The sequence below is a fragment of the Ixodes scapularis genome, unplaced genomic scaffold, assembly GCF_016920785.2.
Source record: "Ixodes scapularis isolate PalLabHiFi unplaced genomic scaffold, ASM1692078v2 PGA_scaffold8__174_contigs__length_109621045, whole genome shotgun sequence".
Taxonomy (NCBI): Eukaryota; Metazoa; Arthropoda; class Arachnida; order Ixodida; family Ixodidae; genus Ixodes; species Ixodes scapularis.
In genome coordinates this window covers 22,703,551-22,991,209 of record NW_024609883.1, presented here as the reverse complement: position 1 = coordinate 22,991,209, position 287,659 = coordinate 22,703,551, and the positions used below count along the sequence as shown (strand labels likewise).

Sequence of the window (287,659 nt, the reverse complement as noted above, 5' to 3'; positions counted from 1 at the left end):
TGTGACGCAGCCATTACACGGACGCGCGAAGGATGTAAAGAGAATAGTATCAAATGCGCCGAACCCAACCGAGAAAGAAGTTTTGAAAACGGTCATTTTGAGAAAGTTTGAACGAGAATGTCGAAACAAGAACGGGACCAAATGGTAACCACCCTCCCGGATAACCGACAGATGGCGTGACGCAAACATAAGTTGACAGACGGCTGCAAATCATGCACAAGGCCAGCCTTCTATTTCTCCTTGCATAATCGATCCTAGAGCGGCCTATAAACAGTTGGTCTCGAAATCGCGACATTGTTCTAGAAGAGGTTAAAGGATGTTTTGTAACATGTTGAGAAGTGCAGTGTCCGGAAACATAAAACAATTGAGCAGTCGTGCATTAATCCCAGTGCAGTCACAACCATAGCAGGGAAACGTGACGGCAAAGTCGTTGGACATCGCCGTTGCCTTCGCGCAGAGTTAGGTTCGCGAACGAAAGCGTTCTAAACAATATAGCTATTTCACCATTTTGTTCCGAACGTTTTTGTTTTTTTTTCCCGAGCGCGTTAAAGCGCTTCTCCCGGCACGAGCTCTTAGTCTTGAGAGCGCAACGACTGCAGTTCATTATCGGCTATACTGTTGTTTTTTATTGTTGTTTTTTTGTTTTCCAGAGAGCGCGTGTAGTGAGTATCGGGTTCTACAAAAACTCAAAGCATAGAGCGAGTTATTAGCCGTACGACATAGCTCAATAATAACGTATTCGTTTCGCAAGCAGCGGACCGGGTTCGATTCCTGTGGGCGGCGGGGGCAGCGGTAGATCATTTTTAAGGATTTTGCAGCATCGACGTCAAGCGTCGTCGATGTTGTAACCCCCCCCCGCCCCCCAAACCTGCCTCAGAACGGACGTCCTACATCACCAACTACGACATCAAGAACATCAACTACAACTACTGATACACCTACGACAACTGCAACGGAAGTAATTTCCGGTGGAAGAAGAAAGAGCAGAAGACCAACTTTCAGGATTGCCTCGTCCTGCCGCTAATGAGTTCATGTTTCTGAGCGCTGGGGCATTACCTCTAAGTGGTGTTGGTGTCCGTCGTACGTGACGGATTGGCGGAAACCAGGGAGATGACGTCGACACATGATGCGAGGAAATCTGCAGTGAAGGCGGTGGCCGTATTTTGGTCGACACCTGGGGAGGGCGCGTTAAGGGACGTCTGAGGAGAGCCGTTAATGTCGGAAGCCCTCGGGACATTTAGTACACGCCAGTCACGAAAGGTTGTCAACGTGACGGTAGTCACCTGATCTCATTAGCTAGACTATGGTGAATATCAGGTCGTGACTAAAGTCACAACATACGTGAAATCCTAAGCTCGGTGGCTAGATTCTAAACTTTCACAAATATTTCTCTAAATAAAAATGCATCTTTATTGGTATTAGACACTAAGGGGCTCGATATAGTTCGACATCTTCGGCACGACCGCCAGCGGTGGTTGGCACAGCCATGCTACGCTAGTCTTGGCGCTCCAGCGATGCGCCTCTCTACAGTCCACCGCTATCGCTCCCAAAGGCTCCCTGACTCACGCTGCTACTGCGCAAGTGCGGAGAGCCAGGCGAAGAGCCCCAACCCCCCAAGGTTAACTACCTTTTTAATTAAAAATCAACATACACAAAGCTTTTGTGTGAAGTTCTTAGTCTTTGGTGAGATAAGAAATATTACGTCAAGAAAAAAGATCTGGGCAAAATTTCCCCGCCATGGTATCTCCCGGTAAAACCCCCTCCCCCCCTTGCCAGCCAAATGACCACCCCCCCCCCCCCCCCCCCCCCGGGACTGGCGAAAAATCCGCCCTTGGACTATCGGCGGTGAAAGAACGCAAAGTTTTTATATCGAAACGTTTCCTGGATCAAAAGAGGCGAGGTTAAAGCAAAATGTATTTATAAGGTACTAAGAAATAACATTGTGGGCGCCTTTTGCATTTGCTTTCGTAAAATATATTTGTGAGAAAGAAATCAAACAATATCGTCTGTCTTTCCTAACAAAATATTGCTTGACTGCAACTAATAATGCTAAAGGCGCACAAAATGATTTTTTTTTTTTTTGGCTAGTTGAATATTTTGCGTTGGTGGACGCGTCAGACATTTAAGAAAAAAAGTTTTTCTCTCGTATCTTTTAAACACCCTGTTCGCGAACTTCCGCATTTTGCCACTACCGCTAGCTCCACCGTACTCATAGGGCTTGAGCTTTCTCCGACGTCTTAATTTATTTTCGGTGGCCCAAAGTGCCTTTCATTTTTTTTTTTTTTCGATGACGACCGGTGAAAGCAAACTACAGTACTCACATGCGAGGACGGTCCACCTGCGGACACTATACTCGAACTACACATTTTGAATAGATGACGATTTGAACAAAAAAAAGAAAGCAAGAAAAAAAAGTGACTCCTCAAGCAGCGTCAGTCTATTACATGTTAGTCAAAAAAGTGATCGATTAAAATTACAATTATTCTCAGTTAAAAAGTATACAATTATATAGCTTGATTGCTTGAGATGAAAAGTGTTTTACCTTCACCGGAAAAAGTACTTGTACACTTTTGTTCCACTTGAAATTTTTAAAACACAGTTTGTTTGTTTTTGTCAGTTTAAAAACTAGGTTTTTAATGTCCAAAATTGGTTTAGAATCACCGAGTCACATGCTACTTTTGTGCTCCATTTCCTAATTTTGCTAGACCATCTTCCTGTCGAAGACATGCGCTTTGATGATTCCTTGGTGGAAAAACATGCACAAACAAGCGGCGCAATCAGCAAGCAAACGAGAGAGCAGTAATGGCTACAAGTAATTTTAGTACGTTCAAAGGTATTCAGATTGCGCTGGTGCTCTCTACCCAACAAAAGTAAATAAAGTATTTAAAAAATGCCTAAACAATTCAGCGATTACGGGTAATGTATTATTTGTAATAACTACAGTCAAACCTGACCAGCGTCTAGCCAGACGTTTCTCCCCGTGATAATCCCCAGGGGATGCCACCAGCCATACCGGCCAATCCAGCAGCAGGAACGTCGTGACTTCGCTCCACCAATGAGGTTGACGCGCCCCGCGTGTCGCTGTGCCCCTTTCCAAGGTTACGTGACACTGGCAAGGCATGTGATTGGCTTCGATGGCTTTTTAGCACCCTGGAGTTCGCCCAGCAGGTGAAGCGGGAGTATATCGGGTGATCGGCATCCTGTCGCCCGGCGCCCCTTTGGTGCGTCGCTCGCGCCTTCTCGGCCGCCGCCCACAGTGTTAGCCACAGCTAAAAAAAACACGAAAGAGCCTGCCGATGTTCCATTTTATTCTTTTGCTTATACCGTCTGTCTTTTTTCTTGCAGAGTATCGTTTAGCATAAACGAAACAAACGAACGAAAAATAGCTCTTTCGGCTGCTGGCCCCGTCGGCGTTACGGGACCTCCCACCCTACTCGCCGACGCCAGGTTGCTCTGCAACGAGACGAGAAACTTAGTTGTGTTTACTTATTCAGAAATTGTCTCTAGGTTGCTCGCACTTCGTCACGCGCCGGCACCCGCAAAAACGGACACATTTAATGTTTTTTTACTGAGAACCGTTTCTAATGATTCGGTAGTCGCCACCCGAGGTTGCGGTTTAGTTCCGGTTCTTGTGTGCTTGAGCAAAAACGCACCGACGACACGAAAGCTACCAAAACGAAAGGTGCCAATGAAACGGCGCCGAAAGTGCGTCATGAGAGAACGCGCTATCTTCGGAGGCTCGCTCTCACCGGGACCACAGCCGACGACACGATCTGAGTGAGCTAACGAAAAGGCGCCAAAGGTGCGTCATCAGAGAACGCGCTGTCTTCGGAAGCTCGCTATCACCGGGACCACAGCCGATGCCACGATCCGAGTGAGCTAACGAAAAGGCGCCAAAGGTGCGTCATCCGAGAACGCGCTATCTTCGGAGGCTCGCTCTCACCGGGACCACAGCCGACGACACGATCCGAGTGAGCCAACGAAAAGGCGCCAAAGGTGCGTCATCAGAGAACGCGCTGTCTTCAGAAGCTCGCTATCACCGGGACCACAGCCGATGCCACGATCCGAGTGAGCTAACGAAAAGGCGCAAAAGGTGCGTCATCCGAGAACGCGCTATCTTCGGAGGCTCGCTCTCACCGGGACCACAGCCGACGACACGATCCGAGTGAGCCAACGAAAAGGCGCCAAAGGTGCGTCATCAGAGAACGCGCTGTCTTCGGAAGCTCGCTATCACCGGGACCACAGCCGATGCCACGATCCGAGTGAGCTAACGAAAAGGCGCCAAAGGTGCGTCATCCGAGAACGCGCTATCTTCGGAGGCTCGCTCTCACCGGGACCACAGCCGACGACACGATCTGAGTGAGCTAACGAAAAGGCGCCAAAGGTGCGTCATCAGAGAACGCGCTGTCTTCGGAAGCTCGCTATCACCGGGACCACAGCCGATGCCACGATCCGAGTGAGCTAACGAAAAGGCGCCAAAGGTGCGTCATCCGAGAACGCGCTATCTTCGGAGGCTCGCTCTCACCGGGACCACAGCCGACGACACGATCCGAGTGAGCCAACGAAAAGGCGCCAAAGGTGCGTCATCAGAGAACGCGCTGTCTTCAGAAGCTCGCTATCACCGGGACCACAGCCGATGCCACGATCCGAGTGAGCTAACAAAAAGGCGCAAAAGGTGCGTCATCCGAGAACGCGCTATCTTCGGAGGCTCGCTCTCACCGGGACCACAGCCGACGACACGATCCGAGTGAGCCAACGAAAAGGCGCCAAAGGTGCGTCATCAGAGAACGCGCTGTCTTCGGAAGCTCGCTATCACCGGGACCACAGCCGATGCCACGATCCGAGTGAGCTAACGAAAAGGCGCCAAAGGTGCGTCATCCGAGAACGCGCTATCTTCGGAGGCTCGCTCTCACCGGGACCACAGCCGACGACACGATCCGAGTGAGCCAACGAAAAGGCGCCAAAGGTGCGTCATCAGAGAACGCGCTGTCTTCGGAAGCTCGCTATCACCGGGACCACAGCCGATGCCACGATCCGAGTGAGCTAACGAAAAGGCGCCAAAGGTGCGTCATCTGAGAACGCGCTATCTTCGGAGGCTCGCTCTCACCGGGACCACAGCCGACGACACGATCCGAGTGAGCCAACGAAAAGGCGCCAAAGGTGCGTCATCAGAGAACGCGCTGTCTTCGGAAGCTCGCTATCACCGGGACCACAGCCGATGCCACGATCCGAGTGAGCTAACGAAAAGGCGCCAAAGGTGCGTCATCCGAGAACGCGCTATCTTCGGAGGCTCGCTCTCACCGGGACCACAGCCGATGCCACGATCCGAGTGAGCTAACGAAAAGGCGCCAAAGGTGCGTCATCAGAGAACGCGCTGTCTTCGGAGGCTTGCTCTCACCGGGACCACAGCCGACGACACGATCCGAGTGAGCCAACGAAAAGGCGCCAAAGGTGCGTCATCAGAGAACGCGCTGTCTTCGGAGGCTCGCTATCACCGGGACCACAGCCGATGCCACGATCCGAGTGAGCTAACGAAAAGGCGCCAAAGGTGCGTCATCCGAGAACGCGCTATCTTCGGAGGCTCGCTCTCACCGGGACCACAGCCGACGACACGATCCGAGTGAGCCAACGAAAAGGCGCCAAAGGTGCGTCATCAGAGAACGCGCTGTCTTCGGAAGCTCGCTATCATTGGGACCACAGCCGATGCCACGATCCGAGTGAGCTAACGAAAAGGCGCCAAAGGTGCGTCATCCGAGAACGCGCTATCTTCGGAGGCTCGCTCTCACCGGGACCACAGCCGACGACACGATCCGAGTGAGCCAACGAAAAGGCGCCAAAGGTGCGTCATCAGAGAACGCGCTGTCTTCGGAAGCTCGCTATCACCGGGACCACAGCCGATACCACGATCCGAGTGAGCCAACGAAACGGCGCCAAAAGTGCGACGTCGGAGAGAGCGCTGTCTTCGTATGTTCGTTATCGCCGGGACAACAGCCGACGCCATGATCCGAGTGAGCCAACGAAAAGGCGCCAAAGGTGCGCCATTAGAGAACGCGCTGTCTTCGGAGCTTCGCTATCATCGGGACCACAGACAACGCCAAGATTCGAGTGAGCCAACAAAACGGCGCTAAACGTGCGTCGTCCAAGAACGCGCTGCCTTCGGAGGCTCGCTATCACCGGGACCACAGCCGACGCCACGATCGGAGGGAGCCAACGAAACAACGCCAAAGGTGCGTCATCAGAGAACGCGCTGTATTCGGAGGGTCCCTATCACCGGGACCACAGCCGATGTCACGATCCGAGTGAGCCAACGAAACGGCGCCAAAAGTGCGTCGTCGGAGAGAGCGCTGTCTTCGGATGTTCGCTCTCACCGGGACCACAGCCGACGCCATGATCCGAGTGAGCCAACGAAAAGGCGCAAAAGGTGCGTCATCAGAGAACGCGCTGTCTTCGGAAGCTCGCTATCACCGGGACCACAGCCGATGCCACGATCCGAGTGAGCTAACGAAACGGCGCCAAAGGTGCATCATCAGAGAACGCGCTATCTTCGGAGGCTCGCTCTCACCGGGACCACAGCCGACGCCACGATCCGAGTGAGCCAACGAAACGGCGCCAAAAGTGCGTCGTCGGAGAGAGCGCTGTCTTCGGATGTTCGCTCTCACCGGGACCACAGCCGACGCCATGATCCGAGTGAGCCAACGAAAAGGCGCCAAAGGTGCGTCATCAGAGAACGCGCTGTCTTCGGAAGCTCGCTATCACCGGGACCACAGCCGATGCCACGATCCGAGTGAGCTAACGAAACGGCGCCAAAGGTGCATCATCAGAGAACGCGCTATCTTCGGAGGCTCGCTCTCACCGGGACCACAGCCGACGCCACGGTCCGAGTGAGCCAACGAAACGGCGCCAAAAGTGCGTCAACAGAGAACGCGGTGTCTTCGTGGGTTCGCTATCACGTTTCGATCGGCGTTTCACATTCAAGTTGTATTACGGATAACATGAGAGACTGCGAATTGTTTTCTTCTTTCTTCGGTATACGTTCCCTCTGATGCGGCCCACTTTGCCGTCGACTGCATCCATTTTTCTCTTAATTTTATATTCACTCAAGATCGCGTCTTTCAAAACATACGAAAAAAAATATTTGTCATGCTTCAACACATAAGTTGATGCGTTTTGTTCCAGAATGCTGCTTTTCTTAATCTACGTTGGACCGGTTGTTGGTCGCGCTACAGGAAGTAACCGTCTTGAGAGCGTAAGTAAGAACTATGTTTATTTTACTTAACGCATTTTTGAATCAATTTTTTAATGCAGTCCTAAGTAAGAGAAAGTGCGATGCGCTATTCTTGCAAAACGCAGCGATGGCATTCTGGACAACTGTGCTGGAGTGCTTACAGCTAGAGGTAGTTTTAACATTAACCATTCGAGTAAGCATTGAAGTAACCTTTGGGGTCGTGCGCTGTTGTCAAATTCACACCGAAATGCGGAAAAGCATGTTAGAATTGCCTGTAAAGGTATGATGTCACCTTCTCCCAATTGATCGAATCGTGTTTCACAAAATTATAAAAAACACACATCTATTGTTTTTGTTCATTTTTTTTCTTTTTTTTTCAAAATCATTAGTTTGTCTTGTATAGCCCCAACATCGAACTCTCATGCAACGTGCGCCAATGGTGAATCTAGGTTCGCGTCTCTCCAAGTTTTATGGACACTCAGAGTCCGAGCGTCATTTTCTGCAAGTGTTAACTTCCTCTCTTGACTATACTCCGCTTCACTTGCGGCATACCTCAACGGATGCTACGAGCCATCGTAGCCAATTTAAGAGCGTACATGAGCGCTACCTGACCTTGGATAGGGTGCGCCGTGATGGGCGGAGAACGTGTTACGTGTTAAGTTCATGCATCGAAATTGGCCGAGATTTGAGCTTCGAGTCTATAGCAGCCTTATTCACCAAAGTAGCGCAAAGCTTTTACATGCCCCGCCCATTGCAGCGGTTGGTCCAGCAATGTAAAATAGCAACCGGCCAAGCTGGCTGCCGAACAACACCGACAATGGCATTATGGTAAAATCCCACCATTGTGGAGCCTTTCGGATGTACGATAAAGCCGAGTTGAAGACACCGTACGTCCTGGAAGTGACTTAATTTATTCTCGTTTACCACTGCAAGTTGAGCACATAGCGAAAACAGAGAGAACACTTCACAAAGCCAATGCGTACCCTGTTTTTTTCTGGGTTTTTTTTTTTTATCGTTTAGTTTTCTTTGCGTTTTGAAAGCGCGAATTAAGAAACAAACGTCAACCGCTCAATTTTTTATGGCTACTCCTTCTCGCGCCTTATACCTTGGACGGCAGTGGTGCGTCGGGTAGACCATGAGAGGCGCTGCGTTTTTTCGGAATGGTCTGCTGCCGAAGTAGCGTTTCGATATTTCGAAGCTCCACCCGCGGACCTTTCGTTCCGTCTCTTTTGCTACTCACGTCGCACCATGTTCAAATTGTGAGGGGCATGTATATGCGTGTGTTGAACATACAGTGAGCTAGGCCCTCGAAATTTCAGATATGCCCGTGCCTGTATGACAACCACGATTTTTTCTGGCGTTTACTAACTTTTGCCGAGTTAAGCCGCATTGCAGTGAACGGATGGAGAAGTGAAATGAGCCACACTAATAAAAAAGCCGGAAGGCGCCCCTAACAGCCCCGTTCCCTTGGTAAACTTCAGACCCAAAACGGCGAATACCATTGGCGCCGCAGAGTTTTGACGTTGTAGAATCTCGGCCGTTTTGCTTCGTAGAGGTACTACGGCAGTTTTAAGCTTCCATATAGGTGGATCTAGATGAGATGGCTCGAAGCGTCGGCTGTGGTCGTACGTAAGGTTATAGGGAGTATAGTGTAGGGTCGAGCGCTCTCCCTTCCGTCAATGTATCGCGCCGTTTGTGGCGCACTCCACAGAGCACGTCCCAAATCCGGGAGCAGTACAGTAACTGTCACTCAATTTCTCCTTGGCGTATCTAAGCCGGAGTCAGAGTTTCGCGTTCGTTTTCCTTTCGCCGCCAACTCCTCATCGGCGGGGAAAAGGCCACAAGCGCCAAATTTGACGAAAGGCTTGCGGGAAGCCGCCTCGAGGAGCGCTTGGCTAGGGGCGGGACATACTTCTTTTCATGCGGAAGCATTAACTGTCTCATGGAGCGAGCCGACGTCATCAGCTTTGAAACCGCGCCAAACGGAACCTTAAATCCTTTCTCCAAGTGAAGTCAGCTCCCAGCTATGAAACCACAAAAAAAGCTAGCCAACGGCACCAAATTTTTCCGATCCCTAAGGAGCGGAGTAAGCTGATGGATTTTCGGCTTTGGTCCCATTGGCTGGCGCGCGTCGACGAGGTTCCCATTGGCCGGACAAGAAGCGCCGCACACAAAACGTCCAAGGTCAGAGCGGCGAGGAGAGGCGCCCTGTCCTATCCGGCAGAGCACGCCGCACTGCCATCGATGCAAATACGCTGCAGGCGAAATAAGGGAGCGGAAGAATGATGTACATGCTTTCGCATTCACAACTCATACGAAGTGCTTAGGTGTACCTCGACCCCCTTTAATGCGTGGGCATTTGCTGTTTTGGTCAATTCAGCCGCCTTTGGTACTGAGAATGGTGTTTTGGACTCTAAGCTGGACACTAGTCGATCGAATCGGCGAGATTATGTGACCGGCGCGATCGGCCGGCGCTGAGGTCAAGCGCGGCGCAGGCAGACGTCTCAGAAACCTCGCAATCAATCTCACTGAGTGTCCAGCATATTAGCCCCGAGAAGTTCGCGTGGCGCCCCCTTACGGCGAACCGGGGTGACGTCACGGCGAGGAGAGAATTTTTCCCCGACTCGCCCCGCTCGCCCTGTGTAGGCTGTGACGACGCTAGCTGTCGGCGCGCTCGTTTCTATTTAATTTTTTTAGGCGTGTTTTCCGTAGGAAGTGTAAATTTTTATATGAGCCTTTATTTAGGCATGACGTGTAGCTACAGGCGAAACTTCAACCAACATTTTAAGCATGTTGACAGGGCAGGCAACGCATGAATCGCAGCTGGTATATGAAAATAAAGAAATATGGCCACAATTGCAGAAGCATCATTATAGATTTACATCTCGCACAATAAATACTGTTGATGGTCTGAATAAATTGGCAGGTTATGTATACTATTTTTTTTTGTATCTCTGTTTTTAAACAAGATCGCCGAAGCAGAAAAGCTGCATGCTCCTCGAGCAACATGCTAAATACAGTCTAGGCAATGGGGAGAGAATCACAAGTAAGACAGCCCAAGTGCAGGAGCAAAGTAAAAAAAAGACAGGAACATTTATTATATACATTGCTCGCATTTAACCTTTGCTGGATTCGGTTATTATTTCAAAGGACTACACGGGTGATATTTGTGGACTTGTTTATATCAACCCTCAAGTAATGTATAACAAACGTAAGCGAAGGTGTCTAGCTCGTTTATTAGTCCGTTAAGCCCTAAAATTGAGATTTTACTTAAATCGAAGTGTCCTGAAGCTAAAATACCAGAAGCTTTTCTCACACAGACTGTCGCCCTTCACAGGTTCCACATTTTCTGCTACCAGTGCTGCATCTACCGCTGGACAGACGTTCGAATGCTTGCTTTTACCCCTGTTTTGCTCTGTTGTCAGAGAGTCCAGCTGTAGTAAGTTTGAAGGCTGAGGAAGCTTTTGGGGACCTGTAGCAGTCTGTTTTAATTGTAAATGACAATTCAGACTAAACCGTGTATTTTTAATACCCAAGGCTGGAATAAAGAATGTCAGGAAAAAGTATAAACATTCCAAATTACAGCACTATTGCTGTGCATATTTTGGGCAGTTCAATACATCTCATACAGCCGACTAGGGGAATTCGGCCGTTTTTCCTGCTACCATACAAACTAATTTTCAGTAATTGTGCATTTTCTAAGAAATATGCCTGCATACGTGTATAAACTATATAATTAATTCACGAAGAAGCTACATTTATGTAAAACAGCCCTGTTCCACGAGCACTTCAAAGATCATCAGACGCAGGGCCTTTAAAACATCTGCGAACCAGCGCATGCAGAGTGGAAGCGCAGAGTCGGGGTCGCGAGCTAATTTGCCGACCACTCAAAGGCCCATGATATAAATGCCACTTCAAATGCCTTGAAAGCGGGATGTAATATCGTCCTAAATCATGAAAAGGCAAGGAACAGAATTCCAGCGTCTGAAACACTTGCGCCACCGCTTCACCAACCCCTCGTAAGATTGCCTTGTGTCGTGTGGACGGGCGGGAAGGTTCATCGGCGAAATTGCCTCCTCCAGTAGCTTTCGGGATTTGTAACCCAATTTTAAAGGTAAAAGGGACGAGCAGGCTTATAAAATGTACGGAAGCACGTCAATATCGGCCTAACTCAACGTCTTGTACACCGGGTAAACGAAGTCCAGCTCCTCGAAGAGCTTGCGGCACACAACGCCAAACCAGGAAACCGGTGCTGGGAAGCGAGCCGATGCGAGATCGCGGAGCGGAGTACTCCCCCTGACGTCACGGTACACCTCACCCAATCAGGGCGCGGCGACCGCAGCGACGCTTGTGTTCGCTCTCGGGGCTAATACACCTTTGCAAGAAACACTCGAGCCCAGGGGCAACAAACCGTTTTCGAGCCGAGTCACTGAGCTTGAGGCTAGACCCTCAATGGCGTCTCTGATAACCCTAAGAGTGTGGAATGTGATTTCGAAAGCCGCAGCCTGCGTAGGCGCAGTTTCAAACACTGCTGGCGGCTAAATTTTTGTGTTTTCCGGCTGTGTTTTGTGTTTCGGGGAATTTGTATTTTCCCGAGGACATTGGAAAAGCATTGTACCACATCTAAAGAAACAAAGAAGCAAAAAATATTGTAAACTATTTTTGTTATGTACGCGCGCGACACAACGAATGCGACTGAAATATTAGTTGTCGTTGTTCTTTTTACAACAAATTCTGACGGCGCCGCCCGTTTAGCGGCGTTTAAAACGGCGAAGCGCTTAGCTGTCGAAAATACTTTACAGCAGAAGATAGCCGAAAGACATGCATATTTCACGCTCAAAAATAACGTGTCTACCGATCGACGGGACACGGACTCACAGTTTAGCAAGTGTTAGCATTCGAACAATATATTCTACGTAGCACGCAATGCAACGGTATCTGAAGAAAAAAAAAAGATATTTGAGAAAGATCTCAAATAATACAGCCTCTGTCGGCGACAGTCATATTTGACGATCCGACGGAATCCATGATGACTTCGTTTTGGGGCACGATTTGGGCAGAGCTTCTTATATTCACACCAGAAACAAGGCAAAGGAACGGGCGCGACTGACTCCAACCTGAACAACTATTTTTGGCTATGACTGAGAAGGACTGTACACGTAATATTTCTGGGATTGGGGGGGGGGGGGGGGGGGGGGGGAACAGTTGTTATTGCTCGCAAAATCGCGTCGACGGCCGTTCGTCGTCCTTCCCTTCCTTCGTTTCCCGTGAATGTCGAGCAGAAACGCTTGAATGGCCAGGCACTTACCAGCCCTATTACTTACAGTGCAAGATTACACTGAAAGGGGATGCAGCATGCATCAGAAAAATTAAGTGGACACTTTCAAGAGGGGCCAAAAGCCGTCCAACGCAAAACCGCAAAAAATAGGTAGAGAATCGCGCTGCTCGGGTTTCACAGTCCAAGAGGGTGGAATAACAAGCTGATAGACGGCGCGAGAGTCGCACCAGCCGCATCAGCAACATGGCGGCGGCCTAGCAGCGTTTTTAGAGCTTAGCTCTTAAGGCCTGGCCACACTAGCGTGAACGGCGCCACCCGTCGGCGCCGCTGGGCGGCACCACCGTCCGGAGTCCCAACGCCAGGAGCCCACATTGGCCTCCGTTTTGCGGGCGTCACGTGACAACACTGGCTCTCGCGATCGCGTGCGCGCCTCCCGTCGGATTACTTGCTCTTTCGTCGTCTGCTCTTCTTTAGATTCTTCCGTTTCGGCTCTCATCTTTTGCATATATCAGCATCGAAACTGCACTCGCTGCCTACATGCTAGGTGTCCATGATGACCTGGTGAACAGCGTGAATGTCATTACCCTAGCCTGCTCGTTGATGTTGCGACGTCGCCGCGCTCAGAAGGGAAGGAGGCGCAGGTTTTGGGTTCGGCCGATTTAATTCCATAGAGTTATTATAATGTACGCTAGAGGTTCAAGTGGCCCTAGTGTGCTGACGCAAATTGAAGCAGACAGCAATCAGTCAAAGATTGACTTCCGGTAATGCATTCCTATGGGAAAAAGTGAGTGCATTTTCTCCCTGCGCTCGGTCATAAGAGCAAATATCCCGGATAATTTGTACGCGCTTAGCTTGGAACATTTCTCAGTCAGGCCGACGAAATAATTGGTCAGTTACGGCGTTTTTCATTCGAATTCATCGCATTAAAAACGGTGCTTAAACGGCTTCGTACGTCTATTTATGTGCACTGTCGGACACTGTTAGCGCGAACACGACGTCGGCGCTTTTCAGCATTAGGGATATACGTGCCAAACGAACGAAGGACATCTGAAAACCAAGGGAGACGGCAAGAACTACGCAGTAACACGAGATCAGTAACTACCCGGGCATGTACGATCAAAATAAATTGAAGGCCACGTAATATATTCCGATTTTAAATGAGTAAATACGTACTACTTTATTCTTTCTGCTCTGTGCGAAGATGCTTATTCTACACTCTAAGAAAAAATGGAGGAAAAAGGTAGCAACGGCGCGCTTTCCTCCCTTCTACTGACGCGCCCCCAAGCGGACACGAGAAAAAGGGAGGAACGAAACGTTTTTCTCCTTCTCCAGGCAAACGGGAGAAAGCTTTCGCCCTGCCGACTCTTCTTCTTTCGGTTTCGTTTTTCGAGCACGTCGCGCACGTTGTTTAATAAATGTTGTTGAGTTGATTGAGCTTCAGCCGCAGCGAAGGCCGCCTGTAATTCAGTCTTCTAGTCCAAACGTGCAGAACATTTCGGTTGCATTGACGTTTTTATCACTAATTTTATCAAACGAGCAAACGAAACCGCAGGAAACAGCGAAGTTCCGGAGCAGTGCCAGCAGCGCTACGTACACTGGATAAGATGGGCGTCACCGGATTGCGCAGGGCGGATTGCGGGACCCACGGGGAACTACAGTAGCGGAACCACGCGGAAGTGCGTCGACGTTTTCGACGTTATGGAAATCGCAATAACTGCATCCAAGAAAGGCAGGTTTTGCTGTCGGCTGCCTGGGTGCCTTCCGTGCTGAGTTCAATCCTGTTTTCCGATGCCGAGTGCCAACCGGCGTTCAACGTGGTTCTGTATTTCTGCGTGTCGGCAACATAGCAGCAACATCGTGATGTCAGTGTTGTGGGTTGTGAACAGAAGACTGGAATTATCGCCAATGTGACCGTGCGTTCGCGTATCAGTGGTGTAACAACAAGATGAGACGACGTAAACTGTCGGGCATTGATGCCGCTGGTCGGGCCGTGATCGGAGAGGGCGGAGTGTCGCAGGTTTACATTCCGCTTTACATTAAAAAGTTTAAGACCACTTGAGGGATTAGACAGTGCAATCAATCGACTTGCAGATAGTCATGTTGGAACGCTGGTCTGAACAGTAAGCTCCTATCGTACAGTGGCCAATGTGACTGTCGGTTGTCTCCTCGCCGAGAGCGATTGCGCTCTGGGGAAAGGACTGAACAGTACGAAATTATAACGGAAATTACGTATATTTACAGTGTGGAATTTTAGCAATAAAAAGAATAGTAGATAAAATCTAGAAAAAAAAAGCTACCCTTTATTTTGTTGTTTAAATTTACTACGGTTCGTGGTTAAGTGGCGCGCTGGGATGAGCGCTAGAAGTTTTCGAGCTCGCCACGGCGTAGCTCCGTACACTTATCACTTGCCGCAAGTCGCGGCTTTGACTGCATTCAGGTTGATCGAAAAGCGATTTCTCAGCTCGTGAAGCATCACTTCCATCTAAGTGAATATCCGCTCTGCAGAGATTAAGAGATTATTTCAAGACGGGAATTGCAGCTGGTTGTCTCCGCTTAACATCGCAGTGCTGACGACGAGTAGACTGAGTAACTGCTTTCGAAACGGAAGTTTCTGTACCTGCGGGGGGAATCTGGCTTCGGAAATAAACACAGTTTGCGGAAAGCTCGTGTTACGTTGTTATTTGCTGCTCCTCTGGTCCCGTACAAGAGACGCAGCGTTCTCGTTAAGCCTCACTGAGCTCGATTTGCTCGATTCGAGCCGCCATAATGAGATGCAGGCGACGGAGGAACTATTTGCTTCCCTGCTTCAGGGACGAAGGTTTCTCCCTTTATAAAGGAACATAGGTTACAAGACCGTTCCTCCCCTTAGGGAGGACTATCAATACCCTTTTTTCTGAGTGTACGTTCAAAATATCACCCGCACACTCGAAATCTTTGAGAACAAGTGCCCGATAAAAGCTACCCGGCAGAGAAAACGATACAAAGAGACACCTTTCATAGACCACATACTTTATTGTTTACCTTTTAAATGTTTTTATTCTCTTATGCGCGATGGGGTCAATTTTATATAGTGACAGGGCTGGCATTTTAGCAATATATAGGTGTCACCGGAATGCTGGTGAGCCTTGAACAACAGCACCGCAAAAGTAGATTGGTTGCTGTCTGCTTCAATTTAAGTCACGGAAGTCGCACAGACACTAGAGCCAGCTGAACCTCCAGCGTACATTGTAATAACTCTATGGTTGGTTCTACCGAAACACCGAAGGACAGGTAAGTGCTCTGCTGCCCCGGCGGCGCGCCAGAAATGAAGGCTACTTTCGAGAGTGTCACCAAATCAACACAATATCCGTCACAACACAGACGACATGCAGCAAGTGCCACGGAGAAACTCAATTGTAATTCCGAATTCCTCTCCTAATTTTTCCCAGTGGTTGTTCTTAGCGTCCTTATCCAGGTAGTCTGGCTGCGTCTTGTCAAATAATAAGGGAAACAGTTGCACAGTTTCGAGGAACCGCTCCGTTGGGAAAGGCATTGAGGTAAATGGGGACAGCAGACGAAACAAAACGAAGCTATTTTTCTTCGGTAGGTGAAAGGCGCGCGGAGAACCGACTTGCTCGTTGCCATAGCATCGCAACGTCAGTATCTACGCCAGCTCCCATTGGCTCCTCTCTTCTGCGGCGAGGAGCCCCGAGCTCTGAACCAAGCAAGGAACGGTTGGCTTGGCGACGTTGTAAGGAGCGCCGAAGAAGGGCGAAAACTGGTTTCGGTCGGCAGCCCGCGGCATCCAGCGTCGCGCCGCAAGCCTCCGCGACGCCAATGTGGTCGTGCCTTTAGGCGCCTGTTTCTGGTTTGAGCAACGTCGGCGTAATCATGAGGTCACGTGACCCCGGTGACGTCACGTGATCCCGTGAGGTCACGAGGGTCACGTGACGTCACGAGGGTCACGTGACTTCCCGATTACGCCGAAGGCCATGGCGACACTGATGCCGCTTGGAGGGAGGAGTATCAGGCAGGATGAGGAGGTGAGGAGGAGGGTAAAGGAGTATACCTCTCCCCTCAGTAGTCTTCCATCCTCCTCCTCAAGAGCTGCGCTCTACTTCGGTGTTAGAGGGGGTTGTAAGCAACTTTTCATATTTGGAAAGGTGTATAGGGCCCCTGGACTGGATTCGAAAGGCCACGGAGCGGTTGCAGCTGTGCCCTTTCGCTCCGATCGTTCAATAGTTACGTCCGCTTTCCATCGCTCTTGCAGGAGACGACACGGGCGCGAAGACGTGAGGCCCGGTTCTCCGCGCAGGCGACGTCGTACACATCCCAAACCACTCGGAAGCACGCTCGCGGGCTCGGTCGTACTGGTGTCGCGTTGTCTGCTAGATTAAGGCCATGCCGTTGGTGCGGGAGTTTAACCTAAGAGTTCTGCGGTCTCTTTGGTTTGGCCTCCTTGCGCATGCGACCTGTTCTCACATGCAGGTTTCGATTCGCTCCCTGGCTTTATCAACTGGGCTGCCCATTTTATTTTTACATGTAGAGGAATGTTTTGTCTTCTAATAACACCTGATGACGGCATGCGGAAAGTTTTTTTAGCGGTCTTATGTCTTTGTTTGCACCTTCGTAATTCCAGAAAGGTTTTTTTCACCTCGCGCTTTACGGCAAACACCAAGATCTATAAAACACTTACGAAGTATTTTAGTAATAAACAAAACAAGAAAGTCCCGCATTCGAATAACAAACATGGCTGTTAAAGCGCACCTCTAGCAGCACGAAATATGATCACAACCGAAAAATTAAATTAACACGAAGCAACGAAGCAAGTGATTTTAGAGAAGATAGACCAAAGGGTGGCTGGTTGACATTTTTAAATCAACTGATGTTTTTATATGCTATTTTCTAGTGTCCGGTATAAACAAATCCAAACTTAGTTTTGACCGGAAAAAAATATTAGGGGACAAGAAAAATCGTAAGGCATGAACAGGCGGACAGTTGCATTAACGCGCACTGGTGGAGGGAACACGTTTGAGAATGAATAACTAAAACATTAACAATAGGAGAATTCTAATACTTTTTAGACGCAAAATATGGGTACAGCATGCTTGTAATATAAAGTAATGATGTTTATTTAAATTTTATTTATTTTCCTAAAAATTGCCAAACATCCCTGCTCGGACGACAAATGGCAAAATTTGGAGGCCTGCATCGCTTGAAATAATTTAATCATGTATATAATTTGCAGATAGTATTCTACTTATATATGACCATTATATAAACAATAAATAAGGTATTTGTGGGATACGATAGTTAGGATATCTTTAGGCAAATATGGAAAGAAAATGAAACAAAGAAAATTTCCGATGCAAATAAAAAAAACCAGCAAATTCGATTTTTTTTTTTTTTATTTGGATACCCTCTTATACTATATTTCGGAATTCATTTCTATTAAAAACATGTTGCATTATTTTATTTAGAAAACAGAAACAACTCCCCAAAGCTATGCTTGGGAGAAGAGCGTGTTGGTTTAAGTCATGGATGAAGAAAGAATAAAACAATTAAAACAGGGACGACACATCCACATCTTTCAACTAGCAACAGACGAGTAAACTTTCAACAGCGAGCAGCCGACTATAGACCGTTTTATCGTGGGTAGCGCCATTTTGAGAGCGAGAGAGAAAAGGGGAAAGGGTACCGGCGCTTTCCCCTTTTCTGATTGTGTAGAAAGAGTAAAAGTCCCAGATGGAGAGGCTTGGCCGGTGTTGGGTGTCTGCTGTGCCCCAACTTCTTTCGCGCTTTCTTTTCTGTTTTGAACTCGCAAACTTAATTAGAGCCACGGGCTTCGACGGCAACAGTTCTCCGGTCATCGGGACACCATTGCTCGGTCATAGGGTGCACGAATAACGACAGAAAGCGTCGAATACCGCCCAAGGACCTCGTAGGTTGCATGGAATTCGGCAAGGCACGTGCGGCTGCAATGTTTTAAAGCTCCACCGCTTTCCGCGTGACTGGATATGATGAACCATTCATAAATTTTCGCTTGCAATAGGCCCATTTCAACGCAGCCGTTTTTAGTAATGAACAAGCGATACACGAAACGGGAACCTCAATTAACTTTTATAAACACCCGGAGCTGCTACATATCGTTTTGCTGCGCTGCTTTTATCTTGCTTGTCCGTGTTCTCATATTTCATTGTGGATGAACGACGAAGACGTTCTAGATGTGCTTATATCGAACCGCAGAAAGCGTCAAAGTAGCCACGAATTATTTTACTATTTGATGCAATATTTTGAGTACTAACCTCCAATTTCTATCACTGACACGTTCGCTGCCGCTGTTCCCCCCGCTGCCGCACTGGCGGATGCCATGACTCGAACAAAGAAACGTACACACTGCGCTCGAAGACGCAGATCGCAACACACGAGTCGTACCCTGGAGCGACTATCCAGCGCTTCAAAGCGCCCAATCAACGGAAACAACCCAAACAACCCAATAGCGGCACTCCAAGGAGCGCTTTTGCCGGCTCTCTGGTATCGCACAGGGGATCGCTATTCAGGAAAACCGATAGAACTACTTTTTCAACAATTTCTAGCCTCACCCAGCGGCCGAAATATACCTTCAACTAAGTGTTGTAAATGATGAAGTCGAGTCAGTCACCACTGCAAATTATCAATATTAAGATAAATTCAGTTACAAAATTTTACAAGCTGAAACAGCAATTATCACGAGAAATCTGGCACGCACCTTGCGAGCGTACCCCATGTTCATGAGCGGTACAGCGTTCGGTGCGCGCTCCATTCACAAGCTGTTCCGAGCACAGTCGAGAAGATGGTGTTGAGGAAATGTCTTTTCGGTTTACGAACGCAATCCGCTGCCGCCAAGACCGGGTTCATGTGGAAAGCGATGGAGCTTAAAGACATTGCAGCCGCTCTCGCCTTGCCGGATTCATTGCAAGCTACGTAGATCCTCGGACAGTATTCGACGATTTCTGTCGTTGTTCGTGCACCCTATGACTGAGCAATGGTGTCCCGATGACCGGGGAACTGTTATCATCGAAGCCCGTTACTCTAATTAAGTTTGCGAGTTCAAAACAAAAAAGAAAGTGCGAACGAAGTTGGGGCACAACAGACACCCAACACCGGCCAAGCCTCTCATCCGGGACTTTCACTCTTTCTACGCAATCAGAAAGGGGGAAAGCGCCGGTAGCCCTTTCCCCTTTTCTCTCTCGCCCTCTTTCAGTAAAAGAGTCTATACCCAGGAGGAGTAGGGGAGAGAAGGGGGAGAAGGAAAGATAAGAAACGCGAAGTGCAAGTCAGGGTGGTGGGGTTATCTCGGATTTTAAAAATTCAACCTCAGTTTTCGTCAGCAGGAGAGAAGGGTTTGACACGTTGTTTTTTGCTGTGGTCATGGCGAATGATTCTATGATTTCCCTGCCGAATCTGCTGTCATGCCCCCCCCCCCCCCCCCCCCCCCCCCAGGATTTTTGTGTCATCAAAGAGGGGATGAAAACGCAAACACGAACGGGCATGTATGACTATGGGATGATAAGAATCTGGAGAGGCCAGAGAAACTTCGTTGTGATGTTCGCGGAGTCTGTGATTGGTGCATCTGCCGGTCTGGCCTATGTATTGATGGCCGCAGCTCAAGGGGATGGAGTAAACTTTCTTCTCTTTGCATGGAATTAATTTCTTTTCGTGCTTGACAGTGCAGCCAATCGGAATCCGGTTGTTGTTCACTTGTTGACAGAGTTGTTTAAGACGCATGCGGCACGAGAAGACAACATTCGTGTCGAACTTTGAGGCAATGGATTTTATCCGGTGGGCTGAATTGTGTACGTAAGGAATAACGGCGAATCGGGATTTCTTTTTTGTGGCTGGTGACTGGCGATCAGGCCCGCGAATCATCCTTTCCATTACAGATCGGAGAAGGTCGACGGGAAACCCTGCCCTGACGAGCCTCGTGTGCTGCTATTTGAAGCTATCATCTGAAAAATGACAGCAAGACTTAGTGAAGGATGAAGAAAACAAGGATTTGATGATACCCTGTTTTACCGACTTCGAATGGGCGCTAGAAACGGTAGGACAGGTTTAGCAAACCTTTGTTGAAAGGCCCAGCAGAGTCCAGTGGCACTGACATGAAGCCGCAAATCTAGGTACTGGAGACCTTCATTCGATGGTTCTTCCTTCGTGAATGTAAGGCCTGACGAACAAGCGGAAAGAAACAGCTGTTATGCTATCTGGAGAAGTTCGAGCAGGATGAATGATTAGGTAATCGTCTACATATCTGAAAACATGGCAGCCAGGCGCGGAGATGTCCAGTTGTGCTTTTATAGCTCTGTCAACGAAAAAAAGGAATAATTCGCTGAGAACAGGGGCGAGGCATGAACCCATGGAAACTCCTTTTTTTTGGCGGTATATCTCTCCCTCATGTTCAACTCAGGTGTACTGGAGATATAGATGAATCAGGTCCACGAATCCAGCAACGGAGACACCGGAAGAATTATGAAAATCCACAGCTCCGTGCTCAAAAATTGCGTCGGAGATTGAGGCAAGCAATGCGGTAGGATCTAGATTGAAACAGATGTCTTCTATGTCAAGTGAAAAAAGTGGGGCAAGGAGAAGAAATGTTGGGAACTGAAGAGAGAGATGAGTTCTATTGAGTTAGACACTCTAAAGGGTTGAGGGAGGTGGATGCAGGACAGATGCTTTTGTAGAAAGAGCCCGAGCTGCTTCTGCCAACAACCCTTTTCCGGCACAATACTTCGGAGGGGAACTCCACTCTTATGTGTTTTTGCGGTGAAGAAAACTGAAAGGTACTGCTTCGCTGGACTACCAATCGCTGGACTACCAATGGCGGTCCTACCGTATTGTTTGCCTCAATCTCCGACGCCATTTTTGAGCACGGAGCTGTGGATTTTCAGAATTCCTCCGGTGTCGCCGTTGCTGGATTCGTGGACCTGATTCATCTATATCTCCAGTCCACCTTAGTTGAACATGAGGGAGGGATCTACCTCCAAAAAAAAGGAGTTTGCATCGGTTCATGCCTTGCCCCTGTTCTCAGCGAATTATTCCTTTTATTCGTTGACAGAGCTATAAAAGCACAACTGGACATCTCCGCGCCTGGCTGCCATGTTTTCAGATATGTAGACGATTACCTAATCATTCATCCTGCTCGAACTTCTCCAGATAGCATTACAGCTGTTTTTTTTTTTTTTTCGCTTGTTCGTCAGGCCTTACATTCACGAAGGAAGAACCATCGAATGTACCTAGATTTGCGGCTTCATGTCAGTGCCACTGGACTCTGCTGGGCCTTTCGACAAAGGTCTGCTAAACCTGCCCTACCGTTTTCTAGCGCCCATTCGAAGTCGATAAAACACGGTATCATCAAATCGTTGTTTTCTTCATCCTTCACGAAGTCTTGCTGTCATCTTTCAGAAGATAGCTTCAAATAGCAGCACACGAGACTCGTCAGGGCAGGGTTTCCCGTCGACCTTCTCCGATCTGTAATGGAAAGGATGATTCGCGGGCCTGATCGCCAGTCACCAGCCACAAAAAAGAAAGCCCGATTCGCCGTCATTCCTTACGTACACAATTCAGCCCACCGGGTAAAATCCATTGCCTCAAAGTTCGACACGAATGTTGTCTTCTCGTGCCGCATGCGTCTTAAACAACTCTGTCAACAAGTGAACAACAACCGGATTCCGATTGGCTGCACTGCTAAACCACGAAAAGAAATTCATTCCCTGCAAAGAGAAGCAAGTTTACTCCATTCCCTTGAGCTGCGGCCATCAATACATAGGACAGACCGGCAGATGCACCAATCACAGACTCCGCGAACATCACAACGAAGTTCCTCTGGCCTCTCTAGATTCTTATCATCCCATAGTCATACATGCCCGTTCGTGTTTGCGTTGTCATCCCCTCTTTGATGACACAAAAATCCTGGGGGGGGGGGGGGGGGGGGGCATGACAGCAGATTCGGCAGGGAAATCATAGAATCATTCGCCATGACCACAGCAAAAAACAACGTGTCAAACCCTGCCCTCCTGCTGACGAAAACTGAGGTTGAATTTTTAAAATCCGAGATAACCCCACCACCCTGACTTGCACTTCGCGTTTCTTATCTTTCCTTCTCCCCCTTCTCTCCATTACTCGCTGTTGAAAGTTTACTCGTCTGTTGCTAGTTGAAAGATGTGGTTGTGCCGTCCCTGTTTTAATTGTTTTATTCTTTCTTCATCCATAACTCCCCAAAGTATGGTGCTTTTCAAAATTATGAATATATTGCAATTAAATGCAAAGGTGCAAGCGAGCTAGACAAGAATGACGAAAATAACCCCTTAAGAAGGGGAACAAGAGGGACAAAGGACAAACACAAATCTCCAAACAGAGCTAATCCCTTCTCCAAGGATTATTTTCGTCATTCTTGTCCAGCTCGCTTGCACCTTTGCATTTAATTGCATTATAATCATAACCTTAAAACTGCAAGCTTCACCCTTGTTGGTGTTAGACTGTTGGCGGCTGGTAAACCCCGTTTGCTCTACTGGCGTCTAATCCCTGGTTAGCTCAGTTGGTAGAGCGTTCCATCTGTAATGGAGAGGTCCCGGGTTCGATACCCGGACCAGGCGGATTTTGCCGGTCGCGCACCAGTCACCTGGCTGAGTTTGGAAATCTGTGTTTGTCCTTTGTCCCTCTTGTTCCCCTTCTCCAGGGATTCTTTTCGTCATCCTTTTTCAAAGCCTGCACTTAGCAGTGCACTATACAAGAAGTGACTCTGAGTTCCAGTTTCATAAAACTTGTGGGGTCTTGTTAGGCCCCGTCTGGTCGACAACCGGACGCCGGCGCCTGGGGACTCGTTGTCGGTCCCCTTCGTGGCGAGTACGGCGCCTATGAAGTTTGGTGCCCGAGGCCCCATGTTGAAGACATTGCCGGTGTCGGCGGTGCACATCGTAGGACCCCCCTCCCGGACGGGAAGCTCCAGCGAGAGACCGCCCACGAGGGGAGACAAGAGGCTTCCCGCCTGTCTGGTCCGCGGCAAGCTGGTACGACAGACGACGGGAGACGGGAAGTAGGGACTCGACGGAAACGGGCCACGGCGGAAGTTCGCGGTGGTGGCGACCGCGACGTCGGCTCGGGCGACGGCCCGGTGACATGGTCCGGATTTAGACCCCAGATTCGACCCTCGACGGCGACGTCCACAGGATCGTCCGCAGGGACGATCAGCATGCAGCAAACAGTGGCGGCGCACCCCTCCCAGGCTTCCTCGATCACCTCTCCCGATCCCGAAACCCCCCACCAGATTGTGAGTGGAATAAATGCGTTCTGCCGAGAGCTATGCGTTTGCTGTGTCACGTTCATCCAGAGACAGGCCCGGGGAATCGGACGAGAACCCTACAAACTAACAGACATCTTTTATATATTTTATTCAGGTGAGGCCATTGATTACTATAGAAATCGTTCACACATTAAAATTGAGGAGAAACTACTGTGTACAAAGAGCATATCATATTACGAACTAGTGATCCGAGAAAGGATCCTGCAGCCATCGGTCACTGGGAACTTTGTTTACTTTATTTTCCTACGGCACTATATGCTCCTCACACTCTTACCCTCTATCTCCATCTTTCTCTCTTCTATATATCCCTGACTAAAATCTAGAATAAAAACATATTCAAGCATTTACTTTCTGCGTGATAGTGTTCTCTGGCTAGCAACAACAGTTAGCAATCGTTAAACCCATATATAAACCGGGTGACCCTCGGATAGCAGTTAACTATCGTCCCATTTCTTTGACGTGTATCAGTTGTAAATTACCCGAACATATTATTGCTAAACATATAGTTGCCTACGTCACTGAGCATAATCTTCTATCGAATGTACAGCATGGTTTTAGAGCCGGATACTCGACAATATCTCAGTTAGTAGCAACAGTGCATAATTTTTCTTCAGCTATTAATCGCCGAGGCAAAGTTGATGTAATCTACCTTGACTTTGCAAAGGCCTTTGACAAGGTTTCCCATCCAAAGATTTTATTAAAAATACGTGCAATGTTAAGAAACGATCAAATCGTAAACTGGATTCAGGATTTCCTGTCGGGGAGGGGACAGTATGTAATGTTTAACCAGACTGCATCTTCCATAGCAAATGTAGAATCCAAGGTACCACAGGGGTCAGTTTTGGGGCCACTGCTTTTCTTGATATTTATCAATGATATAGCTACTAATATCAGAGTAAACATAGGATTGTATGCTGATGATTGCATCTTATATCATGAAATCAAAAGTCCCGATGATCACCTCATCCTAAATAATAGCCTTCAGGAAATTTCGAAAAGGTGCAAAGATTGGCAAATGGTACTTAACAAAGAGAAAACTGTATTTATGTCTATCACCCATAAAAAGCACCCCTCTCTTTTCACATACCACATAGATAACCAAGTACTGATCCGGGTTAATGAGTATACTTATTTAGGGCTACATATAACACACAAGTTAAAACGGAATAAACATATCAGCGCGGTTATAGATAAAGCATCTAGAAAACTATGGGTTATTAGACGCAAATTACGGCAGGCAGCTCCGGATACGAAACTATTGGCCTACAAAACTTTTGTTTTTCCTATCTTGGAATACGCGAGTGTAATAGTGGACCCTTACACACAAAAAAATACATCAATAGGCTGGAAATGGTACAAATAAAAGCGGTTCGATTCATCTACGGGGTATATAACAGGCATGCTTCAGTTAGTGAGTTACTTAATAAAGCTCTATTATCAGCCCTTAGCACGAGAAATACTATTACCAGATTGAAACTGGTCTTCCAGATAATTCCTGGCATGATCAACATCAATCGGGATAAGTATATATCATTTTCTGCACACTCCAATACACGTAGCCAACATCCGTATTATATCATTGAGCCGTTGTCGCGAAATAATGTTTTCCAATACTCATTTTTTCCTCACACTTTCAAAGATTAGAATAACTTACCCGCTGAAATAACGAGCTCTAGTTCCCTAATTTCATTTCTTGATTCTGTACGAAAACATTTCAATGTTGAGTGAAGATTTTGTTTCTATTTGTATTTGCTTCCATGTTTTTCCTTTCGTGACATATTAGCGTCATTTGGTTCTTGTGTTTGTTTGTTTGTTTGTTTGTTTGTTTGTTTCTTTGTTTGTTTGATGCCTAATTTGTAACCTCATGAATGTAACCATTCCTATAATGGTCCTGAACAAGGACCTGTAGTATAAATAAATAAATAAATGAAATAAAAAAAGCATTTCCTCGCTAAGATCACGATTATGGCGCAATAGTTGAGATAAGTAACAAGCGACACTCGTCGCTAGTTCTGGCAAAACGGCGATACCATCTTTTTTGCATTTCCCCGCTCGCTGTCAAGGATGAGGGGGTTCGCTTCAACCAGCAAAATATGACCACCGATGCCTGTTTACTGAGCAGTCGTGCCTGTCGCCATCCCAGTCGCTGGCTTCGCGGGCGATAATATCAGGCACAAAGTGGCTCACCGGCAGAGAGCAGAACCCCCAGATACTCGACCCCCGCCTAAATACAAGAGAGCGTAAACACTTTCACCATGTTAACCTAGGAATTGTTAACATGGTGAAAGTATTTATGTTTTAGGTAAGGAAAAGCGTGGCGTGTGGTATGACCCTAGTGAAAAAAGTCATTTGTATGAGAAATTTCTTGAGTCCAATAAACCATATGTATCACAAGTTTCTTATATAGTGCTCGTATGTTCTTATGTATCTTATTTAGTTCTTATATATCTCTTCTATGGTTCTTATATGGTTCTTATAAGTTATTATATATCTTGTATGATTTATATGTGTTTATTGGACACGGAAATTTCTCATACAAATGAGAATTTTCAATAGGGGAGCCGGATCCTTACACGAGGTGCAAGGTGAGCCCTGAGAACGTGTCTGCTGCCCGAGAGTACTTCACGAAAGAAGAGCTACAATTCGCGCCAAGTTCCCAACCAGAAGGACGTGATCTCTATAGCGCTAGACGGGGAGAAAACGTTCGTGCCAAAGTGCTTCCTCACACGCACAATCCGAGAGGCCGTTCGTGTATACAAAGACAAGCATCCTGATTACGGCGTTGGGTTAGCGAAATTTTATTCCTTGCGCCCTAGATGGGCTAAGTGTATTCCACACCAGGAAGTGTGCGTTTGTGTGCGCTGCGCCAAACATTGCCTTTGTATTGTCGCTGTAGAGAATGTTACAGGCTTAAGATTCTACACTGCTGAAATGAACTCAGCATATCTGTGCGACCCACTAACAAGTCTGTTTCATTAAGGAGACTGTGTTCACTGCCCAAAAGGCCAGTCTTTTACACTCGAGGAACTTCATATCCCAGAGGATGAAGAGATTGTGCTTACAACATGGAAATCCGGTGACCTTTGTGGGAGCCCGGGTTGAAAGACGAGGCAGAGGGCACGTGACAGGCGGTCGGCGGAGAAGACGCGAGCTGGCGCGAGACAGTGCGTGCTGAGCGAGGCTGGAGCTGGACAAGGAACGTCGGAGCCGGGCTGCCTGGCCTGGCCCATGCATGGCGAACCCCGGAGCGATTTACCAGCGAGGTCTAGAGCAAGACCGGTGGAATCGGCGAGCCCTGGCCATATGACCTGGGCTACGACGATCCCGGGGTGGTTCCGCAGCGAGACTCGGGCATTGATAGCCCGGGACGCGTATTCGGAGACCCCCACGGCAAAGCCCCGCGAGAGAGAAAAGAAGGAGGGAGAGGAGGAAAGGAGGAGGGAAGAATACCGCGATTGGCTGGCGCAGTCACGTGGTACGCGCGCGCTGCGGGCTGTTCTAAGCTGCGTGCAGCCCCCCTCGCCCCCGCTACCGCCGACGAGAGCAGACGCGCTGCCGTTTTGTTTTGGAGTACTCCACGCCCAGTCGAAAAAGTGCATTGGTGCAGTCCTAGATATTGGAAGGTATCGTTGGTGTGAAACTGGATAACATACGCGCACAGGTCTCAATGCTGACTGGGCAGCTACGCTACGGCCGTTTTATGCTTTCTGCCGTAACGTTCACGTACGCCAGGACGGAAGGGTGTGTTTAGGCCTAAGGATCCGCGACCGCTGCCAGCGCTCCCAAGTTATTTACGGCCTGGAAATAAACCCAGCTCGTTTGCCTTTCGCTAAAACGTCCAGTGTAGCTAATGTTTTATTTCATTCGCACGACGCGCCGCTGCGGTGTTGTGTAGTCTGCCCTACAGCGATGCCCAACTCGCCGCTTGTAGTACATCATTCGCCCGTTGCTGGTCTCAACAGGAATCGCCCCAGGTACGTATGTGAGACGCCAGACGCAGATCACAAGCGGTGATCTGCACCGCGAGTGCACGTGTGAATTGTGCTTTGCATATACACTGTCACGCCTCTGCAAGAATCAATCGCGCTCCCCGCAGCTAGTCGAAATAGACAAGTGCATTGTCAGGCCTGTAAGCCTGCGGCGAAATTGATCTATACCCGATGTCAGCTTTTTTGTGCTCCACTGAAAAAGGTACTAAAGCGTGAAGGCAGCTGCTTCGACCGGTGCTTTTTTTTTTTTTTTTTTTGCGCGATCACTCGAGGGGCTGAAGCATGTGCGCGGGCAGCCTGCACGCATGTTGTATCTTCTAGCTAATTACTTTCCGGTCACTTCGTCTTCTTCTGTCCTTTTCCTTTCTACTTCCTCTTCTTTACCAAAAAGATTAAACATAGAGTCTCGTGGCAGCTGCGCTCAAGTGTGGTCGTTCCATTCCGAACGCGATTGAACATTCTAGGACTCTCATCGTCAGAGTTTCTTCGTAACCCTTTCGAGGAAGTGCAGCGACTTCGTCGACGTGTTCGACAACAACAAGAGAAAACCAAAGCCTACACCGACAGAAGGCGAGGAGCTAGAACACCGAAGTTCAAGGTCGGACAGCTGGTCCGAGTGAAGAAGCCCGGATCTGTTCCGAAAGGATCCTCTGCCTTTAGCAGTCCCTCCCGGATTGTCGAGCGTGTGGGCCGCTGGACATTTCGGCTGGAAGATGGCAGAATATGGAATGCCTCTAAGCTAGCGGCAGTTCCAGGACCGGCTTCCTCTGGTTTGGACCTCAGAAACCCGGTACCAACAGGGAAGTTTAGTCAAAGGTCAGCTGACCATCACTAGTGGCAACCACCGTCTGCACCATTGGGCTGGCGGAGCCAGCATGACCAGCAGACGCCACGGACATCAGCTGGTTCCCCAACGCCATACGGACAACTGACCAGGTCAGCTTCTCAGCCGTCATCGCCAACTGGGAACCGACCTCTATCGGTACCTCCACCAGGTCCAGCGGGAGATGTGCCGTGGCCAGATCGACCACGGCGGGAACGACGACCGCCTGTGCGGTTTGGGGACTATGTCTCAAGATGAATAACTTTTGGACTTTGTATATGAACATTTCTATTACTCTTTGATTTATTTCCGATTTTCTCTGTGAATCTTCCTCTTTATTTTTACCCCCTTAATTACTTTCTTTAGGCTTTGTCTTTTAGTTACTTTCTTAAAATGGGAGGGGGGAAAATGTTGTATCTTCTAGCTAATTACTTTCCGGTCACTTCGTCTTCTTCTGTCCTTTTCCTTTCTACTTCCTCTTCTTTACCAAAAAGATTAAACATAGAGTCTCGTGGCAGCTGCGCTCAAGTGTGGTCGTTCCATTCCGGGTCTCCAGACATTACAACGCACTCGTACACCCACAGTGGAGTGACTCGAAGTGACGTAGTGATGGTTACAAATTTAGCGAAGGAAGCGGGCAGTGAGAAAATATTCCACAAACCGACTGGCCATTTACTGTCATCGTCCTCACCTGCAGCGACGACTGGGCACGTGTGTGAGTGAATTGGTTGATGTCAAGGGTCGTCCTCGCTGTGCTTACCAATTAGCCCCTGCAATGTGATATGCCCACATGCCCACTGCTATGTGCACGCATGCTGCAGACAGCAGGTGTCAGATTTGTCCTAGCTATGCTCACCTCAGAATATCTGCGAAGGATTGTATTCACACATGTCTGCAAGCCTCCAATAGTTTTGCCCGAGTGACTTGGAGCCTGTGCTAGACACAGGGGGGCTATGTTGCACGTTTTGGACTCTCAGAAGACTAGGGAGAAGGAAGTGACGTAGGTGTGAATGAACGTGTCTTAGCAACTTCTGCAGATACAGTCATCAGCGACTACATCAATCAACATCCAACGAGCGTTGTTGACGTCACTTCCTTCTCCCTAGTCTCCTGGGCAGGGACTCAAACCGAAAAATATAACGTTTCAGTTACGGTTACGGTTACCGCTTCCTGTTGATAACGGTTTCGTTTCGGTTTTTTACGGTTTTAATTTTTACGGTTTCGGTTACCGGTTACACGTTCATAAAAATCGGTTTATTTCGGTTTTTCCAATAATTTGTCTAATTGAAATGCTAGACAGCCATTTTAGAAAAAACTGTTTAAAGTAGTCTCCGATATCCAATAACGTGAAATACAAGGAACCTAGAAACGTCTTAATACTTCTAATTGGTCAGAAGTTGCACACGTTCCTAGCTCCAACTCTTGTTCTCTACATCTACTTACATTATTTAGTTTGATGCCCGAGCCTACATGTTACTTCTAGTACTCGGGGATCATCGCGTTCTATATAATAAAAATTAAAATAAACACCGCTACTCTGTTGTTTGGCACCATTTATAAACAATTACCCTAAGAAAGTTCCCACTTGATGCTGGAAGAACCATTCGCACTTTCTCGTCGCTACAGTTGATTTCAACCTCATACATGCAGGCGAGTCTTCGCTTCACTGAAGGAAGGAACAGAACTACAGCCATCCACTAGTAAAATACTGCTAAGTGGAATGAAGTAATAAAATTGAGAGCTGGGCTGGGCAAGCCGTGAGGCAAGAAGCCTTCGTGCAGCGAATGGAAAGTCCGCCGTAGTCGGGCGGCCCGTGAAAACTACTTGCCTCACTAAACACTGCCCAGTCGACTTCAGGTGCCTGCTGGGTCGAGTGGACTGGCGGTGTAGGTCCCGTCGCTTTTGACTTGTAGGCAGTGCTACCCAGGTCCGACTGAGAGTCTTCGACGACGCTTTGTTTGTCTGTAGTGTGTTCCTTTGTGTTGGCGTGGTTTTCCTCCTTGCCATCGTACGTGTCGAAGGAGCCGTCATCGGCGTGGGGCTCAATGACTGTCGGTCCTGCTGAGCCACTCCAGGATTCGCTCGGTGGCGGTGGTTGTCGAGTCGGGATCCATTGGGTCGTTTTCTTCGATCCAAGATCAAGCTCGGGCACGGTCGGCCGAGACGCCAGCCTCGCAAAGAGCATGGGCGAGAATGTCCTCGACAGGAAAAACGCACAGGAGCGTCGAGGAGACGACTGTGCCGTCGATGACGGCACTGGTGGGTTTCGAAGACTCAGCGTAGCTGCCGGACTCACGATTAGGGGGCCTCTTCGACTTGGTGTCTGGGCGGTAGCTGGTGTGCGCGGGAGCACGAGGCGTGTGGCGTCCGCGTCGAGGCTGGTTGGGTAGCTGGTCGGGGAGCTCTCTGAAAACCTCAGACTCGAATCCTCGACGTCTGGGATAGGACTGCCGTCCTACAGTTCCCTCTCGCGACGACGTGGAAGAGTTCCAGTTCATCAAAAATGAGGTGCTGGTGTTCGGGGAGCATGTCAGTAGAACCGATGGCGGGGGAGATGCCTGATCTCATGGACATCTCTCGTGGAGAAACTTATGGTGTCCTGGGCAAGGTCGCTCAGAATGTCGTAGGCATGACGGACCCTCGCTCCGGCATGGGTGGTGGGAGCTCTATCAGAGGTAGTTGGATTGCGGTGGTGGCTCTGGTAGAAATGATTCTCGTAGAAGCCATACCTCCGGCGGTGGCAGGGGGAGGCCTCCGGCGATGCTGGAAGCGATCTCTCGGCGCGTCTGTGGATGTTCGAGCTTACCGTGCCGACGTTCGAATAGCTCGCGTTCACAGTTTTTCGGGAGAGACTGTTGAGACTGCTGGCCGTGTGGGGCGAGATTGGCCAGGCCATCGACGATTGGAAGCAGGGCAGCTCCCAAGGTTCAGGCGAAGGAGGCAGAAATTGCATCCCATGTCTGTTGGACGAGGGTGGCGCGTTGGCGCGTTTGACGAGGAGGCATCCTTCTCCTTGGCTTTTTCTTTTGTCATGTTGAGAAGCTGAGAGGCGTGGCAGTGCCGGCGACGGTAAAGCCCCTCTATCCTGGGAAAAGTGGCGCCGTTCATTGTTGTTAAATGCTCGAGGCACGTGCGACGCGCTACTTCTGGGAAATTCATGCCGTCTGAAATAGCTAAGTGTTGCGCTGTGCCGCCATGATCTTCCCAAGGGCTGCACGTTGGACGTGCCTTGTGCATCGACGAACATTGCGCTACTTTTGAAACATGAAGGGGCTTTAGGCGGCGGGTGCCACTCGGTTTGAAGAAGGGTCTCGGCGCGGGAAGGAAAAGAAAAAAACTCGGACACCCTTCTGACGTTTCCTCGCTCCTTCCACCACTCTCAGCCCGAGCATATATATATATATATATATATATATATATATTGTATGTATAATACAAAACGCCAATGTCAAACCCCTGACTTTTTTTTTCTTTCTGTGTTGTTTCAAAATCGTCACTCGCGACACGTTTCACACTAAATGAACAACATAAACATTATTAATGAACAGCAGGGCCCATTAAAGCCCCTTCATGTTTCAAAAGTAGCGCAAAGTGCGTCGATGCAGGAGGCACGTGCAACGTGCATCCCTTGGGCAGGTCAAGGCGGCACAGCGCAGCACTGAGCTAGATTTCAGACGCCATGTTCTTTCCAGAAGTGGCGCGCTGAACGTGTCTCGCGCGTTTCCACAACAATGAAGGCGCCACTTTTCCCAGGATAAAGGGGCTTTAGGGCCCGTTTGCTCGAAGCGCTAACCGCGGCTAAAGTTAGCCGCAGTACCTAGGAGAGGGATTCTGAGATCATGTGACAGGGATCGGTAGGGATGCGGGAAAACATGGCGGTGCCCCGCAAAGTGAGCGCCGCTCGCTTCGGAACTAATATGTCGTTGTAGCTGCAATATCGCGCGCGTTAGTCAGTAACTAATGGTGCAGGAGGCTTTCGCTTTTCCTTACCTCACTTAAATCGCAAAGCATGAGCAATGACCTCGCCGCATTTTTTAGATAGTATTTCTATTCTGGCCATTCTTAAGCCTAAATGAACACGATAATTGTCGGCACGCATGGAAACGTCTTTGGAAAGTGGATTGCCTTGACTCAATCGGCCTTGTATTGATAGCACACAAATTTCCCAAGCACCAAGGTGCATGCTACGAGTGTAGTTGCAGGCATTGCGCGTGCTGGCGTATACAGTAGTAATATACCCGTTGCTCTGGGCAGGGGGCGCGAGCGCGTCCGGAAGACTTACGCAAGACGCGACCAAGTTTTGCTGGCTGCATCATCCGTGTGGCGCTGTAACGTTCGATTTTGCACGTGCCACGTTCGAATACAAGCCGCTGTCAGCATCTGTAGATGTGCGGTAACAAAACGTCTAAAAAAAGTTTTAAAAAAAAGAACAGAATTATGCTGCTTGCGGCCGCAGCGTTCCATTAAACATTCCTTTCATATTTGCTTTCTTTCACAGCTTCCGCGAGCACGTATATTTCACTTTACGTGATAGTGAAGCCGAAGCTACTCGGAAAAGCGCGTCATCCTGAACGATGCTCGCACTGCACGAGCGCGCGTGCTTGGCAGGGACACGGAAAGCTCGCAGCTCGCTCTTGTAGCCTCTGCTACGCTGGAACTTAGAATGGAACTGAGTAGAAAAATCTCTAGTGGGGATGCGTATTAATGCATGTTCGAAACGCGAGCCAAATATTCTATTTTGCTCGCCTGCAGCGCTGCTCAAAACTTGTGAGCTACGGGCCTATCGTTCTAAAGGAAAAAGTCTAAAACAAATTTTGCCTTGCACGCGCGTTCGTCCAAGTCTTATAATGATTATTTACTTCGAATCTTTTATAAGAGGAAGGACAGCGAGCGCGGAGATAGAATTACACTTCCCGCGTTCTTCTCGATGCTTGGGTAATTTAGAAAAAGATCTGTTGGAGCGGGACGCTGGTCTTCTTTTGTGTACTATTAATATCCGGTCGATTGAGTCAAGGCAATCCGCTTTCCAAAGACGTTGCCATGCCGACAATTATCGCGTTCATTTAGGCTTAGAAAGGCCAGAATCGAAAGACTATGCAACAAATGCCGCGAAGTCATTGCTCGTGCTTTGCGATTTAAGCGAGGTAAGGCAAAGCGAAAGCCTCCTGCACCATTCGTTGCTGACTAACGCGCCCGATAGTGCAGCTACAACGACATATTAGTTACAAAGCAAGCGGCGCTCACGCACCGGGGCGCCGCCATGCTTCCCGGCATCCCAGCCCCCAGTCACGTGATTTCAAACTCCCTCTCCTAGGTACTGCTGCTAACTTTAGCCGCGGTTAGCGCTTCGAGCAAACGGGCCCAGGTTTTCTTTTCCGCCAGCTCTGCATGATGGCCAATTTACCTCGTTTCTTTATACTGGCTACTGCATGTCAGGAACATCGGCGGTTTTGATAGAACCGAGTTGGATGGACATCTGAGAATTCGAACTTATTAGTTATTACACTGAAGGCGACACGTACTGAATACATGTAGCGATGTAGGAGTGTGGCAGATTTAGAAATATAGAATTTTTTTAATTATAAGCTCGACCACTAATTCAATCTGAGTATTCTTATTCCTAAAGTCAGATTGAATGGAAATATGTAACCAGATGCACCACTCGCTGACAGTAACTCTGTCAAATGGCCACAACAATTTAAGATCCCTCCTCCAGGTCATACTTCAGAAGAACTGATAGTTTATTTTTCGGTTAATATTGGTTAAAACCGGTTACCGGTGAATAATTTACGGTTCCGGTTACGGTTACGGTTTTTATAAATATCAAATAACGGTTTCGTTCCGGTTACGGTTACAGAAAAAATTTCGTTCCTAAACGGTTTTCGGTTTCGGTTACGGTTACGGTTTGAGTCCCTGCTCCTGGGAGTCCAAAACGTGCAACATAGCCCCCCTGTGCGAGGGCTGGCTTTGCCTGCCTGACCTCCATCTTTCTTTGCGACTACAAAAAGCTCGCCAAACTGGCACCTGGCACTGGTGAACAGGTAGTCTAGACATAAAGGGAAACCGAATTCAGCTAGCGTGAACTTTGCTTCAGCAACAGGGTTTCAAAATGCAGCCGCAAAAAGATGCACTGCATGTTGGGCACATTGCCATTGACCGTTTCTGTTTTCAGCAGCTACAAAAATAAGCACTCTCATCTCAGTTTGTCCTCTTGTCCAAACTTGGTGATGTTAACCACTTGCGAGGTTCCATCAACTTAAATTTCTACTACAGAATACCGACACTTCTGGCTGCATGTCCTCCACTGGGCCATGTGCAGTCAAATCATGGAATGCCTAATTTTTCTGAAACCAGTAGGGAAAATATACGAGGCAAGACATTCTCAGATGATCAGCATGGTCGACTATATATGCAGCAGACCCGACAACAAAACTCCCTGCACACAACTTTACAAATCCATCCATTTATTTCAGGCACATTGCACTTGCGAGCGGGCACGCACAAAAGCAAGTTTACATCAGAAGCACTGGCAGTGCAACACAAGGCGCGCAAATACACCCAACAAAAAATACGAAGCATAACGAAAAAAATAATGGTTGTCTTATTATTGAAGACGGCAATAGAAACAGGGTTGTCGTGATTCATGTATGTGCACTACACAATAAACAGCGTCGTGACACAACAGGAAGGGCACAAAACGTGCATTAAAAACAAATCGCAATAAGGAAACCCTGCACTCTATGGAACCAAAAAAAAAAGAGAAAGCCTAAGCCCTACCAATAAAATCATACTATTTTCTATCAAAAGAACAGATGCGATGCGAATACACGAGTCTTGGTCAGTCATGTATCGCAGCCGCTTCTAGCATCTCCCTTTCCACTTCCTTTCCTACGCCCTGCCACTTGCACACCATTCAATGTAGATGAACATCCATAAGCTTTGCATTGCATTGGCAGGTGTGAACCATAACCATTGAGAAGTGAGGCCGCACTGATTAGCACGCCTCTTACCACAAACCAGCAACTTAACCTTTGGTCCGCTGAGCATTGGAGATATTGGAGAACTCGCAAAGGGTCGTAACGACGACAACCACACAGAATTTGGCTGCTACTCTTTTCAAGTTGTGCAATATTTTATGTACATAAGGCATGACTTCAATTTTTTGTGATGTTTCCCGAGTACAGTATTATGGCTTTTAACTACTTAAAGGGACAGTGACACCCCCCAAAAAATTGCTTTTATTTTTTGTCCGGCAATACATTACGGTGTCAGAAGACTACCCTATCAATATTTTGCTACAGCGTCACATATATTTTTTATAAAGTAAAAAAAATGCAACTGCTTGAAACCGAAACTGGACTGGGGAAAAAGAAATATAGAGGAGGAGAAAGTTACCAAGATCACATGGTTTTGCAACTGTTTTTTTTTTTTTCATTCAACATAGTTAAAGCTTTTCACAAGCCACGAAAAATGGGCATCATATTTTTTGTCTATTTAGCATCGGGTTTGTACCTTCGATTACCCACGACTTTGATTATCTTCGGTGGTTGTGTCTCAACCATAGAAATTGGCACGCGACCATGGAGAAGAGGGCGAGTGCGACTCAAACCGTCCAGTTCTCGATCGGCGGTTTTTGGGCGGAAAGAAAACAAATTTCGAGCCGCAAATTGTGTTGTGTAGCTGGGCTCTTATGTATCATTTACAAATAAAAACCTTGGCAAGCGTAAATACCCTGTCAGTGTCCCTTTAAGGGATTCCACTTCTTCCTCCAAAACAAATGGTGGGAACCCTGACATGGAAATCAAACAGCAATATAAAACCTCTAGAAAAGCCTGAACTGTGACCCCGCAGGTGTTCTGAAAGAAAATAGGACTTGTCGCTTCAATCAGCTCATGTTCTGCTACCAAGAGTTGGTTATGTGGTACTGAGTAAAAGTCCCTCTATGTCAATAGTGAAGGCATTGGTGGCTCTGGAAAGGCCTACTCCTAGTAATTTGACCAGGCGGTCCAAATACCTCACCTTGTAGGGATTTTGCGGCGTGCAGGTGGTGAGGCGCAGAAAAGGAAGGTTGGAAAGGGAGACGCTAGAAGCGGCTCTGATACACGACTGTGACTAAGTCTCGTGTATTAGCGCCGCATTTGTTCATTTAATGGAAAGAGTGTGATTTTATCAAGAGGGATTAGGCTTTTTTCTGTTTTGGTTGCGTAGAGTACAGGCAGTTTCCTTATTCTGGTCTTTTTAATGCACATTTTGCGCCCTTTCTTTTACATCATGACGCTGTTTTGTTTAGTGCACATACATGGGTCACGACAACATTGTTTCTATTGCCACCTTGAATCATAAAGATAACTTCGTTTTCTTTTTTCCAAATGGACGCTGTGTTGTCGTTATTCATCAAGATAGCTATGGCACTGTGCCACGTGTGTGTGCACTAGATATGTTTGCTCGGCAGAATTTCTCAGTAAACCTTGTGGGAGCCACTGGTTTCCTTCCCCAGAAGGCGTAAGCCGAGGACGCTCCGGGCGAAGCCGTTTGACTTCGAGCCTGGTCGCTCCGTATCGTGTCGGAGAGACTACGTCACCATGCTGACCTACTCTCTCGCACTCCTCCGCGCGTCTCCCCGATTTCGGGGGAACAGCGACATCGCGCGGGAGGGGAGTCGGGCCTGCCCTCCGAGGGAACGGCCGTGTGGTCGAGGAGTCCTGGATCGGACTCCGGGCGACGGGTCGAGTCGCGGCGCGAGCATCGTCCGATTGTCGATGACTCCACGCTAGCGATTCCCCGGGCTCTGACAGTCGGCGTCCCCACTACCTGTGGACGTCCGTCTGCCGAGAGCCCTGGCCCCGAACTCCTGCGACGACGGGTAGCGGCGTGAGCTTGTCCGACCGGCGATGACTCCGCTCGCCATTACCCCTTTGGCTCTCAGGTCGGCGGGCGATGCGGGCACACTGTGCCCGCGGCGGCTCGCTTGACCGCAGTGTCTTGTTGGGGACCCCTGGTACTCAATAAACGCTCTTGGATACCGGGATCATCGTTGTTGGCATGGCGTTGGCCGAACCCGGCGCGGCGACCGCTTTCGCTGGTAGCCGTCGGCCGCGCGGTGGGACGGGTAGCGGATTTCCCCTTTGAGCACCAGTCCGATCTCTGGACGTGAAAGGTGCGTAATCTTCCTTCCTTACGTAATTCCCACAACCTTTTAGTTGCAAGTTAGCACTCGTTTTGCGTTCTGCTTCTTCTGTGTCCCGTCTTTCTTGTGCTACTCGTCAGCGATCCGGAAAAACGTAATGCCGCGCTCCTTTCACTCCTTGCGCACCATCTCAGGACTCTGTGAACGAGAGTGTGACTCTTTTACTCTGGAGCAGCGTGCACAGAAAGTCGCTTTTTGCTGTCTAGTGGAAAGAGTGTGAGCTCGTTGACTCCTGGAGCCGCTACTGAGCGCATCCAATCATCATCTGCACTGGGGTTGTGCACCAAAAGTAGTATAGCCTCATTTTACTAGGTCAATAAACAATTGTTCCACTAGTGCAACAAAACAGCAGCCGTTCCACTAGTGCAACAAACAGCAACCAACGAAAACAAGCAGAAGAGTACACTGGATAGGTTACCTCTTTGTCGGAGCTCGCCGACCGACCTGGCGCACACGACGTAGAGCACACTGAATGCAGATTTGTTTCTCTAGAGGGACCTATGCTGGCAACAAAAGACTATGAAATAGACAAACAAGCAGTGTCGGATGACACAGCTTTCGTGTTTAACTCCCTGGGCGAAATGCACACTGACAAACGCAGTATCTGTAAAGGGAGTTGGTTTTCTTGAGTAAAGATTTTAAATCAACCGCTTCTTTGTGTTGACTCTTCGCGTGACCAGTGTATTCACAACGCCATTTTACTGGCACCCCAAGGTATCTCTACCGCCAGTGTTTGCAGACATAATGGTATGAAAGATGAAGAGGATAAACCATAGCAAACGGGATTATTGTCACTTACAGGTCTGGTTGTGGAGGGGTTGAGAGGCTAGTCATTTTGTGTGGCTTGTGACATAACTGGACACTTTAGTATCTACAAATGGAAGCTGACCGGAGTCATGGTTAGCACAATAAGTCATTGATCTCACGTTTCATTGTTGAATATTTAACATACAAAAAAAAAGTGAATAGAGTACTGATAGTCTCATCGTGGTCCTCAGTACAAGTTAAGAGAAAATAAACTTATCGTCATATATGAGCCAGCCACAGTTCTGAGTGCGAAAATAGTGTGCCCAAACCTTGCTGTCAGCGTTCTTGGGTGGGACTGCCGCTCTGCGATTGCGACAATAAAAGTCAGATGGGCCTATTTTGTGCCTGTCAGGCAATTGACGTCCTTTTTATTTTGCCCCTCTGTCTCTTGTGACAGCACGGCGCTACGAGGTTTTGAAATTAATACAACACGACAAACAATGACTTGTTCGTCGTCAACCGTTGGTCGGAGTTTGTGGTGATACATCAATGCCTCAGGTGTTCAGGAAAAAAATCGCTGTTGGGCGTTCTAGTAGTACGACACAATTAGAAACGACCGAGGTCATACTGACTTTTTGTTTGCAGCTACTTAGCATGTATAATTCCTGAGCAGAGCGTAAGACTATCAAGGAGAATAACAGTAAATAACCTTAATTAAAACATCAGCGCGATATCCAAACAATGAAATAGCGATCAGACTGTACCAAAACTCCAGAAGGACAAAAAACAGGAACAGTACCTCTTTTTTTGTGTAGAGCATGTAGAAGTTAAAAGAGACTGACAACGCGAGAACGAACCCGAAGACTGTTCGAAGAGCACCGACTCCGAGCCAAGGAGGATTCTCCGAGCCGAGGCCGAAGATAACGGCGCCACTTTGTCCATATGGTGGTGATGATGATGATGGTGACGGTCGTATGTGTCGTTAGCGTCGTATTCGCGTGTTCCAAAATGCACTCGATCTTACTCTAGTGTAAGGGTTTTTCTTTTTACTTAGGCGTTCTAAAACCTGACCAGGTTCCACCGTTACTAGACCCGCGTCCAACGTTTTTCATTGTTTTTTGTCAATTTGTGATGTCACGTGACACAACCCGCCGGAGTAGCCGGAGTAACTCGAATTCATTTGGAACACGGCCTTGGTTTCGTTGTGTCGTAACGATAACGTAAATAATCATTTAAAAAACAAAAATATTTAAATTTAATTACTAACACTGCCTACAAGCTTTTATTTGATTTTGAAATCTACTTAGGCGCTTTCCAATCCACAGAAAACTGCACGTACATTGACATCATCAATGGCGGTCGTCGACGGTTGTTAAGCTGCGCTCCTCTTCTGCACTTCAAGGTTTGGAGTGTGTCTTCTACATATACGGTTTAATCGCCTAGTCGTAAAGTTTGCCCAGGGGAAGGTAAGAGTGTGTGCCCATTGTCCAGGCAGGTGTTTCCGCTTGTCAAGTGCTCGCGCAACGAAAGCAGTGGACGTAGCTTCATGTACCTATGACACCTTCCCCAATAAAGCGCGCGCGCACGCACGCACGCGCACACACAATATTTTGCTTGAATTTCTAAAAGGCTTTGAACTCGCGCCAAGGGGTGGGGGATCATAGTAGCTAGCGTGAAAAACTCAAAAGGGAAGAACTCTCTTAGCGAAACTTTTTTACTAAACCATTTAATTGAAAATAACATTATCATCGAAAATTTAACATCTCATTCCTTAAAACTGATGTTTCTATGAATATTTATGTCATACAATTGTATTTTAGCATATAGAGTGCATTTTTTCCCTTGACATTGTAATCTATAGCCCAATTTTAAACGTGTATTTTAACTATTGTTACGTGATTTTTTTTTTTTTTATGTATCTGACTTTTTTTTTTTCTTTATCTTTCGATTGCTTGCCGTTTGCCAAAAAAGGGGGCGTGAACCTCGTCAAGCCGACATCTGTCGGCTTTTTGTTCATGCCTCTAGTGCCTGTACACGTGTACAGACGCAAATAAAATGATTGATTGATTGATTGATTATATCCCTTTTTGAGGCTTCTACGAATTTCATTAAAGTTTTAGCGCTCTGCCTACTACAAAAAAAGAGAAGGCATTTGAACAGTTGAACAAATGAGTCAGCAAATAAGAGCGACATAATTTTGTTGACATTAAGGGCAGCAAACTGGGAGAGGCAAGGGTTGATAGTACACTGAGTACACTGAGCACCTCTGCAGTTTTAAGCGTTAAACGTGTGGTGTAATGAACAACCTGACAGCACTTGAGCACCTGCTGTGCACCTGCAGCTCCCATATAGCTCGCAAGTGTCGCCATTGCTGGGTACTGACAGATTGTTCCAGTTAGTGGTTTCTTCAAACTACAACTTCTGCAGTGTGAAGCTAACACGACGAACTGAACGCTCGCGGCGCATAAAATATTGGCATGGCAGAGAATGACGTCACATGCAAGCTGTGTACCGTAACCACAGAAACATCCCAGGTACAGTCAGCATCAAAATGAGGTGGAGCGACAACCAGACACTAATTGTTGCTTCAGCTTACCCCTGTCGGGATAAGCCGTGTAGAGTAAGACTGGAACAGGCTGCTGCGATTTTACGCATGGGGGAGGTTAATAGTAATGATAAGCTGTGCATTTAGCCAACAACTGATTGTAAACAAAGAAAACATGACAAGCGTGATGATGCATCAAAACCAACAGCTGGCCCTGCAACGAGTTCTCCCGACCTCGGAGCCTCACCCATGCATGAAATCTCGGTGGTCCGTTCCAACCTCGCTCTCAGTGCTATCGCGACAGTGGCAGCACATGTGAGATTTTTGCCACTCCGGCCGGTGTGGCGACAAGCCAGCTCATTTTGATGCCGCCTGTACAAGAGCGAATCCAGCCAACGTGTTGAAAGCCCTTTGAACAAGCTGACCCAGCAGAGACGATTGTTGCACTTTTAGCAACAAATACAAAAATCGCACAACCGAATATGCTTACACTTTGGCCTCCCATCAGCAGGAGGATGGTAGGACTCCTTGCTAAAAAATCGCACTTCATTAATGTTATGCCCTCGCTAGCCCACACAAAAGCTGGTTACATTTTGAACAACATATTACTCTGGTCATATCCGACAAAACCGATGTACACTGACTATTTACACCTCCACCCGCCCGCTAAATTTACCAGTCGTGTTTATTGTTTTTATCATGCCCTAGACTTGGAAGCGAGCCCTGTAACATCTTCCATGTTAAGTCCCGAAATCACAGCATCTGTTTGCTCACGCTAACTTTCTACCAGTCCAGACGAAGGATAGTTGCACTCCTAAAGGGGCCCTGCAAGGATTTTTTTACTGGGTTTTAATTTGCACCAAACCTGAGCGCATTGAACGTAGTAACTCGAATTTCGCTTTATTTTAAAAGTTTTAAGCAAATTAAAATTACGAAAACAAGCAAAAAATAACCTCCTTCATGACGTCCTTGGTCGCTTGAGTGGCTGTGAACTAGAGAAGGGGTAGTGAGCTCAGCAAGCGCTCACGGCTGCCGCACTCAGTGTTGACGGCTCGAGAGGACGCTACTAAAGCATGTTCTGGATAGGCTGTATGAAGCGGGCAGCCAGGGTGGCTCGCAATACATGTGCTGCGCGATTAAACACTAATTCGGCATGACACTTCATTGGTCACGAACGACAGCAAACACACGGTAAAGATCAGTTCAGAACGGGAGCCACTTCGCACTGCCATACCGCGCAATTAACGGCCAAACCGCAAGCGAAACCTGCTCCGAAGGCCTTCCGAACGCTCGGAACCGGTTGTATTCGTGAGCCGGTATTCGCGACTCCAACTAACTATAGGTGGCGCTACTCATCTTCCAAGATGGCGGTTATAGTGAGGGTCGGAGACGCGTGCCGCTGTTGAGCCTGTCTAGTGTGCTGGCTTCACTGAGCGACACAAATTATTTCTGGTAATACGAGGAAGCTAGGGTTTTATGAGCGCAGGTCACCTCTTTACCCTGAAGACAGGAACGGTGTTTAGAGTAGTATCCACGCAATGATGCGCGTTTAGTTCTGGAGCGAAACCGAAACTAACCTCTATTTTGGACTGAATTTCTCGATATAGGTGTTAATTTCGGATTCTTTGATAAATCAAGATGTGTCTCACATCGTAATCATTTAGTTATAGAAGTTGTTCATGGAAACTTTATTTTGTGACATACATGCATGTTCGATCCAGGCTGATATTTGTAGTTCTTGAAAAAATCAGTGCTGATATTTGTGCGTTCTCGCTGTCTTTTCTCGCTCAGATAATTGTCATAGGAAATAACGAACTGCGATCCTTTCAATGTGTTTTTGGGTATTTAGATGATTAATTGATTTAACATTATTCCCAGCACAATAATAAGGGAATGATTCCAACTTTTACAAAATGCATACAAAACGTAAAAATTAATAAACGCTGTTGTCACTGCAACGACCAAAAGACGGAATCCAAGTCAGACACCTGACGTGTGTGTGTGTGTGTGTTTTTCATAGCAACGCGTGACGCATAGCACTTTATATTACATCCAGTGTTTGACTGTTTGTCTGTCTTGATAACGATGTCAGAGTTTTTCATATGCTAAGAAGAAACAAAATTATACCAGGTTAAATGGCATATTTTCGTGATCTTGGCGTTAATTAGAGCATACGTTTTCGCGATTTATATTAATTATTAATAATATTAAAATTCAGATATTTTAATACATAATTTTTCAAGCTCTAATATAATTTGTTGCCTTTGATCTAATTTTCAATGCGCGAATAGATATGAAAATCAAAAGCGTACTAATTATCATCACTGGTGCCAATTGTGTCATTTTGAATTACCAAGTAATAAAATTAAAATAGTCTCAAAATTAATGAAAATATTCTAGCCATTTAAAATTACATTAATTGTGGGTAAAGTATATTTTGCCATCAAAGTCGCAACTTTTGACAATCGGCAAAACGCCCAAAGTCGCCGCCAATCTCCTACCAGACCAAATGCCCAAAACTAAAATAAAAAATAAAAATAAAAACATATTTTTGTTTAATGACCAATCTATTTGTAACATTTAGTTTAATTTTTACGCTCCATCGTTTGGCCAGTCTCAGCCTTTCCAGTTCGAAGGAACGCCTATCTGCTTGTACGTCTGCTCACTGCAGCACGTTTCGTTGGCGTTGGAAGCCGTTGAAACAGTAGCGAGTAGCGAACGCAAGCGCTGTGTGTTTGCGTTAGCTTTGCGCGTTCCACACTGGGCGTACGCGGAGCCCAAAATTGCGGTCAAGGATGGCGCATGGCGATGAGACGCACGCACCCCCCCCCCCCCCCCCCCCAACGTGGGTCACGCAACTCTAACGCAACGCACACCGCTTGCGTTTGCTTCTCTGCGCAATACTAAAACTCTCTCATAAGGTAAAATCCCATACCGGCTGCAGCACCACGTTGGGACAGTGAAGAGTGTTGTTTGCATTCGGAAGTGACATTTCGCGAGCCATGATGGCGAACAGTCCCGCCGTGCCCGCAGAGCAGGAGAATCGGGGGACCCTCACTAGAGCGCTTTCCGCTTCCGCCGCGGGAGGGCGAGCGTCGAGCTGGAGACGCGAATACAACCACAGCGCCGCCGCGTACATCCGGGACCTTTCTAACACACTGCTCATTGGTGCCTCATCCCACTACCTTTTTCTGGTATGCGCAGCCTTTTCCACTGCTTTTTGGCAGGTATGTCGACGGATCATTTCTTGTTTCCGTACTTCATAAACTGCATTTGTTACTTTTCTGATCTAAAATACTGAACAAAAGCTACTTTCATAAGTGATTGAAACTTTTGCCGAGATGTGGAAACCGCAAAAAAGGTAGATGCTTAGATATGATTGCAGGGCTCCTTTAACAAACCACAAACTCTTACAATAGTTGGTGGCAGGTGAAGAATTCATTAGATGCCTCTGCCACAAGTGTTACGCACAGGCTTACAGTCGCTGGTGCAAAAATAGTTTCATAGAGATGCCCCTGTGCATTGTCTGTTTCGTGACATCGGCTGAGGTGGGGGGAGGGGGCGTACCATTTTGATGGTAAGGGCGACAACTTCTTTGTGTCACCCCACACAAACCCTTGCGAAGGAAAGCAGCCTGCGCCATGGCTTTGCGGCGTAACTTGAGGCAGGGGCTTGCAGAGAAGCAGAGAGTGAAGTGTCTTCCAATACCAGCTACGACACTACTGTAAAACACTGATAATAAACTACAGCAAACAAAACCACATATAGGCATGACTTGCCAACGTAAACCCGTGTACCGTAAAACCCTGAACAAGCGCCCACTCAATTTTTTTAGACATATGCTCAGAATTTAGGGATGGGTGCTTCATAGGTCATCAATATGCAAAAAATATGTGTCCAACATATGGAAGGTTACTTAAAGGGATTGTCCGGTCGAAACCGGAAGTACTTAAGTTCTTGCGCTCGTTACGTCGAGGGAGCCTTCATATAGACAAACGTCATTTTTATTTTGATATATGATCTCCCGTTTTTAATTAAACCTTTCATGATCCTATGTACGAAACTGCACCCCGAATTTCGCCAGTGTCAATGGCTGACATCCGTAGGTGCTGCGTGACGTCACAAAACGCAAAGGTTTGTCGGATGGTCGGGATAACAAGCGTTAGTCGATGGATGTCTTGTATTTTGTTTCGAATTATATAGTCTCCTAGGCATTACCCAGCTGAATACGGTTCTTTTAATGCAGTTCCCAAGCACGTGCAAAAAAAGGGCACGCCTTTTAGCAGGATATTACTCGCAGACAGCCATAAGCTTCGAGCAAACGTATGCCGTTTCGCGCAAACACAACTGCGACGGACGCCGATCGAACTAGGGGCGCTTGCAAAGTAAAGGATGCAGTTTTCTCCTCTGAAGCGGCACTTCGGTACACGAAGCGGCATCTGGGTATACATTTCGGCGGATCCACTGGATCGGTGATGAGGCTGCGGGTCATTCCCTCAGAGGCGACGTCTGCGGGTCGAAGGCAAACGGCGAACCGTTCAAATGCATGTCGTCACTTGACTTGGACAAGTTTGGTGAATCGTAGCTACGCTCCATTTTCACACGCGGGTCAAACAGATATCGGGCTGCACGCGTGCTGAATACAACTTCTGGTATCATTTCGAGATGGCCAAGCTGTTGGTTTCGGTTTCGCTGCATAATCAAGGTCTGTTCGATTCGGCCAGGAAGTTCTGAACTATAGTCAGTTAGAAGTCAAGAAGGTAGCAGCAAATGCCCCTCAAAGGGAATCTTTGCATTTCGACGATAGGTTCGCGGCATCAGGATCATTTTGCGTCGGGGGAGTCACTGTTGGCAGCGCGCGGTCGGTATACCGGTCACCTCGAAGACGAAGGCCTGACGATAGCGTCTTGGCCAAGACAATTATCGACCGTAACTTTGGCGTCAAGTTGAAGCGAGAATCGGCAAAAAAAATGCCAATTCTCGGTGTTTTTCCCAGGCCCGTTAGTGGGCGTCCACAGATACCAGCGGACAAGGCATGCAGTATTATGCTTAGCTACGGCGACATGCAAGTGCCAACGCACTAAATCCCAGACCTCTGCAATGTATCGGAGTCGTCAATATGCATCCAAGAGCAACTGAAGGCGGAGACCATCAAGAAGGCAATACCTTTCCCGTGTCTGTAAGTAAGAGTATCAACACTGTGGATCCCCACATAGTATCAAAATGAAACAATTTACGTGAGCCAATATTTCAACACTCACCACAGGGAGCCAAATCTACGCGAGCAGGTGACTAAAACGCTTTTAAAATATCATAATAAAGCTAATTCCTACCCTCGGTTATGATCTCAATTCCGCGTCCACTGCGGGTACGTTATTAGCATAAATGAAAGGAAATGCAACCTCCGTATCGGCGTTATTGTTAAACATCGCAGACATTTGAGCAATCGCTGCGAAAAATGGCACCGCGAGCAGAGACGGACGAGGCGTTCTGCTATCGCCGTCTGCTCTTGTCGTCTGCTTCTGCACGGACGCTGAACCGAGTCCGGAGCCGGTGCAAGATTTTGAGGAACTGGATCTGAACTCGTTCAGAACTGGGATAAATCGAACGCGCCAGTGCAGCGGTCGTGCAACTTCCGGTTGCATCGAATGCACCAGTTCCTGCACTGCCGAACTAGTTCAGCCAGTTCAGGCGAATCGAACAGACCTAAATTGACTGATCCGATTTGGGCGAGGAGTGGGTGGACGTAGTTTAATATCGTTGGCATAGCGTCACACCTCAGCTTAGAAGCCTTCTGTCCGCTGAGAGCTCAGCTCGTGGCTTTCTTCTGTGTGATGATTGCTGCATAAGCAGGATCTCGATCTGGACGGGAACCCATTCCCTACGCACGACGGCGATAAACTTTGCTCGTCACTGCACGTCTCGCGGAAAAGTGTGGAACGTCATGTCTTGGCTCGCATGTGCTGCCCGGTGGTTGTGGCACCCAACCGCGCAACAAAAGCTCACCCAACCACGAAACAAGTCGCGCACAACAACAAAAACGAAGCACGCTCTGGCGTTCACTCGCAGGCAAACAAGGAGACAAAAATGCTCGCTTTGTGTTTTGTGACGTCAGAGCTTCAATGTTGCCTACGAAAGCAGCGTTTACGCTAGAATGCGATTGGAGCAGTATAAATTCAATTACTCACGCAGAGGGGCATATAAAATTCGGATATTGCACGTACGATGCTTCTTGAGGCAATAACAATGATATTCAATTGTTTTCTCGAATACAAAATTTGACCGGACAATCCCTTTAAAGAAGGGGACGGACAACTATGACTTCCTATAGACAATATGCGTAACTGTTTGAACGCCTGGCAACACTCTGTGCGCTGCCATCTTTGTTGCGTCGAGATTTCTCTGTTGTTTGTCAATTTCATAGCGTTGTCGGTAGCAATCGAGGCCTACTACTCATTGTCATCGGTCCTCATTCACACCTGCGAACTAAGAGTTAGTATTGTTTTACGCTTTTCTTGCGCGTGTACATGTTTATCGCCACACCGGCCGCTGGTTTCTCGCCGCAACCAACATGGCGGACGTACACCTCAGCTTCAAATTTGGCTTTGAGTGCCGGCAAAGGCGCGGGCACGGGCTTGGGCATCTGGTTTTCGAAAGCGCCTTCTCTGCACGAATGTTTGTGCGAGTAAAGGATTTTTCAGAACTACGCTTTTGCACCCTGGCCTTTGCCAGCGCCGAAACCAGCATGCTCTTCGGCGCCTCACTAGATGGCACTACGCATTTCGCAAATCGTCGATTGGCGAATTCATTTACTGACCCGAAGTTCACATATATAGGTGAAGAAGGGAAAAGGGGAATGTGAAAGCTGCTACAGTGATAAGAGAAAAAGAAAAGTAATGTTTCACCCTTACCTCTTTTTCCTTCACCTATATATGGTAACTTCAGGTCAATAAATGTTGTTGCAAGTTAGAAGTCATTGTTGTTGTCTGTCCCCTTCTCTGTGTTACCTTCCTCATGTTGGATACTGTTATCAAATCGCTTATTTTGTACTTAAAGGGGCCTCATATCTAAGCGTCTACCTTTTTTGCGGTTCCTATGTCTCTTGGGGTTCGGGCAAGCCAGCGGGCACGAGGAGAGTAACTACATATCAGTGCGCCATATTTTAACCGGACGACGCGAAAACCTCCTTCACCGACGAGGGCGACCCACAGTACCGAAAGCGCGCAAAATGTGACGTCTTTGGTCCTGGGCTTACTACTGGTCAGAGCCGCTAAAAGCTTCTTTTTAGTCGAAATACAAAAGTATAAGTGGTGCGAACCGTTTCAATTATTTATAAAAGTAGTTTTTATTCAGTATTTTAGGTCAGAAAAGGAACGAATGCACTTTATAAAGTACGGAAACAAGAAATGACCCGTTGACATACCCGCCACCAAGCGGTGGCACCGACACGGAAAGGTCCCGGATGTACGAGGCGGCGCTGCGGTCGTATGGACAGGAGGATCCGACCGGCTCTGAGCGTTTCGAAGGCCTTTGGCGAGAAGCTTTGTCTTGCGGTTTGGCTGTTTGGCGGTGTTGCAGCGCGAAGTGGCTCCCATTCTGAACTGATCCTTACCCCGTGTTTGCTGTCGTTTGTAGCCAATGAAGTGTCATGCCGAATTAGTGTTTAATCACGCAGCAAATGCAATGAGAGCCGCTCTGGCTGCCCGCTGCATACAGCCATTCAGAACATGCTTTAGTGGCACCCTCTCGCGCTGTCGACACGGAGTGCGGCAGCCGTGAGCGCTCGCTGAGCTCACTACCCCTCCTCTAGTTCACGGCCACTCAAGCAACCAAGGACGTCATGAAGGAGTTTATTTTTTGCTTGTTTTTGTAATTTTAATTTGCCTATAAATATTAAAATAAAGTAATTTTTTATAAAAATAAAGTTTAACTAAGTTACTACGTTCAGTGTGCTCAGGTTTGGTGCAAATTGAAAACCAGTAAAAAATTCCTTGCAGGGCCCCTTTAACTTCGTACAAAAATATCCTAGTTTGCAAATGTTGCAAACAATGGGGGTGGGCAGTTATTGTTGCATGGGCAAATTCTTAATATTTCACGGTAGGTAAAGAGAAAAAAAAAGTGTCTGTGAGAAGTTGAGGCAGCTATGGCCAGAGGTGACAACAGTGTTCTTGCCAATCTCCTGTTTAGTGTCCGGTTCCGTGGGACTTGACGTGAGGCACCCCACTCTTGATGCTGAGGTGCAGGGCATGTACCTGCTCGCTTCTCTTGGTGCCGGAGCCTTTGGAAGGGCGGCCAGCGGACACTGGACCTGCGCCTCTAGTGATGTCCGGTCGACACCTGGCAATCTCTGTGGGCTGCACCTTGATGCATCGCCCGTGCTTCCTGTCACAGCTGTAGGCCGCCTTCGTGGCCAGGTACAAAGGAATTGCCTGCAGCTCCTTGTGCGCTTCATTTCTAACAGCACCTGCTCCAGGCAATGGTACCACCACTGTTCTTGTTGAATCTGCTGCAGTACGTCAGCAGCATTCTTTGAAAGAAAGTATCATGGTGGATCTTTACTGAGCACCCGTTCAGGACCAGCTAATATTCATCCTTCCTTTGTTCCTCATGTGTCTCTACTTTCTTCTCCTTGCAAAGTTCCATCCTCTTTTTCAACTGCTGCCTGTTTAAGAGACTGTAAGAGATACGTAGATTTATAGCAATAATTGACAGTGTTGCCAAGGTGCTGCAGAACAAAAACATTGTGCAAGTTTTAGCATGTACAGAGAATATCATCCCATGAATATGCCACGCTTTCATACGATCCGAAGGCCGTTTTGAGGGGGTGCAGCAACCGCAGACGAGCCTGGAGGGGCCTCATCACGACAAGCATGTGTCAACGGAACCAATTAGAAGTTCCTAATGGTGGCCGTGTAACCCATTAACATTCATACGATATTAACACAAAGTATGGTCTGTGACATATGAGCAGGGAAAGTAGGCAAAGTTTCTCCATTACCTTGTTGGGTTAGGAAGTTCCCAGCCCATGATCCATGACATATTCGTAGCTTGGCGGTAGCTTTCCAGCTACTGGTAAGTATCTCGGTCACAAGTGAAAGTGATGCCAAGCACGTCGATGTTGTCAATGCAGTTCTCGGTGTCTCATATCTGTCCACCTCGCACGTAAAAATCTCAAGAGTCCATCATCATCACAGGTAGAACGAATAACGGAATCCAGCTGCTGCATTTCAAAACCTTGCAATTTTTATGCCCTCGTGTCGGTCGGCACGAGTGTGTTCGCTGCTTGTAGCGCGCATGTTTAAATTTGCAAAAATAAAAACGCATGTCAGCTTATTAGTTGTAAAGGCTGCACTGCAAATTCTGCTAGAACTCAGATTGTATAATCTGTTATCTTTAATTGAGAACTTCTACTCAGGGGCGTCTGCTTTTTATCAATGGCAGGGCGTGCTGGCTGTAGCATGTAAGACCTTGCTGCGCATTCACGTAGAAATACAAGTTGAACAACATATTTAGACTTGCTTTGGTGTTGTATGATATGCTTTACTGGTGCATTATCATAAATTATGAAACAATGCTTCCCACACTTGCGGGAACAGGATCTGCTCTAGAATCTGGTTAAATAATGCATACTCATCGATATCAGTAATGGTGACAATTATGAAAATAGCAAGAAATAGGAGGCGACATACCGGCTCAAGCCAGCCAAACAAGAAAATCCCAAGTGAAGCCGAAAGTAGAGCTCGCAGTCAGTGGGAACGCCCCTGTGGAATTAGGGAAAGGACTCATTGCTTTTTGGTGTAACAGAACATGGTTTATTTCTAGTGAAAACTGATTTGAGTAAAGCGAGCGAAGGCACGTCCACCTTCGACCGTCGTTCGAACAAGAAGGGAGAAGTGGCCCGCACCAAGCGTGGGTCCAAGAGGGGGGCTCGTCATTTATGACCCCTCGGTGGGGCGCGCTCTCCCTGCGGCTCCCCGTCCCTCTTCGCTGTTTCCTGGAAAGGGGCCGGTGCCTCGGTCTCGGCTCGTCCTCGAAGTCGTTTGCCGCCCTTTCTTCCCTGCTCCGGGCATCTCCAAGTTCTCTTCTTTTTATTTTACAACACGTTCCCCCCCAAAATGACAGCGTCATTTTTTTTTTTTTTTTTGTCCCGTTATGCGATTTCAAGAGGGTACAATATCTGTATAGGTCTTCCGAGCGTTGACCCTCCGGGCATCTTGAGCAGGCATGATCATACTTTGCCGTCTCTTCCCGGAAACACCTGCTGGATCCTAGCGAGTCCCCACTGCTGTCGGGGTTGCAGGCCGTCGCAAAGAAGAACCAGATCACCCGCCTTCCAGCAGTTTTTCTTGGCGTTGTTTCTGGCTTTGCACATTCCTCAGTTCCGCCTTGTACTCTTGGCTCCATCGGCGCCAGAAGGCTTCCGTTGTCATCTGTCGGTGGGTCCAAAACCTGCGGAGGTTGGTGTGAACACCTTAGACAACTTTCCTCCCTATGCTTGGCAGCGTCATCAGTCGTCTGCCCGTTAAAAAGAAAGACGGACAGAGTGGCGCGGACTCTCCGGATTCAGCAGGGCAGGCAGCTGTCGCGCGGTTTTTTCTTTGCAGAAGAAACAGCTATCAGGTTTCGTTCATTGATGCAGTAATTCTGCGGAGGATTGATAGCGTTCTTCAGGACTTCCCTTCTTCTCGTTTTTCTTCTCTGCCCTTAATCCGCGTGGCTGTTACCTCGTGCCTATAGCTTGTTGTGTAGCTAGGTTCCCGCGGTTCTGGACTTCTACTCTCAAAAAGGCAAGCAGTCGTGAGAGTAGTGACACGATACCTCATTCAATGGTGCTTGTCTCCATCGGCCGTTCCCAAGAGTCCTCAAATCTCGTGGACATCCCACCAGCTGAAGCGTCCAGCATTGACACGTCTGATGCCTGCTCGCTCACGATCGTTCTGTTAAAATCCAGCAGGACTTCTTTAGTCAGTGCACGGTAAACCATTGGAAACAGAGGAGCACCAAAGGTCTGATGCTTCTGTCCGAGTGCCTCCAGTCCTCGGAGATGGGAGATGATGGTGTCGTAGAGTCAACGGAGACCCCGGACGTCGTCGGTGTCTCGCACTGGCTGTAGATCTAGGAGCTTCTGCATGTGTGTCTGAACGAGGATGTCCTCATTTCTGAAGCGTTTCTTCAGCACAAGAACCGCGTCCTCGTAGCACCGTGATGTGGGAGGCAAACCCCTCATGGTACTTGACGCCTCGCCGGTCACCGCAGCCCTGAGGTACCCGAGCTTGTCGAAGGTATTACTTGCTCGAACTGCTCCCAGAACTCTTGCCAGGAGAAGCTTTTGCCGTCATACTTGTGCAGCTCGAGCTTCGGGAGCTTCACTCGGCAGGCAGTTGTTGTCGCGTTTCCGTTGTTGTGCATCGCCGATGAATCCGAATTTCATGGTGCCCTTGCTCGGACTTCCTTCAACTCTTCCTGAAGTGTTGCAATATAGGTGACGACCCGATCATTGTATTCAATTGTTCGCACAAAGTCTTGCTCGGCTTCTCCTTCCACCACCAGTGGCTCGATGGCGGCGTCCACCTCGTTCAGTTGGGCTTGGAGGGTGCCAAGCCTTGCGGAGGAGATGCTGAGGTTCTTTTGGTTTTTCTCATTGCTTTTGATGTATAAATCAATTTCAGAAAGGAGTTTGGTCACCTGTGTTCGCAGGGCAGTTCGTTTCCCCTTGAGTTGTCTCATGGTCCGGAGCTCGTTGCCTCAGCCGTTGGCGAATCTAAGATGGCTCCTGCCTTCTTCTCGTTCATCTTTTTCCCTTTTCTTTCGTTGGATTGTCTGCGTTGAAGTCATGTCCTAATTTCCTTCATTCCCGGGTTTCGGCACTAACTTTTTAACAGTGTGGAATTAGGGAAAGAACTCGTTGTTTCTTAGTGTAACAGAACATGGTTTATTTCTAGTGAAAACTGATTTGAGTAAAGCGAGCGAAGGCACGTCCACCTTCTACCGTCGTTCGAACAAGAAGGGAGAAGTGGCCCGCACAAAGCGTGGGTCCAAGAGGGGGGCTCGTCATTTATGACCCCACAGTAGGGCGCGCTCCCCTTGCGGCTCCCCGTCCCTCTCCGCGGTTTCCTGGAAAGGGGCCGGTGCCTCGGTCTCAGCTCGTCCTCGAAGTCGTTTGCCGCTCTCTTCCCTGCTCGGGCATCTCCAAGTTCTCTTCTTTTTATTTTACAACAGCTCCTAAAGGTGTCCTTTTTGTCTATGGAAGTAGGAAGCTTCTGGAGGCAACATGAGGCCACCAGGGGAGAAGCCAGAAGCGTGGAGGGATCGCCCCCAATGATAACCAAAAACCGAGAGATGCTATTGGAGAGCTGCTGAGCCAGCTCTCCTTTTCGTCCACAAGCGTCTCTTGGTTTTTGCTCATCGTTGGGGGCGTCGTGTCTCCTCCAGAAGCTTCGTACCTCCATGCGAAACGGTGCCGTGTTGTTTGCAGACCGGTGGCGTCGCTGCGTTTTCATAGGAGCTAAGCCTTTTTCTTTCTTTACTTTTTCCTCGGGTTAATTCGCTCTTCGCAAATTTTACAAAAAAAAATGCACTATCTGTGGGCAACGCTGCACAAAGTCGTAGCGCGATAGGTTAAGAAACCGAATTTTCCGGTCGATTTAAAGAGCCTGGCGTCTCCTTGTATCACCCTGTAGAATGCTTTCTTGCTGCACTTGTGAAGACAATTGTATCCATTTTTGTATTTTATCCTCGCAGTACATGTATTGCAGTATTTGTGCTCCAGAATAGGTTTTCGAGTACTATCTGACCAGACCTGGCAAACTTTTTTCTGGTGGGCAGCTTCTATATAGCATATAGATGGTCTTTGTCCCAAATTCAGAGACTAGAAGAAATCGATTTCAAGTTGCAGACAACCTTAAAATACGGAGTAAGTGCCCACTCAAAATTTGGAGATAATCACAAAGCATTGGGGGATGGGTGCTTGTTAGGTCATCATATTAACATGTATATATGTGTACTGTGCACATTTTTTTTCAAATGTTACAAAATTTGGGGTTGGACATTTGGAATGGGCAGACGCTGTGTATATTACGGTGCTCTAAGCACTAGGACAGCGAGCACTATCATCATTCTTGACCCCAAGTACACATGGTTTAAACTTTCAATGTTATTTTACACTAATAGGTATGGGGATGGGTTGAGCTAGTTGGTACGTGTCTGCTATATGCATTGGCTCGTACAAAATACACAAACACACGTACAAAGGAAGGAATGGGACTCTGACCGCTGCCTATCAACTAAGGTTTACTACTCCTTCCTCCTCATTCCTGTTTTCTGGGACCACTAATAGTGTTCATGTTTTTGATGACTACTTAAAAATGATTACCCCTCTCATTGGATTCATATGTGCAATGTTTGACAAGTAGTGAGCCTGCTTAAAAATAAGCAAGCACATTAGAAAAGAACCGTGCCAGTGTGTACACTTCTTAGTGAGCGCGTTGGTAATGATGTATGTTTATGTGTTGTCCCGTCTCCTGTTTTTACGTGTATAACTCTTTCTAAACCTACGCCAGTGTGTAGTTTTACTTTTTCCACATCATTTTAACAGCAATCCATCGAGCTTGCCATGTTGTAAAATTGTGAGCCACCATTGCCGAGAAACATCACAGAAAACTTGGGCGGTGTGACTTTCCTCCAAGACATTCCACCGTCTCACTTCCTGCCCCACAGTTCCATGAATGTGGCTTAGAACTCTTATGCCTTGGCACCCTACTCACTGCATCTGGCACCATCGGACTTTCATCTATTCCCTGCGCTCAAACAAGATCTGTAAAGACAGCCGCTCCAGCAAGGAAGCCGTCATAGACACTGCACGTGAGTGGTGTGAGGACCAAGAGAAATAACTTTTTTCTCTGTGGGTGGGCTCCACTAGAAGCGCATAACACTCAAAGGAGACTTTGCAGAGAAATAATAAAGGGCCATTTGCATGCGACAGTCCCATCAAAGATAGGCTCACTACTTCTCAAGCTTCCCTTGCAGACAGGTTGTTTACCAATTTTTAACAACTTTCTACAGTACTAGCCCACAGTTTTTCGTTATGCTTCGTATTTTTGTTGGGCGTATTTGCGCGCCTTGTGTTGCACTGCCAGTGCTTCTGATGTAAACTTGCTTTTGTGCGTGCCCGCTCGCAAGTGCAATGTGCCTGAAATAAATGGATGGATTGGTAAAGTTGCGTGCAGGGAGTTTTGTTGTCGGGTCTGCTGTATATATAGTCGACCATGCTGATCATCTGAGAATGTCTTGCCTCGTATATTTTTCCCTACTGGTTTCAGAAAAATTAGGCATTCCATGATTTGACTGCACATGGCCCAGTGGAGGTCATGCAGCCAGAAGTTTCGGTATCCTGTAGTGGAAATTTGGGTTCACGGAACCTCGCAAGTGGTTAACATCACTAAGTTTGGAAAAGAGGACAAACTGAGATGAGAGTGCTTATTTTTGTAGCTGCTGGAAGCAGAAACGGTCGATGGCAATGTGCCCAACATGCAGTGCATCTTTTTGCGGCTGCATTTTGAAACCCTGTTGCTGAAGCAAAGTTCACGCTAGCTGAATTCGGTTTCCCTTTATGTCTAGACTACCTATTCACCAGTGCCAGGTGCCAGTTTGGCCAGCTTTTTGTAGTCGCAAATAAAGATGGAGGTCAGGCAGGCAAAGCCAGCCCTCGGACAGGGGGGCTATGTTGCACGTTTTGGACTCCCAGGAGACTAGGGAGAAGGAAGTGACGTCAACAACGCTCGTTGGATGTTGATTGGTGTAGTCGCTGATGACGGTTGCTGCAGAAGTTGCTAAGACACGTTCATTCACACCTACGTCACTTCCTTCTCCCTAGTCTTCTGAGAGTCCAAAACGTGCAACATAGCCCCCCTGTGTCTAGCACAGGCTCCAAGTCACTCGGGCAAAACTATCGGAGGCTTGCAGACATGTGTGAATACAATCCTTCGCAGATATTCTGAGGTGAGCATAGCTAGGACAAATCTGACACCTGCTGTCTGCAGCATGCGTGCACATAACAGTGGGCATGTGGGCATATCACATTGCAGGGGCTAATTGGTAAGCACAGCGAGGACGACCCTTGACATCAACCAATTCACTCACACACGTGCCCAGTCGTCGCTGCAGGTGAGGACGATGACAGTAAATGGCCAGTCGGTTTGTGGAATATCTTCTCACTGCCCGCTTCCTTCGCTAAATTTGTAACAATCACTACGTCACTTCGAGTCACTCCACTGTGGGTGTACGAGTGCGTGCAGGCTGCCCGCGCACATGCTTCAACCCCTCGAGTGATTGCGCAAAAAAAAAAAACACTGGTCGAAGCAGCTGCCTTCACGCTTTAGTACCTTTTCCAGAGGAGCACAAAAAAGCTGACATCGGGTATAGATCAATTTCGCCGCAGGCTTACAGGCCTGACAATGCACTTGTCCATTTCGACTAGCTGCGGGGAGCGCGATTGATTCTTGCAGAGGCGTGACAGTGTATATGCAAAGCACAATTCACACGTGCACTCGCGGTGCAGATCACCGCTTGTGCTCCGTTGGCGTCTCACATAAGTACCTGGGGCGATTCCTGTTGAGGCCAGCAACGGGCGAATGATGTACTACAAGCGGCGAGTTGGGCATCGCTGTAGGGCAGACTACACAACACCGCAGCGGCGCGTCGTGCGAATGAAATAAAACATTAGCTACACTGGACGTTTTAGCGAAAGGCAAACGAGCTGGATTTATTTCCAGGCCGTAAATAACTTGGGAGCGGTGGCAGCGGTCGCGGGTCGTTAGGCCTAAACACACCCTTCCGTCCTGGCGTACGTGAACGTTACGGCAGAAAGCATAAAACGGCCGTAGCGTAGCTGCCCAGTCAGCATTAGGGAGTTTTCGTAGACCGCGTTTCCCCCTCCGCTAAGCCCTCCGCAACGAAGACGCCGCTAATGCGCCTGCGCGCCCATGGCCTTGACTGTAGAGTTCCGGGTATCGTAGCGGGTCGCGGAGGGCTTAACGGAGGAAGAAACGCGGTCTACGAAAACTCCCTATTGAGACCTGTGCGCGCATGTTATCCAGTTTCACACCAACGATACCTTCCAATATCTAGGACTGCACCAATGCACTTTTTCGACTGGGGCGTGGAGTACTCCAAAACAAAACGGCAGCGCGTCTGCTCGCGTCGGCGGTAGCGGGGGGGAGGGGGGCTGCACGCAGCTTAGAACAGCCCGTAGCGCGCGCGTACCACGTGACTGCGCCAGCCAATCGCGGTATTCTTCTCTCCTCCCTTTTCTCCTCTCCCTCCTTTTTTTCTCTCTCGCGGGGCTTTGCCGTGGGGATCTCCGAATACGCGCCCGGGACAGCCAGCCTACGCAGCACTGGCGTGGGAAAGGCGATCCGCAGGCCTGGACACGGACTCCGACTGTAAGCTCTGATCGACGGGCGACAACAAGGTTCGGCGTGCCTGGACTTCCGACTCTCGACGACGGGCAACCGGGAGGTACCAGTAAACCCATTCGCTGTCCTCGCTCTCGTTGTGTTATGTCACTCCCTGGGTGACGGGCGGAGCGCATACCGATCGGACGGCGATTATTAGTAGAGGGACCTCCATAGAGCACCCCACCTTAAAATGGCGCATCCAACGTGGGGCCCGTTCGGTATGCCTCTGCTTCTAGTCGTCCCCAGGGAGTTTCATGGATTCGTTAAGCGGGTTGTTCAGTAACGCTAACGATGCACGTTGAGACAAAATATGTTGGAATTTTGGTGACTTGTCTCACAGCAGAGCTCAGCAGGTGTCTCCTCGGATCGAGTACTTAAAGGTCTCGGAGGACGAGGTTGCGGACGCGCTTTCTCGGGTACCTCAGAATAGTGGTTGGCAGAAAGTGACGCAACCGGGGGGAGCACGAGGAGCGTGGTTAAGATGTAAGAAACTCGTCTTCGGAGGCAGAGGAGAGGCACGGCAAGTTCGCTGGAAGGCAGGATAAGGACTGGCTGGAGAGGAAACAGCCAGGACTCATTGCAGATTTAGGATTTAGGCTTGGGGTGATGCGGTAGGCAAGTAAGCGCTTGTCTAGGCCCGGGGTGCACATGGGTTTTCGTCAGTGGGTGTCTAAAAGATTGCGGGAATGGCAATGGACACCGGGAACACTGACGGACGAGATTGTCAGCGAGTGTCGGATAAACTGGCGGAAATTGCGGTTGACACCGGGAACGCTGGCAGGCGAGTTAATGAGCACTGTGATTTGTAACTGCTGGGCCAAGACGGCTAGTTGCTTCGCGTCACCCCAACAATCCACGAAGGGCAGAGGCGATTTATAGGATAATTTCTCGACTTCACTCTGGCCGGTCGTGGCAGTGACAGCAAGACTTTTAATAAGTTATGTCGCGTCACGACCTGGCCGGGGATGAGGCGGTAGACATTTGGGTGCCTTGTAGTTGCCCAGCTTGCCTTGAGGCGTGAACGATTCAAGCGGGTTTACTCGCTGAGCTGCCGCCCCCTCCGAGGACCGAGCAGTCCCTAGAGCTCGTATCCACGTGGACGGAACGGGACGCTGACGCTTACATCGAGTAGCACATGGTATATGTAGCCGTTGCGGAACGCGGGTAGAGTATATGGCCATCCCGCCACAGGCTTTGGATCCCTTCGCTTGCGCAAAATATGGACTAGGTTTACACCATCGTTACCAGTTCTGAAGGAAACTTACGCTTTGAGCAACGCAGCTAGTGGTTTTGCCGCATTGCTTGCTCCGAGGTGAGAAGGGCACCCGATGTATAAAGACGCGAGCGTCGTGTCTTACTTCTAGGCTTACTCGACGAGATACAAACGAGGAGGCTTGCCCGGTTCACATCGCTGACTTGAAAGGATACTACTGCCGTCGCGATGGGGAAGACGTATAACATGAGGATGCGGTAAATCCCCTGTTCTTGGCGACCCAGGAGCGAGCTCTGGAATGCGGACTTGCTGGGTTAGCCGCATGGTATACGAACCCGTCGGCAAGCAATTTGGCGGTGGAGGCTATGGCCACTGCCACAATCTGCGGCAGAGTATTTGTTCGCTGTGTGTTGTTTTAACAGTGTGTTCTGCGCAGGATAGCTTCTTGGAAAGAGGGTCATACACTCTAAGAAAAAGTGAGCACCCCCCCTTGTCATCGTGCGTTTCGACGGCTGTAGCTACCCCACAGGCTTACCTAACTACCCACTGGGCTCGAGCCATTGAGAGTTAGCACCCTGTTGGAAGGTGACAAGCATGGGGTAGTCACGTTTTATAAACTCTTGAATTGAACATTCAAGTGCATGCAGTCGTTTAATAGTAAAAGTCACTTCAAAAATCTCAAAAAGTACTTAAAACTTGTTTTCTTTGTGCGTTGGTTATTATTTATTCAAATTTAAACCGCTCGAAACAAGCGTGTGGCTTATTTCGCCTAAACTGGCAGAAAACAAACAATTACAGGCAACATTGGTACGCACCTACTAAAACCCGAGGCAGATAAAAAGTATCGCGGTTGTCTTTTTTGGTTCCGTCGCGGGTTTTACCATGTACAACAGTAAACAACAGCTGGCAGCTGGCGTCGTGCTCGAGGAATTTAACCAAATCTCTAGAAAAGCACAGAAAGCTACGCACAGGCGTGAGTTGACTTGAATGTTCGTCGGACGAGATACTCTTGTCGTCTTTTATTGTGCGGTTCAGTAAAGAGCGTGCTCTCAATAAAGGTGTGATCGGTCAGTTCTGCGTGCAGTTAAGTTGCAAATGGCCTCCTCGGTTCCGCCCGTTCCGCCGAACTTGCGCTCCTGTCGTACCCAATTTTTTTGCTTGCAAGTGCAGTGAAGTATGAAGCATTGCACACCACGACTCAGGCCGGACAGCACGAACCTACACAGATATCTGCGATCATGTTCGTGTGTTTCACTATTTCTCTGTCTCGGGATACATGATTCACCTTCACTGGCTCATTTGGCACATTTCATCGAGCATACTCGATAAAAAAAAAAATGCTCAAACAAGTGTGTGTCATCCAAGGCGGAGTACTTCAAAAGGGACTAGGATTTCAGGCCTTCCAGCACGCGTTCCTTTTATCTATATAAAAGATTCCAAGTAAATTTCCAAAAATAAGGCATTGGCAAACATATACGTGCTATTTGTTTTAGATTTTGTTTTTTTTTTTAGAAAAAGTATTGCTGGAGACGACAGCAGGTGCAGCGCAGAGAATGATGTTTTCGGCGTTCTTTGATGCTCAACAGCTCATTCACCCTGGAAGCGGATCCGCATTCGCAAAGCGGTTGTGAGCGCGGTTGTATAAAGATCCAGTCCAATTGCACGCACACTTGATGTCATGGAGTGCGCGTGCAATCGTACTGGATATTTATACAACCGCGTTCGCAACCGCTTTGCAAACGCGGATCCGCTTCCAGTGTGAATGAGCGGTAAGGCCGGTCCAGACACTTGCGTTTGAATGAGTTTGACAGCTTTGCGTCGAGAACCGAAAGCGACTCACCGGCACGACTGTGCTTCGTATGAAGCGTGGAATCCAATTCAAGGAATCATCTTGGCACGCGATCAAAGCAGCAGGGATGCCCTGCACTCAAAGAAAAAATGGAGGAAAAAAGTAGCAACGGCGCGTCTTCCTCCCTTCTACTGACGCGCCCCCAAGCGGACACGAGAAACAGGGAGGAACGAAACGTTTTTCTCCTTCTCCAGGCAGACTGGAGAAAGCTTTCGCCCTCCCGACTCATCTTCTTTCGCTTTCGTTTTTCGAGCAGGTCGCGCACGTTGTTTAATAAATAGCTGTTGAGTTGATTGAGCTTCAGCGGCAGCAAAGGCCGTCTGTAATTCCGTCTTCTAGTCTAAACGCGCAGAACATTTCGGTTGCATTGACGTTTTTATCACTAATTTTATCAAACGAGCAAACGAAGCCGTTAGAAACAGCGAAGTTCCGGAGCAGTGCCAGCAGCGCCACGTACACTGGGGGATGGCCGTTTCCGGATTGCGGGATTCGCGCGGCACGAACTACAGTGCTACAGTCAAGGAGGTTAGAAGTACTAGGAGGGGGCACGTTGCAATATTGGTGAAGCCTAGTCATAAAAAGTTTAAACGATTTTGTGCCCAGCGTGACCGCAGATCTGTCTGGCGATTGGTGCGCGTGACATGTCACGTGTGAAATGGATGGTTGATTGTACAAGGACTCCTTGCAGGCTTGCGCGCGCTCCGTCCGGTAGGTTTTATTAGATCGAAGGCTACGCTGTGGTGTATTCTAGTACACCATAGCTAGACGAAGGCTAGCTACGGTCACGTGATGTGGTGAGAGTAAGGAGGAAAATGCGAAAGAGGCGAGGCGTCAAGGGAGCATGGCTTGTGGAGGCTACGCGGCTGACGTCATGCCCTCTCCTACCCTTCTATTCTCCATGGCTACAGTGCTACAGTCACTACAGTAGCGAAACCACGCGGAACTATGTCGACGTTTTCGACGTTATGGAAACCGCAGGAACGGCGTCCAAGAGAGGCAGGTTTTGCTGCCGGCTGCCTGGGTGCCTTCCTTCCTGTGTTCGGTTCTCTTTTCCGATGCCGAGTGCAACCGGCGTTCAACGTGGTTCTGTATTTGTGCGTGTCAGCAACATAGCTGCAACATCGTGATGGCAGTGTTGTGGGTTGTGAACAGAAGACTGGAATTATCGCCGATGTGACCGTGTGTTCGCGTATCAGTGGTGTAACAACAAGATGAGATCGTAAACTGTCGGGCATTGATGCCGTTGGTCGAGCCGTGATCGGAGGGTGCTTGGTGTCACAGGTTGACATTACGCTTTACATTAAAGAGTATAATACCACTTGAGGGATTACGTGCAATCGATCAACGTGCGGATAGTCATGTTGGAACGCTGGTCTGTACAGTAGAAGCTCCTATCACTATCGTACAGTGGCCAATGTGACTGTCGGAATTGTCTTGTCTCCGAGAGCGATTGAGCTCTGAGGCAAGGACTGAACAGTACGAAATCGTGACGGAAAGTACGTATATTTACAGTATGGAATTTCGGCATTAAAAAACAATAGTAGGTAAAATCGAAAAAAAAAGCTACCCTTTATTTTGCTGTTTAAATATACTACGGTTCCTGGAGAAACTGCCCTACAAGTAGCGCGGTGGGATGAGCGCTAGACATTTTCGGGCTCGCCACGGCGTAGCTCCGGACACTTAACACCTGCCGCAAGTCGCGGCTTTGACTGCATTCAAGTTGATCGAAAAGCGATTTCTCAGCCCGTGAAGCATCACTTCCAGCTGAGTGAATATCCGCTCTACAGAGATTAATTCAAGACGGCAATTGCAGCTTTGCGCGAACAGCACAAATAGAAAAACCAATAAAAATACAGGCTACGACGTGCCGTGTGGGGAAACAAACTCATGGCTTCGAACCGCATTGGAGCGGCTTGATTTATTGGCTTTCAAATAATTACGGCATGATCGAACGTTTACTTTTTAATAAGAGATTAATCCCCTGAGCCATTCAAAATACTCTCAGAGGTATGGCATTGCTCGGAAAAAATCTACATGCTGGGAATATTTTTTATTGCTTAGGGAGTCACCGAAAAGTTCCGTACGTTCAAAACGACCAGTATAAAAGACGGAAACGCAGACCACGGGTGTAGTGTTCGGGTTAGTGTGGTGTTCCGTTGTATTGATATTTGAGTGTGCCGTGTATGTGCTCAATGTATGTTCACCTGATGTGTAATGTGTGTGTGTATACTAGTGGGCCCCCAAGCGCAGTAGTGGCCTGGGAGGAGCTAATTATTTTTTGTAGAACATGAATTGGGCGGTACCTAGCGCCAACTACCCTAGCTACTTGCAACTACTCTGCTTGACCCCGCCATCTGGTGGCTAGCGAATTAACCTTTCACGCTACGCGACAAACAGCGGTCACAGCAACCACAGCGGCTTCGAGTTTGTTCTTTCGAGAGCGGCTTTTGGTTTCGCGGATTGAGTTTGCCCTTGTCCGTGATGTGTGGTTGACGAAGGAATTGTGACTCGAGGAACACCAAAGGTAAGACGCAGAGTGCGCGAAGTAACTGGGTATCGGTTGTCTCCGTTTAACATCGCAGTGCTGTCGACGAGAAGACTGAGTAACTGCTTTCGAAACGCAAGTTTCTGTACTTGTGTGGGGAATCTGGCTTCGGAAATAAACACAGTTTGCGGAAAGCTCGTGTTTCGCTTTTATTTGCTGCTGCTCTCGTTTTGTACAAGAGACGTAGCGTCCTCGTCAAGCCTTATTGGGCTCGATTTGCTCGATTCGGGGCCGCCATATTGAGATGCAAGCGACGGAGGAACTTTGCTCCCCTACTCCAGGTGCGAAAGTTTCTCCCTTTCTAAAGGAACATAGGTTACAAGACCATTCCTCCCCTAAGGGAGGACTATCCATACCCTTTTTTCTAAGAGTGTGGTTTTTCGCTGCCGCAACGCAGTCAGACGCAGTCAAACGCCACTGTCTGAACCAGGCTTTACATAATTTAGCATACGTATTTCACGTTCGTTGCAGGTGAAGGCACGGGCCCGAAAGCGGCAATTCTGCACTGTCCTCTTGGCGCGAGCGCGAGCGCATAGAACGCATATTTGAAAGACACGCGCTTAAGCAAAAACAATTGTAGCGAAAAGAAGAAAACTGAAACAACGTTTCGGGGAGGACCGGCGGCCGGGCTTCGCCAGAATCACCTGCGCGCGCTCAGTGTACTCAACATTTACTCAACCGCCGCTGAAGTCATTCGGATATGTAAAAAGAAAAAAGAAAATGCATCAGCGTGTTCAGAAAGTTGTGATTGCAGAAATTGTTTTCGATAATTAATACAATAATTAAACAGGCTTCTGTATACTTAAAGTGTAGGCTAGCGAGAAAACGAAACTGATCAAAATGTGACGTGTAGCGACTATTCAAATTTATTCATAACCTGCAGTTCACTTTTGCAATAAATAACATTAGAGATACGAGCGCTTTCCCAAGGGCAGTAGAGGAAAATAATATATACGCGTAAACCTTGCACAGTCTTTTCGTATTTATGCAAAATATGACAGTGGTCACCATCCTAATTGGTCACAGAAAATACAGCAGTATATAAGGTGGCGGTGTCGACTAGACGTGTGTATAGGAATGTAGAGAGTCAATATCTCATGTAGCATGTAGTACCTTGTGTTGTGCCTGAACGCGTTTCTGTGTAGAATGCTATGGTGTCTGTATGTCGCGTATGTGTGAAGTGTGTAGTAGAATATGTATTCATACGTGAATGTCTGGCGAGGCGCTGAACACAAAAACTGTTGGCTTCGTTTTTTTTCTAGTTTGAGCCCTGTCCGTTAGGTGGCGCGTGGCGCCGCCCAATTCAAGGAGTCGCGCGTTTATGTGTCTACTTATTTGAGTGAAAAACATGGAGGCGTTCCATGGCTCTACGGAGCAGCCCCAAAGGGTTCGGTGGTCCGGTTCTCAGCCTCTCGTCCCAGTGGGATCAGTCTCATAGCCAGTTGAATGGGTGTTCCGTGCGGTGAATAGCGCTAAGTGCGTGCACAAACGCGGTGAGGATTACCAGGGACTTGGAAGTGGATAACGAATGCTAACAGGTGAGCAGGAGCATTGAACGATCGGAACCGACGCCGCTTAAATCGGTGATGCTTCGCCTCGCCGCTGTCAACCGAAACCGCCGGATCACTTGCGGCAAGCACAGCAAGGAGACGCTCTGTTCAATAAAGATATCATTCCATTTGTCGCTATACGATTCCTTTCTTGAATGTTTTCTGGTCGCGAAGTAAATGCAGCCGGCCGCGCGAAAGCAGTCGCGGACACCCCCTCAAATGCCTGCCTGCCTGTCCCCCCCCCCCCCCCCCCCCCCCTCCCCTTCCTTTCACATCGTCGCCACTACTCGTAATACGTGCGGTGCCCGTGGTTCGAGGCGCGTTTTGGAGTGCTTCAGTGCGCACGGAAGGCCGCGAACGGGCGCACGCACTTGAGAATCGTATTTTAGCAAAAAGCAGTCCAGCTCGCTAGGCCTTACTCGTACTGCTCCACCGTCGCTTGCCAGCCGCCATGTTGCTTTTGGGGGTGCTCACTGTGGCAACCTGTTGGTTGCGTGCCGTGTGATTACCCGTGGGGTTGTTAGTATAACGAAGGTGGGGTAGCGATATCTGTGACGGCTTCTGACGACCCCAAAGTTAGTACCCCACGACAACCCTTTTATTGAGAGTGTAGACGGCGTAACCCAGGCAGCCCACCGGGGTGGAAGACGGGCCCATTCGTTTTCCCAAGTGCTCAGAGTGACTGACAGTTCTTCGGCCTGACGAACGGTTCAGGCGGGCAGTTCTAAGCCCGCTGTGACCTCTAAGCGGAACGGGGCAAGTCCGTCTGCGTCGGCTGGACCAGCTTAAAGCAAGCCCCCTGGTGCATCGCGGTGAGTGAGACAGCGAGCGACAGACAGGTCGGCATATTCTGCCGGCTTCGCTAGCCACCAAAACCTACGCCGATTTCGGACGCTGCAACGTGGCCACTCCGGCAACAGGAACAGCGGCCGCCCATGAAGCCCAGCGGCTCCCTGAGGCCCATGAAGTCCCCCGAAGCCCGGGCCTTGAGGGGGGGAGAGTGTGGGAGCCGGGTTTGAAAGACGAGGCAGAGTGCACTTGGCAGGGGGTCGGCGGAGAAGACACGAGCTGGCGCGAGACAGTGCGTGCTGAGCGAGGCTGGAGCTGGACAAGGAACGTCGGAGCCGGGCTGCCTGGCCTGGCCCATGCATGGCGAACCCCGGAGCGATTTACCAGCGATGTCTAGAGCAAGACCGGTGGAATCGGCGAGCCCTGGCCATATGACCTGGGCTACGACGATCCCGGGGTGGTTCTGCAGCGAGACTCGGGCATTGATAGCGCGGGACAGCCAGCCTACGCAGCGCTGGCGTGGGAAAGGCGATCCGCAGGCCTCGACACGGACTCCGACTGTAAGCTCTGATCGACGGGCGACAACAAGGTTCAGCGTGCCTGGACTTCCGGCTCTCGACGACGGGCAACCGGGAGGTACCAGTAAACCCATTCGCTGTCCTCTCGTTGTGTTATGTCACTCCCTGGGTGACGGACGGGGCGCATACCGATCGGGCGGCGATTATCAGTAGAGGGACCTCCATAGAGAACCCCACACCTTGTAAAAAAAAACATTAGATTTTTTAGTTTTTTCTAAAAGTCGTTCAGTTAACGGTTGAAATTTGGATATTTCACAACCATATCTGACAAACGCAAGATAAAGCAATCTACGATGAAAGGCAGCTGCTTGCAATGCGGGAGCATTGTCTTTCCTTTTGACTTTGCTGGAAACTGGACCATCGTGCTTCCTGACAAAGTTAAAGCATACCACTAAAGGAAAAAAGTCACGATATTTATACGTGTAGTGACGACAAGAAAATGTACAAACAGCGTTGCTATCATCAGTGAGGAGCTGTGTGACGACGTCGCTCCCACGTGCTTGGCCCTAGAAAAAGTGAAAGAGTGGGTTGAAAACAACGTTGCGGTACACTCGCACGTGACGTACAAAGGTGACAGGACCGCCAGTCATTTTAAGAATGTCTACCAGCTTCACAACTTCACCAGTTTGCACAGAATGATTTCCCACAAGCCCAGTGGTTATTTTCTGCATCTGGATATGGAAAAAGGCATGCGACGGAGTTGGTGGTCTCGTGAAGCACCAGACTACGCTGAACAACCTGAGAGAACGTTCAATAAACGCAGTTCAGACGGCCAGGACGATGGTGAGCGTTATATTTGAGAAACTGGGTGCATCTTGTGTATCTGGACGAAAACGAGCTTGTTCCGTATCGTCAACAAAAAAAAAAAAAAGAGAAGAGTGGCTGACGATGCGCGCCTTTCCTTTAAAGGGCAACTCCGCTTCATTTGCGATATTTAGAAAACTATGTAGCCCTCTTCAGTATCATATAGGAAGACCCCACGTCAAATATTACGATCTAATTCCGTTTATATATTTAATAAACTGGCCAGCAAACCTTCAAGCGAGCCAAGTCGCCGAAATCTGCCAACTCTAGCGTTCGGCGCGAGGCGCAATCATCAGCGCAGTCAATGCCACGGAGTTGGAGCGGCCAACGTTGAACCACTACGTCAGAGGCATGTGTACTACGTCATTCTCACGTTTTGCTTGTTTTTACTTCTCAGAGCGAAAATGAACGATCACGTCATAAGTTTCTCCTCCCGGTGTTGGCTGACCGGGCGTCCACGTGATCACCGTAACACGGATGCGCTAGTTTGCGCTGCCCTGCGCGCTTATCAGTCTGTTTCTCCGCTCCCCTTTTCTTTCGTCTTCTCCCCTTCCCCTCTCCCCAGGGCCATCACCGTCCACGCCACGTGAAGCGACCTGCCCGCGTCCAATAAAAAAAAAAAAAAAATCTGCTTGCGTCGCGTGTCCTGTTTCTCGCTCCCTCCCGAACGTCACAAGACCACGTGGTTCGACGGGGCGTGGCCATGCCTCTGACGACCCGAGACCGATGTTGCCTGACGCAACCGAAGTTTCGGTTTCGGTATCTGCTGATGTTTGAATTAGGATTACACAAATAATATTCCCCATTTCGCGGATCCGAAGACGTAGAGTTGTTTAGTAGTGCTTTGTGAATGTGAATCACATGGAAGCCTAAAGTTTTCGGAATTGAGCGGAGTTGCCCTTTAAGGAGTTTTGGCTCACGTGGCGGCGGTTAAAGTCATCAACAGATGGAACCTCTGACATATATATAGCACGAACAGTCAGATATGGTTAGAAGAAACTTTATTAAATGGGTACATCGCGGAAAGGCTTAGTGTAAAGTGCCGAATTCGATGCCCCAAGGATTGCTCATTTTGAATGCAGGGTTATCCTATTTATCAGTTTTTTTCGCAGGATATTAAACCTGATATTTTACTTGGTTATAGCTTAAAATATTTATCTGGTCGCTATATGAGAATCACGAAACGTTATCCTCGCGCAGGATAAAATATCTCCGCTTGCCACGATTCATTCGTACAGCGAGAGTATCGAAGCTCTTACAGTCCGGCGCGGTGGCACCGCTCCGGTGCCACCGCGCCGGAGCGGTGCCACCTAACCTAAGCAATTTTAGTATTCTATCTTTAGTTTTGTGTGGGGAAGTAAAGTTGTTTCTTTTATTTTAAATATAAATTATACCGGAAAGTGAAACTTCACAGTGTATCATCTTTTCTCGAATCGCTATTCTCTAATATGATACCTCTTTGTACGCTGTATGTAAAATACTATATATATTTTCTCCTCACTTTTAGTGTGTGACCGATTGCTCTAGTTGTCAGTGACTTTATCTGAATAAATATATATAAAGGATGTGTGTTAGTTTCCTGAAACTGGAACTCAGAGTCACTAATTCATAGGGCATTGCTAAGTGTTGGCTTAGAAAAAAGACCCAACTTTGGGGAGTTCTGTCTTCGTTCTCAATAAAATAATGCAACATGTTTTAATAGAAATGAATGCCGAAATAGAGTACGAAAGGGTACCAAATTTTTAAAAAATATCGAAGGTGTTTGTTTGTTGTTGTTGTTTTTTTCCATCGGAATTATTTGTAGTTTGATTTTTTTTTCATGTTTGCCTAAATATATCCCGACTATCGTATCACTCAGATATCTTATTTATTTCTTAAATAATAGCCATATATAAGTAGAATATTATCTGCAAATTATATGATAATGATTAAATTATTCCATGAGATACAGGCCTCCACATTTTGCCATTTGTCGTTCGAGCCGGCATGTCTGGCAATTTTTAGAAAAATAAAATTTAAATAAATATTATCACTTTATATTACAAGCAAGCTGTACCTATAGTTTGGTTTTCAAAAGTATTAGAATTCTTCTAACATTACCCTTTTAGTTATTCACTTTCAAACGTGCCTCCTCCATCAGCGCGCGTTAATGCAACTGTCCACCTCTTCCTGCCTTACAATTTTTCTTCTCCTCAATTTTTTTTCTATTCAAAACTAAGTGCAGATACCAGACTCCAGACAATGGCATATAAAAACATCAGTTCATTTAAAACTATCGACCAGCCACCCTTTGGTCGATCTTATCTGAAATCACTCAGCAGCGTATTGTACTAAAACCAATTTTAAAGACGCGACCAGCTGCTCTTTAGCAGGTTGGCAAGAGGGCTAGCTTTTAGTCGAGCACATACATAAAATAGAGATAGTAATATAGTAAGTGTTGTGTTGCGTAGCGAGGGGCGACTTACGGGAGCAAGACAGACACACGTGCGACGCTTAGGCAGCCATGTTTGAAGAACGTTTATTTCTACCCGTATTGCCAGCGTCTTGGGCAAACCTGCTAGTTAACCTATGTGCTTACAGATGGCCGCACTATCCCACATCTCCCCTTTTTATGGGGTAGGCATGAGGTCTGCTACTGAGTATATCGCTATGGTGTTTTCAGACACCAGCCACTTCTGCTGTGTAGGTGCGAGTTGTCCCCGCATCTTGTTTGACCTTTTCCCGAACCATCGTCGTCTGACACACTTGTTGACTGTTTCGATTGGTTCGGTGAGGCAGGAGGAGGCGAACAAGGGATTAGATGTGTTCTGTTTCTCCTGACTGGGCCTTCTTGGGTGTCGGCGATGTAAGATCTTGGCTCAAGTGCGACGGTGTACTGTTCCTCTTCTTTCCAGGTCAACGACCCAGACTTCTGTTCCGTCGACAATGTCGGCAAGGTCTTGTGCTCGATGTCGGCGATCATAGGCCTTGCGCTGTTTCACGCGAAGCTCTTCTTCGTATCTTCGTAGCCGTGTCATGTCTGGAGTTGACGGAACCAGCATTCTTTTGGCTGTTGGGATCGTGGACCGGAGTCTTCTTCCCATGAGCAGTTCAGCTGGGCTGTACCCCTTGTTCAGTGGTGTGGTCCTGTACGCGAGTAGTGTTTTGTATGGGTCTCCAGTCTTCTTCATCGATTTTTTGATTATCTTAACTGCTGCTTCAGCCAGGCCATTGCTTTGCGGGTAATGGGGACTGGATGTGATATGTTGGAAGCCGTACTCTTGAGCAAATGCGGAGAATGCTGACGTTTTCACGCGCGAGAACTGAGGACCTTTATCCGACACGACAATCTCCGGTATCCCATGGCGGGCAAAGATGCTCTTACAGTGGCCAATCACTGTTTCAGAGGTGAGATTGCTAATCAGTGCTACTTCCGGTACCTGGAGAATAGTCCGTAACGATGAGCCACCACTTGTTCTGATGATAGAACAGGTCCATAGCCACCCGTTGCCATGGCCTTTCAGGGAAGTCCGTTGGTAGTAGTGGCATCTTTCTGTTGCTTGACTTCTCGATGCAACGTTGGCACCTCTTTACAGTCTCTTCAACATCCCTGCTGATGCCAGGCCACCACAAAGAGTGTTTAGCTTTGGCCTGGGTCTTGACAATTCCAAAGTGCCCTTCGTGTAGAAGACGTAAGGCATCTTGCTGGCAATGCGCAGGCACGACGATCCTTGCGGTGTACAGCAGGATGTCGTCTTCCAGCGTGAACTGATGCCGAAACTCGTAGAAGGGTTTGACATCTTTGTTGATGTCACGGCGACTGGGCCATGCCTGTTGAGTGTACTTGCGCAATACTTGGCATACAGTATCCGTTTTCTGGTTCTTGACGAGCCATTGAAGACATAGTTCTTCGACAGGAATGTTGGCTCTGACTTGACGGACATAAGCACCGACCTCTTGCTCAAGGTCCAATGAGCCAGTTTCTGGGAGAGGCGATCTGAATAGTGCATCAGCAGCAAGCAGCTCCTTTCCTGGCACATAGGTGATGCTGTACTTGTAGCGCATCATGCGCATACGCAATCTCTGCAACCTCGGGGTGAGGTCACCCAGTGCCTTCGATGAGAAGAGGGGAACCAACGGCTTGTGGTCCGTTTCTAAAGTAAACTCCTTGCCGACAAGGTAGTCACTGTACTTCTCACACGCCCAAACAAGTGCCAGTCCTTCCTTCTCTATCTGGGCATATCGCCTTTCAGTCTCAGTCAGGAGCCTTGATGCATAAGCAATAACTTGAAACTTCCCATCTTTTCGCTTTTGTCGCAGTACTGCACCCAGTCCATAATAGGAAGCATTTGCAGTGACCACTGTCTCTGATGCGGGATCGTAGAAGCCGAGGACAGGCTGTGATGACAGGATGCTCTTCCACTTGTCAAAGGCTGTCTGTTGGCTTGGTCCCCAAACAAATTCTTGCTTCGAGCTAAGCATGGAGCTCAGTGGTTGAAGAACGTCAGCCAAGTTAGGGACAAACCTTGCGAGGTATGTTGCCATTCCGAGCTTTTTTTGGAGTTCTGGCTTTGATGTGGGAGGGCACACTTCTCGTACTGCTTTGGTCTTTGCATCATCTGGACGGATGCCTTGGCGGTCGATTTTGTAGCCCAGGAAGGTGATCTCCTCAACTTGAAAGGAGCACTTGCGATGGTTGAGTGTGACTCCCGTCTCTTGTAGTCGCTGAAGCACTCTACGGAGCCTCTCGTCGTGCTCTTCCTGGTTGGAGCCCCAGACAGGGACATCATCCATGTGGCAGACAGCCCCGTCAATGCCGTTCAGGATGCTTGAAAACTGCTTCTGGAAATGTTCCGGGACAGAGGAGATACCAAATAGAAGTCTGTTAAAACAAAACCTCCCGAATGGTGAAATGAATGTTGTCAGACTCTTACTTTCTTCACTGAGCGGTATCTGCCAAAACCCTGAGTTGGCATCAAGTTTGGAAAACACTCTTGCGCCTTGGAGAAGTCCCAGCGTGTTTTCAACCGACGGGATAGGGTGCCATTCCCTCTTGACGTAGCAGTTGAGCTTTGTAAAATCCACACAAATCCTCACCGTACCATCTGGCTTTCGTACTATTACCAAAGGAGCATACCAGTCCGTTGGCCCATCGACAGGTGATATAATTCCCATAAACTCCATCCGCTGTAGCTCTTCTTTGGTTTGCTGGTTGAACGGTAGAGGAACACGGCGTGGGGAACTCACAGCAAAAGGAGTCGCTCCGTCTTGAAGCTGCACGTGGTAGGCGTCCTTGATGTGGCCTAATCCTTTGAAGAGAGCTGGGAACTCCTTTTTCACGTCAAGCTGCGAGCTCCGGTGCGTTTGGCTGTTCTTTGTGGCAAGGCGGTCCACAAAAGAGGCCACTTGTAGCGCTTGAATGGCGGGTCTGCCGAGCAGTGGTGTGCGTAAGTCCTCGAGGATGTAGACATCTTGTAAGGATGTCGAACCTTTGTAGGTCATGGTCAGTTGTGCCACACCTTGGACTGCTAAGGGACTGCCGTCTGGGCCGTGAAGTTGCCGTCGTGGTTCCTGAAGCAGCGGTTTCCGCTTGATTTTTCGGAACACGCTTGTCGGGATGACTGTTTCATCAGCCCCTGTATTAATTTTGAAGCTGACGGGGTCGTCTTGAAGCACCACCGTAGCCTCCCACTTGTCTGCTTCTGGATGGGACACACCTCCGATGAACCCGATCTCATCGTCGGAACTGGAGACATGGTTGACCCGTTTGGAGAGACAAACTGAAGCATAGTGACCTTTTTTGCCGCAGTTTTTGCACGTTTCGTAGCGAGCTGGACAGGACCTCCTCGAGTGCTGTTTCCGCCCGCACCAGTTGTACGATTGCTTGTCTTGAACAGCTGTGGATTTGGGATTCGACGCGGCAGCCGCGAACTTTTCCGTATTGTGAGTAGTTCCGTCCCCGGTTGTGCCTCGGGAAGACTGCTTAGCTTGCTTGGACCCAGAGGAGAGCTTGTTGACACTGCCGTTCGACTTCCCGTCTTGCGTCAGCTCCGCTTGTTGTTGTCGAACACTTTCCACCTGCCTGGTGGACTCGAGTGCTTTGCGTAGCGTTAGATCCGAGTCCAGTTGGAGCTTGGCCGATAACTTCTTGTCACGAATTCCTACCACAAGGCGGTCTCGGACGAACTGTTCTTGCATCTCGCCGTATTCGCAGTGTTTTGACAGGCTGTGAAGCGCCGTCGCGAATTCTTCCACAGACTCCCCTTCCTGTTGGACGCGCGTGTTAAATCGAGCTCGCTCGAATATCACGTTTCGCCGGGGTATGAAGTATCCGTCGAAGCTGGCGATGACGGTCTCGGAACGGGCTGCCTCCCCTTCCGAGAGTTGGAACGAAGCGAACACGTCTTCGGATTGGTCGCCCATTATGTATAGTAGAGTGTCTACCTGACGCTCTTCGGGTTTGTTGCTTAGTCCGGACGCAGTGTGGAACCGTAGAAAGCGCCGTTTCCACTTGGGCCATTCGTTGGGGTTGCTGAACACAAATGGCTCCGGTGGTTGGAGAACAAAAGATCCCGACTGGGGGCCCGTCCCGGGTGTACCGTTGGCGGCTGTCCGGTCGGCCATGGTCAGGAGTCAGGCGTGACTTCGTTTCCGGTTGATTCTAGAAGTGATTCAGCACGATCGCACTTCTGTCACCATGTTGTGTTCTGTAGCGAGGGGCGACTTACGGAAGCAAGACAGACACACGTGCGACGCTTAATCGCGATCCAAACCAACGCTTCTTTTTGCGCCTGTAGGTCGTCCGGCTGCGGATGTGACGCATTTCGTGGCGTTTTTGCTGTTTCCGGGCGCGCTTTCTGAGTCAGAACCGTGCGCTTTGGTTTGGACGGGCGAAACTTCGGGCGAGCGCGCACGCAGGCACGAGCGCACAAGCAAAGTGCAACTGCGACAGACTGGCCGGCCAGACGGCGAGAGAAAGAGACAGAGAGAGATCGCGTTGTCATGTTGGAAGAGAATAAAAGGGGGGAGGAGAGGGCAGCCAGACGGCGAGAAACGCGGAGCCGGAACTAGCTTGCCCTCCACCGATTGGCCGGGACACAGGAGCGTCCTACTACGTCACCGCGCGTTTTTGTGCGCGTTGAGAAAGAAGTTGAAATCATCCAACTTTCTTGTGCGCGCCCGGAAGGAGCGAAGAAGCGGCGCGACGTCACGAAAATGCGTCACATCCGCAGCCGCACGACCTACAGGCGCAAAAAGAAGCGTTGGTTTGGATCGCGCTTAAGCGCGATCCAAACCAACGCTTTTTTTTTTGCGCCTGTAGGTCGTGCGGCTGCGGATGTGACGCATTTCGTGGCGTTTTTGCTGTTTCCGGGCGCGCTTTCTGAGTCAGAACCGTGCGCTTTGGTTTGGACGGGCGAAACTTCGGGCGAGCGCGCACGCAGGCACGAGCGCACAAGCAAAGTGCAACTGCGACAGACTGGCCAGCCAGACGGCGAGAGAAGGAGAGAGAGAGAGATCGCGTTGTCATGTTGGAAGAGAATAAAAGGGGGGAGGAGAGGGCAGCCAGACGGCGAGAAACGCGGAGCCGGAACTAGCTTGCCCTCCACCGATTGGCCGGGACACAGGAGCGCCCTACTACGTCACCGCGCGTTTTTGTGCGCGTTGAGAAAGAAGTTGAAATCAACCAACTTTTTTATGCGCGCCCGGAAGGAGCGAAGAAGCGGCGCGACGTCACGAAAATACGTCACATCCGCAGCCGCACGACCTACAGGCGCAAAAAGAAGCGTTGGTTTGGATCGCGCTTAAAGCGCGATCCAAACCAATGCGGATGTGACATATTTTCGTGACGTCGCGCCGCTTCTTCGCTCCTTCCGGGCGCGCACAAGAAAGTTGGTTGGTTTCAACTTCTCAACGCGCACAAAAACGCGCGGTGACGTAGTAGGGCGCTCCTGTGTCCCGGCCAATCGGTGGAGGGCAAGCTAGTTCCGGCTCCGCGTTTCTCGCCTTCTGGCTGCCCTCTCCTCGGCCCCTTTTATTCTCTCCCAACATGACAACGCGATCTCTCTCTCTCTCTCTCTCTTTCTCTCGCCGTCTGGTCGGCCAGTCTGTCGCAGTTGCACTTTGCTTGCGCGCTCGTGCCTGCGTGCGCGCTCGCCCGAAGTTTCGCCCGTCCAAACTAAAGCGCACGGTTCTGACTCAGAAAGCGCGCCCGGAAACAGCAAAAACGCCACGAAATGCGTCACATCCGCAGCCGCACGACCTACAGGCGCAAAAAGGAGCGTTGGTTTGGATCGCGCTTTAGGCAGCCATGTTTGAAGAACGTTTATTTCTACCCGTGTTGCCAGCGCCTTGGGCAAACCTGCTAGTTAACCTATGTGTTTACAGATGGCAGCACTATCCCACAGTAAGATGTCAACAGTACTATATATGCAACAAAAAAATAAAAGTAGCAGGTCATGGGTCACTGCTAAAATAGTTAGGGATTGCGCGAGACGCAATTTAGTCGGTAGTCACGTCGTTTCCACTTGTTTTCTCTGGGCATTTCGGGTGCGGGGACTAGAGGTGGAAAAAGCGTATGACCATCTTATTGAGGTGGAAAGTGCTTAGAGTGATAAACCGGAAGTTCCGAAGTGGCACCCCCCCCCCCCCCCCCGGTTGCCGCCATGTTTTACGCAAATGTGACCACTCGTCACGTGACCTCACAAGAGCCGTGACGTCGCAGGTAAGATGGCAGCGCCTAGAGTGCCTTCATGTGCGCTTCGCATAGAGTAATGCCAACTGCTTGTTTCCCTTTCCCACACCTTCTTCCACCGCCTTTTTGTTTCTCTTATTGTATCCCCGCGCGCCGAAAAGTGGCCTTTGTGTCCATCGGTAATCCCATCCGAGGGGGAAAATGCTAATCCTCCCTCCGTGGGTTCCACAACGCTGCTCCGAACTTCTGATAAGGTGCTTGTTTCCGGGAGGGTTATAAGCCCCACGGATTATCGCCGAGGAACAAAATGGCTGCTGGTTTGTCGGCGAGTGGTATTACAAAGGATGGCATCACCCTAGCAAAGCGCACATGAAGGCTCCCCAGCAGCGCCCAGAGCTGGCGGATGCGAGTTTGTTCGGTGCGCGGCAGCCGCGATGTGCAGCGGCTTTCCGACGATTTCGGGCTTTTTCGTGCTCGCTGACGCAGTTATATTGTGAAAATATGAAGGAATGAGACTTTATACCCTGTTTGTGCAAGATCGCTCTGGATCATATGGACATTAACACCTGTGAGACAGCATCAGCCGTATCGCCGTACCGGTGCTCGGAATCCGGGATGTGTTCGAGGATCGATAGAACTTTGAGTGCTTTTAGCATGAAATTTTCGCGTTCTCTTAGCTTTGTTTGAACATTGAAATGTCTATGAATCGACACGAAAGGTATACGTCACGTTAGGGCCTAGGAGAAGTTGTTTCAGGCCTCCGTCACCGAACAACCATAGCAACTTTTAGCGAGGAAGCTCCTGCGCCCTTTGTGCTAATCGGCTATTCTACATTCGATCGCCTTTCTTCCTTTTTTGGTGAGTGCGAAGTGCACACTTATTTTCAGCTACGAGGATGACGTTTTATTGAGTGTGAGGATGAATAAATCGTTGCAGGCACCTGCTTCAAAGCTATTCGACTTGCAATAGCAACAACTGTTTTGGTGTATGCACAGATTAACTGCACCTTTTTCTCTTTCGTAGGATTTATTGCAGCAATACTTTTTTTCATCAAAACTGCATTGTATTAGTCAGTCAATTATTTACTTGGTCTAATTACCTAGATAAGATGATTCATATTTGTGTTCATCCCTTGCCTGAAGAGCAGTCTTGTTAAAAAATGTTGACCATTCCTTTCGGTCTCTTCAATAGCCTTTTTTTGAAAAGTGTGGGTTGTCTATACTTCGTATCATTGTAACCTGGAAAAGGACAACCGCCACAGCCCTCTCGAGCCAATCAGGGAGACAGAGCGAAGGTGTGTGACAAATCTGTGCAGACGATCATTCTGAATGACATGTTGTCATGTGCCTCTCTCCAACGTGCATATTGGCTCACCAAGACTGTAGCCTTTGCTGTTTGCCAAATTGTGATGAAACAAATTACAGTAGCTACTACTCTAATTACCCCAGGCTTTCATACTTTGGTCATTTGTTCGACAAGAATGTTACGTCCGCAATCACTGTGAACTCAGCTCAGCGCCCATTGGACTCGAATGCTGCATTAGCATTTGACGTGAACTGGGACCCATTTGTGTGCTTTACGCCAAAAAAAAAAAAAAATGGCAACAGTTGTGTTGCTTGATGGGTTTATGCAAATGGTCTACGTATAGGAAGTGTCCTGCTATATAACAATGCATCAACACATACGATTAAAGTATATGCTCAGAGGTGTGTTCAGGAAAGTGGAATGAGTGCAGCCCAGTCTGCCAGTCTGGTATGTCCCATCAATTGCCATGTCCCAGCAAAATGCTAAATTGTTAATCTTTAACTCGTTATTTCTTTCACATATACATTACTGTCACCTCGTCTGGGGAAATACTACAATGGCAAATTTGAACAAGATACTTATGCTACAATAAAGATGCTGCGAATAATATGTAATGTTTCAGACGATTACCCCAGTAAACCTCTGTTCACTAAGTTAAATTTAATGCATATTTACAATATCTATAAATATCGGTTATGTATAAGTTATAGGTCTGAAATCAAAAATAATGCTATCAATCTTAGTGAACTAGCGTCCTTATCGCTGAAATTGACAACATATCCCACTCGTAGCCTAGACAACTGGAAAGTCCCCAGTTGCAGAACAACCTATGGTGAGCAAATGCTATCCAACGTTCTTCCGACCCTACTTAATTACCTTAATACTCATCATATTGATCCTTTAACATCAACAGTAAAATATATCGGAGAATTTTTTTTTTCTTGTAGAGTGAATTGCATAGCAAGTGAATATTCCACTGAATGTCCTCATTTATATGTTACATTTATATTCGTTTCGAATGAATTTAGTGGATGAGTGTAGTATTACATACTCGTGCTATATATCTTGAATCTTGATTGTCTTTAATATCTTGAACCCTTAAATTTGCACATAAACCGTTTGTTTAGCAGTGCTAATTTATCTGTTACATTGGAATGTTGTACATTGATTTACTAACCTGCGTATTTTTGTGTTTTTTTTTTTCGTTTACAAAGTGATGCCTATCTTTTGTGACCTGCCGCTGTTGCCAATTGGGGAGGGGGCTCAGGACTCGTCAAGCTGCACAAATGCAGCTTTTTTCCTCCGTCCCCTTCCATCATGTACTTGTGCTTGATGGAAAAATAAACATTATTATTATTATTTATTAATTAATATTGTCACGGGTGGTGACCAAAAGAAAACAGGAAATAAACAGGGAGAAATAAACGTTTAATGTGGCGAACTTGTGCCGAAAAATAAAAGGGTACAAAGATAATAACAGAGTGTCGCGGGCGTCGAAGTCGGCGTAGCAGCACGTCGAACGCTAGGGCGAAAACTGACTCCGTTCGCCTTGCGGAATCCCTGTACCCTCGTGGGTTTCTGGATCTTTCGGCGTAGAAGGTTCGGCGCGTAGAACATTCTGACCTCGAACAAGCAACATAGTTCTCGAATTTACCAGAACATCACTTTACAGAGTCAACAAAAATGCGCCTCCGCGGTCAGGAATCGAACCCTGGCTTTCAGCGTGGAAAGCACGCGCGATAACCGTTAGGCCACGCGCGCGCTGCCTACTTGGCCAGCTGCGCGCGCGGCATTACTCCCCCCTTTAAAAAAGTGCATCGTCCCGATGCAACCCAAAAACAAAATGAAGCAAATAAAACAGAACGGTAAACTAAAGAGTCACATAAGATCCACAGTCCTATCGAGCGTAGTACGGCTTCAGTCGCACGACGTGGACGACTTCCGGTCGTGGAGGGCGGCGTGACGAAGTCCTTGTTCCGTCGGGCATCACCTCGCAGTTCAGATCCCCGAGTCGACGAAGCACTTTGTAGGGTCCAAAGTATCGTTTCAGCAATTTCTCACTGAGGCCGCGGCGACGGATGGGCGTCCATACCCACACCCTATCTCCGGGCTGGAAGTGGACGTCCCTGCGACGAAGGTTGTAGCGGCCGGCGTCGACGCGTTGCTGATCTTGAATCAGGAGTCGGGCCAGCTGGCGAACTTCTTCGGCGCGTTGGGCAACCGCCTGGGCGTCGTCGCTCTCGTTGCCAGATGGCTCATGGGGCAGCATGGCGTCCAGCATGGTCGTTACCTTCCGACCATGTACCAGCTGGAAAGGGGTGAATCCAGTGGTCTCTTGAACCGCCGTATTGTAGGCGAACGTGACGTAGGGCAGCACCTCGTCCCACGTCTTGTGCTCTACGTCGACGTACATAGAGATCATATCGGCGATTGTCTTGTTGAGTCGCTCCGTCAGCCCGTTGGTCTGCGGGTGGTACGCAGTTGTACGACGATGGCTGGTGTGACTGAGTCGGAGGATTTCTTGGGTCAGTTGTGCCATGAACAATGATCCGCGATCTGTAATCAGAACTTCTGGAGCGCCGTGCCGGAGGACGATGGACTCAATGAAAAACTTGGCAACTTCCACAGCAGTCCCCGAAGGAAGTGCTTTCGTTTCGGCGTACCGCGTGAGATAATCTTGGCGCGGTACTAGTTCAAGTACAAGAAGGCACCGAACGAGTCATCGCCTACGCAAGTCGGACACTGTCCAAGGCAGAGAGAAATTACTCCACGACTGAGAAAGAATGCCTTGCGGTCGTCTGGGCAATCACGAAATTTCGTCCGTACTTGTACGGAAGCCCGTTCCGCGTAGTCACGGACCACCACTCGCTCTGCTGGCTTGCGAACCTCAGGGAGTAATGCCGCGCGCGCAGCTGGCCAAATAGGCAGCGCGCGCGTGGCCTAACGGTTATCGCGCGTGCTTTCCACGCTGAAAGCCAGGGTTCGATTCCTGACCGCGGAGGCGCATTTTTGTCGACTCTGTAAAGTAATGTTCTGGTAAATTCGAGAACCATGTTGCTTGTTCGAGGTCAGAATGTTCTACGCGCCGAACCTTCTACGCCGAACGATCCAGAAACCCACGAGGGTACATAAGGGATTCCGCAAGGCGAACGGAGTCAGTTTTCGCCCTAGCGTTCGACTGTGCTGCTACGCCGACTTCGACGCCCGCGACGCTCTGTTATTATCTTTGTACCCTTTTATTTTTCGGCACAAGTTCGCCACATTAAACGTTTATTTCTCCCTGTTTATTTCCTGTTTTCTTTTGGTCACCACCCGTGACATTTTGGTGGAGGTGCTGGGTACCGCATGCCCCTGCCGCGTACCCCTCCGAGGGCCCGCAGTGCAAGTCTGACGCCTAGCCCACGAAGAACCGACGAAAGCACTTCCGAGATCCGGTTCAGTCGTCGCACCCAAGGTCTACACCCGGAATTCGGACCTCTACCGCCCAAGACTAAGCAGCCAACGAGGCCAACGATGGACAGCCAGTCGTCCCAGAACCCGTCCACCGCCAGCGTCGTATACCTGCCCGTCGCCCCACGCAACCCTACGCCGTTCCATGGTGAGGCCCATGAGGATGTGGAGGATTGGCTACAGCATTACGAACGAGTGGCCCGCCATAACCAGTGGACACCAGAGCAGTGCCTTCAGAACGTTTACTTCGCTCTGGAAGGCACGGCGCGCACCTGGTTCGAGAACCACGAAGCGTCGATTTCTACGTGGGAAGAGTTCCAGGCCGAGCTGCGACGCACCTTTGCCAACCAGCAGCGACGACAGCGTGCCGAAGAACTCCTCCAAGCAAGACACCAAGGGCCAAACGAGAGCGTCACAAGCTTCGTCGAAGACGTTCTCCGCCTCATGAACCGCGCCGACCCAAACGCTCCCGAAGAGAAAACGTTGCGGGTCCTAATGCGCGGCGTCAAAGAAAACATCTTCGGGGGCCTCGTGCGGAGCCCGCCTACGACTGTCCAGGGTTTCATTACTGAGGCCACCAACATCGAACGTGCCCTTCACGCACGGGCCTCACACTACCAGAGACTTCCCGGCTTCGCTGCCCTCTCGCCGTCCAGCTGCAGTATCCCGGACATCCGCGACATCATCCGGGACGTCGCCCGGGAAGAACTCAGGAAGCTGCTGCCTGCTGCCAACCAGCCGGCTTCGCTGTCGATAGCCGAAGTGGTGCGCGAAGAAGTTCAGCGCGCAATTCAACCGGAGACTCCTGCCAGCGTGGCCGCAGCCGATAAGCCGGCGCTGACCTACGCCGCAGTGGCCCGAGGACCGTCGCCAACTGCTCAACACTACCCGGTGGCGCCACGACGAGACCCATCAACGCAGGCGTACCCCCGACGCAACGACGAAGTACGTCAGTACGACCGCCGAGAACAGCAGGCGCCAAGGAAAACCGACGTGTGGAGGACAGCGGATCGACGACCCATCTGCTACCACTGCGGGGAGGCCGACCATATCTACCGTCGTTGTCCCTACCGGCAAATGGGCCTGCGTGGGTTCCACCCGAACGACCCACGCCCGAGGTACGGCGAACGCCCTCGCGACATCGAGGAGTACCTCCGACGTTCGCCCTCCCCAGTGTCGTCTCTCCGCCGTGAAGCCCGCTCCCCATCGCCACGACGTTCAGCCTCCCCAGTGCCACGATCCCGCCGAGAGAGCCTGTCTCCCCTGCGTCGTCGGGAAAACTGAGTGCGGCAACGCCTGGAGGTGACGTTGCCGAAAACGACGGAAGCAAACAGCCTCCAAGAACGCCGGAGCGCTCCCACTCTCTCGACGCCCCGCATTGCACCGACGCGCCTGCAACGGTGTCCAACATCCTAAACGTTGTTATTGATGGCCAAAACGCATCGGCACTCGTTGACACCGGGGCAGACTACTCAGTATTGAGTGGGAGGCTCTCTCGCCACCTTCGAAAAGTCACGACGCCGTGGGATGGACCGCAGATACGAACCGCCGGAGGACACCTCATCACGCCTGTCGGAAGGTGTTCCGCTCGCGTCGAAATTCACGGCGAGACGTGTCCTGTGAAATTCGTCATTCTACAAGACTGTTCCAGAGACGTCATTCTCGGCATGGACTTTCTGTGTAAATACGGCGCCGTCATCGACCTTGGAGAAAACAGATTGACGCTGCGGACACCTGTTCTGCCTTCAGAGAAACTCCAAACTGCGTCAGCCGCCGTCCGAGTCGCTGCCGACCACGTGAATCTACCGCCGCGATCAAGTGTTGTCGTACCCGTCGTGACCGATGCAGCTACCCGTAGCGAAGTTCTTCTGGAAGCTAACCTCCAGTTGCTCCTGGGAAGAGGAATAGGCGTCGCACGAGGAGTAGCTGGACTTCAGGATGGCCGCACTGTGGTCCTCGTGACGAACTTCCGGAATGAAACGCAACACCTCACAAAAGGTGCAGCCGTTGGCCACGTCGAGGATCTCCGAAACTCCGCCGAAATCACTGCCCTTACTGATGAATCCTCGCCACCTCAGCAAGACGGTACGTCGCCAGCGCAACTCGACATCGACCCTAAGCTTCCGGACCCGAAACGACGGCAGCTGATTAACCTCCTCGCCGAATACCGTGACTGCTTTGCGACGTCGTCGAAGGTACGCCAAACAGCCATTGCGAAGCACCGCATCATTACCGTGGACGACGCGCGCCCTGTGCATCAATCACCGTACAGAGTCTCCGTTAAAGAAAGGGAGGTGATCCAGGAGCAAGTTCAAGAGATGCTGAACGACGACATAATCCAGCCATCAAGCAGTCCGTGGGCCTCTCCAGTCGTACTGGTTAGGAAGACGGACGGAACGCTTCGGTTCTGCGTGGACTACCGGCAGCTGAACGCGGTGACGAAGAAAGACGTCTACCCAGCACCTCCACCAAAATGTCACGGGTGGTGACCAAAAGAAAACAGGAAATAAACAGGGAGAAATAAACGTTTAATGTGGCGAACTTGTGCCGAAAAATAAAAGGGTACAAAGATAATAACAGAGCGTCGCGGGCGTCGAAGTCGGCGTAGCAGCACAGTCGAACGCTAGGGCGAAAACTGACTCCGTTCGCCTTGCGGAATCCCTTATGTATACCCTCGTGGGTTTCTGGATCGTTCGGCGTAGAAGGTTCGGCGCGTAGAACATTCTGACCTCGAACAAGCAACATGGTTCTCGAATTTACCAGAACATTACAGAGTCAACAAAAATGCGCCTCCGCGGTCAGGAATCGAACCCTGGCTTTCAGCGTGGAAAGCACGCGCGATAACCGTTAGGCCACGCGCGCGCTGCCTACTTGGCCAGCTGCGCGCGCGGCAATATTGAAGGGTCAGAGATGCGAGTGTCCTCAAAAGGACCTGCGCGTGTGGCGAACACAATTCTTGGTGTATAAACTCCCAAGGCATAAAGGCAAGCGGAAATAGGTTTATCTGGTTAGTGTATCAAATGTTTATTTCCACTGCATTACATAGTTATTGATTCTTAGTTAATGGTTCTAGAACGAGTTCTTTCTGCGACAGTCTCCTGTCAGGCGTTCAAACGTAATACCTGTGGACCTTGTTGTGGGATGACGCTCCTGGCACATCGGTGTTCAGTTTGGTCGAGTAGCAACTTTAACCGACTGATGCCGTCTTGTAATCATACGTCATTTGCGCCTACTGACATCTGATGCACTGGAGCTGCAGGGCTGGCTTCTAATCCGCAAAATTTTCCTGGTAGTTTTCTGCATCAATGCAGCAAGCTCGGGCATGTATTGGTTATATGGCTGTGCCTTTTGCTGTACCGTTGACTTGATAGCTGGCAACAATGTTTGCTATCCAAGCCATTTCACTTCCATTTCGTAATGGAGATTTATTGTGCATCCCACGACCACTGCAAATTGTGCAAGTCTTGTGTGGCAAAATGAAGTCTCGTGATGCTTGCAGTCCACTTTTGAGAGAAATTAGCCATTCTATTTTTTAAGGTCACTGAGCGGCATTCTCCCTCAAAGTTGGAAATTGTGTGCTTCATGGCGTGGACACAGATAATTAGTGTCAGCAAATTATTACGTATTGTCCTTGGGCGACAACCGACACCACATCAACTCTCCTTGCATTGCCGCTCACCTGCTTTGTCGTGCTTACCTCCCGTCCAGATGAAGTAGATCACGAGCTTCGGGGTAATGTCGGCACCAGGGACAAAGACCGCCGAAGATAATCCTCAATCTTCCCCGGACGCTCGTCAAGACGTGGCCGAGGGTCGTTCGGCACGAACCCTTGCAAGCCAATTCATTGGTACGGGCACCTCCAGTAGACAAGGTCGGCCTCATGCAGTGGTAGCAGAGGGGTTTTCGGTTGGCCATTCGCAGTACCTCCGTCTTCCTCGGTGTACTTTGTTCAGCGCGGGCCTACACTGGTTCTTCTCGATATCGGGAATGTTTCGGCATTGGGGTATTTCGTTGAATTGGCATTGAATAGTAACAGGTAGCCGGTGGTGGTCGTTGTGACTTTGTGGCATAAGTCGCCCTCGTTTCGTCAGATGCCGCTTCGCTCGAAGAAGTCTCCAGTTGAAATGCCTGTCAAACTTCTGAAAAAATCTCGGCGATCACAATTAAAGCCGGGCAACTGATGGCAGGAACTAGCTTCCTTATCTTCTCCCGGACACCGTTCTGAATGATGTCACGGATGCCTGGGGGGCTGGCGTCGAAGTAGCAGTTGGACGACTTGAGTGTCGCGACGCTGGGGAGTTTTTAATAGTGACGTGCTCGGGCCTGCAGTGTGCATTCAATGTTGGAAGCTGCATTGATATGAACCCTTCGACTGTTGTCGTGGGGTTGCGGACAAGGCTGCTGAAGGTGTCCCTCACATGAGGAACATGGGATTCTTAGCTTCTTGTCTTCTGTAGCATCAGGGTTGGCGTGGGCGCTCGATCAGAAGCAAAACATCCTCCACGAAGGTGGTGACGCTCTCGTTGGGGCCGTGTCCTGGACAGAATCGGAAATTCGGCTTTCTCTTGTCGATGTTGGCTGATGAACATGCATTTCAGCTCGGTCTTGCAAACTTCTCACGACGTTAAGGAGGATTCGCGTTTCTCAAACCAGTGCCTCAGAGTTTCTTCCACGAGAAGTATAGGTTCTGCAGGAGATGGTTGTCCATCTACCCACTGTGGCGGGCGACACGGTCATATTGTTCAATCCAGCCCTCGACGTTTTGTGCACCTTGCGTGAAAGGGCATCGGAGTGCGAGGTGCGACGGGCATGCAAACGATGGTGGGAGCGAACGTGGTTTGCTGCGACAGGGTTGTAATTGTTGGCTTAGTCAGCTTCGGTTTTTCTGGCAAAAGACCTAATTCCGTTGGTTCTTGCTGGTAGCAGCGCCTGGCTTGGATTTCAAGTTCTTTGTGGTGTATTTCCGAGTTTCACCCTTGTGGTACTCGCTCGTCTTGCAATTTTGCTGCCGGGCTCGGGATAGGACTTGGTTCACGGCTCGCCGGGGGTTTAAGACTCGGGATAATGTGCCACCCGTGTCTTGTTATCGGGCAACTCGGCTGAGGAGCCGCCAGGGTAGACACAGAGTGAAGGGCTATGGGTAAAGTGTGCAGCACCTCCACCAGAACATACAATGACAGCTGAGCATGGCCTGGAACTTTCCAAAATAGCAAATATTGATAGATAATAGGACTGGACCAAGCATCCGAGACAATATAACAAAACAGGCAGAAAAGAGTCTATCCTGACCACTAAAGAAGCTGCACTGCTTTAGTGGCATTCTGTCTGAATAAATCCTCTCCTTCGGGGTCTGGCGACTGCCGTGGACGAGCTGAACTGAAATCGATGTGAGACCACTTTTCTGGTAATGAGCCGCTGCAGACTGCCGTCACAAAGCGGCGTGAATGGGTGGACTGGGTAGGTAACGCGCGCGATGAAATGCCCACACAGCTTGCAATTCGCGTAACGAGTGTTGAAACTTTGGTGTCAACGAAACGTGCGACAGACCAGCAGAATCAATACCAACTGCAACACCTGTGCTCAGTGAAGGTGCACGTCTATGCCAGAACAATTTAGTAGGCAGCACAGCATCACCTAAAGCACGGCACAGGAACTACCAGCTTGAAGGCAGCTCTTAGGCGCGCCGCACACCTGCGCTCCGTAAAAGAGCACGTCTACGCCGAAACAATTTGGGAAGCAGCACAGTATCACTTAGCACGGCACGGGAACTACAAGCGGCAAGGCAGCTCTCCGGTGCACCGCACAACCAAAGTGAGCCATCGGCCATTTGAACGAAGCGACACCACGATTGCACACTGCCAAGCACGACTCACGCAATTTCCGTCGCTAAACTGTGTATCCAAATATATTGCACACGCTTTACTGCAGATCTCGAAGGTTCCGACGGTCAACGAGAGCACAGAAACGTCGCCTTAAATTTTATCCTAGCGGTATCCGAATCAATCCGAGGTGCGAGCAACGTAGGGCAGATTGTCTCTTCCGTGGCAATATCGCCGTTGGTCACCAGCGAAATGTACACCGTTCCTTCGTATTTTCACCTTGTGCCTACGTCAGACACCATGCTGAACTCTGAAGTCGCTGTCGACCGGCCTCATATGACGGCTTCTGCGCCTGAAATCAACTCGCCGAGACGAACGACAACCAACAAAGCATACGACAAGCTCCGGCCCAGCTGGGGCCAGCCGCTGCATGGGCGCTGTCATCTTTCCTGTGACGTCACGCATTTGGTTCGGTCATGTGACGAGTGGTCAAATTTGCGTACAATGGCAGCCGCCTTAAGGTGTATCCACACGACGGACCGGGCCGAGGACCGATTGATCACGTGATGCGCGGCCCGCGGGCCGCCCGGCTGCAATGAACATCCACACGGCGGACCAAAAGAGCAGACGACAGAGTGAACGGGCCGGTCTAACCCTCGACCTCACAGCTCCGCCAAACGCATGCAGCGAGCTGCTTTGAGGCTATTTGTAAGGAGCCAAGATGGAGGTTGAACGAAAGAGACGTTTGGCCGCGGTGGCCCTGGCGTTGAATATTGAGGACGAGGACGACTTAAGTGAACCGAAAAAGGCATGGGGACATCTTTAGACGATTATTTGAGTAGTCGTCACGACTATTTTCCCACGGAGCGGAGAATTGCTCCATGAGCGCGATGAAGTAAAAAGTTGCATCGTCGGACAACAAAAGGTTCGTCTTCTTCGTCTTCAACAGTTGGCGCCAAAAGAAAACGACTTTGGATATGGATTCCAATCCAAACAGCAAAAGTCAGCTTGTTGCCAGACTTAGCGCTTCAATTATACTAAAAACGCCGCGGTCCGCCGCCAAGGTCCGGGCAAGAAAAGTTGCTTGGCATTTCTCACAAGCGCGGGCCGCGGACCGCCGGCGGACCTCAAAAACCGGTGACGTAAGATCATGTGATGCGCGGCCCGCGGACCAAAAGAGCGATTTGGTCCGTCGTGTGGATACATCTTTATGGGGGTCACTTTCGAGTGCAGACCGGAACCCCGGTTTATCGCTCTAAGCCCCTCACCTCGTCGGTATGACCTGTCCGTGACGTCATGGACTTTGCGCGCAGAATGTGAAATTAATCTCGCGCCGTCAATATTGCTAAAAAAAATGTTCTTGCGGAAGATTTATTTTTTGACACTTGTGTCCCTTACAGACTGTTTAAAAACATTTTTTTTTTGTTCATGGGCTGAGGGGTTTGAGATGAAGGGTCTGAGGGGCTAAAGGGTTTTTCGGTGGGGTAGCCCTGCAGGGTTTTTATGTAGGGTATTCCTGAAGGGTTTCGAAGACATGTGAGGCCCACACTCTTTCAAGGCTGATGAGCCCTTTAGACTTTTTTTTTTCAATAGAATTGCGCCTGTCCTGAGTGGTATCTACCTAACACGCCATGGTAGAGGGAAAGCAAAGAGTCCTGAGGGAATAGTAACAAGAGTATTTCCTTACGTACAGGATTACCTGGTAGTGTCTCGGCATAGTTCGACAGGCAGAATGTCGAGGCCATATATAAAACTTTAAAGGCATTTAGAAAATGCTCGGAGGGCGAAGGGGAGTAAATTCACAAAAGAAACGATAGATGTGAGCCTAATGTTCCTAGATTTAAAGCTTAATTTTGCAGACGACCATCTGCGCTGGTCTCACCGTCCCAGGAGTAAGAGGGGAGTGCTGAAATTCGATTCATGTCATTCCAAGGTGGTGAAAAGGTCCATCGCCGTAAGCTGCCAGAAAACGGCCTTAGTTAAATCATGTCCACAAGTGGGGTGCAGATTTTCAATCCAATTAGATAGTCTAAATATGGGAGGGGTAGTCGTACGGCCTTCTCGTGGAAGTGGCAGAGACCCTCATTAAGGCAGTGAAACACCCGCAAAAGTATGGTCGACCTTGTGACCCAGTTTCGTCTTCTATATACTAATCTGAGTGGTTCCCATGCTGACTACCAGGTGTATTCCTGAAGGCAGAATGTTAGCTCGAATGCTGTTGCATACAGCTCGAACCTTGCGCGGTTCGAGCTGTACGCAGCAGCAAACGATATTGCCAAAGGCAAGAAGTTGCTCGTTCTTCTTACCGCTCTAAGCGAGGAGTTTCAGCGAATATAGGGGGCGCTCCGATCGATCCAACATGGCGGACGAGAGGGGGATAGATTTGCGACGCCCGTAGACCGGTAGCGTATAAATAAAACAAAGCGTGTCGTTCTCTGTTTGTTGCCGTGTGCGAGACGATCATCGTTTCAACCAAGACCTACCGTGATGCTACAGACGAAGTGTTCAAGCCAGTCGAAGGCAAGAAAACTTGCCATAGTCAAGTTATATGTGCAAGTGTTCGACGTGAGCTCTCACGCTGGTGCAGCGTGGGTGCAGCTGTCATCAAGTTGAACCGAATGTACGCGGGTCCAAAGAAAGGTACATATCAACAATGTTCGCGCGTTGAAACTATTACGCGTACTTTTTCTAAAACTAAACTTATCGGTCTGCGGCGACAAACATTTTCGTTGACGTTGCTTAGATGATGTAACCATTCAGGCCTCGCATTAAGAGGTGTTGCGAACTCTTCGGTTGTTCTAGTTAATTGTGCTAAAAAGCGGTTGGATGGGAAGTATGACAACTACAGCATACAAGGGACGATTGAGGTCTTTATCCCGCGTTCTATGTATCGAGACATCGGTATCCTTGGTGTTATATTGCAATCAGCTGGTCGCCGATCGTCCTGTTTTTACGCATAATATAAACAAGCCCCGGAAGCGCCAATCTCATTTCGATGTGCTTGTGCACCCCTACAAGCCTCGTTTTGACTCTTGTGGAAAGCTTTATTGTAATAGCAATAGTCTCATCTGTTATTTGAGTTGTATGTGCCACGGTGATATCTGCTGTGTGTGTGATCTGCTGACAAATAAGTCTGTATTAAATGCGAGAAGGAAAACGAAGGTAGAGCTTTTTTAACTGTTTTCTTTTTACAGAACAGGGCAAAGCTTCTAAAGCAAGAGCAACCTAAGCCGATATTTGAGTGTGCTCAAGAATGAATGGCAAAAGGTGCTTATGCTAAGAGGTAGATGTACGCAGTTGATTTTCTGTTTGCCTCTGCATTGTAAATTGGAAGATATGTATCCGCAGAAGACACGTGTCCTTTTGAAAATGTCTTCTGTTAGGGCAAAAATAGGTTTTCATACACAACCGAAGAGTTCGCAACACCATTTATTGCGAGGCGTGAACGGTTACGTCATCTAAGCAACGTCAACGAAAATGTTTGTAGCCGCAGACCGATAAATTTAGGTTTAGATAAGTATGCGTTATAGTTTCAGCCTCAAACACGCAACATTGTTGATATGTACCTTTCTTGATGACAACTGCACCAACGTGAGAGAGCCCACGTCATCGAACACTTGCACGCATATCTTGACTATGGTATGGCAAGATTTCTTGCTTGAAGTGAAGATCATCTCGCTACGACTAGCTACGACCACCCACCGCAGCGATGCAGGCATCGAAAGGGCGCAACGCAGTCAGTCGCCGTCACCCGACGCTGCTCGTTTGGCATTCACGGCCTTCCGCCCAGGTGCTTCGTTTGTACTTGGCACCGAGTGTTATCTTCTGTGCTTGTGTGTGCTCAGTGGCTGGATATAGGCCTCAAGAGCAGTTCTTCAGGCTCAATAGGGTTCGCCGAAGAACTTCTGAAGAAAATACCACCCAGGAAAAAAAGCACGAAGACGCAATTGCGCACCAGCTTGGCGGACTGTGCACTGGGCGCGGAAATCGGGCCCTGCGGATTATACACCAAATGCAAACTATCTAAACAAAACAAACATTTTTAGGCTCAAATTGGCTTCTGCGGACTATACGCCTGGACACTGGTGCCTGTTATTATGCATTGTATATTCACTGCTGTCTCTTGTGGCTTGAGACTGCCTTCCTGTAATGATGCAGAAGGGTCCACTGAACCTTGAAATAAAGTTATTTAAGCACATCTAGATGCAATGTCCCTTGAAGCCATATAATCAGGGAAAAGGTGTGCCATTACCTAATTTGCCAACAGCACACCAATGGTCAAGATCAAAACTCACCGACTCAATGGGCAGTTTTCCACCACAATATTTATTGCCATGTAATCACCAATTTGGTCCATTAAACATCTTGAAACTGTAGCCTATAGCACGTCCATTCTGGATCTGCAAAACTTATGCTGTTGAAATGCATCATCACATGAGCATGTTTCTTATCAATCTTAAATGTAAAACGCTAGTTATGCAACGAAGTTCCCATATCACATTTTTAGCAAATTGAATGGTCCCACCTGTCACACTGTTAGCTTTGGAAGTAAACCAATTCACAATACCACCAGTGGCGTACATCGTGCCAAGCATTAGTGCCGCATGTGGCACAAAAATGTCCTAGCTAGGGAAGCAAACTTAATCGATCGTGTTGATTAAAGCACTTAAGTACGGGAGAAATTATCAATCAAAGAAGGTCACTCGAAAGGGGAGTTTTCTCGCTGAACGAATATGATTTTTTATTGGGTGTTCCGCAATGTAAGGCCGAAGACATTCACCCCGTGATCGGTACAGAAGCATTTGCTTAGCAGTCGGTCGTGCGTGCGAAAAACAAAAACAAAGGTGGATTAGAAACGCGATAGATTCGCCTTTGCACGGAGTACTTACACTCAAAATCGTGTCAACATAAAGCGACTATGGCCCACCTTGCTAGCAGCAATCTTAAAATTGATCCGTGTAGTCGTCGCACCTGTACACCAACCGAAAGCGTTGCTGCAAGCCCCTCCGCCGTCAACTTTGAGTCGCTGTTGAGTCTGAAGAACTGCTCTTTGAGGTCCATATCCAGCCACTGAGCACAGACACAAGCACAGGGCATAATACTCTGTTCCAAGTACATACGAAGAACCTGGGGCGGAACGCCCTGAATGCCAAACGACCTGCGTCGGGCGGGCGACGGCGACTAAGTGCGTAGTACACAGGTTGCGCTCCTTCGACGCCTGCATCGCTGCGGCGGGTGGTCGTAGCTAGTCGCAGCAGATTGTGTCACCTCTGTTGCTCGTACCGGAACACTAAAGCCGCGTAATATTCTTGCTGCCGAAGTTTATAAGCCTACGATCGCGGCCAACGCATTTACACCAAGCCGACGCCCAGCGAACCTATCCCCCTCGTTCTCCTTCGGCGACCGGCCGCCAGGGCGGTGACACCGTCGCTGAAACTCCTCAATACGTGACGCTTCACAGCTTACTTCTACCGAAAACGCCGACGGAAGCCGGATATGACGAGGCAGTTGCGGTGCTACGAAAGAACTAGGCTCTAAAACCATCGGTCGTCACGGAACGTTACCGATTTAATTGGTGTGACTAGGGTCCCGAAGAAAGCATCTCGGACTTCGTCGTCGCACTGAAGACATTAGTAGCCACTTGCGCTTTCGACACTTTCCTGGAGGAGACGTTACGAGACCGGTTTAGTGCCGGGCTCCGAAGCGAAGACATTCGCTGCCGTCTGCTTGCCATGGACGACAAGGACATCACGTGGGAGCGCGTTTTCAACGTGGCAACAGCCATGGAAGAAACAAGCAAGAACATCAAGGACATGCTACCAGCGTCCACCGCCGACGTGAACTGGCAACACAGGTTCAACAAACCAAGCGAGCAAGGCTGTACCAAGCAGCAGAACAGCGGACGCAGGATCAATCACAAGAAAGCTGATAAAAATGGTCGACGAAAAACTCCCGGTACCAATAGCTCTCGATTCGTAGATTCGCATCTTCCCGGAACGTGTCCATTCTTGTACACTGGGTGTTTTAAATGTTCTAAAAAAGGCCACGTAGCTAAGATGTGCAAAAGGAAAGCAGTGCATAACGTTTCATGCAAATAGTCAGAACCTGAAAGATCAGAAAAAACAGAGATAGACCTGTTATCTGTCATAGCCCTCAACCGAGTCACAAGCAGTCCCGCGTTTTTTTGTAATTGTAAGCATGAATGGTACAGATAATAGAGGTTCCAATGGAACTGGACACCATTTCGGTTGTATCGCTAATGGCAGAGCGGGAGTTTATGAAACACTTCCCCGGTGTAGAGTGCCCCGATGTGGATGTGCGACTTATTATGTACAAGGAACAGCAGTGCCTGTGAAAGGTAGCGTAAAAATCGGAGTAGAGTACAATGGTCAGACGTACCACTTGCCGCTAGTGATAGAAGAAACGGTTTGAGGGACGCTTGCCGACTCTTCTTGCCTGAGATTGGCTTGCCAAAATCAGACACTGGCCCAAGCTCGTGCTGGTGAATTCACAAGGAGAGAAAACAAATCTCTTGACAAAAATTAATTCTTGACAGAAAAGTTCCCTGATGTGTTCGAACCAGGGTATGACGCGATTAAAGGTTTTCAGGTTAGCATTGTTGTGCGCAAGAATGCTAACCCCCTGTTCTGTAAGACGAGACCAGTCCCATATGCTCCGTCGGAGGTGGTTGAGAAGAAGATCAAAGACTTAGAAAAAGCTGGTGTCATCTTTCAAGTGAGACACACTGCCTGGGCTACGTACGCCCTTTGTCGTAGTGCCAAAGAAAAATAGCACTGCGGCTTTGTGGTGCCTATTGGGTGACCTTAAACCCCAGCATAAAAGTAGATCACTACCATTTGCCTTTCCCTGGGGGCATTTTTGCGTCCTTAGTTGGTGGCACTGTATCAGAGTACTGGACCTTCCCAAAGCCTATTTGCAACTCGAACTCGACTAGAAAGCACAAGAGCTGCTAAGTGTGAACGTACATGGGCGTGCTCAGGTTCCGGAGATTGCCGTACAGGGTAGCAAGTGCACCCGCCGTATTTCAGGCATTCACGGGCCAGATCCTAAAAGGTAAACCTGGTACCGCCTGATACTTGGATAATGTGCTCGTAGCTGGCAAAGACCACAAAGCATGCAACACTCACGTGGAGCAGGTGCTGCCTGAGCGCTCACGGAATCCGAGTTAATGTTGGGAAATGCAAGTTCTTTCAGAGCCAAGTACAGTACTTAGAAGACATGCTGGATAGTAGGGGATTACATCCAACAGCAGAAAAAGTGAAGACGATTCCCAAACCCCCCGAACCAACAAACCTGACTCAGCGTCAGGCATTTATAGGCCTTGTAAACTATTGCGCATGATTTTCGCCAAATTCGGCTACACTGCTTGGGCCTATGCACGTCCTTCTGCGACAAAGCGATGAGTGGGAATGGTCAAGCCAATGTGCTAACGGCTTCAACGCGTGTAAAAAGTTTCTTTGTGAGAGCCAGATCTTGGAGCTGTATGATGTGCACAAAGAGATTCAGCTGACATTTGACGCATCGGCGTATTGTCTTGGCGCGGACTTGTCCCATATTGTAGACGGTGTCGAAAAACCAACTGCATTTGCATCTAGATCGATGTCGCCTGCAGAGCGTAAATATGCCCACATCAAGACAGAGGTGCTAGCAGTTGTGTTTGGAGTCAAAAAGTTTCAGAAGTACTTGTCTGGGGAGTGCTTCAAGGTTGTAACGTTTCCTGGAGAGCACTTCCCATCCTTACGGTTTGAAGGTTTCAGTTCCTAAGAAAAGCAAAAGTGTTACTCGGTAAACATTCCCCAAAACCCACAGGCCAAGAACTCACCCTCCTCAATCCATAGTCGATCAGCGACATCACCGTGTGAACAGTGCACTGGGTTGGTGCGAGAATGGACATCACAAAAGTGCCGCATGAATAACGTGTACTTTGCGAAAATGAGGTACCCTTGGAATTACCGGCTCCCAAACTTTGTTTCAGAAACAAAGAATAATAAGAGGCGGGTACGCGCACGTCCGGAGATTCCATGTCCCATGGCGGCGCCTACGGCGGAGAAGCGAGGCGAAAAACGAGCCACTCGGATTTGGGCGTACCGCCAGGGGCTGGAATGGCGCTGTAGTCAGCGGCGAAACTTGACAGGTTCGAATCCTGTCGACTGCACAAACATTTTTTTTTCATCATTTTTTTTGCACTACACGAGCACGTGAGCACGTGAGCTCACGAGCACGAGCACCAGCAAGATCGATGTGAGCACGGACGCCGGACGGACAAGGCTAGACCCTAAGGAGCTTCGCCCCTAAAAATAATTAATTTGTAAAATGAGCGCACAGAACAGTGCAATGCCAGAGGTACAGCCGGCTGAACTCGTAACAAGCCGAGGTGTCCATGATATTGCGATTGTTTCATTTTTGCCGGCGGTGGAATGCTTTGGTTCGATTATAAGTCGACCCCCGCACTTCAGCTTTTCAAGGATTGAAAAAAGGGTAGACTTAAATTCGTGTAAATACGGTAGTCCCCTCTTCCCTGCCTCTGTATATTACTACCCTGTGAGCCACAACATCCTAGCTCAAAGCTTAAATGATATGTGTTTATGATGGTTGTACCATGCCTCAGTTTATACGAATCCCATTGTGCTAACCGCAAAGCTCATATCATCGAAGAAAGTAAACCACCCCTTCAAAACTGAATGAATCCCAACCTGCTGTTATAGGAAAAATATTTAACATCGGAAATTTTTAACTGCTCAAATGTGCAGTACCCTGAGCAATTCTAATATATGCATGTTTTTGGTATTGTAACGAAGAGCATAAGGTTAGCTTTAAGTCAGCAACCCGCTTTTACGACCAAAAGCATCAGGACAAACATGTCATTTCCAAAAGGAGTGTAAAAACTCTAGCTCAAAGGAATGCCCCCAAGAAGCAAGGCATAATTAACTGTGGAGTTGAACATCCCATCATCTTCCGACTAGCTGTGGCGATGAGGCCAAGCGACTGGTGGTCGACGAAGAGGATAGTCTTGTTCTACACGGCACTCTGCCCTACGGTAGGGACGGATCTTCCTCCGTCAAGAAGAATTACGAACTTCCAATGCACCCCATTTTGAAACCCACATCCCCACATAAATGACTCATTTCATTACAAAGAACAAGGAGTGCAAACATGCGAAGGCATTGCCCTAGCATCAAAACAGCTGGCCGAAAAGCTTTCAGATCAGGGTTTTTAAAACTCAATTAGATAGTGAAAACTGTTTTTTGGATTGGCTCTGGCCCGGTTACTTCTCAGGCTGCAGGGTCTCAAAAATGCAACATAGAGCAGAAAATGATTCCAGGCATGATCAGCATACAACTTTTTGAGCATCTCGGAAAAGAACGGAGGAGGGGGGGAGGGGGGGTGGAGTGACAATACCAACCACTGTAGCCAAACATGGGCAGCGTTGCCAAAAAACTGCTGCATTCCATATCGATAGAACCCGAAACTAAAACGTTCTGGCCAGAAAGGAACTACCTATGAAGCAGTTTGTACATAGTAATGCAGAATCGCAAAGACAAATATGTCAGAAAAAGGAGGGTGCAGCAGCTCACCGGCATAGGTACGCTGTTGGTCTATAACAAAACCTGCAGGAGAGGGAACCAACAGCACAAACATGCACGTGACATGCCGGTGAGCCAGTGTGTACACATACTGGCTATCACGTGTTTGGGGAGATAACCTATGTTACTAAAATAATAAACTATCAGCCTAGTACAAATTTAATTGAAACCGAAAGAACTATGCCAAAATTGTCAGTGTCATCGCATTACCTGAGATAAGCAAGATCTGTATAGCTGAAAAAAGCATGGTGGCAGTTCAAACCGCCCCTTTTACAAGCAACAAACAACAAAACTACTGGTCTTGTGATACATTTATTTCAAAGAGCTTGTTTCATTCATGCAAAAAAAGAAAACCAAATAAAAGCAAACAGCCACAATAAAACATGATTACAAATTCAGTCGACCACGCTAAAAAAGCCTAGTACAGTGCAATGAACCTTGCAATATGAGCAAAAGTAGCATGGCTTAGTTCATTCTTGGATGCAGAACAATAAGTTTTAGCTGCTGTGAACTGCAAAAAAACATTTTTAAACAATGTTAACCTTGAAGACTGACCTACCATAGACCACTGCTAGCTTGAGACATAGCTTCCTATATAGGAGGAAAACCTGCATTACACCTGGAAAGTACCTCATCCATGTGCATTCGACTGTGGAGGATCAAACTCATTTTCTGAGCAAATGCTTTGGGGCATCGTTTGCACTTGTAAGCTTTTTCACCCGTGTGCGTTCGACTGTGGCTTGTCAGAGTGCTACTCTGAGCAAAGGCTTTGTGACATATCTCGCACTTAAAAGGTTTTTCTCCTGTGTGAGTTCGCACATGCTCAGTAAGGTGTGAAAGCCGAGCGAATGTTTTGGAGCACAGCTTACACCTGTGAGGTTTTTCACCCGTGTGTGTTCGATTGTGGCTGGTTAGACTGCTGTTCCGAGTAAAGGCTTTGGGGCATTGATTGCATTTGAAAGGTTTTTCACCTGCATGCATTCGATTGTGGATGGTCAAACTGCTATTATAAGCAAATGCCTTCAAACAGTGCTTGCACTTATAAGGCTTTTCACCTGTGTGTATTCGATTGTGCTCAATAAAGTGACACATCCGGGCAAATTCTTTGGGGCAAATCTTACACCAGTAATGTTTTTCATTCGAGTGCATTAGAGTGTGGACGATGAGACTGCTATTATGAGCAAATGCCTTCGAACATTGCTTGCACTTATAAGGTTTTTCACCTGTGTGTGTTCGGACATGCCCAGTGAGCTGTGCAAGTCGAGAAAATTCTTTAGGGCACATCTTACACTTGTAAGGATATTCACCTATGTGCATTCGATTGTGGATGATCAGACTGCTATTCCAAGCAAAGACTTTAGGGCATTTCTTACACTTATAAGGTTTCTTGCCTGTGTGCCTTCGACTGTGATCAGTAAGGTGTGCAAGCCGAGCAAAGGCTTTGGGACACTGCTCACATTTATAATGTTTTTTGCCTAAGTGTGTTTGAATGTGGTCAGTCAGAGTTGCTTTACCAGCAAATGATTTGGTACACAGATCACACTTGTAAGGTTTTTCCCCAGTGTGGGTTCGATTGTGAATAGTCAGACTGTTATTCCAAGCAAAGGCTTTGGGGCATTGCTTGCACTTATAAGGTTTATTGCCTGTATGTGTTCGAATGTGGTCAGTAAGGTGTGCAAGCCGAGCAAAGGCTTTGGGGCATTTCTGGCATTTATAAAGCTTTTTGCCCGTGTGTGTCTGAATGTGGTCATTCAAACTAATTTTTCCAGCAAATGCTTTGGGACACAGCTCACACTGGTAAGGTTTTTCGCCAGTGTGTGTTCGATTGTGAATGGTCAGACTGCTACTCCAAGCAAAAGCTTTGGCACATTGCTTGCACTTATAAGGTTTGTCGCCCGTGTGTATTCGAACGTGGTCGGAAAGGTGTGCAAGCCGAGCAAATGCTTTGGGGCACTGCTCACACTTGTAAGGTTTCTCACCTGTGAGAATTTGATTTTGGATAGTCGGGCTGCTACTCTGAATATGCAATTGAAAGTGGCACTGCAATTTTGATCTAGAGTCAAACAACATGTGACAGTGTTGGCACTTGAATTGTTCGCTACCATGAGAAACCAGGTGGGTAATGATTCCACACTGATCTGTGGTATCATAGGTGCAGAAACAGCATTTGAACAGGATGTCCTTGGTGGCTTTCAAAGGGCAGCTGGTGTTCCCCACAAGTGTGGCTCCATCACCTATAAAAGCAAAGACCTCACATGTATTAGGGCAGACATGAAAAACCCAACAAAAATCAGTAACATATCTTTCAAGTATACGTATTCCACAAACTATAGATATTTTCACCCTCCGTAGCATGAGCACTGCCATCTCGGAATCATGTGAATTGGGTGCCATTCGGTTGCTCCAACTCGTCACTCTACTCTCCCTCTGCACCTTGGCCGATGCGTTGTATTAGTATTTTTCGTTGCATTTCACCACATAATGGTCTTACTCCATAAAGTGTTGTCCGATACTTGTATTTATTAAATAATTGCAATACATCATTATCTGCACAACTTCTGCAGTTAGGGTGATAAGATAGGTCTAAGTCATTTTGGAGCAGCTCTTGGAGAAGTCGGAAGTCTATTTTGAAGCAGCAAAAAGAGCTTTCAGAGAATAAACACGCACTTCATTTTTATTCATATCACTGTAAATATGTTAAGATTCATATGTTGGCCTGTCTAACTAAAAGGCAATGTCTACTTTGGTTTCTCATGTTTAACCTTTTGTTAGGACTGGATGCCCAGTAGGAGCGAATCTCTCAAACAAGGAACTAGCTATTTAGTTGCATGTAGATGTACCAGGCATGGAAACAAGAAGGTTACTGATGAAGGACATCACAAACTGCAGTTCATCTTTATTTTAGAACAAAATTTCACTAAAATTATGTTAGAATACAATAATTTTGGGCACCTAAATTTATGTTTCCTCCAAGTTTTAGAGGTCTGTTGTGTTTTGCTTATTTTAGATTTGTCAGGATTAGAGAATTTGGAGATTTGTCAGGCAACACACAAAGGAGCCAATGCAGGTTATTTTGCTATGTCATAATAATGACTATGTAACTTCGTCTGAAAAAGTAGCCATTACTTTTTTAACTATTTTAGTAAGTGCTATTCAGCAGATGTTTTCACAACTGTGCCGTTTGAGTAATGTTGAATGAAATGACACTGATTGCCAATAAAGTTGACATAGAAGAAATTTCAGAGGAAATATGAATGTTAAAGCCCAAGAGGTCTGTCAGGGTTGATTTTATACCTAGTTTTATTGATAAGGGCTGCACTGAACTATTTGCTCCTCTATATTAAAGGACCCATGAAACGAATTTTGGGCTGGAGTAAATCAATTTATACTGGGATTTTACTAATAGCACATCGTTCAGTGGGCCAAAAGAACAAAAGGAAAAAGTCAGAAGCCTGACTTTCGCTATGAAAATTTGCAAAACATAGCGGACTATTTCGTACCTCCTTCCCTTCGTAAACTCTCCGCCTTTTCACTGTGATACATCCGCGGACCCCGCAGCGCGTTACCGGGCTACTAGCCACCATAACCGGGCCCCCGCAGCGCGTCACCAGGCCCAAGCGCACGTCACACGACACCGGACCTCACTTAATCCCTTTACCCCTAAGCTGACATTGCGGTGGAAGCTACGCGCTTGCCGGACCAATCAGCCGCCTCCCTTTCATCGCCTGACCTCATTCTCTGCGGGTCGGTATGCGCGAGAGAGCGTGATCCCGTGGAAAATGTGTGGCTGGCCCAACGAGCACGTAGCTTCCACAGCACTGTCAGCTTCGGGGTGAACGGGGTGGGGAAATCAACTAGTCGGAATTTTGAGCGACGGGCTAATCTTCTAGGGGGACAATGGCTGTGTCCGGCTACCCAAGCGAGATTCCGAGCAAGAGGGGTCTCCCCCCTTTCCGACTTCTTGAACTGTTTGGTACAATGCGCGATTTATGAGTTAAGGAGGAAAGCTAAACAGGAAAAAGTTGAAAAAGCGTTTCATGACTCCTTTAAAGCATGCTTTTAACCTTTTATTAAAAACAGGCGTTTCCATCATGGAAAAAGTCAGTTGCAGCACCTGCACATAAATCTGGTGACATGTCTAAGGTAGAGAACTATCAACGTGTCTTTGCTATGCCCTGCGCGGATAACAGTTTGATTATCCACATCCGAACCGCATTCGCAAACTTTTTACATTATTGTATCCGTATCCAATCTGCATCCGAATACTTTGTATTTGTATCCAAACCGCATCCGCAAAATGTGGAACCACATCCGACTCACAATCCAGGCATTCATTGTATATCATAACATCAAGCGTAAATGAAAAAAAAAAAAAAAAGATACAAATAGCACTTTTAAGTTGTTTGCTTATCTTTTTACAAAGAAATTTTTGGGTCACCATTCAAAGGCGATGTCATTTTATCATTATCAGTTTCATTGTATTTATATTAAAAGCGATCAGCTGTCCCGAGACACTTACCTCGAAGGAAAAATGATCTCAGTTATGTGATTGTCCTAGGAGTTCACGACACTCTGCCGGGAGAAAGTCTTCCGCCCTTTCCCTGCCAACGTACTAGCTTTCGAGACGATCGATGCCCTGCATTCTTTACTTTTTTTATAGATAGCATTTTTGACGAGATGGAACGCACTAACTGAAGCGATCTTCAGTGAGAATCAGATCTTTCTTAGGATCCCTATCGTTTTTTCGAAACACGTTTTGTGGAAATACGTTTCGTGGACAACTTTTCATGGACATACATTTCAAGGACACACGGTTCGTCGACGCTGTACGTTTTGTGGACACATGCCCCTGTGACGTTTTGTCGACAACGCATTTCTTCACTAAGCCGCTAAGAGCTAGCGCACGATTCACTACGGCGCGCTTAACCAAACCATGCCCCCTCCCCCCTGTAATCAAGGCGAGATGCAAATAGTTTGTTACGAAAATAGCAGGGTTGTGTGTGACAAAACGTCTCAGGTTTTTCGATGAACTGCCCGGTGGCATTCAGTTGATGAACTGAATGCCACCAGGCAATAATTTAGATCCGGATCCGCGGATATCCGCATCCGCACTCCCTGACATCCGCATCCGATCCGCAGCTTGCCAAAATTTGTCCAATTTTTATCCGCATCTGCCAATTTACTGCGGATATCCGCAGATAATCCACGAATATGTAGGGCTTTAGTTATGTGCTTTTTCAAAAGTTTTCGAGATAGTTATACATGCCAGTTTTTCTTTTTACTTGAGTCGTAAATTAGCCACTGTTGAGCATGGATCTATAAAGGGTCAATCTGTAGAAACGGAGTTGTTTTCTACTGGATTACACAGTACAGATAGTTATTATGCGGGGAAAAGTTGATATTGTTTATTTTGATTTGTCCAAAGACTTCAACAAGGTAAATCATACAATGATATTGTATAAGCTCTCATATGATGCATCTTCAACACTTTTAGAGTGGTTTAGTAGCTGGCTCTGTTCAGATAAGATCATGCACGTAAGTTCAAACATATTTTTTGTTTTTGTTCATTTTTTTTTATATGGTACTCCTCAACATGTGTATGGAACGTAATCAGAAAAGATTTTGCAAAAAACATAATACTTAAAGAAACAAAAATATTAGTAAGCCAGAACAGCATATTAGATTTGTAAAGTTTTTGTTTATGACATGTTTCGTGACACCTACACTGCAAACCACAAATATCAGAAATCTAAAATATTTTCCACTTATAATAAATCATAGGAACTATTGAGGGAAATATGTACAGCATTGTGGAGGTCGTATATTTCACATCAAATTGTGTAAACATTAGTTTTTTGACATTTTGACACTAGATTTCAGAGCTGCCATCTACAAAACTTGAATAGCTACAACATTAAAATACATGTCATATTCTTAATAAAACATTCTTTCGAATGATATATGAATTATTGCTTTATCTCAAAGCTTGACATTTTTTATGTCACTCCAAATTACAAAGTTAAATTTCAAGAGACAATTAAAAAAAACATTTTCGATTTTACCGAAATTTATAGTGATAGTTTTCCACCATAATCTTGAGTTTAATATTGAAAAAGATGGTGCATTATTTTGTTTCCTTCAAAGTTACAACGCTGCGAAGTGCATCTTCCATGCCAGCATTTTAGCCCAATGCCACAGATGATCCTTTGATTCCGTGCATTTCATGACTAAATATATTTTTTGTGGGGCACGTGGGTATCGGGCTCAAGTTCCAGCATCATAATAATTAAAACAATACCCACATTCCTCATACTTTTTATTAATTTAACCAAAAAGCACGTTTTGGCCTTTAAAATTACAAGTTCTTTGAGTTTTAGCTGAACTTTTTCCATAGAAGCGGGGCAAAAACATGTAATGCTACTACATTTTTTTTATAGAAAGTAGTAAAAAAGTAAGCACAGTGGTGCAAATTGTATGCAAATATCTGCACCTATATTCGCAATGAAGTGGGAATGTTTGAGCCACCAAGCATGTTACACTGCTATTCATGACGGCTGTAGGTCTGACTGACCAAGGTAAACCTGCAACCTCATTGGCAGACTTTCAGCAAGATGTCCGTTAAGATTAAAAAAAGCAAAGGCTGTTTGCACTATTTATCCACGGGGCGCAATGTCGTCGGGGCCGAGATGCGCTCCGATAGCGAACCGAAACTTAAAAACACGTTGAATTTGTGCGGGTTTTCAGAAAGCCGTAAAATGCTTCGCGTGCCTTCTATCGTTCTGCAATACGTTGATTTAGTGTTTTTCGATGATGCTATGCAATTTCTAATTGAAACCATGCCCTTAAACACAATATTAAAAAAGATAATTACGCAAAAATAATTAACAATCTAATTATTCTGCGCTTTAATAATTTTCCTAAACAGGCCCCTGGCCCAGGACCAAAACGACACAAGCCGCTTTTTGTTCCGACGCATAGCTTTCGCAATATCGAATTTGTTCACCTTTCGTGAAACACCCTATATATATATATATATATATATATATATATATATATATATATATATATATATATATATATATATATATATATATATATATATACTGTAAACGACTTAATTTTCACGAATTGGGCCAAAGCAGAAAATTTTAAATTATTCGCGGGTTCTAATTTTCGCGAATCGAGTGTAGATTCCGTAGCGTTTTTTATGAATTGTAAGCGATTCGCAAAATTCGCGAAAATTAGGTTTCCGCGAAAATTTAGTCGTTTACAGTATATATATATATATATATATATAGTGCTAGCAGCCCTTACCTTCACTAAACAGAGGGACTGCAAGCTGCTGTGTCCTGGCAACTTCATTTCCAAGGTCCTTTTTGCCACACTGCAGTGCAGCACTGGCAGAGCCTGGAATTAAGTTTCACATGTATACAGTTTGGTACACTAGCAAAGCCCTCTGTCAAAACAGCAGGTAAGAAAAGAGTGGGCATGGAAAGACAAATGACTTCCAAAGTAATGAAGACTGTAATGCCAAGCACTGCTTGTATTCACAGGACACCATGAATACAAACAGTCCGTTTTTCGATACATGAGAGGCGTTAATATAAGCAGTATCGCCCAATACTTAGACCTTGCTACTGACTCTACAAGCCTCCAGCATTTCCCAGGTGGTGCCACCCCTTCTTTCATGCTAGTGCCATCTCTCGCCATTCATTTGAACCATTTTGGGCAATTCGAGGGCATACACATTCAGGCGGCACGTAGGTCTCCAACATTTGTACAAGGTCTTTGAAAAACCGCAACGCTAAATGCAACTCGCAAGTTCCGGAAATCTAACCAGGTGTGTCTGAATATCATTAAAATAAGAGCAGGTTTCAGGCAACCGGTTTCGGAACTCCGATACAGTTGACGTGATCAATCCGCAGCATGATGGCTGCCAGTAATCGGTCTTCGCTTCCATGACAAAGAGTGATTTTGCTCAAAAAGAGAAGCTCAAGAGGCTTGAAATACAAGTGAAATTAACTGCAACAATGTACTTTGGAAGCATAATGTAAACCAGAGGTCTCAAGCTCATTCGAATATGAAAGCCAAATAGCCCCCCCCCCCCCCCCCCCCCCCCCCAATAAGATTGATGGTCAACAATGTAGGGCCGAGGCGAAGAAGAAGAGAGCACATGTTTTGGAGAAAAAGATGCAGCAATGATTTTTCCCATAGCAAAGCATTTGAGTGGTTCTGAGACACACCAGAGATTTCCTAAATAAAAGAACTCATGCTCTCTGCTTTTCTCTTCTTTTTTGTGAACTTTTAGGTTTGCTTTTGACATCTTCAGCTTCCACTCGCTCATGACTGTTGGGCCTGTACCAGATATTTTAAGCTGATTTAAAATGGCACTACCCCACCAATGTGCTGGCATTTTTAATCAGTTTGGCAGTTTCTCCTGCTGCGTGGGAGCTTGTGCGGCCGAGGAGCCATCCTCGAGCAAAGAGCTCACGTTCATAGCCTCTACTTCGTTCCAGTTTAAATGCGAGTGAAGAGGAAGCTGCACGCATGTTGCCTTGAACGACATGTGCATGGCAGAAATGTTCAAACTGAAAAGCTAACACTTGTAACTTTTAATACGCTCGCGCTCCAGGTGAAGCATAGTATAGTAGTGGGATTGTCGGACAGGAGATTAACTTGAAAAACAGCTGGAAAGTAAAAATGAAAATGACACAATGGTCAATGAAAAAAAAGAGTACTGCACATATGTGAGCACATAAGAGCAGAGCCACGTTTTCGACAAAAATTATTCAACGACGTAAGACCATTGTGACGCATGCAGCGCTCAAGGCATGGGAACGGGGGCCTGCAGTCAGGAGATGCTTGCAGGCAACCTACCAGCAAGTCGTGAGCCGCATGTGACCTGCGGACCGCGTGTTTGAGACCAATGATGTAAATGAATGCTGGGGAAGCTCACATTTAGAAAAAAAAAACTAATTAACACCTTTAGCAACCAGAGAGCCTACTTATATGCTTATAAATGTACTTTTAACCTCCCACGCAACAACTGCCACAAAAAATGCCTGTCGACGGCAAAAAAGACGCATCACAATGTAAGCAAAAAATTTACCTAAGACCCACAAGTAGGGAATGTAAGTCGCAAGCGAGCTTGAATAAAGGCAACATGTTCAAAATCTCAAGTACAAAATAAAAGGCCGCGACTATTTCAACGTCTACCATCAAAATAATTTTACCGTTATTTTGACATCCGTGACGGCACTTTCTGAAAAAGTGAAAAACATTTTTCAAAAAATTTTGATGTTTCCCATGAAAATATTGACTTTACTGTTTCGACGTCTCCTGTCAAACTTGCCACCACAAAGTGACCAGAGTTTTGGCTCGGGAGCTTCGCACTAAAAGTGATCGAAAGTGGCGATTAAAAAATTTTCGCCTTGCTTGCAGTCGGCGTTGCACATTTTTCCGACAAGCGTCACGCAATCAACTGCAGTTTCCATAACCCGATTTTCTTCAGTGACCGAGAATCTAAGAAAATTTCAGAATACAACTCGGCTATCAGGCCGCATGTGACATTTGCTCGGTAGTTCTGCTAAATGCCACGGAATGCACAATTTATTTCACGTTATTTATAACAGATGGAAGGTGTCGTGTCTTGATGGGGCAACAGGCACAGTAGACCGAAGGACCATGGCCCGAGGTTTATTCCATGGAGCGTGGAACTAGAACAAACCTCTCGTGCTATCAAAACTGACATGACGATAAAGAAGAAGAGCGAAGGAACTAAAGCGCCGCCACTATAGTCCCAGTAGCGCGCGCTTGGCGGTAACAACATAACACTCCTCCCCCTTTAATTACGTAGCAGCACCAACGGCAGTATTATACGAAAGTTAGGAGCGAGCTTGGTATCTGTCAGGCGGACGCCGTTCTCTCAATGGGTAGCGTCCTTAAGAAGTAGATCGGCCTGTAGGAGGTAGAGGATCCCGTTGCGCGATGGTGTGAGGCTGCTGTGGCCCAGAGTCTTGTACCGTGGTCGGGACACTTGGCTTGCCTGGTGAAAAGACCAGGAACCCCTCAGAGTCGTCGGTGTCCGAAGGTACCGGCGTTGCCGTTGGCCGTGTTTGGCTCAAAAGTCGATCGAGGTGCCGACCCCAGATGAACTTGCCTCGAGGCGTGGTAACCTGGACTTGGTAGGATACTGGACCAGTCTTCTTGAGGACAATACCACGTAGCCACCTCGGCGAACTCCTGTAATTTCGCACTAGGACATTGTCCTCAGGGCAGATTTCTTCTCTGCTTGTCCTCCGTTGCTTACTTTGTATAAATTGCTTGTGCATCACTTTCCCCTCTACCGTAGGCTTGATTACATCCAACTTGGAATGAAATCTTTTGCCCATCAACAAGTTTGCTGGCGTCTCTCCTATTGTTGAATGTGGAGTACTCCGGTACGTCAGAAAAGTGTTGCAATGCTTCTTCCAGAGACTCACCAGCGGATGACTTCCGTAGTGCAGACTTCAGTGTCTGCACAAACCGTTCTGCCAGGCCGTTTGTGCTCGGGTGGTATGGGGTGCTCACGACGTGTCTGACCCCGTTGTTCCTCATGAACACCTTGAATTCCTCGGACACCAGCTGCGGCCCGTTGTCTGAAACGATTGTTTCCGGAATTCCGAACCTGCAGAAAAGTTCACGTAGGCACGTAGGCACAGTGCGCTCGGTCATAGTGCTCAGCATGGTGAACACCTCTGGCCACTTTGAGTGCGCGTCCACCACGACTAGGAACATGGTTCCGCGGAACGGGCCTGCAAAGTCCAGGTGTAGTCGTCTCCACGGAGCCGTCGGCCATGCCCAGGGGTGAAGAGGCGCTTTGCATGGATCATTACGCTGTTGCTGGCATGCTTGGCAGCTTCGTACCTTTCTTTCAAGGTCTGAGTCAATTGATGGCCACCAAACATAGCTGCGAGCCAGCTCCTTACTTCGCACGATGCCGAGATGGCCTTGATGCAGTTTGTCGAGCACGGGCTCCTGCAGCTGGGACGGAACAACAACCCTCATGCCGTACATTAGGCACCCTTGATGAACACTCATCTGCAAGCGTCTGTCAAAGAACGGTCTGAGTTGTTGTTCTTGCACGTGCGTCGGCCAACCCATGCATGTGTATTCAAGTACTTGACAAAGTAACGGGTCGCGCCAAGTAGCTCGTGCAATCTCCTTAGAGGACACCGGCATTGACTCTAGGCGCAGTGCATAGAAGGACTCTTCGCCCTTGCAACTATCGTCTTTCCCACTTTCGAGAGGGAACCTTGAGCAAAAATCGGCCTCTGCATTGTCACTGGATCTCTTGTACACCAACGAGTACTTGTACGCTGACAAGGTAACAGCCCAGCGCTGCAAACGTGCTGCCGCAATAGGCAGAATGCCTGTCTTTGGGCCCAAAATAGTCTGCAGCGGTTTGTGATCCGTGACGAGAGGAGAGTGAAAACTCGGCCGTAGATGTATAAGTGGAACTTTTTGATCCCAAAAATAATGGCTAGTGCCTCCTTTTCAAGTTGGCTGTACTTCTTTTCAGCTTCGGTCAGTGTGCATGATGCATACGCCACAGGACGAGTGCTTCCATCTTCAGTCACATGAGACAGAACAGTGCCTATGCAATACTGGGATGCGTCGGACGCAACTTGCAATGGCTTACTTGGGTCGTAGTGTGCCAGAATCGATGGTGTTGCTAGCACTGTCTTGATTTCCTAGAACGCTGCTTGACACGCTTTGTCCCAACACCAGCGCCGGTCTTGACGCAGTAGCCTGTAGAGCGGGCTCGCCAGGGTGGATAGTCGTGGAACAAACTTCCCGTAGTAATTTACCATACCCAGGAATGACTGGAGCTGCTGCTTGCTTGAGGGTGCAGCAACCTTCAGCAGAGCCTCGATCTTCTCTGGCGTCGTGCTGACACCTGCAGCACTGATCACGCGGCCCAGATAACGCAGCTCCTTTTGGAAAAACGCACATTTTTCCTTCTTCACATGAACTCCACGCTCCGACAACCGCTTTAGGACTGCTACCAAATTGGCCAAATGCTCTTCCGGCGTCCTGCCGGTGATGAGGACGTCATCCAAGTAGCAACTCACGCCTTTCAGATCTCTCAGCCTTGTGTCCATGATTCTCTGAAAAATGGCTGGTGCCGAGGAGACTCCGAACGGTAACCTGTTTACGGCAAACAGTCCTTATTTGTGTATTTAAAGTTAGGTACTTGCTCGACGTTTCAGCCACCACCACCTGGTGATAATTCCTGGCCTCCTGAAAGCACTGTGAACAAGTCGTCGACTCTCGGGAGCGGATACTGGTCAGTGTCAAGGCAAAAATTCACGGTGGTCTTGTAGTCGCCGCGCAACCTTATTCCACCGTCCTTCTTCACTACTGGCACAACCGGCGTCGCATAAGCACTCGTTGTGACTGGTGTTATGACGCCCATGTCTTGCATCTTCTTTAGTTCAGCCTCGACAGCAGGCTGTAGGGCAAACGGCACGTTTCTTGCCTTGAGGAATTTTGGTACGTGACCTTCTTTTAGCGTCAGCTCCGCCTTTTCTTCAGCAATAGTTCCCAGGTCTTTATTGAACAGATTTTGGTACTTGTCCAGAAGCACACTAAGCTTTGTGCGTTGTTCGGAAAGCGCCAAAACATCTGACCTGGCAATGCTGTTGATCCCGAAGATCCGGTTCCAATCCAATCGGATCGCTTGCAGCCACTGCCGGCCGGGCAGAGGTGGTCCCTTTTCTCTTGTGATGTAGAGGGGAAGCTCGGTCCTCTGCTGTTTGTACTGCACGTCGACGTGAGCAACCCCGACGGGCTGAACGATGTCTTCCTTGAACGCGCGCAGCTTGAGCGTCGTCGGCATGATCTTTGTTGAAGGAGATATCTGACGAAACTGTTGCAGTGACATGACAGAAACAGTTGCTCCTGTGTCCAGTTCCATTTCCAAGGCAACTTCCTGCACGTTTATTGTGAGTTTTATTGGTTCCATACCAGACGTAGTCATTTCCTTCATGCCAACTGGGTCTTGGACAGGAACCAGTTTTTTCATCGCCTTACGTGGTGTCCACTTCGATTTCTTTTCTTTGTCAGCATGACACACTCTTTGGACATGCCCCTTCTTGTTACACTTGAAACAGATATCCGCAATGTGCGGGCATACCCGGCTTCCATGTTTCACTGAGCCACAGCGATAGCAGTCTCGCTGCGTCACGTTCGCCTCCGCGACGGCCTTCACCTTGTGTACGTCCGAAACTCTAGGTTCTGACGCATGTGTTTCAGCGACGTTCTTTTTTGCTGCTTCCATGGCTAGCGCTTTTTCGACGGCTCTCTGGAAAGTTAGCTTGTTGTCCTCTGAGAACAACACACGCTGAATGTCTTCTCTGCGTAAACCGCAGACGAAACGGTCCCTCGAGGACTGGTCAAGTGCGGCTTCGAAGTTGCAGGTTTGCGCCAATTTGCATAATTCTGCAACAAAGGCTGCTACAGATTCATTCTTGAGCTGCATTCTTCTGTGAAACTTTGCGCGCTCGCTGATTACCAATGGCTTCGGTGCCAGGTGATCCCCCAAAAGCTTCTTTAGCTCATCAAACGTTCTTCTTGCTGGCAACTCCGGTGCGGTCAATGACTTCAGAAGACTGTACGTTTTCGGGCCTATGAGACTCAAAAATGCGTGTACCTTGTCGTCCTCGGCGATTCGGTTGACCAGGAGAAACGACGTGAGTCGTTCCTCATACGACGGCCAGTCGCTCATCGATTCGTCGAAGGGCTCGATGTGTCCCAGTCGGCCGAAGACTTGCGGCACTTGACCCATCGCTGCCGGATCCCTTGTTGCCATGTCGGCTTCCGCGTAGCAGTTCAGCGAAGCCTCCTCATCGCCAAGTTGTCGTGTCTTGACGGGGCAACAGACACAGTAGACCGGAGGACCATGGCCCGAGGTTTATTCCATGGAGCGTGGAACTAGAACGAACCTCTCGTGCTATCAAAACTGACACGACGATAAAGAAGAAGAGCGAAGGAACTAAAGCGTTGCCACTATAGTCCTAGTAGCGCGCGCTTGGCAGTAACTGCACAACAGAGGGAGTGCTGAATCTCTTAAAAAATCAAGTCGTGAAGATTGCAGTCGATTGCACGACACTTGGTGTCGGAGAACGCGTGTTGAACCGCGACGCACACTCAGTGATGCGATTAGCCTAAGCCATTTTGGAGCACCTTTCGGAGCAGCCAAAACAATGTTTTGGAGCAGCAAAAGTGGCCTTTGAAGCAGCCAAAACAGTGTTTTGGAGTAGCAAAAGTAACTTTTGAAGCAGCTAAAACAGTGTTTCGGAGCAGCAAAACTGGCTTTTGGAGCAGATATTCTTAGAAAAATAAAAATATGTTTGTTTCAAGTGCTGGACAAATGAAGGACACTTTGCTCGCGGCAATAAACAAATTATAGTCATGTTAGACCACCTGGGAGTCTTTCAACATGTAACTGAAATGCCCATGACATGACACCTTTTGCAATGCTTCAGTTAAATGATATGTATATATGTACCCGCAAGGTAAATAAGAATCAACCTCAACATATTAAAACTTATTTGAAAATGACCAGCTTAGCAGTAAATAGCACAGCATTAGGTTGGCTAGTTCTATAATAAATGGAAGCAGTCTCCAACTGATGAAACACATAATTACAGCAGTGCCATAGGCATAGACTTCGGGGGGGGGAGGGGGGCATTGGGGCTCGTGCCCCCTGGTGAGATCCTGGGGGAACAGAGCCCCCCCCCCCCCCCCCCCAGGCCCGGGCCATGATCGTTACCGAGACGCTGTTTACGTGCCATTTAACGAGCTTCTAGTAGTGGCATGTAAACAAAATAACGCCCATGTTGCCTTTATTGACAAAATACATGGGAAATGGAATCCCAGCGTGCTTTCGTTAGCTTCAATCTCCAGTTCTGGCGAAAAGGTAACGCACAGCACCCCCCCCCCCCCCCCCTGCCCAGCGAACTTCTCAGCCTGCCCCCCCCCCCCTCGGGAAAATGGAAAGTCTAAGCCGCTGTGCAGTGCAATGCGAAACTATCGTGCAAGCGGAGACGGCTGTTCGATCTAGACCACGCCACTTCGCTCCGTCGCCAACTGGTTCCCTAAATTGTATGCCAAATGTAACTGTCCAGCATATGACAAAAAACAGTCCAGCAGCACAAGCTTGCCAGGCCGGCAGGCAAGGTACAAGCTAAACACACAGAAGAAAAAAAACACAAAAAACTGAGCTCATAGGTGCAAGACATCCGAGTCAGGGTGAAAAAGTTCTTGGAGCGCTTTGTGCAACGACTAAACTCGAGACAAACAAGTGCACTGTGCAGGTTCAGCGTGCAGACATTGCCTTGTTTCCTTTAGCTCACTTCTCTTCACCAACTTTCTTTCGCGGCAGATTTTTCACGTACCAGGGTCCCTCTCGAAAGAAAGCCTACCGAGAGAAACCTAGGTAATCAATACTTCGACACAGCAGTCTTTGAGCTAGAGAGATTTTTGTAGTAGCGTATTAAACAAGAACTGGAATGTTGATGAACATGCGGCGGTCCTTACATTTCATTTTAAAAAGCACCATATCTGCAGCGACGTCAGGACGGCAACACCCGACGTCGCGCAAGCACGGTGACTGGGAGGGACCAAATATAGTTTTCCCACGGCCGTGGCTTTCAGGAGCGAGTGCTTCAACTCACAAAGTAACTCCCGCCGCGCAAACATGTGGTTTCGTTTCACGGCGTGGCGGCATGGCTGGTACCCAGCCAGCACGCTAGAGTCACTAATAAGCTTCGCTTTCAGAGTATCGCATTCCTTTTCTTTGGCATTTTGCCGACAATACAGTTGCTCTATTCAACAATATTCTGGTTCGCCGCGGCATCATTGGACAGTGGCAGTCACGTGAGTCGCTATCATCATCATCGCGTTTTCTCAACGCCACCATCTTGGGTCCAGCGGTCCTCTGTCTGTTGCAGTTTACCGTTTACTGCACGCGCACGCTGAAGTCCGTCGCTCAGCACGCTCGTTTTCCGTGTTAAATCAAGGTACGAACTACATGACCTTGATTCGCTGTCACAGCTGCGACTGCGGCAGCTGGCGCAGGTGACGACTACAGCTCGGCTTGGCTCGGCTAGAGTTGCTCCTCAATCTGCGCGTGAACCCAAGATGGCGGCACCTGACACGCTTCAGACGCATAGTTTTGGAGTTTCATTACTCTGAAAGCATAGCTTTATTTAGCAACTTTAGGCTCGGCTGGAGTCACTCCTCAATCTGCACGTGGACCCAAGATGGCGGCGCCTGATGCGCTTCAGACGCGTAGTTTTGGAGTTTCATTACTCTGAAAGCGTAGCTTTATTTAGCAACTTTAGGCTCGGCTGGAGTCACTCCTCAATCTGCGTGTGGACCCAAGATGGCGGCACCTGACACGCTTCAGACGCGTAGTTTTGGAGTTTCATTACTCTGAAAGCGTAGCTTTATTTAGCAACTTTAGGCTCGGCTAGAGTCACTCCTCAATCTGCGTGTGGACCCAAGATGGCGGCGCCTGACGCGCTTCAGACACGTAGTTTCGGAGTTATAGTACCCCGAAAGCGTAGCTTTATTTAGTAACTCTACAGCACGCTAGCGTCGGAGCGTCCGCAAATGCCCACGTCTATCGTTAAATTTTTTTTAAAAAGATGCGAGACAATGCAAGAGACGGCGGAAAAAACCATGCGAGACCAGATGAACGATTGATGCAGGGTACTTTGTGTCGGGCAGCCACTTGCGTCACCTAGCTTACGCGTGCTCAATCACGGTACTCAGTTCAGTTTCGGTTTTGAAAGGAGACCAAACTTGGTCCTTTGGCGCAGGTTTGGCGCAGATTACCCATGTTAGAGAGTTTTAGAATAGCTAAAGACCCTTGCGTCAGCACTACGTACAACGCATGCAAGCTGTCGACGTAACGTAACGGAGCGCGTTGAACACGCACTTTTAGTATAGCGGAAGGCGAACACATACGTAAATACTTGCAGCGCCATCTAGATGTGCTCCTGCAAACTGCTTCAAACGATCCAAGGCGGATATTAGGTCAAGACAATCCAACACCGCGAATCTCCTCGCTTTGCTACGAAGCGCGTGAATCTCTCTCCAGTTGCCTGTTGTGAACGTGTTTTGTCTTCCTTTTTAGGACTGTGCGACCAGCAGTTCGATCTATGGTTCACTCCAGTGTGTTGTGGGATCCCTACTATCTTATGTTGGCCTCGTCATTTGCTTGGAAATATGCAAGGAATAGGTCACACCGCTCGCGTATAGATCGCATGGTAAACACCTTTCTGGGTTTGACGGCCCTGCCAACGTTCTTGGCTATCGACACCCAACTTTGTGGGCGCTCGAAAGGGTTCGTCGCGTTGATTTCTTTGAGGAGGTTGTGGGGTCGCCTGTCAAAACCGCCCGATCAGGCCGAGTTCCACTCGCTCCGAGGAAGTCACACGGGGAAGCGCTATCGTTGGGAAAATGTTTAATCTGTACTTAAGTTCAGAGTCCGATGAAGAGGAGGGCCAAGGCTGTCTAGTGGTCCGGGTCTTCTGTTGGAGGCCTTGCTCGGCACCGGCTCTTTCATCTGTCTCCAGCTCCGAACTCCGCATGTCCTCGCCCGCCACGAGCCTCGCCCTTTTTCCCTTCTTTCTCTTTCTTCCACAAGGTTGAGGTCATCTTCAATGGTGAAGCGAACCTATACAACGTGCATAGCGCTTCCACTGGTTTGCCTAACCGCCGCCATTTTTCAAACTAAAGTAGTCTCGCGCCTGCCCGTGCGCGACGAGAGCTGGCACGCAGGGGACCGCTATGTACGCCCGCAAAAATCAACAGCGAGCGTATGTACGCATATCTCGCTGCAGTATGTACGTATGGCTCATGCACAGTGTGGAGGACGCAGCGTAATGCTAACGTAGGGGGCTTGCGTTTGCTCCTATACGTAATACTAAAACTCTCTATTATGGCAAATTGTAGCAGGGTTAGCCCCTTGGCACAATTTGGCACAATTGGCACAGCAATCGCATTACTGCACACTGCAACGTGATTATGCTTTGCTCGGTGCCTCGGAAGCTTTGTTCATCAGCGCCAGTCAAAAGACATCAAGGAGGCCACGCTCGTATTCGCAACACTTCCTTCAATATCCCCCGATCGTTCAGTAGCCGTCCAAGACTAGTCATGCACTAGCAATAATAAAACCTAAACGATACGACGAGCCCACAAACCAGACACAGAGCGAGACCAGCAAGACTTTGCAACTGTCCCGAGACGCGCCCGCAGAGATCTGGGGTTGGAGGTACAAAAATCTTTCAAAACTCTGAGCTAGGGTGACCAGACGTCCCATTTTGCCCGGGACAATCCCGTTTTTGAGGTGCGTTTTTGCCGTCCCGTCTTTTTGTCCAAATAAAAAAAGTCATGTCCCGTTTTATCAGGAGTGCATAGTTTCGAAATGGGCACCAAGCGAGTTGAAGCAAACCGAAACTATGCTTTCTCGTTACAAGTATATTTTACAAAAATAACCGTAGGTACTTTAAACTATGAGTTAAGCTATACGCACGAGCCCGTGCACCTTGACCGGAAATAGTTACAAGTTTCAGTTTGCCATAAAGAAAAAAAAAGAAGCAGCATAGCTTAGGAAAGGTGCCTACTTCATTCGCAGCGGACCCAGGTTCGATCCACAGAGAGTGCTTAGTTTTTTCGTTTTTTTTAGTAGATTTTTTTAGTGCATTTGGCGACATTTTTATTTCTTTTCTTACAATCAGCACTAAAAAAAAAAGACGAATGTTGTTGACGCAACTTTGCTGAACTAAATGTTATGGGACTCCTTCTCCGGACGCTTGGGTTAACTTGGGTTGCCGGCTGGACGGCGCAAGGCGGCGTGTACGGTGGGGCCAAGTGGGTTAATAGTTTCGTGATGAAATGAGCAGCCGCATACTGTCGCCGAGAAGCGTCGGGAACGTAGGCGGGGGATATTTACCCAGAGAGTAAAATTTAGTGTAATTTGGTGACGTTTTGAAATAACAGCGGCTATTGCATTAAATCTTTTTCCCAATCTCAATCTTTACTACAGCCCCCCCCGGGCTGGGATGTCCCGTTTTGTACCTTGAGGAAGACGGTCACCCTACTGAGCGGTGTGGTGTAAACAGTTACATTCATTACGTGCAGACAAAAGATGAAGGGATATTCAGCTCGCATTAGTTGTGAGTTCAAAATTTTACCAAAGATTGCCTGCTGAAACGACTTCAGAAAGCACAGCGTTGCTGTCGGGCAACGTCACTCACCCGCCGAATGTGACATTTCTAGTGCCGAGTAGGACACCGCAACACGCAACACGCCGAGTAGACACGCAACAAAAAGATGTGTGACTTCGGCAATGCAACACCGAGAACAAACAAAATAAGATCTAAACAGCCACCACTGACATTGACGGGAGACGTCGGAATGATAAAGCCATCATTTTGACAAGGGACGAAAAAGATAATTTTAACACTATTTTTGTTTTACGGAAGTGATGTCGTAGACGTCAAAGTAATTTTAAAGTTATTCTGAAGGTGAACGTCAAAATAGTCACTGCCTCAAAAAAAAAAAAGAACAGAGAAAATATAGCGAGGGTGCAGGCAAGCTGGTGAATATTAACCATGTTTAATTAACCCGAGACTGGAGTAGAAAGGAAAACATCAAAAAAGAAAAAAAGTCATGCTCTCTGCCTCTTTTTTTTTTTTCTTGTGAACTTTTAGGTTTGCTTGTGACATCTTCCCCTTCAACTTGCTTACGACTGTTGGGCCCGTACCAGATGTTACAAGCTGATTTAAAATGGCACTGCCTCACCAATGTGCTGGCCTTTATTTTATCAGCGCTGTCTGAGAGGTGTACATCTAACAACTTTTATCAGCTGTCTCTATCATGATAAAGAAATGCACAGCACTATCACCTGTCCACTGAGGCAGGCACAAAAGATTGGCGGAAAAAGGATGCGTATCATAATCGAGAGGTCAAAAAAAGTTAAACTGGACGTGTAGTGTTTGTACAGACAGCATAAAGTCCGTCTGCCAGGATAGGGCAACACTGGTTTACACTGTAGATGAGCAATTTTTCCAATGCAGTACGACTGCTAACCTGGGGTCGTTAACGTGCTCACGCAGTAGTGATACACGACCGCATGCCGGTACAATGCTCATCCAGATCGAAACGGGCAGGTGTGGGGCTCGAACCCAGGATCCCTGGGTTCTGCAGTGCGAGCTTTTGTTCGCCTTTTCGCTCGAGTAAGAGAGAGGTACGAAACCATACGTCTCACCCACCAAAGGCACCACCGATTTTTTTTTTAGAGCGCAGCTCTTAGGGGCCCGTTCCCGGCTTGAGCGGCGTCGGCGTTGGCGTCGACGTAACCAAGGTCATCTCAAGGTCACGTGACCCCTCCCAAGGTCATCTCAAGGTCACGTGACCCCCCACGTGACCCCCTGAAGGTCACGTGACCTTGGGGGTCACGTGGGGGGTCACGTGACCCCAAAGGTCACGACCCCTCCCAAGGTCATCTCAAGGTCACGCGACCCTTTGAAGGTCACGTGACCCCTCAGAGGTCATGTGACCCCTACGAGGTCACGTGACCCCCGAGGTCACGTGAAGGTCATCTCAAGGTCACGTGACCCCCATGTGACCTCAGGGGGTCACGTGACCTGGGGGGTCACGTGACCTGGGGGTCACCTTGTGACCCCCTTGTGACACCCATGCGACCCCCATGTGACACCCAAGGTCACGTGACCCCCATGTCACGCCTCCCCGAGGTCACGTGATCCCCCTCCCCGAAGTCACGTGACACCCCCCCCCCCCCCCCCCGAGGTCACGTGACCCCCCCCCCCCCCGGAGCATATTAAAGAATGAGGGAAGGAGGAGAAGGAGGAGGGGTCTACCCTCTCCTCAGTACCCTTCACTCCTCTTCCTCAAGAGCTGCGCTCCAATTCGGCGTTACAGGGATTTGTAAACGGCTTTCACTTTTTTTTGTTTGTTTTTTCTGGAGACAGGTGGCAACTTTACATTTCTGCAACATCATCAGGCATTAAATCGAGATTGCTTTTGAAGACGCTGCCAACAAACGAGCCGAAGGCACATTACAGGCACCATACTATTGTTCCCTGTTTTAGAATGTGCCCTTCTAGAGCAAGCGCTCATTCCTTAAAAGCATGTTTCAAAGCCGCGGTTTCGTGCTGAAGCCCTGGCTGCCCTGTAAGCTCGAGGGTGAACCAAATAAGCCCGACATGAAAAGCGAAGCTGACAGGCAACTTGTTCACACACGGTCAGCCCTTCATTGCTTTGATCTGTTAGAGACGAAGCTGAACCAATTGACAGCAGAAGAATGTACACACTGCCATCTAGTTGTGTCGGAAAACAGTGGGGGAACTTCGCACCCCTACCCAAAAAAAAAAAGCCCGACGGGGGCGGGGGGGACACCCCTATGAAACAGAGAGGCACAGGTGCAGAAGTAAAGAACCCCTAAATGCAAAAATCCGAGCACATTTACGCCGTTCCAGCAACAGCAGCCCTGCGCTAGTATGACTACAATCATTGTGGCGTCGTTATTTCTGCATATCCTCCCGAGCTCGATACTGAGGATTTTCAAAACGTCTTCTCTCCTCGCTCATGATCCCACTCCCGTTTCCGATATAACACTGTGTACGAGTTTTTTGGCACACCGCAAATGGCAGCCGCATCGTCCGAATCCGCCATAAACTTTCCGAGGTCTAGACATACGGCGCGCAAGTGCGTCCGCTTGGATGGTCGCCGTAGCCAACGCTCCTAGGGGTGTTGTCCGCAGCCACTGTCAAAGGGAGAGGACGTCCCTTGTGAGTGCCTGGCCTCGGGCACGCACTCGTTGCTTTTCGGAGCGTGCTCTGGCTGCACATGCATGCTCGAGGCACAGGGAGTTATCGCAAAGGACGACATTTCACGGACCCTTTCGAAGACCCCACCGAGCAAAAGTTGGCAGTCACCATTTCTCGGGCACACGGCATTGCGACTGGATCCGAGTCCTCGTCGAACGTCGATGAGGTACTCACTCTCAATTCAAGCTGTGCCGAGTTTGTGCCAGACGCTGGCGTCTGGCACAAACTCGGCACAGCCCAGCACGTGCCCAGACAACGGCAGACTCAGTGTACTGGCTCTTCAGGCCATCTGTGGGCCGTTCAGTCTCGTTCACCCCACCACAGCAGGCAGCTACACGTTTTCACCGACTCTCAAGGGGCGGTGCAGGAATGTACCCGTCCGACTGGCCAGCACGGGACAGTTTGGGAGCTCCGACTCCTTTGTAAGGCACTCCGCTTCCACGGAGACCAAATAACACTGACCCGGACATCTGGCAACGCAGACATACCGAATAATGAGAAGGTGAACGCAGCCGCGAGGCATTTATTGCGTACCTTCGAACTCTTGCAAGGCTGCCACCGCCCTCCGAGCCCAACCCACCTTATATTCCTGCAGACCCCTTAAAACGCAGGGATGCCACACGTCTCGCCGCCTTTCTCCCTTCAAAGGAATATCCCCTCCCGTCTGGTTACACCAGGTGGGAACTGATGTGCCTCCACAAGTTCCAGACACAAACAGCCTCAGGAGTGTATGGCCAGATTTCACCGCCCTACTTTCCCGGGCAATGTGGGCCCCAGCCCACTCTGCCCCCAGTGCAGAGTGACGGCGACGTGCCCTCGCGTAATCTGGGAGTGCCACTCCACACGCGCAACTGCACACATTAAATTCGCTCCCACTGAGCCACCGGCCTATGAGTTGCGGATACGATTTGTCTCTTGCAATCGTGCGGGCAGCGAGCGCGTACATATAACTCTATCCCTCTCTATGTCTTTTGTCCTTTCTGTCCATCTCGCTCTCCCCACACTACAGTCTAATGGCGAATTCGCGTAATTCTTTCTGCACGCTCTCAAGCGCTCTTTCCAGAGCGCGTGAAATCGGGTGGTGGAAAGAGAGTGATGTGGCCTGGTCGGCTGGTTCATTCTGAGGGCGCCTCTCCCCCCTCTCAGAGCACTCTCTATATACTCTGTCTGTAGCCGTCGGAGTGCGGAGTGGTGCAGGCGTTACGTGGGACTTGGATGGGGATCACATGGTTTTGTTGACGATGGCCGGCAGTGGTCTGTGGTAGTGTGCGGGGTCTGGCATGACGGTGATTGATGTGTGGTCCCACAAAGTGCTGTGCATTCGACGGTGCGAGGATTACAACGAACGGGACAACATTTCTTTGTGACCGTAACAGGAAAAGTCGACGTGTGAAGTATTCCCAGTGCTTTTACGAGATCATAAATCTCGCGGCGGTGATTCCGCTAAGACTAACCGACGAAGAAACAGCTCGCAGAGCTCGCCACTGTTTTACCGGGTTTTGTGGTCGCTTCAAGAAATTTTTAAGTTTGGTAAAAGTGCGTACAAAGGTTTGTGTTGTACCATAAAGGGAAAGCCGAATCTAATGCACAGTCATTTGTGTCACATGGCGAGATGCGTTATATCCTGCTTGCACAATATTTCGCCGTGAGAAAAATATGGTTTATTAACCATTTTATATTTGCCTGCTCTGCTGTACGCATGATCGCTATAGCAGCGTGTTCCCTGTCGAAAACGCGATGAGTTGACAACTCTTTCCAAGCATTGGCTTTCATTCTCTTCTGCAAAAATCAATTCGCATACTGCTGTTTTTTGTTGTTTTACATGCCGATGCGTAAAACAATTTATGTCACATCCACTATTTCATCACGTTACGAGCGTGAGTTTTCGTAGACCGCGTCTCCCCCTCCACTAAGGCCTCCGCAACGAAGAAGCCGCTACTGCGCCTGCGCGCCGCTAGCCTCGATTGAAGAAACCCGGATCTCGTAGCGGGTTGTGGAGTGTGTTGTGGGACGGCGAAAACCATCTACGAAAACTTCCCAATTTTGCTCAATCGTCCACCGTACGCTGTAAAATCTTTTTTTTTTTTTTCTAATGCATTATTAAATTATTAGGAAGTTTTACTTCCATTACCGGTCTGAGAATCTCGGGGCGCTCTGAAGCCAGCAGTTGTGATCGGCTGAAAAGAATCCCAAGTAGCTCTGGCGGCGAGGAGGGGGCGCTCTGCTGAATCAAGGTCAGAAGAGAGGCGAACACCCGAATTCACCATCAGATGAGTGTAGCCAAGCGAGACGGCGTATCATTTCATTCTTTCCCCGGTGAAGTTGCCCTCTCACAGCTGTCACCGTAAGATCACACGCGCCCCTGGCTTCTCGCGGTGTACGAGGCAACTGGGAAAACGAGACGTGTTGCTACCGGGAGCTCGAGCCGCGATTTCGAAACACACTGGCATCAGCGCACCCGGTAACCAGCGATTGCCAGCGGTGGCACAGGCGTTGGATAGCGCTACGCTACATGCTTCCGTAGTCGCACGCTGAAACGAAGTTCGCATGAAACAGCGTGCACCCTTTCAATTTAGAAGCGCCTAAATGTAGGCCGACAATAATCAAAAAACAAAACTGGCGTTTACCTTCACGGCTCATTACACGGCGTTTATTCGACTGCTCAGCGGCTGCAGCGGCCTCCCCTGGGCTGCTGCTGGCGTGGTTGAACGCAGTCGGCACGAAGTCGGGGTGGTCCTTGGGGTCCGAGGAGCGCCCCGGAGTAGTGAAACTCGTACGAAGCTCGAGCAGCTCAAGTGCGCGTTGCTCTTTTCACAAATTTGTCCACTGTGGAATACACCTTTGGTAAGTGGCAAATTAATCGCAAACCACGTGATCAAAGCCCTTGTGTCAATAAAAATACACTGTGGAACTAAACTCATGATATATTATTACTACAATCTAAAATATATTTACAATCAACTCATTTTAAAAGAGTGAAAGTTTTTTCAATAATTATATGAACTCGTAAAAGCGTCCCTTCACCTGTTTTTATGTTTCGGTTTTTTAGTTGTTTTTAAAGATGGCGGCCCCCATAATATTCTGTTCATTGGCTTGTCTCGTTCGCTTGCATTGCGCCTTCGCTTCATTGGGAGGTGCGCACCACCGAAAGCCAAAAAACGGCGGAGCCAGGTGTGCACCAGTGGACAACAATCACAGGTAAGTTATTCGAACAAGAGTTAATTGAAGCAAACGACTGTTTATTTTCGCTCGACATAGTACAATTGTAGAAGAGTAGTAAGTTGGGCGAGTTGGCGAGTTGTACTATTGTACAACTCAATTGTACTACAATTGTACTATGTCGAGTCGCTCGACATAGTACAATTGTAGAAGAGTAGTAAGTTGGGCGAGCGCGCCTGTCTGTGTTCTGTGTTCCTTCCTCGTTTGTCCTCGTCTCTTTGTGCGCGATTTTAACCATGTTCATAGTACAATTGATACGAAAAAGTTACAAACAGCACGTATCAGCGAACAGACACGGTAGTGCAAACAGTTTGGATGTTAGACTTCAAACTGTACGTAAAAAAAGGTGAACTGCCGATCAATCAACATAGTCTAAGCACGTAAATTTGAAGTCGCGCTAAAGGTAGATTCGAAGTAACGGCATTTCAAGTCAAAATAGTAAACGAAAAGTATCGCAAGAACACGGTAGGAGGAAGACATGGACAGGAAAAGGGCGCCGCTAACAACTGACTTTTTAATATCTAGAAAAGCAGAAAAACGAAGTTCTGAGTAATATCTAGGAAAAGAGAAGGACGAAGTTCGCTACAAATCGGCACCCTACAGTTTTTAATAATAATAATAATTGGGCTCTAAAGAGCCGCGACACCGCGGAAAGCCGACAGCCCGTACCATGGGTGTCATTCCGATTTGAAGATGTCCACATTTCGTTGGGGTGGGTCAGCAGCGGGGCAACCTTTCGACGCATCTGGAGCCGCTGCATCGACTGCTTCGTGACGGTCAGCAGTGGGCCTGGAAGAAGGAGCAGGACTTGGCCTTTCAGCACAGCAAGGAGCTGGTCGTTAAGGCTCCAGTGCTGGTGCACTTCGACCCGGCCAAGCCTGTAGTCCTCACCGTGGATGCATCGCCGTATGGGGTAGGAGCCGTCCTGTCGCACCGGGGTCAGGATGGTCAGGAACGCCCTGTGGCGTTTGCTTCTCGTCGGCTTCATGCGGCGGAGCAACGCTACAGCCAGCTCGACAAAGAAGGCTTGGCCCTCATCTTCGGGGTCCAGCGCTTCCACCAGTACCTGTGGGGCCGGCAGTTCGAGGCAGTCACGGACCACAAGCCGCTGCTGGGGCTGCTGGGACCTGACAAGGCGGTCCCAGTGCAAGCCTCGCCTCGTGTGGTACGCTGGGCCTTGACGCTGGCAGCCTACAGGTACAAGCTGGTCTACCGCCCTGGGAAGGACCTGGGACCTGCCGACGCCCTGAGCCGCCTGCCCCTGCCGGAGGTGCCTGCTGCCGTTCCAGAGCCAGCTGACGTTTTCCTGCTGGAGCGGGCCTACCCGGGGGTGCTCACCAGGACTGCGGTGGCGCAGGCGACCAGCCGGGACCCGGTCCTGTCTCAAGTGGTCAAGGCGGTTTCCCGAGGGGAGGAGCTGCGTCACCAGGCATACAGCCACAAGACCGCCGAGCTGAGCTTGGAGCAAGGCTGCCTCCTGTGGGGTTCCAGGGTGGTGATTCCACAAAGTCTGCGGGCCAAGGTGCTGCAGCTGCTGCACGCGGGGCATCCTGGCATTGAAAAGACCAAGATGGTGGCACGGTCGCACGTTTGGTGGCCTGGCTTGGACCAGGACATCGTGCACCAGGTGCAAGGCTGCCAGGTCTGCCAGGAGAACCAGCGAGCCTCGCGCCACGTGGAAATCACCCCCTGGCCGTTCCCACAGAGGCCGTGGTCCCGCTTGCATGTGGACTATGCGGGACCCTTCAAGGGCCACTACTTCCTGGTGGTAGTGGACGCCTTCTCCAAGTGGGTGGAGGCACTGCCAGTCACCAGTCCCTCGGCAAGCGCGACCATTGCGGCTCTGCGGCAGGTCTTCGCGGCGCAGGGATTGCCGGACATTATCGTGTCTGATAATGGTCCCGCTTTCGCCAGCGCCGAGTACCTGGACTGGCTGCAGAGGAATGGAATCCGCCGGATGCTGGTTCCGCCGTACCACCCCGCTTCCAATGGTGCGGCCGAGCGAGTGGTCCAGACCATCAAGGACAAGCTCAAGAGGAGCCAGCCCGGGGATTTCCGGACCCAGGTGGCCCGGGTACTGTTTCAGTACCGGACCACACCGCATGAGGTCACTGGCCGTGCCCCCTGCGAGCTTCTGCTGGGCCGGATGGTCAAGACCCCCCTGGACGTCTTGCATCCAGACTTCCGGTCCACGGCGCTCCTGAAGCAGCTGAAGCAGAAGCTGGCTGCTGACCGAGGGTGCCGTCCCGGGCCTTTGCCGGAGCCGGGAGCGTCGGTGTACGCCAGGAACTTCCGTCCTGGCCCACCCTGGTCTGCCGGGCGTGTGGTTTCACCAGCGAGTGCCTCATCGCTGCTCGTCCGCATGCCCGACGGGACCACCTGGCACCGGCACGCCGACCATGTCAGGCCTCGCCTCGGGACCTGGCTTCCACCCTCGGCCGTCGCTTCTGAGGACCAGCCTGCAGGGGGCCCAACACCACTCGTCGTGGCCAGCCGAGCACCACCCACCCCAGAGGCGACAAGCGTCGCCAGTCCTGTGGCACCAGTTGGACCGGTGCCACACCCAAATCCAGTCCCTGCGGCTCCACTGGGTGGAGCGCGATCTGTACAGGCAGCGCCCGGCGTTGCCACACCTGGCCCGTCTACTCCAGGGCCCAGGCGGAGTATGCGGCAGCGAAGGCCACCTGACCGGTACTCGCCGGGGTGATCTTCACCATCGACCGGCCGGGACTTGACACGACCTGACGCCTAGTTGGTGTCGGCCGTGTGTGTTTGTCATATATTTTGTTTTTAGAAAAAACAAACTGGGGGGGAGGAGTGTAACAAGTATGTAGCGCCCCCCTCCAGTCCGCCCGTCTGCGGCCGCCTGGCTCGGCGGGCAACATTGTTCACCTCGCCCAATAAACGCCGTAGAGCGCACGCCGCTCCGGTCAGTCATCGTCCACCCTCAACCAGGCTGCGTGTCGTCTCCTCGGCGGGTGCTTCGGCCCCCTTCGTCCACGTTCCAGAAAGTTCGTGACAGGGGATCTGCAGCCTTCCGTTTGATCGGTGCGCGGTTGCACAAAGGAGCCCCAGGACCATGATGGTGCTGTCGCTCACTGGGGTCGAAGCACTAGGCTCCAAGGGGGTATGCCCCAGGTTGCACAAAGGAGCCCCAGGACCATGATGGTGCTGTCGCTCACTGGGGTCGAAGCATCAGGCTCCAAGGGGGTATGCCCCAGTCAAAGCAGAAAGCTACCGCCTCCGAGGTACCGAGGCCCAGGGGAGGCCGACGCCCAGTGTGGCATCCTCTCAACGTCGTTTCCAAGATCTCCATGTGTGCTGGAGGGGTCTAGGCCAGACTTGTACGTAATCCGTTACAAGTAACGAAATTACTGTAATCCCTTACATTTATCTGTAATTTAGTAACGGAATAATTACATATTTTCTCGAGTAATTTTAGAGTAATTCCCGTATATTTTTTACGTAGCGGATTCTTCGTAATCTGTTACATTTTTTTCAGAACACCCTCCTCCCCCCCCCCCCCCCTTTCTAAAGAAGGGATTGTTCAAAAAACAAAACAAATTAGTCGTTAGTTGTTTATACAGCAGGAGTTTAGTCTGCCAGAACATGGCGACATTGTTACCCACTGTAGATGAGCAATTTAGCCAGTGCGGTACAACCGCTAGCCTGGGGTCTTTAACGTGCACCACGCAGTAGTGTTACACGACCGCACGCCGGTACGATGCTCATCCAGATCGAAACGGGCAGGGGTGGGGCTCGAACCCAGGATCCCTGGGTTCTGCAGCGCGAGCTTTCGCTCCACGCGCGTCGAGCTGGGTGTGCGCTTTAGCCCACTCGGCCACCGATCCCCCAAAGGATTGTTCACTGTCACGCGAATTGACCTGAGCAAAAGGACTCTTTTAGAAGAGGAGGAAAAGGAGTCTTGGCACTCTTCTGTTCCCCAAAGTTTTTTTTTTTTGCAACACCAAGCCCCTGAATTTTTTTTTTTTTTTTTAGACAATAGGGAGTTTTAGAATAACGTACGCAATTTTAGCGCACGCTAGCGCTAAATTTAGCGCTTGTATGAGCGCACGCGACGCAAAAGAGTTTTAGAATAGCGTTTCACCGCCGCGACGCAAAAGCCCAAGCATCTCGCGCTTGCGACGCCACCAAGATACAGTAAAAATTTTTAGTTTACACACGAAATGCTGTAACTTTAGAAAAAAAAACGAGTTTTTTGGTCCAGAGTAGCATTTTAATTTGTTTAAACATGAGAACGCGACGTGAGCGGTTGAGCGGTCGTGTCCGCTTGCGTCGCCTCGGCAAGAGAGGTCTCGTGTACTGACCGTCGCACATCATACCTTCGCCGTGAAATGTTCGCGCGTCGCAAGCATCAAGTTGTCGGTAATCGCTGCCAAACCGAGTACAATGTCGTCCCGTATTGAAAATTGCAGTCGCGAGGATACCGCCGACGTCGCACTCACGACGCCGCCAAAGCAGCCGCCGACATAATCCTGGAAGCCGCCATGTTTTTTTAACTGTGCTCATCTTGGATTTAGCCAACTTCTCATCACGAATCCTCCTAGGAGAAGCGCAAAGACTCTTTGCGTACGCTAAAATTGCGCACGCAAAGCGCAAAACCTGGTTTGCGTTCGGAGCATGCGCAGTGGCGACGACGCTATTCTTTGCGTACGCAAAGCTTTAGCGTGCGCTATTCTAAAACTCCCTAATAACAACAATGTCCGAAGATCCAAATGGGCATTTCTACAAAAAAGGAAAAAAAAAAGGGGGTGGGCACAAGCTAAATCCGCTTTTTTTAGTCCCTTTGTTTTTTCTTTGCGATCGAAGACGGGGAGAGAAGGACACCAAGTGATTGTGTTCCTCTTCGAGAAGCTCGAGGCCGTGAGTGCACAGAAAATAATTAACAATGTCCCTCTCAGTTATAGTTACTACGACCAATTTCATAATGTTGCATCATGAGACAACGCTCCATCTACCTAAAATCCACTAAAAGAGATCTGATAATATGTGAAGGGTTTATTGCCACAAGCATCCTCGTTCGTTGCTACGCACTTATCATCTTCTCTTAGAAAACGGAATGTATTTTTTCTGCTTCTTTCACCTTCTTTGACCCTGTTTTAAAAGCTGTTTTTGTTTTGTAATACAACTCCTAGGGTTGTCCCACTTTATTTGTGAATTCCAGCCAGGTTACCTGCATCTTAGTCACCCTTTTTGTGAGTCAACTTTTTGCCAGCACTTCAAGACTGGTGTTTTTTTCTTCGATTACTTATATTTAAATATTGGAGACTTTTTTAGTCACCAACGTCTCAAACGAGGCTCGACCTGTTCAGAACCAAAGGAAGAAGAATATTGAGCCAAACCTTATTTATTATTTAATTATCTCCTTACTGTTACAACTACGTTTTGCTTTTGTCTGGCAATATGTGCCGGTATAGTAAGATGTACATAAATCAATTCTTATTCTATTTTTGGCTGGATGTATGACAACTTCTACAGTTTCGCGATTTTGACCATGGAGAATATGATGCATGTGCAAAGGCAGCGGCGGATGCTCCGCCGCTGCCTTTGCGCATGCATCATATCATCATCATGGGGGTGTCGGAGGTATCGGAATGATCTACTAAAACGCCGCTCACCTATAAATGGAACAGGCAGCAACAATAAGAACTTGAGTAACCCTCTTCCGTTTGTTTCTTTATTGAGGACAATAATGTTGAAAGTAACGCCACGAAAGTAACGGATTACTTCTTGGGGTAACAGTCACTTACTTTTATGGGAGAGTAATTATAATTGTAATTAATTACAATTGAGCCTTGAGTAATTGTAAATGTAATTCCTTACTATTTTTCAGTAACGTGTACAAGTCTGGTCTAGGCCACCTCGTCGAAAACCTACTCGTTGACGGCCAATTCATCATAGGGCAACTCGTCGAAGAGGCCAGCTGGTCGCCACTGCTGGGTTTATCAAGGAGTGGCCAGGCTCTTTAAATCAACTGCAAAATTCGGTTTCTTAACCTATCGCGCTAAGACTTTGTGCAGCGTTGCCCGCAGATCGTGCATTTGTTTTTGTAAAATTTGCAAAGAGCAAACTTACCTGAGGAAAAACTAAAGAAAGAAAAAGGCGCCGTACTGTTTGAAGACCTTTGGCTTCACCGCATTTCCATAGGAGCCAACCCTATGGAAATGCGGCGAAGCCAAAGGTCTTCAAACGATACGGCGCCGTTTCACACGGGAGACAAGAGATGGCACAAGCGGTCATGACGCCAACTGCGCCAACGTACGAGCATACGGCGCCGAAAGTCGGCGTCTTTAGCAGACAATCTTTTCGACTCAAAAGCGGCGCTCGAGCTTTTCTGATATCAGTTGCCAATGCATTATTTTATCATCCTTACTGATAAAACATATTGAATGGACACATAATCGATTAGAAAAATGGTTTGTAGGGATATTTTGACTGTTTTTTTGGGGGTACCGATGTCGTCTGCTTTGCAGTTCCTTGTTGTTACCGCGCCTGTTTTTGTTTCTGTGACTGTCGCCACTTGCGGAACGCGCTCCGCTTTTGAGTCGAAAAGATTGTCTGCTAAAGACGCCGGCTTTCGGCGCCGTATGCTTGTTCGTTGGCGCAGTTGGCGTCGCAACCGCTTGTGCCACCTCTTGTCTCCCGTGCGAAACGGCGCCGTATTGTTTGAAGACCTTTGGCTTCGACGCATTTCCATAGAGGCTAAGCCTTTTTCTTTCTTTACTTTTTCCTCAGGTAATTTCGCTCTTGGCAAATTATACAAAAAAATATGCACCATCTGTGGGCATCGCTGCACAAAATCGTAGTGCAATAGGTTAAGGAACCGAATTTTGCGGTCGATTTATAGAGCCTGGCCACTCCTTGATACACCCAGTATTTCAAAGATAAAATACTGTAAACAACTTAATTTTTGCGAAAACTTAATTTTTGCGAATTTCGAAAAAAATAGGCCCCGCGAACGATTCCAATAAAATGTGAACACATTGGAATTTATATTGAGATTCCACCGCGTCGCGAAACTTAGAACCTGCAAATTATTCCAAAATCTCATGTTTGACCTAAATCGCGAAATATTGAGCCCGCGAAGAAGAAGTCGCTTACAGTATATAATTTTTCTCCGAAAACTTTAAAGCAAGTACTGCGTTATAGTCATCCGTAAAATCGTCGCACGGTAATTGACCTCCAGTGTGATCTTTCTTGTCAAAGATAAAAATTTGCCGCTTTCGCTGCTTTTACGGTGCACTGGGGGACAGGTGTGATCTTTCTTGTTGCAGATAAAAATTTGCCGCTTTCGCCGCTTTTACGGTGCACTGGGGGACGGTCACTACGTCGCATGTATCACTGGGGTGCATGTTAACCTACCCTGCCCACCCATTCACGGCGCTTCGCGGCAACAGTCTGTCGCAGGTAAATACAAAAATGTAAACCCACCTGTCCACCCGTTCAAGCAGCTTCGCGGCAACAGTTTGCGGCGGCTCTTTACAAAAAGTAATAAAAAAAGGGATGATCCCGAGATTACAGATTTCTCAACTTCTCTCAGTTTTGTCCTGTTTTTTCACACACTGGCAATTTTTCTTTCTGTCTTGTAACCTAACAAGGGTGCTATCCCTAGTCCAAACACAAATAAATATTTGTCCAAAAATAACAAGAAACCACAAGTTTTTACCTCGGACCGTTTTTAATCCCATTTGTCAAATCGCCGTTCTACGGATTGCCCCTTTCGACAAGTTTCCCTTCGACGAATTGGCCTGTTCAATAAATGGGTCATCGACAAGTTGGCTGGATCCCGTGCTGGAGATACTCCCCGTGATCAAAGAAAAAGCTTCTTCAATACGAATCGGCAGGCTCTAAGCTCATAAAAAGCTTACATCATTAACAACTTTCAGACCGCCTTCTTGGAACATGCACAGGAACTCAAGTTCACCCATGAGCTCGCTACAAATGGCACCCTAGAGTTTTTAGACCTAAGACTACATTTTCAAGATCTTCATTTGTGCTGAACATACTCCCCGTGATCAAAGAAAAAGCTCTTTCAATATGCATCGGCACACTCTAAGCTCATAAAAAGAGGTATAGCGACCAATTGTTTGAGCGCAGTCTTTGCAAGTCATGCAGCCGCACAGCCGAAGAGAGCTTTTATCCTCAAGTGCAACGACTTTAATCTTTGGGATCTGTATACTGTTGGATGTAGCTGGAAACATGATGAAGTCCAAAGGAAAACTCAGAAGCATGGAAAAGCGACAACGCCCTGCCGTATTGTCACGGGTGGTGACCAAAAAAACAATCACTAAACAGGAAGAAATAAATGTTTAATGTGGCGAACTTGTGCCAAAAATAAAAGGGGTACAAAAGATAATAACAGAGCGTCGCGGGCGTCGAAGTCGGCGAAGCAACAGAGTTGAACTCTGGGGCGAAACTGACTCCGCTCTCCTTGCGGAGCCCCTTATGTACCCTCGTTGGTTTCTGGATTATTCGGCGTAGAACTTTCGGTGCATATAGCAATCGAAACACGATCAGACGAGAATGTTCTTGAACTTACGAGAAGCACAAGTTGAAAGAATAAATAAAAGGACAGTCCGCCTGACTGGAATCGAACCTATACCTTCCACGTGAAAGTCAAGCGCGGTAACCACTGGGCCACGCGTGCGCTTGCTCACCCACGCGCGTGGCAGTATTTCCGTACATCCACAAAAATTCCCCACAACTTAAAGAAACACTGACACCCCCCAAATTTTTTTAAATTCTTTGCCAGGTGATTTACCATGGTGTCAGAAGACTCCCCAATCAATATTTTGCTACAGCATCACGTGTATTTTTAATGAAGTGAAAAAACGCATTTGCTCGCAACCGAAGCCGAAACTGGACGGGAGAGCATTGCTGGAAGTCGCGTGACTGCGCAACATTATTTTTCAATCAATGTATTTGCAGCTTTTTAGAAGCCACAAAAAAATGGGTATCATATTTCTTTTGCTATTTTTAATATTAAAAGACGCTGACACATTAAAATTGTTTTTGTTATTTTCCGAAACGGTTGAAAATGATGCCTGGACATTACTCTAAAAATTCGAAACTTGGAAATTCAGTATTTGTGAAGTAAAAAATAATTTCCAAATTTGAAGTTCCTGCGCGATCCACGCCAGGGCTGTGACGTCAAATATTGAGCTGTTCTGCGAGTCGACTTTCTTTTACGCCTCCGCTCCGAACCGCCGTTGCCACCGCGACCCAAAGTGAGGAAGTGAGGGGGGGAGAGAAGGGCACCAGCGTACCAGGAAAAACCGATTTCCTCCGTGAGTGCTGTGCCGCCTGCCTATCGCTGCGAGCAGATGACGCTTGATGTCTCGCCGCTTTGCGTGAAAGGCTGCCCAGCAGAGTCACAACCAAGACTACGATACACAAACACCAAATTCAGTTGTTTTGACCGTTTGACGATTTCCTTTTCGAAGTCTGAGAGGTCGTCGGGCACCTAAAAAAGACCACTTCATCCGATACCCCAACTCATTGATCAGCCATGTTTTCTGAGGGAGGATAAAAATCCAGGAGGCGACGTCAGAACGAACTTTGATTTTTGGTATTTCAAAAAGAAGGGTTGTAGTGCAGTCTCAATTGCATTAAAAAACATGTTTTGCGATTGCCGTTATTAAATGTTATAGAAATGTCATCTACAAAGCTTCTAAATTTCATGATATTTGATATCTCAAATCAAAAGAAGCGACGAGGTGAGGAGCGAAAGAGAAGGACACCAAAAATAAAAAAAAGCACGCACGCATGCCGTATGACTACAACTTGCATCGTTTTAGACAGAAAAAAAGAAATACCACCTTTGGGGTGTCAGTGCCCCTTTAAATGAACGCCTCCAATGACCCATGACTTTAACTATCTTTGGTGGTCGTGTCTACACCATAGAATACGGCACGTGACCACAGAGAAGAGGGTGAGCACGATTCAAACCAGCCAGTTCTCAATCGGTGGTTTTGGGGTGGAAAGAAAACGAATTTCGAGCCGCAATTTGTGTTCTGGGTAGTAGTGCTTTCACATGTCATGTACAAATAAAAACCTTGGCGAGCTTAAATACCCTGTCAGTATCCCTTCAAACAGGTGATGCAAAGATTTTTGTACTTTGCGCAAATACCGCTTACAACGGATCCCTGACGTTAATGACTTGTGAAACACTTTGTTTTCCACCACACACAGTCGAAGTCGCAGAAAAAATAAAAGAAAATGAGCAGCATTCACCCCCTCAACTCACAGCCAGAACAAGCGGCCACGTGATCTGGAGCCGGTTATATGCCGCCAGTGTTGATCATAGCCACGCGCTGGGGTTGGCAAGGCACAGGAGACGCGCTGAGTTCCAGATATTGTTATGGTTCGGCTATTGTCAGCATTGCCGCAATTGGACACGGGTCACTACCCGAATGCTTCTCGAGTTATCGATTATCACGAGCCCAAATCGGGTGCCCACCCAATGCTCGGGTCCAACCTATGAGCCGCATTCAAATATCGTCACTGGGAGCTGTACGTCATCAAGTTTTTGATGAGGAGATGGCTTTTTTTCTCTCCAACTCTCCAACGGCGAAAACTGTGTTAGTGCACCTTTGATGACCCTGTTGGCGAAGGAACTATAGGACAGTTAGGTACATGTGGCGGAGCGCTTTGGATGGAGTCGACTTAAGAACTGTGTGTGTCTGTCCCTCGCATATTGTCTGTGTTTTTATTCTTTCTGGGTGAACTGAGCTATAGTACAGTATTTGAGCCTTGCTTCCTGAGACTTGTCAATAGAAATGTCCTTCTTTTCTATTCATTGTTTACAAACAAAAGAAAAGAAAGAAGAACTTCGATGGCCCTTTTTTTTATCTGTTACTTTTTTCTTTTCCATTTTTTTTTAATCCTTAGTGAAAGCAAGGTACTTATTTATGTGCATAACTCTTTCTTTTAATATAAGCTTACAAATAATTTTCCTATTTTGATGTATACTATTTTATTTATTTTTTTAATTTTTATTCTTCTATCTACTACTGTGGACTTTGTCTTCCTTTCCTAGATATTAAAAAGTTGGTTGTTAGTAGCGCTCTTTCCTGCCCCTGTCTTCTTCTTACCGTGTTCTTGCGATACTTTTCGTTTACTATGTTTAACCAACTAGCCCATCAATTAAGGGCATTTCAAGGCAGCTACTTGTTCAGACGTTTTTCATATAACAAGGATCGTTATAAACCAGTTGCTTTAACTGTAACTACAGGCCAGTGTTGGGTAAAGTACATCTAAAAAGTACTTGAAGCACAAAGTAAGTGAAGGTTATGTACTTCAAGTAAACTAGTAGGTACACCGGGCACAATGTACTTGAAGTACTATAAATACAATGTACTTTCAAACTAAAGTCAAGTACTTTGTAACAGAATCTTTTATGCTGCCCTTTCGTTCCATAATCAGTAATCAGGAATTTTTGGAAATGGTGCCGAATATTGGATAAAGTCAGGTAGCCACAGTGTGGTTGCTTTACTTTTGCTGACAAACTATTTTAACTCAATCAATTGATAGGGTACTTATTTGTATTGATCTTATAGCCACCATTACTTTACTCGGAGAAATGACCAGATAAGCGATGCGTTGTCGGCTAGGGTTTCTGGTGAGAGTAGAGTATCCCTCCACGTATTGCTTCAGGGTGAGAAAGCATCATTTTGTGATACAAAATTAACAAGGTCAGATTTATAGAATGTACTTTGAAGTCAGAAGTTGTACTCTCCTTGGAAAGTACCAGAAACAGTGAAGTACACATACACGGAGAATGAAGTTTAAGTAAAGTGCAAATTTTCTAATCCTACTTAAAGTAGTACTTTAACTACAACTTACTTAAAGTACTTGCCAACACTGCTACAGGCTAATGTGGTTAAAGGGAAGCTGAAGCACTTCTTCAAAAAAACAAGTTAGAGCTGAATTCTGACATATTTTTATCCCGTGAATCTGAATATCACGTTTGTTTTGCCCGAAGATGTAACAAGATGCGAGAAAACACAAAAAACCTCCGACCAGTCGTGACGTCATACTAAGATCTTTGGGCCACCAAGCGCGTGTCGTTGTGGGCAGTGCACACAATTGCGAGCTTGCCAGGTATATTTTTCTGCGTTGACACCGGTCAGCGCGGAATCTCCGCTTGCGCTGACTGGTGTCAGCACGAGCGGAGATTCCAAAAACTCTTAATGTGACGTCACAACCCGGGAAGGAGAAGCTTTGCGGTACTTTGAAAATTAATTTCTCCAGCCTCCGTGCACCAAATTTAAAAACAATCTCAATATCCGTGATCCTGGAGGCCATGGGAAGACGATTTAGGCGTTTTTTCTCGCATACGGAACCGCTTGTTTTCCTTTAAGAATAAAGCTGTGTTTGTAGGTGCATTAGACCTACCCGTCATTTTCCTTTATGTTAAACCTATCGAGTCGACTCCTTTAGCGCAATGTTTAGATGTTAGTCGTATATGTTTGATCAATTACCCTAGAAAAAGCTTCTGGGTAAACATGAGCCTGGGTAAACTTGAGCAAAGGAATCGCACGCTAGCTTTTGGCAGCTTCAAGAGTGTACTCTGTGATCTACTGATGTAATTTGATCGCCGCGCCGGCACTACTTCCAGGTGTTGACCCTCACCTTATGGGTTCCCCCCCAGTTCCCGTCTGCTGGCACGCATCTCGCCTCAGCTGAAGCGGAAGGTCAGTGTGGCTCTAAATTTTCTGGGTGGAGATGTCGGGAAACTGCCTCGGCCACATAGCACACAGTTGTGGTGGCACTCCCAATGCAGTCCATTGCTCCCAGGGGTTGACGCCCTTCCCAAGGTTTTTCTTTTCTTTTAAAACGGGTATTTCTAGCATGTACAAAAGTCAGGGAATTGTCAGAAAGGCGCCTAAGTCAGGAGAAATGTTCCAGTGAAAGTGAGGCAGCTGTGCACAACCAAGATCAATGGTGTATGTAAGCGGTTATGTCGAGTAACATTGTCCAAAACATCACTAGGTAGCTCAAGCCGCCAACCGATAGAATGGGAAGAATCGCTGTAACTGTGATGGCATGATTCGGCGAAGCTGGCAGCCTCGAAGGGCTGACGTCGTGGAGAGAGCTTTCAGGAATTCTCAGCAGAGGAGGGGGGAGGAAAAATGCAAAAATTGTTTTCGCAGTTAATACATTTTTACCGCATTCTCTCTTAAAATTTTGTCATTTTTGAAACATGCTTGTTGTAGCTGCTGTTATGGCACGTTTGCACCACAAATTTTAATTTTCATGTCCCTTTAACCAGACGGGCAAATATTCTGCTTCTCGAATATTCAATGGAATTATTATATACTCGCTTAGACTTGAATTTATGTATTCGAAAATATTGAATTACTGGGTCCAGCCAAGTAATCGGGTGTGGGTACCACCGCTCACTAGCGCTCCTCTGGATAGGTGGCTCAAGCTGCTGCCTGCTTCAATGGGCTGCATCGCTTTAGCTATCGCTGCTAGAATGCATTGGGCAAACGAGAAAACGGAAGTTCTGGTGCAATTTTGCGCCCAGAACTATAAGTGACCAGTGATGATGATGTTTTCTTGTATGAAGAGGCATCACGGCAAGTACAGAGCTAACTCAGTTCAGGACCGACGTTACTAAATCTGGGTCGAGAAAGCCTATCGCATTTATCTGCAGCTACTGTGTTTAGACCTAAAGTGACACCAGTGGTGCCGAAGGCCAAGGAAATGACAAAAAGATTGCCACTGCACGATTCTAGTGTGCCTGTCTTTGCATTGCAAAATGCAAGTTCTTGAAGTTCCATTTCTGACATTTTTTTGCCACGAAGATAAAATAAAGGTGCATATTCAAAGAACTTCTAGGCGGGGACGATGATGCACGGTTAGATAAAAAACTGTGGTTCTGATGAAACTAATAAAAATTGTATCTTATCTGGCCAGTTCATATCAAATTTTAATTGAAATTGATAGCATGTTTAACTTTCAATCTTGTAACTAATATTAGTAAAGTATAATCGCCTGAATCGGCAAAGGAAGTTAAAATAGTATTAAGTGTGAGTAATTATTGAAATAGGCGTTTTTACTATCCTTTTAACACCAGATTTAGCCACAGGTATTTACATGATGTCACATTTCTTGTTTCTAATATAGTATACATACCTTGCAAAGGTGGCATGCGATACATCTAGTGTTCGGCAATTATCAGTATACACTTTGAATTTGATTCGACCCTAAAATCCTTCCTATTTGCCCAGGCCTACCTTTAACCTATTCCCTTTTTGGTGTCTGTGTTTGAGTGAATCTCTGGGCTCTGCTCGATGGCTATAGTATGACTGAAGGAAGTTAGGAATACTGAAGTTTGTTGTTCTTTTGAACCCTTTGGAGTGTTTGTTGTTTTATGAAGATATTTCTGGCTTCAGGCTTGATGACCGAAAATGGCAGCCACGGATGCAGTAGTGTGCGTCAGAGACGACTCGTCTTCGTCGAGCGAAGTAGAGGTCCTGCGTGCCAACCTGCGTGATGAACGTGCGGCTTGCGTGTGGGTGGAGCAGTATGGCTTGCGCACCAACACATCGTGGATTGTAGATTCTGTCAAGTCGACAAAGCAATGTCAAAGGTAACGCAATCTCGGTATATTTAGGTCGCCATGTATATCGGCAGGATCCTTTGTTTTCGAGTTTCTTATTTGTAGTGGTTCCACTCCTTGTTTGCGCCAAAAGTCATTTCCTGCGCCATCCTGATAAAAATCCATGATATTGCACCAGAGTGCTCTAAAACTAGATGACTAGATATAGACCACGTGCTAAATCCCCAAGCGCCCCAGCCCACACTCGAGGAACCGTGGGAACAATGTTCTTTTAGCTGCCTAGTGATCCGTAATTTCGACCAATTCGATGGTTACACACTTTGTGAGTGTAATCCAGAGTCATTCTAAATAAGCGTCGTGTAGACTCCAAAGACCTGTCACATCACTTTTAAAAATTCTCATCAATGTCAGCCTTTTTGATACTGTGCATGCAATCCACCTTTCAACCTGGCTGACCTGCAGAATTCTCTTGCAGTATCATCATTTTTGTGATTGTTGTTTTAGCAGGAATTGCTTGAAAAGCCGAGAATTCACAACCAAAACCAGGATTTAGCGTGGAGTCAGCAGGGCTGTTTATAGCATTTTTAGTGTTTCTAAGTTAATATCAGCGTCTTTGATGCTGTACGACAGTGGTTCTCAAATAGGGGTCCGCGGACCCTCTGGGACCCGCGAAGGCTTTCTAGGGGTCCGCGAAGCATCGCCTCATCAGTCAAGCTCGGCAATAAAAGTCATACTTTTTTCAGATTGAGAAGAAATATTCCAATCTTCGGGTTAGTTTTCTGGTGTGTATGTCAATGAGAGAAGTCTACTTCAAACTAGCCCCTAGTTATATTTATTTATTAAATATTTATCGACATTTACGCATACATTTTCTCTCCTCTCATCACGGACGGGGTCCCCCATCATCTCCGCCGATCTACAAGGGGTCCGCGAAACATCAATGGTTGAGAACCACTGCTGTACGAGAATGATAATATTGTAAGAAATTGCTGCGGCTCGGCAAGATTTGAAGGGTTGATGGCCTGCACAGTATCAAAAACACTGACATTGACGAGAACTTTTAAAAGTGGTAATGACAGGTTTTTGCACTCTATACAACGCTTATTCAGGATGACTCCGGATTACACTCAAAAGTGTGAAAGCATCGAATTGGTCGAAATTACCGACGACTAAGGAATTAAAGGAACACCACTCCCATGATTCCTTGATTGTGGGCCAGGGCGCTTGGGGGATTCAGCAAATGGTCTATTGGGAGCATCTTCTGCCACCTATAATCGCCAGGGGCAGCCTCGCCTACAGCAAAACTTAAGCATAGTGGCTGTTCGATCAACCTGTAGTGGCACATATTTATTCAAATGGACGCACACTTCTCTTTGTAATTGTTTTGTTTGTAGCTTATGGGTCAATCTTGCCAGTGAGTAAAATTATCGAAACTAACCAAAATGCTCCGCTGCGCCTGCCGCTCCTCCCTTCACACCGGTGCGATGCGGTGAAGCTTGGCACTTGCGCTACTGCAAAAAGATGTGCCTAACCCGACAGTGCTGGTGCATAGCGGCGCAATTTGATGCACGCGGTTAGTTTGTCAGTTATTTTTTTATACTGGTGTCGACTCATATTTGAGCACACACGGTGAACTCGTCACGGGTGGCACTTGTGCTTCTCGGGGACTCATGAACATGGGGCTGGATTGCAAGTATACAGGAGAAAGAAATTTGGCAAGGGGCTGTTTGTTGAGGCAAAAGCGGATCTTGTTGAAAATATGAGAAAGTAGGCAGGTGAAGACAGCTAGAGGTGCTTAAAACAAGATTTTGGTAGATCTCGTGTTTGAAGTCAACAAGGTATAACACATCATATGAACATGTTTGCTATTTACTTTTTTTAACATGACAACTATACAGTTGAGTACTCCATCACATGTGACTGTCCATGTATACTTAACAATGCCGGTTTTTATACTAGAGTGGAAAGAGTTCTAGTACAAGGTTTGCCCGCCTAAATTTTTCTAAGCTAAGTTTAGGTGCTCTGAAGTGCTTTCAGTTTGATATTAGGTGGTCCGAAGTGCTCAAAATTTCACATTTAGGTGCTTCAAAGTGCTCCAAAAATGCATGTTTTGGTGCTTCAAATTGCTTCAAAATGCATATTTGAGTGCTTCAAATCACTATTTGATGGTTACATCACTGTATTTGTCGAACATCGGGGAGTAATTTAACTTTTTCTGATAACCATTCAAAAAAAATTTTTTTCTCTTTTTTTTGGGGGGGGGGAGGGGGGTTCTATGTAATAAAATTATTTATTCTAAGTATTATTTTAAAAAAAAGAGCAGGCTTCGGTAATTTTTTGTAGTAGCAGGCAAAATTGCTCTAAGTTAAACTCGGAGTAGGCCGCCGGTTGCCAACCCGACATAGAGCTTTGGTATGAGTGCATGCGTTTTTTATTTAGACCAATGAAATTAAACGAAGGACAGATACTATCTAGAAATATATTCTTTGAGCTTATGCAATATCTTTTTATTTCTAGCAAATTCTCGTTTACATACACGTGATTATCTGCATTCGGAGCATCTCCGTATTCGTCCTAGGCCTGTCCAATTTTTGGACATTTAAGAAACTACTGACACGACCAATGTTGTTTTTTTTTCACCTTGTATGACTGCAAATTGTACTTAGAAATGGTCCTCGAACTTTCAAGCTTGGTAAATGTGTATGTGCATCAGTGACAGTCCGAACCACGTTCGGGCAGTCGCTGACTTCCCCAATTACCGGCGAGCATCTCAATGATGTGAGAATAATAAGCTAGGAGACGGCCGGGACATTGTCACCAGTACTTCCAGGCTCTCATGTTTTTATATTTCTAAATCAATGGCCTAGTGTGCTCGCAATCATTGTGAAAAACATACTTCATGAGTGTCATTAATAGGTGTTATAGAAATGTAACTTGCAAAGCCTCGAAAATGCTTCCGCTTTACACGCCACTGCAAAAACGAAGCGAGGGGGAGAGTGGCGGGAAGGAAGGCGCTGATCTTTGATAAGTGCGTCCATGCGCTACAAAGATTTTTTTTGCATTTTGCATCTTCTTTTTTTTTAAAACTTCCATCCTACACAGCACTGAGTGCTGCATTGGGTAGCATGCGATAGGATTATGCCAATAGATTTATGCCAATAGGTCAATACTTATCTTCTGGGGACCTCCTCTCAGCATATGGGAAACTTTTAAGACCTGGTAATGCTCTTTGGGGGGATTGGGTTATAGACAGGTCAAGAAGCATTATGTTGACATTCTTTTTCGGCCCTCCTTTAAAGTTAGTGGTTAACCGAAAAAAAGAGGGCAAAACATTCTGAGCCTATGGATCTTTGCACTAATTCCTTAAGTAAAGTGACATGTTTTATGTTTGTTTTTTGGCATTGTGATTGCCGATTTTGAGTTTTTCGTATAAATCTGCATACAACAAAATTTTACCGGCAAGATTTTCTAGATATACCACCCCTCCCCCCCACAAAAAAGAAAGAAATCCTGGTTATAGGCTGGCAGCTTACTGTCAGGGTGCCTACCAACCTGTATTCTTTATTGTGTCTATACATATCCTGCTATGGGCTATGTTTGAATTATGTTTCCATGACCTCCGTGCACAGTCACCCATTAGAGTTTGCTTATAAAATCCGGCCCTATGACACATCCTGTGTGAATATTAAAATTGTCTTTAGTCTTCCTTAAAAAGGCACTGCGAAGGAACGAAGAAAACCAAGTGCTGCTCGAAGGGCATGCCTACCAGTGTCGAACATGAGCGTTCAGTGACGACATTGGTCTAGAGCGTCGGATAATGACGACGTAAAATTCTAGAGGCAGGACTGGCTGAATAGATGCACTTGACCCCTTTGGATCCTTTCAAGCGCGTGATTCTCTCTCAATTTTTCGCTTGGAACACCCTTAAATCGGTGGGGCGTTCACATCTTCATAACTGAATGTTAGTTCCAACAATTGGGAAGATTGCGCATACTTGTTGCACGCTCTTGTCGTTTCGGCTCTCTGTTGGTTCAGTCTAAGGATGTCATCAACCATAGAAAATGTGCTAAAAATTCTGAACTTCTTTCTTCTATTATGTTCAAAACACCGTCAGATTTCTTCTTTATTTTTTTTATTTTAAACGTGTTGCTAGAGTCTTACTCAATAGATCGAGCGAACACGGTGCACATTACAAAATAGCCTGAAATGCTTTGCAGGGCCTCTTTCAGAAAAGAAAGCACTATTTTAATGTCCTTTCATGGCACAAGTTCTTGCTGTTTCATGGCACGAGTTCCTGGTACATTAACGTTTGTGAAATCGCAATAATATCAGTTGGTTGTTCTTTTAGGTGGGCCGATAGCGCTTATCTCGAGAGGCTAGGGGATAGGACGCATAGCAGTGGCGGCCACACTGGATTGGTCGGTTACAGGGAGCAATGACGTGAATACCTAGCAACCAAACATCGCCAGTGCTGCGCTGGAAGAAAAGGCATGTGGCTTCCAGCGAGAAGTAGTTTCGAAGTTTCGTGTTCTCGTCAGAAAGCAGCCGTGTAGTTTGGTCGAGCTGGGTTTCGCCAAGAGAAAAGCTTGTTTGGTTGTAGCGTTGCGAAATTTCAAAATTGTAAGTTGATCGTTCTTTTAAGTAGTCCAGCAGCATCCCTTCGCCGGTTTATAACTACGAAGAAAATGTTTGAATTCACAGCTTGTATTTTACGGTATCGTGTTTTGCTGCTATGATGGGGACTCCTACATTTGCAGGATGGTGCTCCATAAGACGTGGTGCTGCAAGCAACACAGGCGCAACAAGTCACCCGCGAAGCCTAGGGTGGACTGTCCGGCCAAGATCGACATAAAGATTAAAACAATAAACCGCCACACGAGGAGGACGGACCCATTGTTCCTTCGACGAGACATTCCGCTGCCTGCAGTGATCAAGCTGCGCCATCACAAGGAGCATTCGCACAGCACAGAGTCTGCGGATGCACTTCGTCGTCTCACTCCCTTGTCGGAGACGAAGAGGACGTTCTTCGGCTATTTCAACGACGGAATGTCTCCAGCCAAAGCCATCAAGCTGCACGAAAGCAAGCTTCTTGCGCGCAAGGAAGGCCTTGCCCTGCTTGCCAACGCCGCCGTGAACCCCTTGCCTTCGGCCGTGTACTATTGGCATAAACTTTGGCGTGAGGGCTACTGTGGCAGGGACGTGGAACCACTCGAGAAGCCTGCGGAGAAGGTGCCCGTGGACGTGCAACCAGGTGAGCATATTATAGGACCCTGTACCGTCCAAGTAGATGGGCCCATTAGAGGAATGATTTGCATACTCGCGCTCATTCACTTTCTTCAAGAGGTTGACACTCACCACTGCAATGTGAAGAAGCTGCATAGTGTCAGGTTGCTGCAAATTGCTTCACACAATTCTTTACAATCCTCCTATCAAAAAAAGCACTGATGTGACAAACTTCTTTCTTGTTTTATTTAACTTAAAGTTCAGGGCACAATTGTGCAACTGCTCGGGATCGGTGGTTCTGTGTGTGCTTTAGGTCACCAGAGCTCGAAGCAATGGAATACTGATAACAAAGTGTACATACCATGTTGCGAAGGTAATCTATACGTCGTTTATTTGAGCTCGATATCACACAAAACAAAGATAGAATCGATGAGAGCCCCTTTTCGACGTCAGCGTTTGTCACCGCTGCTTCGGAAAACAAGGAGATGACAAGAGAAAGAGATTGACCTCTTAATCTAGAATTGAGGTCAGCGATCAAACTACATATAACACGGGAAGGGTTCACAAGGGTCGCGCGGGCATATTCCATTCAGCACGCCAGCCAGTCGTGGGCAGACGGTCTTGGCCAAGGACCGTCGGAGCATCGCTGCACCGAGTCAGAGTGCCTGCTAGGCCTATCTGCCGAGCTCGCTCGGTCGGGGTCCGTGGAATTGTGGCCGTTGGAGCTTTTCCCGGGTGTTTGTGGATCCAGCGTTCTTGTTTGTTCGTCGTGGTGTCTTTCAAGTACTTTTTACTTTTTTCTTGGTGCTTGAAGTCGGGACGCGTGAGAAGCGCACATAGAAAAATAAACGTCCGTTGGTTGTCGCAACCAACTGAGCGAAGCTGTCGGCCATGCTGATTTGATCGTAAGAAGTCCGTAAGACAGCCTGGTAGCTGTTGTAGGATTTCATTGTAACCTGCGCAAAACTTACGAAAATTTTGTTTCGTGAATACGAATTTGTTCTTAAGTTTCGTTTTACGCACATTTTTGGCCCAAGATTGTTTCGTGAATCTGGCCTCTCTTTATTTTGACTCAAAATGGATTCCAGAAGTATCTTGAGATTAATAAAACAACATTATCACAGCGGAACTGTTAAGTGCTAGTTCCTCCAGTCTTGTGTCCAGTACTGAACAAATGTCGACACAAAACTACACAAAACTCTGGAGAGCTAACACCATCTGTGAGCGGCAGCAGCAACCAGACTACCAGTCTGGTTGCCGCCATCACTCATAGATGGCAGCAACCTTTCCAGCTATCATAGAGGAATGGATAGTTGGCCAAGTTAGTGGGAATTCATCGTAGGAAACAGCTTGCAAAACAGATGAAAACGAAGAAGAAACACACGGGACAAGCGTACAGCTTCGCTCGTCCTCCTTCTTCACCAGAGTGGAAAGGCTGAAAGTTTTCTTCAGTTTATTTTAAGCACAACTGCGACGGTAAGAAAAGAGTGTTTAACACAAAGCTAATTTAGATTAACATGCTCATATTAAAACATCAACAAGCATGTTGCTGTATCAGGCACTGGAACATGCATATGTGCTTACACAAATTAGCTCGTTTGACATAGACAGGTGTCTCACAGTTCATACACTCTTGCCGCAAAGCTGTAGCAAGTACTATAAAAATACCGGCTCTAATATCTACCGGACATTGACGCACAAATCTTCAAAGTGTGCACACATGTGCACACACGTGGTGATCAGATGTGATGTCTTATAGCGAGTTTGTTTCACGGCACTCGTGTCCACGCGTGCCCACTCGCAGCGTGGAGCGGGTTCGTTTCAGCCGGCACTCCACAAGTGGTTGCACTCTCCGAGTTCGTTTCAGGGCTGGCACCCCACGCGTGCATGCACTCGCTGCACCGAGGAAATCGGGAGTGCACCAAAATGCAACCCCCGTCATGCCTCGCTCCGGCGAGGAGCGGGAGCAGACGACGGGGGTTCGTTTGCTCCCGCTCCTCGCCAGACGACGAGGGTTCGTCTGCTACGATGTGTCTCGGAACCGAAAGGAAAAAAAGTAGATTTTCTGATAGAAATCGCGTCCCGCGGGCAACGGAATCAAACGTGAGCTTGAATTGTGAGCGTCTGCTATTTCATGGAGGAAGCAATTGACAAACCGTGCTTTATTTGCAGGTTTTAAGTCACTCACCAGTGTGTAAAAATATGCTCAGAACAAACGCATCAGCGGCCCCCCGAGATGTTTATCACCATCCGTGTGCGGATGAAAAATTTAACAAATGTCGATAAAACTCCCCCAGCAGAAACCTACGACTGTCAAATAAGCATCAGAGAAAGCTAAACATAGGGACTTTACCCGAGGCTTGGACAACATCATCATGTTTAACATTTACCTACGTCAGCTAACTTGCCCCGTCATATTTCGTTCGAGAAAGCTCTCGTTCTCGACGCCCTCACCAAGGTTAATATCTGATCCATGTGTAATGACGACTGAAATCGAAAGTCCCACGAAAAGTTTTGCTGGATATTCCAACAGACTAGTTATAAGCCGTACCCTTTCAGTGGTTCACGCATAATACCATGCCTAAACGGATCAAGCTTCTACTCGGACAGCATCATCAGTTTTTGTCAGTGTAAGCGATTATAAAGCATAGTTAAAGAGATTGCAACCAGCTGCTTTGTAGACCGCTGGTTGCGGAAATTTACGCCGTCTGTAACCATCTCTACAACAGCCAAGTTGCTTGAAGTCATCGCAAATATAAACTACAGGTTGCAGCGACCAACGTTTGTAGATAAACGTTGGTAGCCCACTGCACTCTTGCATTCCTACCCATCACTCCGAACAGAAAGGCGCTAGTTTCGGTTTGAGGTTGGTACCTTTTCTACAACATTGATGGTGGCGGCATCAGTCTTCTGCACTCGGTGCATTGGGCGTGTTCGTTTGAGTCCAGTTCTCCGTGCAACACTCTGCGAGTGCGATGCATTCTGGGAGAGAACTCGAACGGTGCCAGTGCGTGTGAAATGAACTTGCTATTAAAATTCTTAGGCCAGCTTCAGACAGGGCAACTTTCTCACCAATATTGGGGTTGCTGGCAAGTTGTTCTCTAGCTTTCCCTAAATCTGCACGCATTGCTGAGATCGGGTTCGGCGCGAAACAAATGAGCAACTCGGAGCAATTCAAAGGCGTTGAAGCGGCAGCAGGCCAATCAGGCACGCATAATTTTCATGTGCAGGGGATGATGACAGCTAAAGGCTTGGTTCTGGTTTGAAATTGGTTGTTTTTGTAACTAAACAGTTTCAGAAAGATGCATTATACTATTCTCAACGACATTTAAATGCACAAAAACATGTTTATAGTGCATAACTGTGTGTCTAAATAGTGCAAGAAAAATAATATTTAATGATGATGATAGCAAATCGGTGCATTCGGTTGCTGCGTGTAATAGCGGGTGGCCCGTGTTGCTGGTGTTCCGACGCCAAGTTGCTGGGAGAAATTGCCCCGTCTGAAGTGGCTCACATGATGCATCTTGTTGCCGAATCTTGTGTTGCGAAACTAGGTTTCAAAAAACCGATTCCCCATGTGACTGCAACCGAACAAGTGGTGCGCCTCCCAAAAAAGTGGCGCATATGCTCCTCGCTTCTTGAGCAATATATTTCTGAAGCCTCACTTGACTTGAACTTAATTTAGCGCTTATGTAGTGCTGTGTTAGTGCTATATCACTAACATTAGCAATTTTCAGTGATGAATGATAGTGTCTCTATAACAACAATATGTTAAACTTCTTGTTTTATGGAAGTAATTGCTAAGCAAAGAGAGAATTACGAAAGTATACTAGCACGTTTGTACTGGTGCAACTGCCAGCCTAAGTCGCTACCATCGGCGCTGGTTCGTTGTACGCTATGCCCCACTATCGACAGTGTTGCCCCTAGCAGCAGCTTATGTCCCAAACTGTGGCAAACGTTTTGTGCCTCTGCTAATAGATTATTGAGCTGAGCATACGGCCAAGAAGGTTGTGTGACATTTGAACTTCTGTTAGCTGCCCTCTTTCTTGTTTTGTAGTAAATATAGTTTCTTGTATTCGTTGTACACGTATGGCCAGTTAAAACCGCGTTCATAATCCACATTATTTCAAAAATTTAATAGCACAATACATTGCCAGAAAAAAAAATTTCATCAGTAACAAATAAAACAATTTAAATGACTATAGACCTTTTACCAAGTTACCTAAGCACCAAAGAGGATGCCGGAGATGCAGGTATGTCTGCTGCACATGCTTGCCTTATTGGTATAAAAGGTTAGAAGTAAATATCCAAAACGAGGCACTGATGGATGCACATGCAATGTGCTATTCTTCGGTTTTTGCATTAGAAGAGTTAGTGCTGCAGGTACCAGCATGTACAGCATCTGTAGCTACACTGGCAGCATGTTTAATTTGGCAAAATCTTTGTTTGCAGAAGTTGCGGCACTTTTCCGGAATATACGAGTTCATATTGCACACTTTTCTCAATGTCAAGCAAAAAACAAGACAACTCTGTCCCAACTGCCGACACCCTAGCTGTGCACGACTTGGAATAACCTTTAAGGCTCCCTTTATTTGCGTAATGTATAACCAACTAGCCCGTCGTATGATCCTTATTATAGTGGGTTGCAGCATAAGCTGGATAGAAGCCTCCTCCCTCCAAAGCTCTCTGCTAACGACGGTTGATGGTTTCCTCCTCTCCACTAACCCTCTGTCCAGCGTTCCCTCTGCTGAAGGCTGCAAAGAGCGGAGGACTTTGTGGGAGGAAATCAATTGAATTGAATTGAAATCTTTATTTCTTTCGGATCAACCGAAAAGGGAACAGAGAGACTAAAGGCAGAAAATGCCTGACGAAGGTCTCTGTCCCCTTTGCAGTTCGTACATACGGTACACAGTATGCTATACACTCGTGCAGCTGTAAACATCAGTGATTCAAGTAATGTTCTGGCTTTATAAGACATCATCAAGAGAGGATCGCAACTAGTAATATAGATTATGAAAGAAACTTTTTCACAAGTTCAGAGACAAAAACCATCAATTTGTACATGTATTAAAACGGCTATAAAACAGCTCACTGCCCACCAAGGGTGTCCTCAGCTCTTTCTTAAATTTAGAGAAGGAGTTCTTAAAATCCATAAAGGTCCCAAATGAATTTAATAATTTGGTCACCTGATAATCTTTAGTTTGCTTTCCGTAATTTGTTCGAATCTCTGGAGGTGATTAGTTGCATTAACTTGAAATCATAAATTTGGTTAGCCTTGAGTGTACCGTGTTTTCTAAAAAGTGGCTCGGTTGGAAGGTCTTGCATATTTCCTGTGTAACTTTCAAATAACCGCAAAATTTTCTTCTGTAATTTAAGAATCTTATTGTAGTTTGTGAGCGTTGTTGTACCCCATACTAAAATACAGTAGCATAACTTTGAGTAAAAGAGAGAGTAATATATTTGTTTCTTTAACCATGTAGGGATCAGGTTTCTTATTTTATACAGACATCCAACTGTCTGAGAAAACTCGGCAGTCAGCTTATTTACATGTGCATTCCAGCTAAGCTCCAGGTTAAACCAAACGCCTAAAAGTTTTTGTTTTAACCCTGCGACAGCCTGCTGAGAGTGCCAGCCAGTTGACATAATTGTGTGCACGCCTTTCTTGGTTGACCCCTACAGAGTCGGCCATCCCTCAGGAGAGAGTGCAGCCGACAGCAGAGCCTCCTGCAGCGGCGGTCACCTTCGCAGCCCCCTGCGGGAACCCCCTACAAGGTGGGGCCAGCAACCAAGAATCGCCCCCGGTGTCCAAGCGACCCCGAGCGCTGTCAACGGAGCAGCCACACGTGCTGCAGCCCTGCAAAGGTGGGAACTTGCAACTCTGCAGCAATCGCTAGATACCCTTCGTGTGCGTAGGTACAAACAACCCACGGTAGCGCCCCCATAAGGATGCCCACCCACAGTGAAGAGAGGGGGGGCGGAATATCTGGTGGGCGATCTTTGGGGATGTGACGGCGCAGCTTTACTTGCAGACAAGGGACGAAAACACCGGCTATTACTCGAGTCTCGCAGAACGGGAAACCGACATTGGGGACAAGGCAAACCTGTGCTCTACGGTTCTGTTTCTCGGTCTTAGAAGCTGGTTCACACATGTCCGTTTGAATGTGGTCGACTGGGCTACGACTACTTTATTGACTTACGACGTGGGACGACGCTGGCACACTGGCGCTGTTTGTTAGGTAGTCCTGGAACCCTTTCGATTTGCACATGACTAGACCAAACGTTTTGTGCTATTTGTGAGATAAAGTCTACACTGCCAAGATTTCACTATAGTGCTTTGCACAGCTTTCAATTTCACACCGCCTTGCAGGGGGCACCTACACCTTAGGTGTTCGGTGCTTGGTGAGTGGCGTCACCGCAGACCCCTACCACGTGGGCCGCCATACCCACTCTCAGGGGGCACCTACTTTATTGGGTGCTTGGTGACTGGCGTCACTATGAACCCTGAGACATCTGGGTGCGCCCACCCACGCCTGGCTGTGCATGGCTTAACCCGGGGAAGAAGAGATCCTGATGGTTGAGCTAAGCCCAGGGTACGCTTAGACCCTTCAGGGCCCTCCGGGCGAGGCAATATACCGCTTCGGCCCTTGCACAAATTATTTGCCAATTAACTACTTCACATCAGACGACGCAAAGTATATCAAAATTGTCATCCTTAGATGCATTTTACGAATATGAAAAAAAATATGATTGTATTTTCTGTATTAATTCAGAAACACAGCTCCTTTCTCTAGAAGTGGCAGAATTGCGTGTCGATATTTTTAAAAATACACTTTTAAACTCTCCTAATTGTTTACGGAGACTTCAACTAACTTGTGAATGTGAAACATTCAGTAACATATGTCCGTCTTAAAGGAACACTGACACCCTCCCCCTCCACCCTCCCCCCAAAACAATGTTTTGTATTTTGCCAGGCGATCCATTATGGTATCAGAAGACTACAAAATCAGTATTTTGCCACAGTATCATATATATTTTAATAAAGTAAAAATATGTAACTGCTCGAAACTGAAACCAAAACTGGACTGGGGATCAAAGAAGAAATATAGAGGAGGAGAAGTTACTGGAAGTCACGTGGCTGTGCAACTTTTTTCTTTCAATCAACGTATTTGCAGCTTTCTATAAGCCATAAAAAATGGGTATCATATTTTTTGTCTATTTTTAGCATTGAGTGCATGCCTTCGATGACCCACGACTTTTATTATCTTTGGTGATTGTGTCTAAACCATAAAAACGGCACGTATACCATGGTGCAGAGAGTGAGTGCGACTCAAACCAGCCAGTTCTCGATCGGCAGTTTTGGGGTGGAAAGAAAACGAATTTCGAGCTGCAAATTGTGTTCTGCGTAGTTGGGTTCTCATATATCATGTACAAATAAAAACCTTGGCGAGCATAAATACCCTGTATGTGTCTCTTTAAGAGAGAAACAACAACAAACCTTCACTCAAATTAAGCTAGCATGTTTTCGTTTTGCCGCTCGACACCAGCTCCAAGGAGACATGTTTTACAACTGACAAAGGCCGCACAGCCATGCTGCTCTGTCGTAGGGTATAAAAAGTCATGCTGTCCCTAGCTTAATTTTATATTCGTGTTTTCTTGCATTGCCTCCTAAGACCGGCCCCCTCCCCGTTTGCCCACAAAGGACTGCAGGCAGTTGAGAGCAGTATGCGCAGCACTTTACCATGAAGCCCAAAGCCCTCACATGAGGGTCTATCACTGCGGAAACAAGGCGAGAAAAGTGGTATCTGGGAAGTTGGTATCTTGGTGTTCAACATTGCGTGACGACAAACAAACCAGCGTACCCTTTCTAAGTAGCCATGCGTACCCAATGGAATACAGATAGAACTTTGACCACTTGTTGTTGGCTGCTTCCATTTCAGTTGATACAGTGATGGTACGGGTCATATTTTGTATATTTCTGTAAAATATATACTATTTAGTATGAAGGTAGTGCCTTGGGAGAAGCACTGAGCTATACATATAGGGTGCTTCACGAAACGCGGGCCGAATCGTTCCTGTGAAAAGCATGCATCGCACAGAAAAGGGTTGATGTAATATGGTTTCCTGACAAAGGGCAAGTTTAGAAAGAAATAAGTGTCCGATATAAATAGGTAAATAATTACTATTAGTGACTAACTTTATAATATACATTTAAAGGTATCATTCCAATTAGAAATATGGTGGGCATAATTGAAAACTGTCGAATCCACCCACATGCGCAGCCTTTTATGGCACTCCATAAAAACACAGAATGGGGCATGTTTTAAAAAGGGGGGGGGGGGGTCTTAGGAGGCTGGGACACGATATCTTTTTACACCGTACGATAGAGCAGCACCGCTGTACAACCTTTGTCGGTCCTGAAAAATGTCTTTTTAGAGCCGACGTCGTGTGGTAAAGCAGCTATACGAAGACAAGCTGGCTCAATTTGAGTAAAGATTTGTATTCATTTTTCTTTTCAGGAGGTCATATGTTACTCCATGTTAGTTCAAGTTAGTTCAAGACACTGTAAGTGGTTGAGAGTTTAGGGAAAATAAAAGGTGGCCTTTTTTTATTGTTGACGTGCAGTTTTGCAAGGTTTAGAGAAATGAGCTGCATATTAGCTTTTCTGATGTGCTAGTTTGTAGTAGGTTCCAGCATGGTTTATCACACCATGTATCCTCAGTATCAGTTGCCATATCATCTGTATCAGTTCCCATGACAGGTCTTGTGCATTCTTGTCTTTGTTTATGATCACAGGAAATTAGAAGAGAACAAATATTCGCCCGCCGTAGTACGTTTTTGACTCCGAGTGCTCTTTGTTCTAACGTAGATGATTGTATCCTTGTTCTAGGCAACGGATGCCCGACTTCGGAAGAAGAAACAAGCCATCCAACAGAAGCCATCGAGGACGATCGGTTCAGCTGCTGCTTCTGCGGTCACACCTCGAGAGGTCACCATGCCATAGTCAGCCACATCCTTGCCCATTCCGGGGAACGACTGCCTATTCTGGCGCCCGCAGCGCGCAGGCCCCCCTTTGAGAAAGTGGGAGCGAAGAGAACTCGCCGCAACTCACAACGGTGGAACAACCGTTGCGTCCAGAAGAGTTCATCACAAAAGACAAACTCGGCAGTCGCGCACGGATGCACGCCGGAGAAGAGCCGTACAAGTGCCGCTTTCGTTCCGGGTCATTGAGTCTGCAACATTCGCCACGTTAGCCGACTTCGACGGAGCTTTACGGGAGTTCCAAGTCGACAACGAACTTGCGATTCGCGTTAGCATAGTGCCGCGGCCATTCGCTCTTCTAGAGTGGAGTCGAAGCTGGTAAATTTTGAGGCTGATATAAATCATAATGACTGGATATTGATTGGCCACGTTAGTTTTCACTCTGCTTCTTATAATCAAACTTTCGCGCAAGTGACGTGTAGCGGCCAGGGGCGGGTTCAAGGGGAAGGGGTGGGTGGCGACCCCCCCCCCCCTCCCAAGTTTTAAGGTCAACTTTGTTTCAATAGAATCATTGATATACATCAGCCAAAAGTTTAAGTTTTGGCTGGTTTTTTTTTCTATTCAGTTGACCCAAATATTGGGTCAACTAGATAGATCTAGGCGGCGTTCCGACCGTAACGTCATATCACAGCAGACCTGCCCTCCGCCAGCCGATTGCCTACCACCCCCACCCAGGCCTGACCCATAAATCCGCCCCTGATAGCGACGCTAGTCGTGTGGCGTTGTGGGAGGCGGTATGTGTCGCTTTTGGATGCGTGTTCCTCGCGTACGAGTTTGGAAGATCGTAAGACGGCATGTTGCATTGGTGCTCGCATCCTGATGCAACGATTCTACTCATGCAGACGGTGGGTGCACAAGGCCGCAGTGTGGTGTGCGGTTTTCGGCCGGCTTTGGCTGTGGTGCATTGCGGGTTAAAACCAAGTGTCCCGTTCTAATTGCAATCTAGTTTTTCGTTTTGTTTCCCGGGAGGCTGTCCAGCAGACGCACACGCGTATGGGCTTCTGCCTTTCTGCTTTGCCTCACACTCCTCCCAGGAGATAGCTTGTGCTTATGTAAATGAGGATTATTAAGTATGAAGGAGAGTGTGGTGAAACAAGCAGAAAATATAGAACAAAAGATGCAGGCGTGTAGCACTGAGTGATAGCCTCAGCATAGCTGAATCACGCTTCGATGAGCCCTGTTTTCGGTGCCAAAACACTTTTGACCTGTTTAGTTTGAGTTTTTAGCAACATAATGAGCGACAAAGCACTAGTTTTGCCATAAACGAGAGTGTAGCCGAAACTACAAGAGCGATCGAGCCCTACGCTTTGGTCTTGTATACCGAGACGAGCATTCGCACAATAAAAGCGTTAGTCGAGGCGATGCACTTCAGTTTCGCCCATACTTATAAACCGGGCTAGAAGGGTAAAAGCTGCCTTTTTTGCAACGATTGAAAGTTCAAAAGCCAAGTCCGCAGTCCGCGAGGTGGATTGGCCAATGATTGCGTCCGGGCGATACGTCAAATATGGGTGCAATTAGTTGATGAAGTCTCAGCCAGAAGGGATGATCGCGTCGTGTGAATAGTGGCAACTTCTGGTCGAGTTGCACGGCAACGTGCAAATAGCATCACTCTTCAATAAAAGCATTAATTATAAAGTTGAGGAATTTCTCAACAAACACCTTTGGACAAGTCTCGCAAACATCGAAGTTTTGCAGTATAAAATTTTTGTCCTTTAACATTGGCTTTAAAGAGCCTGACGACTAAAAAGGGAACGCCTCCAGATGCTCATGAACTGTACACTTGTGATGGTTCTTTCAATCATTCACTGCGCACTTACCCCTGGCTTTTTAGCATTCGGTTTTTCCAGTTGCTGTCCAGAAAATAGTCGTAGCACACGCTGTATTTCTCCTTCAAGTATGCCACTCCGCGAGTTTTAAAATTGGCATTGATTTCGGACTGTTTGCAGCAAGTGACCCATTTCTGACATCTGAAGCAAAACAAGCATTTCTCAAATCATTCTGGCGATAAAGTGACTGCAGGAGAATCGAGATCCCCAAAGTTTTTCACTTACACTCGTCAGTCTCGAGGGAAACAAAAGAATGACGGGCTCTTCCCGTGCCAGGTGCAATTCCTGCAGTGGAGAACAGAAGAAACCACTGCTCCTTCTATCCTTCTTTCTTTTACAACAACTAGGAAAACAATCGGGCCGCCAATGCAGACCTCAACACTCGGTGTCGCGCAACAATGAAGAACGGCAGAAACACGCACGACGGCAGCGACACCGTAGAGTACCGTTTAGGCAACCCCATCACATGCCGTTGTGTTTCCTGGTCACATGCTCTGACAGCGAGAAGGGGAGGGAGGGGGGGGGGGGGAGGCATCACCTAATAAACCACCCCCCCAGGGGAGGATTCAGCGCAACCATTGTTCCAATGCGAAAAATCCAAATAAGGAGGGTGTCAGTAACGTATTTGGCAAGGGGCCAAAAGCAATCACAGTCCAAGTTCTGCAGCATTGGCATTAGCTTCGCCACCTTAGGCAGCGCTGTGAATAGTGTCGGCACCAATAGCGGCGCTTCGGTGGTGGGGGGCGGGGCTCTCATTAATTTAAAATTAAATACCCAAAGCAAAACGTCTTCGCCGCATCATAAAAATAAAATATAATTTATTCTGTATCCTCGTTTCTGTTTGTTTCTCTTTCCATCTGGAACCAAAACCAAAAACCGACTGGGCTCCGGTTTCACAAACAGTCGCACTCGCTCGACTCGCTAGCACCGTCGTTCTTTTCTGCCAAAATGAACCACATGCAAAATCGTTTGAACGTCTGGCAAAACTCTGTGCGCTGCCATCTTTGTCACATCGAGATTTTTGCGCTGTTTGTCAATTTTTGTGGCGTTATCAGTAACAGCCAAGGCCTATTGCTCACCGCCGGCGATCCTCGGGCTGGAGGTTAGTGTTTTTTACGCTCTTCTTGCGCGCGTCAGTTCTCGCCGCCCAGTCGGTCGCTGGTTTTTCGCCAGAACCAACAAGGCGGACGTACACTTTAGCTTGAAATTTGACTTTGAGTGTTGGCGCGGGCACGGGCGCTTGGTTTTCGAAAGCGCTTTTTTTTGCGTGAGTGCTTGTGCAAGCGAAGGATTCTTCAGAATTATGCTTTCGCACCCTGGCCTTTGTCAGCGCCGAAGCCAACTGGTGAGACGGAGCATGTTCTTCGGCGCCCCACTAGATGTCGCTGTGCATTTCGCATATCGTCTGTTTGTGGCTTCCTCACGGTTCTGTCGCAAACACAGCCTTTTGTGTGTGACCTGTCTGTGTGTAATCGTTTAGTGTTCAAGTCATTTTCTCACCATCAACGTTTCGCTGCACGTGGTTTTGTTTGCCCAAGGCCGAGGTGGCATTTCCCTAGCTATCATTTTCTTTGTTTGTGACGTCGTGGGTAGTACAGACTGCACAGATCTTAGATCCCTCGACTTGTCAGCTTGCTTCATATGCCGTTTGGGTAATGTGCTGCAAAGCCTGTTTCACGTATTGTGTTTATTTGGTGAAGTGATATTTGTTGTGGGACATTACACCAAAGCTTGAAAATGTGGCACACATAGTCGTGCTAACAAACACTTCTGGCGCTGAGGTCCAGCACTTTGCCCCACTACAGCATCTACCACGGCAAATAAAATGAATTTTTTATTATGATTCTGACAAAAAAAATTACACGAGGACACTTAAAGGAGCTGTGCAACGATTTTAACGTTGAAAGAATTGACATCTTCTACTTTTGACATTGTTTGCCTTGTCACAAAGGACAGAAAACATACCTCCTTCCTTCGAAATGTGTCCATATCGCCGCGTAATTGCGAGGCAAAAATTAGAATATTCCTCGACCTGCAGCCACGAGCAACGGCCGTGTGAAACACGCGGCATGACGTCAATGGGTGGTCTTGTAGAAATATAGCAAGTTGTGCGAATACCTGCTCTTTAAAAGGTAACTTTTCTATAAATCTTGTCGTTGCAACATATTATAAATGTGTCAAAAACCTGGTATCATCGACAAAACTTTTATTATACGGAATTTTAGTGGCGCCATCTATGCTAGGTTTACAAAACCGTCGGCTCTATCTGCTACCGCAAACAGCAGAACAGCCGCCAGAGGCTGGAGAGGAACGGGGACAGGGCCGGGACGGTCGGGTGTGGCCGGACCCAGATTAGAGTTTCCTTCTTTCACCATATTGTTCACGCTGCGCCCACCGGCACATGTTCATGCGGTCGCGAGCGGATGAGTTCTCGCTGCTCACTGATGGCTCTAGAGAGAGAGCTTCACCGGAACCCCGCACCACCCCCGTTGACGTCACAGTGCACGTGACTCGGAAGATGGTGAAGGAGTTGAGAGGTGCCGAAAATCTCAATCTTTGTCCAGTTTTAAAATAAAAACTAGGACATGCAGGCAAAACGGTTTTTACAGCGGAGCTGTTAAGGGCTAGTTTCCCGAGGGTCATGTCCGGTGCAAGACACTTACGGACAAAAACGCCTCTGGCAGCTATCGCCATCTATAAGCAACGGCGGCAAGCACACAACCAGTATGGCTGCCGTCGTCGCTGGTAGATGGCGCCAACCTTTCCAGCTATAATAGAAGAATGGATAGTTGGGGGCGTTGGCGGGAATTCATCGTAGGAAACAGCGCGAAAAACAGACAACGACAAAGAAGAAGCACACGTAACGAGCGCAGCGCTCGTCACGTGCGTTTCTCCATCCTCGTTTGTTTTGCGCAGTTTCCTACGCTCTTATCAGTTTTGGTTTGGACATAGGATGGGTCGGCCGCGCACCCTTTCGGGGAAAGAAGACTGGCTGCGGAAGGAGCGGCGACGTACGCGGCAGCACGAATGGGTCCATAACCGCCGCAAAGCCACTGTTGCCTCAACTTCCACTGTGTCGAGCGCTTCGGATTCTCTTGCCAAAGAAGAGCACATCGACCGCCTGGAAAGCCGCCGCCGAGAACAGAACCAGCGATGCAAAGGGCGCTGGCGGGCCAATGCTAGGGCGAGGATCGTGCCACGGAGGCCAAGCGCAAGCGCGAGGCTCGGCTACAACGGCACTCCACGCCGGCTGAACAGTCTCGGGCACAACGGCAACGTTCCGGAGGGAGTTCGTGGATTACCCGTTTGGCGTCACGTGCGCCGTGTGCGACTGCCCCTGGGTCGCCGGAGATGTATCCACGATCGGCAGCGTGTCGGACAAGAAGAAGCGGGAAACGGGCGCGTGCGCTTTGCAGGAGTGTATCGAGTGCAGCTCCACTGGTCTTCCTTCTTCACGAAAGTGGAAAGGCTGAACGTTTTTTTGTTCCATACTTCAGAAAGGTTGAGACACCAACTCTCAAATTATTTTAAAAAAGCAGTGAAACTGTTGCACAGCTCCTTTAAAGGGATGGTGAACCGAAATGTGGATTTCAATAAAACGATGCTGGAAATGTAGGTGGGGCGCTACAATTTCTACAACACTACTAGCAAGGCGACATCTCAAATGGACGGCCGTATTTTTGGAAAAAGAAGTCGAGATTGAACCAGGCCGACGAGGCGCGTGACGTCAAGATACCTAGTTTCCTCCTCTCTTCGCTTCGCTCCCTCGAGGCCGCGAGGTGGAGAAGACGCGAGGCAGTTCCCTCTCCTTCCCGGACAAACATGACGTCAACATTCCTGCCAAATGCGCCTCTTTTTTCTAAAAAAATACGGTCATCCGTTCGAGATATCGCTGTATGGGTGATGTTTTGGTGTTTGTAGCACCCCGTTGCACGCTTTTGCCGCGTGTTTTGGGGAATCCAGATTTCGGTTCAGCATCCCAGCATCCGTGCAAGTATGCAAAAGCATTATAGTCCCGTGTAGTTGCCTCACAGTCCATCGCACGAAGCCCACAACAAGCGCAGATGAAGTCCGAAGCGCACCTTTTGCACACGACGGTGACATAACGCAACCCCCACTGCATAGATGCTGCCCTCCCCCCCCCCGGCTCCCGTGACAAAGCTTTGGTGTGTTGCTGTGCTTTTCTTTTTGTTCTACTTCTGAGGCGCATACGCTTCGACCTTCAGCGGCGCATGCTTGAGGACATTTTTATGGCCATCTTTTGGGCACAGTGATGTCACCTTTTCCCATAATGGGACATTTAAGGCTTTCACCTTAATAAAACTGAGAAAGGAATGTCTCATCAAATTGAAAATAGGAAAGCGAAATTCTCGCGTGTCTAGTAAACACTTCAGTGAAAGCAACGTCCATGTATCCTGTTGGTTCCAATGTGTTCTGTGAGTGCTGGTCTCTTATATTAGTTCGAAGTTGACTCCTCTTTGAACTTTGTAAACCAGTAAGAACACATTTCCTAAAAATAACAGGCAGGAAGAAGTGGAGGCTGACTCCTGGAGTCATTTCAACTAAATCCCTGCTTATTCACCCAGTCTATGCAAAATGTACGAGGACCCCCACGATTGAGGTTCGTTAACTCTAGCAAGTCGGTGACACTTCAACGTCCCAAAAAGTTAGGTATACACATGCTATTTGCTACCGTTTGAATGTTTAAATTCGCTGAACCATAGAATTGCACATAATGCGTAATGCACTTCTCAGTGAGCAATTTTGAATTTGTAAATAATATTTAGTAAGCATTAGAACAAATTAATCACTCGAATTTGCCGGGCCATGGCCGACATTTTAAGAAGTTGGGAAGATTTCTGCTTTTGTTTCGAGCAGAAGTCGCAATGTGACAAACTTCTCTGCCACATATTCGAGGCAGGAGGAGCTAAACATGAGTTGGTGACGAGCATTTACTCTTCAGCAACTGTGTCACACTTGGATAAAAATGTGTCGGCAAGCTCAATGTAGCTAAAACAAGTGTGCTGCGCTTTGCAACACAACTGTATGCGCGTTCACAGCTAAGAAGAAAGCATGTTGTTTACTCTAGTGATAGCAAAACCTTTTAGAGCGCAGCTCTTAGGCGCCCGTTTCCGGCTTGAGCGGCATCGCTGTCGGCGTAACCGCGCAACGACGATGACGTCACACGTGACGTCACTGATGACGTCATCAGTGACGTCATCCTCATTGTCATCGTCACTGATGACGTCACGTGTGACCTCATCAGTCATGATGACGATGACGCTAAATTCCCCGCTAAATCTAGCGAAAAACATTTGGCCGCTAAATTTTTCCGCTAGTTTTAGCGGAAAAAATTTACCCGCTAAATCTAGTGGAAAACATTTCCCGCTAAAGTTAGGGGGAAAAATTGGCCCAGTAAATTCCCGCCAAATTCACTTGCAATTCTCTCACCAAAGATAAGCATTTTCTGCAACTTGTGTTAAGCACACGTCGATCCACAACCATGTTAGTAGTGGGCAACTTTCCACCTTCTCCCCTCAGTACCCTTCCCTCCTCCTCCTCAAGAGCTGCGCTCCAATTCGGCGTTACAGGGGATTGTAAACGCCTTTCATTTTTTCTGCAGCAGCCTCCAGAGATCAGGAAAGACAAAAAATCAGAGTGGCTGTAAATAGCTCTGACGCGCGCCGCACAAGCTGTACTGTGAAGCTCAGTAGCGTAGTAACGGGGGGGGCCGGGGGGCCGTGGGCCCCGGGTACCAGGAGTCTCAGTCACGAGGGGGGGTGCCACTTATGGCGGCAATCCCCCCCGGCTTGACTGGTTCGTAGGTGGCAAAGAATGTGTAGATGCATGAGGTCACCACTCTTCCATCACGAACGTGTCTGGTGCAGAGTCGCAAAACTGGCTTGGCTTGCGCAAAGTCATCGCGCACCGGCGGAAAAAACAAGCGCGGGAAGTGCGGGAGCACTCGAGAAAGAGCTGCGCCTGGGCACGCCGAGCCAACGCCACCTAGTCTACGCCAAACCCAGCGCAACACGACGCTGGCTTGCGCCGACCACGGTACACGTTTTTTCATGCTCACCTTAAAGATGGAAACTACTGAGAGTTGTTGGCGTGATAGTTAAAAGTCTTAGCCACAGGAGGTGGAGCGCTCATTACGAAGCAGTCCGTGCAGCAGAAAAATGCTATGAGCAGATAATCTCGACGCTGGAAGCACTGCAAGGTGCAAAATACAACGTGGAAACAAGGAGGGGTGCGTTGAGCTTTGTTACTGCTGCATCCGATTTTTCTTTTTTGAGTTTCCTTTATCTCTGGTCTGAAGTCTTGCAAGAAGTCAACCAAACACAGAAATACTTGCAGATGGCAGGAATCAGCCTTCAGCACTGCACCCCGAAGCTGAGATCTTTAAAGATATTCCTGCAAGAGCAGTGCGTCAAGGTGGTACAAAGGGAAATTGCCCAAGCCACAGTAAAATGCGAGAAAATGGGTATAGAAACACTAGCAAGAATCAGATATCGCAGGAAGATGCCTGGTGAAAGAGCAGTGGACGCTGGCCTGACGTTAACAGAGCAAACCAAAAGGGCAATGTTTGAATGTCTCAATCGTTTTCACGAAGAGCTGGACACCCGCTCAAAGGCTATGGAGAAAGTGACGTCGGTTTTCTGCGTCATTGAGCCTGCTTCTATAGTACTTGAGACCGAGGAAACGCTTCGGACATTGACACCAAGCCTCACTGAAGTTTATGACGAGTTCACCGGTCATGATGACGAAATCGTTATGGAGATCATCCGACTGCGAAGGCACCTGAAAGCCGCTGGGAAGCATCCTAATGAGACAAAAACTTGGAATGCAAAGCAGTTTCTAGAATTTATTGCCAAATGGAGCTTTTTCGAGACCCTTCCAAACCTGACTGTTATATTTCGCTTGTTCCTCACCATTTGTGTTTCAGTTGCCTCATGCGAAAGGAACTTTTCCAAGCTAAAGCTAATCAAAACGTCTCTGCGCTCCACCATGAGCGATGAAAGGCTCTCAAACCTGTCGATACTGTCCATAGAAAAAGAATGTGTCAAAAACATAAATTTTACATCAGTAATCGATAACTTTGCAGAAGCCAAGTGTCGACGAAAGAACTCATGAAGAAATTGAATGTTCAGCTTTCGTGACACAAATGCTCAATATAAAAAAAAAAGAACTTCATGTGTCCTCATTATGTGTACATAGTTATTTAAAAAAAAAAAAAAACGCTGTTTGCTGGCTAACCCTGTATTTATTATTTCATTATCGCCGCGTGACCTCGCGTCGCGGTTATGGCTTTTAGCTTTGCGGTCTCGGGGAGCGGGGGGTGGGGGGTGACAAAAGACCTAAGGGCCCCGGGTGCCAGATGGCCTAGCTACGCCACTGGTGAAGCCCCAGGCTCGTTTTGAACATTTTGAGTTTTTTTTAATATAAAGAGTAACCTTGAGTCACTGTTCTTCATTAGAAAGATCACTCACAAAAACATCATACATGTTTAAAAAATAAACCGTTTTAATCGGCATAGATGTGAACTAACATAGCCACTCTGTGCTATTAAATAGCGCGTCGTCTGCTCGTATCCTACCCACACCGTCACAGGAGAGCGCCTGTGAGGTGGCGCCACCAAAACATCTCGTCGCCAATAGACCAGTGTCTGCTCTGTTCCACGGGTGCCGCCACATTTGTTTATGCTCACGCCATGTGTATTTTATTAGAAACGCTCGCACATGTCGTAGTGCAAAAACATCAGAAAGGCTTAGCCCCGAAGCTCCAAGAAAAACACTGATGCCAAGAGTGCTAAAAAAGAAAAAAGATTTCTTGTTTTATACACAGTGCCTCTCTTCACAAGAGCCTACATTTGAGATGATTCTTTTCTATTTTCATCGCTGGGGGCTATGATTTTGGATACTGTTGGCCACTCTTTTTTAAATTGGCAGTTATAGACCGACACGCGGCTCTGTTTAAAACACGGCCGGAAGGCCGCGCATGTGCGGAGGATGTGGGCAAAAGCGGCCCGGCTCTCCATGTTTTCGCCATTGCGTTATATGGCCGGCGTGCGCTCGTTTTTGAAGTGGGGACGCTTCTAGCTTTATTTATGCGTCGTATTTCCTAACTAACCTATGTCGTATGCCATGCCCGACTATTTCAGCTCGCTAACCGAGCCTGAACGGCAGCGGTATCGAAACAAACTGCGTGAATGGCGTTGTCTTCGACGATCCGTACGCCACAAACAAGGCCTGCTGGACTTCCGACGTGAAGTTGCTGCCACCAAGATCGACGGCTCACATCGTCGTTTAAAAAGATATTTAGTTTTTTTGCCAAGCCATGCAGTTCACGGCCGACACGGTGCAGGCGTACAAGTCTCTCGAGGCCTATGATTACTTCAAACCGGTTTCTGCACTGCCGGTGTAATCAGCAGACTGTGGGTCTGCGGAAGTGTATTTATTAATTGATTGAATACACACATGCAGCGTCTTCAAGTCAACGCATGATATTTTTCCTACCCTCATGACCACAAAGCATGGCAAGCAGTAACGCTTTGTCCGTTCTGCAGTCTTGGCGGTAACACGTTACAAGTAACGGCGTTACCAGAAACGCATTACTTTTTTTAGTAACGTAGTAACCTACTCGTTACTTTTTTGACACAGTAACGGCGTAGCATACTTACGTTACTATTTCAAGTAACATATAGTTACGTTAAAACCCGTTCACACTCTTGCGACCTCTTTAACCTGGGTTCTTAAAACTTCTTAAACCAGAGAACACACTGGCGCCATCTATTGGGAAGCAGTGTAAACTCGGCGGTCCGGCATATTTGTTTTATTTCTCGCGCATTATCCTTTCTTTCTTGGCTCGAAAAACTTTTGTCAATGTTATAAACGAGCCTTTCTATGGGTATTACACACATTTGACCTTGGAACTCCCGCAAAACCTTCACTCTTGTGAAATGCAGTTCTAGAGCCACAGTGTAGATGGCGCCACAATGCCAGTGTGTTCCCTCATTCTAAAAACATTTAAGAAGTTTTAAGAGATCTCGTCTCTCTCAGTCGTACTTGGTCGCAAAAGTGTGAACGGGCCTTTACTCGTTACTACTTCCCAAGTCTCAAAGAAATTATACTTAAATTTTTTCCATGCTTTTAGGCGTCAAGCCATGTGAATTTCTGAGTTTTCTGTCTTTTCTTTTGTTTTGCATTTTTTTCATGAATATTTAGGTGAAACCGTAAAAAAGAGATAAAGCAATTATGTTCAGTTTCTACATGAACATAATGTTTCTTGATATATGAGCTTATGCATAACTGTATCGTCAAAACAGTAAAACATGTCCGTAATTTTAAAAAGTAACGCAGAAGTAACGTGCGTTACTTTTTGTCGGTAGCAATAACGCTTTAACTTTATTTTGAGGTACGTAGGTCGGTGACGCATTCCTTTTATTTGCAAGTAACGAGTAACATATTTCGTTACTTTTTTTCGGTAACGCCTACAACACTGCCGTTCTGTCGCCGTTCCCCTTCTGCTGGGTAGCACGAGCGTAGCAAGGCTCCGACGAGTGCTTGGCCAGTGCTTTGTGCGCAAACAGGGAACAAAATCTGGGTGGTCCTGATCAGGCGACGGTTTCCCTGAACATAGGCAAGCCTCGGGACGGAGATTGAAATGAAAGCCGCACTTGCCTTGAAGAAATTGCTTGCCGCAGAAACGGTCGTTCGTCCGAGGCGACCATTCTTTTCGATCCACGGATATTATCCACCTTCTATGCCTTTCAGCGTCTGCCGGGAACTTGTGGAAACTCACTCCACTACTTTTTTTGTACCTTTCGGTGCAATGAACGGCAACACAGCTTCGTGGCATGCTGAAATGCTATGACGCCCATGCGAAACGTGCGCCCTTCTGCCCACACCACCCGGCTCCGGCGCAATCGCAGCGCCGCCGCAGCGCCGCCGCAGCTCCGTGACGTCGATTGCCCGCGTGTCGGTTTATAGTGAGGGTCGGAGATGCGTGCTGGTACACCAATTTCTGAGTCTGTCCAGTGTGCTAGCTTCATTGGGCGCAGTGGCGTAGCAACTTGTTTTTGAATGGGGGGCAAACCAGACCCCCCCCCCACCGGGCCGGGGTGTGGTGCCCTTGGTATCCCTTGGGCACCGCCGGCTAGTGTTTGCCCTGCCCACTGGCGGCGCTGTTTCTGAGGGGCAAAACACATGCCTTGCCCCCCCCCTCTGAAAACTGGGGGGTGACAGCGCCCCCCCTGCCCCACCCCCCCCCCCCCTCAGTTGGTACGCCCATAATAGGCTGACACAAATTATTCCCACTTTTACAGGGAAGATAGTGTTGCACGCAGGTTACCTAATTATCTTTAAAACAAAATTAACGTTTAGTGTAATATTTACACCAGGAGGCACGTTTCACTTCAGGAACAAAACCAAAACTAACTGGTATTTTGGATTTAATTTCTCGATTATGTGTTAATTTCTGTTTCTCTTCTAACTCAAGATTTGTCTCGCAGTGTAATTATTGAGAAGAAATTGTTTGCGGAAACATTTTTTTTTTTTTGACATGCGTAAGAATCAGTTCATATGTTATAGAATATTGCCACAAGTGATGAGTTTAGAATATGCTCACAAAAGGTAAAAAATAACTGCAAAAAAAAAGCACACACACACACAAAACAAATTTACGCGAACAAAAAAACACTTTACAGGAATATTTATTGCTCGAGATTGATTTCATTGTAAGCAGTGATAGAGTGCAGGCGAGCTGGTGATTAATCGACATCTTGTAAACCCTGAGATGGGTAACGATTGAGATTTTGTTGTGTTCGTCCGTTTTTTTAATCGTTCCCCATCTCGTGGTTTACAAGATGTCGATTGATTTCAGTTTGCGGCTGTTTCGTCCGCTTTAAATCGCGCGCCACAAGTTGGTAGGAGTGACGTGCGATAGCAACTCTTCGAAGGGGAGTGTAAAGAACTCTAGATCTGGTTGTTAAACCTTTGTGATATATTGTAATTTCCTTCTGAGTGTCATATTTTTACGTTTAAAGAATAACCCGTGTAATTCGAGTTATTATTATTATTTACAAAAGGTTTACAAGACGGACCTTTCCGTTTGGAGTTTCGATTCAAAAGTTTTTCAATGGCCGCCGCTGTCTGCTCGCGTGCTCGCGCCACTTTCGCCGGTCTCGCCCGGCTCTGGTCTCGCCTACCTCGACTAGTCGTTTCTCCTAAGTGATCAGTATTTCCTGCTTCAGTAAAACTTCCTGAAATGAAGTGGTGTGTGTTTAGCAGCTGTCACAGGTGTTAGTGATAGGAAGCGACGCGAGGTTTTGGCTTTCATAGCGCGGTTTGTTAATTTTGTTTTCCTTTTGCAGTGTAAGTGTGTTCTTTTCTTTCTTTTTTGCTTGCGTGTGCAAATGCCGACTTTTTGGAGATGTCAGCTCCTGCAAACCGGCGCCGTTGCTCTGTAAAGGGCTGTAAGGTTAGTGATCGCGACAGCGAGTCTTTCAGCAGCCATGTCGCCCCGAAAGATGACAAGCTAAAGGCTATTTGGCTGGAGGCAATCGGGCGTTCGCGTAGCGACAAACGTGTCCAAGTATGTTCTCGTCATTTCGCTCCGGAGGTCTTCGAGCTTAGCACCGCGCACACCGAACGTCCGCGATTGAGACACGGGGCGGTCCCGACGCTATTCCTACCGGGTGCAACAGCTGCAACTGCAGCATCATCGGTAAGTCATACTTCTAGGTATAATTGCTCACTACGCTAAAGTTTCGGGTGGCGCATTGTCTCGTTTTAGAACTGTTTTATTTTAACCGAAAATTGTTGTAACGCTGGTAAGCGAGTGTCAGCATCAAGCAATTACAAATAGAGCGATGCTATATGCACTGCGTAGTGCACTTTGGACGGAAATTGCTATACGCACTACGCGGAGAGCTCATGCCGCTCGGGCATGGAGAATAGAAGGGTAGGAGAGGGCATGACGTTGGCCGTGTAGCCTCCACAGGCCATGCTCCCTTGACGCCTTGCCTCTTTCTCATTTTCCTCCTTACTCTCCTCACTTAGCATGTCAACGTGACCACATCACGTAACCGTAGTTAGCCTTCGCCTTGCTATGGGGTACTAGAATACACCACAGTCAAGACTTCGATCCGATAAAACCTACCGGACGGAGCGCGCGCAAGCCTGCAAGGAGTCCTTCTACAATCAACCATCCATCTCACACGTGACATGTCACGCGCACCAATCGCCAGAGAGATCTGCGGTCACCCTGGGCACAAAATCATTTAGACTTTTTATGACTAGGCTTCACCAATATTGCAACGTGCCCCCTTCTAGTACTTCTAACCTCCTTGCGCTCGGGCCACCCTTTTTCGAACTGCGCGTGTATCACTGGGGAGCTCGTTAAAGGGGTACTCCGCCGATTTCTTCATGGTCCCCGATTTGCTTGAAATTTTGCTAAACTCGCCAAACAACATCGCCAAAATAGTATCCCAAATATTAGGTCAAAATAATTTTTTTTCACAAAGTTATTGAATTTACAATTTTGGTCCCCACCGTGTTTTTCAAACTGAAGGTCTCTACTGGCAACAATGAAAAAGTGACGTCAGTGGAAGTGCAGGGGTTCACTCTTTGGACTGTAGAATTTGTTCCCAACTGATTCGAAGCAGTTTCATGGTGTCAAATGAATGCTTTGGAAGCTCGCTCCAGTTCCCGCGCTCCAGCACGGAACAAATGATTGGCATATTCTATTTTTTAGACTGCTCGCCCGACTGGCAAGCTTACCTTCCACTAACGTCACGGCCCTGAAAAGGGCGAGTATATTTGAATGTCTGTTTTTGCATAATTTTCATTTGCTGATTTCGCAATAACTATTATGAATTTCACAATACTAAATAGCATACCAGAAAGTGTAAAGGCCGGGGAGGCAGAAAATATAGTTAGTTGAGGTAGCTCAAAAATCGGCGGAGTACCCCTTTAACACAGCCCCCCGCTTGCGTTCACGCCGCTTCGCGGCGACAGTACGCGGCTGCTAATTAGAGTTAACCAGTACACGCCGCTTCGCGGCGTCCGGCCGGCAACCCAAGCCCCGCTGTCCCCGATCTGCGAAGTTTCGTCGGCAACATTCGGTGTTTTTATTTAGTGTTCATCGCAAAAAAGAAATATAAATATGGCCAAATGCCTCGACAAAACAACATTCAAGAGAAAAAGAAAAAAAAATGGTAGGCCCACCGCGATTCAAACCCACGTCCACTTTAACCCCTACGCTATGCCACCGCTTAGGAAACTCGTGTGGCCATTCGTTTTATACGAAAGAAACGTAGTGCATATAGCAATTTCCGGCCGAGCTGCACTCCGGAGTGCATATAGCATTACTATCTTACAAATATCCTACATCTCTGTGGCCAGTGATTAGCATCTACGGGTACGGGCCACTTGCCTTCAATGTTGACCACACACCCTACCAACAGTTGATTGAGGAAAAATTTAAAACGCATTCTCTTCTGTGCAATCCAACCAGCTGATAACCGGATCAACATGGCCAGCACCCGTGCCTAACCGTGACAGCCGAGTTGGAAGCCTCTCTACAGTGAGTTTTCAGCTGCCGCTATTTCGGTCCCCAGTGTGCATGAACGTACATTAGGTGCAAGCTGCACATTCCCTAATAATGCCCTCTGCACTTGGCAACTCCACTTGGCAACTCGCAGAACCATATATGCAAAGGCCAAGCGGCTGCACCTGTGCCAGTCAGGAGCACGTTCAAGTGCATGAAACCTTGGCCCCTTGGCATTTGTTTGTAGGCTGCTCGCCTGTTCAGCTGGCTATGTGTACAGTTCCCACTGCATGCCAGAGATTTGGATCGTACTTTGTACTTGCAATCTGTGTTTTAGGCTCGCTGCTGCAGGTGCTCTGCTCCTCGTGCAACCGTTGGCACACAAACGGAGGCGGACACTGCAGGTTCTTTCATACCCATGTGTGAGTATTATATCCACGGTTTATGTCTATCTTGACAATGATGTCGGAGGTTTTCATATGCTAAAAAGAAAACAAAATTACACCTTTTTGTAAAGGCTATTATGGTTAAATGGCATATTTGAATTTTTGTGCATTTATTGGGGGCTTACATTACCGCAATTTGTATTAATAATAATACAATTAAGATATTTTATTACATAGTTTTTCAAGCTTTAAAGAATTTGTTGCTTTTGGTCTAATTTCCAATGTGTGAACAACTATGGCAATCCAAAGTTGCAAATTATCATCACTGGTGCCAATTGCAACATTTCCAATTAACAGGTTACAAAAATAAAATAGTCTAAAATCAATTAAAACATTCTAGCTAGTCTGAGTAATCCATGTAAAATTACATTAATTGTGGGTAAAGCATATTGTGCTCTTCTTTTGACGATCGGCAAAACATCCAAGGTAGCCACCAATCCTTCCGGGACCAAATGCCCCAATGTTATGGTGCCTGGAAAGCGTCTCCGACTGGTGTGTTTACAGTGTCCAAAAAAGATTTCCTCGATTTCCCCTTCATGACGTCAAAGAAGTGTCACGCTGTCGCCGGTCGCAATCCTGGCAGCGTCCCAACAGTTGTGGTGGATGTAGCAGATGCCTGTTCTGCTGCAGGTCGCTCTCTCTTGTGACAGTCCACGGAAGCTACAGTAGCCGGAAGTTGGGACGCCGTGACAACAGCGACACTTGCGTTCGCTCGTGCTTTTCGCCAGCATTTCTACGGCCAACCGCCAGGATCGCGACATCCAACAGCATGACACTTCGGTTTCCGTGACGTCAGCTGTTGCCACTTCGGGTACTTTGGGACCACTTTTGATGTATGGGCAGGATAGGACGCTAAACACACCAATCGAAGACGCGATCCATCCAAGATACAATGTTTTGCCCACTTCAGCCTTTCCAGTTTGAAGGAACGCTTGCATGTCTGCTCACTGCAGCACGTTTTGTTGGCATAGGAAAACCAGTGAAACAGTAGTGAGTTTTAGTATTGCATGTGCAGTTGAACCTCTTTATAACGAACACTGATATAACGAATTATTGAATATAGCAAACTAATCACAAAGTTTCGTTCGTCATGTTTTTTTTGGATGGGAGTTCTAGTTGTATACCGAAACCGTAAAATCTGACGCGCTATCGGCTATAGCGAAGCAATTCCTGCTTTTCTAGCGTCACAAAATACTATGAAGGTAATTAAAAAGTAGAAAAAATACAAAAAGTAATTTCTAAACAAAAAATTCAGAAAGTATAGACCGCCTAATGAGCAAAAATGGGCGTTTCGGGAGGTAGAGCCACCTATGATTCGAGCGAATACGGGCAATTGCGCCGCTGCTGGCCTCTATACGTGGCATCAAGAACCAGTGCAGTCTAAAGCCAACCGCCAACCACACCACTCGTAGCGCAGCTGGGAATGGTGATGAAGCGAAAAGCTGTCTCTCTGGAGACAAAGTAAAGGTTTTGAGGGCGGTGGACAGCAGTCAGAAGAAAAAAGGCATCACTGCGGACTTTGAGCTTGAACCAAGCATGATATTTACCATCGTGATTGCAAGGAAGAAGATCGAAGACTGCTATGCAAACAACACCGTCAAGACTTGACTGACCAATCTTAGGCCTTGTTTGAACCCGGACGTGGAAGAGGTTCTGTTCTCATGGTTTAAGGACGTAAGGGCACGAAATTTGCCGATATCTGGTCAGCTTCTTCATACGAAAGCAGTCAGTCTGGTGTGTCTGTTAGGGCATGACGATTTCAGCGCGAGCAGTGGTTGGACCCAGCGTGGTGGCTCCAGGTGAAGAGGCACCCGCCCAAAATCACGTCTTCAAATAAATGGAATAATAGATCCAGCTAACGTCGTTTCTCGTGTTGAAAACTGATATCCTCATGCTCCAATCTATCTTTTTTTGTAATGCTGCTTAGTGACAGATAAGGATCTCCTGGTCCGCAATAGCGGACTTTTGTATCTTAGTGCTGTGCACATTCTTGCACGGGCTCGATTACGGGAACATTCGTGTCAATTTTGTTGGGCACTTTTATAACGAAAATCGCATATAGCGAACAACGTTCACTCCCTATGCTAGTTCGTTATAACAGGGTTCGACTGTATACCGTATTTTCTGGCGTATAAGACTCACTTTTTTTCCAAAATTTGCTGCGGTGTTTCTCGTGTATTAATATTTACTTAGACAGTTGCGAAAAGTGGGGGGTGCGTCTTATACAATGATGCGTCTCATATACATAACATACACTTCTTTTCCACAATTTTCGGCGGTGCGTCTTATACACAGGTGCGTCTTACGTCTTATATACTAATTTTTACGTAGAAACTTGCGAAAAGGGGGGAGGGGGGTGCGTCTTATACACCGGAAAATATGGAAAGCATATGCAAGCACTGTATTTGCGTTAACATTGCATGTTCGACACCGCATATGCACGAATCGCAAAATTGCAGTCTTAGGTTGGCACATGGCGACGATGAACATGCACAGCATGGAGCACGCAAACACGCAGCGCTTTTGTTTGCTTTTATAGACATTTCCAGCGGCAGTCTCGATCCGGGCATTTTACAGTGCACGTCCCTGGTTTTGAGAGTATGTCAGTGTTGCCCGACTCTGCGGGGCTGTAGATTTTCTCGTCGGTGGGCTGTGGCAGCCCGTAAAGGTGCAATTCCTAACACTGGTGGCAGCTAAATTGCTGCTTTTTACTGGTTTTCTGGTATGTTTTGTGGCAAAGGAAATTTCTTTAGTGTCTTTGAGAAAGTATTTTACCATTCCTGGAAACATATGCAAACAAATAAAAACTATATCTAGTGAGTTCTTGTGCGACAGAACAAATGCAACTCTAATGTTTGTTTTATTTTACGCAGATTTTTCACGCCGCCCAGCACTCGCAGCCTTGCCAATCTATAAAGCTCTTAACTGTAGGAAATATTTAATCACGCGAGATAGCCAAAAGGCATAGGTATTCCCCGCTTGCAACATAACATTCAAGAAGTCTGATCATTTGAACATTTTGTACGTACCCCACAGTGCCACGTTATCCGAGCAGGGTTTATTTGAGAAACATCTCAAGTAACACAGAATATCAGATCTAGTGTTGAGGGCAGTCACTTCACGACAGTCAGACAGAATCCGGACTTGTTGTTGTCAGGGGAATTTTAATTACCGGGAAAAATCGGGGAATTGTCAGGGATATTGTCAAAAAGTGAGCCCTTTAAGGGAACATGAGACGGAAATGCCATTGAGTTCCCTGATCAAAGGCACTACGATTTGGGGGCAGAAAAATAGGCAATAAATTCTGCTTAGAGTGGAGTGCGGACTCTGCTCATCCGATGTAGAGTATACTACCCGACGGAAAGGGAAGAGCCGACGAATCCAGTCCAAGCCTTGTATTGGATTGAATTGGATTGAGGGCGCGACACTAGGCTAGATTCTGTTAGAGCTACTACATTTAGTAACATATAGGAAAGCCGCAGACAGTAATTTAATCCAAACCTTAAGCCGAAAGTGTACATCTGGCGGCCATGCTGCCATTCGGTTATTGACATGTATGTTTGAGCGTCATGTTTTCATCATGTTTCCGGAAGTGGCCTCTTCGCTGACTATGTCGGCGGCAAGAAAGTGCTCGTTTCTCCGTGGTGGACAAACCCGAATATTTTGGAATGTGCAAGTTGGATTAAGCCCGTGCAATATGATCCTCTCAATGCTCAATGCCTTGTGTTGTAATGGTCTTATACACCAACTCATGTGTACAAACAAATCGGAGCGCCCGGAGCGCCCCTAGCGGACGCCACCGGTGCCGCGCATGCACGATGGGGGTGTGGGCAAGAAGCTCACCGTCGCCCATAAACAAACCATTGAAATGCGATGTTGTCGGCGTCGGTGTGAGTCCCCTGCCCTTTTTCGCATTCGAATTGTTGGTTCTCCGTCTTCCTGGCGATGTCTGACAATCTTGAGCGGCGTCAGCGAAATTACCGAGGCTCGTTACACTGCAAAACTTTGCGTGAATAATGTGACATATGGCAATTCATTCTGCGTGGACGCCGCAGATTGTACGCTAAAGCCTGATTCGCATGATGAGATTTCGCTCCAAATTTTGAGTCGGCGACGCCGCTCGGGCTGCAAAAACGTGAACTGTAGCTGAAATGGTCGACGACGATACTGAATCGCAAGCAGAATCGGACCAACTGAATTAGGCATAACAACAAGTCGGTGTTGGTCACTGGTAACAATGACCAACATCTCCTTGTATCTACTGTTTACATCGAGCCTGCTTACCAACCTTCAAATTTGAGTCTTTTGAGGCCTGCACTCACTTCTTATCGTAAGTACCGGGCCAACATTTGGTCTACGGACCGGCGTCGTCTAAGAGAGCAGACGACAAGCAGAAACGTTTGAAAGAGCAGACGACAATTCAAACAATCGGGCAGCCGTTTGAACTTGAAGACGCACTGAACGTAGTCCACAGGTGGTCCGCACAACTTGACAGTTTTCTGGCGTTCATGTTGGAACAAAACAAATAAATCTGATGACCAAAAGTATCCGTGAATTCAATCCAAAGTGCTTCCCGCTCAAGCAATCGTTGTCCGACGGCGTCTGCTTTTCCCTTTTCATGGCACATACTATAAAACCCTTTATTTTCGCGGCCCCCATTTTTCGCGAATCGGTCACAGATGACATAATCGCGACCACTAAATTTCGCAAATTCCGGACGCCTGCATTGAAAATCTTAAGGACCGAATTATTTGCGCGCCCTTAAATTTCGCGAATTCTTCAATTCGGGAAATTCGCGAAAATTGAGGGCTCGCGAACATTAAGGGTTTTACAGTATCCAGATTCTCGGACGAACCGAGCACGTGAAAACTGACCTTCAAACCTTTCTCGACACTTTTGGTTCGGCCCCAGTCGCGGCGTTTTGACGAGAAGGCAGGTTTTTGTCTGGTTCCTTTAAAAAAACACAGGAATACACGTCTGGCATGGGGACTTCTGCCCACAGCCCCAGACCGGAAGTGCGACCGACGCGCCACCACCGCGCCGTGACGTCACAGAGATGAGTTTGTGTATGAGCCTTTTCATCCTCCTCCGCATGGGCGCTGCCATCTTGGAATCACGTGACGCGGCAGCCATTGGGTTGCTTCAAGTTGCTGCTCCGCTCTCCCCTCCGCGCCTTGGGGGATGCGTTGTATTGGTTGTAATCGTGTTTTTTGTCGCGTTTCACTGCGCGTTCTTGCCTTAATTCGGAAACTGTAGCCCGATATGTCTATTCGCCGACTAAGACATCACGAGGGTTCAAAGGTCCTTATGACAACTGAGGTTTGTTTACTAATAGTGGTGGAACATTCTCAGTAAGAAGCGTGTATATTTATATCGTGCATTTAGGATCGGAAGACGTTAAGAATAGTCAGCGCAAGGAGACTTTCTGTATTTCATAAAAGTATCGTTCTTTGTATTTATAATATATTAAAATCTGTTTATTTTGATTATCTGAGGAAACTCGCGGAGGAGATAGACAACGAACGCTTAACTTGTATATTATCTGAGGCTAGAAGTACTGCTACGTCAACATCAGGCAATTCGTTTGTTCATAATAAACAATACCACACCTACATATGTGTATGAGGTTCTTCATCTTTTCTTTTGCGACGTAGTCGTTCGGTTGGTCGGTTTACTTATGAAGTTCAAGATTCCCATTTCGACAGTCATTTAAGTTATTTATTGATTATATTTAGATAACCAGTTGGGACTTCCCGCGTAAGAAACTGCCACGACAACAGTAGCGAGTTTTTGAATAGCGTGCACAAAGAAATAACGTCGTTTCTATTTGCTAATCCAAAGCGCGGTTTGGGTTCGGAATGTGCGCAATATTGACGACGCTTTTTTTTTTTTTTTTTTTTTGCGTACGCTGTTTTAATTTTTGACAGTATCTAAAATCCGCAATATTTAACGCCGAAAAAAAAAAAAGCCGTTTGCATAACAATTACTTGAGTCCAGAATTGTCGATGGCGAATAGAGCTTTACTTTTGGCGGCTGGCGACGTCGAAATTTACAGAGCAAATCTGTTGAAACAAAGAAATATTTGTTCACACAGGTCTATGAAGTGTTGCCTAGCGCTAGAATTCAGCCAAACTTTCCGAGGTGTTTCTCCTCCTGCAGCCTTTAATTTTATTTGGCCAATTTTACGGAAGACAAATGTCAGATTTAATTTGACGGGCCTGTCACTTATATCATATCCTGAGTAAGCAAATGTTCATATAAAAATAATTTACTTCCAAGGATCAATATCGCGAAATACTGCTTATGAGTACTTTAGCAGGGTTAATAATATAAGAAATTTCCTACTCGGCCTGTCAAAACATGCTGAAGTACTGAATTTAAAAAAAACTGAGACGATACTACTTGTTTATATCAAATATCTGCGTCATTACACGATACGTTTTTAGTTTGCAAAGTTCACTAAAGGTTGGGTGCCACAAAAACCAAACAGTGAGTAGTAAACTCGCGAGTTCATCTGTTCTGGCTGATTCGGCTCGTTGCTAATCAAGCTGTCGATAAGCTTCTTTATATTCACGTATTAGTTTCTTCATTAGTTTGTTTTTCTGGAAACTGGTGGTCATCGGGCACGGGCGAAGACGATGGTAATCTTCCCTGTACATCAGTGTCAGGCGTTTCGCAACCGGTCATAATCAGATACATCAAAACAGTTGGTAAAAAAAAAAACCGCAATTTAGGCTCATATACACCTCGTCGTCCTCAAAATGGCTCAATACCAATGTTTCATTGGTTGTGTGCTACAAGGAAAATAATCGTATCAGCAAATTACGCAAAAAGAAAGTAAAACAGCAACATAGCCGCGTTCACGTTGAAACCGAAACCAACCAACTTGAAGCAACCTAATGGCGCCGAGTGCATCAGCGCCCTCTATTCGCCGGTGGAGCAACTACTAAAATGAAAAGGTCTATATGCTTAACCGCCTCTACAGTGGTCAGGGAATTTCACCTTAAATTGTCAGTGAAAACCTGGAAAAGTCAGGGAAAAGTCAGGCATATTTTAAAGAGAGCTTGTATTTCACACAAAACCGAGGCCAAGGAACGGACGTGTCTGCATATTCCACACTAAATGAGCCATTTTTCCGAAGACCTTGAAGGCTTTGGAGATTATCACTGCGGAGATAATCCTTGAAGAACAGCCCACGTTGCCAGCCGTTGGACGTTCTCTCTCTTCGTTCGTTTTCCGTGAAGGGCGAGCAGGCTACGAGCCCTGATATTCTCTGGTTCTCACAGTGGAATATAACACAAAAAATGTAAGCATCTTGATTGGCAAGTAAAGTAAAAACTTTCAAAAAAGGATGGCAAACTTTCAGCGTTCAATGAAGGTGGAGAGCCGTCTTACTGGGTTTCCACAGCGCGGGGGGGTGACCGGAGTTCCCGGCCAATAGGGGGGTTGTAGGAGTCGCAAGATGGCGCCGTCCGAAGAGCTCTTTTCGGAAAGGTCTATACGCAATACTAAAACTCGAGAAAGGTTGAATCCCATTCTCGCTGCAGCACTATACTGGGAGAATGCATTGAATTCAGAAGTGACTGTTTGGTAAACCATGATCGTGCGCAGTTCTGCCATGTGCGCTGAGCAGGAGAACTGGGTGACCCTCAATAGAGCGTTTCCCCATTTCCGCCGCAAGAGGGCAAGCAACGAGCTCGAGACGCGAATAGTGAGCTGTTGAGTTGCCCAGGTTGCTGTCATTGTGACGAGAAAGATATTGCGCTTTTCGACCTTATTGTTGCAGACCTCGTGCTTACATCAGCTGCCTCGGAAAAACCAGGCCACGCAGCATGGACAACTCGAGGCTCCGGTTCAGTCTGTGACCCTTCTGGTAAGTTGCTGTCATTGTGCCTAGAAATTATTGAGCTGTTGCAACATAGTATGCGTTGCATGCAATAAATGGGTGAACACAACATATTTCTCCAGTGCGTGTCGATGTCCCAAAATAATTGCTACAGCATTTCTATTCCTTTAAATCACTTGTGTTTGTCTTCCATTTTTGCCTTTGAACCTGAGCGACTCAGATTCTGCTTGCGATTACATTAACCATTCGATACATCATCTCACACTTATGAACTCGAGTAAAGGTGCAGAAATGCTAGGGTTTTTTTATGTTGTAAAACAGAACTGTCTCCACATTTCAAGAACAAACTTTTCCAAGCTGCCGCATGCGACTCCAAACAATAATGGGCAGGCCCGCTTAGACGCGTCTAGGCACACATTGCAGGCTCCCACTCTCATGGCGATGGGACAGCTGTCGAAAACGTTGGGCGAGGAGGATTTGCCTCGATAGAAAGGAGTAAATGGTGCAGGGGAGAAGGTTTGCGCTTTCTTTCAGTATAAAGGGACCTTAGGCCCCGGTTGGTTTCTGCAGGTGAGGTGGAAAAGAACTGCAGTTTTGCCTGTCTCGAAAATCGCCGTCATGATGTAGAATGATGATAATACATTCACTGCAAAGGTGCAAGCAAGCTGGACAAGATTTGGAGATTTGTGTTTGTCCTTTGTCCCCCTTGTTCCACTTCTTCAGGGTTTATTATAATCATAATGTAGAAATGTTTTTTTTTTTTTTATTTAAGGATGCAGTTGACAATTTTATCCAGTACAATAAGGTTTAGATCTTATTCAAGTAAATATGATATAGAAAATGAAAACTAATTTTACATCCTTACGCAGGCAGTGTGGCATACTTTTCCCGGTCGAGCGTAGCAGCAGCATTTTTGTGTGAATTTTCTCGCTACTGTTACCAAGTTTGTTCATTTCAGGATTTTATGATGAAGTGATGCCAGCATGTTTTGAATTGAATTGTCTACTGCCTCAAGTTTTGTGCACCATCGTAGCAGAAGCAGCTCGTACCATTCATCAGCTTGAACAGCCATGAAAGGGATGAACGTAGCTGCCATTCCAAAGGTAGAATAGACCCTTTCCGAATTCCAGTGCCATCTGGTGGCTGATATAAGAGTTTAATTTTCGCCACACCAATGGCGGTAATGAGCTTGTATTTTATGAGGCACCGTTGCTTTCGCAAGTCAGCGGCAGGCAGGGAAGTGTTTGCAGTTCCTTCTCAGTTGCTTTCAGTTTTGATGAAGACAAAGATATACGCAATAAGAGCGAAGCTCCAACCTCCACAGACGCCTCGATAAACTTCTGCACAGCAAAGGGCTTTAGAGGCGACGGTGTGTCCCCCACAGATTGTCTGAATCTCAGTTGGAAATGAACACTTGCAAAGCACTTGCATTTGATTCCTGCGTCACATCGTACCAACCCTGCTGTCACGCATAAGGCAGCAGACTAAGCGCCACTGCCACTGGGTTATTAGATGTGCGCGTGTAAGCGCTGATCGGTCGATTCAAAAGGGGCGGTGCTGGTGAGACGAGACAGGCAGTCGGGTGCTGGAACATGTCGAATCAACACATTCACCGAGCCTAATAAAGCGCTGCCCCCAAAGACTGGCTACCTCCTTCTCTGGGTTATACGGTGTCCAGTTCTATGAGCCACGGCTACCTCTAATGTTTTGGTGGCACCGCCTCGCGGGTGCCCTCCTTTGACGGAGCTGGTAGGATGCGAGCAGACGACGCGCTATGTCAAAGCACGGAGTGCTTGCTGTGTTGGTTCGCATCTGTGTCGATTAAAAATGTTTTATTGATTAAAGAAACGTGTACAAAGGTTTTGTGAGTTACATTTCTAATGAATCACAGTGCCCTGAAGTTGCTTTTTACATTAGAAAACCTTCAAACGTTTAAAAGCATGCCTGGAGCTTCACGTTACAGGTTGCATGGCGTACGGCAGGGCTATTCACAGCCCCTCTGATCCTTTTTTTTTTTATATCTATGGAGGTTGTTGTAGAAAAAAAAAGGTTTTGTATGCAGTAGAGCAAGTGGCGTGTTTTCTTCTTAGCTGTGCACGTGCACACAGTTGTGTTGCAAAGTGCCCGCATTCTTGTTTTAGCTACAGTGAGCCTGTCGATTTCGACGCTTCTGTTGAAGTCTGCATTGAATGCATGGTAAAGAAGTTTGTCAGATCACAACTCCTGCTCGAAAGAAAAGCAGAAATGTTCATAAATTCCTAAATTGTGGGATATGGCCCGGCAAATTCAGGCAATTGATCAATTTGTTTTATTGAATTTTTACTAAGAAATCTATTTTCATTATCCAGCTTTTTGCACTGGGTAGAGAACAGTGCACCACTGTCCCAGCGCTTCGACACCTAAGCACCAAAAGTGTTTTTGTTAGCACGACTATGCATGCCACGATTCCAAGCTTTGGTAAAATGTCTTACTACAAGTATCACTTAACCAAATAAACACAACCCGTGAAACAGGCTTTGCCGCACGTTACCTAAACAGCGCATCAAGCGAGCAGACGGATCCAAGATTTGCGCGGTCTGTTCGAGTCTGTCCTACCTGTGACATCACAAACAATGATGATGATAGCTGGAGAAGTGCCCTCTGTAATTTGCGCATGACAGATCCGATTTGAACAAAGTTATGGTATGGTGCAACTTGCGGTGCATGACTGTTATGCACCATGAATAGCAAATGTAAAGCTATCTCGACGTAACACCACCATTGTCATACTATATCTTGGTACCTCCCCCTTCAAGTACGTGACTTCCTACAAATATCTTGGTGTTTACATTATTTTTATTGTCATGTCAGACTAATTCTGATCATACAGTTGCTATTGCCAACTCTATCTCTATGCTCGGATATCTAAAACAAAATTTTACATTGGCCCCTATGTCTTTGAAATTGCTTCTATTTAAAACTCTAGTATGTTCTAACATGTAAAGCGCTGCATCAGATCTATGAAAGCTAACCTACCTCTTCCTCTCTTGCATTGCAAAATATCTCGTGAATGTCTTCATTAAATTTGTGACTCTAACCCTGCTCTAAAAGATAAGCTTCCTTCGTATATTTCCACTCACATTGACCATTAATATAAAAGTGGAATTCATCCCTGCCGCACAAATTCATCGGAATTCAACCCTGTCAGAAGAAGTGTTTTTAAAAAAAGACCGAGCTAGTGTTAATTGCTCATCTATTTAATGTGAATAGAATTCGCTTCCAGTGTCTCTTGTGAGTTACCGAAATGTATTTTGGAAATGCAAATTAGCAAGATTGTGAGAAATATATGCTTTAGAATGCCAGGTATTTTATTTTTCTCAAAAAGTATAATATAAAAATGCTAATTGTGTACATCACAACATTGGTGAGTATTGAGCAGTGTATTCGACTGTCTTCGACTACCAGCTTCGTTACGAGTGCGCAGCGCACACGCCGAAGGATGTTGGGGCCGAGGAATTGAGCAGCCCCAGGAATGCCTTGCCCGTCGAATACATTGATGCTAACAAACAATCCGTCGCCTGTGGTCCGCTTTCGGACAGTGAAGTCATGAACCTGGTTAGGCCTAAGAATGGTTGCGTCGCTCTCCGTGCCGTGTGAGGTTCACAGGGCAGTTTTCCTTCGGCAAAAGGCACGCCAAAAGCGCCCTAAAAAGGGTTTGTAAGTTATAGAGCATGGTTACTGTGGTGCGCCCACGACCAGCCGTCTGTGCGCCTCCGTCAGTGGAGACATGCCACAGTACCCTGTCATGCCGTACTGACACCTAAAATGACATTTTACGCCGTGCATGAATGGAAAAATTTGATCCCGCGTAATGAACGCACCTCCCAAATATATGTGAATTTTTAAGGGAAAAAAGTGTGTTCATCGTGGGACTAAGTACGGTAGATAACATGGTCGATCTCGCAAATACTACAAAACCTTCACTCGGTGCCAGGGATGGGCAAAATACATGCAAATATGTATCGAAATACAAATACAAAATACTTCGTCAAAAATGTATTTAATTACAAATATAATTACATTCACAAAAAAACATTTACATACAAGATACTAATACGACCAGATGTATTTGGTCTCCTCCAAATACTTTTCCAAATACATTCCTCAAAATTTGCGTCAGCGACTTCAAGGCACCTGCAACGGGTTTCTGGGTATCTCATTTTAATTTTGCATCGCACACTCGGGAGTTAGTGTGCGGGGCTCTAGTAACGTAATAGAAATATAATTAAAAAAATGTGATCAGCTTGGACGGAATAGGTGAAGAAAGTTAGAGCTTTAAGCAGCTTTTTTTGTCGATTACATTTTGGTATAGACCAACAAAGAACCGAGACGACCAAGACGCGCAGCACTAGCTAGAGAATTTTTTATTGTTTCAACTCGCACCAGTTACGAAAATCTGGACGACCCACGCATTTAGAATTTTCCAGGCAAAAATATGGATTGAAATCAGGCTGGAAAGCATCACAAGTTGTCACAGGTACTCATTTAGCTAGTCTGCGTGTGAACGTCGATTTCGTCACTATTCTTGCCCTGGACTAGCACCGTAATCACAAAGCCACTAAACGCGTGTGCTTGATTAAGAGACACTGCATTCGGTGCAGAACGTAGTTTTCTTTCTGCTCTGGAACGTGCCTTTAAAATAAAGCCGGAGGAGAAAAAGAAAAAAATCCTCATGGCCGAATAAATGAAGGAGGCTATATCTTACAACCACATGCAACAAAACAAGAATTGTCGTGATAATAAATTTGAGGGATGTATTTTCGCTCACAAAATTGTATTTAATTACAATTGTATTTGAAATACACACGTCAAATACATTACCTAATTTGTAATTAAATGCAAATGCAAAATATACAAAATATTTGAAATACATATTTCAAATACTTGTATTTGAAATACTGCCCATCCCTGCTCGGTGCAGTTCACGTAGATTTGGAAGTGTTGCAGAGCTACCTGGTGGATGGCACCAGTGTACCAGGGTGTTCTCTCCTCGTCGCTGGTTGCGACACAGTCGATGACGCTCAAGTGTGTGAACCAGCCTTTAATGTTGCTCTGTCCTCATGTTTGTGCTTCAAGCCCAGAGACATTTAGAAATTTATATCATTTGTGTTTATTTTGTCCTTGGAAAACAGCATCGGCCATTAACCATTCTAATAGGTTTCACGCACCTTTTTTGTCTCATCTATCTTTCCCATAATATAGGTTTAAACCTGGGCTCAGCTGTCATGGGGGCAGTATATTTTAGCAAACACTCTAAAAGCCTCTTTTGTTTTCTTAACACATCTCCCTCAACTTCCATCTCGTCATTCAATTTTGGGCAGGATTTCACTGTATTAAAGCAAAAGAAGATAATCTTACTTTATTCAAAATATCATTGTGCTTGCCTCGCATGTTTGGCTATGTGTTCAACATTTGCAGGGCATGTTAAACAAACTTCGAAGCCATGCCTTTTTTTTTTTAGTTTGCTGTTGTCGGGGAAAGCAATGTTTACTTATCTTGTAGGCCACCTCTTCTCTTTTGAGACCTGTACAACTGCTTCATAAACTTGCCTGTAAATGGAAGATTCTCATCAGTCATGTCACTGTCCAAGAGAAAATTTCTAACATAATTGCACCATCTCAGTAATGACTCTTCCAAGCCCATTGTCTGCTATCCCTGCAGTCCAGAAAGTCTTTTCTTGGCATTTGTTTCAATGTCATATCAAGTATAACTTCGGTAGCTTGCAGGTGATTGGAGACCCATGAAATGTTTGCCAATCACCAGTGCATTCGCCAAAGGGAAGTGTGCTTGTTTAATTGTTAGCAATATGAACAGTGACTTTGAGCTGAGGGACACAGATGAACACACTTCCTGATTAAACATATGCTCATTTGTGTCGTAGCCGCATCAGAGTAGCCGAAACTGTGTCTTGATGCACGTTTGCTGCACAAAAGTGTGTCAAGGGGTTTAATGCCTAGAAATTCACACGGATATACTAATTACTTCCTTAAAGCGTGCCTACCATTTATGGCCATATTTATTGTGAATGTTTTTTGTTTCCTTTCCTAACGCTCACGGGGATGTTTGTTGTGTAGGTAAAGGAGGGGCGTGCTCAAAGGAGATCAACTCTCTATCAGAACCCACAACAGGCATTCTCTTCAAATGCTGTTTCTGCACCCATGTTGCGGGGGATCAGCGTGGAATCCTCAGTCACCTGGTTGTCCATAGCAATCAACACCTCGAGCGCCAGCAGTGCCCAGCAGATTCCCCTTCCAAAGAGCAAGACATGAGATGCAACACTGAAATTGATGAGTCAGGAAGAACTTTTGAGTGTCATCTGTGTCCAGAAGCTTTTCAGGAAAATAGTCAACTGGTCAATCACATTGGAATGCACACATGTGAAAAACCTTTCAGATGTCAGGAGAGCTCCGAAACATTTTTTCTTAGTAGTTCCCTGGACTCTCACATCCAAGTCCACACAAGTAAAAAGTCTCACAAGTGCCAGGAGTTCTCTGAAGCATTTGCTCAAAGTGATACTTTGGCCATCCACATGCAAACCCACACTGGTAAATGTTCCCAAACCTTTGATATGCGTGCAGCTCTAAAGGCACACATTTGAAGGCACTCAGGCGAGAGACCTTTCAAATGCAAGTAATGTCCAAAAGCCTTTAGTAACCGTACGAACCTGAGGCGGCATGTTCAAACGCATACAGGTGCGATACCTTACAAATGCGATAAATGTTCCAAAACCTTCACTTCACATGGGAACCTGACACAGCACATTTGAAGCCACATGGGCAAAGTGTCTTTCACATGTAAACAATGTGCCAAAGCTTTTAGTGTGCGTGGGAACCTGATCTGCTACATGCAAACACATATGGAAGAGACCTTATATATGTGAGCACTGTTCCAATGCCTTTAAGGTGCGTAAGTACCTGGTGAGGCACATTCAAACGCATGAGGGGTCATAGAATCATATGTCCCACAACTCGTCTGCGTCAGCCGGCCTGAGCAGAGCGATGATTTGTCTGAAAAGAAAGACTGTCCGGTATAATGCGCCTCGTATATGAGAGCAGTCAGAGTTGTGCTCTGGTCGGCTACATACTAATGTGCAGGCGAAGGTTCCCCTGTGTTGACGGTTTGCAAGCGCTTCTTTACTGTACTGGTTGTCTAGGTTTGAATCGGTCCGATAAACCTTTCTGGGGTGTCAGCACAAATCCCTTTGGAAAAACTGGCTTCGTCTGACCTGTTTGATTTCAGTTGTAGCTAGTGCTCAGTGTTTTAGGGGCTAACTTTTTGTTTTTAGATTTGGGCGGTGTTTTTTGTGGGTTTTATATCCTCCCGGAGGTTCAATATTTTCCAGGGTTAAGTTAAGTGGGGCTTAGTTCAAAGAAAATGATCTGGATGAGCATCATACCAACGTGCGGTCGTGTATCACTACTGCGTGGTGCACGTTAAAGACCCCAGGCTAGCGGTTGTACTGCACTGGCTAAATTGCTCATCTACAGCATGTGACTCGTCGCAACTTTAATGGCTGACCAACTACACGCTGTATAAATATCCCCACAACCCCAAAGTTCAAAGAAAACGGGACACTGGCATAAGATTCCCTAACCTCATGGAACACACGAATGACCCGAGAAGGAAAGTAGATAAGGAATGTGATTCTTGAGTAAAGATTCATCCTCACAAACACTTGAGTGTGAGCTGTGTTTCGGGTCAACACAAAATACTCCCATATCGTCATGAACATAACGAGCGGAGCTCGATGCCTTTATAGGTGTATTAAGTTTTCATTAGGCAAAACATTTCTGAGCTTCCCAAAAAAATATAAAAACCGGTAGAGTTTGTGCAACCGGCAGCATCGAAATTCGGCGAGTGTTATTGGATTTTATCGGATTTATCCGAAAACGCAGGAGCCACATTGGCGATATATATCTGGGACCATTTTTTCCTCGTTTGTACTTGGGACCATTAGTTCAGGGACCATTTGTTCCGGGACCGTTTGTTCTGTTTCCCCCTCTGGAGTGGTGCAACTTGCACCAGCCTGAGTCTCCGCACCTCATTCTCGTAGCGCAGTTTGTGCATGCCATCCCAGCATCAAGTGCACCAACGGAGAGTAACTTCTCATTGGCCGGCATCGATTTAAGAGGTAAACCAGCCTGAATTCGTCCTTGTTCATGATATGGCGTGTATGCGAGTTTTCTTTTTCTTGACGGTTGGCACTGAGTGTTTTTATGCATATGGTCCCAAGCATACAATTGAAGGTTTGTGTTGAAAACTGAAACCGATGGAAGGTGTTGCCATTATTGAATATTGTGATATTTTCCCTGTGGTGTACTCGCCTGCGGTAAGTGAGTGCCTTTCCTATTACTCTTTTTTTATTGTTTGGCCTAAATAAAATGACAAAATGTTATTAGTTCGTTCTTTGTTCATTTTCATGTTTATAAAATATGCATCTGCTTGAAGTGTGTTTTACAAAGCAAAAAGGAAAATATTAAAATTTTATTCCTTTGAGCTCATACTCTGGGCAGTCTCAGTGTGGACTCCTAAGACAATCTCATGACTGCCATCATCTTTCCAGCGATGCGAAGTGTGTTTGGAAGGATCATTGCTTATTTTATAAATGCAATAAAATACTTTTACCATATTCTGACACGAAGAGTTTTTTGTACAAAGGTAACAAATGGGTTTAGGATTGTCTTCATTTTACATGTGTACTCTTCAATGTTGTCCCACACAAACACGCTGTTCCATTATAATAGAATACCATTCAAACTTTTTTTTGTGTGTTTGTGTGTGTGCATGTTTGATTTTATGATGTAAAATTAACATGCGAATTAAGGGTGGGATGCGGTTTGGACGCAAATACAAAGTCTGCGGATGCGGATATTTAAGAACATTGCAGACGCTGATATGAATTCTGCGGACCGAATGTGGATGATGTCTTATCTGCGCAGGGCTCTATTGATAAGCCTCTGCAGTTTCCAAACAGGCGGGTGCTGGGCCACACTTCTCCACTTGTTTGTAAACTCCTCTTGATGGCAAAAGTTTTCTATTGAAACCAAACATGGACGTAAAATTATGGAGCACAGTTACTCGCACTTAAGTTTTTTAGATTAAAACTTCATTTATTTTCACACACTCAACATGGCTTTCGTAAATACCGTATTTACTCGCAGAATGAACGCACTTTTTTTTCCGAAAAGTCGATGCAAAGCTGGGGGGGGGGGGGTGCGTTCATTACGCGAAGTAAAATTTTTGCGTCCGTATTTACTCACACAATGAACGGACCCTTCATCTTGAAAAATCGAAGTACCTTATCTCTTTACGGGCGGCGCCCAACCCCGTAACCAAACTAAGCTGTGCAAAAAAAAAAACTTTTTTACTTAGTTCCTTGGTTTTCTTTTTTTTTTTTGCCGCCTTTCGCAAGCTGTTTTGTTTGCTTAGGCGAGGGCTCTCCGCTTATCTTTCTTGTCTCCTTGCGGGCGGCCCGCGACGCACGACCCCCCGTAACCAAACCGCTGTGCAAAAAGAAAAAAGCTCTTGTTTTTTTCTCAGTTCCGTGGTTTTTTTTTTTTTTACCGCCTTTCGCAAGCTGTTTCGTTTGCATAGAGGGCTTCTCCGCTCTTACCTCCTTGCGCGCGGCGCGCGACCCCCCATAACCAAACTGCGCTGTGCAAAAGAAAAAAAAAAAGCTCCTGTTTTTTCTTGGTTCCGTGTTTTTTTTTTTTGCCACCTTTTTAAGCCGTTTTGTTCGCTTAGAGCGCTTCTCTTTCTTACCTCCTTGCGCGCGGCGGAGCGCGAACCCAAAGACCAGACTGCGCTGTGCAAAAAAAAACAAAAAAACTCCATGTTGTTTTTTTTCTTGCTTCCGTTGGATCTTTGCGAATTTTTTTAACGCGTTCTGCAAGGCGTTTTGTTCGCCCACGCTGCCCATGCATTCGCGACCTCGCTGCACCAGGATAGAAAAGTGCGTTCATTTCGCGCGCGTGGGGGGAGGGGGTCAAGATTTTGACATCCAAGTTGGGGGTGCGTTTATTACGCGAGTGAAAAAAAGTCGAAATTTCGATAGCCGACTTGGGAGGTGCGTTCATTACGCGAGTGCGTTCATTACGCGAGTGCGTTCATTATGCGAGTAAATACGGTATCTAGTGAAACTCAACTGATGTTCTTTACTAAAAGTTTACTTTCCATTCTTGATCGAGGATCCCAGTATAGTTTTTCACGATTTCTACAAAGAATTGGACAAGGTTTCCCATAAGCTGCTATTTCTCAAACTTGACAAGCTTTAACCTTGACCCCACTCTCTTATCCTGGATTGACTGTTTTCTACAGGGCGATTCAAGGAGACGCCAGGCTCTTTAAATCGACCGCAAAATTCGGTTTCTTAACCTATCGCGCTACGACTTCGTGCCCACAGATGGTGCATTTTTTTTTGTAAAATTTGCAGAGCGAACTTACCTGAGGAAAAAGTAAAGAAAGAAAAAGGCTTAGCTCCTATGGAACTGCAGCAATGCCACCGGTTTTCAGACAACATGGCGCAGTTTCGCACAGGAGACAAGAGATGGCGCAACGAACGCCACCAACGAACGGCACCGAGAGCCGGCGTTTTTAGCAGACAATCTTTTCGACTCAAAAGCGGTGCGCGTTCCGCAGGCGGCGATAGTCGCAGTAACAAAAACAGGCACGGTAACAACAAGGAAGTGCAGTTCCTTGTCTGCTAAAGACGCCGGCTCTCAGCGTCGTATTCTCGTTCATTAGCAGCAGTTGGCGTCGCGACCGCTTGTGCCATCTCTTGTCTCCTATGCGAAACGGCACCGTGTTGTTGGAAGACCGGTGGCGTCGCTGCATTTCCATAGGAGCTAAGCCTTTTTCTTTCTTTACTTTTTCCTTGGATAAGCTCGCTCTTTGCAAATTTTACAAAACAAAAATGCACCATCTGTGGGCAACGCTGCACAAAGTCGTAGCGCGATAGGTTCAGAAACCAAATTTTGCGGTCGATTTAAAGAGCCTGGTGTCTCCTTGAATCACTCTGTAGATCGGTCTCAGTTTGTCACTACTAATCCAGCTAATTCTAACCTCAGTCCTGTCTCCTAAGGTGCCTCACAAGGGTCTGTCTTGGTCCCAATACTATTCCTTATTTACCTAAATGATTCACCTCAGAAGCTCTCGCCCTGTTAGTATTTGTTTACGAACTGTGTCATATACAGGGTGTTTTCTCTAATAGTGACACTAATTTTCAAAAAACCCGTGAAGCTTGCTACATTTACGTGGCTTGTGCAGGTGAGTTATACGGCCAGGGAGATACATAGGGTGTCCCAGGTCACCAGGCTCGATCTAAAATGGATCGTAAAAATCGACAACTGCACGTAGCAATCTACACTTCTCGTCAAAGGTGTATTCACAGGTAGGTTTTTAGAGCGCAGCTCTTAGGCCGTCGTAACTGCGCGTTGTATTATGGTTAGGGTGACCAGACGTCCCGTATTGCCGGGGACCGTCCCGTTTTTGAGGTCCGCTTCTGCCGTTCCGTCTTTTTGTCCCAATAAAGAATCCTGTCCCGTTTTCGCAGGAGTGCATAGTTTCGAAACTGGCACCAAGTGGGTTGAAGCAAACTGAAACTATGCCTACTTGTTACAAGAATATTTTACAAAAATAACCGTATGTACTTAAAATATTTAATTAGAGAGTTAAATTTAGAACTTTTCTTGCCCAAAAACACTTTTTCTCTCTCGAAAATGCGTGTACAGAATTTTTTTCTTTTCTCGAGTTACTAGATATAGCACACATGTAGAACCTTGGTTGGCAACACAACACTATTACAGTGGCTTAAAGAGGGTAGTGTGGTTACTGCGCAGCCTTCACCATGCATCAAGAACGGCCGCTCCTTGGAAGACGGTGTAGGTCGCGCCTTGATCCGCAGCTCCGTTGGGTGCGTCGATCGGCCGGCCAGATAGAGGCACCCTAACACACTTCATAACTAATATAAATCCCTCAAAAACAATTATTTGTTTCCAGTGAACTTCCAACGACATGATTTGTGTTTGAAGGTGACTAAAAATGTGAAGCTAGCAGACGACAGTGTAGTCGACAGCTGCGAATTGGCCAGAGCTGGCCAGAGCCAAGCTGACCAAGCCGGAGCCACAGCCGGAAAGACGGTGCAGCAAGCGCCAGCGCCACCCTCGGCAGTCTTCCAACGCTGTGCCGCTTCTCCGGTTTCGTTCGTTACACTACCCCCTTTAAGCCTCTGTAATTTCATTCAACGCTCTCTGGGCGGCACCATTTTGTTCGACAGCAGCGCTCGACTTCGCTAGCAGACGACAAACCGGGAGGTTGCCATTCTCCATCTTTGGGTTGTACCGGCGGGCAGTACGGAACATCGAACTCTCGCTCGTGGCTGTCGTGAAGTGGTTCGCGTTCTTAGAATAGTTATGGCGACTCCAAAATCGGCCTATATCTCTGTTGCTCTATTTCGGTGAATGATCAGCTAGCATATTTTTTTCCGTTACTTAAATAGCAGTTGAGTCAGCCGGTAGTACTACCCTCAACTACTGCGTGTATTGCGGCAAGAGAGCACAATTTTATTTTTTATTTCAAACTTCCACTCATGATCGCTAAAGGCCTACATCAGTACGAACCTTGTATAGTAAATAAGGTACCGCAACCGCATTTACTCTTCACCGGAGAGACCAGCCAATCTGACACAGTCTTCCCTTTTTTTTTTATTTGCATACAGGTAACAGCGCAATTGGACCCTGTTACTCTTTATCTAGCCTAGTATTACACGATAACTGGCATACCAAAATCTGCGGATCTGCGCTTGAAATTTCCAAAATAATGCGATTTTAAACAGTTTGTACACCAGCCGGATGCTAGGTACAGTCCACTCAGCGGAGCAGACGACATACAGGTGAGAGGGGGAGGGCACTTTTTTCTCTAACGCCTCGCAAGTGGGCTCCTTTTCGTTTTCTGCGCATGAGAAAGGAAGTAGCGGTGACGTCAGAACGCCGAGCCCCGATTGGCTCATCGCGACCCCCTATCCGAGCGTCGTCTGCTCCTGTGCAATGTCGTCTGCTCGCAACGTCGTCTGCGTCTGTCTTACCTTTCCTGCGACTTTCGGAAGTCGAGCGAGCTCGACTTCGCCTTTCAGAGAGGGCAGACGAAATAACTCGAGCAATACATTGTTTTTGTCTAACAACTAGCAGACGCGCATCAAGGAGGGAAGTCAAAGGACTCACTGGCGAGGTGTCCAGAGGCGCCGAGGTTTGTTTGCTAAGAACCGAGAGTGAGCGTGTCAGTGTCCGCAAGTTCCCTCCCAAATACTTTTTCCCTCCTTTCGTGTGCGGCGAGACTCCCCACTCTTTAGCGGCGTCGGCGTGTTAGCGCAGTTAACGTCGTCTGCTTTACGTCTGCTAGTCAAAGCGATGGCTGCTTTACCTTTCCTGCGTCTGTCGGAGATTCACCGCTTTTTCACCGGCAAGAGTCACCGTTGCCTCGGAAAACAAGGAGATGAGAAGAGGAAGAGATTGACCTCTTAATCTAAAATTCAGGTCAGCGATCAAAGTATAAGACGGGAAGGGTTCAGAAGGGTCGCGCGGGCATATTTCATTCAGCACGCCAGCCGGTTGTGGGCAGACGGTCGCTGAGTCGGAGTGCCTGCTAGGCCTATCTGCCGAGCTCGCTTGGTGATTGTCGGTGGAATCGTGGCCGTTGGAGCTCTTCCCGGGTGTTTGTGGATCCAGCGTTCTTGTTCGTCGTGGTCTGTTTCAAGTACTTTTTACTTTTTTCTTGCTGCTTGAAGTCGGGACGCGTGAGAAGCGCACATAGAAAAATAAACGTCCGTTGGTCATTGCGACCGCGACACTGTCGACTATGCTGATTTGATCGTAAGAAGTGCGTAAGACAGCTTTGGAGCTGTCGTAGGATTTCGTCGTAACCAGAGGTCGGCATTTTAGGTCGCCCTCACTCACCCTCACCCTCACAGCCACACTCACCTAAGCCCCTCACTCACCCTCACAGCTACACTCACCTTTAGCCCCTCACCCTCAAAGTCACACTCACCTTCAGCCCTTCACTCACCCTCACTGAACCTCACCGCCCTCACGCCACTCACGGCCCTCACCGTTCTCACGGCCCTCACGCACTCGTAGCCCTCACACCACTCACCGCCCTCACGCCACTTACGGCCCTCACGCACTCGTAGCCCTCACGCACTGATAGCCCTCACGCCACTCACCGCCCTCACGCCCCTCGGTCACTCATGGCCCTTACGCCACTCACCGCCCTCACGTGCCTCACCACCCTTGCAGCCCTCACACCCCTCACGCACTGATGGCCCTCACGCCACTCAGGCCAGCTTCAGATGGGGCAATTTCGCCCAGAAACTTTACGTCGCAACACCAGCAACAAGGGCCGCCCGCGATCACACGCAGCAATTAATTGCTGCAATTTGCCATCGTCATAAAATTTTATTTTACTTGCACTATTTAGACATAATTACGCGTTATAAACGTGTTTTTATGCATTTAAATCTCATTAAGAATACTAATGCACCTTTCTGAAACAGTTTATTTCCAACAAAACGATCGATTTCAAACCAGAACCAAGTCTTTCGGTGTCATCATCACCGGCACGAGGTATCACGTGAAAATTTTGCGTCCCTAATTGGATGCAGCCGCTTCAAACGCATTCGAATTGCTCCGAGTTGCTTGCTCTCAGCGATCTCAGCAATTCGTGTCGATCTAGGGAAAGCTAGAGAACAACCCGCCATTAACACCAAAATTGCTGAGAAAGATGCTCGATCCGAAGGGGGCCTCACGCACTCACGGCCCTCACCACCTCATGCACTCACCGCCCTCACGCCTCTCATGCTACTCACTCGCCTCACGCACTCATGGCCCTCACACCCCTCACGCACTCACCGCCCTCACACCACTCACGCACTCATGGCCCTCACACCACTCACCGCCCTCACACTCATGGCCCTCATACCCCTTACCGCCCTCATGGCCCTCATTGGGCCCTCATTGCCCTCGCAGCCCTCACTCACCCTCACACTCATGAATTTTCCTGGTTCAGAAACTCACTCACCCTCACCTCACCTGTGAAGATGAGGGTGAGTGAGGGTGAGTGAGGGCCCTCGTGACTGAGGTTTGCCGAGGTATGGTCGTAACCTGCACAAAACTTACGAAAATTTTGTTTCGTGAATACGAATTTGTTCTCAAGTTTTGACTTACGCATTTTTTTGCCGTAAGATCATTTTGTGAACCTGGCCTCTGCACTTCCGAAAGTTGCAGGAAAGGTATGACAGATGCAGACGACGTTGCGAGCAGACGACACTCAGACAGGGGGTTGCGATCAGCCAATGAGGGCTCGGCGTTCTGACGTCACTGCTACCCCCTGCACAAGAAGCAGACGAACTTGCCCTCTGCATTACTCTCTCTGTTATGACCCTAATGGCACGGTCTATATTTACTAAAATATTAAGGTGGGCTAGTTGGATATGCATTTTCGAAATAAATAGCGTGAAGGTCAAGTAGAAACTGACGGCACAAGCGCCGTCAGTTTGTGCTTGGTCTATATTTAGTGCACCCCCCCTCCTCCCCTCCCGTTTTCTACCTAAAGGAATATGGTCACCCTAATTGTGGCGCATCATAATAGGATTTTCGTTTAAAAATATCAAAGGCACTACTGGGTTTCGCCAAAAGGCGAAACCCAGTAGTGCCTGCCGAAACGGCAGGCACTACTGGGCCTGCTCATCAACTACTGGGCATCACGTGGTACGGAGATGTCACTATGTCATCAACGAAAGCGGCCGACGGGACCCCATCATGCATTATTTTTTCTCTCGCGCTCACGCTCCCAACATTGAAAAGTAAAAAAAAAAAAAAAAATTCTTTCAGTAGTAAATGTTCCACGCAGTGTTGGTTGTGTCCACACAGCGGCGTTCACTGCGCTGTGTCGCCCTCTAGATTGGGCGGATTTTGGTGATCGTGGAGCTGCTTCGATTTCGTTGGCCGGTTTAATACATTTTTGGGCAGAATTGCGTCGTAATACTTTACGTGTGGGCTTTTCAGATGATACGACTTAGGACTGCATTGTTTACTCAACATTGAAACTGGACCGGAGTTTCCCTGTAAAGGGATACTTAAACGAAGTATCCCTTTAACAAATAGGCTGAATATGATCCACAATATTCGTAAATGACAATCGCACGTTTGCATTTTGAGCCTGATGGCTGTATTTTTCGTTATAAACAACCGACCCTAGCAAACACTTGGAAAGCAGCCAGCGGAGAGTATGTCACATCCGCTGCAATCATGACGTAGTTTGTCTCGGGACCTGACTACCGGACGTTGCGAGCTATCTTATAGTCAATCCCACTGTGTGGGCGTAACCCGTGATATGCTCTCTGCGCATCGCTGTGCCCCCTCTCCAGGGTCACGTGACATTCACACGGCCTTGGGTAAGCCCAGATGGCTTGTAGCATCCGCTGAAAGCAGCCGAGGCACACTAGCGATCGGGCCACCGCAAGTAATCCCAAAGCTGTCTTTGTACGAATTTTGAGTGACGGGTTAATCTTCCATAATCTTGTAGAGGGAGAAGAGCGACTTCTGGGACACACAAAAGAGAGTCTCAGGGAAAAAGGAGTTCCTCCTTCAGCTCTTCTCTCGTCTTGGCCGGACGCGAGACAGTTACCATCACTTTCTGTCAAGGTCCTAGACTGGCATTACAAACAAGGCGTTAGTGACACTCACCAGGTGCTCTTTGCTAATCATTTAATTCATTTTAAAATTCCTTTTCGTGCCTTTTGCAACAAGAAGTTAGTGTGTCTGATCTGATAATGCTTCATTCAGCACGAATAGACCAAAGAATAAGCGCCGAAATTTCGTTGTAGTATTCCTTTAAAGGGATACTACAACGAAATTTCGGCGCTTATTCTTTGGTCTATTCGTGCTGAATGAAGCATTATCAGATCAGACACACTAACTTCTTGTTAAAAAAGTCCAGAAAAATAATTATGCACTTCAAATGTGTAGACAAAATGGCCAGAACTTTATTATACGTGCTTTCACCGACGTATTTTCGTGCACCATTTTGTTGTTGCAAAACTGGGGTGTGCTGAAGGCAAGCATACCAAGCATTTTCTTTACCCCTCATATGCGTAGAGCATAGGGCTTATAAGTCTTGCAAGGTGGATCTCCTCAACAGGTTGCGATGTAATCCTTCAAATTAGTAATGTTGTTTGAAAAGCAAACTAACAAGAAAATGGTAAATTGACGTCATGTGAAAATACCCTATGTGGGTGTCACGTACAACCGGAAACGCGCACGAAATCAGGAGAGGTGAGACTCGCGGGTTAAATCAATAAACAAATGTATATTTACAAAGAGTAGAAGAAAGGGCTAAAGCGCGAAACACATGTATGACGAAACCGTCCGATTTGAAGTCCGATCAGGCAATACATTGGTCAGAGGCGAGGGTTTTCAACGCTCTCCGGTGCTACGAAAACCCTCGCCCCCAAGGTCATTCCGGCAGTCCGCACATCGGATCGGACGGTGTCGTCGTACATGTGTTTCGCGCTTAAATAGAAGATTCAGAGTTAAAAATAGATTAAATGAATTTAATAAAAAAATAATAAATACAGTTCTAGGCAGACAGTTCCAGACTCACGTCGCCATGGAGGTTGAGTAGGTGATTGCTGATGAACTTTGTTAAAACTTCAGCTGTGAGCCACTCCTGTTCCCGATGAACGTGCCCCAGGTAGTTTTCGAGGACACTGCAGGAGCCTGCCAGGCGCTGGGACGGGGCCATGCGTCGCGGTGTATTGACACCGCGACGCAAGTCTTGGCCACTACGACACGCAGCCGAAGTCGAACTGTCTCGTCCAGCAAAAGTCTCTTGCATACACTCGCAAACCTGCATCTCCCTCTCCTTCCTTGCCGTACGTCACACCTCGTTCACCTCGCCATACTCTTTCTTTCAGAGCGCAGCTATTAGGCGCCCGTTTCCGGCTTGAGCGGCGTCGGCGTAGTTGCGCTGTGCATTATGGGACGTTTCCCATGATGATGTCACGTGTGATGTCATTAAGGTCACCAGTGATGTCATAGATGTCACAGCGCGTTGCATTATGGGTAACTTTCCCCGCTAAATTTAACGGAAAAATTTCCTGGCTAAATTTAGCTTAAAATTTTCCCTGCTAAATTTAGCGGGAAAAACTCCCCGCTAAATTTAGCGGAAAACTTTCTCTGCTAAATTTAGGGGGAAAATTTTCCCCTAAATGGTGATCTTAAGAAAAGCTGTACCCGCTGGGAGTATGGTGGTACCTCCTACAACTGCCAGTGGAGGATCGGTCCAGGGATGTAGCATGTGTGCTGCAACAAGCGACTTTGCTATGAGAGTCAGCTTGGAACCCTGGTCTGGGAAAGCATCATAGTCTCCCATTCCAGTGATGGTGGCTAAAAAGAATGAGCATTGCTGCTTAGAGTCTTCAAGAGTCGCTGGCATGCTGTGAAAAGCTGGTGAAAATAACTTTGCAGGCATGACCCTAGCTGCCGACGACGATGCATGTGCTGACTCATCGGTGTATGTTGTACACTTCGAAGCGAGGTGTCCGAGGTGTTTGCATTTATAGCAGACCGCTTGGGACAAGTCTTGGCCACTACGAAACGCTGGGGCTCCATATTGCGACGTGATGGCTTGGTATTTGGCCTCTTGCAAGTCGGTGGGCAGGTCTGCGACCCGTAGACGTGAGGCTAGGGGTGATGGTGACGTCAAGCCAGAGCGCTGCGTAGAGTGAATAGGACGTTGAAATCCAGCCGATTTAGACGAATGATGTTGGTGATTGGGTTGGGCTGGAGTAGTCGAATGGCTTTCCTTGGCGTGTTGGGCGGACCTATCCAGGCTTGTGCATGTCGCAAGAAAGGCTTGGACGGTTGTTGGCCTATTGGCTGCCAATGCTGCGACGATATGTTGGTCCCGCATGCCTTGGAGTAGGTGTCGATCTTCTGCGGATCGCTCAGGGTTACCGGCCGCGGGCAGCGTTGGATGATCCTTAATTTGGCGAAGGCGTACTGATGAAGGGATTCACCAATCCCTTGAGCCACGTCCATGACCCGTTCCTGCCAGTGGATCAGGGTCCATTCTGTGATGAAGGTCTCTTTGAGGGCGTCTCTCCAAGCTGGCCACGTGTCGTATTGGCTTCCGAACGCGAGGTTCCAGTTTCGTGCTGTACTTTTCAACTTGCTTGCTGCGATGAGCCGGGTGGTGGCGTCATCCCATAAGGCAAGTTGCTGGACGCGTTGAAAGTCCTCAAGCCATTCTTTGACGTTTTGCTTTGGCGAGCCGTCAAAATGTGGGAGGGTCACGGACAGGTCTGGTAGCGTTGTAACTGTCGTGGAAGGACGAGGCAGCTGCTGCAACAAAACAGCAAGGTTTTGTAGCGTGATGGGGTCTAGTGCCAAAGAGCCAGCGGCAGGGGCCAACGCTTGGTCCAGGCTAGGTGAAGATTCGCGGCGCGCCTCGATGTCCGCGGCGAGTCGCTGGATGAGGTCTTCTTTTGTGCCGGAAGTGTCTAGCTCACGTGCAGCGAGCTCTTTTTTAATAAGCTTGACGCATGGAAACGACATAGTTCTTGCGTCCAGTTCATTCCAGACAATGCCGGGCATCGCTGTGTTGGGCAAGGCTTACCAAAGGGCTACGAAACGTTCCGCTCACCAGAAATTGCAGAAACGAAGTGCGTTCCTAGCGCTTTGCGAAGACGCGAAAGGCGGGAGTATGTCGTTCCAGAGCTTTCGGGTTTCTTGTCGAGAATGGTTGCAGGTGTTCATGACGGGGCATAGGCAGAACCAGGCAAATCAAGGCAAGGCTGGCGGTCGGGCTCTGGTAGGCTTTCACAGTTCAAGGTCGACTGCGCCAGATGTAAGATATGAAGGCTGAGTCTTCGAAAGAAATAAGGAAAGTATATTTACATTAAATACAGACGTTAAGTAGAAGGGCTAAAAGCAAGTTAGTGGTGGCTGGCTTGACTGGTTGAAAGCTTAACAGGCGTGAGACAGGCATCAGACTGGAACGCACGTGCCGTCCGGGCCGGGCACGAGGGTGGCTTCTTTCTCAACTGTCACTAGGCACGCTCACTTGAGGCGCGTCAAAGGCAGTAGAAAGAAGAAAAGGAGACGGAGGATACCACGCGCTCACAATAGCAATGAGGAAGCAATACACGCAAACGAAAAAATCCATAGTTTCCCGCGCACACCACGAGAGGTTTCGTAAGAGTACGGAACTAGAACGCGGCGCATGGGCCGCCACGCCGAGTACCTTGATTTCGTAGCTCGGAGGCGCCGAGCGCTCCTCCGGCAGCCAGCGGAATCTGCAGGAGGGTCAACACAAACGTAGGCATTTGGCATCTGCCCAGTGCTGCACTATGGCAGCACATGCTCAGAGGCACGCTACCTCGGGCCCAGCGTCCGCCGGTAGATGTTACACGCGCAGTCCGGATCACGCCGCTCCCGCGCCCTAGACGTGTTTAATGCCGAGTGTACAAGTGCATACCGAGAGAATGTACCTCATTAAACCACTTGATACCCAATGACGTTGGAAAGTACTTTGGTAATACTATTACACAAGCTTGCAAACGGTGCTTTCACTTGACGTATATGCACTTCAAAACCACTAAATGTCTGGACGTAGTCACTGGGGAGCATTAGTTTTCTTCCCATATTTACAAGTTTGAAGTACTGCTATGAGAAGTGCCGTGGCCATGTGGAGGTAATACAGAAACTTCTGGTGCCTCCCTCTCACCCTCCAACAAAATGTACAGGATCATGCCTCCTACATATGTAAGAGGCAAATATTGTACGTTCTAATCACGAAACTGAAATAGTGGCTATCAGAATCACAGCTGCGACTGGCCTCCGTTGAGACCTTTTGTCAACTGACCAATTGGTATGAAAGGAAATTTCTGTGGTGCCCTCTATTCAGGACAGCTGACTTTGTGCTCTCACCAGACCAAAAACAAGCTTGCCATCTTGTTTTTGGTCATCAGAACCTAAAAAAAACGAAGCCTATGCAAAGCGCAAGTTTGTCTGCTTCTTTTGCAGGGGTTGTGGTGACGTCAGAACGCCGAGCTCTGATTGGTTCTTTACGAAGGATAGTGGGTAGACCTCAAGGCAGCTTGCTTTGAGGTCTACCCCGTCCTTCAATCAGAGCCAATCAGAGTTCGGCGTCTTTCAGACGTCACCACAGCTCCTGCGCGAGGAAGAGGCGAGGAAAATTGACCTAATGCATAATTTCCTAAACGTTTTAAATTTATTAAAAAAAAAAAAAAAAAAATTACGGAAGGGACAATACCAGAACAAATGTGCGGATGAACATTGTGTGATTGTGCGGGAGAACATAATTCAGTTTGACGTCCTTTTCTGAGGATTTTAGATGTTGCGGCAGACCTTCCTTGCACGTGCGAGAAACATGTGGACTCGATATCCTCCAATAAAAAGAGAGAAAAAAAAAAAGCAACTTAAGGGTAGACACAGACGCTGTAAACGGTCTCCAAGCAAGTGTCGAACTGCAGGCGTTATTTCTAGCCCAATTACGTTCGGACTGCCAGTCTTTTAATTCATGCGGTCCGAGAAATATCGCGGAAAGCCGCGACACGGCTCTCCGTCAGCCCAATGGGCCGGTGGACGGCGTTCCGAGGTGGGTTTGTAGCGGCGAGCCGAAGTCCCGGCAGCGTGCAAGGCTTCAAGCGTCGCGTTTTCTTTTTCACTGCCTCTCGGCACAGTGCCGGAAGAAAGAGCGCTAATGAACGCGTGCTCCGCTTTGCATAAATCGATAACGAGCTCTCGTCAAAGGAGCTGCCGATTGGAGACGCCGTGGGACCAGTCATTCTCCGAGGCAATTAAACGGCTCGATCGTACGCACCGCCTTACAAGAAGCATTCATTTTGCTCCTTTTCGTCGAGCCCCGGCCGAGTCGAACCTCTTTCAATCCTGACTGGGAAGCCGACGGCCGCCGCGGACACGGGAGGAGGACTGCGTTGGTCGAACAAGTAAAGATCCAAAAGCGCGATGCCTTCCAGAAGTGGGCCAGCGCGGTTCGCCGGGATCGTGCGGAGAGTGAGCGCGGGCTAATGGTCGCACCCTGACGAAGCTTCTGGTCGCCGGAGGTCAGCGAACCGGCCGAAAAGGAAACCCACCGTCGAAGACCGCGGGCAGCGAGCCGTCCACCAGCGAAGCGCCCGGCTGGTCCCCCACCTCGGACCCCCTTCTCTCTTGTCGGCAAGCCTCCGGAAACGGAAACGGAGTGCTGCGAGTGTCGCCATTTCGTCGGTCCCTTCGTCGCTGAATGTTTTGTCAACAGTCCCGGAATCCGAAGGCCCCCAGCTTCTCCGGGTTCCAGCTCCGGGCCCAGCCGGCCTAGCAATGTGCTCCGTACTCGCTTCCAGGTGAGCGGCGGCGCACGGCGCCGCGGCTGATGGGGCCGGCGGCCCGACGGCGTAGGGTTAGGGGTGCCTGCCTCACAATGGGCATGGGGGACGACTGTTTCGCACCCAACCTTGGCCCCCAAAGGCCTGAGGACGGGACCCTGGGTGCCCCTGATGAACCCGGGGCCTCGGTGCCGTCCGGATCTCGTCCAACGGCACGCCGGGGCCCCGCCGAGGGGCGTCTTGTCAGTGCCGTCGGAGCTTTGGGTCGAATCGTGATGCGAGATAATCGTTCGCGTTCAGTGCCTGGCAAACGGCTCTGTGGACCCTACTTCCGCCCCGGGTAGGGCCCACTGGGGTCCCTCGAAGTCTGCCTCGACTCGGGCGTGATCGAAGAACCCGTAGGCACGCCGCTGCCTTCTGCAAAGCGTTTTTCGGAGGCTGCTTTTGTTTTGCATGTTTATTACTTCGGCTTTGTGAAAGCCGAGAGGACGACGAGAATCGCGCCGCTGTGCCGCTCGGCACTGGCTGCACGAACGAGATGTCAGCGCGTTTGTGGGCTGCCGATTGCGCGAGCAGTGACGCGGCTCGATCCTGGGGAGCCGACGAAATAGGGTCTCACCGCCCTGCCCTGTTGCAGACGCCGAGGATGGCGCTGACGGGGCATGGACATCAAGGAGCTGGTGCGGTCGCTGTCGGATCCTCACTCGGAGAACATGAAGGCTTGGACCGGGGGCCTGGGACAGCTGGAGAGTAAGTTCTGTTTCTTTTCCAAATTTGCGTCCCCCTCCCTTGGCCCAAGTAGCTTTCCACAGTTAAAGTGGCACACCCTCTCTGGAGGGTCCCTGAGAACTTCTAAAGACAACTGTGGTGGGTGATAGGTTAAGAGCCTACAAGATGCTTAGCCCCCAGCACGTAATCCTTGCCTTCCGCTGGGCTTTTTCAGCGCTTGTGACAGAGTGTTGTCAATGTCAGAAAGCTAGTGCTCGAGGCGGATCGTCTGTTCCTAAAAGGGATACAGAACCAATAATTTGGGTGGAAATTGTCGTTTGTAATGACATTTATGGCACACCCATTAGTTTTAAGTTACGTTGTCTTAAGCGAGATTGTGCCCAAAATTCATTAAATCAAATATAAATATGGTACACAACCCCTGGTGCGTGTTTTTGGTAGCTCGCTTTGTGATGTCGCACTACTTGCCCGGCCAGGTAGGCGTTCTCGGGCAGGCGCTCTGCCTGGTTTAGGCTAGGTGGCACGAGCTGCCACCCGTTACAGACGGCATAGCTGCTAGTAACCCATCCATCCAGTATTTGGCAACCTCGGTCCGTTCCATGCTCGTCAGGCATGCTCGTACCTGCTTGCACCTCGGTTGTGCTATGGCGACATGCGGCAGCAGCAGCAGCGGCAGCGAAGTGACATTTGATGAGGAGCGTGAGCGTGTACCGAGGAAGAGACCTAAAGTGCTGCCACACACCTGTGGCCCGTCCGCGTCGTCGGTGTCGTCGAACGAGTGCCTGACATGCTATGGCGATCTGATAAACAAGAACGAAAGAGAGGGCAAGTAAGAGTATGTCAGCTCCACCACGTCTACTTGCAGAAGGCCTCGTTTGCACTGTCTGCTTCCGGCCGACGGTTCGCCCGATCGGCGCAGTCAAAAAACTTTGTTTAAAAAAAAAAAAAAAATAATCTGGTCATTATCCATCTGTGTGAATCACATATTTAGGTACTTTACCGACCTGAGAAGCTTGCTCGGGCATTATTTTTGAAACTTCATATTTCGGTTCAGTCAGTATCCCTTGAACCTGTCACCAACTATAATCAGTGCCGTCTGCTGCCCTCACGCTGAGATATGAGTCTGCCATGATGTCTGTGGTGTTTTTGTGTCTGTAATGGTGTTGTCCCGTTGCTCCGTTACAACGCTACAACACTAGTGGCACTTTCGTCGGTGACACCGAGGAACCCCTTCCCTTTGCAGGGCTTCTTGAGAACACGTGCGGCGGCCGAGGCCCCGAGTCTGCGGGCTCGGACATGTTCCCGGGCTTCCCAAGCACCAGTTCGTCCCAGGCTGTGCCGAGCCCCGCCCCGCTGAACCCAGGTGGCCAGAACCCCAACCCCTGGTTCCACCAGTCGCCTTTTTCCATGGGCGGAGACATGCACCCCCCCGCCCCCTCCTCGGGCTCCCCCTACTGGCTGCCGCACCCACAGTACCCGGCGGCCACCAGCGAGCCCCACCAGCCCCGCTACCAGGGCGGCAACGACCTGTACCCGGGCTCGGCCGCACCCTGGTGGCTCGGGGCCTCCAGCACGGGCCTGCCTTCGTCCCAGTACTTTCCGGGGCCCCCGACCGGGCGGGGTGACCACGTGCCCTTCCAGCCGTCCCCGCCGTCCCCGCAGAAGGGCGGTGGTTACCTGCAGCACTCCCTGGCGGGGCCGCCGGCCAATCAGCAGCACCCGCTTGCGGGGCCCCCAACCAATCAGTCGCACCTGCAGCCTCCCGAGCAGCCGGCGCCCATGGGGCTGCACCAGCGGACTCTTCCCTCGTCGTCCCCCCTTTTGGGAACCGGCATGGGGCTCTCCGGGCAGACGGCGTTCAGGGGGCAGGAGGCGGGCTCGGCGGGGCCCATGGTCCCCCAGGGGGCTCCGCCTCAGCAGCAGCACTTTGGGCAGGAGCAGGGCCGGTACGAGGCCCCGCCCCCTCAGGCCCCGCAGGCGGGGTTCCGGGCGGAGGGCGGGGCTTGGCCCCCCCAGGAGGCGCCGCCCTCGGCCAAGCGCCCTAAGGCAGAGGAGGAGCCCAAGCCCGAGGAGAAGGCGTCCTCCTCGGGTACCTCCAATGAGGGTACACCCCGCAAGAAGGGGCGCCGCAAGAGGGATGAAGCCAAGAAGAAGAAGCACGAGGTGCCCCTCGACCCCAAGAAGGGCCTGCAGCGCAAGAATATCCGGTGAGTGTTGCTCGCTTTCCAAGCAACGCGCTGTTCGCATACCACCCGGTGGGACATTCTCGAGTAGCAACGAGTGTAAACATCGAGGAGTCATAGTTCCGGTAGCATCTGTCAATAATGTGGGTTTGAAGCAGACGAAATGCTCGGCTGGAAGCAGTCGACGCATTGTCTGCTCGCGGGAGATAGCATTGAAGAAAAGAACTTTGGTTGAGTTCAGAGCAATCCATGGTATCGGTATGGGTGTTCACGAGACGGCGGGTGTGCAGGGACATCAAGAACGAGATGGAGCTGGACGAGGTGACGCTGAATGCGCAGAAGGAGGAGCAGGAGCGCATGAAGCGGCTGCAGGAAGCCCGGCTGCGGGCCCTGCAGCAGCAGGGGAGCCACCTGGGGCCCATTGCCCTGGGTAGCTCCAGCTCCAGCTCGAGCAGCGACAGCAGCAGCGACGAGGCCGACGACAGCTCCGACGACGACGTGGACGTGCCGCCCCTGCCACGTGAGCCCCCCCTCTCTCTCCCTCTTTCTGCTTCTGGGGCACGCGGAATTGGGGATGCGTCGGTGGGGGTCTGTTTCGGTCGCCGGGAGGGCGAGATCTAACGTTTCTCTCGCGGAGCGAGCCAAGATATTGTCGCAAGTGGAAGAGGCTCAACGGGGGCAAACTGAAAATAAGTGTTTAACCCTTTAACCCCCAATTATTTCTGGAAAGTGCACCAAATTTCCCTGGCATGGATGTAGTAAACCAGCGTAGGAGCTCGCAGACCTTGTAAACCAGGGGTTGGCAATCAGCGACCCACACACTCCAAGACTAATGGTGCAAGAAATAGGGTTGTTTGAAAACCTGGTCTAATCGGACCCATTATATTTGAAATGGTACGTAAGGCGATAGTTTCCCATGCTCAATCACTCTATTATTCATGAGCAATTGTTGGGTGCTACACCGATGTATTAGAAACAGTTTTTGCCACACACAAGCTTACTACGGGGATTCTGATGAAAAATGACAGGTTAGAATTTTTGCACAAAAATCTTGGAGTCCACATTACAAAGAATGATTGGGTGCTGGCCCTCAATGTTCTTTAGTCGGCCCCGACGGCACCGCGCCCCGTGGAGAAATAGTGCAACCAACCTCTGCTGCGCTGTATTCGCTCAACGCAGCAGAAGCTGGTTGCACTATTTCTCCGCGGGGTCGTCGGGGCCGAGATGTGCTCCGATTACAAACCGAAACTTAAAAACCCGTCGAATTTGTGCGGTTTTTCAGAAAGCCGTAAATTGCCGCGCAGGCCTTCTATCATTCTGCAATATGTTGATTTAGTGAATTTCAATGATGCTCAGCAATTTTCTAATTGAAACCATGCCCCTAAACACGATATTGAAAAAGTTAATTACGCAAAAATAATTACTCTAATTATCCCGGACTTTAATAATTTTTCTAAATAGGCCCTGGCCCAGGACCGAAACGACACAAGCTTTTTTTCGTTAAGACCACACAGTTTTAGCAATATTAAGACCACACAGTTTTCGCAATATCAAATTTGTCAACCTTTCGTGAAACACCCCGTATAACTTGAGGGTATCTTAAAAGTAACAAGCTACTTTTATGAGTATTTAGTACTCTGCTCAAATTTCGTTTTGTCTAGTATTCACTAACTTAAGTACTTTTTTTTTAGTATCTTGTACAAGTCTGTCAAATGCTGACCCCCTCCCCCCCTTCCTCGGTTTTCCATCTGGCCCCCCCTCTGTCTCCGCTTTGCGGCGATTTGGCCCACTGCAGCAAAAGGTTGCCGGTCCCTGTTGTAAACAATAGTGCAGATACTAGGAAGCAGTTTGGCTCGTAGTTTTGCATCAGCGAATGGCTTCAAATGATAAAACGGTGCTTAAACTGGAAAAACACTTTATTTAGGAGTAGCGATGTTCTAAGAAATTTTGGAGCTCAGGGATGCGGGAGACCCCCCGCATGGACTTGAGTTTGAGAACCGGTGCATTAGAAAATTACGCTAGGTGCTTTTTCGTTTTATTTGAGAATTCTTAGCAGATGAAACCTGCAAACTTTGCTCGCATTAGCGGGTGAATTGCCTCCTGACGACCTCTTGGCTTGCAAGGTGGAGAACCTCACTCTTACGGTGACCGCAATCAGACACCAGGGGGTTGCCGGTAATTACCGACGTCTCGCCCACCCAAAGTTTGACAGAAATAAGATGAAATGAAGGTGTGGCTGCTTATTTGGTCCGAACAATCAGAGCCAAGGCGGTAGCCGCTAATGGAACGTCCAGATAAAGGAGAATATTGATTTATTGATACTGTCAGTCGATTACAGGGCTCTTGCATAACTAGAAAGGGTGTTTAAACAAAACAAAAAGGAACAATCATGCACACACAGTTCACACAAGGCCGGGCCAAAAGACATGATTACTTTCACGGGGGAGGAAACACCTCTAACTCTATACTCGTTTTCACCTCAAGAATTGTAGTAAAAAAAAACTCCCGGCTTCTCGCGGCGCATTACTAGTTTCCACCTTTTTATTGAAAACTAAAATATATGTAAATGCATTTTCATTAGATATACATTACCTTATCAAGACGTGCACGTTTCAAACGCCAAAAGCATTGCTTGTTCCTCCGAAAGCAAATCTCGTAAGAACTCCTTCGACCTGAAGTCGTGTATCTAGAAAGTTTTTCTTGGCCACGAATTGAATTTCCGTAAGTGCCACGCATTTCTTGGTCACTCATCTCAAAATCAAGGATTCTTGGATGTTCTTAGGTCACTCTTCTCAAAGTCAAGAAATCTTAAATATTAAATCCAAGAACAAGAAAAAAAACAAAACAAAAAACTGCCCCAAAAGTTGGAAAAAACCCAAATATAAATTGCAAGAAAAAAAACAACAGCAACAACAAACGGGATGATGAGGAAAAAAGTTCTGTGTAATCATTGACAAGCTCAGCTGTCGTGCAATGCACTTCAAGGGCATTTTTCTTTTTCGTCCTTTGTTTGATAGATGTTTTACAGTGACCACAGAAATAAAATAAATAAAATGGGTAGAAAAAAGGAGTGCAATAAAATTACAAAAAATAAAAAACAGCAGCTTTTTTTTTTTTTTAGTTTTTAGACATTTGTTGCATTACCAAGTGCAGGAAGGCTTTGCTGTCCGGTGAAGGCTGTTCTGGGGGAAGTGGGCATTTTGGACAATCTTCAAAATCCGTAAAAGTTGATAGTGGGCACCTGTACAGACATATATCTAGGCACTTTCCCAGTGTTTATTTGTTTATATATTTATTTAGAAGTACTACTAGCTTTATTTGGAACTCTAGTAGAGTAGTTACAGTTCTAAAAATTTTACGTTACTTTAGGGTTCCCAAACTGGGCTCTAGGGGGGGACCCTGGGATCCAAGAGAGTAACCTCAGTGATTCCCTAAGCTCCCAAATTGGCTGAACTCCCAAATGCCTTGTGCTCCCTAAAAATAAACTCGTTTCTTCCAAGTAAAGCGTTTTGCCAGTTTGAGCATTATTTGAGCAGGCCTGAGCCATCCATTGATGTCAGGGTTCTCCCCACGATGGGCAGCAGCGGCTTTGCTGCTCGCCGCTCCGACTAGCCGCCCACCGGTTGATTTTTTTTTATGTCAGGGGATGACGATGCGATTTTGCCTGCGCACATGGCTGCAGACCGTCGTCGTCGTACTCAGCAGGTCTGCGCACCACCATGTTATCGTTCGCTATCGCATCGCTGACTGCCGCCACTGCCACACTGCTTCAAACAAAGTGCGCAAGCGCTCCGCGTGCTTTTTTTTTTTTTTTTTGCCGGGTGCCGGGGGGGGGGGGGAAGAAGGGAAGGGGGAAGGGGAAGGAAGGAAGGAAGGAAGGAAGGGAAGGAAAGGAAAGGAAAAAAGAAACAAACACGATGAAAAAAAAGAAAGAATGAACCCCCTTTTCCCCTTTCCCCCCGGTAATGTCCACCCCTCAGAAACTCCTGGGGAGGACCCTGATTGATGTACAAACTATCTGCACAAATAGTGTGAGATAGTAGTCTAAAGAATATGTGAGTAAATCTACAAATGTGAATTAAACAATGGTCTCAAATTATCCAAAAAATCAAACCTGAAAAAAAAAATTTTGCTGCTTTGATATTTTGTTAGAATATCTGCTTTACGGTATATTAGAAGAGTTGGTGGGTCCTGCCATCCGGAAGCAGGATAGTGTTGTGGAAGTACATCATGCTGAGAGTCAGCGATGCCGCTGAAGCAAAAGGGAAACCTTTGCTACTCGTTCGACAAGCTCATGACACCGTCTCTTATCTTTACCTCCCCGGGCCGGTTTGCCGATCAATGTGGGTATGTGAACTAGCAGGGAAAAGAGCCGCAAATGGATTTTTAGGTGTCGTGACCGGCTCCACAAGGATAAATAAACCCTTTTCAAAAGTCATTCCACGCACCCTGTGCAGAGCCAAAGCCGACACTCTAATGCCGGCATTGCATGGCAGCTCTGCAACAGGAAAAGCGGACGTCTTCGAAAGCATAGAGCAGAAAACGAGGACTTGATTCTAACATGCTGGTACTTATACGTCGCCTTTGATTCGGGAAGTTGAGGGCGCTTGATTTAGTTGCTATTGTTCTCCTATCTCCGCCATGTGTGCAGAAATGTTGGAGCCTTTGAGACTACTGCAAGATGGCTCTTGCTTTTGAAAAGTGTCTTCATTTATGGTTTCGTTTGCGCGAGAATGCGTGCAAATGATCTGAGAGATCAAACCTCATGCTCGCACAGCAGCTTTGACAACGTTGTTCTCTAAGTATGAAACGGAGTATAGCGTTCCAGCCAATTCCAGCCAAAAGGATACACGATCACACATCCGGTCTTTAATGTGCATCACGCAGTAAGGATACACATCGGTATGACGCTTGTCCAGATCGAAATGGGCATGAGTACCTACGGACCCACGGGCTCTGCAGCATGAGCTTTCGCTCCATTGATTCGAGCTGCAGTGTGCCAGCTGCAGCACTCGGCGACCCGTCCCCCAATCGAGCGTAAGAGTCGAGTGCAATGATTCACCTTTTGGCGAAACCCAGCCCCGTAACAGAATTCCTCTCGCGGCATATTTTACCCGCCGATCGAGACACCCGCATCGCCTAGCAGACCGCCTCGGCCCCGTTGTGCCGTTGCCGGGGCTGACCTGTGATTCGAATGTGCCTTTCAGCGGGCGACGTGATCGACATCTCGTCGTCGGACGAGGGCAAGCTTCCCCAGGAGGAGGAGGATGACGACGTGGTGATGGTGGTGAGCGACGAGGGCGAGGAGGAGGAGAAGGCGGAGGAGCTGGGGGGTGACGGCTCGCACGTCAACGACGCCCTCAACCAGCCAGACCCCCTCGGCAGGGTGCTGGTGAACGTGGGCCACCCGCCCGAAGACCCCGACGTCTTCCTCGCGCCCCAGCTGGCGCCCCTCGTCAAGCCGCACCAGGTGAGGCGCCAACATCCTTGACCAGTGATTTCCCTACACACCCCTAGGGGGGGTGTACAGTGCCCCTTGTTTTTTTGAAGGCACTCCCTTAATTTCAATTCCTGGGGAAACCCTAGGGGGGGTTCGTCGAAGGTCGACCGGAAGTTTCATCCGTAAGAAATGGACGCTTTCTGAAATTCAGTCTGGCCACATTGATCACTACTGTCGTCTAAGGAATGGCTCCTGCTTCGTACTGGTGGCAGCCTCCCGGTGACTGGCGAAAAGGAAGAGGTTGATGATGCAATGCTTGCACGTTCAATACGTTAGCACTATACGGCGCAGGAATTGAATACAAGAGGCACGTAAGTGTTTGTTTCTAACCCTGGTCCAGTCGATATGTTGGTGGCACACTGTCGGCTTTGAAACCCCTCGATGTGGAGAGTTTTATAAAGGCGTCTGTGTGTTTGCACTCCATTCTGACTGGTATCATCTTTGTCACCATCGGAAGTGAGATATTGAGAATTAACAGCATAGTGAAGAACACATTATCGTCTAACATTGACTTGCGGAAGCGGTGGTGCACAATAAAATACTGCGGACTACGGGTTCATTACCGCTGTGAGCACGGCAAAATTTAAACTTCTCTTTTAGTCACTGGATTCCACTGAGTTTTTGGAAGGGTCTATTTGTTGGATGTGCAGCAGTTTCAGCTCTCATGGCGGTGAGCGGTGTGTCTTGCTGTGGAGCAGCAGTGCACAATAAAATTTGTGGCAAAGGAGGAAGTTAAACCAGCTGAAATTTTGGGAAGATTGCAAGCACGGTATGGGGAACTAAATAATGTCGTGGACAAGAGTGTGCCAATGATGTCAACGGCTTGGCGAAAGACGACAGCTGGTGACAAATGTACCGTGCTGGCATGTTTCTCCAACTGCAGTCACAGATCCCAGTACTTCCTATCCCAAAGAGAGCTGCCAAAACGATGGCAGCGGTGCATAGATTTGTGGAGTATACTTAGCAAAACTGACATAGTTTTATGGTTGCCAGATTTTACATTTCCTCCGTAAGAATAAAAGTCTCAGTCAACCTTGAACGACCCTTGTGTGTGTGGATATGAATGTCATGGAGATAAAATCCTGCCCCTGTCAGATTCAGTATGAACAGGCATTGCACTGAATCGCATTACTGTTCAACCTGTGGTTAAAGACCCGTATTAGTGTTCACACTTGGAGGCCAACTTATTCCTCTACAGCAGTTATAGAGGCTCTTACCTTTCACAGCAGCCAACATGGTTTAATTATGTTTAGGCACTCATTGTTGCATGCAACTAAGGATGCCTGAAACCACTAAAATCTGCACTGCATGCCACCCTGCACGCAGTCGAGATTCATCACATTTTGTGCAAGGCTGCAGCTCTCTTCAAGCATCATTTTGGTGTCTGTCGCTGACAGAAGATAGTCATCATTTTAGAAGCGTTTGGTGAATCTTGATTGTGGCGAGCTGTCTGTTTGCCTTCCTTTTCGAGAATGTGTGAACATTCATAGAGCCAATCTCATTCAATCACGTCCAAGCACTGATAGCTGCGTGTAACTTAGGTTGCCTGAAACTACAATTACGCAATATCTAAGGTTCGCTGCACCGAATGACTTTATATATTAGTTCAACATTTCTGCCACCAAGAGAAGAGAACTGTCGCTTCACAAGTGTTCATTGAATCCTGACTGTGACGAGGGAAGTGGTTGCATCCACTTCCCTTTGGACAAATTTACAAACATTCCTAGAACCGATCTAATTCATTCATGTTCAGGCACCTGTAGTTGCATGCAACTAAGGTTACTCAAAACCTATATTGTGCAACCTCGCACACAGTGCGGGCTTTTCGCATTGCACGCAATGCGACAAATCTCTTTGGGGGTCAGTTTGTCGTTTCTATATACTCGATCACATTCAAATACTTTGAGTTGCAGGCAACTAAGGTTGCCCAAAACCTCGACCGTGCAACCTCGCACGCAGCGTGGGTTTGTCACATTGCACGCAATGCAAAGAATCCCTTCCGGCGTCAGCTTGTCGTTTCTATATACTCGACCATGTTCAGGTACTTGGAGTTGCATGCAAGTAAGGTTACCAAAAACCTTGATTGTGCAACCAAGCACGCAAAGCGACGAATCCCTTCGCACGTCAGTTCGGCGTCTCTGTGGCCGAAATAAGAGGACCCCGTTGCGAGCGACAAGTAAATCCGGACTGTGACGCCCCCGCGCAGATTGGCGGCATCCGCTTCCTGTTCGACAACGTGGTGGAGAGCGTGGGGCGCTTCGACACCTCGAGCGGCTTTGGCTGCATCCTGGCGCACAGCATGGGCCTGGGCAAGACGCTGCAGGTGGTGTCCTTTGTGGACGTGCTGCTGCGCCACACGGGGGCCAAGAAGGTGCTCTGCATCACCCCCATCAACACCATCCAGAACTGGCTGGCCGAATTCGACAAGTGGGTGCCCGCCCCCGAGGTGGCCCCAACCTCGGTGCGGCCCCGCTCTTACCACGTCTACCTCCTCAACGACATGTACCGCTCCACCCCCGCCAGGGCGGACCTCATACGTGAGTCCGGTTCCGTCACGCTGCCGGGCCCTCATTTCCCAAGACCGCAAAGCCACGGCGCTTTTGCCATCGCCTTACGCATATTGTACACGTGTCGACGTTTGGCTGGAACCGCGTTCATTAAACGGGCAATTTGGGCCGGTCGGCTCGTGGTCGCGTGAGATGAGCTGCTAAAAATATGTGAGGACAAGAAAATGGACAACACGGGGCGCACTCCACGGCGATTGTTCATCGATAAACCGTCCGCTTATATGTAGGGTTTCGTGTAAACACTCGCGGGTGAATTTTTTCGTCAATTCGGATTTATCCGAAAAAACTCGGAATTTCGAGATCATGACGACGAAACAAGAAGCAACAAAGGCGGTGTTTTACAAATAAACTTTGTAGGAGCACAGGGTCGGTTGTCCCGAGGAAATGCCACTTCGGTTTCCTTCGAAATACCAAGGTACCGACAAAAGGGGTTTGTGTTTTAGCTTGTCGAGGTTTTTCGGGACAACGGGTCATGGCAGCCAAATTTTATGTTTTGTTTTTAAATCTTAAAAATTGGGCACATGGTGAAATAAACTCAGAATTTCAGAGTTGATTTGAAAAACACAAAATAAGTTATATTTACCTTTACCAACCCAATGGAACACAAATAAGATCTGATAAACCCCGCATTTTTGGCGAAAAATTACCTCAGAAAAATGCCTTCCGAATTCCAGGAGAAATGAACTCAGAAAACACGCAGTCCTACTTGTACGGCCAAGGCGAAATGCTTAATCAACTATTGCTGGTGTATCCTCCTACGTGCCAAGAACGCATATTTCTTTGCTGATGAGGAAATATATATGTTGCTTCTCGATTCTCTGAGTTGGAACTAGGGGCTGCATTAGCAATAGTTGTGACTGAGCATTTTGCCACGACTGTATAAGCAATAGGCTGTTAGAAAAACATTAGTTGCGAGTGTGTCCTGTATCGTCCACTTTCTTGTCCTTGTGTACTTTGGGCACTTTTTTAGGGAATCACATTCGATCGTAGGTATACGAGTCCCAGCCGAACGCGGCAGTCGTGCCCGAGTCCATTGTCTGCCTTCTTTAGGAGACGTCTAAAATTCGGCACCGTGGCTTTGTGATCGATGAGGTGTTGGCCCCATTCCGAAATTTAGGAGGGGAGGTGCAAAAGTGATGCCTACAAATGGTTTTCTCAGGAGGCATTGAACGTTCGTTCATGGCATTCACGTGGGCTATTCCTACGTTCTTCGCGAGCATTTAATAATTTTTCAATAAATCCTTTGTCACGGTCTACACTCTTTCCCCGTTGCCGAGTGAGTCTCTCCTTTCCAGTTTTGTGAGTCTGCTTAGGCTTTGGAGGGTGTCATATGCAGCTCCAGCTCCTTTGGATATACTTTTTGGGAGTGCCTCACATTCATGCCTGGATAGCTGCTTCCAGGTTCTTTATGACCACAAAATGTCATCCTCGCAAAAGGTTCTTTTCAAGCCACACGATGGGTAATAACCATTGGGGGCCCGGTCAGGCCATACCCGCTCGTGGCCAAACGTCTGGCTGGCTGTGCAACATGCCATAAAATGACGGCCGAATCCAGTTGGATGTCGGCCAATCACGGCCTCACGTGTGTATGCATGCGATGCAGCGATGGACCTGCATCTGATCGGGTTTGTTTGGCCGTCTTTCTGGCACGCCATACGACCATTGGTCATCGCCTGTTCAGTGGCTCGAAAAAACCTTTGCGAGGACGCCATTTCGCCGTCACTGATAAACTGGAAGCATCTGTCAGGGCGTGGGAGTGGGGCACTCTCAGAAAGTGGTTCCAGCGGGTTATGGAGAGGCTGCCACGCAGGTGGTGCAAGGGCACTCGGCTACAGGGGGAGGCTGTAAAGCTGGTGGACATAAGTACAGACACTTAACTTGACAGAAATCTGCAGCAAAACAATGAATTGTGAGTCAGTACTGTACGCTCCTCATATGTGGTGTTTTTATTCAAGAAAGAAAACACTCGGAAGATTTAATCTTTCGAATGACAATGAGCCGAACAATGATGGAGATTTTAGTGAAAAATTACTACTACCGTTTATTGCCGCATACAAGTCAAATTTTTCAAAAATGGGTATCTCAAAAATGTTTATATAAAAAAAAAGTAAATGAAAAAAAAAAAAAAGACACTATTGGTAGATTTTGAGGGGGGGGGGGGGGGGGGGGGCTTAGGCCTATATTCGGAGTCTACCTTTACACCACAATGTATGGTAAATGTATGAAGAATGTAGCTATAATTTGTATGAATTTTATTAATTTTAACACTATATTTTATGAGAAAGATATTTGGAGGTATTACTCTCTTACATTCCCTCGTATGAAGCCTAAAAAATAGTTTTTCGCAACTTTTGAAATCGTTGTGCATCAAAACATAAAAATTCGCCGGAAGGCTGCCCCAGAGACAATGTCCGGGATGCAGAAGTTCCTTAGCACCTACGTCAAAAGTTTAAACTGATTGACACTGCAGCTCACGGATGGAAGAAGTAGTTCATGCACACGAAAAGATTTGTGAAACCATAATAAATGGTGCCACCGCACGAGGTGGCATCATCTATGAGCTACGTCGTAATTAGCCACCTTACTTCCGCTGCCTACGGAAAATACGAGTTCATGCCTCTCCTGTTTTCATTTGCTTTATTTACCAAAGCAAAATTTTGCCTTCCTTGCTCCTACTTTTGTCATTCCTTTGTAGGCCCCTTACATCTGTGAGGTATGTTCTTTTAATGTTACCTAAATGAACACTATCAATGCTTTCTCTTTGTTATCGGATATCATACTGTTTGTTTTTCTTCGTAGTCGAGTGTAATTAATGCTCGTGTCTTTGTGCGTTTCTGCAGGACATGTTTCTCGTGAAATGATATTTTGTCTAGGGTAGACCATAATGCTTGGCGTCAAAAAAAGGCGTGGCGGGAAGAAAAAAAAAAAAAACAGTCTGCTTCACGTAATCGTAAACACACATTTTTCTCCCCCAGTTTTTAACGAAGATGTTGCCAATCGAAGCATGTCAAATTAATTAATATAGAAGAGTCTCCCACAGACACGTTTATGTGAACAAAATGTGTAGCAGATGCAACTACAGGATGTTTCATAGTATGTTTATTTTTACAACATTCTTTCGGCTTTCTTTCATTCACTTAGTACTGATCTCACAACTACTACCGTATTTACTTGCATAATGAACACACTTTTTTTTACCAAAAAATTTGCCCATATTTAGGGGGGGGGGCATCCATTACGCAGGGTAAAATGTTTGCATTTACACACTTTGCTAAAATGTCATTTTTGGGTGGCAAAATGACATGGCAGGGTACTGTGGCACGTCTCTACTGATGAAGGTTCGCCCACGGCTGGTCGTGGGCGCGCCGCAGGTAATCATGATCTATAAATTGCCAACCTCTGTTATGGCGCTTTTGGCATGCCTTTTGCCGAAGAAAAAGCGCCCTACGAAGCTCACTCAGCACAGAGAGCAACGGCAGCGTTCATATGCCTAACTACTTTCACATTATCACTGTTCAAAAGCGGATCACAGATGGCGGCGTGTTTGTTGACATCAGTGCATGCGATAGACAAAGCACGTCTGGGGCTGGGAAATTCCTCGACCCCAGCTTCGCTAGGCTTGCGCACCGCTCGATTTCACGGTTGATCACTTCCGCAATAATGCAATTGCAGCCATTACGAGATTGGTTTGGCTTGGCTTGGCTTGGCTTGACTCTGCCTGGCAGCTTGGCGGCAAAACAAATTGGCGGGCTTGATGGCTAGCTAATTTGGACGCAATTCAAGACTCGCAAAGCTGAAAATTAAAAGTGCGTTATTTACGCGAGAAGAAAAAAAAAGTCCAAATAGTGATGACCGTTGGGGGGGGGGGGGGGGGGGGGTGCGTTTATTATGCGATTAAATACAATATGCATGTTCCCACGAAAACAGGACACGAGGCTTCGTTAGACCAAAAATATGGGACGGCAGAAACTAACCTCTAAGACGGGACTGGACTTTCCCGGCCAAAACTGTACGTCTGGTCACCCTAATTTTGGCTACTCTCCGGCCCTTGGGCACACCCCGAAAGAAGTAGTAAAAGAAGGGGGGGTGCCTCGTTGCTGCAGTGGACTGGCACAACAAGGGCGGGGTTCTGCTCATGGGCTACGAGATGTACCGCATGCTGGCCCTCAAGAAGGTGTCGCGCCCCAGCAAGCGGCGGAGGCGCAAGGAGGAGCCCGAGGACGACTCCCGCCACTCCCAGCTGCTCCAGGGTACGCCCGCCTTCCACCCCTCTCTCTCCCAAAGCGTGCGTCTCGGTTGCCAGCACGCCTTCCGTTTGGAGGCACCGGAGCCACTAATTAGCTGCCCTTCGGTGCAACCACACTTCAGCCCTTATTTCCTTAATTTTTATTTTTATTTTTTTTATCCTAATTTCTTACATTTTTTTATTCTATGTGCGGCTTGGGTTGCTCGTGTCTTCATAATCGGTCGCCATCTTTAAAAACATGCACAATAAAAATGAAAGCCATTTACGATTCCCTGTAACGCCGGTTAGAGCTCAGCTCTTGAGGAGGAAGATGGAAGCGTACTGAGGGATAGGTCACTCCTTGAGGTTACGTGACCTCAAGGGGGTCATGTGACTTTAGGGGGTAATGTGACTTCAGGGGGTCACGTGGCCTGGGGGGGTCACGTGACCTCAGGGGGTTGTGTGACCTCGGGGGGTCACGTGACCTGAGGGGGGTCACGTGACCAGAGGGGGTCACATTACCTTAGGGGGGGTCACGTGACCTGGGTGGGTTACGTGACCTCGGGGGGGGGGGTCACGTGACCTCGCGGTTACGCTGACGGCGACCCCAACGCCAACGATGACGCCGCTCAAGCCGGAAATAGGCCCCTAAGAGCTGTGCTCTAAAAACACATTCTGCCATCTCTGAGCAGCACCGCAAACTAAGCTATGAACAAGCCTGGGTCGTTTTAAACAGCCAAAGGTGAGGTAGGGTGCGTGGATGAGCTACACTCGTCCTAAACATTTTGGTGACTGCTCTAGGTGGACGAACTAGGCTCGTCCAAAACGGTTAAGGGGTTAAAATTATTGTTGCCCGTGCTCTGGAGCTTGATCCGAAATTACAGGAAATAGTATTCCTGCAATTCCCGCAAATCAACCCACAATACCTTTTGCGTTACCGCCGCTTTTTCCACAATGGCGCTGGAAAGAGGCTAATTTTTTTGCGTTTGCTTTCACATATTTATTGCCATGAAAGCGACGTCTTCTCACGTTTATTGTGTATCGGTGCGACTCTAAGGTGTCGTAGATCTCGGCTTACGCTGTTTGAATAAAGGTGACTGGTTTTCTCCGCAGACGTCTACCAGGCCCTGGTGAACCCCGGCCCAGACTTGGTGATCTGTGACGAAGGCCACCGCATCAAGAACTGCAACGCTAGCACCTCGGCCGCACTCAAGAGCATTCGCACCAAGTGCGTACTCAGTGCCCGGAGCCGAGTGTTTGTTCAAATTTGAGACATCCGTGAAACCATTTCTTCAATTTGGCTAACTAGCACTCCGAGCTAATTGTTTGCATACGTAAAAAAGATTGAAAAATTATAGCTTAAGGCCGACGACCAGTTTTGCACTTTCCACCATTCCCTCGCTTCCTCCCCTCCCTCCTTCTACCGTTTTCCAGCATTGCATGTTTCCCCCTCCCCTTCCCCCCCTCTCTACCCCCTCTTCCCCTACCCCTGCACCGCTAAGCCCATGGTAGCTAAGCCATAGACTTCTACTTGAAAAGAAAGGGGTTAGGTTACAAAAGAACAACCCCAACGTGATTGTCAAGTGGCCTCGAGTTTGTGAGTTACAATGCTGTTGATGTCCGTGCCGTGCACTGCCATTTCTTTATATGTTCCCCTCAAAGTTTTTTTTTTTTTTTTTTTGGGGGGGGGGGGGGGGGGCGATGTTGCTAAATATGACTGGAAGCAATTCTTAATTTTAAAATGCTTCATTTCGTTTTTTTTTTTTCATTGTTTTTTTTTTTCCAACTTTTTGGATATTGGAGAACATCCTTTGCACATGCGCAGCCCCACGCAGACACTGGTTCGCAAGTTGAGTATGAAAACACGTAATTGCGTGTTCGAGCGAAATAAGCCACGGCGTTCCGAGAATGGGAGATAGATCCTGCTTCCTACCGTAGAATACTGCACATCCGCCCATTCCACATTAAGCACCCATTACCAAATTAGTAAGATCTGAGAAAATAGGCACAGTACATTTATGTGTAAAATTGATGGCCGGACAAGCGCCCATCCCCAATTTTTTTCGATTATCTCCAAAGTTTGAGTGGGCACTTGCCCGGTATTTTGCGGTGGGATGTGTACGAAGGATATGGTGGGGGAACTCAATCATTCGTGGGTGATTGAGTTTCCCCACCATATCCTTCGTACACATTCTGACTTATCTGCAGCTTATCTTTCGCCCTGGAGTTTGTACAAAGAAGCTGCTTCTCTCTTCCTTTCTTATGACTTTCACATTTTCATACCAGTGAATTCCGATTCAAGCTTCCGACAGGGGGTAACAGTTATTAAAAAAAAAAAAAGTCAATTCACATTGATAAAAAAAATGCGGTGATTAAAGAAGCTCACCTCAAAGACGTACTGCGCAGTGCAAAAAACAAACTGTTCCCATTTCCTGGTCCTGGAAGGTTCCTTCGCTAATCCTCCGGCTCACTGATTGTGATGCGTCCATTGAGGGGGCACCCTTTTTGCAGGCTTATGCCCATTTACGCGCTCGAACAATGGACGCCAACTTGCTTGACCCTGAACCACCCCACTACCAAACGGTGCGCACAAACCCGTGCTTGCCTTTCTCACTCTTTTCTTTTCATCCTTTGCTTCCCTCGCTCGAAGATATGGAGAGGAGGGAAGCCTCGCAGAATCTTGAATCTGGTCGTCCGCCTTTAACGAATTGTTCACATACATAAGAAAGCTTTGATACGGTCGAATCCAGATATATTGAAATCAAAGGGGATCTTAAAATGGTTCTATATATCGACAATTCAATAAACAAAAGTATGTTAACTAAGCTCCAGTTGAAATTTCTGCGCGTCTCTGCTAATACCGAAGGTCGGGACAAACGAAGGCTTAGCAAATTGAGCATTCGAGAGCCGCCAAATCGGTGGCGCCTCACTAAGCGTAGTTGGAAGTGCCGCCACTTGCGCCCTCACTCTCTGCGCTTACGCACGCGCGTGGCCATGATCTTGGCAGCACAAACGACGGAACACGAAAATATGTAATAAAAAAAAGTAAGACAGAAAACCAAGAGTGGAATTCCTAAAGAAAACTATTTCTTCCTCCATAGAAAAACTCAACCTAGCAACATAACGATAAGAAATGTAAAATCAGAGAGTAAAAAGAAAACGGGGCAAGAAATAAAGGCAAAGCAAAAACAAAGAAAGAAAAGGAAAACAAAGATTAACAAGGCGCTCAAAGAGTGATTGCACAGTCAATCTTGTTTTTCGCCTACACCACTTCTCGCCTTTTGCTGCCCGTGGCCAGAGTCATTTCTCCTTGGCGCGTGCAAACTGCGCGGCGATGGCAGCGTGTTTAGCGAACGCCTCCCTACCAGGGGTGCGGCGTGCGGTTCAACGCGTCGAATGCATCAGGTGGTGAAGTTCAACACAGACGTGCGAGAAGGCACCTATACTCTCAGATGGAATTTTCATGTGGGTGCCTCGGCCATTCGAAATAAGCAATGTTTCAAAATTTTCGGGTTCGATATAATCGGGCTTGGCTGTACTTCGCATAATGCCGGCGAACGCAAGTGCGTCGTGTGTTTGCGTTGACCCATTGCATCGTTTTTTCCCATTGGGCATTCATGGTAATTCTCTTGGTGCAAGAGGATGCGCCTCACCAGTTGCCCGACCGCACCGGTATGTCCATCTTTCGCTCGGCGACATCCTCTTCTACGTGCCGCTTCACGTCTGCGCACAACACAACCTTGACGTGGAACGCGTTTCATCCCGATGCCCAGGGCAAGACGGCGCCCACGCGTTGACGACGTCGTCTCCCGCGGGCGGATCTACGCTGCCGAGCGGCCATCCTATTCTCGCGCGCCAAGGCATAGAGTGCTGAGGGAACTGGCGACCGAAGGCGCGAAAGAGCACGCGGCGATGAGCACGACCGCGCGACCCTTTGCGCAATTGCGATCGGCCGATTGTGCCGCTTCTCAACCACAACCATCATCCGCGAAGAAGCGAGGACGGTGCCAAAGCCACCCGCGCTAAACGTGCGCAAGCTCCGTTACAGCTGTCCCTGCGAAAGTATTGTCGGTGTTCTGTACGGTCGAGCTGCATTGGGGGGAGGGCTGCCTTGACGACCCGTCTGGACCCTGACTGAATTGACCGGCGTGGGGTTGCAGGCGGCGCATTGTGCTGACGGGCTACCCGCTGCAGAACAACCTGCTGGAGTACTGGTGCATGGTGGACTTTGTGCGTCCCTCGTACCTGGGCACCCGTTCGGAGTTCTGCAACATGTTTGAGCGTCCCATCCAGAACGGCCAGTGCCTGGACAGCACCCCCAAGGACCGGCAGCTCATGCGCTTCAGGGCCCACGTGCTGCACAGCCTGCTCCAGGGATTCGTGCAGAGGTGGGGGCCTCGCCCGCTCTCCCTTGGGAGGGGGGCTGGTGACCGCTTCACATTAGAGCCATACTGGAGCGACTACCGGGGCTACTCTTTGCTGTAATGTCGCTTTAGTAGGTGGTCTATGATGCGAGTCGAAGAACTGCGATAGTTCCACAAGAGAAATTTGGTTTAGGATTTCAAACTGTTTTATTACCTCTGACTTTTTGTGTTTTACGTATAAAATAATAAGTACCGTATCTGATACTAGTGAGTCTAGTTAGATATGCAATTGAGCAAGTCCTGGCGAACCAGAAAGGCACAAATTTGAGCCATTTTCGTGTGAGTGGCTCTTCGAACTGCGACGTCGCCTGCCGTCCTTTCTTTTGTGAAGTAGGCCTAGCCGTCTCCTTTCCATCGCATTCTTCTGTAGCTTCAATTTCTCGCAGTAAGTTAATAAGAAAAACTAGTTTTCCAATCTGAAAAGGGCATAGATGCACGTCTATGGTAATGTTCTAACATGTTTTTTTTTTATTTTTTTTTTATTTTGGGGCATCTTTACAGGCTGCAGACAAGAATTTTTGTCCTTAATAGTATTTTATCAAAATTAAATTTGGCATGCATATGATATGTAGAATGCAACTATCAAGGTTTAGTTAAATTGCAATTTTTTTGTGTTCACACAAATTTAGACACTTGTGTTAACCCTTTCAAAAGAGCATTTTCGCAATCTTCGATTATTTTTAAATAAATAAGAGAGGTCTCGCACACATTATTTTTGCTGTTCATTGCACTGAGTCGTTTAAAGAAAGCGAGTTAGCTTATTTTACTAGGCTCTTTTAAGTGTGTTACTATGCCCCACCTTTGCACAAGAACATGGGTTTCTTGCACGTGCATTGCATCCAGAACATTCCAGAACATAAGAAAACAAGCTACATCGAAACCAACTTCAGTTTTATAAAAAAAAGAAGAGATCAAGCACTACGAACTTTAAAAATTTAATCCGTTAATGATAAAAAAAAAAAAAAGGGTCTTCCCTGGCACACGTTTCCTTAAAATGGCATTGTCAGTTATCTGAGGCCTCATTTGAAATAGCAGGAAAGGCTTTTCTGTCCTCTTGAAATGTTAAAAAGGCCACAACTTTTTTTCTTCCTGCTAAAGTTCGGAAAGTCATTTTCCGAATCGTCGTGGCAAATTTAGTGGGACGCCACCGCGGGTAACACGGCTCGTACGAGTCACGTGACCATGAATTGTGCGGCACGTGACCATGTAATGTGCGCATGACACGCAAGGTCCACGCAAGGTCGCGCACGATACGCAAGGTCCACGCAAGGTTGCGCAAAATCACTTTCCTCAATTTCGTAAATTTTTTTCTCTTTTTACGCAGAGGGAGCATAGGGTTAGGGCTCCGTAAGAAAATGGGCCACGAAAGATGCAACACTGAAAGTTAGCACACAACACTTAGCGGGACGTAACTCCATTAAATATAGCTGCACTCCAGGGTTCGGGAAAGCTCATAATTAAACATCCAGCGCCGCTCAAACCACACGGCACGTTCTGCGCTTCCCAGCTGTCCGTAGGATTAAGTTACATTTGAATTTTGTCGTATTTGTGCTAGTTTTGTAGACCGTAATTTTTTTTGTAAATTATGCGAAGTGTGTTGAGCGAGCGAATGTGTCTGGCAGGCGCGGGCATGCGGTGCTGCGTGACGCCCTTCCCCGCAAAGAGGAGCACGTGCTGCTCATCCGCATGACCCCGATCCAGCGCACCCTCTACCGGGAGTTTGTCAAGGAGTTCCTGCACAACTACCGGGCCACCAACCCGCTCAAGTTCTTCGCCGTCTGTTGCAAGGTGGGCACTGTTCCTGTCTCTGCGTCGTTTTTCTTTTTAAAGCGACAGATTTATGCGGAAGCCCCCTACGGACCTTGCTCGCTCGTGTTGGCCGCTCTGTAGTAAGGTCACAGGAGAGTGTGTCTGCAACGGAGCGACGCTGCTGGATCGACCATGCTAGAAGAAACAAAGTGTCGCATGATGTTGGAGTATCGTGCAATGTTATGGTTTCGCGTGAGGCACGGTCAGTGAACGATGTCGCAGCATCACGACACGTCACGATATCTCGCGACGCGACATTGCGATTTCCCCGCTAAATATGGTGGGGAAATATCTTCGCTCAAATTCAATAGAAAATGCTGCTCGTTAAAAGCAACCCATCAGGTGCCTTTGCTTTTTCATTGCATTTGATGGAATGTTTCAGCCGTGTGATTTTTTTAATTTGCAGTGTGTCAGAGGGCTTAGCAGACTCCTGTAATGCGCTCCTCTAAGGAAAGAGTGTCACGAGTGCTGCATTCATCTAGAACCGGAGTGATTGAGCACGAGTTTCAGCATAGCACCGACCCAGTGCTCGCGTCCAATGCATAGCCTTCACTGATTTCCAGTGGGTGGTGTAGAAAAGAAAAAACTCGAAAGCACACTTGCATGCCTCGATGACCGATCCCTCTCTGTGGCAAAGTTGCTCGGTGCGTGGGATGCACCACACGGAGGAGCAAGGGCCGCAAAAATTCTCGTTTGTTTCCCGAGGCATGGCCAAGGAGACTTGTTGGGCCGCTGCCACCCTTTTTCTTTCGTTCCTCCCCCTCTTTCACCTCTCTGTCTCTGACCTGTGCTTCTTGTCATTTTGGCATGACTGTATTAGGTTTGAAAGGAATTTAGGCTTTTGCAGTCCCCCGTTTATAGTACAATCTCTTTCTCCGATGAGCGGTCATGGTCGGCTTGTTTGGTTCTGCCAGTTTCATTTCTTGTGGAGTCCAAAATCTGTAATTGCACTCTGCGCGCAGATCAAGCATTGCTGTAAAGGGACTGAACGTCTCTTTAATTTATTTACAAGATTATACGGTCGAAACTCGATTTTACGAAACCCGGTCTTACAAAAGTTCTGATTTTAACGAACAAACTCTAATTCTCCTACAGATTTCCATACGGCTCAATGCCTTTATGAACTTGGAATAGCGAAATGAATTGTAAGTTAAGCGCCTGATTTGATCGGACAAGTGCCTAAGTCTGGATTAACTCAGTTTTCATTGAAAATGAAGTGAAAAAATGAAAGCCGTTTACAACTCCCTGTAACGCCGAATTAGAGCGCAGCTCTTGAGGAGGAGGAGGGAAGGGTACTGAGGGTCACGTGTTCTCAACGGGGGGGGGGGGGGGTCATGTGACCTCACGGTTATGCCGACGCCGCTCACGCCGGAAACGGGCGCTAAGAGCTGCGCTCTAAAATACCTTTGGAGTCCTTTAGCTCCAACAGTATTTTTCGGTAGTATGTATGTCAATCAGTGACACCACATGGACCATCATTGTTTACGAACTGCGTTGCGACAAACTAATCGGTGGGTGGAGGTGATGAAGTCATCGTAAACACAAGATGGGTGAGGTTGTAGCGATCGCGGGGGCGTCGGCCGAACAGCACAGCGTCCCAAAACAAAGTCGCATAGCTTGCAGGTTCACTTTCTGGAGGTTTGCGAGTGGAGCCGAAGGACTCTGCCGGATGGCAAAACTGCGCTCTGTAACCCAGCTCGCCCACTGCGAAGTCGATGTCCGTCCTATGTGTTGCACGGAAGCCTAGACTCACCACGGGGAGTTGAGTTCTCCGGCGGATGTGGTTCTCACGAGCCTTGAGAGAAGCTTTCGAGGTACGGTGGAACTGCTCGCTGATTTTGTTGCCGACGGGACGGTATGCTGCTGTTTGAACTCGGGTAGTTCCTCAAAGTTTCGGAAGTCGGTGGAACGAGGCAGACTTTGAATTGTCCGCTTCGATCCGTGGTCGCGGACAACAGTACTTCGAAGCGGACCGTCCGTTCACTCTCAAAGTTTTTGACTGCATTTTGTGCAGCGATGTCTCGTATGGGCAACGCTTCGGTCCAGCGAGTAAATCAATCGATGCGGGTCAAGACGTTTTTTTTTCATTGCACGACGGAAGAGTTTCTGCTGTGTCCAGATGAATGCCACCGAAGCGAGCGGCCGGTAATGGAAAGGACGGTGCCGGCACCGTCCTAGTAAGTCATTTTAACTTTTGCAAGTTAGCAGTCGAGACAAGCTCGTGCTCAAGTTCGGAGGTCATTGTTGATGCTTGGCCAAACTAATCTCTCTGGATGAGCGAATCTCTCCAGCGTGAGCTTCTTACCTTCGTCAACGCTTCGGCATCACGGGAGCTTCAAGGAAGCTCGTGCAGTGAAAGCACTTGGGAAGGCAGAGAGCACGCTTGAGGCCGTGCATCCGAAAGAGATGCCCAGCCATTCTCATTCTGCCGGTGACCATAGCCTTGACGACGTTGCACAAAGAAGTTGACGTTGAGCATAATTAAGGCCATCTGGCGTTCTCCGAATGTCTGCGGAGCCTGAAGGAAGTCCGCTTGTGGCCCTTGCAGGTGTGGAACCACCCGGACATCCTGTTCCACCTGGTGCAGGACAAGAAGAGCGAGGGCGCCTTGGACATCGACCTGGACATTGACCTTCTGGCACCCCCGGGGTCCAAGGACCCCATGGGCACTCGTGGCACGGGTAACGGGGGACGCGTCCTACTTTAGAAGGGGATTTGCTTGCTCTTGGTGCTCTAAAGAGTGCAAAAGGTATTTCGAAGAGCCATCGGGTGCTTAGAAGCCTGCTTGTCTAAGGACTCATGCCTTAACGCATCCGTTGCCATTGTCTTCTGTTTTCGAAGCTTGAAATGGGCCGTGTTTAACGTCGGTAGGACGACTGGTTGTTACGGACCGATGCAGATTTTGTTGGCGACGAGGGATAGATTCCTTTTATGGAAGCCTCATTAGTGACTCTTCGATTCTGTTGACTTGGGAATGCCACAAAAATAAAACGAGCAGATGAATTTAGAATCTGTAATAAATGTTCGATGATGTGAACTTGTGCTTGCAGGCGAAACAAACAAATGATACCTTGATATTGCGATGGTGACGAAGGCAGTACGCTGAGAAATATCCTGGAACAGAATGCATGATGACAGCTGAGAATGAGCTGGAACTTTCCAGAAGAGCAAAGATTGATAAACAAAATGTCAGGGCCAATAGACTCTTTGCAAAACGTACGGCGCCACGACGGCAGGAAGTTTTGAGAACCCTCGGTACGGATCACGCGTTTTCTTGTTGCACCTCCGCGACTGCGCGCACGTTCCAGCAGCCGTTGCAGCCATCCGCCGAGTGGTACGTCGTTGGCGGCGTTCCGTATCTGTGGCAGCGTAAAGGCATCACGACAGGTGAACTTATTTCAATACGTTATTTGTCGTAACTTACCTTCACATATTGAAAAGTCACCGAATTCATTTAGTTTGCACCTCGACCGTGGCAGGTTTCAACAGGGTTCGACGAAGCGTTGGTGCAGCAGACGACAGAGCCGGTACAAAGGAGAGGGATGAGAAAGGGGCAGCCGCCGTTGGCTCGTCGCTCGCTTGAGTCGGCTGCTCAAAAGTCATTGCCTACTCACGCTCAAAAGTCATTGCCTACTAACCTGCGCCTACTCACGTATGCCGCGTGGTAGCGGGAGGAGGGGCGTACCGAGGACTCCAATTATTCGTCGCGCGGTGCACGCAAGCTTTTGGGATTTTTAAAGGGTCTATTGGGGCTTGAACCCTGTTTCTCCATGTGGCAGCCACACATGGGGCCAACTTTACCATGCACGCAACTGCATTTACTCGTGTAATAGACGCACCGTTTATGTGCTTAGCCCGCGAGCCTACTTTCCCGTAGAGCACGGATACAGTCGCTCGTCGCATCCTGTGTAAGAAATGTGAATAAAGGTGCTAAGAAAATGATCTGCTGCCAAAGTATGATCTGCACTGTTAGCATTTTCATGTGGAGACATTATCTCTGGTCCACTAGCTTTGTTCATAGACAGCGTGTCCATTACTCTATACTCCGCAACAACTTTTCTTGGCAATTCAGTGGAAGGTACAGGCCCGCGTCCTCTCTCCCATTTTGAGTGTGCGCGGGCTCTCCTCCTCTCCCCGGAAATGGGGGAGGAGGAGAGCCTGCGTACACTCAAAATGGGAGAGGGGACGCGGGCCTGTACCTTCCACTGCATTGCCAAGAAAAGTTGTCGCGGAGTATAGTAAATAAAGTAATTAATTTGTTCATCCATTTATTGTTTCCTTAAAGGCACTTCTCAGGTACATTAACCATAAGAGGGTGAATACATATCAGTCATAGCAAATATAAACTGCAAAACAAACGGGCAGTTTTCTGCTAAGAGTGCTGGCACTTTAAAAAGGTAGGAATAAAACAAATGCGGAAACATGTGGGTGTGAATACAAGACTGTTAAAGTGATTCCTTAGTACAAATGAGACATTTGAGCTCTTCAAAACAAGCCGGAGTCGCGTACGACTATGGTACCTGGAATGTGTCTTCGACTAGTGTGTATAATATCCTGTTCTGCCCATCAAAATTGCATTGAAGTTATCCCGAAGTAACAAGTGACGTCACAGAAGCCGGAGTGTCACGCTGTCGGGAGTCGAAATCCTGGCAATTGGTGCTAGAAGTTTTGGAAAATAGATCATGCTGACAAAGACCAGGGAGCACGAAATCTGTCCTGCACAAACCACACTCCGTGTGTGGCTTGTGCTCGTCTTAAAGCGGCTGCTTTATAGGACCAGCCGACTTCAAGAGCTGCGTCGGCACCATATGTGGAGGTCAACTAGTCTGTAACTGCTAAGCAATATTTAAAAAAAACGAACCCCGGTCACTGGCGTGGAAGCCGAGCACGCTGCTGACTGAGCTACGAATGCAGCACACAGGAACTGGAGGAGCAGAAGCAGGTGGTGCGAGACAGCGTGCAGATTGGAAAGGGTTAGAAAGGGAGGAGCAGAAACAAGTGATGTAGGAAGAGTGCACGGAACAAGAAGTAGAAGAGGGAGGAAAGCACACTTTTCCTCTCCTGGTGGCCCAGAATGTTCAGTGCTAATGCTTTGTATCCGGGTGGTCTGAAAGGAAGCGTGCGCAGCGTCGCAAAGAGACAGTGGTGCAACGTAATCTGTTTCCGTACAAAACCCTGCCCCATGCGCCACCTGAACTTGGAGCACCCATGTAACGCTCCCAGCGTGTCACTCGCTAAGGACGCTCGTCCGGGTCGATAGTTCACAATGATCATTCGTGACACCCGTTGATGACACTCATTTGTGACAATTTTCTCATAGAAAACGACCTATAAAACACATTCTGCGTTACAAGCGAGCAAGAATGACACTGTCGCCATCGCCGCGGCATTCCAACTCCTGTCTGCCAAAGCTTCTGTGAACTGTCAGGCTGGTCAGTGACTGCGGCAGGATGGGCGTCTGCCACATCCGAAACTGTTGCTGCGACACCGTCAGAATTGTGGCCGTCAACAACATGATACTTCTGTGGTGTCATCGGGCAGAAATCGAGGGGCTTTTTTTTAGGACTCGGTAAACACACTATTTGTAGTCGCGTTCCAGGCACCATACCTATCACTACTACGTCGTAGGGCAGGCCATTCCAGACTATGATGATTCTGCGGGGAAAGAAAATATTGACCTTAGTCGTGCCGCTCACTGTGCCGTCTGTGACGTGTCTGCCCTTAGGCCAGCCAGGGGTGGACCCCTCGGACAACCCATACCCATTTGCGGCAGAGACCAGCGGGATGTGTGCAAGGGCCCCCAAATACCCCCCGGAACCGGCCGCCTTCCGGGAGAAGTCGGACAACAACATCAGCTACGAATGGGTGCGTTGTTGACGTCCGGCTCGATCCAGCTTCCGAAGCTGCGATCGCCCAATCAAAGGGACTTGACCTCAACTACATAATCGAGTCCAAGCTGTGAAGTTCTGTACTGTACTTGGGGCGCCGACTGGGGCTGAAGAGGGTGCTTGCCATTTTCAGCAAGTTCCCTTTTCAGCCAAGCTGAATGGGGACTTCACTTCATTTAATTTTTTTACTCGGGAGAGTCGTGAGTTCGCAGAAAGGCTGAAGGCCCGTACCGGTTGGCCTGCAAGCACAGAGTTTAAGTTACTGGATGTGGTGCCACGTCCAGTAAGGGTGATTATGGGATGATATAATGTACAAGATGCAGGATGAGGACGACATGCTCTTCCGAACTGCCGCGCGGGTCTTGGAGCTTCGGTGGCAGTTCAGGCGAGTAGGCCAGCAAGCCAAGGCGACCTTTGCCGGGCTGTTCGATGATGGTAAAGCCTCGGCGGTTGATGTGAGCTCACCTCGGGGAAGGCAGCGGCTCCACGAAATGGCCCAGTCGAACTAGACGGCTGCCACCCCCGATGAATCGACGTCCAGGGCTATAACTTAGCACTGCAGTCCCCCGGTATAGCTTCCTGTTATTGTCGTAATCATCCGTTCAATTACGACAAGATTTGATTACAACATGCATTTTGATATAATGGACTTCGCAGGATGAGCTAGTTCTTGGACACTCTTACAGCCGTCATGTGGATATAGTGGTGTCCTTCGGTGGGTTTGACTGATATCTCTTTCATTGCAGTTCATTTTTAAGTGCGGTTTCATTTCAGCCCCCAGGGAAAGTTCCAATTTGAAACTCCCGAGTGCGCACGCACAAGAGAGTGATACCGTGTTTGCATGATTTTAACACGCCCCCAATTCTAACCCACAGGCAGATATAGCACCCAGATATTCAAAAAGTAAATTGCCGCTGATTCTACCGTGCAAGTAAAACAATGAAGGTCATACACATACTTCATAGAACAGATTTTATGAAGTGCACGCCATTTTATGAAGCGCACACCAATACAAAAATAAATACTGTGCACTAGTCACCGTTGTTGGAGTCCAACAATGGTTCTTCGCTGTCCACAGAGGTAGGTAATTCTTGGTTTCGTCTAAAGCGTTTTAGGTGCCGCGCTTCTTGCGCTTGTACGACTGTGTGACCGTCGGCTCTGGGAGGGCAGTCCTCCAAACAAGTTTGCAAACTCGTCTGGTCGCTAGGATTGCGAGGCCACGCAGCGCTGCTCCTTTGTTATCTTTTCCTGCCAGCTTAATGGCCTTTGGTTGAAATAATGCCTCCTAGTTGAATCTCTTTTGGTTTTCCTTCTCAAAACGGCAAACACGATTCCATAGACGTGAGAGAATGCACGTGATACGGGTCTAGGACAACTCCTTTACGGCGAATTCGTCATAGGGCAATCCGTCAAAGGAAGACTCGTCGAAGAGGCCAGCTGGTCGCCTCTATTTCTAAGTTAAAATATATAATTTTTGCCCTGAAACTTCAAAACAGGTACTGCCCTATAGTAATCTGTAAAATCGCCGCATGGTAATTCACTTCAGTGTGCTCTTGTCAAAGATAAGAATTTGCCGCTTTCACAATGCACTGGGGGATGGTCACACGTCACGCGTGTATCACTGGGGCGCATGTTAGCCTACCCGGCCCACCTGTTCACTACGCTTCACGGCGACAGTCCGGGGCCGGTCAATACAAAAATGTCAACCCCCATGTCCACCCGTTCAACCCACTTTGCGGCAGCAGTCTGCGGCAGCTCATTACAAAAAGTAATACAGAAAAGGACGATCCCGAGATGACGCATTTCTCAACTTCCCTTAAGGCTGTGTCCTGTCTTTTCACACTGGTGATTTTTCTTTCAGTCTTGTAACCCAACAAAAGTGCTGTCCCTACTCCAAACACAAATAAATATTTAGGTCATAAGATAACAATAGACAACTAATTTTTCCTCGGACTTATTTAACCCATTTGTCGAATCGCCCTTCGAAAGACTGCCCCTTTCGGCAAGTTGTCCTTCGACGAATTGGCCTGTTTACGAATGGGCCGTGAACGAGTTGGCCATCGATGAGTTGGCTGTCAACGAGCCGGCTCCCGCGAGATACGGATAGCAAAATGGTGAATGTAAACAAGTGGTCACAATGGTGATGGGGCTAGCCACCTTATATCGAGTACCGTGTTTTTCTTTTTGAGTTTTGGTTTTTGGTTTCAGTTGTAATGCCCATGTATTTTTGGGCAGAGATTTTGTCGAAAAAAAGTATGTGTTAGAATCGTGCAACCGCAGTAAGCGGACAAGTTGTGATTAAAGAAGAAAATTCCAAGTGTCTTTGACAGGAATTGAATGCGGGACTCCAAGGTAGTGAGCTCGTTGCTCAACCACTGCGGCAGGGGAAGGCTCGTGCAGTGCCGGTTCCACCATCTGAAAACTGCGGAATGTGCGAGTAGGGAGAGTGGGTAGCTTCAGCTTTCACTCCCGTCGCGTGACAGCTTGTCAGCCGATGCGCAGTCGAAAGCAAGGAGCCTGCTCTAGCGTCTGCCATGGTTCGGGGATTCCGCTGCTTCCAACGAAGGGCGCACTTTCGGAAGGGGTCTATGATAGAAGTCATACGCTTGCTGGTAGTGCTTCGGTCGTCTTCACGGTGCCTCTAGAGAGGAGGGAGCAAACTGAAGAGGACCTTGCCCAACAGAAGTGGCGGCCCAGTGAGCCTCGGCGTGTTCGTCATGGCAATGAGATGCCGGAAAAGAGAACAGCATTTGGCTAGGGACAGAGAAGCAAGGTGGGCTCGTTCTGCTACGGTCGAGGGCCGAGTGAGGCAGCGAAGTTTCTCTCAATCTTGATCAGTGAAATATGACCTTCAATAAAGAAACGTCGAAATGCGGTCGCATTTAGACGTATTCTTAGCGAAGCACTGTAGAAACAGAACCCCCTTTTTTGACACTGTTCTTCCTTTATCTTGCGAGCACATTTTATCCAAGAACAAACATACGGTATGCATATTATTGTTGAAGTTCCCACTTGTTTCGGGCTGCCTTTTAAACTGATGGCTTTTCTTGCGTGGGTTTGCATCTGGTTGTCTGTTGCTCGTTACCAGAGTTAAAGCTGCCCTCCTCGTTCCTTGTGACTGCAGGCGTACCCACTGCTGGAGCAGTATCAGCCAGACCAGCTAGAGAACAGCCACAAGTTCCTGGTGCTCATGACCATCCTGGAGCAGACGCTGGGGGTGGGCGACAAGCTGCTGGTGTTCAGCCAGTCCCTGTCCACCCTGGACCTGGTGGAGCGCTTCCTGGGGCAGCGGGAGGTGCCCCTAAGGCCAGGCCTGCCCCACGGGGACAAGTGGGCCAGGGGACGCAACTATTTCCGTGAGTGCACTGCCGAGAGCCCGCTGTCTGGGGTCTGCTATGTAGAGTCCGCCATTGACAGCGCCGTCTGGAATCCTCTATCTAGGGTCCGCCGTCTAGAGTTCAGAGTTCGTTGTGGAATCTTAGGGTCTGCCGTCTGGAGCCTGCTGTCTTGAATTGCTGTTTAGAGTCACTGTCTAAATTTCATTATCAAGAATTTAGAGTAGCACATTTTAGAGTTGCCATCTAATCTTCAGTGCTGTCCAGAATACCGTCTAGTCTAGAGTTTTCGTCTAGAGTAGAGTGCCCTATTTAGAGTCTGCTGTAGCCAGCTGTCTATAGTTAGCCGTCTGGAGCCTAGGGTTTGTCGTCTGGAGTCTAGTGTCTGTTGACTAGAATTCTAGAATCTGCCATTTTTTAGACTTGCCATGTAGTCTAGAGCGCACCGCCTAGGGTCTGCCGTCTAGAGCCGTCGTCTAGAGTCAGCCGCCTAAAGTCCGCCGTCAAGAGTCTGCTGTCTGGAGTGAAGGGTCCGCAGTCTAGAGTATAGTCATTTGTCGTTTTTAGAGTTGTCTAGTCTACAGTTCTGTCTGTAACCATCTAGTCTAGAGTAGAGTGATGCCTTGTATAGAGTCTGCCACCTGGAGTCTAGAGTCTGCCATACCTGCCAACTCTTCTGAATTTTTCGTAAAATGTATGAATTGGGACTAATTTTACAAATCTTGTTTCAAATCTTACGAAAAATATTTTTTTTTTTTTATTTTTTTTATTTCATTTTTTTTTTTTGGTGTTGTTTTCTGTAACTTTGTTGTTGGCGGTATCTTGCACCGCCACAAGAGGGCGATAGGTACCGTCCACAGCAGCGTCGTGGTTTTTACTATCTTTCTATCCGGTGGCCACGGATCGAAAAGCAATCCAAAGATCAAAAATCCAAAGCTCAAAGCCTTTGTTTGTGTGTTCGTCGGTGCACAGGTGCACGTTGGTTCGGCGTGTTCAGACGTTGTTGGGCCTCGTTGTTTCGGCCAGTTTCGAGGCGAGAAGTACGGCGTCTGTGTTTTTTGCACGTGTAACTGCAGCATTCTCCTGGTCACTGTGGCTTCGCGGCGCAATGCGGAACTCCAAACCTCAAAAGAGGTACTTTTAGGTGTTCCTGAAGTCCTACACGTCGAAATTTCTGTGCTTCGTGCCGCCCAAAAAGCGAGAGAAGTTTGGATTGTGTAGCACGTGCATGTGTGATGTAAGCATTTCGCACGCTGGCCAGGCTGATATTAAGCTGCACATCGCTGGGCGTAACCCCTTCCCCCCCCCCCCCCCGCTGCAACCGCGGGACTTTTACGAATTTGAAAGTCCACAGTTTGGCAGGTATGAGTCTGCCATCTGGAGTCTACAGACTGCCATTAGACCCGTTGTTGAGAGTTCGTTGTCTAGAATTCAGTTAAAGTTGGTATTTGGAGTTGCCCCCTAGAGTCACCATCTAGCCTAGAGTTTTCGCTTAAAGTAGAGTGTGCCGTCTTGAGTCTGCCGTTTAGAGTCTGTCATCCAGAGTCAGTCGGCTAGAGCTCACCATCTGGAGTCCGCCATTTTAAGAGTTGCTGTCTAGAGTAGAGTGTACCGTCTAGAGTCCATCATTTAGAGTTCATAGTGCAACATCTTGAGTTTGTGTAACGGAAGCAGAGACCCGAATCGTGTCCGTTCGGATGGCCGTTTATCGAAACACTGCCCCTGTGGTGTGCACGCTCTCTCATGCCCCCAATCCCCCCACTTCTTGTTCTTTATTTCTCAACAGTCCACCTTTTTGGGTTTCCCTCTAGTCTAGATTTTGTCTCCAGAGCCTGGAGCCGGCTGTCTAGGTTAGTGTGTACCATCCAGAGCCCAAAGTCTACCATCTAGAGTCCGTTTTCCAGGGTTGCCCCCTAGTCTAGTGTCTGCTGTCTAAAGTTGCCGTCGAGGGCCTAGAGTAGAGTGTGCCATATAGAGTCTAGGGTTTGCGGTCTAGAGTGTGCTGTCTAGAATCTAGTTTGTCGTCTAGAGTCCACCTTCTAGAGTTGATATCTAATTTAGACAGGGTGTCTAGCGACCGGGAAAACCGGGAATCTTGAGGGAACTTTTAATTACCGGGAAAAATCAGGGAATTGTCAGGGATATTTTCAAGAAACGAGCCCAGTCAGTGGAAATGAGCCGGAAACACCATCAAGCACCCTGAGCAACAACTTGAGGACTTGGGGGCAGAAAGAAGGCAATAAGTTCTGCTTAAAGCGGAGCGCGGACTCTGCTCACCCGATGTAGAGTGTGCCGCACGATGCAAAAGGAACAGCCCACCAATCCAGTCCAAGCCTTGGATTGGATTGGATTGAGGGCACGACACTAGGCTGCATCCAGTTAGAGATACTAGATTTAGTAACAGATGGGAAAGCTGCAGACCCCAATCCAATCCAAGCCTTAAGCCAAAAGTATATGAAAGTATTCTTCTGGCGGCCATGCTGCCATTCGGTTTCCTTTCCGGAAGTGGCCTCGTCACCAACGACGTCGGTGGCAAGAAAGTGCTCGTTTAATCCGGACTGGACGAACCCGAATACTTCGGAAAATGCAAGTTGGATTAAGCCCGTGCAAAATGATCCTCGCACTGCTCAATGCTCAATGCCATGTGTTGTAATGGTCATATATTTAACCGCCTCTACAGTGGTCAGGGAATTTCACCTGAAATCGTCAGGGAAAGCCTGGAAAAGTCGGGGAATTTCAAAACAATAATTTGCTAGACACCCTGTTTAGAGTCTGCCATCTAGAGTCTGGAGCCCACCGTCCAGAGTTCCTTCATCTAAAGCCTAGAGTGGCTTCTGCCACAGTGGCTCCGATGATAAGTACCATAGCACACTACATATCCACATTACTAGATCACTTTAGTTGTGGAACGACATAGAAGTTCAATATCCATCTTCGTGGCACGGGCTGCCAGACCTTTTTTTTAGACGTCTCGTCATTTTTTTATTCCTTTCTTGAGACAACACCGGGTTTGCACAGACTGAGGCGAGGGAGCATTGTGCGGGGCGACTCGCAACACGTCGACACACAACGCATGCGACCATGCGCAGTCAGTTCGTAGTGCGCGAGTTTGGGAGCTGGCCAACTGGGCCAGCTGGCCTAACTTCCAGTGTGCCAGGCCACGGCTCGCAACAGATGCTCGTTAAATTCAAGTTAGCTCCGATGCATAGGTATGAGTTTATTTCTTTTTAGTATGCAAACAATTGTTTAGGGGCCGTGCGGGCTTCTGCGCAGCTTCATTGTAGCAGCGACAGGATGGAGGTTTCTCGAAATTGAAGGGAACCTTGGCAATACCGCGTTAATGGACAAACCCGACCCCTCTCCCCCGGACAAACCAGGCTTGGACGGCAGCACGTCGGCCCAGGAGCGCGAGAAACTGATCAACGAGTACAACGCCAACGCGGGGGTGAGCCTGTTCCTGCTGTCGACGCGGGCGGGCTGCCTGGGCATCAACCTGACGGGGGCCAACCGCATCGTGGTGCTGGACGCCTCGTGGAACCCCTGCCACGACGCCCAGGCCGTGTGCCGCATCTACCGCTACGGCCAGGCCAAGCCGTGCCACATCTACCGCCTGGTGTGCGACAACTGCCTCGAGAAGCGCATCTACGACCGGCAAGTCAACAAGCAGGGCATGTCCGGTGAGTAAATGACTCTGTTAATTCCAATGGTCCTCGTGAAAGTAGATGGAAAATAGCACAGTCAAATCCAAAGTCAGAATCCCTCAAAAACTGCTTGAACGTTCATTCTGCTTGAACGTTCATTCTATAAAATACGAGTGTCTGGGTCCTTGCCCGGCTCCATTTAATATGGATAGAAATGTGACTGAGTGAATCTTCGTCGAGAGGAGTAATGTTGGCTGGGCGAAACGGGTCTGCGGTTCCATTCGTTTAGCGAGATGTTATCTCTGACTGGTCATTTTTGACAGCTTCGAAGAACCAAGCTTTCTGCACTCTCCATGCAGGAGAGAGCCTTTTCTATTTGAGTGGTTTAGGCCACGGGGAGCTTCTCGAGTTTTGTGGCTGGTCCTTCAGCTCACGTTGGCAAACAATCTTATGTTAGTGCTTAAAATGCTGGAGCAAGCTGCTGCTACTGTGTGATTTCACTTCAGTTCTTGCAATGATGATTTGGGTTATATCTAGGGTTCGGAGTTTTCGGTTTAAACTGATAAAAACCGATAAAAGTACGCCGAATCCATTTTCGAAAATTCGGTTTTAACCGAAAAGGGTCAGTTTTTAGGTTCGGCATTTTCGGTTTAAACCGATAAAAACCGATAAAAGTACGTCGAATTCATTTTCGAAAATTCGGTTTTAACCGAAAAGGGTCAGTTTTTAGGTTCGGCATTTTCGGTTTAAACCGATAAAAACCGATAAAAGTATGTCGAATTCATTTTCTAAAATTCAGTTTTAACCAGAAAAGGTCACTTTGACCTTCCAGTCGTACCGCAGAACCGTGGCAAAAAAAAAAGTGGAACGACAGTGTCTATCGAAACGTGTCCGAATGTATGGGATACACGGATGCCATCACGACGTTTTGTTTTAATGTACGCATCATCGATCGGAACGTGAAGTCCGAAACGCGTAATGACTTCGCCATGTTGAAACTCGTTGTAAGGGAAACTCGTTGTAAGGGAGACTGACTTCGTGGAAGCTCTGCATACTGTGTTGCACTTCAAAACGTCGCAGCGTGTTTCTTTTGGCGGTCACAATTGGTTGATTGGCCGATTTTGGCTGAGGCAGTGCTTCATCTCATCAGCCTGCCAGTGTCCAGTGTTAGCGTTGAGTGGGCATTCTCAAAGCTCAGGGTCATAATAACAGGAAACAAGGGTCCGGATCAACGAGGAGAACCTGGAAAAGCTAAAGTACACGTGTGTGCACTATAATAAGATCACATAATCCTGATGCACAGAAGGTGAAGTTCCATGTTTTTTTCGGCGTAGGCTTTGTATCTGACTTGTTTGTACTTCTGAGTTTTTTTTACTTTTTCTTGTTTCTTTTACAGTTGCACACATTTGCCAAATAAAGTGTCCATTTATTTTTCAGTGTATCGGTGCCGTTATTTTTTGAGTGATCACAAATATCAGAGCTAACAGGATCATCTGACCCAGTGTCGGTTGGTGTTTATTTTATATTCACCGAAAAAAGCCGATAAACTTTTGTGGGCATAAATATACGCCGAAAAAAACCGAAGATTCATTTTTAAAATAAACACCGAAAAAAGTACGCCGAATTTTGAAAAAATAGAAACCGAAAACGCGGAACCCTAGTTATATCTTTGATATTTTTGTTAAAGATATAGTATTGGTAAGCCATGACCTTAGGAGGCACCTTGAACCTTTGGTTAAATGTGAACGCCATAGTTAAATCTTTTGCAGACATACACCAGTGTGAAGCTCGGGGAGTGGGAATTAATGAGATTTTACGGGGTGAACCTAAAATTTAAAGCTTTTGCATAAAAAGATAAAACTTTTCCCGAATTTGAAGAAATCAGCTTTTCAGTACATTTTTTTATATTATTTGCGAATTATTGCTTTCTCAGAATACATAATAAACGACCAATATTGCAATTTCAAAATGGAGTTTAGTCAGCAATCGCAGTGGAATTTGCAACTGAATGTAATTCAGCATTCGCAACTGAATGAGAGTCGGCAATTGCGAGTGACTATGAGTCGGCAGTCTTAACTGAGTGCGAGCCAGCAATCATGGTTGATGTGAGTTGGCAGTCTATAAGTCAGTAATAACTGAATGTGAGTCAGCAGACAACTGAATGCAGCAGTCGGAACTGATTCTGGGTTGGGAACTATAACTGAATCTGAGTCAGCAGTCACAACTGAATGCGAGTCAGCGATCACAACCGAACACGAGTTTGCAGTCTCGATAGAACGCAGCAGTCGGAACGGAGCTTGAGTCAGCAATCGTGGCTGAATCGGAGCGAGTGGTCAGAATCGAACGAGTTGGCGGTCGCGACTGCGTGCGAAATAAGTCGTAACTGAACGTGAGTCAGAAACTGCGCCCAAACGTGAGTCGGCAGTTGCAACTTAGTCTGAGTCAGCAGTCGCAACCAAGTGTGGGTCACCACCGTAATCGACTGGGCAGTCGGAGCTGAACCTAAGCCAGTGATCGCAGCTGAATACGAGGCCCCCTTCTCCCCAGACCGCGTGGTGGACGAGATGAACCCAGAGGCGAACCTGACCTGGAAGGACGTGAGCACGCTTGTCCAGGACAATGAGGACGACCCTCCTGTGCAGGACCTTTCCGCCTCGGCTGGGGGATACTCAGACTCCGTGCTGCGCACCCTCTCCGTCGAGTACTCCCAGTGCCTCACCAAGGCGAGTGCCCCCTCCGCGCTCGTGCATGCCGAGGCGCACTTTGTGGGAGTTCGTTCCGCTCATGGAGGTACGAAGCTTCTGGAGGCAAGCCAGAAGTGCAAAGGGACATTCCCCCAACGACGACCAAAGCCGCAGCCGTTTTGGTCGTCGTTGGGTGCGTGTCTGTCCGCACTTCTGGCTTCACCTCTGGTGGCGTCATGTCACCTCCAGAAGCTTCCTACCTCTGTGGCAAGATGGGACACCAAGCGCATCCTTTTAAAGGAGCTGTGCAACAATTTCAGGGCTTTGCTTAAATAATTGTGGAAGTTGATGCCTGACACTTCTGCAGTGAACTACAGAAAACAGATTTTGCCTGGATACCCTAGTTTTTACTTAAAAAAATGAAAAAGATCCAGGTTTTTGCCGCCTCTCAACTCGTGCATCGTCTTCCGGGTCACGTGCACAGTGACGTCACTAGAGTAGGCGCGGAGTTCCGGAAAAGTTCTCTCTTTAGAGCCATCAGCGAGCAGCGAGAACTCATCCGCTGCCGACCGCGTGACCACCCGTCCTTGCCCGTCCGGCGCTGTCCCCCTCCCCCTCCGGCTTCTGGCGGCTGTTCGCGGTTTTGTGGACCTAGGATAGATGGCGCCACTAAAACTCCGTATAATAAAAGTTGTCGATGATACCAGGGTGTTGATGCATTTATATATATGTTGGAATGACAAGATTTGTAAAAAGAGTTACCTTTTATCGAGCAGGTATTCGCACAACTTGCTATCTTTCTTACAACGACCCAAGTGACGTCACGCCGCTTGTTTCTCATGGCCGCCGCTCGTGGCTGCAGGTCGGGAAATATTCCAAGTTTTGCCTCGCTATTATGCGGCGGAATCGCAACATTGCGATGAAAGGAGGTGTGTTTTCTGCCATTTGTGACACGGTGAACAATATCAAAAGCAGAAAATGCCAATTCTTTCAACGTTAAAATCGTTGCACAGCTCCTTTAAGGTACATATTCCATGCACCGTACCTACAGTCGGTTGGCGCAAAGCATACGTAAGAACTTGTGGGAGAGTCTACCTTCTTACTGTCTTTTTTCTTTGCCTCCTGGTCGTTGCAAGACGTCGCCAGTCACGCAGTGACACCGCCCTATTGCGCATTTTATTTCGGACAAGAGCTTGATTACACGAAGATCGGCATCTCTTTTATGGACCGCTATTTTTATCAAATCTTTTGTGAAGGCTGCGATCTCCATCAGTGGTTTTGAAGCGAAACTGTTTATGGCTAAAAGTCCGTGGATTTTTTGTACACAGTGAGTAAAAACTTAACGCTCCTGGCACACCCTCCCAGTATTAAAGAATCAATGCAAATAACCAAAATAAACCGTTGACGAACGTGCGTGCAAGGTGCTGTTTGTTTTAGGCTTTTGCTTTAGAACAGTTACTGCTGCAGACGCCGGCACATGTGGCATGTGGAACACCATTCCCTGCATTCTTCTTGATGATTGGGTAATTTAGGTCTATTCAGTAGATTAATTATCAATAGCACCATTTGCAAGGTCAGTATAGACTCTCAGGTAGATAATCAAGGTTTCTCAAAAATTAGCTGCTGTCTGACCCGCGTCGGCCATGTCTATGCTTGCACCGCCCTCTCTTTGTCGTCGTTCCAAGCGCCTGCGTGCCTAGTTTCCTTTCCTTCCCCGGGGTGGCGCTCCCGTCGCGCGTGTCTAGTTTCCTCCAGTTCCTCGAGGCGGGTCTGTGTCACGCGCTGAACAGCTTCGCTGGTCATTCGCCTTGACAGAGCAGAATGGCTCATGATTTTTTACATCCTTCTTTCTCCAAATTGGGTGACTTATAGTCAGGGACAACCTGGAAAGGAACAATTGTGGTAGACATTGCAAATGATGCCGCCATAAGAGTCTCGTTGGCGGGCGATGCCAGTTCTTACCAATCTCTCCTTCTGACCCGAAGGAGCCCTTTGAGCACGAGTCCCTGCTGCTGGACCGCAAGGACCTGAAGCTGACCAAGTTCGAGAAGCGACTCGCCAAGCAGAGCTACGAGCTGGAGAAGAGGGCCACGCTGCACGGCGGACGCAGCTACGTGCACAGCGCCGCCTACACCAACGGGTATGCGTGCGCCCTTCACGTGCGCGCTCCACGAGCACTTTTCCCTTGGCTACTATGCTCCGTCTGCGCTGCGTCTCGTGCTATGATGGACTATAGCCATAGCTATGGGCTGCCAGGTCGTTACGGGCCAGCGACGAGCCACAGAGTTGCTCTTGCACTTTACGCATGCCGGAGTATTATACCGTGTTCAAGATTGATGAGGGGCCTTGCATCCGAGTGAGGGGCCCTTCAAGCTTGGTGACAGACCGATCAAGCGTCCCCTCCTCGAATGATTCCCGCAGGTACCAGGGCTGGCAGAACCGGCAGCAGGGCAACGTGACGTTTGTGGGGCCCGCCCAGACTACGCCGTCGCCCTTACAGCCGGCCTCCAACGGGGACATGCCCATCTGGGGCAGCCCCAACGTGATGCAGTCGCTGCTGCGCCAGGGCATGACCGTGCAGCGCATGCGCGTGCCTGCAAGTGAGTGGACGTCTCTTTTTGTACGCGAGGACGTCTCGGGACGCTGTTCAGTGTGCGCATTAACGTGCCCGTTGTTCTTTATTAATGTAGTGAGTCGCCGAGTTCACAGGCACTGAAACACATTCTTGCAATGTCACCACCGAAATCACCCAGTGCTGCTGTTCTTCTCACCGCTGATTTTTCCTTCTCAGCTTATTCGAAAGCAACAGCATTTTATCAGTGTCTAGTTGGCACTGCACTGCATCTGGGAAGAGACAAAAAGGGTACTAGACACAAAAGTGTCCTGGCCTCAATATCTCTCTTGAGTGATTTAGCCATCTTGCTCCTTATTGTTCAAATAGATGTTTAAATATGTAATACCATTGATAACCTTTCATTTGCATTCATAGTACAGTAGGCTTACGATAATTCAAACTCGGATATTTCATACTTCTGGTTAATTCAAGCAAGTATCAATAAATACAGGTGGATGCTTAAACTTCGGCTTTAAGAGTAGAACGCAATGGCTATTACATATAGACTTCCGCTCATTCCCAAGCGGTGCAAGCTTGTCTGCATGGCCTAATCAGTGGCGTGTCTGGCTGGCAACCTAAGGGTCGTGGGTTGGAATCTCGCCTCCGCCTAAAATTCTTCAAATATTTTCTTTGAGGCAAATTAATTACTTTATAAACTGAAATCATTTGAGACATGCGGCGACCTTTAAATCGCATTACATGCCACGTTTTAATCGCTTTCATTCCAAGCAAGACGTCACGTTTCACGTGAGCGTTGTGGGTTGTTTGAAATTCCCACTTGGGGTCATGTGGCTGCGACGTCATGACCCTTTCGAGCAATTCTGAATTTGAGCGCACGGCACCGACACTGACGCGCTTTTTTTTGGTGACACGAGCTCCTTAGAGCTATCGCTGTTCTCCCGCCATGTTTTTTATGTATTTATAAGCCGCTTAATTCGAACGGCATTTTCGTGTTAAGTCATACATTTTGTTCTTGCGGCCCTGTTAAGCACGCTTGTTTCTGAGCACCGGTGCGCTGCGGAGAAGCAGTACTCACGGAGCTCGTTTTCGTAGTTTTTGCTTCTCCACAGTCCATCGGTGCTCGGCAAGAAGCGCACTTGACGGGGCCTAAAGGGGGACACGAGTGATAAAAACGGGCGCTGTGCAGCGGTTTCTATAGCATCTTGTACAGATGCCATGACGTGGCAGCATGGCACAAGTAAACATCACAGCATCTGTGCAAGTTGCTATGGAAACTGCCACACGGTGCCCGTTTTCATCACTCATGTGTGGATGGATGCTGGATGAGCAATCTTAATTAATTCTGTATCGAGGTGTTCTGCGCTGTCTGAACAGTCTACAATGAAGAATGTTTTTGAGGGAAGAATAAATTTATCTCCTACATTTTGCCAGTGTTTCGTGTGTGGCATACCTGAAAATCATAAAATATCTGCTTTGTATGTGTAGCCATCCATATAACAAATAATTTAATCTCGCATCTAAATGAATTTCTGATGATTCAAACCTACAATAATTCAAACAAAACTCGTGGCTTCCTGGAGTTTGAATAAATGAGAGTCTACTGTATATTAACCGTCTGTACAACCCTACATCGGGGGTAATCAAACCTTTCAGTCTCGAGGAACCACTGGTCCCAGTGTTGATGCAATAAAGATTCAATAATTGGCTCAGATCTTATAAAAAGGATGCCTAAACTGAAAGAACACTTTGCTTAGGGTCACGGTGTGACATATATCTAGGTGTAGACACCGCACCCTTTGCAGCTGTCAGATAAACTCCTCTCCTCATCTTGGTCGTAAGTGGCAAGCCTGATGGGTCCTTGCCGTGCGGCTAATCAGAGCTGCATGAACCGAAATAGTTTGGCTGATGTGACCCGCTAAATCTGGCTAGAACAAGACGACCTCGCGATAACACAAGCTGGAGATTCGTTTTTGCTATGTCACTCCACTCTGAGCGAGCCCACTTAAATTCGCGGTTATGAAAACAATTCTATAAGTACGAAAACAATACTGCATTCAAAGACCGCTCACTTATTATGGATCTCCAATAAAAAAAGAAGACACGCAAATAATCTTTTTGGAAATCATGGTGTTAAGGCGCAAAAGACAACGGACACAAGAGAGAAATCAGACATACATTTGCATGCAAAAAGCTTGCAAATAATCTTTTTGTTTTTAAGCAAAAACATGCTTGCTCAATTAAAAAAGGTCAGGCAGTTTAGGGCACGGGTTTGCAAGCCCTGCATAGCAAACGCTTTCCGTAGTGTTGAATTGTGGTGGTGGTGGGAATATCAAAAAAATAGTTTTCTAAACAAGAAAAGGGAATGAAAAACAGTAACGTTTCTAAGAGATTGTTGTAGATAAGGAAGCGTGGGCAATGGACGGCGTAGAAAAAGCCAAAGTCGCTCACGTTAACGAGAAACCCTCTCAGTGCGACGACACGTCACTTCAGACATGGGGTGGCTAATCCAGAGTGGGTTATGAATTGGTAACGCAATATGGCAGGGGACGCATTTGGTTGCCAGATCAGCGGTCATGGTTGCTAGACTGTCAACACGTTCAAAAGAGTTTCCAAACTCTCCCAGTATAGACGGCTCTGTGGCTAATGGCAGCTCCTCGCGGGCCCAGTTTCCCAAGCTTCTCTACGAGAGACACGCTTGTCTTTAAAGTCGTTTTATGGGTGCGCCACGTTACATAAAACTTGTCACCTGTGCTGCGTGTGTTGCTTAGACACTGCTCCGTCATCGACCCTAGTTTCGTGCCTCAACGGCGGCAATAACAGTTTTATGAAAGCGTTGAACGTCTCTGGCGCAACGTTTTAAGCCATCGACCGTCAAGGTCAGAGCAGATGCTCCAAGGGGGAAGTGCGCGCGCCCAGGTGCCATAGGAACGAGACACTTTTTTTTTCTTTTAGTTGCGCCGTTTGGACAGCGGAGACGCTGTCGGCCGAGGTTACTCGGACATGTGGCAGTAGGACTTTATCTGGTCGATTGCTTTGCAGCGTTCGCCGTGCTGCGTGTCCTCAGATACATACATCTTACACCTTGCTTAGGGTTCTGGGATGGCCGAGGAAAGTGGGGCGCTAAGGGAACTGCTGAGGGCACCCTGGGAAACTTCTCGGTTCTCAGCATCTCACCATGGGGTTGCATGCTCTAAGGGACCTGGCAATATTTATTTATTTATTTCAGGTATCCCACAGCGCCCGTGAGGGCAATATAATGGGGGAGGGGCAAAAAAGGTGAATGACGCTGCAGCAACGCTCTGATCGACTGAAACCAGTGCAACAAAAAGAACCCATTGCAACAAGAGAAAGAATACTAACACACCCTTATACATTTCTAAACAAGTACAAAGAGATATGGTTCCACTTATCAGATGCTCTAGTTTAAAGTTGATGGAAATCAAACATGTCGCGAAGTTGCACTCGTCTAGAAAGTTGCGTTTATACGAGTTCCGATCAACGATCCTACGAGAACAGAAAGTACCTTAGAAATCGGTAAACAGCCGCTTGATCGAATTTCGCGTTTCTCTCCTCGTGGCGACGTGACTCGTGGTTTTCGAGTTGCGCAACAAAGTGACTGATTGACGGACGGATGGACGCGTCCGCGCATGCAGAGGTGACCATCCCGCTGAACAACTCCGCGGACCCCCCCGTGGAAATCCCTCCAGGCACGGAGATCCTGGTGATGAAGACCCCCAAGGGGGTCTACCTGAGGATTCCCGACGGACGCATCATCGCCGTCCGCATCCCCGGGATCGGAGAGGCCGGCCCGCAGTCGAGTGAGTGCAGCTTGTGCTCCCTCCCTCCTCGTCTGGAACTCTCGCATTCTCCAGACGCCGTCGAATCGGGGGGGCAGGAGGAAACGCGACACTGCCACTATTTCGCGTCTTAACCCGAACACCATACCAGCAAGCTCAAAACCTTTCTCCAAGGAGTATAGTGCTCTGTGCATTCGGTGGAGGTTATTAGGGTAGGAGCTATAAACTATTACAAGCAAACATTTACCGAAACTGTCCCGAAGTATATTCGCCAGCTATATCTGCTGTTATAGGTTGCTGTGTCATTTTGGCGTATGCTGTTTTTATGCCATGCTCTCTTGTGGCATGCTGTTTTGTCATCCGCCCTTCTGTAGTGCTGCCAGCGATTTGAACTCTGCTTTCTACGTTCTCTTCTATAATCGCCGTGTCCCGCCAAAAGTGACTACGCCGGTAATTTAATATTTTAACCGGGCCATTATGCTCGACACTTGGACGAGTTTGTTTCTTGTGACCAAGGCCAACTGCTGCGCGGAAATAATCGGTCGATCCAGAGTGAGGTTCTTGCACCGCCACGTGTCATGCAAGCTCCTGTTCTGTTTCAATGCGAAAGATGTAGCGCCTGGCAACAACTTCATACTTGGGCATGGTCGCTGGCTACTACAGTCGAGCGTGTCGAAAGGTTTTGCACGTACTGATAGCGAACCTTTGCATCTACTCTGCAGCATCAAGGTTGTTCTTGATAGACAATACATTGGCACTTGACTCACAACGAGAGTTAATAATGAATCATTTGTGAAGCCCTGGTATGGGACACGTTAGGCTTGTTGCAGGTACTGTGCTGAGAAAAAGAAACACTTTTGGCGTGCCCTACTGCGCTTTCTAGCTACGCAAAATGAAACTGTAAAGCTCATGGCGGCACTGGTGGAAATTACAGCACGTCCCCTCAAAGAACTTGCAGGGTATTGTTGAGTGCAAAAAATAAACTATGCAGTATTGCCGAAAGCTGTCTCCACCCAATTGGTGGCACTGGTGGCCTGAACTAGATGCCAAAGTTTCAGAACTCACCATTATTTACGAGGTTTAAGCAATTTTCTAGAAACTTCCGTGGGAAAATGGGGCCCCTTTTGATAATTTGCACCATTCAGCTCCATGTATTTGAGGACTCGTTCAGCCGCCATTTTCCCATTGGAAGTTTTCAGAAAATCGCGTATATAAGGCAACGGTTAGTCGTGAAACTTTGGTCTCTGCATGGGAGCACTAGCGCTACATCTGGACGGAGAATGAGCGTTCGGCAATGCAAGGTGTACATTTGTGGCAAATAAGCTTCGCCGCATATTTTTGGGGGGGAGACACCCCACCTTGAACAAGTTGTGCCTAAATAAATAGTCTTACATTTCTCTCTGTACCTCGTTCTCCCATGCACTCACGTTTTGGTGCGAATAACCGGAATTTTTTCGGGGCTGCGGGGGGACAATGCCACCGCATTTAGAGCTATCTACGACATGTCGCCCCCATGAAACATGGCGTTTCCTTCGCTGCAAATATGAAGTACTATGCAGTGGAAAGCGCTCACTCTCTGTCCAAATGTAGCGCTAGCCATCCGAACCCAGATGCAGACATTCCGGAACTAACCGTCGTCATATTCAAAAGTTACGCAATCTTCTGAAACTTTCGACGGGAAAACAAGGCCCGTTCTCGGTAGTGTGTGCCGTTCGACTTTGTGTAAACGGGAGCTTTGGCGGCCCCCATTTTACCATAGAAAATTTCTGAAAATCGCCAATAACTTTAAATAAGATAACAATTGATTGTGAAATTTTGGTATCTGGTTCAGACCACTGGTGCTACGTTTGGACGAAAGCTCAGCATTCCATAAAACAAAATTTACTTTTGCAAAAAAAAAAAAAAAAAAAAAAAAAGAAAAGTTTTCTTGCGAGACACTTTGTATCTGGTAGCACCTCGTGTCCTCGACGTCAGTTTGCCGAGCGGGCAAGTTCTCCAGCAGCCGCTCAGTTCCACTCTTCCATTGCAGGTGAGGGCACCAGTGCTGGCGCTGCAGCCCACTCGGGAAACAAGCAGAGCTTTGGGGTGAGTCATGGTTCTGCGTCGTAGCGTGCAAGACGCCTAAGGGGTGCCGGGACGCGTCTGAAGTCTTGCCACACGTTCGTCCACCGAGTGGGAGTCATTTGATCAATCATATGTTTCATTGTGCCCCCAAACAGCCCGTAGGCCTTAGGAGGTGTGCACATACATGTGGCAAAGGAAGGAATACAGTATAGACCACTTACAACGTAACCGCTTATAGTGCAGGACCGGGTATAACGCGGTTTTTTTAAACCACCGGTTCGCCTCCCATAGAACTCCATGTAATTACATACCGCTTAAAACGCAGGCGCGTGAAGGGAAGTACCGGTTATAGTGCGGTTTTTGGAACAGCCCGCCGACCGCGCCGACGACCGGAGCAGCGAGCACGCTTCCCTGTGCGACACTAGATAACGGCGCGAGCCGCAACAGCACCCTCGCGGGGCAAGGAGGTTGCTCGAAGAAGCGGGGAAAAGCGAAGAGAGAGGCTTCAGTTGCCATAGCGATGTCAGACCAACCGCAATGTCAGACCAATCGCAGATCGAGGAGAAGTGTTTGCGCGTTGCATGCCGCCAGGTGCACATCCACTATTGGCCCTCTCTTTCCCCCTCCCCCTTAACTTATTCACAACGCTTACACACACACACACACCTGTCACGGGCGGGCTTCTTCTATCCGCAAACATGGCGTCGGTTGTGATCGTCGTCGTAGACGGCGTGGTGGAAGCTCATCATTTCGCGTAAAAGCGCTATCCTTGACTGTGAATTTTCGTTGTGTGTCGCTATGACAACCCAGCACGTACTAGAAGGGAAGATCCATCTACTCGTGCGGCGATGTCGTGGCGGCGCTCTCAAGACGGCAGAAACGCCCGTGTCGTCGTGTTTGTTTACTTCGACTACAGTGGTGATTTCTAAGCATTTGTGTCCTCGAACATCGCCCGGATTTCTTGTTTGGCGCATTTCATGCGTGTGCTCAAGTTGAAGGTATTACTGGCACGTACCGTATGAAGGATGCGAATTTTCACGCGTTTTCATCACCGGAGAAAAGTGATTAGAATTAGCAATCCTGAACGCTTGCAACGTCCATCCGCAACCCGCGACGCCGTTAAAAGGCTGCGCCAGGCAAAAGCCGCTCATTTCTTTCAAAATGCGTGACACACTTAAGACAGAACTGTACTAGTCTGGTGAAATAGACTTTCCTCAAACTAAGCTTTATTTTTCATCTAACATAAAATAAATTCTTTTACAAAGGTAAGTTGTCTCATGGCATGTATTTTGGCCTGAAAAATTGATGTTTTGGTTATAGCGCGGTACCGCTTATAGTGCAGATTTTCGCAACTCCCGCGACATTCGTTATATGCAGTCTACACTGTATTGCTAGTGAGGAAATACGAGTACCAGCACACTTTTTTTCCACTTTTCAAAATGAGCAAGAAGTCCACATCAGGGTCATTAAGCGTGTCCAGCATAAGTTGCATGTGTGCCAATGGACGGCCAAATTTTAAGTCCAAAGAGGAGGGGACAAAAAAAGGTGTAGATGTAGGGAGAGGTTTCAAACAGTCTGTCTTGTGTCGAATATCACGAACTGTGTATATTTGAATGGTCGATGCCCTCCGTGGTAAAACCTCGTTAATTAGGATTTCACGAAACTGGCACAAATGTCAAAATTACCTGGAAGTCCAAATGGTGGGTGGGCAAAGATGACGGGGAAAGCGTTTTCTCAGTCACCTACCTTTACTTTGCAGTGGCCCATGTTACAGTCGCCTGCTTTTTGGACAGATTTCAGGCCGTGGTATGTTTTTTTTGTGAGCACTGTTGTATGCCTTGCGTCACATACACTAATGGAGTTCTGTAATGGCAAAATATAGTATGCGATATGAGGTATGCCCCTGGAGGAAAAAAAATATGTGATGCCATCAAATACCGTACAAATACAGGCTAGCGAAATGCAAACTGCTGTTGGCCGAATCAGTAGAATCCGTAGCCTCTCAATATGTGGTATATAAACGGTATATGGTATCAGGATGCAGAAATGATCGACTAAAACAGGGGATCTCACACCGTGTTTCTCAGAGCATTACCAAGTGTTTATCAGAGTACCCTCAAGGTCCCTGCTCCCAGCTAAAGTATTCTTCCAGTTTAGCCAATAGGGAGTTTTATAATCACGTACGCAATTTTAGCACACGCTAGCGCCAAGTTTACGCACGCAAGAGAGTTTTCGAATAGCCTTTCTCTGTCGCGACGCAAAAGCCCAAGCATCTCGCGCTTGCAACGCCTTCAAGATACAGTCACAATTATTATTTCACGCACGAAATGCTGTGACTTGAGAAAAAGAAAACAGGTTTTTTTGGTCCAGAGTAACATTTTAGATTTGTTTAAACATGCGAACGCAACGCGAGCGGTCGTGTCCACCTGCGTTGTGTCGGCAGGAGGTGTCTTGTGTACTGACCTATGCACACCGTACCTTTGCCGAGAAACGTTGGCGCGTCGCAAGCATCAAGTTGCCAGTGAATGCTGCCAACCTTACTGGGTTTTTCGAATTGAGTGCAATATCGTCCCGTATTGAAAATAGCAGTCGCGAGGATGCTGTCAACATTGCTCTCACGACGCCGCTAAAGTGGCCGCAGCCATGGTCCTGAGAGCCGCCATATTTTAACTGTGCTAGTCTTGGCTTTAGCCAACTTCTCGTCACAAATCGTCCTTGGAAAAGCGCGAAGACTGCGTACACACGCAATTTCCTAAAACAGCGTACGCTAAAATGGCGCACGCAAAGCGCAAAACGTGGTTAGCGTTTGGCGCATGAGCAGTGGCGACGACGCTATTCTTTGCGTACGCAAAGCTTTAGCATGCGCTGTTCTAAAACTTCCTGCTATCTTCCGAGATCCGAGCCGTCCATTGATACGTAACTATGAGCTAGACGCTCCCAATTTGTGCACTGTTGCTTACAAGATCCAGAGGCTTCCCTGCCGTTTCGTCACATCATTGCCCAGACACAGCGTGCCGCTCCACGGATCCATGGGGTGGCGGGTTCCTATCCCGGCCAAGGGGGCGCTTGTTCCAGAGGAGGTGCCGCCGCGTAATCGAGAATTCGGTCGTACGTCAAAATATCCTTGGGCGGACGAAACGAATCCCCGACCCTCGTTGGTTCGGCAGGTAAAATTCCCAAGTCTTATTTTAACGGATGGGGGTTCCTCAAGATGGAAAAGTTTGGGAACCCCTGACCTACATGCCCAACCGTCAGGACTGCGACATTAGATGGCACGACACGCCGGCTGCTTCAATGTCATTCGTTGCCGCTGTGGGACAACTTGTGACGTGTGGACAGGACGAGACGCCACACCAGCCTAAGACGTGCTGCTACATCATTTGTTGCTCTTCTGGGACAACTTTTGACATGCGGACGGGACGGGATGCCAAAGACATCTAAGTTAGGAGACAAGACTCGGTTGGGCGAGGGCGGTAAATTTGGGTCCCCGCCCTCTTGCGCAGATTGTGCAGCCCTCGCTGCAGTGCGGTGGCCGAGTGCAGCTGTCGGGGGCGGCCGGGGCGGCGTGCCAGAGCAGGGCGGCTCCCGAGGTGATCAACCTGGATGACGACAGCGACCTGCCGGACGAGGACTCGAGCGAGGAGGAAGGGGCGCCCCCGCCGGCTAACAACGGGGCGGCCGCCAAGACCCCGTCGCCCCCTCTGGTGCAGGAGGGACCGCTGGCTGTGTGACGACGGCCCCCGTAAGGATCTGTGCCGGGCTAAGAGCTCCCGGCACGCCACCGGGGCACTTGCGCCGACGGGGCGTCAGTGCTGGCGGGGCACTTGCGCCGACGGGGCATCAGTGCTGGCAGGGCACTTGCGCCAATGGGGTGCTAGTGCTGGCAAAGCACCGACGTCGACGTGGCTCCAAGGACAACGCAGCTCCAATGCCGAGGCAGCGCCAGTGCCGACAGGGCACAGACGTCGACGGGGCACTGACGGCCGGCTGCATCAATGCCAACCTGGTGCTGTGTCACACCGGTGGATGTAGGACAGCGGCCAACGGCGGACTTTGCCCCGCGTCTGCCAGCGGAGGGCGTCCACCGGTGGTTGCAGAGGACCGGGGGACATTTTTCGCAGAGTGTGGAAGACCCCGACGGGCGACGCGGAGGCGACGTGCGCAGCTGTGTGCAGTGGACCGGTGTGCCAGTGCTGTGGCAGTATTTATTTCGGGACCCTAGGGACAATTATACCGGCAGGCATGCCGCCGATTCCAAGACTCGAGGTGGGGGGACGCAGCGTGTGGGTAGGGTGCCACCAGTATTTATTTGTCTCGCGTGGCTGCAAAGAAGGCAGCCTAGACCTTCAACATTCCCTCAATCCCCTCGTCCCCTGTGACTTTGATGACATTAAACATCTTTTTTTTTTTTTCATTTGGATTATGCAGTTTGTGTGGATGCCCCACGAATGTGTTTGAAATTTCTGATGCTGCTCCGAGTGTTTCGCACCTCTATTGCAGGTTTCACCAAGTTGCATGTATCTGTCCTCCAGGTCAAGATTTCCCTAGTGTTATCGGAAACACAGGTGCATAGCTGCACTGTACCAAATGGTTGCTGCACTACCAAAGGCCACCAGCATGCCTGCTCTTGCAAGAGACAGAGCGTGCACTTCATGAAATGAATGAACCAAATAATGGAAAAGTTTTACCAACCATTTAGGGGATAGGATTCTCGTTAAAACCTTCCAATAATGCTTTGCCCTATTGGAACTGTAGAATGTCACGAAGCTTAACCACAAAAATCGCACTTGTGTTGCGCAGCACTATATTTGTTATTTAAGGAAGTCCAATATTTAGGTCAGAATATTTTGGAGGTCGTAGAGGTTAGAGAGTTTGGCATTTAGTTTTTATTCTCAGGTGACAATATATTAGTCATCACAAAGGTCATTTTAACTGATAGAAACGAAGAATGCACAAGCACTGAAAACATCCAGTGTCAGACCTCATTGCCTCATTGTGGGAAAGCCAGAAAACTAGCGAGTGAAAGTAACAGACATTAGTTTTTGACAGTAAGAAAGGCTATGCTTCAACGGTGAGCAGGTGTTTCAGTTCAGCAGAAATATTTTCTGAACGTGTTGCTAGGCATGCCTTGCTGCCGACAAAACGCCCGGATACAAGCATTCATATAGCTTTGCTGTGGAATATACCACACTTGGACAGGAGGTTCAGAAACGCTTCATTAGTGTACAGTACATTGCTAGTTATTGGGAAATTCAATTGACACACCTTTCACCAAGCCTTGTCGAAGCCCATATGGTCTTGATCAAGAACAAAGTATGGCTTTTGAATGTCTCAAACCACAGTACAGCAAGCTATAGCGAAAAAAAAAAAAAATGTGAATGGAGCAGTCGAGAAATTTTGTAAGCACGCAAAGTAATAAACATAGTATGATAGATACCGTGGCAAGAGCTAAGAGCACAAGACAGAAAAGATGGCAGATTAGTAGTTTAGTGCCAGGTGGCCATAAAAAAAAAACTCCGGTCAAGTTCCGATTAAAAAATACTCTGTTTGTGAAAGCTTATCAAAATATTAGGAACTGGAGATGACAAGCCATCTGCATCAAGTCCCTCAAACTCTTGCTCCCATTCCTCCCATTTGAAGAGCACTGCAAAAGAGGCCAAGCACGCACCTGATCTCGCCACACGGGTGTCTCCTGCCGCAGAGTGAAGTCCACCTTCTATGGTCACCGTCGCCATGGCAACGAAGCATCTACCGTATGGGCGCACATGAACGTATTCTGAAGCCAGCAACAGTTCTTTTAAATACCGTCTGCTAACCGACGACAGAGTAACGGGTTACTAACTACGGCAAACGGAGCCTGTAATGAAGGCTCCAAGTATGGCTTCTGCTAGATTCGTGAAAATAATTTTTTTACTGTTGACGAAAGCACTTGCACGACCTCTCTGATTCTGATTAGGTGTACAACTCTAGTAGGTTGCAGGTCAAGAAGGTAGCGGCAAATGCCTCTCAATGGAATTCGTATATCCCTCCGCATCCAATAGCGTCCCATCGTTTCCATGACATGGCGGCCAACGCGGGAGGAGGGTCTTTCCTTCCTGTAAATATTTGCCTTATCTTTCGACTTTGATTTAGCGTTGTGGAAGCCACGAGGAGGAGATCAGAGTTTTCCCCCTCCGATGGAAACAAATACGACTTTTGGGGATTGGGTTCCCCCTCCGATGGATACAAAGGCTACTTTCAGGGGCTCGGTTCCCTCTCTGGTGAATACAAAGGTAGCTTTCTTAAAAAGTGAGGGTCGGAGACAATTTGGCATCACTCTGTAGCCAATAGATATCCATTGAAGCGGAACGGGGCATTTGCAGTGAACTATTTTTTCGACTGCAAAGGGATTTGAAACGGGTGCATCACGCCTGTGGGAGGAGCTCCTCTTACCTTCCTGGACTTGTAACCAACTATAGCATTACTGGCTGATATTTCAAATCACCTTAGTGACTTGAACATATGATTACAAAAGAAGAACGCGAGGCGGTGGTAATCTCTGCCCTCCCAACATCAAAAATCAATGGACAAAAAAATTTTTTTTTTTTTTTTTTAGGAATTTTTGTTGAAAAAACAAGCACTGTTCTGGAAGAAAAGATTTTGAGGCAGTACACATGATATGAACAGGGTGTTTGAAGTCTGGTTTGCCGATTTTCAGAAATGCTCCAATGCCATTCACAGTTCCTGGATTTTATTTGACACAATAAGTTGAAGGATATATTTGTAGTGCATGACTTTGTCAAGTTAGCGTTGGCCTCCCTGAACTAAAATTTTCAAATCTACCAAAGCTCGCAGCAGTCTTGATCGCAGCGTTCCTTCCTGCGAGCGTGATTTTCAGGATGAAGACCGTGAAGTCAAATGTGCATTTGCGAATGAGCAACGTTTCACGATTTTCAGTTAGCATTGATGTGCATATTCGTATCTTGGCAAGCCATATAAACATCTTACTGAAGAGGGCTCGAGCAGTCAGTCTTACTTTATGTAAGCCGGAATCAAGAAAAATATTTTCATTCCACATCACTTCTAACTTGCGAAACGTTTGTTATATTTCACACTTCATTGTGTGATACTGTGATGTCACATGACGATAAAACGTAGCATGGCACCATACGTCGCAGTGTCACTTGATGGCTTTATATATTTACAAATCCCTCGCAAAGTGCTCTTCAGCGGCCTCCTTAGTGTGCCAGCAAAAAAAGGAGTGCAAAGGAGCCCTACAAATGCTATGCATTTGAAACGCCTTTGAAAAATGCCAGGGACAGTCATTCGTTTTGCTCGTGCACTCGTCAACACCTTACTGCTGTTACTTATTTCAAATTCTTGCACAGATAGGGCGAGTGCATGTAGCATGTGTACCTATATTTCCAGCATTCTCCTTGGCGCTTGGGTAATTTGACAAAAGGTCCACGGAGCATAGAAGGTGACGCATTCCGATGTAAAAAGGGTGACTCTGCTCTCTCCACTTTATTGGGCAGCCCTTCCCCGCCTACTTGTGCACAGAGGTCGGCATTTTTGAATGAGCTCGCAGTTAGTTCAAAATAAAAAGTTAAAAACTCACCCTCACTCTCACAGCTGCACTGACCTTCATTCCTCACTTACGAACTCAACGAACTTACGCCCCTTACTGAACTCACAAACTCGTGCCCCTCACTAAACTCATGAACTCACCGAACTCCCACCACTCACCGAACTCATGAAATCATGCCCCTCACCGAACGTATTCGTGCCCCGCCCCTCACTGAGCTCATGAACTCACCGAACTCCCGCCACTCGCTGAACTCATGACCCTCACCGAACGTATAAACTCGTGCCCCTCACAGAACTCGCGCCCATCACCAAACCCATGACCTCTCGCCCCTCACTGAACTCATGAACTCGCCGAACTCACGCCATTCAGCTCATAAACTCACCAAGCTGAGCGAGTGCACTCATGCACACAGGTGAGCGAGCGCGCTCATCAGTGAGTTTTGCCGAGGTATGCTTGTGCCATGCTTGCATGCATAGGAATCGAGGAGAGCGTTTTAATGCATCTAAATGAAAACACTTTTCCGTATTTTACGAGACCACCCGCTACTCTTGAAACATTTGAGGACGGAGCAAGGAACAGATTAAGTGCCGACCCCAAACATCTGAGCCCTTTTACATAAATGAGGTGCTTCTCGTTACCCATCTTTTCAAGCACCTCGGTGCAAAGTGGCAAAGCCCACCCTATCCCCTCCTGCATTTTTGCTCTTGGACCTACCAAGTGCCCGTCCCCCAGTGTCTTTGTGAAACATTCTTTCAATAGTTGTTTGGCATTTTTTGAAGCCAAAATAAAACGCACGACTACGAAGCTCCACTTGGATTGGTCAACAGGTGGGAGAGGAGGAGTGAGGGGCTTGACGCAGATTGGTTAACTGGGAGGTCATGTGGCCAGATGGGTAGGCTAAGAGTGATCTAGGCGAGGAGGAGCTTCACCACCTGTGAGCACTGAGAAAAAGGAGCTCGAGAGTATGGAAGGCTCTGGAAGATAGCCAGGTTTATCGGCGCAATTAGCAGTAGTATCGCTTCATTCTAGGAACAACTATAGAGTGTACACATGCCACGGATTAAATTACCTGATGAAGAGCGCCGTGAACATAAGCGTCTGGCATCTGGAAACTCAGAGTACAGTATAGACCACTTACAACGTAACCGCTTATAGTGTAGGACCGGGTATAACGCGGCTTTTTTAAACCACCGGTTCGCCTCCCATAGAACTCCATGTAATTACATACCGCTTAAAATGCAGGCGCGCGAAGGGAAATACCGGTTATAGTGCGATTTTTCGAACAGCCCGCCGACCGCACCGACACTAGATAACAGCGCTAGCCGTGAGCGGCACTCGCGGGGCAAGGAGGTTGCTCAAAAAAGCGGGGAGAAGCGAAGAAGGAAGCTTCATTTGCCATAGCGACGGAGGAACGCACGCACGTGTCGTTCACGTGTGTGCGTGCGTGCGTCCCTCCGCTGTGTTGGAAACAACTGCAATGACAGACCAATCGCAGGTCGAGGAAAAGCGTTCGCGCGCGTTGCATGCCGGTCGCGGGGCGGCCGGGCGGTTTCTATCCGCGAACATGGCGTCGGTTGTGATCGTCGTCGTAGACGGCATGGTGGAAGTTCATCGTTCAGCGTAAAAGCGCTATCCTTGACTGTGAATTTTCGTTGTGTGTCGCTATGATAACCCAGCACGTACTAGAAGGGAAGATCCACCTACTCGTGCGGCGATGTTGTGGCGGCAGAAACGCCCGTGTCGTCGTGTTAGTTTACTTCGACTACAGTGGTGCTTTCATAACATATGTGTTTTCGACCATCGCCCGGATTTCTTATTTGGAGCATTTCGTGCCTGCCCTCAAGTTGAAGGTATTACTGGCACGTACTGTATAAAGGATGCGAATTTTCAAGCGTTTTTATCGCCGGAGAAAAGTGATTAGGGTTAGCATTCCCAAACGCTCGCAACGACCGTCCGCAGCCCGCGACGCCGTTAAAAGGCTGCGCCAGGCAAAAGTCGCTCATTTCTTTCAGAATGTGTGACACACTTGAGAGAGAAGTGTACTAGTCTGGTGAAATAAAGACTTTCGTCAAACTAAGCTTTATTTTTCATCTAACATAGAAATACATTTTTTTACAAAGGTAAGTTGTCTGATGGCATGCATTTTGGCCTGAAAAATTGATGTTTTGGTTATAGCGCGGTACCGCTTATAGTACGGATTTTCGCGACTCCCGCGACATACGTTATATGCGGTCTACACTGTATCACTAAATCTTTGTGATGCTTGAAAGTTTCATGTATGCAACACAATTGCCTAGCAATTTGCCATGAATTTTTCATATGTCAAAATTTCGGTAGGCAGTATGCTCCTGGTTTTAAATATTACCAGTTCCAGTAGTGTATCCCGAGGTTCCAAATGCAACCAGTTTAGAGCTGGCAGTATTTAAGAAGTACTACCAGTTCCACCAAGTCAAAGCTGTAGAACCATTAAATAAACTATGTTCAAAGTACCGGCACTCCATTCCCCAAATTTCTCGTAGATGCTTTCTGCAGAGTGGTCGCCAGTGAGTGCCGAATTCGGCACCACGATGCACTTGAATGAGCAGGCAGTCAATAATCTTCAGGCGCGATAACCAAAAAGCACTTGTAAACTACGGCCGCTAAAACATAACGTAAGAAGCAAAAATCGTCCACTGGGACGGCTGAACAAGCGGCAGAAAAACACGGCGAAAGTGGTAGTACAAACGAGAAACCTCCTTAAAAACAAAGATGACATCGGGGCACAAGAATGCTTGACAAACAACCAACCCGCTTAATGCCCGCCAAGAAGCTGGTAGTAGCATTTTTCAGATTGGTTTGAAAGTAGATCGCAGTTTCCCATTTTTGTAATATTTTGGTAGTACTTGTATTTCGTTCAGTTCGACTTTTGACCAGAGGTACCCTTTAAGTGAAGGGAGTTACCCGTTGCTGTGACTACAGTGCTTGGAGTCCATCTCTGACTAATGTGTTTACCGCCCTATCCTTCCCACACATTGAAAGTAGCTCCGAAGTGGCAACAGAGTGCATCGCAGGAGCCGGCACGTGGTGCCATCGGATGCCGGCGAAAAAGGCGAGCAGACGCCAGGGTCGTCGCCGTCGTTGCGACGTCCCGACCCGCGTCTGCTTTGGCTTTTGTCGACGGTCTGGCTGCAGAGCGACCAACACGCCTTCGCTGCGCCCACTTCCACCACTGCGGCGTCGCCACGACCGTGGCAGGCGAGAGCATGACACTTCCATGACGTCGTTGGGCAGAAATCGAGGAACCAAAATTGAGGAAGGAGACGGAAGACAGACTGGTCAGAGACTCGCCGCAGGAACCAGACTTCGAAGCATGGGGGTACGAAAAAGAGGAGGTGACATACCGGCTCGAGCCGGCCATAGAGGTAGCGGCCGGTGGGAACGCCCCCAAGGGTGTCCCTTTTGATTTCGTTCATTTCTGGTCATCGTCGGGGGCGTGTCCCTTCAAACCGAAAGTCTCCACCGGCTTCACCTCTAGTGGCGATATGTTGACTCCAGACGCTTCCTACCACCATGCTTTAAAGCAGACGAGTAGACGCACAGTGGCTCTAAAGACGCACAGTGGCAGATGCGCAGTGGCTCGGCTCGAAAGCAGTGACACCTTGAGCCACTGCTTTGAAGCAGTGGCTCTAGGTGGCACTGCATCTCTAAAGCAGACAAGCAGACGCGCGGGGTGGGGGCTTCACTTCATTCGGGGATATGCGCGCACGACCTTGACGTCCTCGAGGGGCTGGTCGTTGTTGTCGGTGGGCACCCGGCCCATGCGGTGCACCACCGCCATGCCCGAGTGGACCCGCCCGAAAATGGCGTGTTTGCCGTCCAGCCACTGCGTGGGGCCCAGGGTCAGGAAGAACTGGCTGCCGTTGGTGTCCGGGCCCGCATTGGCCATCGACAGCACGCCGGCGCCTGCACCACAGACACTGGCCTGAGTTTGGCTCATAACGATGATAGTAACGAGGCAAAGTGGTTAATTAGCTCGTTAATGGCATATTTCACTCTTCCCTTCTTCCTTGCATGGCACGAGAATAAAAACACCTCCCCTGTTCGATTACTATTGTCGCTGACCCTAACCCATTCCGAAATGCTACCACTAAACTTGTGGACGATCTTTCTCCAAGTTTCCGAGGAGGGGAGGAGAGTGTGCGTGCAGTTTTTGACTGCATTGCCAAGAAAAGTTTCCCTCGAGTATAAAACCATTTTTACGATGATCCATGACCTGTTTGACTGTTTGTTTGCTGTTATTTTATTAATATTGTTCTTTCGTTAGTTATAGTTTTGGTATTGTTTTTTGTGTCTGCTCTCTCTCTTCATAATGTCTATGGGCCATGAGGATATATTCGATAAATAAGTAAATAAATTAGGCAGGTTGGTTGTACTTCCATTCAACATCGTTCTACCTGTGCTATCATGCACTATGACACATAGGAGTAACTCCTGTGGCTCGAGTAAGATTTGGAACACAGCTCTTGAAGTTTGTAAAAAGCGCTGGAAAAGGACAGGGGCAAACTACTACCAGAAATGATGCAAGGCAAACACACCACTAAATTTAATAAAAAAAAAAACGCATCTCCACTTGGTGAATGATGTTGATTGGGGCGCAGCTCTGGTGGTGCTTGTCTGCGTAGACGCTGAGCTGCAGCATGTTGAGCCTTTTGTTCGTTTTCAACCATGTCAGAACAAGAATGTGTGGTATGGAACGTGGTTATATACGCATTTGAGCATTTGACCGCAGCACCCTCTCGTCTATAAACGTCGAGCCAATGCATGCAAAGTTCAATGCGATTATATACGCATTTGACCGCAGCACCCTCTCCTGTATAGACGTTGAGCGGCTACATGCAACGTTTTATCCATGACATCCCCAGCTCTTGAGTTACTACCACATCTCAGAGCCCCCTACTCGTCCCGCAGTCGTGGCCGAGTAATTAAGGGGATGGACTAGAAATCCATTGGGGTTTCCCCGCACAGGTTCGGATCCTGTCGACTGCGCAAACATTTTTTTTTTTTTTTTCATCTTTTTTTTTTTTTTTGCCCTACATGAGCATGTGCGCACGTGAGCTCACGAGCACGATCACGAGCACCAGCAAGATTGATGTGAGCACGGACGCCGGACGGACAAGACGCACGCCGCCGGACGGACGCCGGACGCACGCCGAAATGTTTTTTTTTAGGAGCTTCGCCCCTAAAAAAAACATTTCGGCGTGCGGTTGTATATTACTACTGTGTGGTGCACGTTCAGACCCCAGGCTATTGGTTGTACTGCACTAGCTAAATTGCTCATCTACAGCTGAGATAAGTTGCCAGTTGAGGCAGACTGACTTCAAGCTATATAAACATACACACAAATATATGAAAAAGAAAAAAAACACTTATAATAGAAGTAACCTGGAAGTGCGTAGTCATGGTTGTATTAACCCGTTTCTAGGTGGCTTTTACATGTGCTTTTCTTTGATCACTTCAGTTGAAACTATGACTGGTATAGTGCAGTTTGTTTGTCCCTGCCTTTTGTCGGTGCGTTTTGCAAACTTCAATAACAATCAGATACAATGATGGATATTGCTGGACAAGTGCATGACTCACACCCATTAGTACTGACGACATGATGGACCAGATGCTGGAGAAAATATAGATATATTTTTAGTTAATTTCTGTTGCATAATTGAGACCTTAAACCTGTCAATGCTAATACTTAAATAATAACATCGATAAACATGTTCAAGATAAGTGAACTGCTTCACAAATGAGAATGTGTCAAAGGGAAACAGCTTGGGCAATTCAATATGTAACAAAAATAACAATAAAAATTAATGTAAGGTCCAGGAAAGTTGGTGAAAGATCGGTAGATACTTTCACACAACATTTGATGTGAAGGTGACAGCCGCAGGTTATGTCTAGCATAAGGAGGTTTTTGGAACCTTTTGTGGCCACCAGAATCGGTATGAGCCCAGAAGCTTGAGCAATTGATCTGCCACCCTGAATGTTTGCCAGTAATATCATCCCACAAATAGGTCTCTGCCTCCAGAGCCTTTCTGAACTTCCCCAAGTCCAGTTGCAATTGTAAGACAATTCTGGCTTCGCCGAACCTATGCGGAGAGCAAGTCGTCTGCTACTTGCACAGGGGTTGCGGTGACGTTAGAACAACGCCGAGCTCTGAATGGCTTTGATTGGAAGGATAGTGAGTAGACCCCTACCCACTACTTTTTTAATGCGCAGCTCTTATGCGCTTGCTTCCAGCCTGAGCGGAGTCGGCGTTGGCGTAACCACGCTGTGCATTATGGGACATTTCGCATGATGACGTCACATGTGACGTCATGAGGGTCACCAGTGACGTCACTCATGACGTCACTGCGTATTGCATTATGGGTAAATTTCCCCGCTAAATCTAGCGGAAAAAATTTCCCGCTAAGTTTAGCGGAAAATATTCCCCGCTAAATTTAGCAGAAAAATGTTCCAGCTAAATTTTGTGGAGAAACTTCCCCGCTAAATTTAGCGGAAAAAATTCCCTGCTAAATCAGGGTGTCTAGCAAATTATTCTTTTGAAATTCCCTGACTTTTCCAGGTTTTCCCTGACAATTTCAGGTGAAGTTCCCTGACCACTCTAGAGGCGGTTAAATATATAAGGCCATTACAACACAAGGCATTTAGCATTGAGCACAATGAGGGTCACTTTGCACGGGCCTGATCTAACTTGCATATTCCGAAATATGTGGGTTCGTCCAGTCCGGATTAAAAGAGTACTTTCTTGCCGCTGACATCGTCATTGAAGAGGCCACTTCCGGACACACAATGAAAACACGACACTCAACCACACACGTCAATAACCAAATGGCAACATAGCCGCCAGAGGCATTTTCGGATACTTTCGGCTTAAGGCTTGGATTGGAGTCTGCAGCTTCCCCATTTGTTACTAAATCTAGTAGCTCTAACTGGATCTACTTTAGTGTCGTGCTCTCAATCCAATGCAATCCATGGCTTTGACTTGATTTGTCGATTCTCTTTCCATCGAGTAGCACACTCTACATCGGGGAAGCAGAGCCCGCGCCTCACTCCAAGCAGTATTTATTGCCAGTATTTCTGCCCCCAAGTCTTCAAAGTCTTTGCTCAGGGCACTTGATGGTGTTTCCGGCTCGCTCATTTTCCCTGACTGGGCTCACTTTTTGACAATTTCCCTGACAATTCCCCAATTTTTCCTGGTAATTAAAATTTCCCTAACAATTCCTGGTCGCTAGACACCCTGTAAATTTAGCGGAAAATTTACCCCCGCTAAATATAATGAAAAAAATTCCCCGCTATACACCTTTCCAAAAAATGCTCCTAGGCCGCCGCCATGTTGCTGATGCTGATGCGGCTGGTGCGACTCTCGCGCCCTCTGTCAGCTAGAAATTTTCTGCCACTCTCTTGGACTGTGAAGACCCGCTCAGCGCGGTTCTCTACCTACGTTTTTGCGGTTTTGCATTCAACGTTTTCTCGCCCCTCTTAAAAGTTTCTACTTAATTTTCTTTATGTGTGCTGCATACCCTTTTTGTGTTATCTTCCATTGTGAGAAATAAGGCTGGTAAGTGCTTGCCATTCAAGCTTTTCTGCTCGACATTCACGGGAAACGAAGCAGGTGAAGGACGTCGAACGGCCCTTGACGCGATTTTGCGAACATTGTTCTCCCCCTCCCAAAGATAATCCGCTTAGATTCCTCAGTCATCTCCAAAAATAGTTGTCCAGGTTGGGGTGGGAAACGGGTCAGTCGCGTTCGTTCCTTTGCTTTGGTGTGGTTGTGAAAAAAGGAAGCTCTACCGAAAACGTGCCCAAAACGAAGTCATCTTAGAATCCGTCCGATCGTCAAGATGTGATTGTCGTCCACTGTGACTGTGTTATTTGAGATCTTTCTCAAATAAATTCTTTTCGGATAACGCTGCATCGTGGGGTACGTACAATATATTGTTCGAATGTTACCACTTCCTCAATTGTATGTCCGTGTCCTGTCCATCGGTAAACACGTTATTAGTGAGCGTGAAAAATGCATGCCTTTCGGCCCTCTTCTGTTGCAATTTATTTTTGTCAACAAAGCGCTTTGTCGTTTCACATGCGGAGAATCCCACGGCGCCGTCGAACCTTATCGTAAGAAAAAACACAAATAACTAGAACTATACATTCCAGTCGCATTCGTTCTGTCGCCGTGCGTACCCAACAAAAACAGTTTACAGGTTTTTTTTTTTTTTTTTTCAAATGTGGCACAATGCTTTCTCAATGTCCTCGGAAACATACATGATCCATGAAACACAAAATATTGTGGGGAAATACGAGAATTTAGTTGCCAGCAGCGTTTGAAACTGCGCCTACGCAGGCTGCGCCTATTAAAATCGCAGTCCACTCGGTTAGGGTTAGGAGGGACGCCGGTGAGAGTCTAGCCGCAAACTCAGTGATTGGGCTCGAAAACGGTTTGTTGCCCCTAGGGTCGAGTGCTTTTTGGAAAGGTGTATATTCAGCGAGTAAAGTTACCCACTAAATTTAGCGTAAAAATTTCCCTGTAAATTTAGGGAAACAATTTCCCCACTTAATTTAGTAGAAAAATTTTCCCTAATTTAGCGAAAAAATGTCCGCTAAATGGGAAGCGAGCAGGAGAAGGAGGGGCATACTTTCCCTTCAGTACCCTTCCCTCCTCCTCAAGAGCTGCGCTCTAATTCGGCGTTTCAAAGGTTGTAAACGTCTCTTATTTTGCAATCAGTCAATAAGAGCTCGGTGTACTGAGATCATTGCAACCCCCCTGCGAGGAGCAGACAAACTTGCGCTCCGCATTCCTTCGACAATACTCAATTACTTACCAGCTCACGTCAACCACCATTACATTTCCAAACTTTTCTTTTTCTGAAGAAAGAGTTTTATTATTAGTAATGATGACAGGGGTGTGTCACTGTGAAATGCTACTTCTTGCGAGTTAACCCATTGACTACTAATAGGGAGTGTCACTCGTGACAACCTTTATGGACCATAAAGCCCGACCACGAATGACTCGTGTTTTGGTTTCGGCGCTTGTCTAACATGCTCTCCGGCAGATGGCGGAACCACCCCTGTTGCTTTACTTACCATGGGCTGTTTGCTTTGCTGTTTGACAGAAATAAAAAAAAACAAAAAAACATTTGGCCAAGAAAAAAAAGAAGAGAGATACAAAAACTGAAAGTGATGAACGCTCGGGCATATTGTCGTCTGCATGACCGAGAAGAAACGCTTCTCCAAGCATCTAGACGTTTCGTGTTTATTCTCACCTTGAGTGTCAAAGGTAAGGAGGCCAGAATGACTTTGCCTATTCTTTTTTTCACCTTACTATGGACCGCAAAGGACGCTACGAGCCACTGGAGCCAATTCATAGCTCGGAGGGTATCATGTGCCCCTCTGGTTGGGCGGTACAATGCGGGGAGCGTGAAGTCACGAGACAAGCTATGAACTATAGATTGGCTAGTGTAGCTTGTAGCGTCCATCGCGGTACATCGTAAGGTGAAACCAACTATAGTCAGTCTCGCCCTAGCTAACTACTGAACATTCTAGGTTCCACATTCGAGATGACTAGTGCACTAGATAAGGATCCGAGAGTGGTACTGCCGATTCATTCACTCATTCACTCTCGCGCTAGCCAGCTGTCATACCGACACACCGTCGCTCGCTGCTGCCGCCGTCGACGCTTGCTGCTGCTTTCTCAACGTCTGTTCTACCTTTTGTTTCCGGCCCAAGTTCGCCGACTAAATTTTTATTTCAGTTCATAATTCATCTTCTCTTCGCCTTCGTCCGTGACAATATCTGACACTGCACCCACTGAGAAGCACCCGACGCGGGCATGCAAAGTATGCACAGCCAACAAGATACGGGGTGAAACAACACGAGAATGTGGACAGTGCAAGGCGGCCCTCCACGTTCCTGAATGTTTTCGGTGCTACCACACTGTGAAGAACTATTGAAGAGGACCGGTGACCAGGAGCCCTAATCTACACGAGGGTACCAAGCGGGACCGGGATATCGTCGCCTGCTGCAATTGGTCACCTCTGCGCCCCCAAACGATTAGAGGATGCGGCGATGTCCCGGCTCCTTGGTCCCGCCATGTAGGTGAATAAGATCCACACTTGGAAAGTCAAGGAAATGTTTTTGTCTTATTTTGATGCAAACTGCCCGTTTAAAAAAAATGTTTTGCTGTACATTCCTTGAAAAAAAAAAAATGAATAGGCAAGGAAGCATTTTCTTTTTTACAAGTTGCACCATGTATTTAATACACTCTCCCGAGCAGATTTATAAAAGATTGCATCAAAATATTCATGTTCTGGAGGAGAAAGTGAAGTTGGAACTTGACAGGCTCGTGCACCCCTTCCCCACCCCTGATGTGCCATGCACAGCATTGTGCATTGTTGCGCTCGTTTGTGCCTGTTCTTCTGTGTATTTTGTCAGATTACAGTTAAAGGATGAGGTAAAAAAAACTTTCATCTGTGCCGCGTGGGGCAGGAACACAGTGAAGGCGTGTCATAGACATTTCACCATTTTCTGAATTAGACGCAGCTCGGAAATCGGTGGGACCACTTCAGGTCGCCCAGAACGTGAGTTAGAAAAGTGAGTAGGGTAAGGAAAGGGAGCCCTGGAGATCAGTTGTTAAACAAAAACTCCTGTGCAAAGAAAATTAAAAAAAACAAAGCTGAACTAGAAGAAACAAAGTGTCTCGATCATGGGGCCCTCCTGAGTCATGTTTCCGTGACAAATCTGGGCACGCCTAAATGCCCCGGGATACAAGAACCTACTTGCATCATAGTCTATAACACGGAAGGAGCACTCCTCACCTGTATGCTTGAGGTCTGGGTGGATTTCGTCTTGGAAGGTCTTCCCGTAGATGGACGCTCCCCCTCGACCTGTAATGGGACAGGCATGTCTAAAGGAACAAGCAGCTGCCAAAAAATTTTTTTTATAAAGTGCCGGTATAGGAACCATACAACCCAAAAACAAACTTTCCCAGATACATCTTTTTTTTTTTTTCTTTTTCTAAATGTGCAATATTTGTGTTGCGAGACTCATGCCTTGTTTCAACCCCATGCCAAATCATGGGGCTCAAACCCCACCACCCTAGCTTTTTATTTTATCTTTCGAGGCCCTCCTTGAAGATTCCAGTAGCCTCTTGTAGCACATCGCTTGTTGCTGTACAAAATGTTCTGTCTATGTTGTCTGTATAAAAGAAGCTATGACAGGCAACCACTGGTCGCCATTGCACGATGTATGATTCTTTTTTGCTTTAGTTCATAGAAGCAAGTTTGTCTCGCTAAACATTTATTAATGTGAAACATTTTTTGGCTGGGTGTTTGGCATTTCGTGAAGCCTAAAAGTGAAGCCCGGATAAAAGTGTGGCCACGAGGCTCGACACTGATTGGTTGACGGGTGGGAAAGTAGGAGTGAGGTGCTCGGTGCAGATTGCTTAACAGGGAGGTCATGTGACCAGGGGCAGAGTGAGGAGGAGAGGTGGGTGAGGTGGAAGAGGGTTGGAAGGTTCTAAAAGATCACTAGGTTTATTATTTCAAGTGTACACATGCCACACATTAAATTATCTTATGAAGAGTGCGTGAAGGTAGGTGTCTGGCTGAACAGGCTAGACGTGCTGTTAAATGACAATATAAATGTTTGTGATGCTAAAACTTTTCAGATATGCAACATGATTGCCTAGCGATTTGACATACACTTTTTTCAGTTTTACATTAATCTCCCTTTTAATTGTGACTATATCACGCTAAAAAATGTTTTTGGTAGGAAAAGTTTACTGTGAAGCCTAAAAGTAATGATGTGAAGGAAAAGTGGCGCAAAGAAAGATAAATGGAAGATCCACAGAGGGGTAGCGAAGGAGATAAGGGGGAAGAAGAAGGGGCAGAAATACCATCCAGAAACTGAAAAGAGCTTTGGGAGGAGTTTAACGTCTCTTAAAGAGCGTCAGACCGACAGAGGAGTTTAACGTCTCTTAAAGAGCATCAGACCGACACGCCTGCACTAGGGGGTGCGCACCTGTGGCCGTGGGATCTCCACCCTGGATCATGAAGTCCGGGATGATCCGATGGAACTTGACGCCGTTGTAGTAGCCCCTCCTGGCCAGTTCGGCAAAGTTGCGGCAGGTGTTGGGAGCGTGTTTCCAGTAGAGCTCCAGCGTCACGTCCCCCATCCTGGCACGCCGGCAGAGGGAGGTAAGTAACCACCTCCCCGGTGTCCGGGGTGTATCCCCAATGCGCGCGTCTAGCGTACCGTACCGCCCGCACGTCGAAACCGGTCCCAAAGTGGTGACGGATTGCGTCGCGGCGGCCAGCGCGTCGTGCCGTCGCTACCCTTGAGGCTGGTCGTAAAATGCCGGTGGAAAAGGCGAGCGGCGAAAGGATTGGCGTTGTCACGGCGTCCCCTCTCGCGTCTGTTTCCTGTCCCGTCCACCCACTGGCCGCAGAGCGATCTATGGCAGAGCAGGCGACCACCGCACCCACCTCCACTCCTCCGACGCGAGTCGGGATTGCAGTCGGCGAAGACGCGACACTTGTACGACGTCATCGGGCGGAAATCGAGGCCCCGCTTTCGAGGACGCGGTCAACACGCCAGTCGAAGACATGCTTCAGGTACCGCGCCACCGCACAAGCCCACACTAATGCCACCGGATCTTGGCAACATAGGACAAGGACCCCGTTCGGTCGCCATTTCGGTCTGTGGGGTGAGCAGTTCCTTCGTAGCCTCTCCAACCTGGTTCAGCCGATCCAGAATCGCAGTGACAGGCTGTTTCATCGAGACACCTCTTAGTCGCAAAGATTTTTGTTGGATCTAAACTCCGTTACATTATTCGTAAACCGGTAGTTCTTTCACTAATCTTGAACGACACGACTTAAGTTTCAATCTTTTTTTGGCTCGTTTTCGCTCGACGGCCGCGACACAAGTATGCAGCTTCGCAATGCCGCCATGTGCGGCACCGGTGCTTGGCGGCACTCAAAAGTAATGGTCGTGCCACAAAGTGTGCGCAAAGAATGACATCAATTTAAAAGATCCGTGGAGGTAAGCCAGGTTGACGAATTGATATAGCGCTAAAGAGGCTGAAATTTCAGTCTGATGGTGTGCCATTGTAATCTAGATGCTGTTGGTTCTGAATGGTTCCTCAAAGCTTTGGAGATGGCAATTGATATAGATTAACTGATCCATGTTTGAGGTTTTGAATTAATGTATGTTAGCACTTGTTTCTGTCCTGCTAGTGTGCAGGGAAGGTAATGGTGCTACTTTTCCAGGAACAAGTGACTTTAGCCCGGACTTGCCCTGTTGCTAAAACAAAGCTACGAGCATCTGCCTTACTAGTACAAAGAAAAAAAAAATTCGCTGTGCAGTTATGGCACCATCTTGTGCCAACCAGGTAAACTATCAAAGTCATAGTCTTAGTCACCATCAAAGTCATAGTCTAACGGTGGCAATGTGCCACTAAAATGAAGCCATGAAGTCTCCATTTTACCAGTACCAAAGCACAATGCATCAGATGGTGTAGAGTTATATACCCTGTGGCAATGGAGTAAACTACAAACTCTGATACTCAAATAAAGCCATGAGGCCTTACCAGTATCACAGCATAACCTATTATATGTTGCAGCTATGCCACCATCATATGGCAACCCCAAAGTAAAGCACCATCAAAGACTCCATAGGGCACTGGCAACAGTGGCTTGCGTCACTAGGGGCGGTGGCCTGCAGCGACGGCGCTGCCTCCGCTCTCATAGCCTGCTGTGACAGCACCCCCTCCCCTTTTACTGCTCAGCTGCATTCAGGGCAGTCCGTCCCCCCCCTCCCCCCAGCGATGCCACTCACTGAAAATATGGTTTTATTTTATCTCACTGACTGAAAAAACTAATTTCTAGTGAAGAGATGAATAAGGCAAGCCGATACATAAATGTGCTAGTTTTTCTGGAAAACAGACTGCTGAATGTAATAATCAACTTTCAGCAGTACTAAAGCCCAAGACAGAGAAAACAGAAAGGGGGAAAAAAGCATATACCGTAGAATACCGAGCATGCACTCGTAGTACAATAAGCACCCACCCCCTACTTTTGAAACATGTGAAACCTACGCCAAGGATACATTGAGCGTCCACCCCAGGAAACTTCAGAGTTCCTCCGAGCAAACCGCAGCACCCTTTCATGTTGGCTGCTTCTCTGAGAAGCTGGTGCAAAGTGGCAGTGTTGGATAAATTACACCTAAAAAGTACTTGAAGTACAAAGTAAATGATAGGTGATGTACTCTAAGCAATCTAGTAAGTACACCGGGTGCAGTACACCAGAAGTACTCAAAATATGATGCACTTTCAAAGTAAAGTACAAGTACTTTTTTAACATAATCTTTTATAGGCGCCCGTTTCCGGCTTGAGCGGCATCAGCGTCGCCGTAATTGCGCGGTGCATTATGGGTAAATTTCCCCGCTAAATTTAGCGGAAACATTTTCCCGCTAAATCTAGCGGAAAAATTTCCCCGTTAAATCTAGCAGAAAAATTTCACCACTAAATCTAGCAAAAAACTTATCTGGGGGGGGGTCGCGTGACCCCCCCCCCCCCCCCCCCCTTAGTACTCTTCTCTCCTCCTCCTCAAGAGCTGCGCTCTAATTCGACGTTGTAAACCGCTTTCACTTTTTTTTAACTGGTATGCTGCATTGTTTTGCGGGTAATAAAAGGTGTGTTAGTTATTTCCGAAAATTGTGGCAAATATTGGATAAAGTCAAGTGGCCACAGAGTACAGTTGTTTTACTCTTGCTGACAAACTATTTAACACTATCAACTTATAAGGCACTAGTTTTTATCGGTTCTACAGCCACCATTAGTTCGCTCAGAGAAATGACCAAGTGATGTCTCGAAAGACGATGGTGCATTTTCACATGACAATATGCCATATCTTTTGTTTTCAAATTTGGGGAATGTACTTTGATGTCAGAAGCTGTACTTTCCTTGGAAAGTACCAGAAAAAGTACTGTTTAAGTAAATTACAAGTAGATACTCAATGGGTGCACTTCAAGTAAACTACAAGTTTTCTAAACCTAGTTGAAGTACCGTAAAAACCCGAGAGATGCCCAACTCCCGAAATATAGCCCTCCCCTATTTCTGGCTTGATTTGTTATATTTTTTTTAAACAGAGAACGATAGCTCACTTTTAGTAAGAGTAGTAGAACGATGACCTCGGCGTAACTGTGGCTATAATTAGATATGGCGGGATATAAACGAACGTTTCTGACTGGGAAGTACTGTCATCTTTGCTTAGTTGCCCCTCACCATAATTAAAAAAAATGCGTGCCCTAACAATAGTTTTTTTTTTTTTTTTTTTGTCATCTTTTTTTTCATTGTACATTGAAAGTTAGCCCCCTCCATATTTTCACCGGTTTCGCCCCCGATTTTAGGTGGGCCATCTCTCGGGATATTACGGTAGTACTTTAATCCTTTGACGGTCAAGCTTTTTCCCAAACAATGTTTCCCAGTGGTCGGGTTTTCATTTCAAAGTAATAGTGTAAAGAAAGGGTCAATGAACTGTTGTTTTCTTAATTATATGGCAGGAGCACATACAGTACTTGCAAGCTGGTTAGGTTTAGAAGTATACAATAAAAATAATGAAGGCAAAAATTTGTCACCTTTCTGCTATTCGATCTCTTTTTGGCACGTTCGCTTCCGCAACATTCCAGCGGCATGAGGTCCCTAACCAAAGGTACTTTACGCAGCATCTCCGTCGGACAATAAGTTCTCATCTTCTGAATTATGAAAAGCGTTCAATGTTTGAACTGGAATAGCCAAAGCTCGTATTGGCACTCACGCCAGAGCGGCCAGTATGCGAGTGAGTCTCCCGTGAGCAAGGAAGTCCAATTTGAAAATCAAAAAAAGCCCAGCAAAACGATACACTGTACAGACATAATGTCTATAGTATGCCAAAGACATAACAAGTAGGAACACTTCTCACGGTGTGCGCAGTTTCGCCTTAAGCGGGCACTTTCAAATGCGCAATCACTGCCGTCCATGTGTGGCAATGCCCGTCAAAGGGTCAAGTACAATGGGTTTAAAGCCCTTCCCAACATTGCAAAGTGGTGCAGTCTCACAGACGTGCACCGGTGCAAAGTGGCGAAGCTTGACGAGAGCGCCAGTGCAAAGCAGGCTTGACGAGCGCAGCGCGGCTGCTTTAGAAAACAGGGGGTTCTGCCAGGCCCCCTGTGCAGCTCCCATACCATTTCGTCGGATCAAACAAGGGCCAATCCTATCATGCACCGCTTCTGTTCTCAAATCTAACCAGTGCCCATCCCCATTTTTTTTTTAGAGTGCAGCTCTTAGGCGCTCGTTTCCGGCTTCAGCGATGTAGGAGTAACCTTGAGGTCTTGTGACCCCGGTGACGCCGCTCGGAGGGAGGAGTAGCAGGCAGGATGAGGGGGTGAGGAGGGGTATACCCTCACCTCACTACTCTTCCCTCCTCCTCCTCAAGAGCTGCACTCTAATTCAGCGTTACAGGGAGTTGTAAACGGCGTTCATTTTTTGTGATCATCTTTAACTTTTGGGTGGGCGACAGCTTGGTAATTTAACGTAGTATTCTCCTCATACTGGTATGAGCCAAGCTGGGAACGATGAGTAGGGTGACCACCCGTCCCGTGACTCGCGGGACTGCCCACATTAAGAGCTCGTGTCCCGCGAGAAATTCTCGAATCATCAAAATGTCCCGCATTGCACACTGTTGTAAAATTCACTTTGCAACTCATGGTGCTGCCGAACAACGGGTCACATGGAAGCACGGAGGTTGCTGGTAATCTTGTGAATCTCAATGGTACGCCATTTTCTATATAAATATTGTGGGAAGCGACCGTCGTTCTTGCAAGAGAGCCGACGCACATGCGCCATTGTGCATCTCCTCTTGGTGGCAAAATATTGTAAGAAAAATTTATTGGCCAAAAGTTTAAATATAAATTATTGTAATTATTTTCAAATCGCTGTGTCAATGCGAAAGGCTTGCGGTGGAATTTATTTTAGCGAGGACAGCCACACAAGGCAAAAGCCTGCCACTCACAACGGTCGAAAAAGAACATAATCTTAAAAATCTGTGTAGGACCATGCTGATAAAAGCAAGCACTGAAAGGAAAACATAACCCGGAAAATATTTACTGTTTCTTATTTCCATTTGATGCATTGAGTTCCGCTACAGTCGATTTTTATGTTTTCAACTTCGACACATTTAACAACATTTTAGCATTAAAAATACCACTGGGAGTCAAAATTGTTTAACTTAATTGCTGCTATACAATTGGCAGGTGTATGAACAGCACACGATATTAAATGTGTTAACAGAGGATCGGTTTGTGGTATGCGTGCTAATAAATCCCCCCCCCCCCCCCTCCCTTTCCCACCCCTCGTGCCCCGCATTTCGCTAGCAGGAAGGTGCTCAACCTAACGAGGAGTCACCCTGTTCTTCATTTGCCCGACTCGGGATTCATTCCGGCCCTGCCCCAATGAGTCTTCAGCGTATTTTAATGCGGGAGACGTTTTGAACAGAAGTCTCTTGGTACTACAGAATGGCTGGTTTCCCAGGCAATGGTGTGCGCCACAGTGTGCCAAACATGCATTACGGAAAGGTCTGCAAGCCTATGGTCTGCTTCATTGCCTTAATTCCAGGATCTGGAGGGGTTCCTCGGCTATTCATCACGGCGTTCCCCGGCTATTGCGCCGGCTGCCAGCAAAATATCCCCACCCTTTCAAGGAAGTTTGAGAACCTACTACACCGGTACCGATCGAGTTTGTGCTGTGTTGCGCACCGCCACAAGCCCTTTCGTTCTTTTCGGGAAGCTCCTATAGTATAAATATTTACTAAAACACGCGGATATTGCGAGTACGCCAATGACCATGGTCTAGGGTAAGTTGGAGCACTCACGTTGTTTCTAATGTCACAAAAGGCGGCTGCCACGATTTATCAGGGATGCCCGCCATTGTTGTTTAATTTTGAGGCTTTTACTGGATTGGATGTGGCCAACATAACTGGCTTGTTCCTTCTAGAGCTCTTTCAAAATTGTTTCGATGCCACCAAGGATGCCACTGATCGCTGATCGGTTTTGATGGTTGATGGTTTTAAAAGAAGACTATGGTATCAGGAACGTTGGGTTTCAGTGAATAAAATACGAAAACGAAGAAAGAGACAGTGGAGTGTTTGGACAAGACCGTGGGCCAGGGGGGTAAAGGTGGGTGAGGAGAAGTGGCAAATTCTGTGCGCCGACACCCGGGGTCCCGAGTGAACGATCGCAAAAGAGAGCAACAGAACACGAGAGAAAGAAGGCAACGTTGCCATGGTAAACGCGAAGAGTGAAAACTCTCAGCAATATAAGCAGTGATAATTTAACGTTGTAAACTAAATTATAAGCTATTCTAACGCTTATAAAAAGCAATAAAGTCATTACGCTGCATTAACTTCCCTTCTGTCGAAATCTCGGAAATCTGGTTGTTGGGCAGTTTCGTATTCCTCAACCGCGCCCAGCCGCGCCCCACCTGCCCCACCGGCGAAGCCGGGTATATGGTTTAGTTTAGCGTTAACGCGAGGCCGTACATCTGCGCGCTATGCAAAAAGAAAGCTTCGAAAGGAACGCGAATATCTTTCCACCGGTAAGTTCGTGGATTGTTGAAGTTCACGAAACTGCTCTGATGATGGCTGTGTTCCAAACACTGATCTCAATGACAATTGCTGGATCGCGCTTGCCGCTCCCGCAAGTGAAGCCACCGGGCCTCACTGGCTTGGGATACGATTTGCCGTTTTTGCTAGCCTTTGCTGCGGTTTTCCAGCGTGCTGACGACACGTTTTCTACTCGTTCGTCGTCATTCGCCGAAGAAGTTTTTTGAAGACTCTGTGTATTGTTGAGACTTGCCGTTGTGAACACGTGGAAAAGTTTACGAAAGTGCAGTGTCGCAGGAAAAAGGCACAACGCGTCGAAAGGAAGGGCTGGCGGCGTGTTCAAAGCATCCTTGGCACGCCGAAGTGCCGTGTCTCTGTGCCTTCGCGCGCTTGGATACCGACCAAGAACCGACGCCGTGTGAATGTGTTTAGCGAGTGCAATGTGCGTGAAGCCGTGTCAAAAGGTACAACTCGTCGAAAACGTGTCGCCGGTGTCGCGGCGTGATCAAAGCTTCCTTGGCACGCCGAGTGATGCATCTTTGTGCCTTCGCACGCTTGGATACCGGTCAAGAATTGACGCCGCGCCAAAGTTCTGAACGTGTGTCGCGCGTAGATGCCTTTAGATCATTTATATATATCGGCCACGGAGTTCTGGATCGTCCAGCTGTTCCGGTGAGTTGCTATCAATAAAAGGGGGAGATCCGTACGTGTTCTTATGTACTATATTAACCATGGCTATGTCCCAAATCTACTCTAATAGATTCCGTGGGAGCACGAATAGGGCAACGTTGTGGAGCCAGGGGGGTTTTCGAAAGCAAAAGTACAAGACGACGAGAATGAAAATCTTTGAAGCGCGGCCGATATGGTCGTGTGCAATCTGTTGACCAATTACAATTAGGCGAGCCGCGCTCAAACGTCAAGTGCAATTAAGTGGGTTGATAATAAGCCAGCACTGATCAGTGATGAGGAGCTGTTGTGCACGGTATTGTGGAAATCGTCTAAGGACGAAAAAAAGACGTACCTTCTCCCCATCTTCCGTCGCTAGTGGACGCTGGATTAAGCTCGTTCCTAAACCGCGAGAGGAAAAGACGCTGATCCAGAGGCACGAACAGCTTCACGCACATTGCACTCGCTGAACACATACACACGGCGTCGGTTCTTGGTCGGTATCCAAGCGTGCGAAGGCACAGAGACACGGCACTTCGGCGTGCCAAGGAAGCTTTGAACACGCCGCCAGCCCTTCCTTTCGACGCGTTGTGCCTTTTTCCTGCGACACTGCACTTTCGTAAAATTTTCCACGTGTTCACAACGGCAAGTCTCAACAATACACAGAGTCTTCAAAAAACTTCTTCGGCGAATGACGACGAACGAGTAGAAAACGTGTCGTCAGCACGCTGGAAAACCGCAGCAAAGGCTAGCAAAAACGGCAAATCGTATCCCAAGCGAGTGAAGCCCGGTGGCTTCACTTGCGCTGCAGCGAACAAGCGGGGAAGCGCGATCCAGCAATTGTCATAGAGATCAGTGGTACCAAATCTTACCCCAGTGAATCCGAGTTACCCATAGAGATCATACATACTAACTCTAGAGGAAAAGGTCCGCCATTTTCCCATACATTCTGGTTGCCGCAAGCGGCGGATCATGCAGGCAGACCTTCGGGGTCCCAAACACGGTTACATCATCAGAGCAGTTTCGTGAACTTCAACAATCCACGAACTTACCGGTGGAAAGATATTCGCGTTCCTTTCGAAGCTTTCTTTTTGCATAGCGCGCAGATGTACGGCCTCGCGTTAACGCTAAACTAAACCATATACCCGGCTTCGCTGGTGAGGCGCGGCTGGGCACGGTTGAGGAATACGAAACTGCGCAACCACCAGATTTCGACAGAAGGGAAGTTAATGCAGCGTAATGACTTTATTGCTTTTTATAAGCGTTAGAATAGCTCAGAATTAAGTTTACAACGTTAAATTATCACTGTTTATATTGCTGAGAGTTTACACTCTTCGCGTTTACCATGGCAACGTTGCTTTCTTTCTCTCGTGTTCTGTAGCTCTCTTTCGCGATCGTTCACTCGGGACCCCGGGTGTCGGCGCACGGGATTTGCCACTCCTCCTCACCCACCTTTACCCCCCTGGAGTTACCCCGGTGGGTCATGTCGCGTGACAACACAGAATGAAAAACGCTAGACGCGGGTAGGTTTTAGAACGCCAAGGTACAAAACACTTACCCTTGAGTAGGATCGAGTAAATTTTGGAACACGCCCGATGTAACCGTGTTTGGGACCCCGAGGGTCTGCCTGCATGATCCGCCGCTTGCGGCAGCCAGAATGTAGGGGAAAATGGCGGACCTTTTCCTCTAGAGTTAGTATATGATCTCTATGCCGTGGGCACGACTAGAGCACTATATAGCTCCTACGGAGCAGAGTAGCGCAATCCTTTGAACCCCGTGTTTTGCCGACAACATGGCCGACAGAGCGGCTCGGCGCGAGTCACGTGGTACTCAGGGTTCCAGGAGGCGGCCCGCCCTATGGAAGAATACATGGAGATCGACATAACACGGCTGATTAAAAAACTAACGGCGAGTTCACATTTTTCAAAACTAGCCTGTCGTGAAGTTAGTAAAGCGCTAAACACTTTATCAAAGTTTTAATAATATCGGATGCGTGTGCAAAGTTTGAGAAGGCAATTTCCAAGGCAATGGCGTTTGAAGCAGACGATTTTTGCTCGCAGCGGAGATGGGCTTTTCGGGTTGGCCGGAGCGGGTCACGTGAATGGTGTGACGTCGCCGTGTCGTCTGCTGCATGATGCCGCTCAGGCAATTTTTTAAAAAAAGTTACGTCCTTGTATGGCACAAAACTTATCGCATATTATTCTAAAATGTTTCATTATTATGTCAAAAACAATTGCGATTCCGTACATTCCCACAATACTGGAGAAACAACGATTTTCTCACGTTCTCCATGCATTTCTGACCGCAGTTGGAACCTCCGGGCGTTCGCCGCTAGTCGCCGAGAGACGGCGTTCTAGATATGCGCTACTCTGCTCCGAAGGAGCTATATAGTGCTCTAGGCACGACTACAGTGACCTTCTAGGCCACTGTAGCACGACTAAAATTGAAAGACGTATGTCGAGTCCCAGCGATAGCCGCAGCGATGGCCGCAGTTTTTGAAACCGTTGAAACTATTTGAAAGTGTTTATCCAAGTGTTCAGAGCTGCTAGTAAGTTTAAACGTTCGTCTGAATTATACAAGTCTCGATAATTGGCACGCTTTCGCCAACTAGCTAAAACAGCTTGAGTGCCAGTCTGCCAGTGCTCGGTGTGTTCAGTACTTCGGTCGCATCTGACCACATCGTCTTCGTGAAACACATTTAAGGTAAGGTCATGCACTGTGTCACCGGCTTTGCCCCTGGTCTCAACTGGCGACCGCTGGACATTGTGCAACCTTTGCCAGCCTACCGAGTGTGCAGACACTGCGGAGTGATAGCCCGAAGGGCGGCAGTTCTCCCCTGCTCGCATGTCCTCTGCGAGACATGCCACGAGGGCGCCGTGGCATGCGGCAGCTTGTGTCCACTTGACGGCGATACTCACGACGTAGACAGCGTGGAGAGGCTTAACCTGCAGCCAGGATTCATCCTGAATCTGAGGGTGCGTTGCTGGAACTCCGCTCACGGCTGCGACTTCGCAGGACCAGTGTCTGCGCTTCTCGAACATTTCGAGAACGACTGCATCCACCATCGTGCATCGTGTCCTCGATGCCACCAGGACGTACCCCGGTTACACCTCGTTCAGCACTGCGCAGACAACTGCAGCCCTGCCAGCGGTGAGCGAGGGGTGGAACCTACACGACCTGTCCTCAGCGATCTGGAGAAGGCGTGCGCCGAATTCAGGCAGTCATTCGCGGAGCTCAGGGACCAAAACTACGAGCTCCAGTCCAGCCTCAACTCCGTTGCGCAAAATATGAAGCTCGGACACCTACCACAAACCACGCGGACATTTCTTGTTGCCCTCCCTGATATTTTGGAGCAGACAGGGTGGCACCCATTGTTGAAATGATGCCCTCAAGCTCTAGCGCAAGCGCGGAGATCGTTGGTGACGTGTCAAGGGTTTCCGTCAGATTATCCACGGCGCCCTTCAGGCCTAACGAAATCCATGGTAGAGTCACCACCTTTCATTCCCGTGGAATCCGCAAGGTCCGATTGTGGGTGGCAGACCTCAAAGCAGTACTTAAAGAACATATTCTTTTCAGCAAAGTTTTCTTTATTGAAGACTACAAAACATTCTTCAAGTTAAAATGGGACATGACTAGGGACATGTTTTGCTTGCATGTTTTTCTTTGCATTATTTCTGGAGAGGTCCAGAATGGGGCTAGGTGGCCATTCATAAAACCCTTCACAGTGAAAATTGTGCGCTCTCAGTTTGAGCACGCGGGCATCCATGACAGGGTTCATCCCAATCAGTGCATTAAGAGTGAGGGTGAGGACTGGACCATGATCCGGTTATGCTCACTGATTTCTTTGAGGACGGAAAGCCTTCCAGATGTTCATGGGTTCATGAAAGTCAAGCTCCTGTTCTGAAACTGATCACAAACACCTCTCACGAGTTTGAAAATGTTTTGCAATCAAGTCTGTACCATGTCTGGGAGAGAAAAAAAAAAAAGACTTTTTGAGTGGAACACAATGGGGATGTGACCATCATTCTGTAAGAATGAGCTTACATGATAACGTGTTCATCCTTTCACAATGTAGGTTGACTACAAAGTGAATGGAGGCACATAAGGGAAAAGTGCTGTCACCCATTCTCTTTCAGTTAGGAAGCACCTTTATTTTAGCAACTAAAACCAGACCCCGCATCATTGTAAAGTTTAGCATCCTTGCTGATTTCGCTTTCTGTCACATCCAGTGTGAATGTAGAACAAATCAACTTCAAAATTGCACCATAAATGACGCAGGTGTCAGCGAAAAGTCATAAGGTGGAGGAGGCATTTGATTGATTATATAATTCCTTTAAAGGACTGTATAAATCGTTCTGAAAAGGTGTATTTGTGTATGTGGCAAAAGCTGGTAAAGGATGTATAGTGGGCTCTTGCATAGAAAGGGTGAGAGAATTGCTAGAAGATAAATGTCAGCAAAATGTTTGAAATTATTATTTTTTTTTTGTCTCTGTTGGCTATACCCTTTTTTCAAATGTTAACAGCTGTCGAAATAAAAATATTCCAGAAGATTTTTATAATTGACTTCTTTCCCTCAAATAAAAGTTTTTAGATGTTCGAGTTTGAGGTGGGGGAGGAGTCCTTGGAAAGTGAAGGATAAGTTACCTGGAGGTGAGACGAGGTGACTCCCTAGCTCCCCCTCCTTTTTTATTTTTTGTTCTTTTTAACAATCTTGTAAGGAGGAAGGTACAGTGTTAGAGGAGAATAACAAAGGATGAAAACCGGACGACACGTTTCTCCAACTGGCAGCGTACATTTATTTTGACATCCATCACTAGAAGCGACAGTGAAGCGCCGTTCGCATATATGCGAGTAAGACCGAGAGAGACCAGACCGGTTTTTAAAGGGCAACTCCGCTCAATTCCGAAACATTTAGGCTTGCATGTGATTCCATTTCACAAAGCACTACTAAACAGCTCTACGTCTTCGGATTTGCGAACTGTGGAATATTATTTGTGTAATCCTAATTTAAACAGCAGCTGATACCGAAACCGAAACTTCGGTTGCGTCAGGCAACATTGGTCTCGTGTTGTCAGAGTCATGGCCACGTCACTTCGAACCACGTGGTCTTGTGACGTTCGCGGGGCGAGGGACAGGACACGCGAAGCGGGCAGTTCGCTTCGCATGGCGTGGACAGTGGACGGTGATGGCCCGGGGGAGAGAGGGAAGGGGAAAGAGGAAAGGGTGGAGCGGAGAAACAGACCGATAAGCGCGCAGGGCAGCGCAAACTAGCGCATCCGCGTCATGGTGATCACGTGGACGCCGTTCAGCCTACAACGGGAGGAGAAACTCATGACGTCATCGTTCAATTTCGCTCTGAAAAGTAAAAACAAACAAAACGTGAGAATGACGTAGCCATGCCTCTGACGTAGTGGCTCAACGTTGGCCGCTCTAACACCGCCGCATTGACTGCGCTGACGATTGCGCCTCACGTCGCACGCTAGAGTTGGCAGATCTCGGCGACTTGGCTGACTTGAAGGTTTGCTGGCCAGTTTATTAAATATATAGACGGAATTAGGTCGTAATATTTGACACGGGGTCTTTCTATGTGATACTGAAGAGGGCTACATAGTTTTCTAAATATCAAAAATGAAGCGGAGTTGCCCTTTAAGCCTCTTGCGACGTCTTGGGACCGGATGCGCTGCGGCGGAGCTGGTCCTAAGAAGTCGCAAGAGGCTTAAAAACCGGTCTGGTCTCTCTCGGTCTTACTCGGTCGCAAGAGTGTGAACGGGCCTTAACCGCACAGAGTTGGAAAGGATGAGGAGGATAGGGAAGGAAGGGTCGGGGTGGGGGTTGGAGAGTGGGTGGAGATGGCGAGAAAGAGAAACATGTTTTGAGCCGGCAGCGCACGCCAAAGTCAGAGGGGGGGGGGGGGGGGGGGGCATAATTAGGTAAGAGACCTTGAGGGATTGAAAGGTGGGCGACCTTACTTTAAAGGTGTCTACGTTTGTCGCATTACCAGACGGAGAAAGGACACATCAGCGTCGGAGAGACAGGGCGATGGGGACCCAATGTTTTACGGCGCAAGCCGAAGGCTTCGATAATCCCGCGGCCGTATTGGTTGAAAACTCTGGTTTGCAGGACGGGCAGGAGTCGACGCGCTGGGCTATTGGATGGAGGCAATGGAGGGATGGGTTGAAGCCGCCTGTTTTACCTCGTTGGCGTGTTCCCTCAGACGGTCGTTTAGACAACGGCCTGTCTAACTGATGTATCGCGAGCCGCACCTAAGTGGGATTGTGTAGACGCTGGCCTGTCTGCTAGCAACAAACTTAGTAGCGTGTTTTTTGGGGCACGCCTAATTGGGGTTCGTGATTTGTTAAAGGGCAACTCCGCTTCATTTTCGATATTTAGAAAACTATGTAGCCCTCTTCAGTATCATATAGGAAGTCCCCATGTCAAATATTACGATCTAATTCCGTCTATACATTTAATAAACTGGCCAGCAAACCTTCAAGCGAGCCAAGTCGCCCAAATCTGCCAACTCTAGCCTGCGGCGCGAGGTGCAATCATCAGCGCAGTCAATGCCACGGAGTTGGAGCAGCCGACATTGAGCCACTACGTCAGAAACATGACTACGTCATTCTCACGTTCTGTTTGTTTTTACTTCTCAGAGCGAAATTGAACGATGACGTCATGAGTTTCTGCTCCTGGTGTTGGCTGACCGGGCGTTCACGTGATCACCGTAACGCGGATGCGCTAGTTTGCGCTGCCCTGCGCGCTTATCCGTCCGTTTCTCCGCTCCCCTTCTCCTCTTTCGTCTACTCCCCTTCCCCCGGGCCATCACCGTCCACGCCATGCGAAGCGACTTGCCCCACCTAGGGTGCCTCCATGTGCGCGGTGGGGCTAGGGAGCATGAAGGCTCCCTAGCCCCACCGCGCGTCGCGTGTTTTGTTTTTCGCTCTCTCCCGAACGTCACAAGACCACGTGGTTCAACGTGACGTGGCCATGACTCTGACGACCCGAGACCAATGTTGCCTGATGCAACCGAAGTTCCGGTTTCGGTATTAGCTGATGTTTAAATTAGGATTACACAAATAATATTCCACATTTCACGGATCCGAAGGCGTAGAGTTCTTTAGTAGTGCTTTGTGAATTTGAATCACATGTAAGCCTAAATGTTTCGGAATTGAGCGGAGTTGCCCTTTAACCTTCCTGCAAAGCGAGGAGTGCCTAACGCGACATGAAAATAACACCTGCGTGTCATGTCAGAGCGCCAACGATTTGATTCTGTGGGAAACGTTGTGCACGTATGGTATGTGAAGCGGGATGTGCGTGGCCTTAGGTTGTGTGCTGGTGGCCTGGGCTGACATAATGAGTTTTAATCGGGTCTGAAGTAAGTCTTTTGGGTAGCCCGCCTTGATGAGGCAGGTGAGCTTTAGGGTGCAGCTCGTCGAGACCAGGTGGGGGCATGACTTCGATCGGAATGAGATGAGGGCATTTTGAACGATTCCGCTTTTAACGTTCTTTGAATGATTACTGTGGAAGGGAAGCACTGGTTTGCATGATCTTGACTGGAAAGGTCAGAAAATACCGGACTCCGAGGGATGCAGGCGAATATCCAAGAACTGCAGTCTGTCGTGTTTGGGGGCCTCGCTGGTAAATTTGAGGCCGGACGAATTATCTTAGAATTTCTGTGCTATAGTTTTAGGATCTGAGGTGGCTTGGTGAACGATAAGGTAGTCGCTTACGTATCAGAAGACGAATGTGCCCTGGGCAAGAGTTGCAAGGGCTTTGGAAATCCACCTTCCATCCATCTTACAGATGGTAGAAGTGTCTTGGCAAACCCTGAACCTTCGAGCAACGGTGTTTCCGATGTTGAGAAAACCGGGTCGTCTCCCCTTGTATATATCGCCTCATAATCATCATCACCAGATGTGGCACCGAGGCCCTCCATGGTACGGGCTGTCGCCTTTCCGCGGTGCCACGGCTCTCCTGAGCCAATAAAGATTACGATTACGACCTATCAACGAAAAGCAGTTAGATCTCACTCAAGATGGGGGCCAGGCAGGAGCCGATGCACACCCCGGTCTTCTGGGCGAAGACCTTTCTTTCGTGCTCCACTAGGGTTAAGCGTGGGTAAAGGTCGATGAGGCCCAGAAACCTCGCGACACAGATCTCCGCTGAGATCTGGAACCTGACCGCGCCGTGGAGGTGAATGGCCTCGCTGATGAAACGGAGCATGGTCGGGATGTCTAGGCTATTAGCGATGTGCGCGGCCGAAAGTGTCGCTGTGGTCAGCTTTCCACGATTGGCCAAACCATGGGCATATGAGCACTGTGAGATTGTCAGCTTTGACGGTATTATACTTCGTTTCACCTTATGTTGTACCGCAGCAAAGGCTAGAAGCGCGAGCTCATAGCGTTCGCAGCTGCTCTTAACGCACGAGAGCTTGTGCCGCCGATATGTGCCCCACACCCCTCTTCGAAAAAAGGGTATGGATAGTCCTCCCGTAGGGGAGGAACGGTCTTGTAACCTATGTTCCTTTAGAAAGGGAGAAACTTTCGTCCCTTAAGCTGGGGAGCAAAGTTCCTCCGTCGCTTGCATCTCAATATGGCGGCCCCGAGTCGAGCAAATCGAGCCCAATAAGGCTTGACGAGGACGCTACGTCTCTTGTACGGGACGAGAGGAGTAGCGAATAAAAGCGTAACACGAGCTTTCCATGAACCGTGTTTATTTCCGAAGCCAGATTCCCCCCACAGGTACAGAAACTTGCGTTTCGAAAGCAGTTACTCAGTCTTCTCGTAGACAGCACTGCGATGTTAAACGGAGACAACCGATACCCAGTTACTTCGCGCTCTTTGCGTCTTACCTTTGGTGTTCCTCGAGTCACAATTCTTTCGTCAACCGCACATCACGGAGAAGGGCAAACTCAATCCGCGAAACCAAAAGCCGCTCTCGAAAGAACAAACTCGAAGCCGCTGTTTATCGCGTAGCGGCGTAGCGTGAAAGAAGGTTAAATCCCTAGCCACCAGATGGCGGGGTCAAGCAGAGTCACTACAGCAGCTTTTAGTCATTTGTGTAGAAGAGGCGGATGCGCGCTGCCTTCGCTTCAACAGCAAAAAGTCGGCAGTCGTGCAACTAGCCGGACCAGAAGAGCCGCGTCTTGGTCACTGCGTGCTGAAGGGCGAACGAATCCCCCTGCAAGGCACCTATAAGTACCTGGGTATTCTACTCACAAATAAGCCAGAATACCTAGCGGAACACCATCTCCACCTCAGAAAGACGGCCGTGCGAAACACCAGTGTCCTTCGCAAGCGTAACTTATGGAGCTGCAATCAATTTCTTGTTACAAGGGAACTCTGGAAAGCAGCCATGGTCCCTGGCCTAACGTTTGCTAATGCTGTTGTGTGCATTCCTGGAGACGTGAGGGACATTCTGGAGCGCCGGCAGCGCGAAGTTGGGAGGCAGGCCCTAGGCTGCCATGGCATGGTGGCGAACGAAGCTGTCCAAGGAGATCTTGGATGGTCATCGTTTGAAGCCAGAGAAGCTGCTAGCAAGATCGGCTACGACGGGCGTCTGCGACTCATGGACCGAGGACGGTGGGCCAAACGACTATTTGTGTACATACACCTGACAGGGATACAGACAAAGTGGAGAAAGCGACTGTACCAGCTGGAAAAGAAATATGGCTTCTTTACTGTGCCCGTGGCTACCACTACAGAGCAAAAGTGGGAACTGGAGGTGCGGAAGAGAGTGCGCGAGGAAGAGGCTGTGCAGTGGTTGGAGGCGGCCCGCTCAAAGTCAACCCTGCAAGTGTACAACCGCTGGAAAAATGAAATATCGACAGAGACAACCCTGTATGATAATAGCCTGGGCAGCCGCCTGCTTTTTGAAGCACGTGCGGGAGGGCTAAGAACGCTAGTGTACAGGGAGCGTTTTGACCAACAGGTACAATCAACATCATGCCGGGCATGTGGCGAAACCGAGGAAACTCAAGCATATTGTGCTCTCCTGCCCAAGTCTCGTACCAAGACACCCGGTAGACTGGAGCCAGGCGCCAGACAACGGGCCGCATCTAGACGAGGCACAATCACACGAACAATTTCTGGCAGAAGCCCTCGGCTTCCGAGTTAGGGACACAGGCAGGGATGCTGTGTGCTGGCCCAGTGCGGACTTAAATCGCGCTGCAGTGGCACTGCAGCCCAGCTGGAAGTGCAGCGACGCAGTCGAGAGGACTAAAAGGAGGCTGGAGGACTGGTGGCAAAGAATGCAACAGTTGTGCATTTTTTTTTCTCCGTTTTTATTCGGCTAGGTCTGATTTCTATTCAAACCGCCCGCTTCAAAGGGAACAGCCATAAAATCATCATCATCAATCATCATCATTCCAAGTAGCTAGGCTAGGTGGCCCTAAGTACCGCCCAATTCATGTTTTACAAAAAATAATTTGATTTCCTCAGGCCACTATTGCGCTTGGGGATCCTATACTATACGCACATTCCGCTTTTTGGAAGCATCAGGTGAACATACATTGAGCACCCGAACACTACACCCGTGCTCCGAGTTTCCGCCTTTTATAGTGGTCGTTTTGAACGGACGGAATTTTTCGGTGACTAAATAAGCAATAAAAACTATTCCCAGCATGTTGATTTTTTTCCAGCAATATCATACCTCTAAAAGTATTTTGAATGGCTCAGGGGATGAATCTCTTATTAAAAAGCAAACGCTCGATCATGTCGTAATTGTTTGAAAGCCAATAAATCAAGCCGCTCCAATGCGGTTCGAAGCCATGAGTTTGTTTCCCCGCACGGCACGTCGTAGACTGTATTTCTATTGTAGTGTTTGTTTTTCTATCTGTGCTGTTCGCGCATGGCTATGGGCGCGTTAAGTTAACGCACTCGAGCGCGCTCCAGCGGTCAGAGTGCACTCGAGCTAAACTAAACGACACTGTCTCACTTCCGGTGCACGGTGGTGGAGCGCGCGGAGCGCGCTCCGTCGTCGGAGATGGTGCACGAGAGCTCGAACAGGTTGGTTTCCGGTGAGATGACGGCGTTTCCGCTCTCGCGGCCAGTCTCGCGGTTACACGCGGTGGTTTCACACGGTGGTTGTGGTGGTGCGGTGGTCTCGCACGAGACGGAAGAATCATCAAAACCCAACCGTTTTGGGCTCCGGGCCGGGCCGCCGGGCCACTCTGGACCAGAGGCGTCGGGTGTGCGCAATTCCCGGCGAGCGAGTTCGCTTCCGAACGCTCCGAGGATGCCACCGTACTCGCTTCGCCAAACCTCGCCGACCGCGACCGCACCAACCGAACCCCGCGGCCGAAACGCTCCGGCACAGCCAGGAACGGCACCGAGGTAGGCCGGTCATGGGTAGGAGCTGCTCGTTCTGCGCTGCCATGCAGTGCTCGGACCTCTCGGCGTCGTTCGTGCTTGCGCCGAAGCCTTTAAGGACTCCCTCGGACGCGCAAGTCGCGCTGCTTGGATGCGTAGATACTTCGACGGCGATCGCTTGGCAACTCGTGCAATCGTTCTGTCATCGTGGAAAAAAAAAAAAAAAAAAAAAAAAAGCATGGTGCTGGTGTAGAAAGGTATGCATACATCCTTCAAATGCTTGTCAAAGTTCTTCATGTAGCTTTCCGCAATTTCAGGATAAGGCGAGTCGATAAATTCGGCCATTCAGCCGCCATTCTTTAAGGCTTTTGGGTATTTAGTAGGCGTTCGGCGTACCTTTAATCGCCACACCTACAGCGTGCAGCACAAATACAAGCTCTTGCTGTTGCTGCCGTCTTTGCGCAGTTATTTCATCGAAACCGTCGTCGAACAAACACTTCTTCGACGTTTCGACGAGACTGGAGCCATGTTTAAGCGCGCACCGGAAAGCCGGAACCGGAAACGTTAAGAAAAATAGGCGTCAGATGGCGCCTCGGTACCAAAGTGCGCCGTTAAAGGGGCACTGACACACCAAAATCATATTTTTTTTTATTATACGAAACGATTGAAAACGATGCCGGGACATTACCCTCAAAATTTGAAATTTGGGAATTCAGTATTTGTGAAGTAAAAAAACAATTTCCAAATGCCGAATTCGAAGTTCCCGCGCGATCGGCGCCCGTGCCTTGACGTCAAAAATTGCGGAGTCCTGAGAGTCCACTTTTTTTCACCACTCTCTGCTGTTGCCATGGCAACTCAAAGCGAGGAGGAAAGGAGCGAGCGCAGGCGTTGCGGCGGACCGGTTTTGAGCGGTGTCGCGTGTTTTCCGTTGGAGGATACAAATCCAGGAGACGGCACCACAATGAACTCCCGATTTTTGGTATTTCAAAAAGAAAGGATGTAGTGCGTTCGCAGTTGCGTTAAAAAACATGTTTTAGGATTGCCGTAATTAAATGTTATAGAGATGTCGCCTAGAAAGCTTCTAAATTTCATGATTCTTGACGTCACCGATCAAAAGAAGCGAGGAGGCGAGAGGCGGGAAAATCAAATGCCAAAAATAAAAAGGCGCGCGCGCGCGTGGGAAAATTTTTTTTCGCGATGCGGTTTTTTTTGCGGGTCTATGACTGCAACTTGCATCGTTTTAGACAATAAAAATAAATACGACCTTTGGGGTGTCAGTGCCCCTTTAAGCTACGCTCGAGCGCAGATGTCTGAAGCTCTCTAACTTAGCGCGCCAATTAATCTCTGTAGAGTGGATATTCACTCAGCTGGAAGTAATGCTTCACGGGCTGAGAAATCGCTTTTCGATCAACTTGAATGCAGTCAAAGCCGCGACTTGCGGCAGGTACGGAGCTACGCCGTGGCGAGCCCGAAAATTGCGCTCATCCCAGCGCGCACTTGGAGGGCAGTTTCTCCAGGTACCGTAGTATATTTAAACGGCAAAATAAAGGGTAGCTTTCTTTTTCTATTTTACCTACTATTGTTTTTTAATGCTAAAATTCCACACTGTAAATATACGTACTTTCCGTCACGATTTCGTACTGTTGTCCTTGCCCCAGAGCGCAATCGCTCTCGGGGACGAGACAGTTCCGACAGTCACATTGGCCACTGTACAATAGGAGCTTATACTGCTCAGACCAGCGTTCCAACATGACTATCCGAACGTTGATCGATTGCACGTAATCCCTCAAGTGGTATTTAACATTTAATGTAAAGCGGAATGTCAACCTGCGACACCCCGCCCCCTCCGATCACGGTCCGACCAGTGACATCAAAGCCCGACAGTTTACGATCTCCTCTTCTTGTTACACCACTGATACGCTAACACACGGTCAAATCGGCGATAATTCCAGTCTTCTGTTCACAACCCACAACACTGCCATCGCGATGTTGCAGCTATGTTGCTGACACGCACAAATACAGAACTACGTTGAACGCCGGTTGCACTCGGCATCGGAAAACAGAACCGAACTCAGCACGGAAGGCACTCCAACAGCCGGCAGCAAAACCTGCCTGTCTTGGACGCAGCTCCTGCGGTTTCCATAACGTCGAACACGTCGACACAGTTCCGCGTGGTTTCGCCAGTTTCGCTACTGTAGCACTGTAGTTCCGTGCCGCGCAACTCCACCCCCCAGTGTACGTGGCGCTGCTGGCACTGTTCCGGAATAGGGAGGCCAGCCGAATGCAGCTCCGGAGTTCCCGGTTGGGCCGATAGGGGCGCCGCGTCGCTGGCTTCTCTCTCGTACGTCCATCCAAAGAGCAGATTCGTAGGTCTACCCAGCCCGGCCACGCATTAAATAAACAAAAAATTGCCTGGTTTAGTTCACGACCGAGAATGGACGCCGGACGACTCAGCACGAAACCGGGAGATAAAGGAAGCGGCGCCCGCGGTTGTAGGGGCTGCAAACAATGTCTGTTTCACCGACTTTGGCCAATACCACCTAGAACACAAGGCCTGCGCGTTTCCTCCTCTAAACGTCATCACTAGTATATCCCCTCAGCGCCCCCTAGCTAACCCGGATGAGCAACATCGTCTGCTACATCGTCTGCTCCATTGACTGATTCAGTGGTTTGTGTAGCAGATAATGAAACAGATGCTCATGTCGAGTGTCTTTTGCTACAGCATACGATGAAGTTAGACGTTCACGTGGGGCGTCAAATGCATGAGTGAAAGTGCCTTACTGCTGTGCGAAGGGCCGCAAAGCCCTCCGCTGGGCGCTGGACGCTGGCACTGGACGCCATTTTTGAGGGCGCTGTTCATACTCCGTTCATTCCTAAGCAGAGAACGCAGCCAATGCCAGAAGCACGAGAGCTCGAGGTGGCTGCTTTGAAGCGTTCTTCGGCAGAACGAGCGCACGCTCGAGAATGCTCGTCCCAAAGCCAGGAGCGCGTGCTAGCCGGCGCTTCTGGCCGAGTGAGTGTTCGCATGCACGTTACAAATGACCTGCAAGCTCGCTATCAGCTCGCACTCAGCAGACGCGCACGCAGCTGTGGCCGCTAGTGAATGCGACGTAGTTGGCCGTGTTCCAAAATTTACTCGATCTTACTCCAGGATAAGGTGTTAATACCTTGGCGTTCTAAAACCTGTCTTGCCACGTGACACGACCCGTCGGAGTAACTCTGATCCGTTTGGGTAAGATTTGGAACGCAGGCGTAGTTCTGAAGCGGCCCATATATACTCTCGTCAAGCTTCGGGGTGTTTGCCGCTTGGGGCGGGTCGGGGATCTACTAACGAAACGTCATGGGCAGGCCTTGTCTTCTAGGTGGTATTGCTTTGGCTCACTCTTCTCTCGTGGGGACCATCTGCGGGTGTTGGTGGTCGTGCGATGTCTCCGAGACCGAGTATTTCGTCTGGGCTGTGTCTGCACCCCCCCCCCCCCCTCTCTCTCTCTCCCTTCCCCTTTGTCAAATATGTCCGTGCTGTCGTTTTTACACCTAGCCGTTCGCAGTTTCCTCGTCGTTATTAGTTTTCAAGGAAGCCATCCCCATATTGTGCAGAAAGCCGGCGCTTGTTTAACCTCGATCGAACACGACTTCCACAGTTGGCGTTTCGGACATAGACGCCGCTGTGGTCCTCGTACACTCGTAAAGCACCAGAAGCTAATTGTCTCATTTTCCCCTTTATTGTTTGGAAGCCGTTTGACCTGCTATGTTTACGCTTGCTTCTGTATATATCCGATATGGTAATTATGTGACCATCTCTGTCCTCATTCGTTTCGGACTGAAAAATAAACCGAAACAATTATTTCAAATAAATTATGCACATCAAAATGCTGAAACGGCAAGTGTAGCAAAAAAGGAACACCCTTCGGGCTTACATTTTTTCTTCAATTTCTCAGTTTAGCTTTCTTCTCACTATAATCCAGTGTAACAAATAAAATAATATTGTTTGTGACCAATTTCTGCAGTGTAACGAGAAAGTAACGGCGTTACTGTTTTTGCAGTTACTGTAACTGTAACACGTTACTTTTTGAAACCGGTAACTGTAACTGTAGCTATGCTTTGAAAGATGTGGTTGTGTTGTGCCTGTTTTAATTGTTTTCCTCTTTCTTCATCCATGTACCTGTACCAGAGTCACTTTTTTCCCCTGGGTAACTGTAACTGTAACACTGTTACTTTTTAGTGGTAACGTGCCCATGACTGTTATGGACACGTGTTCGTTTATAACCAGTAAACTGTCAATATAAACTCTATGATCCCTGATATCAAGTATTTGGGGGGTCGAGACACCTCCAAGGTTGTAGGAAAAACACATGAACTCACAATTTCTAGGTAGCACAATGTGTTTAGATTTCTCGAAATTGAGTGTCAAGCGGTTTTTGACGCACCGATTTGAAACATGTTCTATACCGGGTAGAAGGAGAGTACAATCCAATATCGACTTCATACGTAGAAACAGCTTAACATCATCGGCGAAAAGAAGAAGGTTTGCATCACTAACGCAGAAAAAAATTATAATTTATAAACAGAAGAAACAAAAGCGGACCTGGCATGAAGTCCTGATGCACCCCAGAATTCGGAACAAACATGTCAGAGTAGCTGCTATCAGCACGAACAGTTTCGACGACAACCTATAGCTAGAAAATCATGCACGCATTTGTGAGCTTAAGCCATGCAGAGCGAGCTTTTGTATCAGTACATCATGATTAACGCGATCAAAGGCTTTCGACATATCGAAATAAATCAAGTGCACCTGTCCCCTACTGGTAATAATTGGCGCTGAGAAATTAAAAAAAAAAAATAAAACGAACTTACATTAGATTTTACGGACCTTCCATTTACAAATCAGTGCTGACCTTCAGATATAATTGCACTTTAATAAAATAAATATGTTTATGGACCACTTTTTTAATCACTTTAGCGAAGCCACATAACATTGACAAACGTCGGTAATTTTTCACCAATGTGGATTCACCGGCTTTCAAAATAGGCACAGCTGCAGAGAATTTCCAAAATTCGGGAAAATAACCCTGTGCAATAGACATGTTCAAAATGTCCGCTAAAAAGGAGCAAATAAAGAACAGCAAATTTTTATAATAAAACTTGATATTATATCAATGCCGGTCGATTGTTTGGGTTTGCAGCTCTTTTATAGCTTCTAAAATATCTTCAATGCAAACAGTAAAAGAAGGCAGATAATCGGAAAACAAAATATTAATTGTACCGAAAGAGCTGCCCAAATAAAGAGATGAATTACACGAACTAAAATACTCGGCAAAATGTGCTGCTATATCGGCCGTACGACATTGATACCCGGTATCATACGACCTATTTTCACGCATGAGTTCTTTAATAAAGCGCCAAAATGCTATTGAATTTTAAATTATTTTTAATGTTATTTAGGTAGAGGTGGTTATCTTGTTCATAGAACGTTTTGACCAGACTACGATAATACTAAACTTCTGATACGACATATCCAATCCCGTTTTCTATACAAGTGATGATAGCGCAGCCTTTTACGCGAAGCCTTTTTTTTTTTAATATCCTGAAAACCAACTACACTCTAAAAATGTCTATGCGTCTACTTTCACGCACAACACTCGGAGAAGCAATCAGCGCAACTTACGGAGGCAGCTCAGCGAATGGCAATGCCGAAACATATCTGTAGACCAAAAAACGCAGTCTCAGTTGTGACATTAAGCAATGCAAAACGTCACGCTTGCATTGCTCAATGTCACAACTCAGACTGCGTTTTTTGGTCTAAACATATGTTTCGGCGTTGTCATTCGCTGAGCTGCCTTCGTAAGTTGCGCTGATTGGCTCTCCGAGTGTTGTGCGTGGAAGTAGACGCACAGACTTTTTTTAGAGTGTAGGATGATAAGAGGTGTGCGTCAGCCGTTTTGGAATAAATATGTCGAATGTATTTTTGACGATAGATGTTAATTTTCATATAGCTGAGCCAACTATATGATTATTTAATACATCCGAAGAGTCGTATCGCTCCATAAATTTGTATAAGCCAAAATAATTCCCTCTAGTATAGAAATACGCAACATAACGTTTTACACGTGCCATATATGACAAGCAGAATTAAATTATAAAATGAGCACGATAAGAATCTCGTGGCACTAACAATACTGCAGCCAGTGTCGTAGGCTTAAGTGGGACATTAGATAAGCATAAATTTTTACATTTCTGTGTTAATTCGCAAGTGCATTTACTAATGAAAATCAACGCAATTCACGAACAAAAGTAACCAAGCGGCTTTCCTAAAAGTGACATTTGCTGAACAAGAAGCAACGCCGTTTGACCAGTTAGTTCCAGGCAAATTAAAATCACCATATATCTGGACCCGATATTCAGTTAAGGTAACCTTTTCTTGAAGATTTTAGAAATATTCTAAGAAATCTGCATCGTCAAAAAGGGGAAGAAATTAATATATACCAACTGAAAAGTTAATGCAATCACTGGTTTGTATTTCTTGCAGACACACCCAGCCTTGCGTTCCAAATCCTTTTTTGTTTTCTGTGACACCGAACCGAAGATTAACAGCCATTAGTGCACCACCCCCAATTTTTGTGCCTGTTCCAGCATAGCCTGTCTTCACGAAAATAGGAAGAAAATAGCTGCTATTCGATATACGAACACAGAGCCATGCATCGATTAAGTATGTCACATTGTACAAACTCAGCAAAAAATCTGCATGAACACAGATGACTTTGAACTTTGATAATAAACTTCAAGTGTTTGAAGCATTCACAAAAGTTACAGATTCGGTCACATAGACTCGAGAACTCCAGTTTGCCAAAACGTTTATGGGAGATTCATTCCTCTGACCAAAGTTTTGATTTGTTTAATATTTAGAAGACAGATTAATCGACTGCTTTGTACGATGAATAAACTGACATTTCGGTTTTTACTTGGTGACTCCAACGCACAAATATTCAAGAAAAGGGGTTATCAGATCCTTAATGTCTGACACCGATATTTTAAGATCCACCCTGGGCACATAAACCACCTTCCTCTGCGGTTAGCGAGGTACAGTCAGTATGTACCCTCTCAACTTGACTGTTCCAGCTCATGACGGAGAACGACGTTTCCGTATCACTGAACCTTCGGCAGTCGGGCTCTGCAGCAGTCGGACGAGCATCTTGACGAAGAGCGTAATCTTCGGAAGCGGGCACAAAAGCATCTTCCGTGCTGATGTTTGGCTACCGGGTAGCACTCGCCTGAAGTGGACCGCTGCACCCGGCCACTTCCCCACTTAACGGAGGCCATACAACTGAGGACTGACGAACGGAAGGCCGTCGTATATGACGCTTGGGGTCTTGCGTTCGTCAGCCAGAGGCAGTTTCTCGAACACCCTCTTGTGCAACAAGCTTATTTCCGAACGTAAAAAAAAGTGGTTTTAGGCCTTCAGTCTCCTTGCCTCGGCCGTAAGGACGTCCATTTTCGCAAACATGTTGTGCAGTAGGCGAACGAAGTCCATCAATGCGTACGGAGCCAACCCGGTAATAACGCTCTCCGTTGTGGCACACAGATGCGAATTCGTCTGGCCTTGCCTGTCATCACAGGCGCTGTGCTTGTCATTCGACGAAGTTCGACGACGCCCGGTACACTGGATGCATATATAAGAACCCTTACCCCTTTGCATTGGCAGGTCGTATTCTTCTTGGCATAGCCAATACATTTCCAACGATATTGTCGATTGCACGAACCAGAACAAGCCAAGTACGGCTGCTTTGCATCAAAGCGAACGGAGCACTCACCGCATACGCTTGGCGGCATCACAATTATTTGCTAGAATGATAGTTAATAAAGAATACCTACAGAGGGGAGTAATGTTCTTTTGTAGCTGTGTATAATGCCCGCCTCCTTCGATAGCTTTTTGGCAATCATTTGAACGACTTCGTTCTAACTAGTAAATTATTGAAATATTAATCAAAGCACCTCGACATTTTTCTGTACAATGTTAATACTGCATGAGCCCAAGAAGAGATTGGATTCCAAAACATGGAGTCCAAAACATGGGCTCCATGTTTTGGAAGTCCGTTTTCTTTGATGCGGCAAAAGATTTGGTACTGGCTGGCAGTGAAAAAAAATCCAGAAAAGTTTCTGATCAAAATTATTTGTGGCACTAATATACGTATAGATATTATTGGCATTGCATCCTTT

The 287,659-nt window shown here is 47.8% G+C and overlaps 6 protein-coding genes and 1 long non-coding RNA gene across 9 annotated transcripts; 3 read left to right on the top strand and 4 right to left on the bottom strand.

The window, feature by feature from the left end:
- Window positions 1–95,846: 95,846 nt before the first annotated feature.
- On the bottom strand, window positions 95,847–120,522 carry LOC115331295 (zinc finger protein OZF). Its single transcript, XM_040210043.3, has 3 exons — window positions 120,273–120,522; window positions 103,055–103,147; window positions 95,847–97,974 (listed from the first exon to the last, which is right to left on the bottom strand). The coding sequence occupies exons 1-3, from the start codon at window positions 120,283–120,285 to the stop codon at window positions 96,332–96,334; spliced, it is 1,749 nt and encodes a 582-aa protein (XP_040065977.1). The 5' UTR covers window positions 120,286–120,522; the 3' UTR covers window positions 95,847–96,331.
- Window positions 120,523–120,692: 170 nt separating this feature from the next.
- LOC8036689 lies at window positions 120,693–150,071 on the top strand. The gene is made up of 6 exons (XM_040210042.3): window positions 120,693–120,843; window positions 133,505–133,580; window positions 135,288–135,484; window positions 140,212–140,705; window positions 146,357–146,539; window positions 149,565–150,071. Exons 3-6 carry the CDS (start codon window positions 135,303–135,305, stop codon window positions 149,903–149,905), a joined length of 1,200 nt encoding a protein of 399 aa, XP_040065976.1. The 5' UTR covers window positions 120,693–120,843; window positions 133,505–133,580; window positions 135,288–135,302; the 3' UTR covers window positions 149,906–150,071.
- A 1,530-nt stretch (window positions 150,072–151,601) lies between these two features.
- On the bottom strand, window positions 151,602–153,595 carry LOC115331296. The gene is made up of 3 exons (XR_005715362.1): window positions 153,508–153,595; window positions 151,768–151,827; window positions 151,602–151,683 (listed from the first exon to the last, which is right to left on the bottom strand). It is a non-coding gene; the product is annotated as an uncharacterized LOC115331296 (long non-coding RNA).
- Window positions 153,596–162,661: 9,066 nt separating this feature from the next.
- Window positions 162,662–182,050, top strand: LOC120839697 (zinc finger protein 471-like). Of its 2 annotated transcripts, XM_040210040.2 has the most exons (5): window positions 162,662–163,266; window positions 165,058–165,126; window positions 165,428–165,512; window positions 173,323–173,409; window positions 179,496–182,050. In XM_040210040.2, exons 1-5 carry the CDS (start codon window positions 162,973–162,975, stop codon window positions 180,017–180,019), a joined length of 1,059 nt encoding a protein of 352 aa, XP_040065974.1. In that variant the 5' UTR covers window positions 162,662–162,972; the 3' UTR covers window positions 180,020–182,050. The 2 variants fall into 2 exon arrangements, with proteins under 2 accessions (XP_040065974.1, XP_040065975.1); XM_040210041.2 differs by lacking the exon at window positions 165,428–165,512 and having other exon boundaries at window positions 162,678–163,266.
- An 8,877-nt stretch (window positions 182,051–190,927) lies between these two features.
- LOC120839708 lies at window positions 190,928–193,067 on the bottom strand. Its single transcript, XM_040500779.2, has one exon. It carries the CDS (start codon window positions 193,065–193,067, stop codon window positions 192,174–192,176), a length of 894 nt encoding a protein of 297 aa, XP_040356713.1. The 3' UTR covers window positions 190,928–192,173.
- A 2,210-nt stretch (window positions 193,068–195,277) lies between these two features.
- Window positions 195,278–245,671, top strand: LOC120839696 (helicase ARIP4). 2 transcript variants are annotated; one of them, XM_040210039.2, is made up of 20 exons: window positions 195,278–195,841; window positions 196,461–196,573; window positions 197,796–198,759; window positions 199,026–199,255; window positions 203,943–204,205; window positions 206,442–206,772; window positions 210,906–211,052; window positions 212,141–212,255; window positions 215,188–215,415; window positions 217,074–217,239; window positions 219,809–219,941; window positions 222,986–223,125; window positions 226,273–226,504; window positions 229,861–230,160; window positions 232,672–232,847; window positions 234,794–234,948; window positions 235,230–235,408; window positions 239,037–239,201; window positions 241,210–241,265; window positions 244,748–245,671. In XM_040210039.2, exons 2-20 carry the CDS (start codon window positions 196,486–196,488, stop codon window positions 244,973–244,975), a joined length of 4,296 nt encoding a protein of 1,431 aa, XP_040065973.1. In that variant the 5' UTR covers window positions 195,278–195,841; window positions 196,461–196,485; the 3' UTR covers window positions 244,976–245,671. The 2 variants fall into 2 exon arrangements, with proteins under 2 accessions (XP_040065973.1, XP_042142563.1); XM_042286629.1 differs by lacking the exon at window positions 195,278–195,841 and having other exon boundaries at window positions 196,020–196,573; window positions 244,748–245,656.
- Window positions 245,672–252,518: 6,847 nt separating this feature from the next.
- LOC8036686 (peptidyl-prolyl cis-trans isomerase-like 1) lies at window positions 252,519–266,823 on the bottom strand. Its single transcript, XM_029993393.4, has 4 exons — window positions 266,745–266,823; window positions 260,860–261,014; window positions 259,656–259,724; window positions 252,519–252,753 (listed from the first exon to the last, which is right to left on the bottom strand). The coding sequence occupies exons 1-4, from the start codon at window positions 266,798–266,800 to the stop codon at window positions 252,530–252,532; spliced, it is 504 nt and encodes a 167-aa protein (XP_029849253.1). The 5' UTR covers window positions 266,801–266,823; the 3' UTR covers window positions 252,519–252,529.
- Between the last annotated feature and the right edge of the window lie 20,836 nt (window positions 266,824–287,659).

What these genes read in the sequence shown, in the direction of transcription:
- LOC8036686 (XM_029993393.4), bottom strand. Translation starts at nt 266,800, where the DNA reads ATGGCGGGCATCCCTGATAAATCGTGGCAGCCGCCTTTTGTGACATTA. An exon ending in TTTGTGACATTAGAAACAAC is followed by an intron (nt 261,015 to 266,744) that starts GTGAGTGCTCCA and finishes CCGGCGTGCCAG; the next exon opens with GATGGGGGACGTGACGCTGG. An exon ending in CCCAGACCTCAAGCATACAG is followed by an intron (nt 252,754 to 259,655) that starts GTGAGGAGTGCT and finishes TCTGTGGTGCAG; the next exon opens with GCGCCGGCGTGCTGTCGATG.
- LOC120839708 (XM_040500779.2), bottom strand. Translation starts at nt 193,067, where the DNA reads ATGCCCGGCATTGTCTGGAATGAACTGGACGCAAGAACTATGTCGTTT.
- LOC120839697 (XM_040210040.2), top strand. Translation starts at nt 162,973, where the DNA reads ATGTCAGCTCCTGCAAACCGGCGCCGTTGCTCTGTAAAGGGCTGTAAG. An exon ending in GAGTTGGAAGCCTCTCTACA is followed by an intron (nt 165,127 to 165,427) that starts GTGAGTTTTCAG and finishes TCTGTGTTTTAG; the next exon opens with GCTCGCTGCTGCAGGTGCTC. An exon ending in AGGTTCTTTCATACCCATGT is followed by an intron (nt 165,513 to 173,322) that starts GTGAGTATTATA and finishes TTATTGTTGCAG; the next exon opens with ACCTCGTGCTTACATCAGCT.
- LOC120839696 (XM_040210039.2), top strand. Translation starts at nt 196,486, where the DNA reads ATGGACATCAAGGAGCTGGTGCGGTCGCTGTCGGATCCTCACTCGGAG. An exon ending in CCACTCCCAGCTGCTCCAGG is followed by an intron (nt 211,053 to 212,140) that starts GTACGCCCGCCT and finishes TTTTCTCCGCAG; the next exon opens with ACGTCTACCAGGCCCTGGTG. An exon ending in TCTTCGCCGTCTGTTGCAAG is followed by an intron (nt 217,240 to 219,808) that starts GTGGGCACTGTT and finishes TGGCCCTTGCAG; the next exon opens with GTGTGGAACCACCCGGACAT.
- LOC8036689 (XM_040210042.3), top strand. Translation starts at nt 135,303, where the DNA reads ATGGCAGCCACGGATGCAGTAGTGTGCGTCAGAGACGACTCGTCTTCG. An exon ending in GCCCGTGGACGTGCAACCAG is followed by an intron (nt 140,706 to 146,356) that starts GTGAGCATATTA and finishes TGACCCCTACAG; the next exon opens with AGTCGGCCATCCCTCAGGAG. An exon ending in CGTGCTGCAGCCCTGCAAAG is followed by an intron (nt 146,540 to 149,564) that starts GTGGGAACTTGC and finishes TCCTTGTTCTAG; the next exon opens with GCAACGGATGCCCGACTTCG.
- LOC115331295 (XM_040210043.3), bottom strand. An exon ending in AGTCCCTCTGTTTAGTGAAG is followed by an intron (nt 97,975 to 103,054) that starts GTAAGGGCTGCT and finishes TTGCTTTTATAG; the next exon opens with GTGATGGAGCCACACTTGTG.